This window comes from Tauraco erythrolophus, chromosome 10, assembly GCF_009769465.1.
Source record: "Tauraco erythrolophus isolate bTauEry1 chromosome 10, bTauEry1.pri, whole genome shotgun sequence".
Lineage (NCBI taxonomy): Eukaryota > Metazoa > Chordata > Aves > Musophagiformes > Musophagidae > Tauraco > Tauraco erythrolophus.
In genome coordinates, this window is record NC_141474.1 from 24,664,643 (window position 1) to 24,909,542 (window position 244,900).

At 47.9% G+C, this 244,900-nt stretch overlaps 6 protein-coding genes across 7 annotated transcripts; 1 reads left to right on the top strand and 5 right to left on the bottom strand.

Moving 5' to 3' along the window:
• Nucleotides 1–7,696: 7,696 nt before the first annotated feature.
• Nucleotides 7,697–100,995, bottom strand: EIF2B3 (eukaryotic translation initiation factor 2B subunit gamma). The gene is given in 12 exon segments (XM_086617396.1): nt 7,697–7,808; nt 23,435–23,583; nt 24,287–24,364; nt 28,442–28,635; nt 29,285–29,412; nt 47,954–48,043; nt 73,964–74,057; nt 74,060–74,074; nt 79,713–79,872; nt 97,777–97,916; nt 100,576–100,724; nt 100,947–100,995. Coding segments are annotated over 11 exon segments (1,308 nt in total). The 5' UTR covers nt 100,724; nt 100,947–100,995.
• Nucleotides 100,996–101,659: 664 nt separating this feature from the next.
• Nucleotides 101,660–106,461, bottom strand: LOC104377923 (E3 ubiquitin-protein ligase HECTD3). The gene is made up of 15 exons (XM_086617434.1): nt 106,398–106,461; nt 106,003–106,168; nt 105,344–105,425; nt 104,888–105,070; nt 104,743–104,792; nt 104,559–104,623; nt 104,180–104,283; nt 103,796–103,915; nt 103,629–103,718; nt 103,330–103,536; nt 102,930–103,059; nt 102,391–102,465; nt 102,046–102,127; nt 101,903–101,974; nt 101,660–101,744 (listed from the first exon to the last, which is right to left on the bottom strand). The coding sequence occupies exons 1-15, from the start codon at nt 106,444–106,446 to the stop codon at nt 101,660–101,662; spliced, it is 1,560 nt and encodes a 519-aa protein (XP_086473560.1). The 5' UTR covers nt 106,447–106,461.
• Nucleotides 106,462–107,536: 1,075 nt separating this feature from the next.
• Nucleotides 107,537–110,187, bottom strand: LOC147528191 (E3 ubiquitin-protein ligase HECTD3-like). The gene is given in 7 exon segments (XM_086617749.1): nt 107,537–107,654; nt 107,919–108,034; nt 108,407–108,542; nt 108,962–109,054; nt 109,602–109,762; nt 109,857–110,037; nt 110,039–110,187. Coding segments are annotated over 7 exon segments (954 nt in total).
• An 8,025-nt stretch (nt 110,188–118,212) lies between these two features.
• Nucleotides 118,213–128,471, bottom strand: LOC104372561 (E3 ubiquitin-protein ligase HECTD3). Of its 2 annotated transcripts, XM_086617164.1 has the most exons (21): nt 128,142–128,471; nt 127,897–128,057; nt 127,357–127,449; nt 126,950–127,085; nt 126,394–126,509; nt 126,008–126,121; nt 125,507–125,589; nt 124,968–125,133; nt 124,403–124,484; nt 123,273–123,455; nt 122,538–122,590; nt 122,147–122,211; nt 121,642–121,745; nt 121,189–121,308; nt 120,750–120,839; nt 120,207–120,413; nt 119,706–119,835; nt 119,184–119,258; nt 118,871–118,952; nt 118,681–118,752; nt 118,213–118,413 (listed from the first exon to the last, which is right to left on the bottom strand). In XM_086617164.1, the coding sequence occupies exons 1-21, from the start codon at nt 128,469–128,471 to the stop codon at nt 118,329–118,331; spliced, it is 2,547 nt and encodes an 848-aa protein (XP_086473290.1). In that variant the 3' UTR covers nt 118,213–118,328. The 2 variants fall into 2 exon arrangements, with proteins under 2 accessions (XP_086473290.1, XP_086473288.1); XM_086617162.1 differs by having other exon boundaries at nt 127,897–128,471.
• Nucleotides 128,472–128,712: 241 nt separating this feature from the next.
• On the top strand, nt 128,713–132,035 carry UROD (uroporphyrinogen decarboxylase). Its single transcript, XM_086617161.1, has 10 exons — nt 128,713–128,777; nt 129,508–129,620; nt 129,702–129,781; nt 129,981–130,043; nt 130,141–130,338; nt 130,559–130,720; nt 130,852–130,989; nt 131,134–131,234; nt 131,501–131,567; nt 131,755–132,035. Exons 1-10 carry the CDS (start codon nt 128,755–128,757, stop codon nt 131,917–131,919), a joined length of 1,110 nt encoding a protein of 369 aa, XP_086473287.1. The 5' UTR covers nt 128,713–128,754; the 3' UTR covers nt 131,920–132,035.
• A 2,607-nt stretch (nt 132,036–134,642) lies between these two features.
• On the bottom strand, nt 134,643–234,970 carry ZSWIM5 (zinc finger SWIM-type containing 5). Its single transcript, XM_086617307.1, has 14 exons — nt 234,274–234,970; nt 162,769–163,125; nt 153,659–153,807; nt 152,888–153,038; nt 147,380–147,559; nt 144,912–145,088; nt 142,424–142,570; nt 141,329–141,466; nt 140,542–140,802; nt 139,986–140,121; nt 138,491–138,648; nt 136,326–136,489; nt 135,939–136,020; nt 134,643–135,505 (listed from the first exon to the last, which is right to left on the bottom strand). The coding sequence occupies exons 1-14, from the start codon at nt 234,968–234,970 to the stop codon at nt 134,643–134,645; spliced, it is 3,660 nt and encodes a 1,219-aa protein (XP_086473433.1).
• Nucleotides 234,971–244,900: the final 9,930 nt, after the last annotated feature.

Consider the following 244,900-nt stretch of genomic DNA (forward strand, 5'->3'; position numbering starts at 1 on the left):
CACTCAATTACATACACTGTTTTATAAACCCTTTAAAATAAAATAGAAAACAGTCCCTGGCACAGAATTACTGCTCTATTATACAGCAGTGATGAAAGCCACTGCTGTGTATTTGCTCTCTTTAAAGCAAGAGATAGTTTAACTTAAAAAACTAGGCGGGGGGGAGGGGTGGCTGCAGAAACGCATGCACGAAAACACGCTGTGGGTGGTTCCTACCACATTCACCCAGGACAGAAAGGATCAGAGAGCGGGAGAGAAGAGCAACTTGTCTCTGCAGTGATGGTTGGCCCTGGAAAAGCAGCTTGGTTGGTGGGGGGAGAGGAACTAAACGGGCTTAAGGGGATGGGAAGCAGCTGAAGCTTGACTTTGGGAGGCTGGAGGGTGTTTTAAATTACATGTAGAGATAAAGAAGGGAAGCAGGTGATGGGGGCCGATTTGTTTGTGTTTACAGAGCAGTGGGGCTTTCCAGGCCTGCTCTCTCCCCAGCCAGGCTTACTTACGCAACCGCTGGAGATCAGGGGTGACCACGCTGTGGCCCCAAAGGCCAGGAGTCTCCCACAGAGTTCTCCCAAGCGCTGCTGCGTCAGCCCTGCTGTGCAGCCTTCAGCCGAGTCTGAGGCTGTCCGGGAACGATGCTCCCCATGAGCAGGGTGCCCCAGCCCAGAGGTGGGATGTGCAGCTCACCCCTGGGGTGAACGGGGCTGGCGGTAGCTTCAGACAGATCAGCTCTGGTCCACAGCTGGGGCCTCCGGCCCACGGAACAGGTGGGCAGTAGAGATCTCACTGCTGCCTTACACCCATCCCCAGCAATGGCCAGTGCACAGTGCTGGTACTCACCTGGTCCAGCTGAGGCTTTTCTCAGAGTTCAGCCAGTATTAACCCATTTGCCCTTAAAGCCATCTAGGGAGTAGATTTGTCTTGGGAGCGTAAAGGTAAAGGCAACACTGAATTCAGTGCCCAAAGAGAGATGAATTTACTGTGGCTTGGAGCAGATGGACTGGGGTAGTGAAGGAACTGGAAAGAGAGGTGTATGGGAAAGTCATCAGTCAGGGTCTTAGGAGGAAGGTTAGTCAAGGGAAAAGGAGACCAAGAGCTGAGGATGTGACTAAGATAGCAATCTCCTTGGGGGACATACTTGGAGTCCTACTATTGGGATAGAGTCCTAGCAAAGTGTTTTAAGAAAGGAACTGGATTGTACCGATTGATGTGCTCCCACGAGGTATCACCACCTCACAGAAACACGAGCAGGGTTCTCAGAAACGTCAGCCTAAAAGACTCTATCCACACTTCCTCCTAAGGTGGCAGAGATGCCGTATTTGTCTGGACGCTGGTGCCCACTGCACCGGATGCGAGTAGAGGTCCCTTTCCTTTCTCAGCATCCATTGCGGTGTTCTTCCTGGCTCTTTCATGTGTCTGAGCTCTAGCAGAGCACAAGTGGTTATTTTCTCTGCATGGAGCATGTAAAAATATTTCCACAAGGTTACGAACTGCTGCCTATGGGCAGACTTCACAATCAACATGCTGCGTATGTGGCAGCTCGTTTAACCCGCTCACGCAGGAAGCCTGAACTTCCTTGATTGGGAATGACAGTGTGCACAAGTGTGACAGTCCCCAGCGGCAGAGGGAAGGACAAAGTGTCACTGGATGGATATTCTAGGGAAGTTTTATGCCACTGCTAAGGTCAGAACTCATAAACCATTTTTATACAACTTGGAAAAGAGGCTTATTAGGATCAGCTAGAAATGTAGTCACTGCATAGTCCCTGAAAGAAAAATGAAAACTATTTAAGAGATGCCTGTTTTAACTGCCAACTAGTATCTTCATCAAGGACGCTCAGTAGTTAAACTACTTCAGGGAACAAATCATATGGACTGCTCAGTTTTGCTATGAATTTACACCATTCCTACATCATCGCCAGCTCATCTTGCACCCCAGTGCACAATATACATGTGTGCACTGTTTAGTCTGTGTCTGTTCTTCGCAAGCTTTTGTAACTCCCATCTGCACTGCAGCATGCTTTCTGATCCCGACCTTGTGTCATGCTAAGTGTTTTCAGTTCCTGAAGACTTCACCAGGAGGTACTCAGCATCTTGGAAGAGCAGATGCTTGTCCCTAATTGAATGCAGCGAAAGCATCAGAAAGTCCCTCAGTTCCTCCTGTCCCTATCCTGCTAAGTCTTGGCTGGGGCAAAGTACCCTCACGAGCAGTCATCCATTCATATGTGGAAGTTTCATAAACTGTACCTGCCTTCCGAGGATGATATTAGAGAAAAATGTGCTCTTTGGCTCTCATTAAAATAAAAAATCTTACTCTGTTTCATTGAGAAGTCCTAGGACTCCAAGCTTGGAACAGGACTTGGAAAATGATTGGAAACGGGAGCCAGTCCTTACTGGATATGTGCCTTTTTCTGTTCTTGTGAAAAACCACACAGTTTTGGCTATGTGATAAGCCTCTGGAAAAAAAAATCTCAGTTTGCACATGTTCTCAGGAGGGCAGCTAAAAGCTCCAGAGACTCTGTCTGCAGTGAGCACTCTCAAACCATGGAAGAGCAGGAGGAAGGCAGGGCTTCCCCCTTGCTCGTATCCCTGCTCTATGGACCAGTGCAGCACTCCACACAGAACTGCTTCCCTCCTGTACCAAGAATGATTCTGCCCGGGCACGACGGCGGTACGGAAGGGGATGCAGTCTCACTCAAAGCAGTTGGGGCGAGTGCCAGAGGGGAAATGCATCATGAGACTTAGGCAAGGGAACTGGAAATAGTAGGTACGGTCAGACCAGAGGAGTTGTCAGGTGGGTGTCTGTGAATAAGCAAGTAAGAGAGAAAATAAGAATCTCCATGGGAGAAAGACTAGAGGAAAAAACAGAGAAGTCTAGGAAGGGGATGAGTCTGATCCTGGGACAAAGCCATAGCACGGAGCTGTGAAGCAGGAGTCAGGATCAGATGGGACATAGGTGATGTAGTTGGGGCCCAATGGCTGATACTGGGGGCAGGAGCAGTAAAGCCTGCAGTGACTACAGCCTTCTCCTCCCAGCACCAGGAGTGGATCTCAGGGCTGCCGACGCATCCATGAAACCTCCTGGCAAAAAGTTTCTCTTGTCTCATTGCAGATCCAGCTGCCCTTAAGGAAGATGACCCACTACTATCAGTTCCCATCAGCTGAAGCAGCAGAAAGCTGTACAATGGAGTTCAAGTTTCTGACACTGCTAATGATCCATGCAAGGGTCAACATCGTCTCATATAATAAAACTGTTTTTTTTCCAGTGGACTGAACCTTCCCTCCCAACATTTACAAGAAGATGCTAAGGCTAAAATGTCAAGTCTGTAATAGCTAGGAAATGCCACATGTAAATGCAACTTCAGCACTTAAGCTGGCCAGTCCAAATGAATGGGCACATGATCGGAATCCCCCTGTCTCTCAGGTCTCTGTAAAATAGGACGCAATACTAACAATGTTCATACTGAGGAGGCAAAAATGAGGTTATTAACAGTTGTGAAGCATTCAGATGAAGAACGTTGCAGAAAAGCCGTAGGAAGGAAGGACCTGTCTCTTGCATAGTGTACAGTATTTAAGGTTCCAGACACAAACTGAAAAAAGACAGGAAAATGAGAAATACGGAAAACCCTTGCGTTCAGCAAGCACTACTCATTCTGGGTGTTGACTGCATCAGGGCACCAAGGAAAATAAAAATATATAGTAGCATAAAAACTGCACAGGAACAAGCACAGGGAAGTTTTAGTCTACAGCCTGATCACAGAAGTAATGCTACTACTAAGTATGTACCAGGATACCGAGCTAAGATTACATCGGCATCCTGAATGCTGGTATTTTTTCCCTTTCTGAACATACGCTTTGTGGCAACAACACCGCTGTAATGCACTTTTTGGGTGTGCAGTGATTCAAGGTGATCCCAAACAACACTGGCTCCGTAACACCAAATATCCCTGCCCCAACGACAACAGAGGTGAAGGCAAGGGAGAAGGTGGTGAGTTTTACATCCAGTTTGCTAGTTCTGTCCTATGTGTGTGTCTTTACCGCATCTGTTCTTGGTGTTACAGGCTGCTTTACTGTACATGCCTCTTCCTGGCTAACCTATACCAGATGTAGAACGTACTCCCTCCTGAATCTGGCCTAGAGACTCCTTTGGGAATTGTACTCACTGACTCTAGGGCTCATCAGACTCCTCGTCTGGCCCATCACCAGCACTCCCTCTCTCTAGTGCCCTCCTTCAATGAGCACATGCCGCTTTTGAGCTCCTCTTTAAAAATTGGTTCATCAAAAAGGCTGGAGTATGATCCTAATAACTGTCTTCGAAACAGTGACTGAATGCTCTGTGCAATTAAGTTCTTTCAGAACTGCTGCCTGACATTTCTTATCCCCTTAATAACTACCTTCTTTTTCCTAGGTACCAACATGTTTTTCAAACTGCTACCTGCTTGAGGTAGCTTTCACAAAGCCCATCTGTTAATTCTCTGTAGCAAATTCCTTAAATTAAAGTATCAGAGGAAGGAAAGTGGGTGCTTCCTAAGCTTCGTAATAAAAGCAGTAGGAAGAGAATAGTATGGCTCTCAGGAGGCATGCCTTGCAAATCCAAGAGTTTGATAAAACTCCATACCTTGACTTTAACAGAGGCGCTTAAAAGAACCATCTCTGGCCTGCGCTGTGATAGTGCTGAAGTCAACGCAGGACTGAGATGTCATTGCTAACAGCTACCTGGCCCTCCTGTGTCTCTAACTTTCTTTTCAGTTTGAAAATAGTAGGCTGCATCTGATCTACCCCAGTAACCAGTGTTGGAGTGTTCCCTCTGTTTAGGTGTCCAGAGCTTTGCCAAGCCCATTATTAAGTGATGAGGTCTCCCACCATGTCCCCAGGGAGAATATCCCACAGCCTACCAGACCACATCGTTAAGAAAACATTCCAGATAGCCAACTTAAATTGTGTTTAATTCAATCCCATTACTCCCAGCTGGACCATTTGGACCACCCTAAATATGCCCATATTCTTCTGCAGAAGGAAAAGGATGAGAGCTGGTTTGAGTTACGTTTGCCTGTCATTTGTGGTAGCTGTTCTCCTGCCATCCTCCTTGCAGGCAACTGGAGTTCATTTTATGAAAGGAGGTCAGTGCACCACTGGCTCAAAGAGCCCTTGTACCACGAGCCACCTGGGCAGTGTGGCCAGGACTCATACGGCAGAGCAGGGAGCACACAGCCAGTTCTGCAGCAAAGTCAACTGTAAGATTTGTGTGAGGCTGTGCAGGATGATGCAGGGATATTTCTACCTTTGATGAATCCTGGCTGATACTTTGGAATAAGAGACTGCTGTATTTTTTTTTTTTTTAATGTTTCTGGGAAGGTGTATGCAGGTTTGCTGAGGAGGTTTCTAGCATGTAACTCCCAGACTAGAGTCAACAGCCAGCTGCTACCGCTTACGTCTGCTGAAGTGTGATCAGCTTGCAACAAAAGGTGGCTCCAACCCAAGAGAACTAGTTTTTTTCTAACCTGGCCGTGGAGGCTCGAGTTTGAAGAAGGAAAAATTACCAAACAGAACAGCACAGCCAAAGTCTTGATGAAAGGGGGAATATGGAAACAGACCTACAGGGCCACACCAAAAGCTTGGCACAAGACACAGGAAGTCTTGGGCAGGGGAAAGGAAGTCATGGCATGCTTTCACAGCAAAAAAGAGAGGGCCCAGTTTACTATGGGACCAGCCAAGGTCAGAAGAGACATGCTAGGCTGGAAAGACTCCACAGTTCAGGAAATAAGTCATGAACTTTGCAGACAGATCCCAGACCACCGAGGAGAACCTGACCCCTAGCCCAAAGAAATTCCAGAACAGTTAGGAAACTGAGGCAGGGAAATGAACTGAGGTTTTATTATTTTTTCTTGCTCAGCATGATGGCATATTCATAATCTACCTGAACGTGTCTTTGCTAACGTCAATCATACATTTCTGAACAGTTTAACTAGAGGGCCCACAGACTCATTAAGAAGTGAGTTTAAGCTTTGGAGAGGTGAGCAGTAGACTCTACAAGAATAGGCAAATGAACCACAGGTTACAGCTCTGTTACGCTCCCTGCAAATACATCTACAGACCCTGAAAAACATGATGACAAGGACTATCAAGAAGAAAGAACGGTTTCCATACTAAGATCAACTAGACTAGGATCTGCAACCTGGAAGAGACTGCTGAAGCAGATGTGAGTGAGGTCAAAGAGTGATATTTCTGTTTGATATAATCTACTAAAGAAATCAAACATATTCCTATGTCCTAAAATATTAGCTAAATTTACACCTCGTCTCCTTATAGTTCACACTGCAGGTTAACAACCAAACACAACCTGGTTCAGGTCTCCTAGTGATTCATGCAGATGTGTAGAAGTGGCACTTAGGGACATGGTTTAGTGGTGGACTTGGCAGTGTTAGTTTATGGTTGGACTCAATGATCTTAAAGGTCTTTTCCAACTCAAATGATTCTATGATTCTGTGCTCAGGGGAGGACACAGATGGAGCATGATGAACAGTGCAAATCTTCAGTGACAGGGGAGCAATGAAGCCCGCAAGGGCCACTGATTCAGACCGATGCGATGGGTAAAGCCATGAGTAGGCACAGATTCTGGTATACAGGGACCGAGACCACAGTGCATGGAATATTCACTGTGTGTCTCCTGCACTATGCAAGACTTGCAACTGCAAGATCAATAATTTGTTTTCGTAAGTCTTTTTTACTTTTAGTTTCAATTTAAAGGAAAATTTGTCGTATGCATAGCTGACAATAGGTTAAGCTATACTATGTTAAGTGCAAACCCTGCTCTGTGTTAGGACACTTACAACTGGGAATCCACCCATAAAGACAAAGCGAGCAAACAATCCTGATCTGACTAAATAACTTCACATGGAGCCTGCAAAAGAACTCACTTTTGTCCTCAGTCCACACCCTAGAGCAAGGATTTGCCAAACCCCAACTATAAATATTCATTAAAAAGCCCTCTGCTTGGGATGCAGTCACTGAGACAGCCATTTCCTGCCCATTATCTCTTAGGGCAGGAAATCAACAGTTCCACTCAGGCGGTTACCACCGAGCCCTCTCCACCAACACTTCCACTGGATGGCTTAACTTTGCCCAAATGAGGGCCATGGAGTTGTAACCTCTCTGAAGCCCCAAAATAGCATTTCATAGCAGTAAAGCAGCTCTGAACATAGCTGCCCTGGTATTTAGTACTGAGCACAGCAGCTCCTAGTATGATGTTCCACCTTGAGCTTTTGCTTGGAGCAAGATGAATGGGAGCACACTGGCACCATGGGTTGGTACCATCTACAAAGAGAAGGATGTCTGTGTGATCAATAATTTGACTGCATTGGCCCTGACACTGACAAAGATTACTAGTCAAAATAATGGCTCCTTCTGCTGAGGACAACTTCAGGATGATCTAATTGTGGTCTCCGGGAAAAGACTGTCTCAGCACCCAATCTTGTTTTTTATAACAACAGCAGAGCTTTTCTGCCAACTTCAGAGGAGGAAGTCCCTGAACTATTCTTATGCCAAGAAGCTGTACTTTCCATGAAAAACAAATCCTAATATTATAGGATACCACACTGTAGAGCTGCCACTGTTAACTGGCACTTCTTGAAGAAGCAGGAGTAAAATCTCGAGGAAGAAATTCTCAAAATGATTACAAATGCACTGTAAATACAGCTCCTCTACTTACCTTTGGCTTCCAGCCTCTGATCGCTTCCAATCAAACAGTCTTTGATGTCTGCACCCTTTTCTATCACAGCGTTATGACAAACAACACTGCCCTGAAGACAGCACCTACAACATAAACACAAAGTAAAGCAAGAAAATAATTTAAAATGACAGGTACAAAACACAGGTATCCACTGGAATATCTAATGATCTTGTAAGTAGGTTCAGTTCTGCTCTTTTCTCAAGAACACCACTATTCTTCTCCTGATCCTCACACCCAGTTGCTGGAAAAACTGAAATGCTAGCTGTCAGAATGAATTTGCAAAAAAGAGTTTACAGTTTTACCTCCTGTTAGAACAGCTTTCTTCTATGTTTCCTTAACAGAATAAATCCGTCCAGAGGATTTCATAGGCAGGACACTGGCCTAGGACCTGGGACCTGGATCAAGTCTCATATTTTCCACAGACAGTCTGGGTAACTGCAGGGGTGGCTTCTCTGCTCAGCTCCCCGGTTAAAAAGAGGAGCAGCAACCCAGTCCTTCCCTGTGAATTTTGCTGAGAAGTTTCATATGTTCCAGCTTGCGAGGCACTAGAAAAGGGTGGCAAGAAGGGGCAGATCAATACCTCAGCTCGTTGGCTTTGTTCATGTTACATTCAAGCGCCCAGTCATGATTACTCTGCAGTACTAAACCAATGAAACCCATACTGGATTTGCTCTGCCTGCCTTGGATATCTTCACGCTCGCATAGCCTTTGACACCACAAAGTCTGAAATGCTACACAGGATGGAACTTTAGCAAAAGTCACTTTCTTCCAAAATGCATTTGAATCTGTGATAACGAGCTTTCAAATCTGCTGATCTGATTGTCCAGATAGGAAAGAAGTTCAGAGTCCAAGTGCTGGCTTTGTAACTCCTCTGCTGAGAGACGTACTGCATCGGTCTGAGCCCCTCCATGCAGTAAAACGGAAGTTGTGAATCTCTACTAGTATCCATGATGTGTCCTGAAATGCTGTTCACTCAGCATCATGAGTAGTAATAAATGGTATTAAATGTAATTTCTTTCAAAGCTACAGAGAAAAAAATAACTACGATGCAAATGATTTGTTTCCTTATTTTCACATATGCAAAGATCAGTAGAAGTCATTGAAGGACAGAAAATTTGAAGGCACCCAGTTGAGAAATGTCTAAAAATACTAAGTCTAATGTCCATCAAAACCAGCTGATCGGGAGGAAGGTATAAGTGAGATATATAACGCCAGAGAGATACAGGTAATCTGCTCCCCCATATTAATCCTACTGTGAACCATGGCATTTTGTATCTTCTCCCCAGTATTTCTGCTAATATTAATTACAACAGTTGTGGATATTCTTGCTATCCTCAGTCGAACAGCTGATCCTGTCTGAAGTTTTTGGCTTCAGTGGCATTCTGCGTGGCAAGTTCCGCAGTTTAATGACCTGCAGCCATTCCCCACCTTGGTCACAGGCGCCACCGCTACTCACTGCACTAGTGAAACACAGCTGCACTGCACCACCAGGCTGGCTTGCGGACAGGATTGTTACCCTGGAGCCTGAACTGACAGCACAGAGGGGTTTTGGTATCAGGTCAAAACCCTGAGCCTCAATTCTGTATTAAATGGATGGCTAGCTGGCTGTGGTTCTCAGGAGAAGAGAGGAACATCAAAGCTCATTCCAGACCATTGATCCTAAAATTAATTCCTAGTATTTTTCTCCTCATGCATCACTATTATCTAGAATACAGAATTTGCCATTAAACATATTACAATTCTGTTGCTTGCATGAGTCAGAGCAGAAACCATCTGCCCCACAAACCTAGCATTAATTCTGCAGGAGTAAAAGCAGTAAAAGTGGACCTCTGCTGCAGTGGTTAGCAGTTACGACCCCCCTTGAACACACTGTCCCCTCTGAACAATTATTCTTTTAACTCACTTAAACTCCCCCTTGCCTGACCTATAAGAAGGCAATATGAGCAATTATGCTACAAGTAACCAGCTCAGGTTGCCTTGGCAAGGTTTTTACTAACATGTTAATAAGATAAAAAGCGGCAAAGATACACAGCAGACCCCTGCCTGCCTTTGCTCTCACACTGTCATGATCTGCTTCCTTTCCAATAGCGTTGTGTGCTCGCGCAGCAGATCAGGCCATCCTCTTGTGCAACAGCGGTCGCTGAGAGTGAGAGCGCTCGTTATTTGCAGCTGGGCTAGGCAATGAATTAGTGGAGGGAGGACTGCCCACCGCTGCCATCCCGACTTTGTTTTCAACAGGACTAGTGAAGGCGATGGGAGAGGTTGCTCGTTTCCCACTGAAATGGCTCCCATCCAGAATGCACACTCCAAAATACGTCCTCCTCCATCACTTCCAGCCAGTCAGATGAGAGCTTTTCCTTGCAAACTTTTAGGTTCCCACCATCTATCACTTCTTCTGGGGAGGAGAGCAGCCGTGAGTACACTACACCTCTCGGCATTATCCTCACGCAGGAGGACATTCCCCAACAGAGAGGAGATTTAAGCTGTCGGTCTGGAGTTCAGGCTGGAGAATACTGGATGTGTGTTCAGAGCCTACTTGGAGATATTTTTCAACTGCCGGAGAAAGAACAGCATTGTAACCAAGAAACTGCTGATGACATTAACATCAAAGATAAGGGGGGTTCTTGCCAAGCCATTTGTTGGGAGAGACAGGCCAGGGAACCAAGACGAACTTGCCGGTGCCAGGTGCTTGCAAACCAACCCTTCCCTGGTGCCAGGGTAAAACAAAACCCAAGAACTCCGCCACCCCAGGAGTTTCTTAAAACTTACAAACCCAAGCAACTGCAGAAGTTTTAAAACCATACTCAGCGCTCAGATTACTCCAATCACACAAACCAGCAGCGAATCCGGCTTTTATTGCTCAAGTGGAACAAAACTTCAAGAGATAAAAACACAATTTGTGGGTGTTCCCTTCACCCGCTGACAGATGTAACACAGCCATTTTGAAACCACTTGTAAATGCCTTTTTTTTTTTAAAAAAAAAGTATGTTATAAAGTCTGCCAAGAGAAATATTTTGTGTGTTTATTTAATTTTTACTATTTTTTTAAGTTGAAGAGTAAGGAATAAACTTTTATTCTCTTACAGGGTAAATATCACATCTCAGGGCGCACTGCTGTATTCTCCTTGGCTAAACAGCCACCACGGTCCCTGCCTTGCTTAACAATTAGCTGCTATTAGTCCTCAAAGGTGCTCCAACAGCATCCAGCTTCACCGACACTGTTGTGTGTGCACATACACGCACGTTTGATGTACTGCTTTATAATGCAAACCATATTTTTTTTCCCGAAAATGTAGTATATTTTTAAACTTTTCAGCACAGTGAAAACGGATATCTTCTGACCTTAAAATCCAAAGAGCATGTTCAAACCCACAAGAGGAACTAATTTGGGGCATTTGATTTATGGCTGAAATTTCAATTTGAATTTGTTTTAAGTGTAATCACAAACTGAAAGTCTGGCAGCTGGGTGTTTGTCAGAAAATAAATAAAAATATTCAGTGTGCGTCTGCATTCTAGAAAGAACATTTTACAAGCCCAGTCCTGTAGTGGGAACAGATGTAGCTAAGACATTAATTTGTTATACAGGTACAACGTGCGAATGGAAGCATATGAGAGAGAGTGTGCATGTACATCTTGTGTCTGTGCATGCGTGCATGGGTGTATGTTACGCGCCTGTCTGAAAGACAGAGGGGCTGACTTTGGGGTGTTTTTTTTTTTTGAAAGTGAGAGAACAAGAGCAAAAGGAGTAGTGGCCAAGGAGGCATGGGGGGGATTACAAGGATTTAGGTCTTTAAACTGCAGACCACCTAACAAGATCACTCTGAAATGCCACTAATTTCAGTTAAGGCCACAGACCTCCCTTCCTCTGCCCTCCCTCTCTCCCCCATTGTAAACAACTAATCCCAGCAGAAAACAACAGAGAGCAAAATGTACACACATTCTGCAACATTCCAGGTCCTTCTTTATCTTTTATTTATTTTTCTAAAAGGTCAGCCTATGTATTGAGGGAGGGGGGAGGGGAAGAAAGCCAAAAAACCTCAAGTCCATCTCTTGTGTGGGCTTGAAGGAAGCTGGGAGAAAGCAAAGTCCAAGAGCATACAATATGGAGCTTTTATAACACAGCAATTCCTGGACTCGGCTTACTTTCCCCTCCCTCTATTTGTGGCAAAGTTGCATAGCTTTAAACCGAAGGACAGGGTGGTCGATTACATCTGAAAGAAATGTAAAGAATCGAGAAAGAATTCCATCTCCTGTCGAAATTATAAATAAGGAAGTATTAGTCCCAGAGACAGGCTGATTTACGCAGCCCTGGAACTGCTGACTTTCAGCCTGAGTATCAGTCTATAAATCAAACTCTTAAATCAAGTGTGTCAATCGCCGCAGCACTGAGATACTTAGGAAAAGCAAGGCTTCTACCACTGAAAGCAGGAAGATTGCCAGGGGACCGAGGAGCCGTACCCTTCTTAATTTTCTAAAGTGTAAATCTGAGATCAAACATCCTTTGGGGGAACGGGAAATCAAAATACGCAGCGCTCAGCACACAGGGAGCAGGCTGCAGGAGTCCAAGACACAACCCCCTAATTACAGGCTACCCACTGATTATTTAGGACTCTGTGATTAAAGTGATGAACGTTCCTGGGAGAAAGGGGCTTAAGTAACTGAGGTCAAGACCTCAACTGCAGCTCTCGCCCTAGTTGTGCAAGCTTAGGAAGGTATGAATGTCACAGGTTTGCCTTACAGCAAATCTCCTGAAATGCCAATGGAAGTTATCCAGGTCTGCAAGTTTAATCCAATTGTGCCAAAACCCCGACATAATCTCTGTTGGGCAGCAAAGCAAATGAGGTGTCTAAAATGCAATGCTTAAAACTATACACTCACAGGAAGAAAGAGCCTGGAGCACAAAGCTTAGGAGAGCCTGTCGGTCATGCACTGCCATGCCAAGAAGTCGGGTCTCCTGCTCCTCCGGATGAGCTACGAAACGGAGAGACTGATTCAGGAGTTAAAACCAAAGGGTGACATGCCTTGGCAGCTACTTTGCTGACTGAGGGGTAACAGCTGTGGATTCCCCTGGGAGCAACATCCCATTCTGCCCTGACCAAGAAGATAACAGCTACAACAGGCACCTTAATAACACTGAGAGGTGGCAAGGAGGCAGGTAGAGCTCTAAAACCTACCAGTAACCCCTCAAGGAGTCAGTCCCCCTTTAGCTCGTGAGTTGGTGGCTGGCACACATAATCACAGGGGTTAGGTGCAAAGACCATGGGAAAACAGGGAAGAGGCAAAAACACTACTAGGAAACTTGAGAACCCGAAATGTTGCCTTCACCAACACGCTTTACACACCAATACATTTTTACACCAACACGCTTTTACACACTAACAAGTGAACTCAGGGCACTCGGAATCTCACGTTATACACTCAAGTAAATACCAAAGACTACAATAGATGCCAGCAGTATGTGCTATAATTTATAGATACGTTTCAAAGCAAGCATTCTTAAGTGAATTTGGGCTTTGATCTCCTGTTTTTCCCCTTGGGGGTAACAAAAACATTCTACCAACCCCCCTAAATTCTTCACCCGTCTCTGAGGGTGTTTTCACTAAGGAACTTGTTTCATGTCTCTTTTCTAGCCAAGCTCATCACTGTGGTATGGCTCCTTTACACGTCTTCCCCACCCCCTAAACATTTTGCATTACATATTGCATATACTTGCCAGCACTCGTATTTTCCAGTGAAAGTTCAACTGACCTTAAAAGATTGCCTCAAACCTACCTTAATGTGTTTTATTAAGTGAAACTTAGGCTGCTGGGGGAGGTCGCCTGGAAGGTTGTGCCTCACCTCTGAAACTTCAGTTAAATCCAGCTGATCTTGGAACAAACAAATTGGTGGCCTTTTATGTAGCTGCAAGGTCGGTTTTGCACGCTTCAGCGAAAGTACGCTGCAAGGAGTTTTACACCCCACATGCAGGAAAATTGACCTCCCTCTGGATTCTCCTTTGCAGAGTGGGAGGGCCACATCCTGCACGATTTTACAGACACTCAGCTGATGCCTGGGAAAAGCTCTCGATATCTATGTGAAGGTAACAGAGCAGAATGTTCACTCCCATCTCCAGGTTTGCTTTAGTTTCTCGCTAGCTGGCATAGTCAGACTGAGCAGGGAAGCTGGCACACACAGTAGAAAGACAGAAAGACACTTTCTCTGGAGTTTTTCAAGGGCAATTCTGGGTTGAGAGCTGTAGCCCTCCATAGAACATTATTGGCTAAATCAGCTTCTGTATCGTATGGGCTAGGTTGACAAGGAAAAGGATTTTCTAAATGTCACCCTTACAAAGTGAGCCTTCTTAGAGCCAAGCTGAACTTGTTCAACCCCACGGTCCCCTTACAGGCATGATTCTGGCACAATGTGATAACTTCTTCCTTTTCCATTGCCAGGTTGGTGAAGATTTTCAAGAACACCAGAGACACTCACACCCAGATTCCCACCAAAACCCAACAGCGATCAGTTGCTTGTGAAAAATCTCCATACTCTTCGATTAGACCCATGTGGCTAGCAGGAGGCAGAAGCTTATTTATAGCTCTGAAGTCAGATATAACCCTGGCCACCTGAAGAAGCAGATGAGCAGAACGAGACGTGTTTTAAAATACCACTTTTCAGAGCTGATCTGTGCTTTAAGTTCAACATTTGATGTACAAGATGTTTGGAAAACTGGGAAGAGCTCCCTGCACTATCAGGGAAACATCTGCATCTGAGATTAGCGAAAGGTGATTTATTGAAGACAGACTGATGTATCAGGAAGCTAGCCAGAAAAAAAGTGTTTTTTTGAGGAGCTGCTAGTAATACTGGTTCAGATATTCACAAGATAACAGATACTATATGAGAAATATCCTAAATATATTAGAGACAGTCAAATTTGACTTCAGTTGAAAGTAACTGAAAACTAGCCCTGCAAGTAGCTCAACCACTTCCTGCTCACTGGTTTCCTAGTTTGCCCTCTCTTCTTCAATTTATCTTCCTGAAAGCAAACTCTGGCAGCCAGAGGTTGTCTCTATTCAGTATCTTATACAGTCTCTATTCAGTATCTTATACAGCATGTGCATTGAATTAAATACTAGAATGAAAATTATAGTTCCTGAGCAAAAATGTTTACAGTTTAAAATCAAGAGGTGTGACAGAAAAGACAGAACATAATTGCTATGTAATGAAGAAAAATAAGAGCCCTTTTTACAGGCAAAGACTATACCTAGCTTTCTTCATACATTCATGTTTATCCATATCTGTGATATAGTTTATCCATATACAAACTTTATCCATATTTAAGCTGAGCATGTGCTTTTTCTGAATCAAGTTCTCACTTTTCATGTGCTTTCTGCAGAATCTATTCTAAACTCATTCTTCTTTCTAGGGCTAGCATAGGGCAGGGGGCAACTGGTACTGTGAGATAAAGTGTCCAGAAGACAACAGCCATCTTAAAAAACGGTTCACAATACAAACTGTTTGGGAATCCCAGCATAAGCCAATCTTTATTTCCAGCTTTGCAAGCTATGGTGCTGGGAACACCATCTCCTCATTCCTTCTCATGAGGGAACGTACTGTAAAATATATTTTACAATTTCAACAAATGTTGCCTTGGCAATAGGATCATTCTTTTGTACTGCCATTATCCAAGGGGAAAAAGACTACTTATGTGCTGAACCCCTATAAATGCTCAATTCCATCCTGGTTTTAATTAGAACTTTCTTCAAACCGCTGACTGTTTCTACATCAGGTGCTGATTTGGCACTATTGAGGAAACAACCAATAAACTTCACAATCAATCTGCAGTTAGTAGTCAATCCAGCTCGGCTTGCTTGTTGTTTTCTTCCTTTGTACATTTTCTCATAGAAAGTAGCAATAAATTGGAGACATGTGGTAAACTAGAGTAGCCTTTAACCAGTCACATGTGGTCTCTCTCCCGTCCCCGCGCTGAGTAACACTACAGCATCTGTGCCATCTACTTTTCACACAGGTAGCCAGAACACCTTCAACAAAATCCAGCACATAACTTTCTGTCTTCATATATATGATTGAACAAGGAAGATGCTAGTTTTGGCTGACGTAACATTTTTGATGTCAGTCCTTCCTCCACAAATCTGCGTACTTTAGTCTTTCATAGAAATTTTTAATTCTTTCTGCCCAGTCAGAACTCCCCAGGGTTTACCACATCTCCCCGTGGGACTTGTCTTAACTTTCCCTCTGTCCTCAATATCCACATCACCTTCCTGCAGTTTTTGTAACCCGCAGTGCTCTTCGTCACCTCCCTTGCATTCCATGTTCCCTGATGCTGCAACGCTCTGCAGTTTGCTGCCATCACCTGCAGCCTAACACAAAACATATCTGCTTGTCTTTTTAACCTCTTCCCTTTCCAAAAGGTAACCTTAGCAGCATGTCATATGGGGAACTTCAGCAGTTCTTTTTGGGTAGTACGTTTTTATGTAGTTCCAAAAACACACTGTAAGCTTTCCAAACGCAGCAAGGAGACGAGGTTATTGTTCAATAGTTCCTGCCCCTGCGCGCACACACACCCGACAACCTCTGTCACATCTGCAAGCCTAGTTTTACAATTCCTGAACTAAGACTGCCCACTGCATCTGGCTATCTGGCAACTGTCTGCCACAAACTCCCTTCTGGAAGGAACCCTCTCCTTCTCCCACTGCTATTCCCAGTTTGGGATATAGCTTGAGGAGTTCAATGGTGAGGAATCTTTTGAGACATCACGTCGAAGTATATCCACATGACGGACACCAGGATAAAGACACCATTGTACAATTGCAGGGGAAACCTTGCAGAGTTCTAGTCAGAGAACTGTTAACTGTCAGCAACGTAAATATCAGTACCTGCCTGATTCTACATCCCATAAATTGCACCTGTGCTGGCAAGCCCCTGTGCCACACAAAACATCTTTGACTGCAGACTGTAAAACACTCAGGAATGGAGATGTGTCTCTATACATTACAAATGGAAATAGGGAGATGAAAATGAACATTGGAACAGCTTCCCAAGGTGGTCAATAGACTTCAAATTGTTCCTGACTTCCAAATGAAGATCGCCATCTTCTAAAGTCAACAGCTGCTGAGTTCAACTTGGCAGGTACTGCCTAAAATTCTCTGGCCTGTGCCAGGCAGATGTCCAGACATTTCAATTATCTTTTCCATTGTCCAAAACCAATCATCCCCAAAGAGTAGTTTTTCTAATAAAATTATAGGTGAGACAGGTCGAGCTTCCTTGGTTACTCTGCTACGATCTGGTACTTCGTAGCTGTGAAGGTGAAATCTTGATGCAAATCTTGGGCCATTTGTGTCCTGCTGTCACCCCCTCTGATAATGACAGCAGTGGATTTATGATTTCCATAAAACATCATTTGAAGCAGAATGCTTTGTATTTCCTTGAAAAAAGAAAAGCAGCAAAATACTTCATTTCAGAGACTACATCTGCCCCAGAGCCCCTATGGTACTGACTACCAGCATGTCAACAAGACTGTTTCAAAGCATGGCTCACTGTGGACTCAATGTTTATCCGAGTTTTCATGCTTGCCTCCTCAACTAACCTCTAAGTAGTCCAAAGATCAGGGTTTTTTTTCTCTACTACAGTCCCATCTCTTGAATCTTTCCCAGGGAAACATTCATTTTCCACGACCAAGGAAGAAGGATATACTGTGCACATGACAAAATGGCCCAGCTCCTTTCAGTAAGTGTATACATTGAGACAGTTTTATTAACAAACGAGATTTCAAAATCTTTATCTGCAGGGATGGAATAAAGGATTCAACATGCTTTTCCTGTTAATATTACTTGTAATGCTCAGAACACTCCGGCACAAGGTTCTGTATGACCAGAGCAACTTGACGTTCCAGCTGCCAGAACAAACTAAGTAAAACTACAAGACTGGTAAAAATAAAGCCAATCTTTGAAAAAAAAACACCACCACCAAAACAGTAAACCAATGACCAACTGCCAAAACAAAAGCCAAAACAGGAACCTGAAACTAAATTAATCCATCCATATCTAGGTCTCATTTCAAGGAAGCTAAGTGTACCTAAGTATACCAAATGAAACACAGTTATCACACTCAAGTAAGCATAATTTATTGCGAGATTGTCTGCAAGCTCCAACAGCAGTAATTTCTGTTCTATGAAGAGATCAGGGTGGAGTTAGAATCATAGGATAGTTTGGGTTGGAAAGGCACTTTAAAGGTCATCTAGTCCAACCTCCCTGCAATAAGGAGGGACATCTTCAACTAGATCAGGTGCTCAGAGCCCTGTCCAACCTGACCTTGAACACTTCTAGGGATGAGGCATCTATCATCTCTCTGGGCAACCTGTTCCAGTGTTTCACCACCATCATTGTAAAGAATTTCTTCCTTATATTTAGTCTAAATCTACCCTCTTTTAGTTTAAAATCATTACTCCTTGTCCTAACACAGCAGGCCCTATAAAGTTTGTCCCCATTCTTATAAGCCACCTTTAAGTATTGAAAGGCCGCAATAACGTCTCCTCAGAGCCTCTTCTCCAGGCTGAACAACCCCAACGCTCCCAGCCTTTCTTCATAGGAGAGGTGTTCCATCCCTCTGATCAATTTTTGGCCCTCCTCTGGACCTACTCCAACAGGTCCATGTCTTTCCTGTGCTGAGGGCTCCAGAGTTGAACACAGTACTACAGGTGAGGTCTCACTAGAGCAGAGTAGAGGGTCAGAATCACCTCCCTTGACCTACCGGCCACACTTCTTTTGATGCAGCCAAGGATATGGTTGGCTTTCTGGCCTGTGAGTGCACATTGCCAGCTCATGTCCAGCCTTCCATCCACCAGTACCCCCAAGTCCTTCTCCGCTCTCAAACTCTTCATCCCCTAGCCTGTCTTGATACCAGCAGTTGCCCTAACCCAGGTGCAGGACCTTGCACTTGGCCTTGTTGAACCTCATGAGGTTCACATGCGCCCACTTTTTGAGCCTGTCCAGATCCCTCTGGATGGCATCCCATCCCTCAGGCATGTCAACCACACCACTCAGCTTGGTGTCACCTGCAAACTTACCAAGGGTGCACTCAATCCCCCTGTCTATGTCATTGATGAAGATATTAAACAGTACTGGTCCCAATACAGACCCCTGAGGGACACCACTTGTCACCAATCTCCATCTGGAACATTGAGCCATTGACCACTATCCTCTGGATGCAACCATCCAACCAATTCCTCATCCACCAAACAGTCCACCCATCAAATCCATATGTCTCCAATTTAGAGAGAAGGATGTTGTGGGAAACTATGTCAAAAGCCTTACAGAAGTCCAGATAGATGACACCCACAGCCCTTCCCTTGTCCACTGAAACCAGGGTATGTAATCACTTCATTATAGAAGGCCATCAGGTTGATCAGGCAGGACACGCCCTTGGTGAAGCCATGTTGGCTGTCTCGAATCACCTCCCTGTCCTCCATGTGCCTTAGCATAACTTCTAGGAGGATCTGTTCCATGATCTTCCCAGGCACAGAGGTGAGGCTGACAGGTTGGTAGTTCCCAGGGTCCTCCTTTCCACCCTTTTTAAAAATGGGTGCAATGTTTCCCTTTTTCCAGTCACCAGGGACTTCACCTGACTGCCGTGACTTTTCAAACATCACAGAGAGTGGCTTGGCAACTACATCGGCCAATTCCCTCAGGACTCTGGGATGCATCTCATCTCATTATGAACGTTCGAGTTCTCCCGTTGGTCAGAAATCTGTTCTTCTCTTACAGTGGGAGGGACTCTGCTCCCCCTGTCCCTGCCTTGTGGTCATCCACTCAAAAGGTGTGGGAAGAGAGATTGCCAGTGAAGACTGAAGCAAAAAAGCTGTTGAGTACCTCAGCTTTCTCCTCATTTGTTGTTACCAGTTTGCCAGTCTTGCTCATTGCGGCAGGGGGTGGTAAATCTATCAGAGTCATCACTTTTCATTTGCAAATGGCACAATCTCCCTACATAACCAGCTTCAGTCTATCTGCCAGTGTTAGAGATTGCTCCTTTGCAAGACAGCTATAATGAGGGGACACCTGCACCAAAGACACAGCAAGCCAGGGACCTTGTTGTACTGCACCACCTCTAACGCAAACAGAACAAACAGAAGGGGTGGCCCCAAGCTACTACAGAGCCTGAGGACACATACAGCTACTGCAGGAGCACTGAGATATACAAAGTTTTCAAGTGACCTATAATTTCAGCTCGATGAGTAGATTTTCTCCAACTATTTAACTCAGTGCAGTCATTTGTCACTGAGCTCTGGGGAGCCGTCCAGAGGGAAACAAGAACCGTTTCCCCACTGCAGGCTGTCACCTGGACAGTCAGCATCTCTCAGCACTTGTGCTGTTGTGTAAATTACGTCCCTCCCAGCTTGGTCAAGTATGTCCATCATTCAGCACATATGTAATCTTCGCTATTTTATTGTCTCATTGATGGAAGAATTAGTTGCACAGTGGGAAACACATTAAGGAAGGACTACCAATTATTTTGCCTGTGTTACTTTAATCCCCTGTAATCTCTTCTAAGGGGGGATTCATATCTACTCAAATCACTTCACAGGAGACATATAATGTAACAGAAGCCTTGCACACCAGAGAAAACAAAAAACTCTGCTACCGGTCCTCCAGAGTATCAAACACACCAGCCATCACTGGAGAATGGATCATAATTTGCAAATAGTATATAATGGCACTGTCCAAGCTAACCCCAGTTCCTTGATCCATTCAGTTGTAAAGGTCATCATCATCTAGGTCACAACCTATGTTTCTCCAATAATGAGCCAACCACAGCCTAACAATAGGAACCTAGTTTTGTTCCAAGCACCTTGTGGTGTTCCCATTTGCCCAGAAAGGATCTAGTTATCCATTTCAGAAGCTGGTATCAAATGCGGTGAGGCTATTCAAAACCTTTTTCTGGTTTGGAGGTATAATGTGAATCTGGAAGCCGCAGGAACTACGGCACAGGATCCTCAAATCCTGTGGAAAACCATCAAGAGATAAATATTTTTATCTGTTTTTTTTTGTTGTTTTGTGATTTTTTTTTCGATATTGAAATAGTGAACTGAAGCTGCTGATCACTTTTGCAGCTGAGATGGGGAAAAAAAAAAGAAAAAAAAAAAAAAAAAAAAAGATTCAACCCAGAGAAGCTAGAGGTGATTTAAGTGGTAAGGGAATTACCAAGGCAGTGCCATGTATAATCATAGCTCTTGATAAATTAATTTAGAATGCAGAGCAATTTTTGTATTTGGTTCTTCCCAGTCTCCTGACTTGTAGAAATTATTTACCCCATCCTTCTTTCTTCTCTGGGTTATCTAAACAGCTTCATCTTTTCCATAATATGTGCCATACTGCAGTCTTCTCAGCCTACTGCTTCAAGTTGGTATTATTGCATGAACACTGCTGGGACAAGCCTTCCGTTACCACTCACTTTTGACTAGGGAATTAATACAGTAATCCATTAGTTTGGTGGAGCTGCTTATGTCAGCATTAAAATGTATATTCTTTAAATGACACAGTTTTAATCCACTTCTCAGTGCAATACCGGAAGTTTCTAATACACAATACCTTAGATGGTGTTAAAATTGACTTGTCAGCCATTTGCTATGCAACAAAGAATAAATTAGATCTGTTAAGGCACTTTATTAGGCTCATGTTGACCCATATCAGCCAACGTATACTGACTTTACAATTGAAGTCTAAGATGTTTTCTGACGTCGGTGATTAGATAAAGCCTGAGTTATTTTAGAGACACTTGGGAGATGTTTGTAAAGAGAAGTTGTCCATTGTGGGTGGTTTAAAGCAAAACCACATATAATTTATCCACTTGTTGCAAATGCATCCATCAATATATGTAAGAATCATTAGCATTTTAACAAAAATCTATCGGATTTAATCAAAGTTATGAAAGACGGTCAAAATACATAGAAATTCTTCACTAAAGTTACAAGCAAGACTTCTTTCAACAAAACTCAGCAGCTAGAGAATTTCTGTATCTCGCTGCCTGTGTAGGCATGACTTTGTGCCCCTCTAATCTTAAGACTTACCATGATGCAACAAGAAATACTTTGTCAGCTCAGTATCTGTGCAGATCTACACAATACGAATTACAGTATGCTTTGAAAAAAAAAGCTCCACGGTCCATAGCCTTAATTCTGGCTGGAGAGGAATAAGTACAAACTTGACTCCAGTGCATCAGTGTGCAGTAACCACACAGTGTGCAGCTAAAGGGGGTAAACCCCTGGGACTATGAGGGTTTTCTCTCAATGGTGGCTACATTGTTTTCATTGAGGGTCACTAGGGATGACATTGTTTCCCAGAAATTCACAAAAGCGTTACCCCAAAAGTTAGCTTATCCCTATTAAAAAAGTAATTTATCACCATCTTTATGATGCTTGTGGAATTTCGTGAAATGCTTAAGATAACCACTCTGAGCTTGATTTAGGATTTAGAAGAGAATAATACTATATACCAGTGCAGACAAAGACGAGCTGATTTGGGACTCTTTATAAAAATAGCACTATTCATACACTTAGCTGCCTCTGTGATTCAATAGTAGAGCCGCTCACCTCATATGCAAAACCATACCATTATGACTGTGATCAATTCATTAATCAAAATGACAGAGGGTCTCACGAACAAACGAGAGAGGTTCTGGTACTTCTTATGACAGCAGTGCTTGTGATACAGCCACACTGGACCCATCTGTGATTGAACTGGAAACCAGCTATTTTCTATAGTCAACGGAATTCTGATTTATGATGTGTTTGAAATTACTGTGGATTTCTATTAAAGACAAACACTTGGCAGTAAGGTACCATACTTACCTGTAATTTAGTTATGTAACAGTAGTATCCTCCATAGACCCCACATCCTTTGGGATTTTTTTGTTTTTCACATATGCAACTTTCAGAGCCAACTTGGCATTTTTTAACAGTTTGGCCTTTTTCCTGAGGCCCTAAGCAAACCTCAAGCCATGAAGGTGCCGGGAATTTATACAGGCCTGCACAGACTCAATCAGCAGTTTCCTTTCCACTGACATCCACAGGAAGCCAGCATGTATGGAAAGATGGGGGCATGCAGACATCAACAATTACAGATAGGCCACTTTTCCCACATTTGGAAATGTACAGCTCAAGGCTACCTATTTAGTTAGCGTCTTTAATGCATGGGAAACCTCTACTAACTGGCAGATTTTCTCTTTAAAAAGTTTATTCATTTATTCTATTACTCAGCATATACAATGGTAAAGCTGCAAAATGACAAAAAGGGCCAAAGAAAATTATATTTTAGGTGAAGCTGTAATGTTCAAAAGTGATAAGAACATTTCTAGTTGGTAAGTGTACCATTTTAAAACATGCTTTGTGCCTCAAATATATTAGATATACTCACAGACTCAGCCACTAAAATAAAGCTTAGAGGAATGACACACAAACTCATACAGACTCATACATCCACTTAACTTATTTACACATCTGAAGACGATATGATCTCCTCTAAAAAGAGGAAATTTATGTTCCAAGACTGCAGCCCTCTTGTTAATTCATTTCACTTGTACATTTGTAGCCTGTTTATAGAGACTTATTTCTGACTTGGGCTGACTGAGAATTGCTTGCAGGACAAAAATTACTGACTTAGAATCTGTCTCGAAAAAGAAACTGCAAACTTAGGGGACTGAGATACAAAGAGATGACATACCCTTCCTCAATTGTAACAGAATTCATGATGATGCAGTTCGTTATCTTAACTTTGTCTTTTATGGTACACATGCTGCCGATGATGGAGTGTTTAATAGATGTCTTCTCTCCCACTTGTGTGGATGACCCAATGATGCTGTCCGATCCAACCTAGGGAAGAAAAGAATGGAAATTGACAAAAGTACCCGGAGCTCTCCGATATGTGTTCTTCATACACCTCTTCCAAACAGCACTCATCAACAAACTGTACCCTGCTCCACCCTTAGGGATCCTTGGCAGAGGAAAGACCTAGAAATCTGGGGCTCATCCCACAGGCAGACAGTTGGACAGTGTTCCCAAGGTCCATTAGCTTGGTAAAACTCCATTAGCAGGTCTGGCTCTGTAGGCCTCACGTAGTGAGGTGAGCACGGTCAGAATAGTCCTGCTGGTACTCACTGGTTTCACTAAGGTTTGACCAGGGAGACCTGTGAAAAGGAGGCTTGAAGCTGGTATTCAGCCAAAATCCTTTAGCAAGAAGCAGAGCTAAAATAGTGACCCCTTCTGAGTTTGGTGTCCTTTGGGAGGCAAAATGCTCAACTAACATTAATGACCATTAGGGAACAAGAGACTGCAGTGTCTGACTTGGGAGTTAAGATAGAATTTTTACCAAACATTTTTAAAGACAGACTGAAAGGCAGGAACCCATGGGCGAGCCCACAAGGAGACTCTGGGCTATATCGCCTACTTTGTAATGCCACACTTCAGAACTCAGCTTCACTTCCAACAGTGGGACTGAATTTTAGGGAGCAGTTCTTGAAGCAAAGGGCATGCAGACTGTATTGAAAGAGCAGAGACGGGGAAAGGGAACACTTACCATGCCTCTGTCAGTGATCTGTGCAGATCCATGAACCAGTGGCTCTTCCAGACCCAAGTTAAGCAATAGTTTGGGAACCTGGATGGAAAAACCCATATCACAAGTTAACATGACAGTGCTCTACCCGCATGTTACAGAAACAGCTCAAAGATGGCTTTAGTTTCCATTGCACTAGTGCATCTACCGTAAACATTTTAACTTAAAGGAAAATGCAGGTTCCTGCATTTTAAATCTGCAGCCAGATGTGTGATTTATCATCTTCCTCTTTTGTAAAGCAGATAGGTACACTTCTACTGCAGTGCACTGCATGTCTCCTCTCAGCTTCCCACCTGTGGATAAGCAGCAGAAATCATCAGCAGCAAGCAAGCTGGTTCCAGCTGAACACAGTGTCATCCTGTACAGTACTATAATGTCCAGCATCTGCCATTCCAAATGCAGCTCAACGTGGTTTACACCATGCAGTAATGCAAGAAATGGAAGCAAGTAATATCAAACATAAACCAGTAAACTGGCATAAAAAGATGACTATGCTCAGCCCACTCAATAAGGTAGCATGCTGAGATACAGGCAAAAAAAAGTATTTCAGAAGTTTAAGGAGAAAGAAACTAAAGTTGATCAAGTGGCTATTCCAGATGGTAGAAAGCTGCAGGAGAAAAGGCTCTTGACAGAGAGAAGGCAGGCAGAGATAAGCAGACAAAGCAGCGATGGTAATAGAGAGACACAGCCCATGAGGTAGCCAAGAACAAATCCATGGAGAGCAATTCTGAACCGGCTCCTGAGAAGAAAGGGGAGCCAGCATTGTAGGAGGATGGGATATCACTCCATCATTCCTCCTTTTCTGGGTGAAAGGGCAGCCTGAGGCGTTCTGCATCTCCTGGCGTCAGGCTGGGGCCAAGGTCACACACCACAGAAGAGGCGATGACAGCACGGATGGAGATTTCAGGGGAGGTGGGAGTCTCACAGCAATGCACAGGCACAGTGCTGCACAGAGTTACTTGCAGCGGTGGTGCAATGTATGATGTATCTCGGTAGGACAGAGGTGGCAGTCACAGAAACATGGGAGATACACGAGAAGATGGCAAAGTGATGCAGGAGAGCTAAGAGGTCTGCGTCATGGCAAAGCGTACGCCTGAACGAGAGGCAGCGTGTGCCGGGGCTGGTGTGGAGCTCCACACATGCTGCTTGGCCAGGCAGGACGCGTGCACTGACTGTCCATCTGGGAGGTCAACCAGAGTCTCAGCGCAGTGACGGTGGAACTGAGTTTGCCTGAGGGGAGGAAGCGGCACTGATTAAGTCTCTCTTTTCTCTACCCAGGCATCTATTTTTACAAAACTCTTAGGAAAGTTTATCTTTGAGATCTCTATTGCTCTGTTAAATTTGGCTGAGAGTTGCCGGCAATTTCCAAAGCTGCTATGAAGGAGCTGCCGTACAGCACGATTGTGTAAAACGACTTCCTTAGAAAGCTGGGATAACAAGAGCTGATGGCTAGGGAGTGAACCTCAAGAAGCAGATCCCACAGATCTGAAGAAGTTGGGATCAGATCAGAAAAAAATATCTCAGGATCTCAAATGAGATGATACTTGCAGGAAGTTGTTTGGATGTTCATAATTTGACCAGCCTGTTTCCCTTCCAGCATGCAAGGATGGATAAATAGTGCTGTTTTTCATATGATAAGAATTTTCACAGTTGATGAGTGAGATGAGCTCACACCTCTGAGCTATCATTTCAGGCTGCCTGTTGTCCCCAGCAGACGTTTCCACATCTGTAGCTCTTTACATCTTGAAGATGGTCCTTCCTACTAGACTTGGGTTTTCTTTGTTTTTTTAAAAAAGCACGAGTAGGTTAGATCCTTCAGTCCAAGGTGCAGGCACTACAGAAAACCACCAGCTTACCAAAACACCACAAACTAGGCCAGTCTGCTTGGATGATTCTGGCTTGGTGAAGGGATGTTGTCCTCACCTGACACATAGCTGGGCAGCCACGACAGATAGATCCAAGAGAGGAACACACACCAAAGCATACCTACAGCATAGGTTGGAAAGATTCCTACTATCCAGTGTTGCTCTGTGGGAAGGGAAAGAAACAAGGAAAGGCTCGTGCCCTCCTCCGTGGAAAGACGGTGTGGTGAATTAAATAAAGGATTTCACTGGCCAGAGCAAAGCCCTTATTAGAATCAGTTGATGGCAGTGCAGCCTGAGGGGTGACCCAAGAAAGCTACCAGCTCAAGCATTTCACTCTGAAAGGGAAGGTTAGATAGGGGGCAGGAGTCAGAGGGAGTGCCTGGGTCAAGGGAAGGTTTAAGATGTGTTTGGATTTAATTCATCTTACAAAGAAACTATTTCCTGCTATTGAAGATAACTCCCTCCTGAACCCACCTGCCCACACACAGGCTCCAGGCATCCAGAAACCCAGCTGGAAGTGAAATGATGTGAGTAAAGTGTTTCCTCACCAGAAGGGCAACGGGTTAGGATGCCATTCCTTCTCATGGCTACTGGACTGGACTGCTCCTGCTCCATAAGTCTGTCCTCTTGGACAGCAAAGTTATAGGTCTCAGCTTTGCAGCCAGGGAATCTCAGAATCTGGTCTGTGAAGACCAAGATAAGACCAAACAAGACACCAAAAGTCTTCCTCAGAGACCAACAAAACAGGTAAAAAAACCCCGATAAAATTAATTATGTGTCTTTTATGAGGATTAGCAAAAGAAACAAAATGCAGTGGTATTGAAAAAAGGAACTTATTTCTCACAACTCCTCATTAAGCTCCGTTTTATGTTTTACCTCCACATAGTTTCCTTAGAAATTTTGCCATTCTGGAAAAGTTAAAAATTCAAAGAAAATCCTTTCCAACATTGAAGGCCCCAATGTGATTTCAAAACACTAATTCTATGTACCACCCAGGAGCAAACACATTTCCTGAACTGACCAAAATGTAGAATATTTAGGTTAAAAAAATAATAAAAAAAAACAACACAAAAAACCCACATGGAGTCTGACTGGCTCAACTCAATAACTTTTTACTGAAGTGGCTGCTGCCAAATGTACACGAACACTTCCCCTAGCAATTGGTGTTCTCCCTTAACCCTTTGGGCACAGTTGTTCCTGATATTCTTGTTTTCCCATTCTGACAGCAGTGCTGCCTCCCTCCTCATGTCCCTAACCACAAAACAAATCACTATTTCTGTGCTACTCTACAGGCACTAAGGAGAAAGAGCTCCAGTGTGTGAACTCACTCTGCCATGCTGCAACTCTAATTTGCATAAAATTCATCCATTCATTTTATTAAAAAGAAATCAACTTAATCTCAGAGCAAAGGCAAGGCAGTGACCACTTCCAGGATTCCCAATACAACTTTATCACTCTCCCAGCCCCACTTCCAGAAATCTTGGGACTTTCCCTACTACACTCCCTATCGGTCTTTCAAAACCGGAGGAAACTGTCCACTCCTGATAAAAACAAAGTTCAGCACTAGCAGAATAAAGTGAGAACTTGTACATTGCATCAGCCAGTGTAGTAAAAAAAAAAAAAAAAAAAAAAAAAAAATCATATTAAAAGCTTTTAATCATCAGCTCATTAGCTAGTACAGGATTTCTCTAATCCTCCTGTGATCTTTTATTTCATGAATGCTCAGTAGTCTGAAAGTGGAAGCTGCAACAGATCAACATTTCACCTCTGTGTTTACCTGGAGTGCAACTGTAATGAAACCTGTTCATAAAATAATGATTTCATAATGGAAAGGATTACGCAATTTGAATTTAAGGGTAGTTTAAGTCTTCCTGAAAATCATTAATAACCTTTGTCATTATCACTTAGATAAACACCTGTTAGGATGAGTCCAGTCAGAACTGATCTTGCCTTTAGGACATGGAGGACATTAATTAAATGACCTATCAAAGCTGCTTCTAGGCTTATTTTCCGTACTACTTGGCTCTTTGGCTGCAAGTCTTGCCACCCCCTAAAACAGAAGAGTGTGTGGAGTGGGAGTTTTCTGGGCTCATGTCCCTGTCCATCAACCAGTAGGGTGATGTGCCTAGACAATATGGCACTGGTTCAATTCCCACATACTCCTCTGCTGTATCGCAGGGAGCCACTCCGGGAGGCTAAAATGTTCCATAAGCTACTGCTGTATTCCCACGTGGCAGTCCTGTACTTTTCTCACCTGTCGGTTAGCTTCAATATACAACCCAAGAGTATTCACTCGGTAGCACAGTCCCTCTTTCATTACATGGACGTAGCAGCGCACTTTTCCTTCATGGAGAGTTTCATTCATATCTCCTCTACGATCATTCCAACAAGAGTTATCTGGAGCAGGTTTCAGCAAGCTATTATCTTCCTTTATGAAACTATAAATGTCTGGAGAACACACACATGCATGAAGTTAGACAAGATTTAATGAAATACTTTCTGAAGAGGAATACTGTTAAAATACTGTTGGTGAAGGGAAATCTTTGCCTCACATCATCTGAATGGTTAGATACTTAGCAATCATTAACAGATTTTATCACATGTAGTGAGTAAGTGCTTATTTTTATTCTGCAGGTGGGAATCAAGGGATCAGGACAGATGCAACGTTTTGCCCAAGGTCACATAAGGAGACAGCGGAAATGCTAAAAATAAATTCCAAGATCTGCGATCCTGTCCAGTTCCCAGTGCAGGGTAGTTAAGGCTTAGTCTGTTGCCCTACACGATTTTAGGAGCTCCTTCCTAAAACTACGTTTTCAAAAGTGCATCTACCTATACTGTATTCCAGAAGAAAAAATACAGAGCACCTAGCTCATTTGCTTTTGATTTCCACCAAAACAAGGGAGGACAAAAATATTTATATAATGCACAATACTCTTTGAAAAAGACATCTACTAGAATCTTTGCTATCACAAAGTATAAGAGAAAAAAAACAAACCCCCAAATTAGTGTTTCAGGCTAATTCTATCCTCTGCCCAATAATTCAGTTGTAGCATATGGGCTTTAAAACCTTCATCAAATCTTTGACACTTGTACTGACCTAGGGATGCTTGTTCTTTTTTCTTTTGGTCCTCTTTGTTGTCTAGTCCTTGCTGCAATGATGGAGGAGAAGAGAACTGTTTCCTAACCAGATGTGGGATCAGTTCACTTCGGAGAGATGTGATTGTCCTGGAGAAGGAGACACACACATGAAGTCCATTAATGCTAAAACTTACATATCTTCATTTTATTTGCATAACATTATCAGACATTTTGCACATTTTTCATGAAGACGAATCAAAATTCCAGGTACTCCAAGACATCTGGCACTAAGACAATGTCCAGTAGTCATGTGCTTCCTTAATGCACTAAAATATAAAGGAAGATTCAAAATAAGGAAAAAGCTTCATCTTCAGAACCAATTCCCCTATGTTTTAACAGAGACGTCTATAATTTAATATGGCATCACCCTGCGATTCATGCTTGTGTGCAGATGGAATGCAGGAAGTACCAACATCGTAATTACAACAACTGAAAACCACTTTATGTGGCTTAAAAAATGGCATAAATTGACAGAGAGAAACTAAAGTGCCTACAGAGAAAAAACCAAAGCAGCTCCTTTTCTTTGTGGTAAAAATATGAACATGCTCAAAGATATATGAAATATCAGATCCTTCAATGAACATATTTACAACACAGACATTATAGATGTCCTCCTGCTCATATGAAACATCAAGAACATTTTAAAGACTCAGTCCTTTAACCAAGAAAAATCAGCACATTTTAACAAGTTTAGGTCCCAAGAGTTTCACACCCTTTAGGTGCCTCAAACCAAAATACATCAGCGAACAGAAAGCTTCCAAAGACTTCAGCTGGCAATACACCCATCTTCCCTGCATACAAATTTCAACTTTTAGTATATTCGTTTTGACACCCCAAGACTAGAAGGCAGAGAAATCATGAGGGCTTTGTGATAAAGCAAGGACTTGAACTCAAGCCACCTATGCCTTAAACAAGGACCCCGATCACTAGATTATCCTTCCTCTTGCATTGATTTATACATTACAATGAATCAAGAAAAACCTCTCCCCAGTAGAGAAATATCAATGTAGAAAGTCTACTGTACAATGAGATTATAACCCTGGTAATTTAATTTTGACTATTAGAAGATAATTTTCTTTTTCAATAAAGTGTTTGGAAAAAAACCCCAAATCAATAGTTTTTACAGTGGGAGTGCAAGAGATGCAGTCTTAAAACAGCTTTATTGTTGTTGTTTCATTATTTTAACAATCTGCATTTAGTTACTGCATTGTGGATTATTTAAAGTAGTGCTTGGGAAAATCATGCGGAAAATGAACTCAAACTTGGCATGTATAAGAGGAAGTGCTAAACTTCAGAGGAAGGTTTGGGAGAACTAACACAGAGAGCTTGGCGAGAGGAACTCTACAAATGATAATCCACAAAGAAAGAGGACTTATTTAGAACAGAAGACAGCAAAACTAGGAACTAACTATAGGTTAAATTAAAAAAGCAAGGTACTAGAATAAGTATCCTGAAAGTAATTTTGGTTGGCAAAATCTCTAGCAAAGTGGGATCTTAAACAGTTCAAACTTTAAGAAACATGCAGCTCATGACCCAGCCAGGCCCCCATTCAGGTCAATGATAGTAAAGCAGATCTAAGGACCAAAACAGTCTTTCCTGTCTCTAACTCTGAAGGGAAGATTCAGATGTGATTGCCTGTTCAGCCCTATGACCAAACACAGTGTTTTCCTTTTTCTTGACAAACTTCTCCTTCAGTCCTAAGCTGTAGGTTGTGTCACATCCTCCGTCCTGCAGAGGGATGATCTAACCCATTCCAGATCTGAAATTCTGCTTTATTTTTTTTATTATAAACAAGGAAAAGCGCTAGTCTTCAGTCTCTCCTCCTTCTTGAAAATAAGATTACAATCACCTTCAGATAGCTGTATTTCAGGAACTAATGAAGCAAAACACTTCATTCTTTAATCACCAAATTTCTCCCTGCTAACCACTTACAGGCGTGCTCTGCCACGGCCGCCCTGGCCCCGCGCTCCGACACACGTGTGGCTGTGCAGATGGGCAGTTTACTAGCTTACAATGTTTGCCTGCAGCTGTGCCATTCAGCAATGATTTCCTGCTTGGGTTTTATACTCCATCCAAAACCGACAATCCTGTGTTTCCCTCAGAGGCTGGCCATGGCATTTATAAGATATATTACCTATAAAATATCCAAGTATTTGGCAGTCTTAAATAGTCTGATGCAGAGGACAACACAACACAGTAGGAAATGAAAGCAGTGGAAAGGGGGAAAGACAAAGTTTTGCCTGGTTTCTGATGGTTTACTCTTTCTTGGCCAAACTCCTGAAGCTTTCCTGCAATTCTCTGAAGTGCTAGCCACATTCCTTCAGCAAAGGTGGAGTAAATCTCCAGGTCATCCATAAGATGTGGCTCAGAAACACACCCTTCTTACTGGAAAAGGAAAACCAAGAAGGTTTGCTTTTGCTTGCTGTTTAAGCAATTTATATGTGACATCAAAGGAATTTGCCTTTGGAAAGTATTAAAATAATATGCAGAAAGGCACTCAGTGACAAAATTTGGGAATTTTTTGTGACAGATCTTGCAAACGTGGATATACGAAGTGATAGCATGAGAACGTTATCTGACTGTCAACAGTGGGGAAAACCAAACATCTGTCTGGGACTAGGAAAGGAATTTCAATCAAAGGAAGGATTGAAGACCCTTCATCAAGAGAGAAAAAAAATCAGCAGGAGTTTGGAAGAACCAACTACCCTGTAACCTAGATTCAAGAGAAAACAAACCAAAAAGGTTAGTGTGTTAAAAATTCTTACAATCAAATCCTGAACTACACATGCTTATATTAGTGCCTATACAAGTAAGTGTAAGACTGTATATGCTGAAGAAAGCAGACTTTTTTTATTCTCTTCAGCTTTTAAAACTTGGCATCCTCCTGGTTTCTAAGCTAGTTATTTTCTTTAGCACCAAGAGTAAGAATGAAATATCCATCGAGATCAACACAAGGAAAAACTCTACTATAACCAGGAGAAAGAAAGTGAAGAGGTGAGTGGAAAGAGAGGAGGGCACACAAAATTTTGGCTGAAATCCAATTCTAAGCCAACTCGGAATAACCATGCTCTGACACCTCACAGCAAAATCCAGACAGTAGAGAGGATAAAAATGAATCTGCTTTTGAGAAACATTTGTCAAAATAAACATGCTTTCACAAATTCCAGCCCAAGTGACGAGCCTTTTTCGTGATCTTTCGTTCCCTAAAATTTGATTTTTTGAAGTTCTATCTGTCTGTTTTCACCTCAACAGAAAGTTGTAGGTTTTCAATTAAACAGTCAAAGATCGAGAGTGCTGTTAAATTGCTGCTTGTAAAGGAATTGGGAGGACTAATCCCTGAAGCACCTTATGTGGCTTCAGTCCCATGAGAGCAACAGGAGATGGCAGCAATTTTGAAAGGGGTTGAAACTGATCTCATTTTAAGCATGTAAAAAGAAGAAATATCTCTGAGATGGAATCTGCCATTCACGCAGCAGATGACAGCAAAGGGAGATGTTGGCAAGAGACAGTGCATGCATGGGGGAAATGAAGACAACAGGGCAGTTGAAATTCATGGTGCGTATGCAAGAAACAGCTGGGAATTCAAGAGAAGATGAAATTTTTAAAAGCAAAAGAACCCCCTGGAAAAGTCTATATTAAATGTACCTAAGAGCTCAAAGCACACATCACTTGTTTGCAGCCAACTATGCAGACTGCAGCCTCAGACTTAGGCATTATAAATCTAGGATATTCAAGGTTAATTTTATTTAAAACTTAAAACGTTAAGGTACAAAAATAGATACTTGGTCAGACAACTGCAATTTTTACCAAGTACTGTCAATACCAGAGAGACATAAGCATGATGCCTTTAGAATCCCTTTATCTCTGGTCCCTGTGCACTATGATATCTTTCCAGTGATCCTGGGATTTTTGCATGACAGCAAAGGCAGAGATGAGGTTCACGCTAAATTAAAAATTTTTACTTGCGAAGAACATTAGGTGAAAATACCCTAGATCTTTAAGTTTCCTATTTAAACACAGCTATGCAGAAGTTTTCAGTGCGTTACAACCACAAATAAAATTAGAACAATCTGTGATATGGGAGAATTAAGTTTGTATCTATATATATTATATTATACTATATTACATTACATATATTATGGCCCACAGAGGGCCAACTTTTACTTGTTGCTGAAATGCAACTGCCTCTGGGATGAAGGGAAGCTTATTGAAACTTTAGCAAGAAATGAAAAACAATGGAGCCAACTGAAACACGAGGAGTTTTGGGGAAAAACCAAATGTTTACCACTTAAACTTAAAAAAAATAATAATTTCATAATTATGCTTAAATGGGCTGTGATTTCTGCTCTTAGACCTACACATTGCTGGAGACTGTCTTTCATATGACACAGAAAATAATGGTTCTGATCAATGCTGATAAAATCTCATCAAATATTTTGTAATAATAGAAGAGTCTATTTAAGTCCAAGTTTAGTGACCTTGCAACAGTCTAGGTACCAGGAGGTGCTGTTTGGCTTGACCCACAGCTGCAGTGGGAGCACCCACAGCTTTTATTTCCTGCAGCTAGTTCTCTCCAGCTTCAGACACCCTGAACACAACTGTCAGTTCCATTTACCGGCTGTCATTCATTTTTATTTTCCATGTTTAATGTTAAACACCATAAAACAGTATTAATGAGTATTAGCATTTTAATATCCTCCCTGTTTTATTCATCTGTGATGAAACATAAAACCCACCATTGCTGTCACCAACCACCTGTGTGATCTGCTGTTACTCTCCATGGGCTAGTTGCAGGGGGTCTCCCTTGCTATCATTATTAGCACAATCAGCTACATCTACAGGTGCAGATAGTATCTGTGATTCCCCACTACAAACAAGCAGATTATTAGCCCTTCTATACCTACTTTTGCCTTTTTTTTTTTAAACAGGCTAATGTTAGCTCTTGTACAAATATGCAAGCATACAGTAGGTTGGGTTCTGATCTTAGCTCCGTGGCCTTCAAGAGAGATTCTTCAGATCACATCAAAAGGAGAACATGAGGCTGTATTTCAGACTGGTGCTCATAATTAATGTTAGAAATGTACACATAAATACAACTAAATAAATCCTAAGGCACTTACAGTTTTGGCCAAAAAGAAGTTGCATGTTTATGCAGAACAATAAAGATGTAAGAAAAAGGGAGGGAGGAAGAAAAAAAAAAGAGGGTGTGTTGGAAGAAAGAGAAAAGTTAATTCTGAACCCTGTAGGTACATAGTTCATGGTTCTCATTGCTTAAAGGATAAAGCCAAATAACATTTAAAAATTCCATGTAAGCTGGGAGCTCTCTTGTTGAATCTCAACGTTATTTTCTCCTGATCCTTTGATGGAGATTAAAAATTTCCATGTGAATACAAAGAAAGAAACAACAGTTACTCTGAGAATTTTTTTCCCCCGGAGCATTTAATGCTCCAAACTAGAGCAGCCAGCACCATTCCCATCTCCTCCCCCCTCCTTAAAGAAAAAAAAAGTCAACTCACTTTGAAGAAAAGACAAAACAGGGTCAGGGCAAGGGGGATTAGGGAAATGATATTTATATCATGGACCAAATTAAAATGTCAATGCAAGAGGCAGGCAAACAGCCCTTGCCACATATATACACCAGGCATGTTTCCTCAAGGAAACAGGAAAGAGATTTGAAAAGAGTTAATGCAGTCCTGAGTTAATACCACCTGCCTCAGACTCAACACCACTTAAAAGACAGTGTTTGGGTCCATTTCCCACAATGCGGTTTTAACAAGCACAATGGAAAAAGCAATTACAGGCCTTTTCCCCTTCTTCTCACTGATTCACTGCTAAAAATGCTGGAATTTCTGAGACATGCTAAGAATGTGGAGAAAGCAGAGAAGGACTATGTACAAAAGGAAAAAATCTCAAATGATAAATTTATAGGGTGTGCCACCTCCCTGCAGAAGGCTAGTTCTGCCTTTATATCTTGCAGTAAGCTTTTTGCCTTTGTTTGGTGTACCCCAGATCAATTATAACAAAGGGAAAACTCCAAAGTAACCAGACGAGCCAATAAACTACCAGGCAATTACTTGTGCCTAATACAATAACCTGCAACACCAATCATAGCATCAAACAGATGCTATTTCTAGCTATATTCCATTTGTCCTGTTCTACTCCCAAAATTTCTATCACAAAAAGAGTGAATATATTTCTCATCCCTCCCAAATTCACATTAATTACTTATTTGTCAGAGTTTCTTATTATTTTTGGATCTAAAAGCCTATGGAGAAGGCAAGGAAACTTTGAGAAATGCTCTACTAAAAGATAATTCCACATGGCTGCATTTGTGCTTCATTTGTCTTTCCATACTGTTTTCTGACCAAAACCTTCAAGTCTGACACCAAACTACTCCCAACGTTCATAAGAGCGTGCATGACAATATTTCAAAAGCCACTGCAGAGAAAGCTGGTGTAACTGCACAGCTTTGCTTTGCAGGCTCAAGTTTATGAATGACTTCTCAAAACTGCAGAATCATGACCGAAATCCTTGGATTCTGGATGATGGAGAGAAGACAACACGCAAGTGACAGTCATAGACACCATAACGCATAGGGGATTCAGATCAAAGTATGGAAGACATGGTATGGATGCCAACCACATAAAAAGCTGTTCTCAAGTTCCACCAAGTCTGGATGCACTTAAAGGAGCAGGGATCTAACTTCTACTTCTGCCAAAAAACCCTTTGGGAAACAAAGCATCTTTCTGAAAAACTGACCACAGAAATTAAACTCCTCAATTACATGCTCAAATCCTTTGAAAGCGTGCGTGCACTCAGCTCAGGTCATCTAAGTAACCTTAACTCTGCCCACTCAACAAACAGCCAGGAATGCCCCACAGCTCCCGACTAATACGGCTTTTGCATGGGAATGCCAGCAAGTTTAGACGTTTTTAGAACTTCTCTCTGACCAAAAGGTTCAGAGGCCGTCGGAGGCCACCCAGGGTGTTTGGCAGGTTGCACATGCTGCTGAGGAATGGATCTCATTCATTCCCAGACAGCATCCCATTCTTCTAAAACAAGCGCACCTGCACCGAACGTGATTCCTTGCCAGAACTCATCTTTCCCTTTTCTCTCCCACCTCCGCCTTTGCAGCCATCTGTGTCTGAGTTACCAACTCTTTTCTAAATGCCTTTTGAAATTAGGATTCTTTCCTGAAAAGTGCATCGAACACAGGTATTCTGATAATATGCCTAAACAAATACATGCATATGCTGCATTTGATAAAGTTGACATATATCCACAAGACTGATGAACTATGTAAACTTTAGGTACATAAGTATACGCTTAGATAGATAGATTTAAATGCTTCAGACTTCTCTGTATAAAACATGTTTCAAGAAACGTAGTCAGCGCTGTAGCTTCACGTGGGTAAGCTCTTTTACCCTGCTCCACTGAGGCTGCATTAAAGACACTTTAGATGTCCACATCACTTTGCTTCTCTATACAGATACTGCGCTTGGTGGTCTGCAATCAAATGGACCCACTCCCAATTTGACTCAACGACATGTCCATACTTTCAGCAGCCTGGCAGATAAACTGGAAGCTCTGGTGTGTAATTCAGTCCTGCTTCTACCTCTACAAGTCCCATTTCTACATCCTTCTCCCCAACAATCATTCCACCTTAATTCCTATCCTCACTATTGATTAATCCTTGCTGCACCCTTCCCTTTAGGACAACTCTTCTGTTGTCTTTACTGTGGCATTTTCAACATGTTCTACTGTCCTGTGATAAAACCACACTTCTTTTTTTGTGACTTTACCCTTGAAGAACTTTAAGATGAAGCTTTTTGGCCGATGAATCCCATTTCTCTAAAAGCCTCCTTTTATTCATAATGTTCTTTCCAGGTGGTATTCATCCAGAAAGGTTTGGTGTAAAACGCTGTGTATGCTATAGTTCATCTCTGCATCTTTGCTTTAGAGAAATGTCTTGGCTCCTCCACATTCAGGTCTTTGACTTCTTCAAAACCAGGAACTTAACTAGACAGCACTCAGTGTTTCTCATAGACAGCCTTATGGCTGTTTAATACGCCCTCTTTTTATTTTTTCCACTTTATCTTAACTGAAGCACTGTGTAGTTGCCCCGCTTTGATTCAAGACTGTGTTCTAAGATCAGCCCTTACCTCATATTCCTGCTACTTAAAATGGAACTTAAAATGTTATTATTTATTGGTTCACTGACTTAATAAAGATAGTTCTTAGCTACTCTATTCAGGCAAGTGCGCCCTATCATCATTAGTAGCATTTATTCTCTCTTCTATATGCAGGAAGTTAAAAGTTTCCCATCACGGTAATTCAATGCAATAATAAAGTCGGCAACAGTGCTATAGACGTCTTTTTTATTGTTCATGTTAGACTTTATTATTGTTCGTGTTATTATTGTTCATGTTCATGTATTTATTGTTGTTCCTGTTTAATTTGATTGGTTAAGGCACCATGAAATTTCACATTGAACTAACACCTAGAGTACAAAAACTACGAAAAGTAGAATAGTAGGGAAACAATCACTATTTTCTGTTTCCCGAAAATTCAACTCATGAGTAAAAAGGGACTCTCAGCATTTCAGAAGGTTCAAGGACCAAAGTGGTGCAGAAGAGAAGATATTTAGAAGCAAACCAGAGAGGGGAAGAAAGGAAAAAATTATCTTGAAAATTCTTGAAAGTTTCACGATCTTGAGGAGAAATTCAGTTCATCTGAACAGAACAGAAAAACCTAGGATAATTATGTTCTCCACTGCAAGAGAAATATGCCATGATATCACATATAAGGATTATATCCTCACAGGGAAATGTCCAGCAAGGTAAGATAATCGTTTCACCTCAAGTATTATCTTTCATGAAAGTAGTGCTGTGTAGAAGAAAATGTACTGCACTGATGAAAGAATGCTTAGGATGACACTGTCCAAGTGGCAATGATTTAAGGGAGGGAGGGAGGGGAAAAAAAAGAAAAAAGCAGATATAGATGGATAAAAGAATCATCATTCCTCCTTGGTGTAAAATCCACATCTCATATGAAGACAAAAGTCAGTCTGACTGAAGGCTACCCAAGGAAACTGCAACTCCATGAAACAGTGGAAAAAATAGTTAACAATTTTTAATGTTTATTATCAGATCAGAGCAAGTCCAGCTGAGGCCATCAAGAGGGCCAGAAGCACATGACGCAGGAGGAGAAGCTGAGGGAGGTAGGTTTGTCCAGCCTGGAGAAGAGAAGGCCACAGGGGGATCTGATTACAATTTTCCACTACGAAAAGTGAAGCGACATAGAAGACAGCCAGAATTTTCCAAGAGATGCACAGTAAAAGGCCAAGAGGCAACAGATGCAAGCTGCAACAAGGGAAATTCCAGTTGGGACATAAAGAAAACAACTTTTCAGTGACTGGTACAATCCTGGGACAAGGCCCAGTCTCCATCCTTGGAGATTTTCAAAACTCAACTGGAAAAAAAAAAAAAAAGCCCTGAGCAACACTGAAGTTAGCCCTACTTGGAGCAGGAGGTTGGACTAGAGACTGCTAGAGGTCCTTCCCCAACCTAAATTTTTCAATTATTCTATAATATTTGCAATGACACTTGAAAGACCTTTTCAATGTCCTCCCTACATTCGCTTTTCACAGAGAATCCAAAGGGTCATTATCGGATGCTGTAAATCACAGTTAGAGGACAAAACTAACAAATTTTAACATTTACTTTACAAAAGTTTGCATTAGGAGCAGCTTGCACGCACAGAATACTGTGCTGTGATCAAGCATGCTTCAAGTATCTCAGGCACATGGCCACTATGGCATATCATGGTCTCATAAGGAAAGATTCATAGTTGTTCATGAAGTTAATCAGCTTCAGTTCAGCACATCCAGAGGTATGTCTGCTCCCAGGTTGTCTGCTAACAGAAAAAGAATTGCATTTATTACAGAATTGATCTGCTGAAAATCACTATTTTTTTAAAATCTAGTTTGGATCATTAGGTTTTTTTCTCCTGAGGTTTTCAGGAGTGAGCTTGGATGGTACCAAGAAAAGACGATAACGGTAACAACACTCTGGAGGAGGAGGACACTAACAAATTTCAAGTCTTGGCATTTCTAGTAAGGAGCAGAGAAAGCTCCAACAGCTGGACATGTTTGACAAGGAAAGGAAATGGGAAAGATAAATTACCATTTCACATTCTAATAGATTAAATACACTGAGGAGGAGCTTGGGTTTGGTTGGTTGGTTCTGCCCCCCCATCCCCTTTTCTTCTCCTTGTTTGGAAAGCTACAATCTATTTGCCCTGTCTTCACACAGTATACTTCCTGTAGGAGCTATTTGTTTATTTACCCGTATTAATCACAAGGAAAGTATTCATTATAAAATCTCTCTTTACAGCAAAGGAGAAACCTTCCAGCCACACGGCTGACACATGTTAACTCGCAGGTATTCACAGAGCAGGTTCTGTTTTAAGCCATCTTTCAGGCAGCCACACAAAGACCACCAAGCTGGGTGTTCAGCTCTGCCAGACCTCCCCCAGCCAGCAGCCCTTGCCAGGAAACACAGGTGACAGCCTGAATGATAAAAAGGCATTTAGAGGGGAAAAAGAAAAAATGCACTGGTTTAGTCTGGGCAGCACCTTAATATAAACCTGCAGGGGCCTTTGTGTACAGCATAGCACACAGCCATCCAAGCAGAAGCTTCAGAGCCACTCACTCGCACCTCCACTTTCAAAGATCTCAGCCTGCCGCTGCCCTTTATCGGGCAGGAGAAGGGTGGATCTGCTGCAGCTCTTCTCGCAGCCACAGATACCAGAACACAGCACTGAGGCAGCAAACCTTCCTCTCCCCCCCTCTCCTCAGGCTGGCCCAGTGGAGGCTTTCTGGACACAGCAGAGGGGAGTCGAGCAGAGGAGCTTGCTCTGGGATCGCAGCTGAAGCAGTTTGGAAAGGCAGAGCACTATGACCTCACAGGATTTGCACTTATTTATTTCAGCAGTTCAAAAAAAAAGTCCCAGTGTTCAACTTTGCAAACAAATCATACTGACTTTGGCTATGAAGCTTACTGCAAATTTGCTCAGTTCAGAGAAGAGTTTCTCCACTGGCGAATTCTGGCAGGCAGCTCTCCAGCCCGCACTGGAAGAACTGCAGAAGAGCTGATTTGTTTCCTTAGCTCCAGTTCAGCCTCTTGCGGGGTGCACCCCGGGAGGAGGGCTCCCCAGGGAAAGTGGATTTCCTGGGTGGCAAGCAAGATGTTAGTACTCAGCATTCCCAGGACAAGGCACTGTGAATGCTTTCTCAGACCTTTCGGAGCAAGCACAGTGCTGCTGTGTCTCCTTCTTGCTTTCCCAGTACCACACATGGCTCCTTCTGGCCACAAACAGAGCCGCCCACTTCCCAGGTGACTGTACAAGGGAAACGGTGGCTTTTTCTACATCCAACAATTCAGAAGTGCTAAATTCGGAACAAAATGGTGATTTGCAAACACATTACTAAACAAAATAAAATGTTACCTTGCTTTTAGGAGGAAGAGGGGAGAAAAAAGGGAGAAGGACACAAGTGTCTGTAAAATGTTCTAACATGTAAGAGGAAGACGTGTGCTATCAATTTTGTTTTAGATATACAGACATAGTCTTTTGAAATGAAGTTCAAAGATCTCCTTAAGTTAGAAAATGCAATTGCCACTCTGGTGCATAGCAGAGAAGCCATAACATCTGAGCAAACACATAGTGGCATTTGCCTTCAGAAAAACTGAGATGACTGGATTTCAGAGATGGTGCAATTGGGGTGCATATAGATAAATTGTCCAGCATTTCCTGTTGTAAGTTTCTGTCTTCATCTGTTTGTAAACTTTGCCAAAGTTTAACTCTTTTGGCTGAATTTACCCATGCCAGGTGTTTGCCTCAAGCTGATTTTTTTTGACAGCTTCATCAAAAACGTCTCAGCTATTTCGAAGAACAAAATTATGGAAAAAAACTGTGTTTTGTCCATGTTAAAAATATTTCAGTTGCTCTGCTGAAAAGCTCTTGTGCTTCCATGCTTGCAATTTGGCAGAAGGTTGTCTTTTCATCAGGGCATTACATTTGTAAACATAAAAAGTGCCCATACTACATCAAGCTAAGTCTGAAAAAACACTGTTTGTACATGCTTGGAAGAGACCTGTTTTGCAGCTAAATTTTTTGAGTCCTTCTACATTGGGAATGCTCCATTCTCTCTTTCTTTTTGCAAGGTAACTGGAGTGCTCATGCACTACTCCACAGAGTAACAGAGTATGCTCTAGGCCAAGGTTATGAAGGCTGAGCTGGATATTCTTTGAAGTTTAGAGCATCTCATCTCTTTCTGGTGGCTGACCTGAAAGGTGATAAATCTATGTTGATAACAGCTACTCCATTAGCAAGAGCCACAGCAGCCTCACTGATTAATTCTACAAGTGTCACATATAAAAATACATATACACACACTTAAAAGAACATCAGGGCAACAGTTTGGGCACTCAAATTAAGAAAAGCTAAAACTACGTTGCTTATACAACTTTAATTAAGACCTCATGTGTACACATTATGACACAATCCTTAAAAACACACTCACCTACTTTTCCTCTCTCCCCAATCTCGATCTCTTCTTCACCCAATGTAAAGATGGACTATGCCCTGGGGATGAATCAAGGTTGTGTAATGAGGCAGAAGAATGTCTGCCTCATTTGTTAGAACATGCGTGTTAAATGTACAAGGCTGAGGGCTGCGAGAGGAGAAAAGAACTGCTAATATTTAAGGCAAATGGATGATGCCTGAAGATCTGATTTTTTTTTTAATTCCCTTCTGTCAGAGGAGTTTACAGGTGCTGCTTAATGCAGAACGTAAATCTAATTTCTGCAGGTTGCCACTAATTCTGTGCTTTTGATTTGATCAGTGTCACCCTGTGACAGCTGTCATCAAAGAAAAAAGATTCTTTCAATATTAAGAGCTCTGTATAACATCAAGGACTGAAAAATGGCATACTTAAGGCAAAGATGCTTCAAACTTCAGCTCTTGTGTGCCTTAGTTTCCCTCTTTCAGAATAGGGAAAGACCACTACTTCACTAATTGGGGTGCTGAAAAGACAGTTAATGAAGTGTGTGCAGAGCATTATAGTATCAGTGATGAGCACCAAGAATCCAAAAGGAAAGCATTTACCTTAACTTCAGAGCAGGGTTTAAACAGCGAACAGCAAGTAAGGCTGCTGGCCTTCACCTGAACTGCAGAAATTACACACAATACTGAACAGTATCTCCTTCAGTGAGCATCTCAGGTGACAAATGAAGCACTGGTCACTGATCGAAAAAAAATCGTAGGGAGTCATGTAATTGGAGACTGTACCGTAGTATGTGGCACATACAGAAGCAAAAAGTTGCACAGGGAGCCAGAGCCTCAGCCTCACTTCCTAACTGCCAGGTGCTTAAATTTGCTCTAGTATTTTTAAATGTAGCTTTTTGTGTTCCCAAGCTGTAACTAAGGTTTGATTAGCATATTCATGACAAGCTCTGCACTGATGAAATTTGACAAAAGTGATTTTTTGGAGTGAACTTAATAAGTAGGACCACATACTGCTTTGTTTTAGGCAGCCTGATCTGGCTTCGGATTTGCTGGTCCACCTCAATGACGGGTGAAAACGGCAGCCTTCACGTGTCTACAGGTTTCAGCTCCAAGCAGGGTGAAATCCTTACACATATAACAAATGTTGTCATCTGTACCTGCACAACTGACTGGGCACGATGTCATTCATATTATAATGCATACCTACATTATAAATGCATACTACATATGCTTTTAAGCCTATACACAGGATATATAGAGACACACACATCTTCAACACTTATATTCCCAAAGCAAGTTTGAATTTTCCGTGTTAAAACTTTACAGGGGAAGGGGTTGTTTTATGTATGTCTCCCTCCCTCGCCCTTCCCCAAATCAGGTTATCTTATTTCACCAGGCTAGAGCTTTAGAAATAGTCGGGAAAAACAGAACACAAACTACCATGCAATTTCCCTTTGATCACATTTCTTCTGCCAGCAGCTTTGCAGGGATTGTTAGCAAGCGAACTGTCAGCACACAGTAAAGAAGTATCAGTGCATGCCTGTGCAGCACGCCAGGCTCACAAAGCACAGGCCTAGACCCTGCCCTCCGCTACAGATGAAGTTCACAGGGGAAAGGGAATAAGGACTCTCTTCTTCCATCTGCCCTGAATGCAGCAGCGAGGCAGGATTCCAACCTAGCACTCAGGAGAGTGCCAAAAAAGGGACTGGCTACTGTGCTGGCTGCCACCCCAGGGCCCCAGGGGTGCGAGGCTCGCCAGCTGCGGGGTGGAGCCGTGCCCCCAGCCAGCTACAGCCTCTGCTTCTGTCTCGCCTGCTGGCTCAGCCTGCGTAACGATCGTTGTAAGAAAAGCAATATTGTGCAGTTCGTCACGCGGTGCAGGTGTTCACCTTCAGCTACCCCCGCACTGCGCTGGCAGAGCAGCTCCTGCAACACGCACGGCCGGCGCTCGCCTCTTCCCCACGCCACAACGCGCAGCACCTGTAGGGTCCTCAGGGTAGCTTTATTCTGAAAAAGGAAACGTTTAGGAAAGGAAAGCTCTGGCCGGAATACAGGGAGATCACATTTGTAACTGACCTCCCTGTCGTGCAAAGATGTGATACAATGCGGCAGACTCGTACATCCGCCAAACTAAGGCCAACTTCAGCAATCCTTAACTTCATCGACGCACAAATAAACCTGGAGAAGAACGAAAGGTCTCTGCAGAAAAAAAAACCCAGGGACAGTTACACTCCGCAGAAAATTCAGCCCAAACAAGCTGCTGCTTGTTCACATTGAGGTCAGAGTGCCCGTTCTGATGGGATAAATCCAGTTGGTAGCAGGGTACAGTCTGTGACCTCTTGTGAATCTAGTGGGAACAGACCCAGGAGTCGTCAGCGCTGGGTGCCCACTGTGGATGCAGGGATGAAGATGTCCAACCTGGGGCAGAACTCTGAGTGCTCCCACTGGCACTCCCGGGCAGAGACTGCCAGCGCGCTGGAGTTGATTAAGGAGCACTCAGATAATCAACCTGCCCCAGTGATGCAGGAGTGTGGAGAGAAGGGAAGGAATAAATTCCAGCTGCAGGGAATAACAAACTGCTAGGGCCCGGAATTTCTTCAGCTCTTCCCCAAGCCACTGTGGAACCACGAGTGTTTGACCTTGGTAGATTTGGACAGGGTATGACTGTCATACCCTTGATGGCTACACTAAGAGCTAGTGTTGAACTATTGGATGAGAAATAGATGGAGATGAGGATTTTAAGTGCCAAAACACATTTTTTTTTCCTCCTAGGAGAGGAAAGAGAAAGCAGTTTAATTCCCTGAAAAATAAATTCCCCAGGTTTAAACAACATTAGGGGCGTGATATTTTTATTTTTGCCTGGGCATACATATTTGAGGGAGTTCTAATAAACAGACCATTTCCTCTGACTTCTATTCAAAGGCACTAGTGATCTCTGCTTTCTAAAACTCAAGAACTTATTTGGTTTGCTATAGTGCAATAAAGCATCAGGCAGGAGAATCTACTATTCAAATCCTTTTAAAACAGTTCATAAAAATGCATTAAAGGACTAAGAACTAAGTTTCAGACTACAAAACAGTATTTTGACCTCTCCTAACATCCCCTGTAGTAGACTCTCACTGCTGCCAAACAAATACCGATTATTCTCCAAACAATCCCACCCAGAAGAGGAAACAAGTGCACAGAAGAATTAAGGGATCTGTCCAGTACCACAAAGCAAGACAGTCGCCAAGCTAATAACAAAACCTCAGTATTGCAACTTCATTTTGGAGCTGAAAAATAAATTCAACTTTTTTCCAGAGATGTCATGTAACAAAGTTGTCCCAAATCCTAAAGCAAGATTCATATACTTGGACAAAATAAAGATTTAGTAATTTCACGTTCTTTTTTTCCCCTGTTTCTGTATTAGTTGCTAGTGATTACATACGACACATATATTAATCCGACTAAACTGAAGGAATGCAATTTACCCTTACAGGTGCAGCTATATACAAACTACATTCACTTGTGGAGAGCTTGTTCTTGCCACATCTTTGCAGCTAAGCTGGGACTGCACTGGGCTTTTATCCCATTTGGAGCAACAGATCCTACATACATAACCACATTTGTTTTTATGTAATTATTTGACCTGGAAGCAATCATAATTTTCCCCTGCAAAAGGGTGAGCCAGTTGTAGGATCTGAAATTTTTACTGCTGGGCAACATCTTTTCTGCTCTTGTATGTCAAAATAAAATTTGAAAAAAATGTAACTGCTTCACTGAGCTACAAACAATGAAAAAAGGTGTTCTGCCTGCCATCAAACCCCACTGCTAAAATATTAACACAATGTAAATATTGTAATATTGAGGAAGTACACTGTGTCAGTACTTCCTGGCACCGTACAAGAGCTTCACTGTTCACTTCAGTCCCTGCTGTTAGTTTTAAACACGCACAACTTAAGGCATCTGAGCTTCTCCAGTCCTGGTGCGGAATTGCAGAGAGGCAAAAATCTTACCGTAGGTTCTCTCTAGACTAAAAACCAAAGTATTAAAAAGAATCTTTAAACCCAAACAATTATGTAGATGTCAGTACTTTTGAGGCAAAAATATTCCACAGAGTCTTTAAAAAGTCCTGGCATACTGCTGCCAAACATGGAAAGATCTTTGGGTATGCACTGTCCTCCCCTTCCTCAGAGAAGAAAAACAAGCTGCAAACGCCCACCAATGCCAGAAGCCTGAAAGCCCAAGTTATTCCTCATGGCAAAAGTCCCATTCCCCAGACTTACCAGTTAAGCACATTACTTGCAATTGACTCTCTCTTTGAATTGACTGAATAAGCAGCATGTGTGTAATACAGAGAACGAAGCAGCTATCTGCTGTAAGACAGAGGCTGCTATCAGGTCTTAGGAATACTGTCTAGCTGCTGTAATTATGTATTTGTCATGAAACTGTCACAGAAAAGAAGACAGCTTCATAAAACAGTGAAGACAGAGAATGACCTCTCTACAGGAAACAAAAAAACAACTAGTCATACTTGCAAAAAGCCAGTAGACTTGTTCTAGGGGGACCTGGGGACAACTGGAGGAGTTCAGAGCAGGATTTTGCCCTGCTGGCTTTAGTTAACACAAGGTAAAATCCCATCACTGACAAAGCCAAAGATCTTACCAGTTTCAATGGAAATAGCATAAAGCCTTGAAATCTGAAGTTACCACTGTTTGCACTTAAAGGCCTCATTGTGTCACGTGCTGTGGCATGTCTGACAAAGACTGTCCTTGTCCCACAGACCTAATGATCTAAATTCAAACCAGCATGAAAATATCAGGGAAAAAGAATCAAATGTGTGAAATGTCTAATATTCCAGAAACGTCTAATCCCAGCAAAACTGGATGGCTAGGATTTCAAGAAATGAGTTCTACATGTTGTATTTGCTACCACAGGAAATACTAGAAGTCCAAACTGTCACTGACTTTCTAAAATACACTGAATAAACAGTTTGTTCCAGATTTAAATCATCTGCTGCTCCTGAAGCTTTCTCACCTTTCAGACATGTTCCCACACACAAACGGGAACAAAAATGACTTGTACAATGCCCCCACGTGCCAGTCACAGCATTGGATAAGCTTTATTCGTATGCATGGCAAGAAATTGCTCTAGGGGTTAACACAGATTTTCCACTTAACTCACTCACAGAACCTTATTCTGGAAGAGCTTCTTCAATCATGTATCCAACTGCATCACCAGATTTGCATATGGTCAAGACTACCACAAATCCCCCTGCTCCCCAACGTTTTTTCACATGTCAGTTTGTCTGCTAAGGAAAGCACTATGAACACAACACTTAGTCAGCCCCTTTATCTTTCATCTTGCCTAAAACGGGAGAAAAACTTGAGAACTCAGTCAGCATTCAATATATTTAATGGTCATGAGAGCGCTACAAAAAGTCTAGGAACAGGACATCGTTCCAAAACTGAACTACTTACTGTGAGGAAGGTTGTTCATTTGTTTGTTTTTTAAAGATAAACAGAGTTTTTTCATGAAATATTATAGCTAAGATCCTTCTCCACTGCCATAAATGGATGTTTTTCTTACTCTCAGTGGGTGGTCTCAGAGTTTTGACAGAGCAATATCACAAGCTAAAAACATAGGATGCTACAGAGATAGCCCACCTGCAGTGGTGGTGGATGTGAAGGGGGAGAGAAAAGGTGATTGCAAAGGCCAAAACACACTGTGGTGGGGGAAATCAAAGGTCAGAAATGTATTCACAGCCCTAACAATGGGAGAATCCTGGTGAAATGAGCAGTCAAAAAGCACAGATACATTAGGAAAACAAGGGATGCAGAAAAAAGGCAAAGATTTTAGCTTTCATCTATGTTGTTATTGGATTTATTTTTTTTTTAATAAAAAGAGCTAATAAGAAATTTGGACGTAGTACTTGGCATTCTTTTTAGTGTAGTTAAAGCATTTTGAAAACTCATTTCTTTTACATTTTTATTTTATGCTAGCCCATTTAATGAAACAAATCTTCCTTTAAAAGGTCTGGTACAAACACCTGCTACTACCTGTGTCTTGCTTGGTTTCTTACCTGTTTTCTACAAGGAAGTCTACCACGTATTTCTTCAGACAGTACAGATGGGCGTCCATCAACCCTGTTCTGATGTGCATTCTGGGGTGTCTGGAAAAGAAAAAAATCACAGAGCTTTGCATGGCCATTTACAAGAGCTTAATTTTGCTATTAAGTCAGTGGACAGAGAAAAGTGTGCAAAGGCAGATCTGTTGCTCCTGGATTAACAGAGAACAACAGCGCAGGCTGCCATTACTGGACTGTGTCTATAAACTTACACCTGCTGGCCCTGGGCTGATTTGCTGTGAAAGAAAACACCTCCTCCAAGGAGTCATTACTCCTGCTACATCTTCTTATGTAAGTGGAAATTGCACATTACTGGGCAGGAAGCCAAAGTAATGGGCCCAGAGTGCTAAAAGTTACAGTGGGTAATGTCAGGGTACAATAATTCAAAGCTTCTGGCCAAGTGCCTGCCTTAATATGCAAGGCTGTGCATGTTCTGCTAGCAAACACAACACCACTACTGTATTTTTTCCCAACACTTCCTGCAGGGGAAAAGGGGAAGGAGATGGGGTCTGCTCACCTTTCCTACACTACACATTACAAATGACTGCCACAGCTCAATTACAAAGCATTGCCTACCCGGCCCAGTAAGATGGAAAAGATCGTTAAAACTCCCTCTCATCATTAGCCAAACACTGGCAGACAGGGATGTCTTCGCTTTCAGACCAGTGGCAGGTTAACATTTCAGAAACTCAGAAATCACCAATAGCTTCAATGTTTTAAGAACAAAGTTTCAAATCAGAAAGACTTATCGATTACTTCTATTACTTCTCTTTATACACTCTTCGCTCTTAGATAGTAGAAATCCTTTTTGGAACCTGAGTCAAAGCAGCTAGATGTTTTATGTCACTATTGCTTTCCCTTCCACACACCTATAGTCTCATCTCAGAGTGTTCTGCCTGTCTGAACGCTCACCACTAGTTCTCAGGACAGAAAAGCCACAAGAATATTTAGTTTGCAAACTAAAAATAACAAACACAGCAACAGTCAAGGACTACAGTGGGTTGTTCAAGAGATCTGTAACTGTACTCAGTCCAGAGGCTATTAAGGAGAGAAATTTCAATCCACAGCTGAAATTGTCTCTCTCTTCCCCTTCCTCCTTTGATGCCTGTATTTCATAATGAAGTTTGAATGAACATACTTTACCAGTGTATTCCATCCAATCTTTTTTTGCTTATTCCAAAACACACTAAAGTCAGATATTTGTGATCATGATCACTTTATTATTTAGTTAGCTCTGCAGAGAGATCACACACAACTCGGACATGCATATGTACATGTACATATATGTAGTAAACCAATACTAGCACACCAAGTATTTAGTAACAACAAAGCTACTGAGAATATCAGGTGTTCTAGTAAGCCATTTTTCAATGTATTTCTCAATTAACGCATTGAACTACCAAAGTACTTAAGTCTTAAAATTTTATAATTTAGGTGACATTTCTCGAGCATGCCATTCAATTCAAGCTAAGTACATTATTAGCTATAATGAAATTCTTTAAGTCCCACTTGCAAAGGAAAGCTCCTATAATAGTAGTATGACACTTTGCAGTAAAGTATGTGGTACTAAAAAGTGATATATGCACTTTCGGTAGATTACTTCACTAACAAAACATGAGCTCACCTAGCAATGCTCCAGTACTGATGTTATCAGTGGCCCAGATGTTGCTGTGGAAGTCAGCCCAAATAGCAATGTACCTTATGCAAAGAGGATAGAAAATCCACTAATTTTAATGAGGTCTTGCAGTTGGAAGTGAGCAGACTCCCTCCTGCTCTACATCCTGAGGATGGTTTCCACACTTTGTGTATTTATGAGAGGGAGAATTTTCATATCTTCCCTGAGAAAAAGGGCTCTCTTGTATTTATATAATGAATACAATAGTTTATTGAAATGAGTGAAAGAGACAAATGGAAAGAAATGGAGCAGGGAGGAAAGACGGGAAAATGAACAAAACAATGGATCGAAGCAAGAAACATGTAAAAAGATAAAAATGGATGCAACATGGGAAGGAAAGGGAAAAATAAGGGGAAAAAAACTCAATTCTTAACTTCAAGATGACAATAGGACATGGTTTCTTTAGTGCCAGAATGCCAGGTTCTTCTCTCCCTATTCAAGATCTATCACAACCCCCTGTAAACACATGGCAGGGGAAGGCTGCAAGGGCTAGACATCAAGCAGAAAAGTGTAAAACTGGAACTCCTCAATACACGCTGGTTCTGTTGCCAGTGTCTGTTACACCACAGGGTACTGAGGATTTGTGGGCTGAAGTTTGTATCTGTCTGCAAGTATTGTACCAAGTTTTTCCGTAGCTAAGCAACTTTATAACGAAGTTACACAAAATCAGTGCAAGTGGACAGACAGTAGCACAGTGCTCTCCGAGCTGCAGCTCTATCACACACAAAAAAACCCTCACAAAAACCAGACAGACAACAAGATGTACTGAAACGCCGCCGCCCTGAGTTAGCTTCGATGTAGAATACACTAACAATAATGGAACGTCATGCTGGACAAGAGGGAAGTCCCACAATGAAAATCCTCTGAAATACAGACCACCTAAGTGATTTGCAACAGAATAGTCCCATAGATTAATATTATAATCACAGCTTCAAAGGTCAAACAGGCAAGTTTGGGCACATGCATAAACAAAGCTGCGATTTCTGTAAACCAGGCTCAAGGAGAGAATAGCCACACCAAACCAGACTGATAAGAGCACTCTATCATGACAAGCCACTAAAGATGATGCTAATTTTCATTGACTAGTGGTTAAACCAGTTTATCTTCAGGTAGAAGCAACGGAGCCAAATAATCTAACAGATAACAGCAACCTCCATCACCATTTCAAATGAGCATCTGGTTACTAATATTGAAAGCCACACTCCCTTCTCATGCCTCTGATCTCCCACTCCATCAGCTAATCTTTAGAACATATGAAAAATGAGCCCGTCATGAGGAACAGCTGATACAGGGAGAATCGAATAACAAACAATTGCATGTGCCGAGAGCTGACGCACCTAGACTTATTGCTCTGAGGGAGATAATACAGAAGGCTTTTAATTATATCATCAAAGCAAGGGAGAAGGTACTAGGAGGGGCTGGCTGCAGATGGTTAAGTGTTAATGAATGCCAGGTTGGGTGGTTTACCAAGAGAAAAAGACTGGATATATATCTGAGAGGGTCACGGTTGAGATGAAAGTTGTAACAGCCATTGTTGGAGCTCTTTAATGAGCAAGGAATGTCAAACGTGAACCCTCTAAGAATCATACCAATTACTAAATGAACTTCAGTTCAATCTAGCAAATGTAATCAAGCACAAGTCATTAAAATACACGGTAAACTCCCATTGGCGCTGCCACTATAGTGTCTATTATTGTCTGTGCTCCCATGCAAGGGAGGGGGCTGCTCCCAGTTGTAAGCTCTGTGTGTTATGTTAAGTGACGGCAGATTTTAGCCCTAATGATGAGGCATGGAGGGCTCCCTGGCAGAAAGTTGACAATGAGGAGGCTCGGAGAGATCTGTGGAGAAGTCAGGGAAAGACCAGAAATTAAAAGAACAATTTCAAGAATGCAATTTAATGTGTAAAATTAGCTTTTATCAGCACATAATTCCACAAAATCCTGACTCGGGATGAGAGTGCATAAGGTCTGCAAGAGTCCTTAGAAAGGTCTGTGCCCGTAATTCCTGACACGCCATTGTGAAATAATAAGCAGTACTAACAGGATTGATGCATGCTTCGTACGTGGCATTGCTTTGAAAGTGGAGCCCAGGGCTTTTCTCTCCCTGATAACCTCTCTCAGGATTTCCTCCCTCAACCACAGACAGAGCAAACTTCCCTTGTTTAAAGGCAAAAAGATGGACAATTGTTTCAACTGTAAACTAATTAAGAGAGATTACCACCAAGAGCTGGAGGTTCAAATCAGCCCTGCACTCCCACTGACAGTGTGATAATGCCAGGCTGGGGTCAAAATCATAAATCTGAAGAGAGCACACACAATGCTTAAAGCCAAAAAGCCTCTCTACTAAGCAGGGGATATTGCCACATTAACCTCACCACCTCACAAATAAACTAGCTGAGAAAGAGAAATCCCATGGCCTCTTTCCCTTAACTTCATACAGCTGTTGATGGAAAATATGAAGGTCTTTAAATAAGCTCAAGGACCTGAGGCTGTCCATACTCTAACACTAATCCAAGCAACGACACAATAAAAATCCAATCATAGCTGCTATTAACCTGGCTCCTGAACTGATATCTGAATTACATCCACTATGGGTTTACGGGTTCATCTTCCTCCCCACGCCACGAAAATAAGTAAATAAGTAAATAAGTAACCGCATGCTAAGTGCAACCTGTGCATTTCATATTAATTTCTTTTCTAATTAATTGCACATAGCTCACATAGCCAAACAGCCTACCACGTTCTTCCTATGCCCCGCACCACATACTGTACTCTTGGGTGAAGAAGCGTGCCATCCAGCTCAGACACAGTCCTGACCCCGACTGTCTGCACGGAGGCGGTGCTCTCGTGTTGACGCAAAGCCAGTGTACAGATCAACACGAAGAGAAGCCTCGCAGTGAAAGCTGCCAGACCACCTTTAATGTCTCAAGCATTCCTACATTTAAAGGAAAAAAAAAATTTAAATAAAATCCCTAAATCGCATTGCTCATTTACGGGACAGCTCTTGGCTGTAAACTCACTAATAATAAAAGACCACTGTTACGCTGGCTCTTCAAAACCCAGACACCTTACGACTTTAATTTTTTTTTTTCCCCCCACAGTGCCTTTCGGCCAAAAAGATCCAGCGACTGTCCCCGCTGTGTCCCGGCCCTCCTTTGCCCACCAGTGAAATGCTGCCACCTCCGGGCTGAACGGCAGCAGCTGCCGCGGCGCAGGCGGACCCCCCGCCCGGGGGGGCTCCTGCCCCGCTCTGCCCCTCGGCCGCCCGGCTCCAGAGGAGCGGGAGCAAGCTTGGTTAGAGGATGCTGCTTCTCGGGTGGAAACAACCGGTTCGGTTTTGGCTACGCGGAATACCTCGGTGATGCAAGAGCTGGCGTGGAGGGGGAAAGGGGCGCAGGAAAGGGTGACCCCGGCCCCCGCTTCCCAGCTCAGAGGGACCCCCTCGCTGTCTCCCTTCCTCCAGTTTTGTGACAACCTTATTCACAAAGACAGGAGGGCAACACGCACCTTGGTCCCTCATGGACCTGGCAAGGGTTTGTGACCTGGCCACGTTTGCAGCTTCTCTGGTCACTACCCACAGATCCATCCTCACGGCGGCTGCTTCTAAAGAGACACCATCAGGAATGGGAAGTACTTTCCAAATAAAATGTTTTATGATCTAGTGACCTAAGTTTGCTGAAAGCCTTTGAATATAAATATTTTTCATTTAAAACCTTCACCATGTGCCCTTTTTCTTTGTTGTGTTATATTAATATACTCATGAGATTACGTACAAACTATGAACTTACTTCTGACAAAAACATGATGAAAACTTTTGGTAAAGGAACCACTTCCAATGAAAGCCAAAGATTTAAATCATTTTTTCTCTAGTATAAAGAGTATAGGTTACCAGTCGAACTCAGGATTAATATTTGTTGAAGGTCAGCAATGGTTTAGAATAAGCCTGTGTGACCTCCCATAGAAAGAGTCGTTATTTCGGCACTGACACCATGCTTTAACCGTTAACATCTCTCTTGACTTTGACACTGCAACAGCCAATAGCTGCGTGGCCAACGTCATCCCATGGCTTATATAAAATGTTGTTCTTCACCCTGCTTCTGCTTCCCCATAGGAAAATGAGAACAAGGGTAACTCCTCACTCACCCCAAGTCCGAGGAGCTCTCTCGGGGGTGGGTGGCCACGTTGCTGGACACACGTGCATCCCCCGGGAGCACGCCAGACACAGCTGCTGGGGAAAGCATTTCCCTAAACTTGGTTCTAAGGGTCTTCTCTGCCATACTGAGTGCTAACAGCTGCAGGAAATAACACAGGGGCCAGGCTCCCCACAACCCCCCTGCCCCTTTCCCTCTTTTCCTGCCTTCCACTGAAAATACAGAAAAATGCAAATACTTATACTAGACACTTTTATACTAGACTCAAGGCTGCTAAAATACTTCAATTGCTATGTAGAAACTGGGAAACCAAGAGAGAGAAACCAAAATGATAATGAGTCTGGAGTTTGGTGTGAACAGAAGAGAATACGCTGGGAAGGAGGGCGGGGACTGCCAGCGACATTATTAATAGGTTTTACCCTTGAGCTCTGGCAGCTACTGTTCTACACACAGAGAAAAGGATTAATCAAGCCTTGCACGTAAAGGTTCTTTCTATGGTGTGCCAAATATTTAAAGCAGTATATACAAAGTGTAAGCCTTATTATTACACACATTCAATGTAATCATCTTATGCTACAGTTAAGGCTGGGATGACAATAAAGTAGATTATTGTGCACTATAACCAATTCAATTCCAACACAACGGGACATGGCTTAGTCACTTGGTTCAGATCTGGTATTTGAGCTTATTTTTCTTATGCTGAACTAAACTGTGATTTAAGAGATTTAATCAAGCTTTGGGAAATGCTTCTTGCTAAGAGGGAGAAGAACTGAAAGTCTGCACCTGGCAACCCTAATCATTTCCAATTTTCAGCTTATTTTGCTTCCTGCTTCATGGAAATTCACCTTAGTAAATAATTGTTCCCTAAAATCACCAGAGCTGAAAGGATGACAACACCAGAGGAACAAGTTTTAAGCAAACAACTGAAGCTGGAGGTTGTACAGAGGCTACTGAAGAACAGCAGCTCCTGCTGATCCCTCCTACGCCAGCTCCCATAGGGCTAAGCAGCAGACATATGATATATTTTCTTAAATCAAATAATTACAGTAAATGCATGGGAAACAGTGAAACCGAATACTAGGTCAAAGCTGCAGGTCACTAGCAATATATAGCTTAAACACAGCAAGGCTGCCGCAGTTTCTTTACATCACTAGCCTCGACTCAAAGGCGAACAAAACGGTACTCGGCAGCGTGACTGGCTGATGGCAGCCCTGCCGATAAGGCTCCAAAGACCTTCTGCACCTCCAGGTGAGGTGGGTTTTACTTAGAATCCGTGATCTCCAAAACTCGGGAATTTAGGTAATGGCATGCTTTTGGACTACTAAAACATACAGGCAAAAAGAAATCTTTCCTCCTCAACCTTAAATTGCAAGTAAAAGCAGAAATGGAAAAAACAAAGTTGAAATAACCATTATAAGCTTTTCTCTTTGATTTTGTAGGGCCCAGAAGCAGGACAAACTGAAGCTGTCACACATCCCTTTGGTTTCCCGGTTACGAGTAGCCTTCCAGGTACCTCAAGAAAACCACTTCCTCCTGCACCACCAGTTACTAAAATTAAAAATCCCTCTTCAAACCTGTTACTGTGCACAGACCATACCTGATCACTCACTTTCCTTTGCCAGGATCTTCACCTGACAAGCAAACAGGCTGTTATGACAGAAGGTGCGTGTTTGTCTTTCTTTAGAAGATATTTGCATTCAAAACAGTTAATTTCATGGGACTGGAAACAACCTGACAAGAGCCTGAAAGCAGGTCATGAGGGTTAAAGGAAGAACAGAGGGAGAAAATAGAAGAAAGAAAGCGCAATAAGTGTGGTGAGTTTAGACAAAGCAGCATCTGGCTCCCCCAAACACTTACATTCTAGAAAGCAAGAAGACGAGCTTTGAATCCAAGACAGTAAAAATTTCAAGCGTTACAGTTTAAATTACGAAAACCTACCCAAATCAAGGCCATGCAGGATGTCCTCTGCAGTAAATCTGGCAATGCTAATTTCCTTCATATACAGTAAGTGAATTATACTTCGGTCCTGCTCCTCGAGGGTCTGTAGCTTCCTCAGCTGGTGCTTTGACCTGTGTTTCCTTTGATTTCCCCCTGGAACCTACTGCTTCTGTCTCACTTTTGACTCACGATAAGGTTTTACAGTCGTACCTATTCACATCTCAACTCCACTGAAACTGGGCTCTTGGCATTTGACAACACAGTAACCACACTCATCCTCACAAGACCCAAACAACTTGAAGCATCAAATATTAATCAATAAATGAAAACAGCTTTATCCGAGGCAGAAATTAAAGCCGGCACGGAACTTGGCTCTGCTGCCACTGCAGAGGGAGCTTGGCTGGGACAGCCAGGACACAGGCTGCTCCACATCTCAGCAATGCTGAAGGCATACACAGAAGAAAAATACATTTTAGGGGAAACTATGCTAAGGTATCAGCAGTCAGACTTGATGAATCCTGCTTCACCACAGAAAAACAGTAGTTTCCAGACTTGGCTACACTAAAGTAATGACTCAGCCCATGTATTCAGATACATCCTCAGACATATGTTAGCCTGGATTTAGGGCAACATCAACCTTGACCCACGAGATTTCAGGACACAGAGCTGTCAGGCCAGGGCACCATCAGCATTAGAGCACAGCTCAATTCTGCAGTGAAGAAATACCCCAAGCGATAGGAACATCACACCAGAAATACAGAGATACTTGTGTTCTTTCATAGTCTAAAAGAATCTATACTACTTAATTTATGAGCTAATATTTTTGACAGTATCAAGTAAGAACTTCATTAAAAGAGAGTCTAAAATTAGAAAATGTAGCATTCTTTTGCAGAGTGACAGCAGAATTTAAAATCAAAAGAGAACTGAAGTCAGACTGAAGCCACTTGCAGACATCTCTCTTCTTTTAAACCCAAAAGAATTTATGATTATTTTTTTAATAGCTAACTGGCATTTTACAAAACACCATTAGAAATACTATGGGATGATGAATGTAAGTATCAGGGGGGGAAAAAAAAAGGGAAAAAAGACAAGACACAGAAAAATCTATCATCACCATAAGAAGAGCCTAACATCCACCCAAAGTCCAAATCTGCACTTTTTAAAACAAGTAAATACAGTGGTCACAACCACACTGGAATAGTTTCTGGTTAGACCAGATTACTCATGATTTAAAGTTGCAAGATTTGTTAACAGCTACAACAGATGTTGCTGCTTCATATTACTATAAGAAACTGAGCTTACACCTAAATGCTTTCAGGAGGATGCTTAAAGTTGGAGCACTACAGCATTAAGCCCAACTGAACAAAAACATACACTGCACTGAGGACAGAGCTGGATTTAAAAAATAAAAAATAAGTAAAAAAATACCTTTCTCATCTTTACCCATTACTAGGACCTGAATAACAGCTTAAGGTTTCACTCCTTTTGAACGGTGATAATATGGCAATTAGAATATTGCAGAGGACAGAAGAAAATCCAGGCGAATTCAATACCATGAGACAGTACTTGAGCAGTAGGTTTAACTTCCTTCTCTAGGATGGTTACTGCTGGCTGAGAAACTTCACGCAAACAAGAGTGCTGTTCTGCACAGCCCAGCACTTGCTAATTCACTTCGTACAGTAGGTGGGAGGTGCCTTTACAAAAAGTAAGGGGACAGTCGCTTTCATTTAAAAAAAGCAAAACTAAATTCTTGAAGGCAAAGCTTTCTAGTTAGCTAATAAGACACTGCTCATCGTGTATTTTCACAATTTAAATATTAATTTTTTATTTATTTTTTTTTTAGCTGCAGTTACAGAGTCCAGGTTTTGGCCAAAATTAGCAAGTATTTTATTGCTGTGATAAGGAGACATCGGCACACTACTTGTCTGGAGACAGCATGGCTTCAGCAATGAAGCAGATAGGAGAAATGCCATTAATCTAGACTTCAGTGGTCCTAATAGCAGAAGCAGTAGTAGAGAACCATTTTCACCACTGGTCACAAGCTGGCATTGAAAGCAAGAGAGAACACAGCAACTGCAGCCTCTGTTACCTAATGCCACCTGGGGTAGCGAGGTTAACCTCACAGCCTAGAAGCAATAAACTGGCTATGGCAAGTAACGGAGTTCAGATGCCTCCATAATTTGCTCTTAGAATAGCTCTCTGCACAACGACCAGAATGGCAACAAATCCAATCCTTTTCCTTTCCAAGGCTAAACTCATGGTAGGACAACTTCTTCATCTTGAAACCTTAGCCTAACAAAAAGAAAAAGAAAATGGGTATGGATGACCTGAAGATATCATTTACAGTTTTATGGCAACCTCAAACACTATTAAAACAAAACAAATTCTATTCCGTTCTCGCTTGGAAGAGACTTGGACTATTTCATCTGTGGTTGTGGACTGTTTCAGTGTTATCCGAATGCATAAACAAAACTAGCGTCAAAATTAAGTTTTAAAATGGCTTGAGGTTTATAGGAATTAAAGAAGGAAAAATTAAATTTGAAACTCTGCTTGTTTACTAGCACTAATTAAATATGCCAGATTTCGGGCAAGCTTCCTAGCCTGTGGCTACCGACGTTACTGGCTTGTAAAACAGTCAACAAGTATATGAGCACGAAGCCAAATACAATAACAGAGATTTCGTGTACAGTCCTGTCCTTAGTTATAAAGAAAAAATGTATCAGAAACAATCTGTAATTATAAAGACTTGCGTTATATTAGTAATACAAACAAGACCCAAGTCTACATTGGTTGCTTTTGTGGAGAACAGTTAAAAAAAAAGGTATCAGAGAGAGGTAAGAAACAATAAGCACAACCAAAATGAACAGGAAGCCTTAAAAGACTAGTTTACTTCTAAAAATCCCATGCTTCTGGGCTCTGCTCTCAAAATAATTTGCTATTAAAAAAAAAGGGAGTTTTTACATTTCAACAGAAGTGGGTCTGATTATTCACACCAAGGACGCTGCACTCTTCGCAAATAGTAGATTTTATGATTATATGGGAATTCACTATAAAATAGGTTTTATTCTGAAGAGCGGGATTTTCACATTTAATGGGAGCAATGGCCATATCCATAATCGTACAGATCATTTAGACTCTAAACTTTTAAGACAGGTAGTATCTTTGCGTTCTACATTTTAAAGAAACCAACACAATGAGTTCATAGTCTTTGAGGAAGCTACAAACCAACCAAGAGAGAACAAACTAAAGCCAACCTCAGATAAAAGCAGCCTCTGGAGACTGCTCATCTTGGCACACAGGTGAAACGAAACAGAATAAAACGCAATGGCACCTGCATCATTCCCCAGGTAGGCAGGGGCAGGAGAAGGATGGACAGTAAGAATCCATGGCCTAAATGCTGTTCTTTGCACGTGCTTCTTTCAGGAAAAGCTCCCAACTTACTTTCTGTGGCTGAAGCAGCCGTTTCTACAAAAGTGGCAAACAACTCTTAATGAAGAACACTTGAGGACAATTTGCTACCTGACAGCTTTAAAATGAACAGCCCTTCACAGCAACTCAAATTAACATATGTTCCCACTGTACAGTAGCCCTGCTCAGCTTTAAGGAAACCAGAATTATGCTTCAATAAAAATTCAGCCACGCAAATATTCTGCTATAAAAAGAGGCATAAACCTATAACTCTCCAACTTCCAGAATCACGTACATGAGGCAAAGGGAAACAATATAAAAATAACTAGGTTTTTGTTTACATCTCAGATTTACCAGAGCAATTCCAGAAACTAAGTTCTTCCACAGAGGCATTGATTTAATTAGTGTGCTGCATAGCACACTTTATTTGTATTAGGTCCTCTGACGGACACTGATAAAAAAAAAAACCAACAAATACCCAATGCATACACACAAAATCGTTTCCTAAACTTTTTCTATGCCCAGGTGCAGGTAGCATTCTCAAACACGCTTCCATGGGCTTTTCCTTACATGCAAATGATCCTTTTTAATATATACGAACTATGTATGCTTCGATTAAAAATGTGACTGGATCAATTGGATCATATATTCTTGCAAACCAGCCAAAAATCAAATACAAACTGAAGCCCTGAAGGAATTCTGGAAGTACAACCCATATAGCACAACGGCTCTACTTCTGGCAAGGAAATCTCCTCTCCTTTCGAAATGGAGCTAGAAAGCGACAGCAGTACGTAAAAACATGCTGTCATTCAGCAATGAACTAACTACGCTAATGAACAATACTCAGAAATCATAAAAAAAAACGTAACCGGTGAAAAACTCAGCTAAGCAAGTAAGCACAAAGTGATCAAATAACAGCAGAGCACTTGCTTCTTATTTTTGTTGACTGTTAACCTCAATTTTGGGTCTCAGTATTCAACTGGATGACAAAGTTAGTTCCTTGGAGATATGAACACGGGATTCTCTTCAGGACACAAACAGTGGCAGTGAGGGGGACATTGTGCTTAAGGTAACAAACAGAACTGCTAAGAATGGGTTCTCATAACACTTTTCACCCACTATATTTGATCCATATTAGTACAGACTTTGTCACTTTTCCTTCCTCGTTAGACTTAAAAGCCAAAACATCCTAGAATTTTGGGAATAAAATATTTAACTGTGAGCGTAAATAAGAAGCTATTATCCACTTTTAGAAACAATGTACAAGTTCAAGTCAATGCCTACCTGCAAGGAATGTTTGAGGTTCATCAATTTTTCTCCTCCTTCTAAAGAACTTCATGTGAATTCTCCACACTTACGCTCTACCCAGCAGCAAGCAGGGATCAACAATTCTGACCAGTAAACTTACCCTTCGAACTGGATCAGCCTTTGCAAAGAACCAACAATCTTTCACTTGCGTACACTGCAGCTGTCCTTGACTCTCTCATGTACACAGCACACAACTGATGTGGCCTCACATCACTACAGTGCAGCACACCTTCCCATAGTTTCCCCTTCAATCCAAGCATTTTGGTGCTGAACAGAGAATGCAGTTCAGCTTTCACCCCTTCACCATACAATAACTTTTCAGGCACTGACCCAATGATGACAAACACTCACCAGCTACATGTCAGCATATCTAGAAACCTTAGGAAACAGCAGTATCCTAAGATACCTAGACTCTGGATACTTCCATTGAGACTCGGAATTAATACTTATGGACAGGTTTCTTATTGTTATTGTAGGAAGAGGTCGAAACCAGCAGTAGATAGGCAGGTAAAATCTGAAGCCTTCCGGGAGTCCGAAACGGAACCTGTGAGTCACCTCCATTGCGGACTCACATGTTTTCATTTAGGAATATTAAGAAGTCAAAGGACAAGAGTGGCAAAGCAAAATTTGCCTTTAAATCATTGTGCTGCAGTCTGCTATGAGCTTTCTGTCACTCAAAGACTTGTGCTCAGTACTAGATACTTTCTCAGAGACGCACAAATTTGTATCCTTGCATCCAGTGCCTTCAAGATAGTGAATCATCAATTACAACTTGAAAATGAAGAAATGAAGGAACAGGTAAAGTGCCAGACTTCTTTGCAGCAGGTTAGTCAACTGTGCTGTCAGCTCTGGTGTTTGACATTTCTGCTGTTCCCGGCATTCTTGACTTATGGGTTCATTACATCTTCATTATGCCCATGACCTTTATGAGGCCACTATTTAGCAGGGCAGTACCACCTTGTTTATTACCATACCTGCCATTCAGAAGATGTTACCTTTTTCGCTATGGATAAAATTGTCATTAAAAAAGTAAAGAAGCAGATCACACATGGCAGTCCAAATCAACTCTGAAGATGTTTACAGCAGACCACTTCTAAGAAAATAGTTGTCATGCTTTTAAAATGTTAGGAGAAATGAAAGCAAGCCAGTCTTTGGAGTAATCCCTTTCTAAAGGCAATTACTGTTCTACTATGAAAAGTAAACTATTTGAAGAACTATAAAAGATTATTCTCTTGTTGAGATTTGCATTTTGCTGGAACTTGAAAGTGCTGACCAAAGCTGTACGTATGGGTAACAAAACCACCAACTCTTAGGTCAGAATTTAAAAGCTGCCATCAGGTGGCCAAACTGGAAGTGGAGAGCAGAAAACAAATGCAAGGATTAAAGAAACATCAACATCACCTTTTCTCCCTTATCCAGAGCAATAGTACCTTTTCCACACCAGAACTGGCTCCTACCAAATCCCTACGGTGTACCCTGCGCCCCTGCAGCACTCGCTAGCTCAGGAGCTGCTCTGCCTGCCCAGCTACTCCACTGCCAGCCCAGCCTGGCTGGCAGCAGTACAGCCACTCGCATGTTAGCTCAGGTGCACTGCTACAAGCTGTGCCAGGCTCAAGCCAGCATTTGCAAAACCAGTTCATGTACACGCAAGGAACCGCCTACCTTACAAATTGATCGCGCACTCTCAGGAGTAGTGGCCTGTTAATGCGAAAGAAAACATACTCGATTTTCACTGTAGGCTCAGTGGCTTTTGTATGAAAAACCGGAGAATTAGTACATTGAAAGGAAATTAGAGATAGCGGAGTAGTAAGAATAGCAGCATGTAACAACGTAACACACTAAGCTATACAAATACATTTAAATACTACTGGCATCTGACATACATAAATGCAAGCGGCTGAAACTGACAATCTAGGTTTAAACAACGATCATGTTGTACATGTTGTACACAGCATCGCATCAGTTGCTTCCTGCAGGTCGTTTTAACAAGTACTATTGTGATTCTAAAAGTAGGAAAGCCAACAGTTAATACCCTGTACTCAGAGCTGCATTTTACATTTACAGTACTGACATAAACATTCATGATTTATGCCCCTATGAGACAGGAAAGTAATCCTGTGTTCATTTTAAAAAGTGAAAGAAAGTATGAGAGACAAACATTAAGGTGGACTTCTCAAGGCCACAAAGCCAAGTGGAGAAGTGAGATCTCTTGTATATTAATTACAAGGAATTCTTATGCAAGCAGGTGATAGCACATCAATTCACCTGTTAACTTTTACCCTTTCCAGACACCAGATCACCTGTAGAAGGAGAACTCTTCCTTTGTAAACACAAAGGTTGCTTAGTTTAACGGTTGTCTGCAACAATCAAACAGATTAACTTCCATTTTTTCCAAGACAAGAATAGATTACTGAGAAGTAAAGTCAACCCCTTTATGTCAACAGTTGCCCAGGACATCAGAAGTCATTTTATAACCCTGCCACCATACAAAAGCCTGGAATCTACAACATTTCTAGTAACAAGTTCGCTGGACTGGAGGCTGGCGGATGTTACCCCCATTTACAAAAAAGGGCGGAAGGAGGATCCGGGGAACTACAGGCCTGTCAGTCTGACCTCGGTGACTGGGCAAAGTCATGGAACAGGTTATCTTGAGTGCTATTAATGAGCACATACAGGTTAACCGGGTGATCAGGCCCAGTCAACATGGGTTTATGAAAGGCAGGTCTTGCCAATCAAACCTGATCACCTTCTATGACAGGGTGACCCGCCTGGTTGACGAGGGAAGGGCTGTGGATGTAGTTTTCCTGGACCTCAGTAAAGCCTTTGATACAGTTTCTCATAGTGTTCTGGTGGAGAAACTGGTAACTGCTGGCCTGGATAGGCACACCCTCCTTTGGGTTAAAAACTGGCTGGATGGCCGGGCCCAAAGAGTGGTGGTAAATGGGGCTAAATCCGGCTGGAGGCCGGTCACCAGTGGGGTTCCCCAGGGCTCAGTGCTGGGTCCAGTTCTGTTTAACATCTTTATCAATGACCTGGATGAGGGGATTGAATGTACCCTCAGTAAATTTGCGGACGACACCAAGCTGGGAGGCTGTGTCGATCTGCTTGAGGGTAGGGAGGCCCTTCAGAGGGATTTGAACAGACTGGATCGTTGGGCTGAGGCCAATGGCATGAGCTTTAATAAGGCCAAGTGCAGAGTCCTTCACTTGGGGTATAAAAACCCCAAGCATCGCTATAGGCTCGGGAGGAGTGGCTGGAGAGCTGCCTGGCGGAGAAGGACCTGGGGGTGTTGGTTGACTACCGGCTTGATATGAGCCAGCAGTGTGCCCAGGTGGCCAAAAAGGCCAATGGGATACTGGCATGTATCAAGAATAGTGTGACCAGCAGGAGCAGGGAAGTGATCCTGCCCCTGTACTCGGCACTGGTGAGGCCGCACCTGGAATATTGTGTCCAGTTTTGGGCCCTCGCTTTAAGAGAGATATTGAGCTCCTGAGCGAGTCCAAAGAAGGGCAACTAAACTGGTCAAGGGGCTGGAAAATAAAACTTATGAGGAGCGGCTGAGGGAGTTGGGGCTGTTTAGCCTGGAGAAGAGGAGGCTGAGGGGAGACCTGATTACGGCCTATAAATACTTGAGAAAAGATGGTGGGGAGTTAGGGGAAGGGCTCTTTACATTAGTGATGGTGATATAGAACAAGAGGAAATGGGCATAAGCTTAGTCAGGGGAGATTCAGGTTGGATGTTAGGAAGTATTTCTTCTCTGAAAGGGTTGTCAGCCACTGGAATAGGCTGCCCAGGAGGTGGTTGAGTCCCCATCCCTGGATTGTTTAAGAATAGGGTGGATGAGCTACTTGAGGATATGGTTAATGGGGATTAGGGATGGTTGGACTCGATGATCTCTAAGGTCTTTTCCAACCTAGAAATCTATGAATCTATGAACATAACCCTTCTTTTCAGTTGACAAACATCAAGGGCATAGCAAAAAAAAATGCCAAAGTCTACTTTTTTCCAGGTTGCTTCCTTCACATAACAATACAAATCAGAAAACACCTAGAATCCTGCATTCTAGAGCTACAACCATGATGGGGTACATCTAAAACACATGCAAGAGACATATTCCTTAAATCCAAAACATATACGATTTTCTCAAAGGGTAAGATACAGAAAAACATACCAGGCAAGCACTAATTTGTCTCACTGATCTATCCTCTCAATAGCCAGAGGCTACTTTTAACTACACTGACTTAACAAAGGAATCCAAATTGTATAAATCAACGTCTCAATTAACATTTTGTTTAGGAAGAGTTACGGAAGGGAAAGAGAATGTAATCATTTGCTAGCACAGTGGCTCCAGAGGTCTGGGAGCGAGTGCAAGAAGAATGGAGTTGAATGTGGGAAGGGTCCATTATTCTTTCAATAGCTCTGGTGCTGCAAATATGTGCTTGCATACTTTCCTACTTGAAAAGCTTAAGTCTTCAGTAGCTCCTTGGTCTGGGAAAATGGCAGGCACCCAAATGCTAACCCAGGGATCTAGGAAGGAGATCTACCTGAAGAACAATATTTTTCAAGTGGCCTTAGAAGTGAAAAATGGCCATAAAGAGAAGTCTCTTTCCCAAGGGATTTTATTCCTTCTGTCTGGCTGCTGTTCGTCAGGTGCTGTTCCCCGCACACATCCCCAGCACATTCTAATGCAAGAATGGAGAAAGGGCCTCTCTGAAAATAATCACACTTGCTGAAAGACCTGCCCTGCATAAATATCTCCAACAACAGTACAAACAGAAATCAGCCTTCTTGCTCGATACTTTAGTTGAAATTTATGGCACTGCTGGCCATGATTCTGTTATTACTATTCTACCTGGCTAAGGCTCAAAGTCACAGAAGTGGGAATTTCAGAGGTAGTTTCAGAAATGCTGTAGCTCATTTAGGGGGGGAAAAAAAAAAGATGAAAAAATAAACACCTAGTTCTAGAAATGCTGTACCCACACATTAGTGAACAAAGCTATATATTACACATATATGCATACATGTATGAACACATGTACCATAGAGATTGGAACAGAGAAGTTAGGGGACACACATGGCCTATGAAATGACATTTAATGCTACACCCTGGGAATAATAAAGCAAAGGGAAGAAAAATAAAATCAAAGGGAATACTGAAAGACAGTCCCTTGTGCTTCCTGCAAATATCACCAGCTGCTGGAGGATTTATATGCAAACAACTAGAAGTTGAGCTTTAACGTGGAATTTCCCCTTGCTATCTTACTGGTTTGCTTCCAATGCTCGGAGTTTAATTAAAGTCCATCAGCCAATTTTTTTTCCGTCTGAAGGACCTAAATTATTCCCTTTCAAGTTTCTCTGCATTGACTGACCCAGATTTTTCCAAATCTTGAGCTTCCACTAACCCAAATTATCAACGCCACCCCCAGCATGTTTTTTAAAAAGTTAAAAGATTTCAACATGACTGACCCAAGTAATACCAACAGCTATTGCTGGCCAATATGCAGGTATGCAGGTATGTGTGAGTTACACTTAGAATGAGTGATTGTGCAAGATACAGCATTCTGCATTGCCAGTTCATGTATCAAGGTCTAATAGTCACCTCCTCTTAACTCCTAACAGAGTATTTCATATTGGTGACTGGGCAATGAAAGAGTCCTATAAGAAGTCCTCTAAGACAAGTGGACAAGAAGTTTTACTGTGTGTAAACGGAATCTTTATCTAATCTTCTCTAGCTGGGGAAATGGTGCAATAAATTTGATGAAGAAAGGAAGGATTTAAAGCCAGCGGAAACCAGGAGTTCTCAAAGCAGAAACATAGAGGACATGCTGCCCTTAGGAATAGATCTCTGCTATTTACTCCGATCTACTGGAAGAACTCCCGGGGAGCATGTCTTAGCAAGAGAAAGGAAAGTTTGCTATGCTCTTCATTTCCTGTGTAATTCCAGAAACTGCCAGCACAATGCTGTTTGGGGAGAACCACACAACGGCTATTCAAGAGGGAATTCGGCATTGTATTCTGAATGAATGGAAACATTTTGAAAGATATGTATTGCTCTGAGTAAAGTAGAATGCGAACCCAATAAGGATTGTGGGCACAAATATACCTTCAACCAGATAATTGTATATTCTGACCCTTTCCATTATGACTTTCACAATATTCTTAGCAGTGCTAAACATCCCAGTAAATCATTCAGGCTAGAGTTCACAGTAGCCATGAAATAAATTGTAATAAATCAGGACTAAAAATATTATGCAACTACAGTTCAATTGATACCAAGTGTAGCTAATTTTAATGGAGATGCTATCACTTTTACGTGATATCCTTGCAAGTTAGTGATTTGGGATCTCAATGACCGGATGAAGCAAAGGCTCTTCAAAGTCCAGGTTTCTTAGAAATAAACTAGATGAATGGTTCCTTGAAAAAATCCCAAGGGTATTTCCCTCCAGCCCACTGGAAAAATCTTCTGCTAAGCATGACAATGCAAAGGATTTTTAAAAAAATTAAAAAATAAAAAAAAATCAGTAACGCAGAACAGTAAGGGAACCACAAGCTTCGGCTGGGCTCGGGCGCCAGGACCTCAGCCCCAAGCAGAATCAGACCTTTTAACTGAAGAGGAACAGTCCACATGCCTCATTTTCACCCTTACTTTGCTTTAAAACCAGGCTGTTCCTCCCCCCCCATAGTCCACATTGGCTGATAAATTCCCCAACGGCGGGTGTTAACTAACTCTGCATTCCAGTCTGCTCTGCGTCATGGAGTTCCACATCCCGCTGATGAGGAACACATGGTGGACATGTGGTAGGAAGAGCCTGACAGCACTAGCACAAGCAGGGATAACTCCCTCTGACCTTCGGCTTTTTTTTTTCCTCGGTGCCATCCCCAACTGCACAATAAGGAGTCTGTGCCCCTCTGTTGCCTACTTGTCATTCTGGGATTGCTGGACACAAGCTGAAACTCTAAGATTTCAACAGGCAGCTCTACTGAATACAAACTGTGGCTGTAAACATATGCTAAAAGCAAAAAATTGATTATTCTATGTCCTCACCTCTACGAGACCTTTCAGAGGAACTTTTTGATCATATAAGTTATATCTGGATTAATTGGGCTAAATAGGTCCAAAAACACTAGTGATGGCTACATATTCCATCAACTCAGTGAAATAAACTAACTCACAGCACTGCTAAAAACTACACAGTGGCAACTGTATTAGAATATTAGACATCTTTCTAAAATGAACAGACCATTTGTCATCTTTTCAAGATTCAAGCCTGGCTTAGAGGAACAATGAGATTCAACTTCAGTGCTGTCCAGCCTGATGACTCACCCAGAGCACTGTATTTACCAAGTCACATGGACTCGAGGGTGTCCAAGGAATACAGTCAGCTCTTCCTCCTTTGAAACCTCCAAAAAGTAAAACCAATCACGGGCTAAGTGCTGGTCTGAAGCCTCAGCAGACCAGACAGACAAATGACTGATGACGATCCGCACACATATATTTACTGACGATTAGAAACCAAATGCTGAGCCTCATGCTCTCTGCTTTTAGTCTTATGCATACTGCAACGCTGGCAAGAATCTTGCAGTAAAATTAAATCCGTTGCCAGTAAGTCAGTCTAGCTTCATTCAACAGAAGTCCTTGTTAATATTCCAAATTCTAAGATTCATGACCTCTTACCTGTACAAGGCTGTCAAGACACTTGGCATGACCTTTCTTTTATAATAGACCTGGATATGCTGTACATTCCTTTCAACGCCCCCACTGAACGAATAAAATAACATGGGAGCAGCAAAATACAATAAAATCCTGTGAAAGCAACAGTATTAAAATCAGTAACAGCAGTATGTTCTTTAAAATATAAAGTCAAGGTCTCACAAACTGCTTTGATAGTACGTTCATATTTATTGTATAAGCATAACATACAAAAGCATCAAATTGTTTTCCTTATATTTGGCTACATTCAGTTTAGAAACAATAAATAGTTTTAAAAATACTCCATTTCTGAAGTTGAAGGCTACACTCACCCCCAACATATTTACAGAAAAAGCAGAGCAAATTGAGTAAAGTTTAAACGCATAATAAAAAGGGCAAACTTTGTGAGAAAAATTATGCCTTTTAGTTACAACAGCTACTCTTAGTGAACTGAGAGACTTCTAAACTAGCACGCAAGATCTCCAAGGCATCTTGAGAACATCTACTCCCAATTCATGGCTCAAACAACAACTCAAAGGCCAATATCTTTCTCTGAAATGTTCAGTAAAATCCTCTTTTGTGAAGAAATATGATTAAAGCTACACCAACATTTTTAAAGTGTGGTTATAGCCTGAGAAGTTAGTGTGTAAAAATCACACCCTCTTATCCAATAGACGTAGTTCCCCTGTTTTGATTCAAAGTCAGATCCACTTGCTTTACTGGCTAAAATAACTTTTTACAACTTTCTAAATTCCTACTAGTACTGTGAAACCAATTCAGTTCTGCAAAGGAGAACCAGATTCTTTTCTGGCTTGTGCATCTGCAAAAGGATTATTACCTAAATCAACACATACAATTTCTACTTTTGTGATGGAGGAGCCAAAGAGAATCTGACTTATTCTCTGGATGGTAGTCAGAAAATTCTGTTTTTATTTATGAAAAGAGCAGATCTGGACTAACAGGAAAGACACGAAGATCCACACATCATTCTCTAATAGTCACATTTTAGAGAAAAAAAATATCCAACATCTTTCCATGGCATTCCTCAAAACATCACTTGAACGCAAGGGAACTTTGTAACAAAAGTTTGCTAATAGTGAAGACTACTGATTTCAACATAGGAATACCACCAAGCCAAACCACGTATATTCATTCTATAGATAACTAAGCCCAAGCAAAGAGTTTTCACTCCCTGGTGTACCCTGAGTTGCTCCTCAAGATTTTCCTACTGAGTTGGGTTATTGCATCTCTCCCTTCCCTACCAGTGGCGCTGCTTGTGGGGACCCACTCCTACTAATGCACAAAGTAAAAAGAACTGAGTTATCAAAGTCCTGCTGTTTAATCTATTAAATTCATGCAACTCATTTTGACACATGTGCCTTATGAAGCACTCAATCATACATCCAGCTGGGGGCAAGCTGGAGGGGGTAGCCCCTTTCACCAGCACAGACGGATCTGAAAGAGAAAATCTGCCCATGATCTAGTTTAGGATGCCTCACCAGTGGAACATCTGCCTATACCTGTGTTATTCCCAGCCTTTCTCATGGAAGCAGATTTTAAAAGAAAAGAAAACAACCAAAACAAAAAAGAACCACCATAAGAGCAGCAGAGTATTTCAGAGATGCCAATTTCCTAAGGAGGGCAGCTTCAGAGAACAGGGACACTAAGGAAGTTGCAGTGTGCTCATATATGATCCCTTATTTAAAACAAATTATCAGCAGAAAAAAAAGGCAATATCCCAAGGCAATAGAAAGGAAATCAAGTGTATCAAGCTATTCCCGAACTCCCATTACCTACCCACTTGCAACGTTGACTGAAAATTATACTACACCATTCATTTTACTCTCATGATGCAAGGGTAAAGGAAGAAAAAACTCCCCCATCTTACCCCCTCTTTTTATTTTAAAAGATCTTAAAAACAGATCTGTATTGTTACTTCAAGGTTGCTAATGTTAGTACTGTATATATTTATAGATGAGGTATTCCTTTCTGTCTGAAGAACATGAGGTAATAAGTAGCTGGAATTGTCATGGTGATTTATTAACATATTCTCAGGAGAAGCCCTGCACCTGCGTCTGTGCAGACAGAACACCCACGACGCTGAACTCACCCTTACACAGCCCACAAGATCTTGAAAGGAAATGCTCCCAATTTAGACCTGCTCCAACAGGTGTCTTTTACGTCTCACTTTGCATGACCATAAATATCAGAGGGTGGAGCAAAAAGCTCCTCGTCCATTGTAATCGTGCTTTGAAAACAAATACCTTTGCCCCCTCTGAAAGCAAAGGCGGCAGCTATGGAATTCTCATCATTTCCTCACTCCTTCATCCTGCCAGACTCAAGTCAGAGAGATGTCACCGGCAAAACCACACTCCAGGGATGAGCACATAACCTTTTTTTTTTTTTTTTCTCTTCAAAGGCCCTAAGCTGGCTCTGAAACTTCCCCAAACCGTATTTTTTTTCATTCTAGTATCTCATCTTGCAGCTATCTGCCAAAGTGAATGACATACGCAGGCTGTTCATGGTTTTTTATAAGCTCTCATTACCCAAACAGGGAACCATTTCCTTGAAAATGCTTTCCCCAGCAGCATCAGTCTCTCTAGGCACCACCAATAAATTTGTCTCCTGGCCCATCCTGATGTACAGCAAAACATGCCTGGATTAATGTATTTGATACTGTTTTGCACTTGTTTACCAGAGGGAGGATGCTACCTGTGGGACTTGTCATCAGGGTGATTAATATCATAGGGAAAAAAAAAAAGACAGTCAATTTTAACAGCTGACTGGAAAGCTTTGCCAGATTTGCTCTGGCAAGCAAAGGAGCAACATCCAGACTCCTTTCTGCGGTGTAACAAGGAGAGGCATTCTCAAAACCAAAATGGCTATCCACAACTCAAAAAAACGCAGAACAAATCAAAACAGCGAATCTGGAAAAGAAATCCTAACAAAACTGAGAAAGAGAATAACAGGTTACATCACGAACTTAGAAATCCTACCACAATGTTTCATTCTGTAACACTTTCCTTATTACAAAATGCCCGAGTCAGAGCAAATAAATACTGAATACTGAACAGGTACTCAGGAGAATGTGTGTTTTCCCCTGTCCCTCTCTACCAGCTGCTCTTTTATGGCAGGAAAGTGAAGAGCGTGAAATCCAATGATAGGAAGAAGGCAAAGGTCAGGAAAAAGGTTTTTCTTCAAGGATTTAAATTAGCGTTCTACAGCTTTGGATGTTTTGTCAACACACACTTCCCTCCTGTGAGGAAGGGAAGCCAAAGGTCCTTTGAACCATTTCTGTATGGGATCTAGATTTTTACCAGCTACAAGACTCCTAGCTTTAAAGAAAAGTTCATCCTCCCTACTCCCATTCCTTGCACCACTCCCTCCCTGTTCCTTCTTCCACCTCCCTCCTTAAAAAAGGAGAGAAAAAAGAAAATAGAAGAATAAAAGGATCTGAAGAGGAAAACAAGCACTGAAGGAGTTCTAGAGTTCATGTAACAAGACCACCATAGCCTTTCAAAGGAACCATTAAAAGAAAAACAAACAAAAGCAACATCCTCAAGATGTCTATTGTATTTTACAGAGCAATGAATGAGTGTACTGGAAATTGTCCCATCTTGCCACAAAGTGTGTTATTTCATCAAAACAAAGTCCAGAGATCAAGAAACAGCCAACATGGTAGCTGAAAGTCAGTCACGTCAAGTGATCCATGAAGAAAAACGAGATGGGGCTTGCACGACTATTTTTTTTTTCACTTCTTGCTTTGCTATAATTTATTAAAAAAAAAGACTTCAAAGATCGTTTTAAGCGTCACTTTTGTTTCTCACATGAGAAAGTCAGGCTCGAGCAGGTCTAGACAACACAGTGGTTAAAACATCATTAGCTGCCAACACTTTGTCTTCTGAGAGCTCCGACAGTTGTTGCTACCCTGGAACTGCCTCATTTGAAAATATTTGATTATTTCCATATACTATGCTTCCCTCAGAGCTTCTCCAAGATGGTAGCTATAAAACAGAGAGAGTGCACGAGTATCCACAGGAGGCAGCTTCAGACGTCAAAGACTCACTCAGTTAGATACCGGCTCAATACTTCTGGCTGATGCTCAAAGCATCTTTTTTTTTCCCCCTTTCTTTCTTCCTTCTTCTTTTTAACACTTAGCAGATCTTCTCTTTTTGTGCTTCTAGACTATTCTATCCTCTGTGGGCTCTGCTTGGAGGGCAGTTAACACTTTTAGCTTTGATTGCTGTGCATATAGAAATATAAGACAGACAGGGAGATATACAGATTTTTATCCCATCTGTATATCACCACATTTTACCAAATCCCAAACATCATGCTCAAGAAAAGATCTGCTGAAGACAATGTAACTGAACAGGTGTTCCTGAAGGCAGAGTTTGGCCTGCAGGATAAAGCCTGATTAATTTAGCTATAGGGTAACAGGAATGAGAATCCTCTGGTTAGATGAAGTGTAAAATCAGAGGTCAACTAAGATCACATATTTTACAGCAATTTCTAACTCATTAATCATAGCCACCCGCTACTGCTAGGAGAAAGACGTGAAGACAAGCCTGTCATACTACAGGAGATAAAATATTCCTCCCTAGCCCAAAATAGATCTATTAGTTTTTGTTTGCTCAAACCATAGAATGCAACAGTGCTGAATTTCCTACACTATGCAGATTCAGCTGCTGGTACGTACAGAAGCCTGCCTGCAGCTTGGTCCCTGCCGTGTCCAAGAAAAAAACAGGAGAGAGCCAGTGGGAACACACTGGGACACGTTCCCTCCATCACAGCAGTTAACATATCATTCACTTTTGACCACCTTCCTTCTAGGGTAATCCTTAAATTCAGGCAGAAGGGAGGTCATCTTTCCACGGACACGCAGCACCTCCCTCACATCTGGTAGTGGGACGTTCAAGGAAAGATTACCCGTAGCTTTGGCCACAGCACAGACCAGAGGCATTTTCACAGAAGAGATTATCTGAGAGCAGACCCCAGATGGCCGCATCCTTGACTTAAAAGGTCCACATGGATGAATTTCTCAGCTCTCAGATGGCTGCCCCACAGGTGTCTAATCTCACAGAGGTGAAAGTCTGACTGTCAGCCTGGGACAGACTACAAAGGTTGGCCTCTCAAGGAGCCAGCAGAGCTTTCCACATGTGTCAGACAATGTGTGTCTGAGAAAACTAAAATCATTGTACAGAGAGCATAAAGAGCAACATGCCATCTTTCCTTCTTCTAAGAACGGATATGAACTATGTTGTGCAAGAGCTCAGCTAGTTTGGCATGTTTGATAAATTCATTCAAGTTCCTGGTGCAGTGTAATGGTGGATATAACATGGATTCTCTAATGAATCTTTTTGCGCCTGGAAAGACAGCAGAGGTTTTGTGCCTTATATGCAGAAGAGTGTCGTGAAATCCTGAGAGCCTCTCTCAGATACTCTGTAAATGCATTTGGGACTCAGTCAATGAGGCTTTCATTTACAGACACAGGTCTACCACTTCCAAATCTCTGAATCTAAATTGTACCTGAACTATAGTGATACTGGCTTCATTTCAAGGAGAGTTACCTTTTCACCCATTCCTTTTCTTTCCCAGGAATTTTTCACAACAGAGGTATCAGACAAGCCTATCAACAGGTAATGATGTAATGAATAATAAAATACTGCTCCCTGAATATTGCAAAAGCTGCTTTTCCTCTTCTCATCCTACTTTGTATTTAACCATCACTCTTAGTCCATAGTTATTTCCCCCCATTACAAGTTCAGTTTCTGTTAAAAGGACTCATAAGCTTACTTCTGAAGGATGGATCTTTTAATGACGAGTTCTTCATCCAAGTCAGCTTCATTAGCCATGAAGAGCAATCTTTTTCCTGTATCGTCCACTCCATGAAGTCACGCTGCTCCACTGTAGTAGAAAATCAAACACAATCACTACATAATCCTGTCTTAATGCAGACTGGAAAGACAAACGGGACCACCGAGCACCCTCAAATACTAGGTTTCAGACCAACCCAGCAAATCAGTGAATTTGCAAAATTTATCCACAATATTTATTATCTTATTTCAGTCAGGGTAGCTGATATATACCTTGGCATTTAAAAGAGATGCCAACTACAGGTTCCTGACATGCAACACTCCATCTGGAGCTGTCCTTTCCCCTCTCTCTCTTTTTTTATTAAAAAAACACAAACAAAACTAAAACCTGCTACCCGAATTTACAAAACAAACCCAAGGCAAGCAGAGAGTTCTTGAAAATCCAACTGCTTCTTCCTCATCATAAATCACTCCACATTACGATTTGGTGGTCTGGAGAGGATTATGAATTCAGTTAAGACATAACTACTTTGCAACTGATGTCCTATTTCAGATAAATACGGATAGCAATAGAAAACCTAAATCATATACACAAACATACATAAAAGTATAGTTCTAAGACTCCTACCATTGATGTTTCTGGGTGGGTTAACTCGGTTTAAATATCTCTTTATAAAACTGCCAACCACGAGAATATCTAATAGTCACATATATTATTGCAGCAACTCTCATCTCCTGCAACAGTGACTGTATCAACAGTGACCTTGGTCTACTGAAATGTAAAACATTTATTTTTGAACAGTCTTCACAACATCTGAATACAGTGGTGGCCCCTTATTCTAACTTGCACTTTGCAGTATGTGCCATCACTCTGGTGGCAACAATACACTGGTCTTTACAGGAACACAGGCTGTACAAGAATGCCGTGGTACAGTTCTAACAAAAACCTCTTTTCTCCCACTAAATACTGTTACTTGGGGCCAAATTGGCAAATACTCAATCTCCTAAGTTCTAAGCTTTTAACAACATTGGAATAATAGCATACTCTGGTAAGTAAGTAATTCTGTAAGATCTTTTCTCAGCCAAACTGTTTTTAACCTTATCTTCCCCAGTTCAGCCCCATCCCTTATTTTCCTTTTACCTGTTCCTTCAGAGTTCCCTTAACAATAACCATAATCAAAATACAGTCAAATCTAAGCAGCTGTTGAAAGTTCTCCTACCAGCAGCCCTTGATCCAAGTGACCAAGCATACCCTCTTCAGAAATCCTCCCCATCCCTTCTCAGAAATTAATCATACAGCAAAGAAGCACAAAAATAGGCCTGAACATGTAACACTATGACAAATTCAGTAAAATTAGGATAAAGCTCATTTGCTATAAAAACTCAGAAATTAGTCCTGAAAGCAGTGCTGGTTCTCATGCTGAGGAGAGTGATGAAGTCTGAGAGTAGAGCCTAACCAACCATCACCACTGCCACCTAAATGGGGTGTCCTGACAGGCGAGAAACATGACAGCGACAGATTCTCCTCCATCAAGGTACCTCTCAAAGTTCAAGTCATGGCTGGCCATCTCCTGACCGTTCCTACAGTAACATAATATATTATACTGCTATAGCAAAGCTCTATGCAGTAAGAAAAGGGAAAAAGAAAACTGATGAAAACAGGACCAGGTGTATGACTGCCACCAAACCGGTTTCTCTTGCTTGTGTGGATAGGTGAGAAACAGCGAAACATGTGAGAGCACTATTTTTTTTTTGTAGCGGATGCCAGGTCAGGTTTTCCCCTGTACACTGGCAATAAACAGCATTACTTTTGTAATTTAGAAAAGACAAAACTTATTACTAAAATCGATTACCCAGAGATATAAGAGTGCTGTTTCCAATCACACTGGCATTACTTAGTGAGGAAAAATAAATAGAAGAATGAATACATAACTAGTTTACAAAATCCCTGCAAGGAAAGCATGAGAAAAATGTTAAATCTCCAGTGATGGTAACTAAAATATTGTTTAAAAACATAAAAATAGAATGCAGAATGTGTTTTGCCACCTCAAAATAGATAAATAAGGATTTAACATAGCTATTTATTAATTTAACATTGCAATTTATTAATTATCTTAGAAATTAAAGCCCCATCAATTTTGAGAGCTTTAATGACCTAAAGAAATCATGACATCACAAGAGAATGGAAATTGAGTGATTCAGTGATGAGAAGAAATAATTTTCAGTCAGATTTTCTCAAATGCTTTTTAATCAAACATAATTAATTGACATTTGGGAAAAAGACACCTTTGTTAAAGATTTGGTATCCCCACCCTTTCAATTAAAAGGGAGAGAATTCACACGATGCAGACTGCAAGACCACCAAGAGGTCTTCTGGCAAACACAGGGCATACCAGTGATGACATGCCTGCTGCTCTTCAAGACAAGAAAAACAAGCAGGAAAGAGTCACCATCCCCATCTTTTCTGCCTTTCTTTATACACAGAAAGATTCAGACACCCTTTTCCAGCCAGTCCCTTGCAGGTCATCTTTAAGCACACGGCTCCATCTGGGTGTCTGAATTCCTGATGCACTGTTTATTTGGGTTACTATCATTCACTAGCACTCTGCTTTTTTTTTTTTTTTAATTGCCATGCTCTCATCAATCAATTAAAAAAGACAATAAGATGATTATTGTCAATATATGATCCCCTAAATATAAAAGCCAATGAACTTCACCCTGTAACTTGCAGCTGAGTTATGTCAAGCATTTCAGGAAACCATCAGTATGAATTTATAGCTGCTTAACGCTGCTAATTTAAAAACTGTTCCTTATATCACAGTTCTTGAATGTTCAGTAATATCTCAAAAGCAAGGACTTTGTATTGGATTCCATGACATATGCAAAATAAAGTTTTGTTGCTCCTTGTCAAAAAATTAATGAATTTGTAGGAACAGTCAAACGATAAAGCAAACTGCAAATATATCTAGTGGCTCGTCAGGAATAAGGATCCATTTCCTAATCATACTAACACTTGAACAGTACACTGCAAGTACACAGAAACATACATGTGTCATGATTTGGAGAAGGAGTTAGTAGTGCCACATACTATGAAAAGCTGCCTGACGCATTCCATGTTAATACCTTGCCTTCAGTTGCTTAAAAGCTTCATCAAATTTTAACTGTTTGGGATTATATTCCCAATGTCAGGTTCCTGCCTTAAGAGGAACATTTGGAATGGGAAAACAGTTCAGCTGCTTCTAAGGCTAAAGAAAAAAAAGATGTTTAGCCTAAGCTTAAGCAGTTAAGTGGCCTTTCTCTTGGAAAGCTCTGGTATTTCAGTTCTTCAGAGAAGCAGCATGACACTCAGTAAGTGCTGCTGACCTGAGTATCAGGAGTATACTTTTTGCCACCTGACTCCATTATAAATCTTTGAAAAACTGCAGTTTCACATGCTCTTTCAAGAGTCCCATTTTTGTTGCAAAAATGGCTGCATACTTTACTCTTAAGGAAAGGTTGTTTCAATTCCTCAGTTTCTAGAACCGATCCAGTAGCAGGTGCCATCTAAGGTCTTCCCTACCATCAGGTGGTACAAGCAAAGTACACGAGCCATGAGGCTCCACAGCCTTGCTGTGATGACTGCTTGGGTGAAAGAGCTTGATCTATTGTGTTTTTGCAACCCATTTTTTTACAATGAAATAAAACTTTTAAGCTCACAAGGGTGAGGGGAAAGAAGAGCATATAAACAAGGACTCTGCAAGATGGGCTGGAAGGGAGAGAAAGTAGTCCCTGAAAACTGGTGGAAATTGGGACTGTCCGTGAAAGGACAGTGAACCACAGACACATGAATCAGAAGAGAAGAAAAAAGGTGACTATAAGCAGATAAATGAAGCAGGTCGAGATGAAGTCAGAAGTGCAACAGGGGATGGTACTGGTAGTGAAAGAGAAGAGTAACATACGAGAAAGAGAAGCTGGACTCTTGACAATGATCCACATAGGAGGAGACTAAGCAAAGAGAACAAGAATGGAGGCTGGTGGTGGCAAGAAGTCAGCATGGGAAAAGAGACAGGGATCATCTAGGATGACATTGACAGCATTAGGGTGCATTCAGTCAAGTAGGAACAAAAGGTAGGAGGGTCCAGTGCTCCCTAAAATGTACTGTCCCTCTCCAGAACCTGGAGAATAACCCAAAATTCCTCAGTCTCAGCACTCCCCTGCTTTTAGCAAATGACTGAAAAAAGCCTGGTAGGGTACCTGTCTCATCCGAGGCAGTTCACAGAAGACAACTTACCAGAGTTATTTATGACAGCTCAAGTAGAGTAGCTTAGAGTGGGAGACCTTAGCATTCAGCCCCACAGAAAAACACTGTGGGTGTCAAAACACTTCCATATAATGGAATTTTAATTTTTTCAAGTTTGGTCCTTTTACAGAGCTGAGAAATCATGCATAAATTTTAACAAGTTATGCAGGAAGAGTAATGCTACAAAGCCAAGCACACAGGCATTTACAAACAAGCCAATTAAGAATGCATGTGCAACCTGATGTGCTCACATTTGGGAAGAGTCTTCAGATGATCTTGTTTATCTTCATAGACCTCCTCGCCTGTGCCCTGTGTGCTCAAAGCTCACACACTGGGCAGCAATATGATGTTTATCCGTAGACCCATTAGTTTATAACTCCTGAATGCTCAACTCTGTGACAGTAGTAGTGCTCTTGACAATGTTTATGTGCCATTATCACTTAGATTGTCTTTTCAAAAACAGGGAGGTTTAGAGCTGTTTGAGAGTCCGAGTCCTAAACGGTTTCAGCCCTACTATCCTTACACTTTGCTCCAGAAAGTCTTTTCATGCAGAGTCTAAGCAGCTTTCTTTTAAAAACACATTTCCTCCATTTTCAGACACACACGTAGTCCAACTGTTGGCTCGTATATCACTCCTCTCTCAAACAGTTTGAAGCTACACTTTCTTATTCGTATTACTGTAGCACCTCTGAGCTTTAATCATGGACTAGGACCCACTAAGCTGGCAATAATCAAGCCCCAGCAGTTAACAGATATCATTAAAGAAAATGAGAGGTATGGTATGGGAACAACAGTACAGTATTTGGTACTTTTAGCATGTAAGTAAAATGGGAATAATAGTCCTGCCCTGCCTTACAGCAGTGTTGTGAGAATAGATACATTAAAGATTACAAGGCACTAACTAAGATATTATGGTAAGAGGGACAAGATAAGCATCTAACCAAGTCCTTGAAATCAGTGGGAGTTTTGCCTAGCAAAAGGCTCCTGGATGTGATCTCAGAGGAGTAATCCAGTACATACCATGAGAGGGGAGAATTTCTAGAAGTATTTGTTACCCGTCTAACACTGGCCTCTACAGTCAACGGTAAAATTCCCAGCTATAACCTGGCTGATGCTTAGTGCTCTTCAAAAACCTAACGGTTTAATGTTCATATGTAACAAAAATTTAGAGTTTGATCCAAACTCACTGAAGTCACCTGGAGCTTTTCCCTTAACTCTTGTGAGCTTTGGATCACAGCCTGCAAGATTACACGAGACTAATACTTAATTCTGAGCTGGAAAAAACAAGTCACACACCAACTTACCCCTCGCCGGGAATCTGAGGAAAAATAGGGTATTTATACCTTTTTTATTTCTTTTGCTCTGGGATTGATAACTAAACATATCATACATACCAGTGGTTTCTCTATCATTTATTCATAAATAAATATATGTATTCCTATCTACATACCTGGCTTTTTTTTCCCTTTCTGTCCTGGTACCACTTCTGTGGGTTCATGAGTTTTCTTCATCAACATGGAAAGAGTAGCATCATGTGTTCGAAAGAGATCCACAACTTTATATAAATCAACATCTGTGATCAGATCGCAGCTCAACACCAAAACATCAGTCTGTCAAAGAAGAAAAAAAAAAAACACCAAACCCGTCAGAGATACAAATGACCACATATAGATTAGCATTTGAAGACTCAACAACAAATACCCCCATAACTTTTTTTTTTTTTTAAATTTAAAAAACACAGGGTCTGCCATACTCTGCCAAAAATAGTTACTGTTTTTTACCAGTTCATTTTTCTTGAGTCCTGCTGTTACTAAATTAGTTATTTAGTTAACGCTTACCCAGCTCTGGACCATAAAGAATATATGACCATCTAAACTGCCATCATCTGCTCCTAAGGGAAGGAACTGGGACACAGAATCCATGGTTTTCAAGACTGCCATGAAATTCTGCAGTATTTAAAACAGCTACTTTTAGTTACATAATGATGTAGAAAAGAAATCTTTCTGAAGAGATCTTTTTTAGCTGACTTTGCATCTGGCTACAAACCACTGGAAAAGATATTTAAACTATGTTATTTTATTGGGGGGAGAAAAAGCAAAGACTATCTAGGATGTGATTTACTCAGTAATTGCACTGTGATGGTGGGCTCAGTTTAGAAATACATTTCCTAAAATCAGCAATACCCCATATAAAAAAAAAAATGAGGAAGTTAGGTCCTATTTAATAACAGGCTTGTATTTAATTTTGATCTCAAAGGATTCCAAAGTGCCTTACAAAGCGTTTAAGAGAACTGCTGCATATATCACAGAAACATTGTCACATACTGAGTGAGATGCAGCAGCTTCATTAACCATGCACACCATCAATATACTCTGGCTAAAAACTCTTACTTAGAAACAATTTTCTGTATTTCACATGAGTTGTGGAATATACTGCCAGAAATCTACTAGTTCAGCAATTATTTTCATTTAAACTAATCCTAACGTAATATTTGTGTAGCATGGTCTACAGAAGAGCAGCAAATTCCACTTTATTTTTTGTTAATGATCAACCTTCTAAGCGTGTCTCAAGAAGATAGTGTTTCTTTCTTGACATTTACCATTTTCACTTTCTGTGCTACCATTTACTATGGTAAGCCTCCCTGCAGACTGTGACATGGCTTCCTAGTTTTGTCCTTTTAAAAGATGTTATTTAATAAGAAGGGCACCAGAAAATACTTAGTAAAACCTGAAGTGATTAGCTTACGGAGGATCAGTAATTCTACTTTTGCTTTCGAAAACTATCTCGGTTCAAAGCAAACTAGTTCAGCATTGACCTTTTATTACAGAAAGGTTTATTATAGAAAGGTTTGCTTTACAGACTTTATCTAATACTAGGAGATCCCACATTGTAGGTGAGACTAACTGACGTCTGGTATATACATTATTTGACAGGTTCTCCTACATATGCTAGGCAGTTTCATGTGTTTACCAATAAGTCATCGGAATTCATTATGTCACAAACTGTTAGAACTGCTGATTTGGCATGCTGTGCAAAAGGTCAAGCTCTTCAATTTTCATTTGATTTCTCCTCACCTTACTGAGAAACACCTGGCTGCTTTACAGGAAGAAACAATGCACAGGTTGAGAATTTTACACGTTCAAAACCTGACTTGCATCGCCCCTCTGAATGTATTTTCAAAACGTGTGGTTTATATTACAGTTTTGCCCAGGAGAAGTGCTTTAATTATCACTTCTCTAAAACAAACAACATGCATGCATTGGAAAAAAACATCCGACCCAAACCACTACAGCAAGCTGCCTAACGCTCTGGAGCAGCCACGCTCCAACATTCCAGCACGTACAAAGAAAGTAAGAAAAAAATTAAAATTGGTATGGAAGTAAATCTGCTGCTTCATTACTGTAAATAGTGAAGAAACACATATTAAACATCCTGGAAAATTCTGCAAAATTTTCAGATATTCTGTTTTTAGAAGAGCACAAATGAGTTACGATATTTGCAGAACAAGCCAAAAGGTATCCAAGACCCATATAAACAGGCCTGTACTTTTCAAACTCAGTTTGTAGAAGGAAGAGATCGCCAGCTTCCAATCTAAATGCATTCATGCCAGTGGCGAAAATAAGAAATAGTAATAAAAGAGAGAGACAGACACACCGATGGACTTATTCTAAGGAACAAGTATCTGGACTTGTAAAACAAACCTTGTAATTATTTCACATTTTACTAAATGCTTTAATCTGTCACTACAGCAAAAACCCAAGAAGCATTTCACAGTTGTGAACAGGCTCCTGGGTTTTCTCTCCTCTCTTTAGGACAAGCTTTTTGCAAAAACTGAATGCACGACCCCTGAGGAGCATACGGGAACAGAACCACCAAATGTCTGGTTGCCATCTGTTCTACCCATTTACTCTCCCAATATGTAAATAAACGTCAGCGAGCGCAGGGACCAGTGAAACACATACTTGCTCTGTAAAGCCCACATTTCTGCCTCTCCTCCTGATGAGCAGAGCAGCGGCCTCAGAAGCACGCTGAGAATACACCATGAAAGGCTCTTTTGGGACTTGACAGCCTCCCCTTTGAAACACCACCCCCCTCATAAATAAAGCCCTCACTGTCTAATGGATGCACTTTTTTTCCAGTGTACAACCCCTGAACGAATAAACTAATGGCTGAATGAAAAAATAAACTATCCTAGAACCCTAGCAGAAGTGTGTGTTTTTCTTTACGTTTTTAGGGTGGGTGTAGAAGAAAGAAAATAAATGGTAGAGCTTGTGGGGTTTTTACATATATACATGCCAAATAAATACAGTGCACCTTTCCCAATGAGCCACTGATACAAAGAAGAGAAGTAAGTACGTACTACATGCACTCCTGTGCTAACAAGGGGTATGTGAACATACTTGACTTCATGAATTATGCAAACACCTAAGTACACGCACACATACATCTCTTAATGAAATACATGTAACAATGATTACATCAACCCCAAACTATTATACAAACAGATGATAAGAATCAACATGAACTGATTAAAAAAAAATCAGCAAGCACACACCCCAAGCAGAACCACTGCAACGGAAGAAAAACGCATGCACAAATGCACTCTCAACAGCCATTACAACCACGGGAAGGACAAGGCAAGGGTCTTAACTCAAGGAGGATCATCTAACGGATGGGGCATGAAACAATGCTTGGAATTTCTGGCATTTTCCTGCTCTGCCAAATTTGATATGTGCCGTTTTGCTTACTACTTTTATGACATGGAGGAGCCTTCATCACAGACCAGGGCTCTGCCACAGAAGCTGCTGTACAGACCAGGTTAAAACACCGTCACACATAATAAAAGGAGAACAGCAAATGACTTTGGGTTGGGGAACACAAGGAAACACTGCAGTGCTACTCAGGTATAGGGACAGCAGCCCTAGCCTGCTGGTAGCACAGCTCACATGTTTTGTGAGCACCACAAGAGCCACAGAAAGATAAGGAGAATATGACACTCCCTGGAAGAGTCATCTGGGCCTCAGTAATCCCATTTAATCTCAGATTTGCAATTTATGCACTCTTGTTCAGCATTTAGACTCGGCTGCTGATCAGTGGAGAAAAAACGAGGTCCTGCGGAGATCAGCCCACCTATGATCTACTTTAAAGGCGATGTTTCTCTGTCCCTACTGACCATGGACGGAGCCCCGGGCTTCCATTCTAGTCATCACTGAACACAGAGTATTCTGTCAAGTACAGAAACATGGCACTTAAGGCCTCCAAATCTCTGCTCTCCCTTTCTAACACTGGCTAACAGCACTTCACCATCAAACGTTTCTGAACTGTGAAATGCTCAGATATCATCAGATAACTTACATACTCAATCTGGATAAATACAACACTGTAATATAAAACATCAAGAGATTTATACAAAATAGAGAAAAAAACAGTAAAGAAAGAAAGCTCAAAACCAACATGTCAACAATTATATTAAACCCAGCACAATATGGAAAATCTACACAAAAAACAAGACGAAAAAGCAGAATGTTTCAAGAACGCAGTTCAAGACAACCGACTTAAAAATAGAAACATGTTTTCAATGGAACTAATTCATACCACAGATCAAAAGATGGATGCAATTATATGGTGTAATATACCAGCATAAATAAAAAGCCTTGGACTTTCTCACACCCTGTATACAAAGGCAATGCTAAAAACTCTTTATATTCAGCAATAATTGCTGGATCTCTTCTGTTCAAACAGGAGATATCAAGGTTACCACAGATAGCTGGCAACAAATGATGAATTTTTAGCGGTATTCACTATAATTTTTCTACCAAGTATAGACAAGGGCAGGACCTCGTAGCCTAAACTGCTGAGGGCCTCACAAACTGCAGACTAGAAAATGAGAAAACATGTGTTGCAAGGAAATCTCTAATTTGAACAAAATCAGCCTCAAGAGAAAGAGGAAAACAAATGTCAGATTGCATTATAAAGAGAAAAGAAGCAGTAGAACCACCTCCTAAAGGAACTGAAGACAGACAAAACATTGAAGTTAAATGCTAAAACTTTACAATTGCACAGCATTACAGCTGAGACTTTGACAGGAAAAGAAAAAAAAAAAAAATCAAGAGATTAGATAGACTCTGCTCCTGCACTCAGCCTAATTTAACAGAGGCACAAACAGAGAACTTTGCATCACTTCCTGTGGTGTCACCATACAACAGGGGAGAGAGGAACAAGTTATAATTACTGCTGGAATTAAGACTTGAGTTTTATACACAATAGCCTGGAACTTCACCCACATGTTGCATTAACAGTGGGGTTTGTGTAAAATGCTTTTATTACTCTAAAGAGTGGAAAGGGAAAGAATAGTTCGGCTGTGGGCAAGAGTTTTCATCGCTTGTTAGCGTGCTCCAGGCAAAGCCAAAGATACCTCTGAGCAATTGCATTACTCACCGCTTCAGATCAGAAACTTACGTCCAAGGCTTTAGAGAATCCCTTTTTATCTCAGTTTCCATGAAGAGTCCTCCAATTTCCACACCTGTGACCTCTTTGAAGCTCTAGGGCTCTTGCCGTAACTGGAGCAGAGAACCTCATTTATTTTTTGATGTCTGTAGGATCTCGTTAGCTACCAACTGAAATGGCTGCCTTTGGCTGGGAATTCCCACTCTGCTTTTGTAATGTTCTTGATAGCAAGATTCAGAAGAAAATAATGATTTAGTACTGTTAGCAGACATGAAGCATTTACCTACTGTGCACTCATCCTGCAGCAGCAAGTTTGCTGTAGACCAGCACTTTCATAACTCTTCTAAGGACAGAGGGCAGTGGAGGCACAGGACGTCTCTCAATTTGAAATCCAGTAGCAACCTCTCCTCATTAACAGACGGAAAAAAACTTTTTTTTTTTTAAAGACAGTGTGTAACATGAAAGAGGCTTCTTTTTTTTACTTTGTTTTAAAATTAAAAAAAAAAACAAAACCAGAAAAGTCTAATGCAGGAGCCAAGGGAGTCTCTTCTAATTTCTTGGATGGCCCTGCATTCATCAGGTGAGGATATCTTAAGGCAATGTGAATGCCTTCACATACATAACCTGTCAGCATCACTGTTTATCTTCTCAAAGAAACCTGGAAGAAAGATGCCAGAAGCTGGGGAGGAGACTTAACCTCGGTCCCATCATATGGCTCATCCTATGCATTGTATCAGATGGGACCATACAACGAAAACACCATTTTAGGTTATCTTTGTATCTCAAGAGCTACCATCCAAAATCAATATTTTTTAATTTACATACATATAAGCTAGGAACAGGAAAGATATTCAAGCCCAGAAGGCATCCTGTCTCCTCCCAGGAGGAAGTCTCGTTACCTATTGCTCAAACTGACACATGGGGTGGAAAAGGGTAATTTACAGTTATCAGCAACCAAAAGCACAAGTTGAGATGAACACAAGTTCATAAGCTTATTAAGAATGTTTTCAAAGCAGGACTTTGATATTATGACAATGAACAGTAAGCCTTCTGGTCTGGAACATAAGCTTTGCGATCCATATTCTCCTCTGGTTCCAACTACTGCAATGTTGCCCTGCTCACACAGTACTCCAAAAATAATTCTCCCAGCTTTCTTCTCCAATCTCATCACCCTTCTTCACTGGTTCCATTATCTGTCACATCAAGCGGAAGTTGTTTAGCCTCCTTTTAATAGCCTATCCCTTACATTCACCATTCACTTACCAAGTCTACTTCTGCCTTACATCAACAAAGGATGCCAGCTCTATTATCTACTTGTATCTTCTAAAGGACATGGTTTTAGGCTCCCAGAAAGTGCACACCATCACTCATGAGAACCACACATGATAAAGCTCAGAGGAGCACCCCAGAACCCAGGTGCCGAATTCACCAGTTCAAGAGGGGGAGCCTGGCAAGCTGAACGCTCCCCTGGCTCAACACACTGCATGAACAGATCCCTTCTTCATGGGCAGGAGAACTCCAGAAACAAATGGTGCTCTCCTCGTCACTCCTACTCCTGGAAGGCAGGTTTCCAGAACTACCTGGACGGCAGCACTACCAGACCTGCTGTGCAGCTGATCTTGGACTCCGCCTCATGTGAACAGAAAGGAGAACGCTGCAGTCAGGCTTCAATCTCAACAGCAGCGACGCAGCAGGCTTGCTGCCAAAGCCCAGAGCTCAAGCCCAGGCTTAACACTTAATGTAAGCAGAGCCTTAGGCAGTCAGGTGCTGTAGTCATACAAACAATAATAATAAAAGGAGCCCTAATGGAGCTCAACCGGCTCAGCTTATTGAAGGGAATGAAGGCTTTTGCCCACAGCCCACAACGACCTAAACAGCAGAAGATCTCTCAGCGATGCAACAGAAAGCAGGGGTGACTGGATTTAGTGGCTAGAAATCGGTGTTCAACAGAGAAATAAAAGGCAAAGTGTTTCAAGAGGAAGAATAAATATCATCTGGAATAAAATACCAAAGGATATAACAGACTCTTCATCTACTAGAATGTACAAATAAAGACTTGCTATCTTTCCGAAGCACATTCACTAAGTCATCCCTAAGTTTTGGGGCTAACAGCCCTAACGACTGTGTGCAAATTCCCTTACAGCCTAGAGGATCATAATAGTTCCTTGCAGTCTCAAACCAGACTATAAATGAAAACCAAGACATACACAGCATGTGTTCTCAGGAATTATTATGCCATCCCATAGCTAGTATCAGCATGATCTTAAAGTTAAAAAAAAAAAAAACAGAGAAAGTGTGAAACTCCTTCCAAGGTCAAACCAAGTCATTCCACAAAACCCAGTTTCAACTCTTCTCCAACAGAAGACCCGAATGTTGATCTGCTCCACAAAGCACAGGCTCAACAGAACCAGCCACTGTGAAACACAGCTCCATGGCATTGCTACTTCGTACTAGCCTGCACCGAACTGAGCATCCGCACGCATGAAACATGATTAGCTTTGCTCATGCATTTTTCTTCCTGCAAAACCAAATCATGCTATGTTACATAGAAGTACTGTTTTGAACTGTAGATTTCTATACCATCCCCCATGCAATACTATTTTCTCCCCTAGCACGTCTCCAATTTTTCCAGTGACATTTGGCCTGCAGCAACTGGTATTGCAAGCAAAGCGTTATGAAAACTTCAAGACCTCCACTGCTTTTTCCAGCGCTATTAGTCTACGTTCAGAATTTTCACTATCCTCCCAAAGGAACGAATAGAATTTGTACTACAGAAGAATGCCTAAATTTGCTTCAAGAAACCTGAATACACAATTGTTTTTCCCTTTTCAGCTCAGAAGCAAGGAAAAAGAAAAACTACATAACCTACATGGGTTTCCCAGTTAACATAACATGACAAAAATGCAAAATTAAATTCCAGACATCCTACAAGTCCACTGATTTTCACCAATGCTTTCATCAAATTAAACAGTGACAGAAAACCAACGCTGAGCACAGTGACAGGATGGCCTGTGCTGTTCACAGAACCACCCTCCTATTATCAATGTTACACTACTGTACCAGGCTGCAAAAACAGACACAGGGACAAACCTTCTCTAGCACAGTAACTCCATGGGTTGACGTCTGGCATCTGCTCCCTCCCATATTCCCCAATAACTTGAAGTAGGTACTTAGGTTAACACACAAAAAAATGTGTTTAACCTGAGCAATTCCATTTTCTATTTCAAAGGACAAATACTAGGGACTGTCACCTGCGACAGGGTAACCATGACAGCTGTACAGCCCACAATTGCCACGAAATGCCCCAACCTCCAATGAGGGAAGGGCTGTTAAGATCCAAACATGGGGAAAATACACAAGTTGAAATCATGCAGGCTAGAAAAAGCAAAAAGGCTTCAGACAGCAGGGAAGGAATGTTACTCCAGAAAAACGTTCAAATATTCAGTGAACGCCTTCTTGTAAGTATCACTCTACCTGAAGCCAGGGTGGCCTTGAGTCTCATGGGGAAAGGCCAAGGACATTGCAAGTTACAAGCCAAAAATGATTAAAACATCAGACTAGATGCTGACAACATTCAAAACAAGGACATTGTCAAAGAACACCAAAGAGAGCCCTGCACAACTCCTGCTCCATGGAGTCCAGGGTGACACATCAGTGACGCCTTCACGCCGCCCTTCATGCCCTCTTCCAGGCATGGGGACAGTTACGTTCTCATGGCTCATACCCAGCACAGGGCTTTGGCCTCTCCACTGACAGCACCAAGGAAAGACAGCAGCCAATGGACATGGACTTTCTTCCCCCACGCTGTTAATATTTTACTCTCTCTGGAAATAAAATAAGATGCACAAATTCATTTCACACAGGCTTTTCACTTCTTTGAACGTTCACCGTTGAACAACTTTTGAAAACTGGAAACTTGAGTTTGAGCTAATGTAAAAGGCTTCCTATGCCTGATAAAATGAGATTATAATAAAGGACATTTAACTCTTCTTTGCCTTCATGTGTTGTTAAAGACAAAAAGTGCAAAATGTTTTTTGAGATTACCTTTACTAAAGCTGTAATGTTCCCTCAACATATAGCACAGCAAGTCATTTACACAAAACGACTGTATATACTTTAAGAAGATAGAATGATGGATGATGTACAAAAATGAATGCTAATTTCTGTTTACCCCCAGAAAGTGAAAACTATTAGCTCAAAAAGCAGGAAAAGATTTTTACCAGGATGCTTTTATACATGTGTAAAAGCTTACCGTGTCTGCAACTAGAATAGGCTGAGTTTGTGTAATTCATCAGAAACCACATAGGGTCTAAAAGAAAACATAAACTGTAATACAGGAGAAATGCTGACAATTACCTTCTACATGGAAACAAGAGGTATTGGTTAACATGATGAGCACAGGCCTCGAGTTGCCAGAAGCATGAAAAGGATAAGGACACGCAGCAGTAGATGCAAGTATTAAAACTGACAGTCATCTCAGGTCTGTCAATGACTCGTCTTGCAAAACACCTAAGGTCTTCACATATTTTTTGCCTGTGTGTATAATGGAGGCTATCCCTTTCAGCTGACAATAGGTGGAATCGCAAATACCTTAATAACCACTCTTGATCCTAACCTTCAGACCTAATTGCCTCATTCGAACTTCTGGTGTTTTAACACTCATCCATAGTAAACCCTGGCAGCAAAATAATTAATTTAATTAGCTACGTTCTTCTAAAGCTGAGTAACTTTAAAAAAAAAACCAACAAACTGAAACAACCAACAACTGTTGAATTCTCTAACTCTTACCCTGCCAGGAAAAATAAAGATCAGAGCAAAGTCCTGAACACATTCATCAAGCACACAGTCAGGCAGCACTACATCATTCCCCCCAGCAACATCACCAGCCTGAGCACCTGCCAGTATAGCTGCTTTTCACTAAAACAATCAGCTGTGCTTTGGGAATGGGACGCAGGCATGCAACCCATAATTAATTCTGCCTAGTGCCTCAACAGTGGCAGCTTTCAGTCAGAGGCAGGGAAGGAAACAAGATGCTACATAACCTGTGAGCTTCCATCTGACACATCTGCTTTTCCCAAGCCAGCTAACATTTTGAAAGGCAGAATGAAAAAAAAAAAAAAAAACAACAGCAAGTCGGCAGCTTGAATTTGCATTTTAGACACTCAAGTAAACAATATTTTCTGTCAGGTCTGCTGGAAAAAAATTATGACATTCTTTTTACTATTTCAAAATAGATGAACAGAATATTTAGCTAAGTATTGCTCAGAGAGAGACAGAGACACAGACCTTGTCTCTTACAAACGAATTTCATTGGCTTTTTATTTCCACTGACAGTACAAAAAATATATAACTATATATTATGAGGCCTGAAGTTTTCTTTCCATGCTCACCAAACTCTGCTCAGCTGTACCAAAAGGATTCAGATTCCATCTTCCAGCCGTTACAGCAAGCTTACTTACATCATGTGTTTGGAAAGGAGATTTTTCAACAGAGGAAGTGAAGCGCTTAGCCATGCCGTCCAAGACTCCACGGATCAGTGACCCTCAGCAGCAGACAGACCACCACCGTGACATCACACTTTCCACAACATGGCTCCCAAAGATGCACATACCAAGAGAATCTGAAGTTTCAATCTTTGTTTATTTGTTCAAAGAAAGTTGTTTTTTCTTCTTCTTTTTGGTAGCTTTTCAGGGTTTGTTTTGTTTTGCTTTTTAAGAGCTGTATTACTTTCAAATCTTACTTTTTGAAATTGAGAAAGCCAGGTGGACCACCTGAGATGAAACATTTCGCATGCAAGCACTCACCAGTGATAGCAGCAGAAGACATGCTGATTAATTCACACCGTATTAGTCAGGGCTTCCATTAACACAACTAAGGGCTCATCGAGGAAGGAAAATGTGAAATTGTTCCATTGCTGTTACTCTGCTGGAACGCCACATTTTAATCACTGACTGGAGTATAGTTGAGTGACACAAGGGAGAGAAATGCTTAACGGAAGATGAAAATAATATAGACTCAGTGAAGACAAATGCTTGATCCAGGCACACCCAATCCACCTCCTGCTTCAGCCTGAAGCACAGATTCATGACTTAACCAGGTTCTCAACCTGCTGCCTGGAGAGGCCCCAGCCTGGGAGCTGGCACCAGACAGCAGTCGCGTGGGTCCAGTAAAATTTGGCACAAGAAACAAAATGGTCAAATATTAAAGATGTCTAAAATTTAGAGAAACTCATTTGTAAACTACAGTGACACCCCTCATTTTTTTTTTTTTGTCAACATTAATCTACAACCCGCAAAAAGGTCTGCAGCAGTTTGATGAACGGTACAAGGAGAAGGTCACAGAAACACAGGTCTCAAAGACGTTTCCTGAGTCGGTTCAGTCTCCTGCCATTCCAGGTATATCATTACTTAGTTATTCAAAAACCCTCGAACCAACCAACAAACAAATAAAAAAAACCCCACACAACAAAAAAAAAACAGCTTGTCACTCCAGTATAAAGTTAGGGGATTTTTGTCTTGACTACTCCTTCTGGAAGACTGTGTCACAATCCCATTCTGCTCTCATTAAAACCTTTCTGTAATTTTCAGCCTGTGTTTTCCCACAGCAAATTTTAACCCAACTATATTCCACTCTGAATATCTTATCTCCTTTTCTAATGTTTGTTCCACATTTGATGTGCTTGAGTTCCCCATATGTGCAGTATCCCAGGCAAAAAATTTTCCCATTGCCTTAAGCAATAGTATTAATTTCTCATCTCTATCAAAAAAAATACTTTACCTAATACATTCTAGTCTTGTGTTTACCCTTCCTTCCTCCAGCAAGAGTGGCTGCTCACCATCACCCTATTTCAAACTAGTACATTCTGAGATGTTCAATTTACTCATGGGCTCCTAGCTCCTATTACAATTTATTGTTACAAATCCCCAAAATCACAAGTTCTGCATCACCAATCAAAGTCTTGACACTATTACTATGCCATAATGTGGCTGGCCATTGCACACATATTTTGCATATTGGTCCTGTGAATCATCCAAAGGAGGTCTACTAACTGCTAGAGAAGGCCTTTACGAAGAGTAGTAGAAGTCAAATAAATGAAGACATAAATCTGGACTGAAGAAGTCACAGAGCAAAATACTAGAGGGAATAACCCCACTAAAAAGCCCCAATGGACATACTAGAAGACTTTACATCTTGACTTTAAAAAAGTGTGCCCACTAACACCAGCTACAGAGGAAAAGCCTCCCTAAGTGAGCCAGGGGATTTTATTACATAAAATTTCAAGAGACATCAAAAGAAGTTAACTTTTTAAAAGGCAGTCCACTGCCCACAATTATGAAAAAAAAAAAAATCACCACTGGAAGACGAGCTGCCTACAAAACAAAACCGCATCATCTCCTACCACATGCAGCAGACAGCACTCCTACTATCTCTTGCTAGAAAGTGTGTCAGGTATCACCACGGAAATTGTACGGATTCTTACTCATCTCCCTGTTATTCAGATTGAACTCATCTGAATGCTTCAGTCAGTGCTGCGTACCAGGGAAAACCAGAAACAAGGACTGGTGATAGTTATTGAGGAGAACGCAATTATACATGATTCTAAACAAAGAAAAGCTACATCTCTTACAAAGACTCCCTTCCACACTGCTACTGGCACTTAGCAAGCTTTGGATGCTAAATAAAAACGGAAACATGGAAAATATCAAATTATACCTTAGCACCTGTAACATTCTCCTTAGTTTACAGTAGCATGCTGAACATGCTGTTTTACTAAAAACACCAAACACTGATTTCACTTAGAAATGCCTTAATCCTGAAACACCATTGTGTGAGGAAAATGAAAGACAAATCCAGTGTAAGTTTAGTGTTTTCTTATCATCTATGGAACAGGTATTCAGTTGTTCATGCTCAGGGCTAGATTCAGCCATTCTTACACCCATATTGTTTGCTCGTTTGTCCCTAATGAAAGTTTACCCTTTAGAGAATCTGACTCTTAAGAAAGCAAATTATTTCTTCCCCCTTACAAATTCTACAGGCTCCTTAGCAAAGCACGCAAAGGCTACATGCCTCCCATGCCTGTAACACATGAAACAGTGACAACCAGCAACAGCCTAAGTGACTGATGAAGCAGGAAAGATATCTTAAGACAGCAAAATTAGAAAGGGACAGGGGAAAAAATAAACAAAACAAAAACAGGATGTAGAAAATGAGATTTCATGAAGGAGAGAGTTTGATTTATGTTTCATACAAAAATAATTTTTTTTACACCTATACTATTATTTTTTTTTATTTCAAGCACTCCCTGACAGGTCAACAACATTCTTTAATGCAAATAATAGATTAAGACAATAGTAACATAGCTCCAACCAAAGGAGGAGGCTAAAGCATATGTCCTTCAGAGACAAAGGAGCGCACAGATTCTGCCCTAAAGAGCTCACAGTCTGCTTTCACTAACATACATTGGATGAGGTGGTATTTACACATTACAGACTTAGAGAGAGCTGACTTTGTTATTTAATCTATAAAAATAATTTTCTGACGTTTCAAAGTAATTATTGACAATGATTCTTGAAAAGACCCAGGAACACCCAGCAAAGTTTTAAAAGTTCAACATAAAGATACAGGATTGGAGTAAATCATGCAAAAGCACTGCTTCAACAGATTTGGAACCTAAGGATACAGCTGCTTGATTCATTGCTTGTTACAATCCACCAAAGATGCTTGGTTTATCACAGTTCTTCTTTGTCTTCAAGAGATTTAGTGAAAGGTTTTTTTCACTATTTTGCACAGCTTTTCAAAAGCAGACAGGCACGCAGTTGAAGAAATCCACGGTAGTGCCTCCTTTTTGTATCCTGCAAGTCTTGCTGGACCTGTCCCACTTTCAGGCTGCGGGTGAGGCATTAACTCAAAAGTAGTGAAGTTTTCACCAAGTAAATCACTTCAGAATTACTCTAGCATAATTGCATATGTGAACAATTGAAAGCAAATTGAAGTCAGAAGGCATTTTAAATAAATAAACAGATAAAATCCATGTTCCTGTAATGAATTTACTCAGCTACAGAAGCAGACCGCCATCTTCCAAAATACATTAAACCCCTCCATATACCATCCTCTTGCCAAGGCCCCATCCAGAATAAGGCAGCTCTCTTCACTCTTCATGACCAGGGAAGGTGATCAATCCAAACCCAGAAGCACGGGAGGCTGGCTCATTTCTCTGTTTAGGCTAGATCATGAGGTGACAGAGATCTGTTTCACCAGCACAGATCATGAGGTGACAGAGACCTCTAAACACCCTGATGGTGGTAAAGCTGAAGTTTCAACAAAAGCATTATTGTACCACCAACTGTGGGTCTACATTGCCTATGTCCTACCATTTCCAATCCTATACATAAATGAGACAAGAATTAAGCCTTTGCAGCTTCGCTTTCCTTTTCATATTTTGAAAAGCCACTCATTATCAGTCCTGCAAAAGATAAGCAGAAAACTAGGAACTTAAAGGGCCAAAAGAATAAAACTGACAGTCACATTAAAAGTACATCAAAAAACAAAGACTGGACATTAAAATGACAGCTATGGAATCTGCCGTAAGGCACCCAGACTATAACAGGATCCTGAAACCAACAGCATTCTAGGGAAATGCTGGGATTGCCCACAGGAAAGCAATTAAAGGATCTGAGCGATAGCTGTCACAAAGTCCTTAAATTGTTTTCATATCCCTGTAAATAACAAAACATTTAAGAAATAAATAGTAACTCCTATACTCACTTTTTGGTTTTTGACAACATCATTCTAAGTGCTAGACTTGGTGCAAAACATTGATGTGTTATATTACCCAATCAAAAAGTAATATGAACACAGGGAAAAAAAAATAATCAAAACCGTATCACTTTCGGCTTCATGTGCTGCAAAAGGATTTTTCAGATACTTAAATTTAGACTGACGCACTCCCAAATTGAGGACCTTTCTAAAGGCATAACCTAGCACACACTGAAAAAAAACACAATACTTGCAATTCAGAAATTGGACTGCAGCTCTACTGAAGTTTCTATTTCAGTAGTTTCCTTTTAAAAGAGCTTCAACTTCTGTTTAATTTCTTGTCCTGGTAGCTTCTCCAAGGTGAGGAAACAAGAGCATGCAATAGAAATATGATCTTATGCATGAAACCATTAGATTTTGAGACAGATGTCCAGTTTCTAGTACTGTTATGAATCTCTTTAATGATCCCAGGTAAATTACTTCACCTCATTAATCCTCAGTCGTAGACTTGTGAAGACAAATTGTTCAAAAGTGTTAGCTATTCAGAACTGAATGTTTAAATACAAACAAACAAAAAAACTCCACGACACAAGTCAGTTAAAGAAGTACTGGTAGAGAATGGGCCAGACTGACACCCAGGCCTAGGAAGCCAGAAAGTGGAACTTATGGGACCAAATTCTTTGTTCATTACTTCTCAAGCAGGTGCCTTTAGGAATCAAGTTTAGCACAATATCTTTATTGTGTGAAGGATCCAAGAAAAGGATACATTCAGACTTGTAATGAATATAAAAAAAACTAATCAAGTGGCTACCTTGGCAACCAGGTGTTGGCTGAGAAGCCAAAAATAACAGGAAGAGTTCCAGCAGAGCAAAGAGCACGCATCTACTCTATCAACTCTTGGAGGTAAAGATGTCAAAAAAATCCTGTGTGTGTAGAGTAGGCAAACAGCAAACAAAACTTTTACAGGCTTCCTTTGCTCTCATGAACTTCCCAAGGAAGAAGAGTAAGACTGGCGGAGTCAGCTGCTGGTTACTGTGAACCAAGACAGTCTTACCTCCCCCAAAAATGCTGGCATCCAAGTGATAAAACAATAGTGCAAACTACCTTCCCTCAGCCCTTACAGACTTTTGCAGTATCTCATGCTAGTACTGAGTGTAGTTCCGTAAATCTAATCTTGACACCTAATTCTTAAAGTATCAAGCTTCATTAACCAAGGTGCAACACAACAAAAAGGCCTGCAACTGCAGGCACAGCAAACAGCAATGCTGTTGCGCTGGTGGAACTCCCTCAGTCAAACACTAGACAAGGCAGCAAGTCATGACGTTTTATGCTTTAGAGTGGTCCATTTTGGAATTTGTGATGAGCAATTCAGCTAACCTTAGACATATTTCCTACCATGCATTCATAATCTTGGCTTTACTCCATGTCACTTGCATTGCACACAGGCAAGTTGTACTGTGCCATGTCACCACGTTTTACTGAGCATACTTGCTCTTCTGTCCGTGGGCAATTAACTCAATTTGCAACGAGTAAGTTTCAGCAACCAGTTTAAGCTCCTCATCAGACTTCTGACGCGGGTTGCAAAGAGCCTGCCAGCGAACTGCAGCCACAAGCAGCAGTTGTTTTCACCAGGGAAACTCGTTCTTCAGTGAGATGCCTCTCCCGCTACACCGCAGACACAGCCAACATACAGCAGCTTTTCAGCTACCTCTGCTGTGCAGTTCTCTCACCTGTACCATGCAGAAGAGGGCATACCCTGTGAGAGGCGTCCCGGTGGTATGCATTTACTAGAGGAATGACTCCAAAATACACAGTGCAGCGACCTGCTCAAGAACTTAGTACAGGATTATTTCAAACAAGAGACTGCTTTGTCCTCTCTGGCCAGACAAGCAAGACATGGAATAAAAAGGGCAGAAGCAATTGCTGCCGTTCATACACAGCAGTTGACTGAAGAAAAGTTGTGTTTTTCAATATTACCTCACATTTCTCTAAGCCTTTTTTCTGAAAATAAACGGATCAACACTGCCCGCCTCTGAAGATACAGTCTATTTTCTTACCCCCACACGCTTTACTGTTGTTTCCCAGGCCTCTCCCTAAGCAAACTCACCTGCATTACCAAAAAGAAGGACACCCAGAAGCTGGACTGATTGCTCTCATCAGGCAATAAAACCGTGAAGCCAGGGTCACAATTTGCAGTGCAGAGATATTTCCTTACTGCACGCACGTATTTAAAAATACTGCTAAATTGAGTCATGACAGAGCACGATTCTCCACACGACAGAAACATTCAGTGAAGTTAAACTGATTTTGTTGATTTGCTTTTCCTCTTTGTATCTTCTCTTTGACCTCTAAAATATTCTAGTTTGTGCATTAATCCCTTGCAGAATCTCTCTCATTGTGCCACCTAGATACTCATATTTGCCTGGAAAGTTTCATCTTGTCTCAACTGGAGTCTTTCTCTTGGGAGCACACAGCCTGTTCTATTGTAGTTTATCACCTTCAAAAGAGCCTGAAGACAAAAAGACACCTCGGGACTTAAACGGTCCTTTGATGTTCTATGGTAACCTTTATTTAAACGTCAATTAGGCTAAGATGGCCTACACAGACAGGGAACAAATCAGAAGGTTAAGTATATGACAATGGCAAAAACAAAATTCCATCCCAGATTGTGGTAAGAGCTCTGAACAGCATTTCAGCCTTACATGGGAGTGTTTTAATTGTGCAGCTGGAAATTAAAATCCTATAAACTGGCGTTTTTATTAGAACAGCAGCCCTTTATCACATTTGGGCACTGTTTATCAAAGAGCTTACCATATGACCAAGCCAGCAAAAGCACAGGAAAAGCAGAAAACTGAAGCACAGAGCAAGTCACTTGCCTAACGGTGCAGGCAAGCCTGTGGTAGGGCCAAGAACTGAACATAAGCTTCCTTACATACTGGCGTATTGCCTAAGCTAAGACAACAAAGAACATTTGTGCAGAACTACTTCCCCAAACATTAACTGGACAACAGCTATCACACATCACATAAAAATAATTGTATGAACAAAGAGAACCTTTTAATTAACCTGCCAGAAAGCTAACATGGACTAAGAAGCAGCCAGTGTGCAGCCTGCAGCTGTCAATTCTAGTCATTTAGAGTCTTTGTTGAGTTCCCTCATGAGGTGATCTTTACAAAATTCAACTCTTTTGAAGATCAGGAAATTCAGTCACCCACAATATCATTACATGGGACAGCTCTTAAAGCACAACGAAAAAAAATATTATTATAAACAAATGTCTTCCAGTCAAGTTCAATAGAAGACAGTAATACCTTAATTTTCTGGTGAATATGCCTCAGGGAATCTGCTGTACCCATGTCCATGTTGTCACTGATGCACACGAAATCCAGCTTCATTTTTGTGTCCAAGTTTAACATCTTTTGGATCTCCTTCCTTGTAATCACAATCACCTCTAGGACAGAGGAAAGTGGGATGAGATCAAGGGAAAAAAAATCATCACAAAGAATACACTCGCTTTTCATTTTCAAAGCTTGATGGAACTGTCAAAAGGCTTGAGTAACATACTTGTTTTCTCCAATGGATCAAGCTCTTTTGGCAACAGTAACTTTCGAAGAAGAGAATTAAACTCCTAATGAATATGAAAACAATCTCTCCTGCTTTCTGTGGGTGGAATTTTGTTACTGTAAGGGACACATGCATGTGAGTGGCATGAATTAGCAAGACAGAACAGAAACTCTTCTATCATTAGAAAGCGACCTCAAACCACATGTCCTCAAACAGACCAATGAGACCCTGCATTGATGTCACCAACACTCGACAGCTTTGTCTTTTTCCCCCACTGATCCTATACAATCCTCTGCGGACAACACCACCAACCACACTGTTACAATACAATCATTAAACTATTTCCCAGCATCAGCTTGGCAAAAGAATGGAGTAATATGTGAGCAATAACCTCTTTCCATCTATAAAACAAAAAAGGTAAATGCATATTTGAAGGATATCAACAGTGGCATGAAAGCATCTTTTCCAAGACGAAGAATCTGAGAACAGAAGTTCTGCAAAGAAAAGACTGAGAAAACAAGTCAGCAAGAAACCTCTTCCCCCAGCCCCAAGAACTGGAAGGAAAAGCAAGAGTAAAACACTCAAATTAAGATATCCCACCCCCCCAAAAAAAACCCAACACCATAATATCATATTCTATATGGAAGTTTAATAGAGAAGTATGGGAAATAATACAGCCCTCAGCCTAGGAAGCTCCCGTGGCAAGATGAAGACGCATTAAGAGTAAATCTGTATCGTTCAAAACTGAACTCATCCTGAATCTGTTAACAGAAAAGAGGAAGGAACTGTAAACGTGGGCATCATGTGGTAGTTTGGTTTCAGAGACATGGAAGGGCTCCCCTCCCTCTCCTGTACAGGATGTCAACTGGGATTCAAATCAGGCCGAAGAATCCAGAAAAAGAGACTGAAAGCACACACACCTTGAACTGGGGAAAGAACTAGCTGATGGAGAAAGAATTGGTGTCAGGTGGAAGTTAAAAGGCCACAGTCCAGCATAAATCTGGTGAGCTAGACAAAGGTCTCCTAATACTTACTAGGAGACATAAAGCACTTGCAGTTGGGACAGAAGGGACACAGTGAATCAGACTGTGGAACATGTACTTACTAATATAAGCAAGTATGAGGAACTAAAGCCTCCTGTAATACTAAGAATTATGATCCAGGGAGAGAATTCGTGCCACTGGACTATTAACACAGAAATGTACAGCTTGGCCAAGGGGCAGAAGAAAGAGAGAAGCAGGAAGGTGGTAGCTTGCTTACTGAAGCTGCATATACAACCCTGTACGTCCAAGTTTTTGTAGGGGATAGACGAGCTGAGGAGCCTGAGAAAGGAGAAAGATCTGATGTAACACCACCTACTAGCAGTCAAGGGCAACAAGGGGAAAAGATTATTTCTGAACAATTATAAAGAGCCATACAAAGCACAAGACTGATTACAGAGAAGCTTTTAGCTACCCATATATCCATACCACAGGATAAAAGTATGATCCTAGCCAAAAAAAAAAAAAGACAGGAGAACAGTCAAAGAAAGCAGACCTTCAGAAAGCAAGCTTCAAACAAACAACAGGCAAAAAGCAATTCCAAGGGAAAAAAGTTCCTAAGGATTTCTTAATGGAACAAAATAAAGGCAAAGCCCTAAGTTAGCTCTTTCTTTTGCTCTTTCACACTGAAACTGTAAGGCTGACATGGGTAACCATGAGCTGATCTTTACATTTTCACAGATAAAAAAAGTCGTCAAGAAAAAAGCCACATTCTCGAGTTGGGGTACAGAATAATCATACAGACACGCAGGAGAAGCAAAAATAGAGAAGTAGAAAGGCAAAGGACAAATAACAACATGAAAAAAAAAGAGCTACGAAAGGTGTCAGGAAGGAGTCTTCTAAGTTGCAGGGGTAACACCACAGAAAGATTTGGTCCACCACTCCAAAGGTAAATAAAAACCTAAACCCAAAAAACTCTGAAGAACCTCATAATGTACTAAATACTGTTTTAGCCATCCCATAAAACAAGGTCCACAGGTGAGCACTACAAACCTGCCACCTCCCCCTGCCCTGTTCTGTTCAAAACCCAGCACTTGGCTCCACACTACAACAACAACTAAAGGTCTCAGTCAGAGCAAGTAATCCTGAACTTCAGGCCAGACAGAAACAACAAACCAAGAGATATCTTAAGAGAGCTGACACACTTCTTACGCTACTCTCATTAATGATTCAAAGAAAGAAATGAGTGAGAGACTCCTGGTTAACAACACTGTGAAAGACACCAATGTTGGGAAAAACATATAGATGGGAAAAGCCTTGGCAAGGGTGCATACACAGGAGGTATAGTCTACAGTTAAGGAAAGGATGCGACATGGGCCAACAGCATAGCTCCAGTGCAGAGACGAGACCTCCTGTTAAGGCAACCGCCCTGACCCACAGGCCGCCTACGACAAGACACTAGAACAAGGAGGGGCGACAAAAGGGAGTGGCGAAGGTCGCCACGGGAAGCCTCAGAGGAAGGACCAGAGTCGTCCGCCCGCGCCCCACGCCACTGTCGCGCCTCACCTTCGAAGCCGGCGCGCTCCAGCAGGTTCAGCGGGTACCAGAGCAGGGGCCGGTTGCCCACCGGCAGCAGCGGCTTCGGGATGCTGGAGGTCAGGTCCGTCATACGGGAGCCGCCTCCTGCCGCCATCACCACAGCCTGGAACTCCATTCTGCAGAGAGAGCGCCGAGGCGCGGCCGCGCTCAGCCACGGCGGCACCGGTCAGGCCCGCGCCGGGACAGGCCGAGCCCGGCCCGGGCTAAGACCGGCTCGGCTCAGCCTGGCCCAGCTTTAGCCGCCAGCGCTTCGCAGAGGCGCGCATCGCCTCCCCGCCTCCCCTACGCCCCTCACAGCCCGTGCGGAGCCGCCGCGCCTCCCCCCGCCCCGCCGTTACTTCCGCTCTGCTGACCACCGGCTCCCGGCCCTTCACTGACAGCACAGGGATGACGGCGCCGGCGCGCAATACGCATGCGTGCAGAGAACCGAGCGGGTCGATCGCGGACATCGCCCGTAGAGCGCCGATAGACTCGATCACCTTCCTCGCCTTGCGACGATCGGCCTCCTCCCGACCAGTGCAGCGAGAGGAACACCGAGAGAAGGATCTCGGGCTGCGGAGCGCCGAGCCATGGATCCTTGCCCGGCCGCTGGAAGGGGCTCGGCGGCACAGCGCCCCCATGCGGCCGGAGGTGGGGCTGCAAGCGGGGGGGGCGCAGGAGCCGCAGGTCGGGACGCGGGGCGGGGGGCAGTTTGCGGCCACGCTCCGCACCACGCGTGCCCGGGGAGGGGACGGGACCCCCAGCGCCTGCACGCACCCCACGCTGCCCACCCCGCAGCTCCTGCACACACCCCACGCTCCCCACCCTACAGCTCCTGCATGCACGCCACGCTCCCCACCCTGCAGCACCCCTTGCCAGCACGGCACTCGGAAACAGCACCATGCTGGCTCCCCAGTTGCAGCATCGGCCACGTATACTCCAGTCCCAGCCCTGGACGAGCATGGACACAGACAGGGCCTGGGGCAGGACAGCAGGATCCAACCCTGCACTTTTATTGAATCCAGTGTCCCCGGGGTGGGCAGCTCCCATGGCACAGGCCACCTGGGGTGCCTCATTCATCCCAGGTGTCCTTGTCGGTGTCAATGGACGCACAGTTGTACACGGCGTATCGCAGCAGCTCCTCACAGACCTTGGCCCTGGCAGGGGACGCTGGGTCACTGAGAGCCCCATGCTTCCCTCCCCACACCCGCCCTGATGTCCCCCAGGGCAGGACCTGAGGACGCTGGGACGGGACCCCAACACCAGCCTCAGGCATTGGGGAGCGTCCCCATCCCCTGTCCCCAGCTAGACTCACGAGGAATAGTTGGGTAAGTAGAAGGTGCAGGAGCACGTGGAGGCCTCTGGCATCAGGTCTAGTGTGTTCACACTTGGGAGAAAGGAGAGACAGTCAGACCCTGCCATGGCACAGGGACCCCAGCCTGGGCAGGATGGACTCACTTTGACCTCTCCGGGTAGACAATGATCTCAACTGGGAGGCGGCTCCGGCCAGTGACGAACTTGAGGAAGCGTCTGAGATCCTCTGAGGGGAAGGACAGGTCTCAGGGCTCAGGGTTAGGGACAGGACCACCCCAGTTGCTGCTGTCATGCCAGGGTCTGCCCTCGCAGAAGCAGCCCAGAGCACAGTGCAACGCTAAGGGATGCTCTCAGCATCCCAGAAAGGGCCAGGCGGGACAACCCCAGCCGACTCCCAGGGAAGCACTCGGTGAGCATCTCCAGGGTGCAGGGCAGTGGTACCCCATCCCCTGGCTCACCCTGCTGCACATGAAGAGCAGGGTCACTCACCGCTGGTGAAGTTGTTGAGTGCCTCCAAGAAGATCTGGATACGGGTGTCGCCGGAGGAAAAGCCATCAAATGTCACTGCAACAAAGAATACACAACAGCTTCGTTAGACAGTCCCAGTAAAGCAAATTAACATGGGACACATCCATCCCACCCTCTGTGAGCACCAAGAAGGGAGGCAGGAGAGAAGGAGATCCTCTGCTCTCGGTGAGCCCTTGCAAGCCCCTGGCACCCCCAAGAGGGGCTGGCACCCTGCACAAGGTGGGTGGAGAAATGGAGGGCCCAGTTTACAGGGTGGCTGTTCACCTCTCCCCACAGCGGCGGAAGACCAGAGGGACCAGAGTGGGGACTGGTGGGTTGCAGCTAAACCTGAAGCATCCTTGACCAGGGTCCCTCAAGCTCGTCCTCCCCTAGGCTCCCAGGCACACCACAGCCAGAGATTCAGCATGGGGCAGGATATGTGCACAGGATGAGCACTGTCGAGGGGGGCCCCTGCCCACACCGGGTGCTGGGAGCAGCTTTGGGCTGGCTCTTGCACTTACTGAACCTCTGCAGTTCAGCCACCGTGATCTCGGGGTCTCCACAGACCTTCTTCTCCAGCTGCTGCCAGGTGAGCAGGTCCAGCACAAGCTGGGGCACCACACAGAGCAGCCCAGCACGCATGGCTGCAATCTGGGGGGAGCACAAGAAGGGTCCCACGTTACTGCGACAGGTCTGAGCCCAAGGCAGTCAGCCAGGGCACCAGGGGCAGGGACCGCAGGACCCCAAAGAGGGTCCCTGGGGCTCACAGACACCCAGGGCATGGGATGCATGGAGGCACCACCAAGCTGGAACTGCTTTTGGGGAAACGTTTTTGCAGCCACCAACCCCACAGGTCGAGCTGTGGGGGTACCAGGAGGGCCTGCAATGGGGGCAGGGTCCCCTTGGAGCCACTCCAGTTACCTGCTCCTTGCTCTCCTCCAGTCGAGCCTTCTGCACCAGGCGGATGAACTCTTTGCGGTCCTCGTAGCGCACCACGGTGCTGCTGCCATTGGGGATCAGCTCCACCATGCGCTGGTCACTCAGCACCGTCGTGTAGGTCAGCTCTCTGCCGAACATGAACTCAAAGGCTTCCCTGTCCACCCCCTCTAGCACCTCCAGCAGCTTCACCTGCAACCCCCATGGGCAAAAGCCATCATGGAGGAGCCAGAGGAGCCACAGGAGTGCATGGCACAGCCCTGCCAGCCCCCAGCCCCACTCACCAGCTCTGAGTCCACCGTGACAAAGTCATTGCTCCAGCTGACCTCCTCCCCCGCCAACTGCTTCCACACCAGCCCCGGCAGAGCCAGGATCTGCCAGAGGGAGCAAAGACACGTGTCCTCCCTGCATCCCGCCTTCACCCGAGGGCAGCCCCTCTGCCCCAGCTCACCAGAAACTCCTTGCTCCTCAGGGCTGCTCCTATCAGCTGCCCAATCCACTCATACTTGGGGAAGTCCTTGCAGGAGGGGTTGGGGACATACTTGTCCCTGGCGTCACTGCTGCTGTTACCCTGTGGGAGAGAGGCTTAGGACCAGCGGACACAGATGTGACCAGCCCAGCACGGTCCCTCCCTGCAGCTTCCCTCTCCATCGTCTCTCTGCCTGCCTCTCCTGCCCGTTACACCCCTCCAGGAGATCTCACCACCCAGGTACAAGCACAGCCCCCGCAGCCAATAGCCCTGCAAGCGTTAAGATAGGACTAACACCCCAAAAGCCCCCAGGCTCTGCTGGATGCCCCCCTAGGGCTGGGACAGGCAGACAGCGGGGTGCCAAACCTTGTTGGAGGTGCGCACGAAGAAGGGCAGGGGCACAGGGACGTCGCCTGAGCTGGGACACAGCTCCTCCGATATGTCTGACAGGCTGTCCCGAAAACCGCCACCTGCAATGAGGGCAGAGGCTGGTTCATGCCTGACATGCCTGGGGCCAGATGCTGAGCTGCAGGATCTGGCTAAGCCACCCAGCCCCTCTCTGTGGGGCAGTGCCAGGGGCCTAGGGGAGATGCAGGGACCACCCCATGTGTGCAGAGTGGGGCCGCCTCCCACAGAGCAGCCGGGACAGCATGGGCACTCCACCGCAGTAGGCAACACACCAAGCTGCCCCCCAACATGAGAAAGCCCAGGGGAGAGCCGTGGGGAGGGAGGGGAGAGCTCTCACCGTTGTCCATGATGCCCTCGGTGATGAACTCACACTTCCACCACTGGCTGTAGCTCAAGGGCCACCTGCAGGGAAGCGACAGCCCCACACGCATTCCTCCTCCAAGACAGCCAGCAGCACCCAACATCCCCCCACAGCCCGCTCCGGGGAAGTGACACCCCACAAATGTGACGTGAAGACCTACCTGTAGTCCAGGGGCTGATTGTTCTTGGAAGATCTGAGGCTTTTGTACAGCTGGAGGGGAGCAGAGTGGAAGAGGGATGAGACACAGCGGAGACAAGCAATGCTGAACTGGCAGGTATCTGGCACGGGACATGGTGCAGCCATACCTGGGTGAAGACGGTGTTCTTGCAGCTGGGGTCCAGCGCAGGGTTGGAGCGGTGCTCCCAGGCCAGCCGCCGGTTGATGTGCAGCTGTGGCATGTTGGAAGGGGGGTTGCTCTCTGAGGACTGGAGACAGTGGGCGATGAGGCCTGCGCTTTGCTTGGACAGCACCAGGAAGGGCTTCATGCTCTACCAAGGGACGAGCAGGGATGTTCAGAGGCCTGATCCTGCCACTGTGTGCCCTCTTACCCTTCCCCAAGCACAGCCCCCAGAGTGGCAGGGGATGCTCAGCTTCTCCATCCCTTTGGCAACGCCCAGCACGGCAGCTCTCAGCATAAGCCCTGGACTGGTCTGTCCCCATTGGATCAAAAGGGATATGCCACAGCCCCCAGAGAAGCCAGACAAGCCCGTGACATGATGCTCCTACTGGCACCATCCCAAAGGAGCCCAGCAAACACTCACTCTGATTGCATTGAAGGTGCCGATACTGTCCTCAGAGACGGGGATCAGGTAACACAGGACACTGTCCAGGAGCTGGACGAACCTGGAAACCGGCGAGGACTGGTGTGAGGATGCAAGGGGGTTGGCAGACGCACAGAGCCCAACACACCCCTGGTGTCTCACCGCAGACAGCTCCAGGCACATGCTGAGCCTGGGCTCCACATCACCTGTACGTGGGTCTCCTGCAGCCACGGAGGGACACCGGCATGCCAAGGGGAGCACCCAACCAGCACCCTCTGGCCAAGCATGTTATTTTATTCCCCCCAAGAGAAAGCTGCAAAAGAGGGTGGCCCAACCCACACCACAACACTGTGGCTGACCCACTGCAGAGGGTCTCTCCGTCGGGCCAGGCTGGCAGACCCCAGCCTCAGGCTGCTCTGCAGGCAGCCGGGTGGGAGACTCTACATTGCAGATCCCCATCACCCTGTGCTGGCGCCATACTCCCCAGGCACTGCGAGCAGCCGTGTTCGGATGGAAAGCAGCAAGCAGAAGTCCTTGCTGAATATGGGAAAGAAGCTGGCAGTCTTTAAGCAAGATACATGCAATCCCCTGCTAGAGGCCAGAGCATGGTCCTCAGAGCCTGGGCTCACTGTGGGGACGGTGCCATCCCTGCACCATACCTCTGAATGAGCACGGCCCGCCGGTACAGCACGTCGGCGTCCACCCCTTCCAGGAGAGGGTAGCGCACCAGTCGGGCTGGCTGGAACATGTCAGCATTGAGGGTCAGGTCCCATTCCCAGAAGGACTCGATCTTAATCCCTTGCAGGCGGACATTGATCCCTTGGTCTGCCAAGAAAGGACAGTGATGCTGCGTGTGTGACTGCAGCTGTGTGGCTGGCATGGTTCGGATGCTGCAGTCAGGGGCAAGGAGCCCCCAGCGCCTGCAGCATCCCAAATGAAGCTCATTCCCCAGCTTCTCTCCAACAGACCCCAAAAAACAGCTGGTGCGGCAGGAAGAGCTGCAGGTTTAGGGCCGGGATGGGCTGGCAACCCCAGTCCCACAGCACAGGCTCACCCTGACACTCCAAGATGCGGATCTCCAGCACTGGGAGGTGAGTCTTCATGTCACGGAAGATGCAGGCGTGCCGGGATCTGTTCCTGCACAGAGCACAGAGGGAGATAGCAGAGCCATGAGGCACAGACACCAGTAAGGCATCCAGCGAGGCGCGAGCCACTGGCTCCCCAGCTGAGAATGTGCCGCTACCCATGGTGAGAGCTTCCCCTGCCTCACCAGGGCTGTGGCAGGAGGAGGCTGAGCAGAGAGGAGAGGCTGTCACAGGCCCAGAGATGTCCAGAAGAAGGTGGAAGCCGCATCCAAAAAGCCAGAAAAGAGCATGAATTCAAAGCAGGACAGACAGGTAGGATGGCCAAGAGCGTGTCATTGTTCCTGGAGGGTCCTGGCACATCTCAAATCAGCACAACCATCCTTCGAGCCGAGCCGAGCTGATCATATAAGGGTGATGTGTTTTGAAGGAAATGGGGAATTGTGGAGATGAGCAATTTGGTGATTCATTTGTATTTCCAAAGGCTTTGGCAAGGTCCCGTCAAAGACCTATTGGCACATGGGGAAAAACCACTGTGACTGCCCAGATGCAGCAAGGAGTTGGCTCCTGCTACCGGGAAAGACACCTCAGCAGTCTTGCGCATGCTTCTTCAGACAAGTCTCACTGCTCAGCCAAAAACAGGCAAACAGGGAAGTTTTAGGGAAGGAGGAGGAGATCTTTGCACCTCTGTGTAAACCCCTGCCTGCCTTGAGAAGGGTGCTGCAGAGCCAGAGCAAAGAGGCAGAGGTGAAGCACCCCAGGACTTCTTGGCTACAGCATGGCAGAGATGCTCAGAAAGGACACGGTAGCAGCACGTGCTTCTAGAGGCGAGGAGAAGGAGGAGGAGAGACCCTCAAAGTCACCAGGCAGGAGGAAGCACACGGATGAGGTGCAGGAGTGGAGATGAAGGCACTTGGCTGGCATGTGGAGGTGGCAGGCCACCATGATTGCAGAGACCAACGTAACCTGCACCCAGGAACCCACGGAGAGGCACCGTCACCACTGGGTCGCTTAGGACTGACCCCAGCCCTTTCCTTAGCATCTGCTCAGGATGCAGAGACAGCTTGGGTGTTTGGCCTAAACTGGACCCAGGCTGCTCCTTGCTCGTTACTCACTCATTAACAAGGGCGGTTTTCAAGTGCTGAAGCCTGTCTGGTGCCCCGCCATACACGGCCACCCGCCTGGGTATGTAGGAGTTGGTCTGCCTGTCCAGCATCAGCCACAGCTTCCTGGGAATTAGAAGAGCAATGGGCCGTGTTGTCCTCCCCTCTCAAGCTGCCTGGGCACAGAGATGCCCCTGGAGTTGTCCCAGGGCTAGGGGCAAGGCTATGTCCTCCTGGGGTGCATCTGGCAGCAGCTGCCTCCCACCTCAACCCCAAGCCCCCAGCTGCAGCTCGGGGAAAGCTGATTTCAAGAGGAAGATGGTGCTTTGCTCCGCGCCCTGCCCGTCCCTGACACAGCTGCCAGCAGGAGGGGACACCCTGAGGTCTCACTTGACAACGGCACCTCTCTTCATGTTGAGCCGCACCCAGTGCTGCCCCGAGGGCCCGTTGCTCTCCCAGAAGGTGTCTGTCTGATCGTCGGTCAGATGGGCTGCGCCGCAGTTCTCCTGCAAGAGTAAGTGGAGGGAGAGAGCTGAGCATCCTTGGGCATGCCTTGGCCACCCCCAGGATGGGTCCCATGCGACCAGAGGAGGTCAGGACCGGGCCAGCCCCTCAGTTCACTGGGCTCTGGGTGGATGGTGGCTCCCCACAGAGCAAGCCAGGCACGGCCATGAACCCCTGGCAGTGCCCCAGAGACACAATGGGGTTTTACTCCAGATGCCCAACTCCTCGCAGCTTCGCTAGAGCAGCAAAACCCACCACCATCCCCTGCCCCTTGCGGAGGGGGCAGCCGCTGCCGGCCACTCTTCCCCACAGCTGTGGCAATGCTCGTGTATCTCACACTGATTTTAAGCAGTGGAGGAGCCCCCGCTACGCACCGCATGCGAGGAGACCTCGATGCTGCTGACATGCTCCTTGACGCAGTCCCTGTGCTGCAGCTTCCTCTCGCTGTGATCGTACAGGAAGCGTCCCAGCTCCATGTCGCGCTCGTAGCTCCAGCCCGGGGGCACAGACCTGCAGGTGGGCTCCATGTCAATGGGACTGGGAGATGAGGTTGCACCGCAAACCTTCCCACCAGCACTGTGCAGGTGCCCCAGCACAGATTGGCTCCAGCATCTCATGGTCACCAACACTGGGATGACACTGGGCAGTTGTCCCCGTCGCAGGCAGATGGGACAGCTGTATCTCACTGCCACCACGTTGAGCGTTTATGGCCACCCCAGCCCAGTGGGAATAGCACCACGTGGTTGCTCCGATGCTCTGCAGAGCAAAGGCCATCTTTGCTTGAGCAGCATCAATGTAAAAGGCATCTCATGACACCCATCCTCCCCAGTCCTGATCCTGAAGCCAGTCCTGGCCCTGCAGGCATGTCCAGGCCCCAGCCAGCTGCCCCTTGGGGCGCTGCAGTACTGCTCTAGGAGATGCACTCATACCGAAACTTCTGCACCGCAGCCTCATCCTGCTCTATGAATCTGTGCTTCTTTCCCAAGTGCATGGAGTACGTCAGGTCCACCACGTGTTCCCAGCTGGAGCAGAACCAATGGATGAATCACACAAGGGAAAAGATGGGTCAGTGCTCAGCGTGCCCAAGCATTCCTGCCTTAGCCTGGAGTGGAGACAGCAGCAGTGGTGGACCAGTGATGACACCCAGGGACTGCCGGAACAGCTGTGGGAGGGACGAGAGCATCCCTGCACCCCAGTGCAGGCTGGGGCTGAGTGGGGGAATCCGGCCCTGCACATGGCCTTCTGTTATGAAAACCAAATATGAGCTCTCTCATCACTGCATTACCTCTGCGACATTGCTCAGCCCAAACCCGAGTGCCTCAGAAACCCTCCGGTATCATCTTTATCCCGTGCAGGTGCTGCCACAAGCAAGCAGGATCAACCTACGAGGGGGCACCGTCCTGCACACAGGCGGCTGGGCAGGGACGTGTTCCTGCTGCACCAGAGGGAGCGAGGGGTCTGTGCTGGACATGCTCAAGGGATCTGGGACAGTTGGGTCGCATGTCTTCTGTGGGTACTGGTCACATGCGTATCCATCACCCACAGCCTGGCCCCTACACGGGTCCATACCTGACTGCGGGTTTATGATCAACCCCGAGCGTCTGGTGCTGCCACTGGATCTTCTCCATGGACTCAACCGGCACCAACTTATCTCCTCCCTCTCCAAACCTCTGCGCCAGGACCCAGCCCTCAGCCAGGTCATGGCTGCTCGTGTACTCCTCCAGCTGCTCCTGAAAGCACATCCCACCTTGTCACCGCCGTCGGGACCCGACGTCCCCCGAGGAGGGGTTCCCGGCTGCAGAGCGGGGCGCGTCCCGCCGTTACCTTGCTGAGCTTGACCCAGAGCCCGGCGCCGTTGCAGTACTCCTCGCCGGTGGCGCGGAGGCAGCCGCCCTTCCGCACCTCGATGGTGGCCCGCGCCGCCCGCTTGCCGCCCCGCGCCGGCCCCGGGCTGTCCCAGACGCTGAGCAGGCTGCGGGCGGCGGCGGCAGCGGCGGCGGCGGCGGGGGTCCTTGCAGATCTTGTACTGCACCTCCCGCGGCACGTAGCAGAGAGCGGCGGGCAGCGGCCGGGCGCGGCGGAAGCACTCGCTGCACTGCAGCAGGAACCGCAACCGGCCCAGCACCTGGTGCGGCGCCTCCCCGCCCGCCTGCATCGCGCACCGAGCCCCGGCACCGGCTCCCTGCACCGCGCCGCCCCGACGGTGCCGCTCCCGCTGGTCCCCGAGCTGGCCCGGCGCTGCGCACCCTGACGGTGCCGCTCTTGCTATGCCCCGGGCTGTCCCGGTGCTGTGCCCCGGCGGTGCCCGCGGTGCCGGTTCGCCTCCAGCGATGTCGCCGCGCCCGGCTCCGCCTCCGGCCGCTCCCGGCCCGGCTCTCCGAGGCCGCCCCGCCGCGGACAGCCCTGACCCGGGCTGCCGCCTCGTCCCCGCGCAGGCGCCGCTCCGCCCGTGCCTCCTGGCACGCCCTGGCCCTTCTTTGCCCCTCCCGGGCCACGGTCCCCCCCGCTCCGCAGTAGAGTACTGGATGCGGGGCTGCTGTCACCCCTTTTTGCCAAAATGTGGCTGTTGCGTCCACCTCGGTCCCTCTGCCGCCAGCAGGAGCTGACCCGGTGCACCTACATCCCCTCTGCCCGCGCCTTACACCTCTGCTCTCTCCTGGCCCCCAAAGCACCTCTCCCTGCCTCCATCCCTAAACGGAGAGAGAGGTCCCTGCGGGGTCAGGGCACAGGGCTCCATCTCTGGCATGGGTAGGGAAAAGAGGGAAGGAAGCATCCTGCTATGGGGAGAGCTGGCTCCTGGCTGGCTGGGGGCCATATTCCTCCTCTGCGCAGGCTTGCAGGGGAGGATGTCGGGCTTTTTCGCCCAGGAGCAGCTTTATCCCAGCCAGCCGCGGCATCCTGGCAGCAGGAACGAGACCATGACACCCAGCAGCACCCAACCAGCCCAGAACACTGCCAGTGCATCACCCCATGTCACATCTACCTGTTGCATACCACAGTGAGGTGGTGGCAGAGAGCAACTCAGTCCCACCCCATGCTACCTGAATTTCTCCAGGTTGGGCACAAAGAGCAGCGTTTAGGGATCAGGAAACAGCCAGGCTGGCAGAGCTCAAAGGTCTCCACACCCTTCTGGTGCCTGCCTGCTCTCCTGGCCGGTCAGAGTCCAGCTCCATCCCTGCCTGCAAAGACACAGTGCAAAGAGAGGTCCGACAGCTGTCACCCCTGCAGCATTATCTCTGGACAGGTGTGACTGCCTTGCTGCAGGGCTGGGAACCGGCCTTGAACCACACTGAAGAAATGCAAGCTTCTGCCTTGCTCCTACCTGCAGCCAGGAGGGTCCCATGCCCTCCTTTTGCAGCCACATCACGTCACCTCATAAAGCTGGTGGCAGAGCTGCCGCAAAGGGTTGGGCCAGTTTATACTCTGAGCCACCTCCATGACACCGCTTTGTGCGAAAAGGGTATCACGGGGCCAATCTGCTTTACCTCTAGTCACCTCTCATGACATCAGTCTCCACCACTATTAAACCCAACAGAAGGACACAGGAGCCCCAGCCAGACCAGACGAATCATCAGGAGGGCCGGGAGTAGTTTGTTCCTTCACTTTATTTTAGATCCTACATGAGGTAGGGACAGACAGAGCCTGTCGAATTATTTATAGCTTGTCGTACTCCAGGGCATTAGTGGAATAACAAGAAAAGCTAGACTAATGTGCGTTATTAATCACTTGAAGCTGTTCTATGACAATTCAGCAAGCTGAAGTCAGGAGAGAGCGAGTGATTACACGGAGCCATGATGGCATCTGTCCCTCCCCCAGCTCGTCCCTACCCACCCTGTAAAGCTGCAGCTCTGGCACACACAGCTGCCTCCTCTCCTCAGCAGCACAGAGGCACCAGGACGTTTCTCAAAATGGCATTAGCTTGAAAATTGATCTTGACTGACTTGAGCCTGGGTGACAGGGTGGGGACACACAGCCTCTGGTTCCCAGTGCCCAAGAGGGCTCCCTCGCTGTGGGCCACACACAGCAGGAGTCCCAGGCAGGGGCACTGGGCTTATGTCTTGTCAAATACACTGGGAGACAGCTCCTACCTGCAGCTTTAGAGATCAGAGGAGAAGGAATGTGTCTCAGCACTGAAATACAACCTTCTCTGTGCCCTGAGATTGGCCAGAGCTGAGCCACGCTGACCTTTTCCACAATTCACTGTGCTGTCACAGTGGAAATTCAGTTTGTGATTGGCTTTAAAATGCCACAGATGAGACAGGACTGTGCAGACAGATCCAGGTGAGTAACCATTTCCCCCTTCCCAGCTCACCTTTGCACAGCAAACTCAACAGCATCATCTTGGGTTATCTCGGCATCCTTGCTCAAGCAGCCACATTTGTCCAGACCCTCTGAGACCTTGCTGCAGTGATGGGCTCTTCCTGCAACTGGAAGGGCTTTCACAGGTCTCTGAGCCCTGGCAGAGCACTGCAGCAGCCGCTGCCATTCTCCAACGTGTATATGGCCGTAACACAAAATGGACAGTAAAACAATGGTATATATGGTAAAAAAATGTTTTTCTCAATATGGTTGTAGAGGTTAAACCCAGACCATCCTGGATGAGCTCCCAACTGCAGCCTTCCTGCTAGGGCCAGGCTCCTGTTACTACAAGCATTTTTTAAACAGAAATCCCCATCACCAGCTAAATCCTTTCCCCAGAGCTCCAGCATTCGCTCTAGTGCTGCAGCAAGCCCTTGGGCAGCACTCTTTTCACAGTGGCAAGAAATAAACCCAAGGGTGCGAGAGGTCAGAGGCTAAAAGACCTTGCTGGGAGGAAGAGTAATGTGGGAAAAGTTGATAACTCCACAGTCATCAAGTACTTCAGGTTAGGGAAGACCTAGACCTGAAGGCAGGAGGGCAAGACTGGAAGTTAGATCAGATTGCCCAGGGATTTAAGACAAGTCTTGAACATCTTCAAGGACAGAGATGCCATGATGCTTCTAGGGAAGGATCCCATCACTTCAGCCAGGCTCTGCTCCCAGCATTGCTCTGCACGGCAGCTCTCCTGTCCTTACAGAGGGCTGGGACTGTGTACACGGAAGACGAGAGGGAATACAGCTGTCCAAGCATCTCACCCCTCAGTGAGAAACCTGAGCGGCTCTGGGTACCTCCATTATAACCTTGGTTACCCTCAGTCAGCTGCAGTGGCTTCCACCAAGGCCAGGGGAGTCAGCCGTCACTTGTTGGAGACGTCTCAGCCAGAGGTGCTCATTCCTCCACAGCTGATCACCCCAAGCAACCCCAGCTGGCTCTTAGCCTGCCCATTCCCACAGGTGACATCAGCTCACCCTCCACCGAAGACCAGGGCCATTTTATCCATCCATCCCTGAGCCGCTCATCAACCAACCATCCCCTGCCTGGCAAAAAAGCACCAGAGAGGAGTCAATTTTTCTTGCTAAATAATGTGACCTCCTGCTGATCTCCCTTAGAGTCAAGTGGGCAAGGCTGGAAAAAGCAGAATCAATTCCACCCAAATGTCAGTGGCCAAAAAGGATCTAGGATGGTTTATTTCAAATCTCAGCTCAATGCTGAAGACTCCTTCAGCAACACTTCCAACCAAGGCCAAGCCAGCAGATCAAAGCGCTTTCACTAGCTCACTCATTCCCATTTAAAACAGACACCCTAGGAAGTGTCTCGGTCACCAGTGTGGAAAGGTATCACACTGGCTCTGCTCCTGTCCATAGTGGTTGTTGAAATCAGCCATAAAGTCAGAGTTCAATTCTGAAATAACTCCAGGATTTACAAAAATAACTTCTCCAGCATATGGGCCTTCACACCACCAAGCCAAGGGTGGAAGGCTCTGCTGCAGGCAAGGGCTCCCAGAAGCAGCCTCCTCGTTCACCCTATACTCCTGCCGCTCACTGTGATGCAGGACGTGGCAGCACATACTCTCTCCTGGTTCTACATGTCTTTTAGTACAAGTCCCCTCAGCAGGTCTGGGAATACGGCAGATCCAAAGGAAACTGGTGAAGGGAAGGACTTCGTTTACAACTGGAAGTGATTTCTGAATGACAGACTCCTTCGACAGAGAAGAAAAAGGCAAGAAGTGTTACTACAGGATAAATGTTAATTCACAGCATTAGCCCCACTCCAGTGAAGACACACATAGTGACTCAGTGGCTCTTAGAAGCGGTGGTCCCAGAGACCACACAGGCGGAAGATGCAGTGGGTACATAAAAGCAGACCGACATCTGGTAGCTCACAGTGCTAGGCAACGACGAGCCCAGCCCAGGGCTGGGAAGGTCAAAGAACATTTCAAACCGTTTTGAAGTTGTAAAGCTTCCATCGCCCACTCCTCGCTCACACACTGTGTGTCATCTGCTCAAGGAGCTCCAAACCTCAGTACCCAGTCTCTTCACTCCCCTGAGGCAAAGGCTTTCCCTGTTCACCTGAAACCACCTACCTCCCCACAGCAGACAGGAGCAGAGCCCAATGCTGCTGTGCCTGCTACTGCTCTAACCTCTGCTGCCTGGGAGAAGAGCTTGGCCCTGCACATCTCCGTGAGAAGCATAATGGATTAGTTGCAATAATGGCTTTTAGAGGAAAACCAAGGCTCAGAAAGCCTGGGAGAGCAGCTGCTAGGCCACCCGCATGCTGGATGCAGAATTGGAAGGTTACAGAGCAGGCAGGAAGCAGTTCCCACCTCCTGTGGGGAGCAGCTCCCCAGCAGTCGCTGCTGTGCAAGGAGTGTAGGAACCACGGGTGGTCACAAACTGGGATTTTGTGCGATGTAAAGGCATGGGAGCCCTTTCCTGACACCACCCGCGGTCCTGCTGTGCAGGTCTGTCGTGACACCTGGTGGTCAGAGGCACCCCTGCAGCACCAGCCACCAGCCTGCCCAGTATCTTCTTAAACCTAGATGAATGATCTCATTTCCATGACCTCAGGTGAGAGCAGGAACAAGGCAAGGGAAAGTGGTCAAGACGCTCAGGCTAGGACACACTGAGCATCCCCGTGGTCTCGGCAGCAGCTCACAGTTCTCTGTCCTGTAACGTGCTGTGCAGCTTTGTGGCCGTACCCTACTTCTGTCTGGAGCAGAGCACAGCCTGCAAGGAGTCAGAGCGAGTTGAGGAGCTGCAACAGGGACACGTGGAGAAGAAACTCATTACAAAAGCCTACCAGACCTTTCCGATGTACAAGGGCTGGGCCAGGGTTTCATTAGTGCAATCACATTTACACTCCAAGCTAGCTCCCACCCTGCTGAAGATCCAAACGTTCAGCCAGCGAGTCGGCTTTGTCGGAGGCCCAGCTGAAGTGTATGTACACCAACGCACGCAGCATGGGAAATAAACAGGATGAGCTGGAGATGCGTGCACATGAGCAGGGCTACGACCTTATTGGCATCACGGAGACGTGGTGGGACGACTCCTATGACTGGAGTGTCAACATGGAGGGGTATAAGCTTTTTAGAAAGGACAGGAAGGGGAGACGAGGAGGGGGTGTCGCTCTCTACGTCAGCAACTGGCTGGAGTGCGTGGAGCTTCGCCTGGGGTTGGAGGAGGAGCTGACAGAGAGCTTATGGGTCAAGATTAGAGGACGGGGACGGATAGGCGATGTTACAGTAAGGGTCTGTTACAGGCCACCTGGCCAGGAGGACAGAGCAGATGAGGCGCTTTATAGCCAGATAGAAGCAGCCTCGCGGTCACAAGCCCTGGTCCTCATGGGGGACTTCAACCACCCTGACATCTGTTGGAGAGACAATACGGCAGGGCACAGGCAGTCCAGGAGGTTCCTGGAATGCGTGGATGACAACTTCCTCCTGCAGGTGATAGAGGAGCCGACAAGGAGGGGTGCCATGCTCGACCTTGTGCTCACCAACAGAGAGGGACTAGTGGGCGATGTGACACTTAAGGATAGCCTTGGCTGCAGTGACCACGACACGGTGGAGTTCAAGATCCATGGGGCAGCAAGGAAACTATACAGCAAGCTCTGTGCCCTAGACTTCAGGAAGGCGGACTTCGGCCTCTTCAAGGACCTGATGGGCAAAGTGCCGTGGGAGGCGGCCCTGGAGGGACGAGGGGCCCAGGAAAGTTGGTCCACATTCAAGGAGCACCTCCTCCAAGCTCAGCAGAGGTGCATCCCGATGAAGAACAAGTTGGGCAAAAAGACCAGGAAGCCCCCGTGGATGAGCAAGGAGCTCCTGGACCAACTGAAAATGAAGAGGTTAGCCTATAGAGGGTGGAAGCGGAGACAGATAGCCTGGGAGGAATACAGAGAAGCTGTACGAGTGACCAGGGATCAAGTGAGGATGGCTAAAGCCCTGAAGGAATTAAATTTAGCAAGGGATATAAAAAGCAATAAGAAAAGCTTCTACAGGTATGTAGGGGACAAAAGGAAGTCCAAGGAGAACGTAGGCCCCCTCCGGAAGAATACTGGTGCTCTGATTACCCGGGACATAGAGAAGGCTGAGGTACTCAATGACTTTTTCGCCTCAGTTTTCACTGATAAAGCCTCTTGTCTTACTGCCCAAGCTGTGGAAGGAACTAGCAGGGACTGTGAGGATGAACCACCGCCCACTGTACTTGAAGAGCAGGTTCGGGAATATCTGAGGAACTTGAAGGTGCACAAGTCCATGGGACCTGATGAGATCCATCCGCGGGTCCTGAAGGAACTGGCGGATGAAGTTGCCAAGCCACTGGCTATTATATTTGAGAAGTCGTGGCGGTCTGGCGAGGTCCCCGATGACTGGAAGAGAGGGAACATAACCCCCATTTTTAAAAAGGGGAACAAGGAGGACCCGGGCAACTACAGGCCGGTCAGCCTCACCTCTGTGCCTGGCAAGGTCATGGAGCAGATTCTCCTGGGAACCATGCTAAGGCACATGGAGAGCAAGGAGGTGGTGGGTGACAGCCAACATGGCTTCACCAAAGGCAGATCGTGCCTGACCAACTTGGTGGCCTTTTATGATGGGGTGACAGCATCGGTGGACAAGGGTCGACCAATGGATATCATCTACCTGGACTTGTGCAAAGCTTTTGACACTGTCCCGCACGACATTCTTCTCTCTAAATTAGAGAGTCATGGGTTTGATGGATGGACCACTCGGTGGATAAGGAATTGGCTCAATGGCCGCACTCAGAGAGTAGTGGTCAACGGCTCAATGTCCAAGTGGAGACCGGTCACGAGTGGCGTCCCTCAGGGGTCCGTGTTGGGCCCGGCCCTCTTCAACATCTTTGTCAGTGACGTGGACAGTGGCATGGAGTGCACCCTCAGCAAGTTCGCCGATGACACCAAGCTGTGTGGTGCCGTCGACACGCTGGAAGGGAGGGATGCCATCCAGAGGGACCTCAACAGGCTGGAGAGGTGGGCCCGTACCAACCTCATGAAGTTCAACCAGGCCAAATGCAAGGTCCTACATCTGGGTCGTGGCAATCCCAGGCACAAGTACAGACTGGGCGGAGAATGGATCGAGAGCAGCCCTGAGGAGAAGGACTTGGGAGTACTGGTGGATGAGAAGCTCAATATGAGCCGGCAATGTGCTCTTGCGGCCCAGAAGGCCAACCGCGTCCTGGGCTGCATCAAGAGGAGTGTGGCCAGCAGGTCGAGAGAGGTGATTCTTCCCCTCTACTCTGCCCTCGTGAGACCTCACCTGGAGTACTGCGTCCAGTTCTGGAGCCCCCAACATAAGAAGGACATGGACCAGTTGGAGAGGGTCCAGAGGAGGGCCACGAAGATGATAAGAGGGCTGGAGCACCTTTCCTATGAGGACAGGCTGAAAGAGTTGGGGCTGTTCAGCCTGGAGAAGAGGAGGCTCCGGGGTGACCTTATAGCGGTCTTCCAGTACCTCAAGGGGGCCTACAGGAAAGATGGGGAGAGGCTGTTCAGGAGGACCAGTTGTGATAGGACAAGGGGTAATGGTTTTAAAATAGAGGGAGGTAGATTCAGATTGGATATTAGAAAAAAATTTTTTACCATGAGAGTGGTAGAACACTGGAACAGGTTGCCCAGAGAGGTGGTGGATGCTCCATCCCTGGAGACGTTCAAGGCCAGGTTGGATGAGGCCCTGAGCAACCTGATCTAGTTGGAGATATCCCTGTTCCTTGCAGGGGGGTTGGACTAGATGACCTTCGAAGGTCCCTTCCAGCCCTAACCATTCTATGATTCTATGTCCAAAGAGATGTTGGTTACCAATGCTGGGAGCCAGGCTTCACACCTATACGTTTATTATATATACACATCCTGGGGGGCACAAGGAAGCTCTTCCCACTGCCCGGTTTTGTCGAACGATTGTCCATGCTGCTCAGTCAGGCTGCAACATCACTCCTCCCATGGACTCATGTCTGTGTCAATGGCCACGCAGTTATAGGCGGCATAGCGCAACTTCTCTTCACACACCTTGGCTCTAGGGATGGCAGGAGCGGGGAAAAGAAAGAAAAAAATAAGACAAGGAGGAGTTTCCATTGCTGCATTTGCCAGCTGAGAGGACAAGATGCTTTCTGAGGTGGGGGTTATGCTTCAAGAGCTGCTCACAGAGAGAATCACAGCAGCCACATGGTACAGCTGGGGGCACATAAGCGTGGCAAAGCAATGGGGCCCTACAGGTCAACATCAAGGTTAAGAAGAGAGCCCAGACACAGTCCCCCAGATGTAGGGAAGCACCAAAACTTACGTGGCATAGTTGGGCAAGAAGAGGGTGCTGGAGCAGGTGGACGACTCCGGCAAAGCATCTGTCGTCTCAGAGCTTGAGGAGAAGATGACAAACTGGTCAGAACCAGCAGGTCAATGAGACAGGGGAGACCAGACCGCACATCCCTTTGATGTGGGATCTGTCAGCCTTGCAGTCTACAGAATAGACTCACCCCATCTTGTCTGGATAGATGTAGATCCGTGCTGGAAGGCGGCTTCTGCCAGTGACAAATCTGAGGAAGCGGCTGCGATCCTCTGTGAAGGAAAAGCAAAGACATCAGCAGACCCTAGAGGGATGCGAGATGGAGTACAGCCACTTCTAGGTAACCCCAGCGCTAGTGAGCAGTTCCTTTGGCCCACCTGCTTGCTTCCTTGGCTCCCATCTGTTCCCCAGGCAGCAATGAGGGTGGTTTCACCCTCCCAGTTCCCAACCAGCATGCAGGGGCTGTCATGGCACAAGACGTAGAGGCAGAGCAAATCACTCACCATTGGTGAAGTTGTTCAGTGCTTCCCAGAAGTACTGAACACGGGTGTCCAAGGGCTCAAAGTCCTCAAACCGGGCTGGCAGAAAGGACACAGAAAAGGAGTTTAATAAAGACCTAAGCTCCTCCTGAATAAATTAGAGCAGGGCCTCCCCTGCTCACCTAGAACTCCTCTGCTAGAGCAGGAAGAAACCTGCAGCGTGTGAGCACATAGACCCAAGGTGTGAGGGACACATGCAGTCAGGGCTCTCCCAGAAAGCACATCCAGATCCACATCTCAGCTCCACAGAGGCTCAGATACTGGCAGCCCAGGGATGTCCCAACTTCTCCTCTGAAGCCCAGCATGGAGACAAGGGGCACCCCTGCCCCTATCAGCACCCAGCTAAGGGCAAGTAGCATACAGGCCCACATTCTCGCTGTAATAAAGGCTAATATCTGCCTCCCACACCTCTCCTTGTCCCAGTACAGAGAGAAGACAGTCATCTTGTTTTCAGGAAAAGAATTTTCAACAGAGCCCGTCACTTACTGAGCTTCTTCAGGGCATCAACGGTGACTTCAGGGTCTCCACAGACTTTCTTTTCCAGCTCCTGCCAGGTGAGGAGGTCAAGAACAGCTTGTGGCACCACCTTCAGCAGCCCAGCCTGCATGGCCATGATCTGAAAATGAGACAGGACAAGTAAACTGCATGTCTTACCTGTTTTCCTGGCTTGTGGTTGAGCCTAGGAACTGGACTGTACGCGAGCTGTGTGACACACAGGCTCCAAGGAATCTGAAGAGGGGAACAGGATCTCACAGAGATGTACCCCTTTTCAATCAGGACGCATGTGTCAGAACTGGGAATAAACCCCTGTGTCTCCCATGCTGCTACAAGCCACTTTGCTTCTCAGCAACTCCAGGGGCCCCTGGACCTTACCAAAACAGGCTGCCTACTATTGCACTGATCAGCACAGGGACACTAACCACGATGCATTTTACCAGAAACAGACTTGGGGACTCAATGACCACTAATGCTATGAGACAGTGTTACCTGCTCCTTGCTCTCCTCCAGTCGAGCCTTCTGCACCAGGCGGATGAACTCTCTGCGGTCCTCGTAGCGCACCACGGTGCTGCTGCCATTGGGGATCAGCTCCACCATGCGCTGGTCACTCAGCACCGTTGTGTAGGTCAGCTCATTCCCAAATTTGAACTCAAAGGTGTCTTTGTCCATGACTTCCATCACCTCCAAGAGCTTCACCTGCCCAGGCCCCAGATGAGTGCTTGTTAGAGATGCCCAGTGGGCAGTGGTGTGCCTGAGCCCTCATTTTCTCCCTTCCCAGACATGGGATGGAGTGACTGTGACAGCAGCACAGCATAGGATATGCTGCCCTAGAGCTGTTTAGCAGACCCTGGGGCATTGCATGCTTGAAGCAGCAGTCAGCATGGCTACATCTCCATATTAGCTATAGGATGTGCATGTTTCTTTGACACATCACAGGAGGAAGTAAGTACACCACAGGGACAGGGAGACAAATCACCACCTTGCTGAGTGCCACAAGAAATAAGATAAGCACAGCTTCCCAGTCCCTCTCACCAGCACGGAGTCCACAGCTGGGAAGTCTTTGCTCCAGCTGACCTCCTCCCCTGTTAATTGTTTCCATACAAAGCCAGGAAGAGCCAGGACCTGGAAAGAGAAGAGGGATTTTGCTGAGGCTGTGTGAAAAGAGACATCTCCAAAGATGGAGACAGGGCTCAACAGTGCAGACAGATATAAAGGAGCTTTCCTGCTCCCCCTGTCCACATGCAGAGCTCATCATAGTCAAGTAGAGACCAGACACCCTCTCCCAAACTGCCAGCAGCATCTCCCAAAACTCAGCCTGTGAGCTCTCCTAACTCTTCGGCCCCAAATCCTGCCAAACACCTTTTGTCCCAGCATGTAATCACAGACGCCTTCCTGTCAGACAGGCTGTAGAAGGAGGCTAATGACTCCGCTTGCAGCAAACCTCCATGCAGTTATAGGGCTGAAAGCTTACCAGAAACTCCTTGCCCCTCAGAGCTGCTCCCATGATCTGCCCAATCCACTCGTACTTTGGGAAGTCTTTACAGGAGGGGTTGGGGACATACATGTCCCTGGCTTCTCCAGTGCTGTTACCCTACAGGAGTGAGAGGCAAAACTCCAAGTCATGATCTCATGACACAAAGCACCACAAACTCAGTTCCTGCAGTGCCTCTGGGCACTCCTCACAATAGAAGTAGACTAAATCCACCCCATCCTCCTTGACAATATTCTTAGTGAGACACAAGTATCCAGGCACTTTGTCAGCATATCCTGAAACGAGATGCCACAAAGCAACCAACCCAACCCTTTACGAGGAAAAGCTCTGGACCAGGGAAAGTAGGTATGTGCCTGGCATGCAGGGGGACAGGGACAGCACCGCATTGCCAGGCACAGAAAGATCTGCCTCAAATATCCCAACCCACAGCACCTGGTTGGATGTGCGCACAAAGAAGGGCAGAGGCACGGGGGTATCTGCTGAGCTGGGACAAAGCTCCTCCGACATGTCTGCCAGGCTGTCCCGAAAACCACCACCTGCAACCCCAAAAGAAGGGCATTTTTAGTGATGTGAACTCTCCATGTGCCGACGTTCAGAGTTAGGGCGCAAAGATGAGGAATTCTGGTCCAACCTGGACCAGGGCTGAGCAGAGGCTCCTGTCAGAACCTTATGGGACCGGAGGAAATAAGACAGGAGAAATAACACCCCTGCCTGGCCTGTGGAGCACAGCCAGAGGGAGCACTGGCACTGTCAGAGCTGCTGTTAGTGACTAATGAAGGTCTGGACCCCATCCCAGCAAGCAGCACTTCTTATCTGGAACACAGCCAGGAGTGGCAGGACAAGGCAACCAGCCTTCCCTCTCTCCTCCATGGGCAGTAACGCATCCACCAACCCCCAACTCTGCTCCAGAGGAGCCCTTGCCTCACACAGCCCCTACCTTGGTCAATGATGCCCTCTGCGATGAATTTGCACTCCCACCACTGGTCATAACGCAACGGCCACCTGTGGAGAGCCAGGCATCGCCTGAGGTGCTGCTCAAAGCCAAGGAGATGCTAGGGAGGCAGCAAGCACAGCAGGGACACCAGGGGACTAGTGTGGACCAGCCTGGGCTTAGGACAGGAAAGTTCTCAATCTCGGGACAGCAGCATCCTCAGCAGGGAGATGATACCTTGGGGAACAGGCCCCGACCCCATGGCTGAGCTGGCTCCTGCCCTAGCAAACCTCCTCCAGAGCACAGGACACACACAGGCTTCCCAAACACCTTGCTGTGACAGAGGTCACAGCTCTCAGCACTGCATGATCCCCTCCCTCTCCCAGACACTGCTTACCTATAATCTAGAGGCTTTTCAAACTTGTCTGATGGTTTCAGACCTTCATACACCTGCAACAAGCAGAGAAGATCACGGCTGGTATCTCCTCTCCAGGGGAATTGGTGCCAGGTGGAGGCAGGAAACCTGAAGAAATCCGGTTTGCCCCAAACCTTTAAATACTGGCCAAAGCCAATCTCTAAACAGTTTAGGAGCCTTTTGTTTTTGGAAAGGGAACATAAATTACAATGCTAACCACTGTATGGAGCTTTCTGGCCTCGGACATACATTGAACACACATTAAACCTCACAGTCTGGGCTGCCTGCGCACACATAGAGCAACAGATCTTTTGGAGGTGGGGGAGAATGACAGTAAGAAGACCAGCATTGCTGTAAAAGCGCGGTACAGGACCGTATGCAGCTGTGTTATTGTTGTCACACAAGAATTCTTTGTTGCCCTTTTAGTGTAAGGAGATTGTTATGCCCTGCATTAGCAACATGCCACAGAGAGCATCCAGGATAGAGTCTTCAACTCAGAGATCCCAAATCCCTCCTAGATGTTATTCCTGGATATGGGATCATCAGCACGTGCAATTGTAGAGCCTATGAGTCATATGAAGAGGCCTTGAGGACTCTAGGTATCTCCAGATCCAAGTTGTCCCTTCCACCCACCTCTATGTGGTTCATTTTGGTTTTGCGGTGTCTCGCACCTCACACTCCCCACAGCAGCAGAGACCCTTCCAGGAGGGACAGTACCTGGGTGAAGACAGCATTCTTGCAGCTGGGGTCCAGGGCAGGGTTGTCTCGGTGCTCCATAGCCAGGCGTCGGTTAATATAGAGCCGTGGCATGAAATTGGGCTTGTTGGTCTCCGAGTCCTTCAGACACTGGGTAATGAGAGCTGTGCGCCTCTTGGACAGCAGCAAGAACTGCTTGATATGCTGCCAAAAGGTATGTCCAAAACATCAGAAGTGCCCAGTGTCCAAAACATGTCACCTACTTCCTGCTGAAGCCACTGCACCGCCAGGTCTCTCACCTTCCCAGGGCCACTGCCTTCCACACACTGACATGTTCTCTTTGACAATATTTGCTCCACTTCTGCCTCTGAAAGATTTTGCTTTCTGGCTTAAGGCTTAAGGCAAATACCAAGCCTGGTCCTCTCTCCATCAGCTGATGCTCACACTCCAGTGTTGCTGGGACTCTCCTTCACCCTCACTCTCACCAGAACATCGGGCTAACTGTTCCTCCTATTTGTAATCAAAGCAAGCTCCTCTAAACAAACAAGAATTCTCAAACGCTTTGGGTCCTATGTTGAGCCAGCACAGGAATTACAGTGCTTTCTGACACCAGGTCTGGAAACACACAGAACAGGGCTACCTCAGCAACGTCCGGCACATATATTCTGTGAGAGGATGTAAGGAAAATAGACAACTGGAAGGACAAACTCAGTCTTATGAGAAAGATGGAAATCAAAAGCTTATTGAAGCCAGACAGAAGTTACTGGAAAAGCCTTGCTGTTTGGACACAGCCAGCTCAAAGCTGCTGGCAGCAAGTGCAGGAACGGAGTGTCCTGGGCTGAGATCTCAGAGGGGATGTGTGTCCAGCTCACTGGTCCAGTGCCGCTATGGTCCAAGTCCTTTTGAGGATGAAGTGCTCTGGTTTGATTCTAGTTGTTACCCCATAGCTACATGTTTCCACATCAGCGTTTTAGCAGGAAACTGGCCTCTAAACAGTATCACCTTTCACAGCTTTAATGAACTGAGCTTAGCCAGGTATTTCCCCCGAGCTGCTTTAAAGGCAACAAGCACTGCCTGCCTCCCTTGCCACAGCCCGAGCACAATCACCCTGCCAGACTGAGGCCCCGCAAGACACAGAAGGAATCGCTCACCTTCAGCTTGCTGAACGTGCCAACAGTGTGGTCCCAGGCTGGCACCAAGTGATGCAGGACACTGTCCAGGAGCTTGATGAACCTAAATCCCGAAGAAGAAGGAATTGCGACACAGGAGAGACAGGATCTGCACAAGCCTATTCCAGACCAGACACCCTCAGACACAAGCAGAAAAGCAATGACTGATCCAAACCCAGTCCAGCATGGTCTTTCACATCACAGAATCTTTGGTACCAAACTCCTGCTCCCTGGGCACTGCAAGGACCTTGCACCCCTCGCGAGGGACTCTGCATGCACCTGCCCCGCACACCATACTGATATGCTGTGCTTAGGACACACGAGACACTGTGAACTTGAGATGCAAAACTCCCCTGGAAATGTAGGGGAGTTACCCCAGAGAGCGCACTTTGTTCCCTAATGACTCTGCTATTTTCTCCAGGGTCCAGGACGCCTGTCCCAAGGGGAGTCACGCAGCCTTACAGCTTCCAGCCATACTGGTGCTGGAGCTGGCACCAATCCCTGCAGGCAACGCCACCCTGCATGTCTGCCTCCCTCCATGCAGTACCTTTGAATGAGCACAGCCCGTCGGTACAGCAGGTCAGGGTCTGTCCCTTCTAGGCGAGGGTAGCGCACTAAATTGGGCAGCTGGAACATGTCAGCACTGAGCCCCAAGTCCCTCTGTCGGGAGGATTTGATTTTGATGCCTCGGAGACGAACGTCAATCCCATCATCTGCCAAGGAAAACCACGGATGATAAGCTAAGACCAGGAGAAAGCGAGTCTTTCAGCGTGGGAGGTCTATGAGTAAAAGCACTAGGAATGTGATCAGCTTCACCAGCTCTGGGGCTGGGCACTGAGAGCCTGAACTACCTCTGTGAAGAAGTGGAGCATTTACAGAAGAAAAAAAAAAAATTGAAAGCAGAGAAAGATATGATGAAAGTTGAGAGCTTGCAAACCTCCAGGTCCTTGTGGAGTTTCCTATGGTTCTTCTGCACCTCATCTGAAACAGCCCAGAGGTCCAAGAAGTACAAGCCACAGGAATAAACTCTTAATGTACAGTATCTTACAGGTGCATAATGGATGTGGCCATAACATCCAGTCATACCTCTGCACTCCACAATCCGGATCTCGATGACAGGCAGGTGTGTTGTCATGTCCTCAAGGACGCACACATCTCCAATGTAGCTCCTGCAAACACGGCACAGAGGAGGGCTGCAGAACCGTTCCCTTGCCCATCCTGTCAAAATCCACCCCGTCGCTTGTAAGGGAAGAGGGTTTGCATCTTTGGAAATGGGAGCCTGCAGCAGGAACCCAGACCCAGTTGCCTACAACATGGCCTATGCTGAACGCCTGAACCTTCTGGTACCTGAGGTCCAGGCGACATGATCCCGATGGGTCCCACAATCGGATCAGGAGAGCCCTGATGATTGTGGTGTCTGCTATTGTAGGCAGAGTGAACCCACAGCTCAAAGATGGAAAATGCCTGTGCCAAAGCCCTGGCCCTCTTAAGCCAGGCTGGTGCTGGTATGACTGCTTAGGGTCAGGGTGTCCAGCACCTCTGGCCCCTGCAAGGGCCTCGCTACCCTCTCCACCTCCATCTGCTCACTCATCAATGCCGACATCATTCAGTTTCTTCAGATTGTCTCCCTCGCCTCCATACACAGCGACCCGCTTAGGCATGAAGTTCTCATCGGTGGTATCCACTGTCAGCAGGAGCTTCCTGCAAAGGGAAGCATGAAATGAGGAGACAGTAACTGCATCTGAACACCCATTGCTGTCCCCGCTCACACTTGTTATCAAGCACACAGAGCTGGTGCTGGGATCCCCAGGTACCTGTGACAACACTAAGACCCCTTCAAGCCCAGAGCCAGAGGAAGGACTGAGGGGCAGGGAGCACAGGGCAAATTTGGGCCATGACGGACTCATGCTGAGAGTGGGGGCTGCAGGGCTCGCCCCAGCCCTGAGCCAGCGCGCAGGGGAGAGGTGCCTCACTTGACAATGGTGCCTTTCTTCATGTTGAGCCGCACCCAGTGCTGGCCCTGAGACCCGTCACTCTCCCAGTATGTGTCGGCGTGGCTGTCGGTCAAGCATGACACATTGAAGTCCTCCTGGAAGAGGGCAGTGAATGAAAGGAAGATCAGATGGGGGTAGAATTAACTTCCCATTAGCAATTACTCTCATCAGGAATCTCAGAGTAAGAGGGCGTCAAACCGGCCTGTTCCCTTTACTGGGCTGCAGGTAGACACAGGGAGTACGGAGCACACAAGACGCTGGAGCTGACCCTCCAAGGTGCTCTGGGGTCACAAACACACAGCACAGAACATCTAACCCTGCCTAAAATCAGCTTAGCAGCTAATATTAGCATTTACTTCTCAAACCACAGCCCCTCCAGGGTCCACATTGCACAATATGCTGCATAATGCAACCCAAGCTTCTCTCCCACATCCTCAAACACAGTCCAGCACACCAAGCACCATCCATGCTCTCCAGCCTCATGACACAGCTCATGACACTGCAGGGCTGATGGAGCCTTGTCCCTTTAACCCACCGTGTAAGACGAGACATCGATGCTGTCCACATACTGCTTGACGCTGCCCAAGTTTTCATCCTCCTTCCCAATGTGATCATACAGGAAATGCACCAGGTCTTCATCACATTCGTAAGTCCATGTTGGGGGCACAAACCTACCAAGGAAGAAGATTAATGGGTCTGGAGAGCCAGGGGCAGACGGCTCACGGGTCAGGGAAGGCAGGTCCATGTCCTGCTTGCCTTGGTCTTGCTCTGTTTTCTGCTTTGTGCAGGCTTATCTAGGACAAGACTGTGCTGAGCAGAGCTGTTCCCCGCTGCCTGTCTTTCCCCCTCTCTCCCTGGTCTGCAGGAGACGGCTGTCTGAGCAGCCAGGGAGAGACAGTGGCTTGCACTCAACTGCAGCAGAAGCTGGGAAACGGCTCGTACCGAAGCTTCTCCACTGCGGCCTCATCCTGCTCCATGGGCTTGGGCTTCGCTCCGAGGCGTAGGGAGTACGTCAGATCCACCACCTGCTCCCATCTGAAACAACCAGAGAAAGAGGGAGTAAGAAAATCCCAGGGGAGAGAAGGGGCTGGTGGTCAAAGAGTAGCTGGAAGGGGAAGAATTTGGTTTAAAGCCGCACTGCACTCCATCCATCATCTCTAGCCTCATCTGCCGCCCTTTCCTTTCCAACTATCTCTACTTCTTCCAGCCCACACCCCACTAGGGAGAAGACAAGCACAGTGACCGAGCCAAACCCAGTTAACTCCACATCTGGCAACCCTCTTGCCTCACTTCCATGGAAGATGTGGCCAAGCGGGCCAGGGCTGCTCAGCCAAGGGCAGGAACGGCTGAGGGGCAGCGCATCGAAACCCCACGCAGCTGCGCCCGGGCGAACGGGAGGAGAGAACCCCCCTGCTCTCTGCCGTGCAAGGGGGAGCCGGGGAAGCCCGAAGCGGCGACACAGAGCGAGCGGCGGCCCCGCACCTGATTACGGGTTTGTAATCCACCCCGAAGAGCTGCTGCTGCCGCTGGATCCGCTCCGTGGACTCCACCGGCACCAGCCGGTCCCCGCCGTCGGCGTGCTTGCACACCAGCACCCAGCCCTCCTCCAGCTCGCAGCCGCTCTTGTACTCCTCCAGCTGTTCCTGCCAGGGACACGCGGCTCCCGTCAGGGGACCGACCGGCCCCTCCGCGGGCCGCGGCGGCCTCCCAGCCCCCGCCGCCGTTACCTTGCTGAGCTTGACCCAGAGCCCGGCGCCGTTGCAGTACTCCTCGCCGGTGGCGCGGAGGCAGCCGCCCTTCCGCACCTCGATGGTGGCCCGCGCCGCCCGCTTGCCGCCCCGCGCCGGCCCCGGGCTGTCCCAGACGCTGAGCAGGCTGCGGGCGGCGGCGGCAGCGGCGGCGGCGGCGGGGTCCTTGCAGATCTTGTACTGCACCTCCCGCGGCACGTAGCAGAGAGCGGCGGGCAGCGGCCGGGCGCGGCGGAAGCACTCGCTGCACTGCAGCAGGAACCGCAACCGGCCTAGCACCTGGTGCGGCGCCTCCCCGCCCGCCCGCATCGCGCACCGAGCACGGCGGACAGCGGCCGAACCCCGCACCGGCGAGGTCGCTACTCGCAGGTTTACGGCAAACCCCGCCCGTCGACGAGGCAAGATGGCGGCGCCCGATGGGGCGGACGGCGAGCAAGATGGCGGCGCCCCTGCCGAAGATGGAGGAGCAGGGCAAGATGGCGGCGTACGGAGAGGCGGGGCTACGGCAAGATGGCGGAGCCCGCGGGGCGGGGCGAGGGTGGGGCGGGCCGCGTCGGGAGGCAACGGAGAGGTCGGTCAGCGGTAAAGGAGTATGGAGGGCAGCGAGCGGCTCCTGTAAGTAACCGGGGCCGGGGAGGGCGGCGGGGCGGAGCGGGCGCAGATGCGCCCCCGCCGCCCTCCCCGGACTCCTAGTGCGGTGAGGGAGGGGCGCGCGCACCGGGGTCTGCACGGGGGACACCGGTGTTTCCCTGGGATCCCGTACTGGTGCGGCCCTGGGGATACGATGCTGACACCGGAGTCACCGGCGAGGGCGCTGCGGGGGCCGATCCCGCGCTGGGACGGGTCGGCGGGGCCACCGGCCGTCCCCTGCGGTTGCCCAGGGTCCCTGGAGGGGCCGGGTCTCGGTCTCGGCGGCAGCCCCTCGGCGGTGACACCGCGCAGGGGAAGGTTGGGGACACATGGTTGCCACCTCGGAGGGCGCCTGAGCCTCTGGGGGCTGCGCGGCACAGATAGGAGCCGGGGACGCCGGCGGCAGCGCTGCCTTCCTGCTCTGGCCCCACATCTCTCCAGATGGGAGCAACTGATAACACAATCTCGCAGGGCCCCGCGCCGGGCATCGCCTCTCCCTGCGGAGTGCCGCGATCCCCAGCGGGAACAGTCCCCGGACCGCGACAGGGAGCGCTTGTCACATTTGTAGCTGGGCACAAGCCCTTTCCTGCGGCCACAAGCCGGGAAGTAGGGACGAGCTGCTGGCCTTGGCACCCCCTGACCCCAGTGGTGGGAATCCGGCAGGACATTTGTCCGCCTCATGGGTGACAACTCGTCTCTGCTCTTTCATCCGCAGCCCCAAGGGCTTCCCCAAGCTGAAGAACGACACGTTCCTGCGAGCAGCGCGTGGGGAGGAGACAGAGCACACTCCGGTGTGGTGCATGCGGCAGGCAGGGCGCTATCTGCCCGGTGAGCAGGTGGAGGCGTGCGGTGGGATAGTGAGGGAGGGCACGGCACGCACCCCGTCACGCTCATGACGGTCCCTTGCAGAGTTTCGGGAGACCCGGGCAGCGCAGGATTTCTTTGCCACTTGCCGGAGCCCCAAGTTGTGCTGTGAACTGACACTGCAGGTGAGTGTCTTCCGGGAGACTGTGTGATCCCTCTCTCCGCCCAAATAAGGATGGGGAGAAACCTTGGGTCTGGCCACCCTGGTGACCCTAGCACTAGTTGTACAGCCCTCGGGGACCCCACTGCCCCATGTGTTTGTCCAGATCCTCCATGGAGAAGGGGTCCCAGCCCCTCACTGACACTAGTTCTTCCCCTGCACAGCCGCTCAGACGATTCCCCCTGGATGCTGCCATCATCTTCTCCGACATCTTGGTCGTGCCTCAGGTGAGAGCCATGGCCAGTGGTGGGGAGCAGTGACTGGGAATGGGGCTGGGTCCAGGGCTGACCCATTTCTGCTTCTTCTGTTCTCTCCCATCACCAGGCGCTGGGCATGGAGGTTGTTATGGTCCCTGGCAAAGGACCCATGTTCACAGAGCCCCTGAAGGAGGTGGAAGATCTGCTGAAACTGCGACAGAAGGTGGATGTGACCGCGGAGCTGGGTTACGTCTTCCAGGCCATCACGCTGACACGACACAGCCTGGAGGGCAGGGTGCCCCTCATCGGCTTCTCCGGCGCGCCTGTAAGTGATGTGGTTCCTCCGTGTGGGCTTCCCAGCTGGGTTTCTCTGCTCTTTCCTTTGGGGTGATGCCAGCCATGACACTACAAGACATTTAATGCAGGAGCAGCTGTGCCCCAGGCTCTGGGGTGCTCACAGGCGCTACCTTCAGCACTGTGACCGGCCCCTTGTGTCTTTTTCCATCTCCTTCACCCTCCTCACTCCACTCCTGTCCTTCTTCCAGTGGACGCTCATGTCCTACATGATTGAAGGCAGTGGCTCCACTACAATGGCCAAGGCCAAGAGCTGGCTCTACCGTCACCCTGAGGCAAGCCACCGACTGCTGCGGCTGCTGGCTGATGTTGTCACTGACTACCTGGTGGGGCAGGTGGCTGCTGGAGCACAGGTGTGTCCTGGGACATGAGACGGGTCCAGGCAGGAGGGCAGGGACTGGGGACAGCGCACAGGGGGGGTCTGGCCTCTGGGAGGAGGAGGAGGGATCAAGGCACAGATCTCCCAGCCCCATGTTCCCGGCAGGCACTCCAGCTGTTTGAGTCCCATGCGGGGCACCTGGGGCCAGAGCAGTTTCAGGACTTCGCCCTGCCTTACATCCGAGACATCGCCCAGGCCGTCAAGAGCAAGCTGAAGGAGGAGGCGCTGCCTCTGGTACCCATGGTGAGTCAGGGCTGCCTGGGTTGACCCTGCTACCTGGGGGCTGCTGGAGAGGGGTGTATCCCCTGGTACATGCCTCCCCCTGTCTAGCCTGCAGAGAGGGACCCGACCCATAGCAGAGTTACTGCCCATCTTCTCTCTCTCCAGATCATCTTTGCGAAGGACGCACACTACGCGCTACGTGACCTGGCCCACGCTGGCTATGAGGTGGTTGGTCTCGATTGGACCATCCAGCCCCAGGAAGCTCGGTAAGAGTCTGGCACAGTGCTCAGATGCTTGGGCAGCACCCCACGCTGGGTACCCTGACCCTTTCCTCTATCATAAGCCATCCCCAGGCGTGGAGATTTCTGCTCCAGAGGTGGGGATAGTTGGGCCCCCATGCTATGTGGAGCTCACAGCAGCCAGGGGCTGCACTGAGGGGTCCCACGTGCCCTGTGGTGGGGGCTGGAAGCACCCAGCTGCCCCTGGACTCTGCATCATACAAAACAACTCACCTGCTTCCTCTGTGCTGCAGCACACAGACCGGGAAAGACGTCACCCTGCAAGGGAACCTGGATCCCTGCGCTCTCTATGCACCCAAGGTGAGCTGTGGCCATCACCAGCAACAGGGGCTAGTTCCAGCCTGTGTTAAGGGCCTCCTGCCTCAGTTTCCCCATAGCAAAATGCCAGCTTATGTCCCAGCAGTCCCCCAGGCTGGCTGGGAATGGATGAGGGTGGAGTACCCTGGGCTGGCTGGGAATGACGCATGGTTTCCTACTGTGCCTACAGGAGAAGATTGGCGAGCTGGTGAAGAAGATGCTGGAGGGTTTCGGGACCCAGCGCTACATCGCGAACCTGGGCCACGGCCTCTACCCTGACATGAGCCCGGAGCACGTGGGGGCCTTCGTGGAGGCTGTGCACGCTCACTCCCGACACATCAACAAGCACAGCTGAGCCTGAAGGCTTGGGAACAGGACTCCGGTTTGGGCACAGTCACTGCAAGTAGCGTGTTGTCACAGGGCTCGCTCCAGGCTGGGCTGCAGCATTAAACCAGCACCTTCTCCACTGCAGCCGCGTGGCTCTGGCTGGGGCGACGGGGAACTGGCCAGCTCTGGAGTAGAGAGGCAGTGCTTGCAGCCTGGCAGTTGGGCATGTGAGGTCAGGGGGAGCCGGTGAGCTCTGTCCTGCAGGACAGGATGGGGCAATGGGGATGCCTCTCTCTGCCAGGCTGCAGTGTGTTGTGCCAAGGGCTTGTGAGCTGAGAGCACAAGGGGCGTCTCCTGGCACTACAGATGTGCTCGGCCCTGCTGGGGAGATGGGCTGCCTGAAGCTGGCAGGGTCACAGCCTGGGTGCTGGGGGCTCACATCCTACCCATGCTCAGTGTGAGCAGTGCCACAGCCCTGCTCAGGTGGAAAGGTGCAGCATGACATGGACCCAGGACATCCTCGAGTGGGTGGGAGACCCAACAGAACTCCATCTGGGGGACAGCTGGCCACAGGGCAGTAGCCCTCCAGGCACAAGCTGCAGCAGCACTCTTGCCACACTAGCTGGGATGGTGGCAGAGACAGCATGGTCCCAGCACCGCCATCACCCTCCTCCAGCTCCCAGAGCCTCTTTGGGACCATCCCACTGGTCCTAGAGATCTCTCCCTCATGCACACCTCCTCATCTCCTCAGACCCTCAGGGGTCAAGGCTGCCTGGGGCTCAGCAAACCCTGCAGAAAGCAGTCCAAGGTGCCAACAGCACCCAGGAATCCTGGGCTGCATTACTACCTGATCCTGCACCACAGCATACTCACTGCAGTCCAGGCTGGCTGTAGGATGGATCAAGACACGGGTGCTGCTTGCTCTAACACTGCTCCAGCCAGCACAGACAGGGCAGTGCCACTAGGCTGATGACCTTTGGTGTGGCAAGGAGTCACACCCTGAATGAGCCAGGGTGCCTTGTGGCTGCTCCATCCCTGTCTCTGGGATGTAGGAGCTGGGTACAATAGGGGTCTGCAATGCCACCTCCTCCCAGGCTGCCCAGCAACTGCAGTGACCCCTCTGGCTTCAGAGAAAGGCAGCAGAGATACAGGCAGTAACGTTCATCCCTTTTATTATTAAACATCAGATGAAGAGGTCGCACACACACATACACGCACGCACGCAAAAAAGAAAACAAACAAAAAAAAAAAGGAAGGAAAAAAGAAACAGACTGGTTGAAGACTGCTATTTCGGTGGCGACAGAGACCGAGTACAATTGGTTTCCTGGCCGGAGTGCGGACACAAGTCACTTTCCAAAAAATTAAAAAGTCAAACCAGACAGCAGATAACTAGCCCACATTCTCTAACTACAAGTCACCGACCAGACCGGCCCCGGCCCCCCCCCAACCCACTGCCAAAGAAACAAACCAAAACCAAACAGCCACTGGCCCAGGGCCAGAGAGTCTGCTGCTGGTGTGGGGCAAAGCCGGGAAAGGCTGAGCGTCGGCTGCACCACGGAGCCGGGAAGCAGAACGGCACAAGGAGGCGGTGTGGGTGCGCCTGCCCCTGCTGCCTCCCCAGGAGCTGGGCAGCCCTGGTGCCCCCACGCCTGCTCAGGCACCTCGCACCCTGCGCCCGCTGGGTGACGGCTGTGCATGAGATGACAGGCTCGTGTCCTCCATCGCCAGCATCCACGTGCGTCTGAGCGAGAGTCGCCTCGAGTCCCCTTCCTTCGCCGTCCTCAAGCACTGGGCTGCTGCTCCTCTGTCCATCTGTCCGTCCATCCGTCCCAGGGCTGCGAGTTGAGCGGATGTTCGCCTCTCCCCACACCCTTCTTGCTGCCGACGATGCTGTGGGAACCTGAGAAATGTTCGCGTGCCTCCTCCTCCTCTTTTTTTGTCTGTGGTTTTGTTTTGTGGTTTTTTTAAATAATAGTTATAATAATAATAATAATAATAGCAATAATAAAAATAATCGCCCCAGCCCACAACAATTTCAAGTATCCCCCAAATAAAAGACAGAATTATAAATAATTATAACTTTACAATTTAATAATTGACACATATACTATAGTATTTACAGTATCATAAATGCTTTTTTTTTTTTTTTTTGTGTTACTTTTAGTAAGCAATCCCTGAGAACAGTTACTTTAACTTGTTTTTATTGAAGCATCTTCACAAATAGAGGAGTTTGCATGTCTCGGGCGGGCGGGAGCAGCGCTCTGCAAAGCCATCGCTTTTGGTGACGCATGAGGTTCTAGTGTTGTGGGTTTCTTTGCTTGCCTTTTTTTTTTTTTTAAATTCCCCATGTATTTTTAAAGATTTTTGCACTTTGCAACCTTCAGATCCCTCCAGCGACCGCTTCCTTCAGGAAAGAGGTATTAGATTTCCAGGTTAGCTTTTGGTATTGGCAAGGGAGGGCAGGGGGCTGAGCGAACCATCCTTTTCCCCGTGGTTGCCTTTTGGTTTGTGCCCAAGGAATCTCTGGATCTTCTCAGTGAGTGAAATGGTTAAATCCAAGAAAGAGAAACATAAAAAATTTTAAAAAAAGAAAAAGAAAACAAAGAAAACAAACGGAAAAAAGAAACAGAAGACCAGAAAAGAGCAGCCTCTGCCAATGGGGGAAGGCGATCTCCGCTTTCCTTCCTTCTTCTCTCCCGAGTCCCCATGCTGCGGCTGGACCCTGCCAGTGAGCGTGGCAGGGGCCGGGGCTCACCCAAACCGTTCCCGCACCAGCAGCATCAGTTTTTTCTTGCCTTTGTAGATTTGTTTGAGATTGTCAATGAACTGGGCGAACTGTATGTGCCCGTCCTGTGCCAGGAGGAAGGTCTCCCTGGCCTTGCTGAGGAACTCGATGAACTCCCCGTAGTGCCGTGGGCTGATGTGGGTGAGCCGGGAGTGGGTGGTGTTGATGTAGGCGCTTATTGTCGCGTCCAGCAGCTGCCGCAGGGGGGCTTTGTCAGTGGACATCAGCTTCCCCGAGTTCCTGCGGCCAGGAATGCCGGCCAGCCCTGGGGCCGTCATGGTGCAGCGGCGAAGGATGTCCGAGAGCACCGTGGCACAGTGCACGCTCTTCACCACCAGTGGGATGATGGCCGCCAGCTCGTTCTTGCCCAAAGAGTGGCTCAAGGCGCAGGCCCAGAGCACGTCGTTGATGGCCGGGTGCGTGTCCTGGTTGTAGGCCAGGTTGAGGTGCGTCATGGCCAACGAGGCCAGTTTGAAGGCCCGGAGCGGGTAGCCTCGGTGCTCCATGTAGCGGGCGATGGTGAAGAGCTGGGTGTAGGTCATGCCGGTGGAGGCGGCGTCGATGACGATCTGGTAGGCAGTCTCGAAAGCGATGTGGTCCTTCTCGCAGAGGGTCAGGGCAGACAGGGCGCAGTTCTGCGGGTCCTTCATGGCACACTGCAGGGCCAAGGTGCGGGCGCAGCTGGCCAGCTCTTCCCGCTGTGGGTAGTCCAGACTCAGGCGCAGGATGGTGTTGTGGGACATCACTGTGGCTGCCACGATGCTGGTGGCTTCCGTGGGAGTGAACAGCGAGTACCAGCTCTGCAGGATGCTCACCAGGGCCCTCACCCCTGCAAGAAAACACCAGGTCATGGCACAGGCCTGGAGCCCGGCTCAGATCACAGGGCTCCTGAGTCCCCCGGTGCCTGGAGCCAGGGCAAAGCCAGCCTGCAGTGGCGCTGACCTGCTGCCTCTACCCCAGCAGGGCGAGAGGGTGGAGGGGGAAAGGCAGAGGTACCCTGTGCTGCCATGCTGCTGGGCACAGCCAATACACACCACTGGCATGGCCCGGGTCCAGGATACCTGTCCCAGTCTCAAACCCGGCCACCGCTGCGGCCCCAGCCCTTCCAGCTGGTGCTCTGAGGTGCATCCAGTTACCCAGGAAGAAATGTGAGACCCAGGAGAGCTCAGATGCCCAGGGCTATGAGCGACCCTATGATCTCTGTGCCCACCCTGCTCCCGCCACGCGTGGACTGGATCCCCTTGGCACAGCGAGGCACTCACCCACTTCAGTAGCGCACGTCACCAGCCACCTCACCATCTCCCGCCGACGCCAGTTGAGGGTGGACAGGGTCATGCGCATCACCTGCAAGATAAATGCAGAGTGACCAGTCACCCCACAGGGCTCCACCGAGGCCACCCAACACAGTGGTACTCCCCAAAAATCCCTCTGGCCCAGCTGGCTACTGGCTCCCCAGCACTGCCGTGCCTCCACCCAAAGTGCAGCGGGGACAGGGCCTCTCAGGGCTGAGCTCCCCTGCTCAGGGCCATGAAGTGATGAATTTACTCCTCTCACAGAGGACCAACTTGCTTGTGGAAGACCACCACCAGTGCCACTGCCGCAGTGCATGGGGCAAAAGGGCCACCAGCATCCCCAGCGCCATCCCATACCTGGAGCCCCAGCTCCAGCGCCACGTTGAGCAGCGTCGTATCCGAGTTGCTGTCAGCCGGCGTGGCGATCTTGAACGCATCTTGGGCCAGCTTGAAGATCAAGGAGGAGGAGTGGATATTCTTCTGGATGGCCTCCAGCACTGTGCGTAGGCGCAGCATATCTCCTGGATACAGGCAAGAACAGTCAGAAGGCTGTCACCTTGCCCCTGAGCCCCATCTCCTGCCTGTACTGGGTGGTGAACAGCCCCTTCAGCACAGTCAGTCCCTCTGGACACGCATGTGGAGGGATGCATGGGGATGCTGGATCAGGCCCTGCAGTCCAACAGCAAAATGGGGGGTCCTCCCCAGGAGGTGACACATCCTACAGCACCCACCCTCACTCAAGACCATCCTCTCACAGAGAGGACAAACAACCTGAGTGATCCCAGACACCTCCTGGAGCATTAGCAGACATCTCCAGGCACCTGGACATTCTACCCTGGACTCAAGTTTGACAGCTATAAAGCAGGCTCTTTCCAACAAAGGAGGGGTTTGGGGAGATGCCCAGTGCTGAATGGCTGCAGAAAAGTCAGTCTTCATTTAGGAACATTAAAAAGAAGTGGAAAAACTGTTTGCTGCACACATACTTTCTTGTCCGCAAGCCCCTTCTCTCTGCAAGGCTAGCAAAGGCTGGGACAGGGTCACCCAGACTCACTGCAGAGGTTTGGTTCTGGATGTCCCAGGTCAAGCATGCAGCTCTCACGACCAAGACAAGCTGAGATACCCCCAAAGAAGTGGGTTCCTGGCACGACACCCAGTGACGCTGTGGGTCTCCTGCCACAGCAGGAGATGTGTCCTAGAAGGACATGTGGTGGCACTGGCAGATGGGGCAGGATCTTGGAAGAGGGACCCATCAAGGCACATTAATATGATCCTGCATCTGGCTTGGGAAATCCTCCTGTCAGCCTGTGTGGGACACAGGGTGGGGAGAGGGACCTTTGGCATGGGTGCAGACCAGAAAAGCCACCGTGCCACATCAGGTTGCTCTGCTTTGTTCCAGGTTCATGTTTCTAGTCCCATAGTCATAAACTGAGCAAATGAACCTCACACAAAAGAAACCAAGTAACACACAGCAGCATGAAAAACCTAGTGCTGCACTTGGGCACGCAGAGACATCTTGGGTGACTAATAACTGCTAAAGATATCACCTGCCGCCCACAGCACCCACTTGTACCACCACCAAAATCTAAGCCTCCCTAAAACAGCTCGCGGGGGTGCGGGCGAGAGAGATGGTGAGGACACAGGATCGCATGGGGACATGCTGTGGTGGGGGAACACCCAGGGAAGGGCACGGTGGGAAAAATAGACATAATCCAACGTAATCCAAGAGCCCTACAACCCTGGCATAAAAACCTCATCCCCATTAAGTGCTGGAAGGGAGAAGACACTGAGGATAAGCCACTTGCGTCCAGGTGCCAGCTTTATATCAGGGCACTGCAAGGCAGGAGCAGGTCGCCATCAGCCCTGGAAAAGCTGGGGGAGGGCTGAAAGGAGAGAAGTGGCTGCCAAGGCAGCAAGGCTGGAGCTTTCGGATGGCTCATTTACCTTCCACCTCGTCAGGGAAGTGGCACCTTCCCCATCAGGCTGGCAGCACAGTTTGCTGGAGGCTGACACGGACTGTGCGGGACAGCAGCGGGCAGCGGTGACCGCTCAGCTTGCTTCCCCAGTGGGACTGGTTTCCAGCCAGAGAGATACTTCATGAAAAGCCTGCAGCATGAACCCATGGTATGCTGGGCAGGGCTCGCTGACCTGGCAGCTGACCATGCTGCAGGGCACGCATGGTACAGCATCACCCAGGGCACTACCTGGGATCTCTGGCGTTGCGGCTGGCATCCCTACAGGGCTGCCCACACCTCTTGGGAACCTCCTGTCCTGTCCTGCTGGAACACGAGCCTTGGGAACCTTTGAGACCAAAGCCCCAGAGATCCCAGATTCTGGTAGGCTGCTCCGAGGCCAGCGCACCATGCCCTGCCCGCAGCAGACTGCCAGGGGATGCCCAGCCTGGTCTTTGCCAGCGCTCAAGGGAGTAGAAAGAGGAGATCTCTCTTTTCTCCAGTGAAGTCCCTTTGATGCTCTCGTGCAGCCCTGTCCCATCACCCCTGTTACAGAGCCAGCCCTTCACCAACCTTTGGCTGCCGTGAGCATGGTGGAGGCCAGCTCACACTGCTGAGACTCCAGGTGCCCCAGGGTGAACCAGCGTGGGTATCTGCTGGGGACCACCGAGACAAGATGGTGGGGGTGAGTCACGTCACCAGACGGTGCTGTGGTCTCCAGGACGGGCAACCTGAAGGGTAAGTAGGAGAATGCAATATCAGATCTTGCCCTGGCAGCCCCAGCCCAGCCGCGGCTTTGCTCCCCCTCCCCGAGGCACTGGTGAGGCAAGGCAGGGGCTGCCTGCAGGCAGCTGCCTGTAGCAACGCCTCTGAAAGCATCCTGCTGCCGTGCATGTGTTGGGGCTCCCAAGGCTGCGTGCTCAACACATGGGCACAGGGATCAATCTGAGACTGACTTGAAAGGAGGAGAATGATCCGTGAAGTGATTTATAAACTTGTAAGGAAAAGCACAAGCCTCAGAACAAAAAAAAAAAAAAGCAGCAAAATCCCTCCTCCCTCCCCACTCCTTTCATGTCAGAGCACCCAGCAGAATTTCTGGCTTTATCATCTGGTTCTTCTTAAAACGCCCGGTTATGATCAGAAGCAGCAGCACATTTCCCCAGGGCCTCTGCAGCCGGGTTGGGTTACCTGTTTGCGCAGGGATATCCAAAAGCCTGGAAAACCCAGGGGAGAAGGAAGCCTAAGGAAGGGGAGCAGAAGTCTCACATCGCCAGCCATGGTGACAAAACCATCTTGGCTCTTAAAACCCTGAGTTGGTGCTGGTGTCACTAACTCAGTGGCCAGCCACAGTGTGCAGGAGAGAAACTGTTCCCCTGGACACAGAGAGCATCCAACCATTTCCGCTCTACTCACTTGCAGGCTTAGGGTACCTATGGGACAGCAGAAGCCCAGCCTTCCCAGCCCAGATCAGAGACACCCCAACACAGGGAGTCCCAGCTGCGAGCAAGGGACGGGCACTAACAGACGGTGAGGGAGCAACATCCCCAGGGCTCTCGGTCCCATTCCTGCTCAGTGGCTGGAGGTCTTAGGTCTGGTGGGGCATGGTGTCCCCACACACTGCAGAGGCCCTCGGCTGTTCTTTAGGTCTTGCTGTCCTCCTAAGCAGCTCATGACAGGGGGATTTCAAAATTCTCCCCCACATTGGGGAGAGATGGCTCATTTCACCAAGGAAATACTGCAAGAAAGATGATACTCTGGGCTGAGACTTTTCATGGTGTCAGAGGGGGAGGGCACTGGGATGCTCTGGGGTTGAGGGTCCTTCAAGCATTGACTCCAAGGATGGGGCATGAAGAAACAGGAATTGCCCAAACAGAGAGCAGGAGACTCTTTGCCCTGCTGCTTGGTGCCCGGGCAGCCCTACACACTGCACAGGATGATCGCAGGGATGGTGAGCTCTGAGCCTGCCTCTGCACCCATCCCTGCTCTCGGGTTGCAAGGCACTCCGGCTTCCCAGTGGAGCAGAGGAGGGAGGCAAAACAGGGGGCAACAGAATAAAACATGCACCAACCTCATGGCCCGCAGAGCCAGCTTGTATGCCAGGTCTGCGTCGTGGGGCAGCAGGGCAGAGAACAGGTATTTGGCAAAGGTGTGCATGGGGACGCTCTCACGGTGGATGACTTCTCCCAAGCCGCTGAAGGGACCACCTAGGCAAAAGCAGAGCCCGTCAGCCGTAATTAGCACAGCAGGATCCGTGGCTGGGGTTTGCGCCACCCCAAAGCTTTGAGGATCTGCTCAGCAGCTCCCTGGAGCATTACTTGAGTTGGGTCCAGGGCAATGGGCTGCTCTTTTCTTTTCTAAAAATGCTTTCAGCTCAAAATCCCTCAGAAACTGAGGCCACATGCTTAGTTAGCATCCTCCTCTGTAATGCCTCTGAGGTGGTCTCACTTCAGGCATGTCAGCAAACCCTTGCTTTGGCCAGAGTAGCCATCCTACAGACTCAGCACCACACCCAAAGAAGGAGCCAGGATGGAGTCAGCCAGGCATAAACCTTGGAAAGGGCACCCGGAGATGGTACCAACACTCAGCTGAGGCACAGGAGCCAGCTAGATGGACCAAGCCCCCACCTTCCAGCAGCAAGATGCACTGCTTCCGTAGGGTCTGCACCAGCACTGGGTCCAGCTCCAGGTCCTGCAGCCGGGCAATGATCTGCTCCTCGTTGCGGCACACCTTGTCCTGGGCATAGAGGCCTTCGGGCATCACCCTCTGCTGACCCATCCCCATCAGGGCCACCTCTAAGGCCAGGGATAGGTAGGACTCTCCGCTGTCTTGGCTGCCAGTAGCGACGGGCACGTGTTGATACACTGGGGGTTTGGAGTCCCCGGTGTCTGGAAGAAGGGGAAGAGATGCAGCAGGGTTAGAAGAGCCTTCCTAGGTGGCAGAACCACGGCAGAGAGAAAAACCTCTTGACTTCAGAAGCCAGACCCACACTTCCCTTTCTGCCCGCCTTCAGTTACACCAAGAGGATGTATAAAAGCTCCCTGCGGGAGATGTGGGCTTTACCCTCCTTCCTGCTCTCACTAGGAGACCTGAGACCCATGCAACAGGGTGCACAGCTGACTCCAGACCCTTCCCGTGGGCTGGCACGCCTCAACCCAGCTCTGCTAAGCCACTCTCCTGCTCTGCTCTGGCTGCAAACCAGAAAAACTGGGTTGGGAAATGTCACTGGGAAAACTCAGGGCACTAACTCCCCCTCTCTGCACTGCAGCGCTGTCTTGGCTGCTCCTGCAAAGGCGGAGAGGGGAGATTTGGAGCCCAGGAGTCCTGAGCCCCAGACCTGCACCCAGGGCCTGCCAACCGGTCTTCGGTTCAGCCGCTGCCACCGGGAAGGGATCCTGGAGGAGTGCTCAGTACCTGAAATTTCAAGGCAATTTTCCTCTTCTAATCTACAAGCTTCAGTCAGGGTGAGAAAGAGGCAGCCGATGGGGTTCAGAGGGTGGCCCACCCAGCCCTCCAAGTTGGTGATGGTTGTTGCTCCTCGCTGCAGCAGCTCTGCAAAAATACAGAACAGAAAAACATTAAAAGTGAGGAATTTAAAGACAGGTTCTGCACCCAGAGAGGTCTCTGAGACCAAAGGCCTTTTCTTACCCCACTGGCCTGGGACATGGGGACCTCCAGGGCTGACTCGGTCACAGGAGCTTGCAAGGGCAAGGAGTAGCTCAAAGCAGCCACCCTGCAGGCTACCACAGGCATCAGAGGGAGCAGCACCCAACAAAAAAAGGTGCCCCTAAGGCCACATATGATGCAGCGGTTCATCCTCTGTTCCAGGACGACATGAGGGGCTGCAGAGTCCCAAGATGGGGTCTATAAGGTCAGACCTGCAGCTTATGGACTCATTGGCAATAGTAGCCTGAACGTTTTGGAAACACAATCAGAAATCTCTCTGGAGACGACAAAGACTCACAGTGAGTCTTAAAAGCTCCATCTTTCAATGATCTCAAGCTGGCTGAGCTAGCAAGGCCCAGAAGAGTTACCACTGCGGCAACGAAGCCCAGCTCTCTGCCAACTGCAATTGCAACAGGAGAAACACTGATCTTTGCTCAGCAGCTGCAAGGTGGAGGCAGCATCGACAGCCAGTTACTGCAGCTCTGCAGACAGGCAGCTCCTCTTTAATGCAGGGATCACCCACCATCACCCATGCAATCCTTATGGGCAACCAGACACGGCGACAGTGGGAATAAGAACATCCCTACTCCAGCAGCCCCAAAACAGCATGTAGGCACCTCTCTGTCCTTAGCATGCGGGTACCAACGCGGTTTGGCTCAAGCAATCAGACGCATCAGTTCGTCTTTCTAGCGTGTGAGTAATCCCACATGGCGCTGCCCACCGTCCACCTCTGTTGCTCTGGATGGGGCAGCACCACTCTCTGGTATGGAGAAGACTTTCTCAAACAGCTGGGACACCCCAGCTAGACCTCATGGGACACTCTTCCTATAGCTCTACTCATACCTTTCTTCTGATGCTTATATATTTCCAGCTGCCTTTGCTGTTGCAGTCTCAGGGTGTTGATTATGGCAACAGTTAGTCGGAGAGCTTCTCTGGGATAGCCGTGGGAGCGCAGGGCATCCACTCGAGCGCAGGCTGTCGGGACATGTTCTGCAAGGCAAGGACAAACGCAGGGGCATGGCTGAGCCAGAAGAGCAAAGATACTCACAGGATTGTACCAACAGTGAAGAGAACCTGACAGCATCAGCCTTCAAGGCATTTTCTTCCACTGGTCTTCTCCACACCCCAGTTAAACCTCCTGCTCCCTGCCTTAAGTCATCCCTTTCTCCCTGCTCCTGGCAGGGATGCCCACCAGGAATACTAATGGGACTCCTACCTTGTTCAACCCACAGCAGCCACGTCAGCACCTAAATCCCCACCTCCACAAACCTTATCTAGCGGAAGCAGTTCCAACATGCTATCACTGCAATATGATGGCTCCAAACACAGGCTGTTCCAACCCTGTCGCTCATTCTTCCTAAAACCTGCATGACTTAAGAGTGATTTCTCTCACTGCTGTGCATCCGAACACTTCTTGGCATCTCATTGAACACTTCTCCCTGCTCTCACAGCACAGGTGACGATACACAGAGTGAGGCTGAGCATCCATCACTGAGCTGGGGGCACTGGCAGATTTAGGCTGATGTTTTGAACGGCTTCCTTAACACCTCCACGGAGTGAGCTCTGCAGGCACCTCATCTCTTCTGCAGCTTCTACCTGGTGTTTTATTATTAGGAACAGTTGCACGAACCACCCCCCCCTCCAAGAGTCACAGTTGCTTAGGAATTCATCTGCTCCTGCTGCTCATTGCTCACCTGAAATCACAAGCAACTGTGGAGAGGATTATGACTGAGTGAGAAATTAGCAGGAGTAGATGACATGACATTCCACATAACAAGCAGCGAAAATCTCATTTTCTTGCAAAATGTCCTACCAGGGGTGGGAGTGGGGGGAAGGGAAACACAGATCTAAAATTATGGTAGAGGTATAATTTCTATTCCTGGAAGAGCTCAGAAAGCTTTGGAAAGGCAGACAACCACCTCCATAAATGGAGTTTCCATGTCCCAAAGGTCATCCACTAGGAATACATGAGGAAGAGGTTTCAGAACAAATATATCAGTAAAACAGCTTCTTGTTGCTCCCTCTATTCATTTGCTAAATGGATGAAATATTCAGCTTCTCGCTGAATTCATCACTGGAGGTTGCTGACAAATCACACTCCTCTCCCAGCACCAAGTCCCTGATGGGGTGCCAAGACAGTGAAAGCATAAAATTGAAAAATCACAGCAAACACATCAGAAAAATAACATGCACGAACCAGCTGGGCCAAAGGGCTCAGATTATGCTAGGGACAGGGCAGCTGTGGTTGCCGTGTCACTGCTAGATGGAGTCCATGGTAGCACCAACCCACCACTGCACAGGGAGGAGACCTGCTGCCTGCAGCTACATAGAACTCTTCCTAGAGTAGAAACGTCCTCTCCTGCTCCAGCTAAGCTAGCAGAGGTGTACCAGCAGCCTTCACATGGGCCCTTTTTAACTCATCTCCTGGCCTTAGTAACCCAGTGTCTGCTGCTTCACAAACCACACCTCTGGATGACTTTAAATACTCTCTTCCCACTTGGCTGCGTGACAGCAGACCCCAGCTCTCGGAGAGGACGACAGTGCAGTGGTGGGTTTTGACCTGTTCTACGTCCACACATTCACCTCTTGGGTTGCAGGGATGAGGCACTCACGTTCCTGGAGGTGTGGGGGGCTTGCGTCTCTCATTTTGGGGTCAGTCTGAGGACTGACAGCCACACCAGGCACCTCCCTCCCAAGCCCTTTGTCTCACTTGTTCTCATCCCAGATTCGTAGTTGTCGAGGGTCTGCAGATCTGCCCAGTGTCATTACTTTGCAGCAGAGAAGTTGTGTGGCCTGAGGTAAGTGGACTAAAGGTCTACAACACAGAAGAGTACTGAGCTTGACTGGTCCAGTGTGCCTTAAGGTCATACGAGGTTTAATTGTACTGTCTGCTGATTGCCTCTAAGGGAAGACTAAAGAGAGGGTGAGAGCAGGGAAGAAAAAATCCACAGGATACAGCTGTGCTCCCCAGACAACTTTAAGTGTCCAGTCCCCCTGTACTGGGAAGAGTGACAGCTTGCACTGGGGACAGCTGAACACTGGCAGGATGCAGGAGGACATGAAGAGCCTAGTCCAAGCAGACCAAGAGGAAATCAGACTGTAAAGACGTGGGGCTTGCTATAAGGACTGTGGCTGGGGTGTAGGAGGAAATCAAGTTCTTCTGCTCGCCCTAGTCCTCAGGCTAAGGGCCAGGGAGGCACTTTCAACCTAGGGTGCAGAAGCTGGCAAGGACCCAGGGTAGCAAAGCTTCTTTGATGCCTTGGGTGGCTCTTCTCCACTAGCAAGCCTACCCTCCCAGGCCATGCAAGGGGCCACTGGTTTGGATGCTTACCCAGCCACAGCGGCTGCCCCTGGGAGTTGAAGAGGAGGCTCTCACCCTCCCGCTGGTAGGAGGGAGACACGTAGAAGTCACTGCTGATGATGCGCTGCAGGTGGCTGTCCTGCCAGTGGAGGTCACAGCCTTCGATCGCTCGGGTGAACACGGTTCGTCTGGGCCTGGCCAGCGAGTCTGCAAAGAGAGAAACCATCACTGCCTTGGCGGGGCAGGGGCAGCCTGTTCCCACCCCTAGACATGACCTCCCTCGGCAGAACACCTTTATGAGAGCAAAGCCCCACCTGGTCCCACCACAGCCGTTTCTGAGCTGAGTACAGTGGCTCTGGCTCCTGTGCTGCAGCTGATTGCCTTTAGATACCTCTCCTGCCCATCTCGTCCCCGATGGAGACTGCTGTCTCCTTAGGATGCATCGCTCAGTAACTTGCTGGAATGGCTGCCTTGGCCAGAGAAGTGAGAAAAGAGGCAGGGAATGCCCAGCCATTCACTTTCTGACAATAATCCACTGTCACACATGAGGCTGACGCTTTGAAGCATGGCAGTACATCCCACCCCATGATGCTCAGCATGCAGGCAGCCGCCAGGGCTCAAGACTGAGCTTCCTTGGTGTCACTGCCCCGCCAGCACCGCAAGCTCTCCTCTTCTGCTCCAGTGCCAAGTCCCAGCTTCACTGAACCACAGCTGCTCAGATCAGCAGCACCTGAAGCCACGAAGGGAACTGCACAAGCGTGTCTCATCTGCCTGCGGGTGATGGGGGAAACCATCACCTTCCAGCTACCTCCTCTGGCTGCACGAGAGGGCTGGATAGGAGGAGAAGGCATTGTCTGAAACCCCACCACCGCTCCACAGCAGATGTCTGCTCTGCAACTACGCTGACACTTCTGAAGCTATCGAATGCTGGATGAGCATTTCACTCCATCCAGACCAATCAGACAAGTGGTTTGTCAGGAGGAAAAGGCCTGTCCGGAGCAATCCCGCAATTGCTCCAGCCGTGCCAGATCACAAGGGCCAAACAGCCAGTGGGCTGCCAAACGGGAAGCCCCAAAGGGGATGCAACGCTGAATGTCAGGTCCTGCAACCCGCAGGATGGGCTAAGTTAAACACGCTCAAGGGGGAAAACAAAAGGCACTGCTCAGAGCTGATGCAGGGAGGCTGGAATAACATGCTCCGGAAACGATGGCAACAAGCAATTAGCCTGAATGCTGCAGGCACCCCGAGGTGAAGAGAAATTAAACAGGTGTTCGTATGTAGAGAACCAAGCTTGCTCACTTCACCAGGAAGGATTTCAGGAATCAGCTGTTCCCCTTCAGCAATAAAAGCGGCTGGCAACAATCTGCAGCAGGATTTGCATACGCACAAACATTAACCCTGGGACACCTCCGGGATCCACGCTGCTTTCAGTCCCCTGCTCAGAGAGACAGGAGCGCAGGGACAAGGGGATGTCCCAGAACTGCGCTTCGGAAACTCCCTGCTCATCTAAAAAAAAGTGACCTGCTCAGCCCTGGCAACCTGCCCCAAATGCCAGAGTGAATCCTCAGTGGAGCTGGGAACACCAAGGGGGTGTCCCGGGGCTGGCGCAGGACATGGAACCAGGCCAGGTTTAAATTAAGCCGCATCCCAACGATGCACACGGTCGGGGCATGCCATTTGGGCCATGGCTGGGGTGGGCTGGCAGGACAGCCACACTCCTGAACCACTGCTGAGGGACTAATCCCACCCAGAAGAGTGACATTTCCTCCATGGCACGGCTGCTGTCCCCCTCTCCTCTTCCCACTATGGCCGCACATAACACACCAAAGAGCAATTCCAGTGCAGCAGACAGAAGCATGGCAAGAGCAGTAACTTTCAATTAATGTCTACTTCAGGCAAAAGAAGGGGGAAAATCACTCAAATTTAAAGGGATGAAATGCTTTGTCAGGGGTTGAGAAAATATTTTAGCATGAAGGAACAACCCTGTAACCACATTGCTCTGCTTGTGCTCTGCATTTGAACCGCGCTTAATGTTCCTGGCTAAGGACTTGCCTGCCACCCAAATCAAAGCCCAGAAGCAAGGCTCAAGGGCTGGGAAAAGGGCTCTACATCATCTCCAACTCCTCACTCTCATGTTACAGCCAGGGCTTTCCAGCTCAGCTCTGCTCCATTTCAAGCAGCACCAGTTGCCTGTAAAACTCCATACCCAAACCTGCACAGACCGTGGGGGGTCTAAACTCCCCCAAGGTCAAATTGCTTTAAAACAGCCTCTAATTCGATGCTCAAAATAGAGGTGACTTCACCCAAGATGTGGCAAAGAGCTAAACGTTTCCAAGTGCATCTAAAACCAGAGGCTGTAAAGGGAAATGTTTTGTATTCCTGTGACTCCCAGAGACCACCAGCACGTGAAGTGAAATCTCTCAACTCTGGGGTAAGTTTTGACCCGGACCCAACCCCTGCGGCCAATGGCTGGATTTTCACTCCCTGCCTGGACTCACCTTGGCTGTGACCGGAGCTCTGCGTAAGCGCGTTGGTGATATTGGGAAGCTCGTTACCATAATTGCCATCTTCCAGGGGACAGACGTCCATCTCGCCCCACTTGCGCAGCTGCCGGAGCCAGCAGGATTTCTCTTCCAGCTTGCAGTGTGGGTTTAACACCACGCACACCCACAGCGCCCCTAAACAAAGCCAAGAAATCAAGGAGGTGCCAGCACCATACCCACGGGCAAAGCTCTTCCGCTGCCACGCTCATCATGAGAGCCTGCAAGGTTTCATCGGCGTCCAGAAACTCATTTCGGCATAATGCATGGATCCAGGAGGGGGATTTAGACAGCTTTTAAAATAAAAGTAAAACTCCTCTGTAACGAAGCTAAATTATAATCTCATGAGATGGGGGACAGTGGGGAGGAGGGAAGGAGAGAGCGGCTGTGTATGAATTTGTGAGTGATTCTGTCTGCCAGGACAAATCTAATGTTTGAACTACACATCAAAGCGTGCTTAAAAACACCTTGGCAAGCTGCAGAGTCTGTATCTCCAAAGACTAACCTGATTTTGATCCTACCCACGTTCCAAGCACTTTAAAGCCCACTCCGAATGCTATTTCATCTGTCATTGTTCTTCAGGCCATTTGCATTCAACTGTTTAAAAAGGAGATTTGGTGTATTTTCTTCCCTTTTTTTTTTTTTCCTTTCCTTTTTCTTTTTAATCTCCAGTAGCCCCCACCCTGCAGAGGAACCAGCAGAGGAACCTGGAGCTTGGCTCCGTGTCTTGCAGACAAGAGCCTTCTGAGGTGTAAGCCCTCTGGACCTTGCAAGCGGAGGTGTCCTTCAGTAGGACGTGCGTGCGGACACCCTCCAGATCAACCGCAGGATCTCCCAGGCCTGACATTGCCATCTACTGCATGAGAGACAGAACCAGGCCCAAGGACATCTGTCAGTATGAAGATCCAGCTCATTAAGACAAGGCTGACACTGGTGCTGCTGACCGAGCCTCACCACCTCTCCTGGGTCACCCACTGCTCCGAAAAGGGCTGCAGCAACCCGAACAAGTGCAAAACCATGATTTCTCCTTTAGCTAATCGCATTTCTGCTCAGATTTCCCTGCGAGGCTGCCAGGATGCAGCACGTCCCCTCCCTCGTGCCTGCTGGGCGGGGTGGCATGGCTGCGTGCTGGCACAGCTGCGGTGTGCAGTGATGCCCGGGCTGAGCAGCCTGTGCTGCTCCTCTCTGCCTGTGTTGGATCCTGTCGCACACCTGGGACAGCTCGGCTTCCTGCAGGAACGCCCTCCCTGGCCTCTTCTCCATGGGCCCAGCGGAGACCTGGAGCGTCTTCCTTCTCCCCACCCAGCCAGCTGCTCTCCCCCACCCCTCCACCACTTCCAGAGCCAAAGTTCCCATCCCAAGGTGAGAGCCAGCGGCAGGACATCATCACCTGACATGGCTCCCTCCGCAGCTGCACAGCTGGGCCGCAGAGCCAGAGAGCCCTGAGCAAGGCTGTGACTCCAACACAGGCAACCAGAGCAGCCGGTCCCTTTTCCAGGCAGCATGAGGCAAAACCAGGCTGAGCAGCAATGTCCAGACTCTGGTGTCTCCCCACTCCTCTGGGTTATAGCTGAGCTTTAGTGGTGCTTTTGGGCTGCGTCTCCCAGGACCCCATCCTCTACCAGTTGGGACTTGTGGACACGTCTGGTTCAAATCATTAACAAGATGCGGAGGCTGCGCACGTCCGGCTCCTTGGAGTGGCTTGGCTCAGCGGGAGACACGTCATGGCGTCACAACACAGATGGTGGCAGCAGCATCTCATCCAGGAATAGGCACAGGAAGAGCAACCACAGGCACTCGAGATCAGCAAATATTCAAAGCAGCCCTCACCAGGTCCAGCTCCATCCACATCTCCGCTCCGCTGCTCCCAGAAAACGCCACCGAACCCTCACTCCTTTCTGATGAACAGGAGGGGAGTAAGACTTTTGAGCTGCAACGTCAGCGCTTAATGCACATGCAAGAGAAGAGATGACTCCTTCGGGGGTCCCAGGGCTCGTCCCTCCCAGAGAAGGTCTGTCACTCATTCCCAGGCCCCTGCAAGCTCCACAGGGGTTGCACAGCCATGGCATCTTTGAAAAAGTCTGGACTCGGCTCCAAAAAAATGAGTTCTTAAGGCTCTGGTTAGTACCCCTCAGCTGAGCGGTGGGCACCTGCCACCCCGAGGGCATAAAACTCTCCACCTTGGGTGGGCACGAGCTAAAAATCCTGTGCTCAGCTCCTGGCATTGGGCAACCTGGGGCTCCGACTGATTTTGGGCATCCCTCTCCCACCAGGGCTCCTGCCTTTTGTCAACACTCCTCTTCACCCATTCCAGGGCTACTTGTGCAAAAAGCAGCCTCCAGCAGTTTCGGCTCACACCTCTGACGGCACAGAGTGGCTCGGCTGGCAGGCGGTAACGAGGCTCCGTGCTCAGTTCCACTGCCCCCAGGAACGGGATGCACCCGCTGGATTTTTGGCTCCTACAGCTTGGCTAAGGAGCGATCCTTGGCAGCCTCATGACTTCACAGCCTATTTTTGGGAGCCCTCCGAGGCATCTTTTGCCTGCCAAAACACTGTGCCCCTGGGCTCTCCAGCAGAAGGGAAGATGTGGCAGGGAGGTGGAGACAAGGAGGGACGAGGGATTTGCATCTGTTTCGGCTGTGACAGTTATCTGGGAGATGGAAAAGAGGGGGTTTTCTGAGCCCTATGGTCAAGTGCCATCAGCTAACAGCGCAAGCGACTCCTGTCCCGAGCCAGAACACTACGCCGGGTCAGACTCCACGTCTGTTCACACACTGCAGAAACCTTCATCTGAACTTTCTGCTAGCAGGAGGTTAAGTGGGGAACAAAGCAGCAGATCACGATTAAGCTAAGCCTCTAAACAAAAATGCTTTTTGATGACAGGGCTGGGTGCAGGGACGGGGGGGGTTGGAGCCTTCCCACCCCAGCGGTCCCGCCTGCTGGCCCTGGAGAGGACAGGCACTCCGATCCCGCGCCCAAGTTTCCAAACCATCAAAGAAATTCTCCTGTTTCCCACAGGGTCGCTCCTCAGCTTAATCTGCTGAAATTCCCCACTGTAAACAAGTGGCCGAGATAAATAAACCCGTCTCCAGGCAGATTAAGGTCAGGCTGCACTTCAGCTGGTTTTTCGTCTATTTTTTGTAATTAGGCTTTAATCGTAAGTACTAAAGCACCAGGGCAAATACTCCCACGCCGCAGAGCTCTCCCATCCAGCAGGTCTTTCCTTTGGCTCCCCAGCAGACGGGGCAATAGATGTTCAGTTGGCAGCACGCGCGCAAGAAAACGATGCCCTTTTTATTTATTTATATATGTATTTTTAAAACTCTGAAATCCTGCAAAATCCTCTACATTTTCCCCCAGCATAAACCCACAATCTTCTTTAAGGCTGATCTTCTTCCAATCCCACGCAAGTCTGTGATGCAGTCTTTGCTAAAATCAATGATTAATTATTAAACGCGTGCCCAAAATAATTTCCGCGAGGCTCGTTTTTCTCTTCCACGTGGCAGGGGGATGCAGTCCGTGCCGGGGCTTCCCACGGCAGCTGGCACCGGCCCCCCGGTCCCTCCCTTTGGCAGCAGCAGTAACACCGGGCAGCTTTGGCATCCACAGCCCACGGGCAGCTGGACAATATGCCTTCACTGTCCCACACACCCTGGCTACTGTTACCCGCCCAGCGATGGTTTGGGGCATCTCTCTGCATTGCTGATGCTCGTTACCGGTGAACACCACCAACTCACCACGGCCCTGGTCCCTCCCTTCAGAGGGATGCTCTGTTCTCACAGCAAACACTGCCCAGGTCCAAACCCAAAAGGCTTCTGTAAGACAGGACAAACAATCCCTGCTCTGAGCATAGTCCATGCCCATCCTGCCCTGGAGCTGCTTCTTGGACCATCACCATGTCCTCCACAGGGCTTCTCTTCAGCGTGGAGATGCCCAAATCCCTCTGGCATGACGTGCCAACACGCGAGCCGGTCGCTCTGACGTCTGTTGGCTGGCACCACGCTTCACCTGCTGTCCCACTGATGCAGCCCTGGTAAGGCCCCGACGTTCCCCAGCCACCTTGCCATCCATCTGCTGATGGGGACATGCTGTCCCCTCCTCCCGCTCTGTTGACCAAAACTACACGCACCAACCTGGTCCTTGTGTGGTTAAGCCAGGATTGAAAACCACTCACGACCCCCTCATGTGTGCGGGAAGAGAGGGAGGGCTCTCGGCTTGGACAGCAGGTTTGAAGTCTGGCCAAATAATCTGTAATTCTGGGCAAACTGCTTCCTGCGTCCAGGCCTGCCCAGACAACCACACACCCATGTTTCACCAATGTGTCTGCATTCTTCCATGTGGAAATTCTGGCTTGGTGGATTTGGCCATCTCTCCAGGATCCTTGTGAATCCAACTATCTAGCTGCACTATCCCAAAATCCTGGAAATATCTTCTTGGCAAGCAAGCACAGATGAGCTCTCCAGAGCTGGCTTGGTTATTTCCATCCAGGGAACTTCACACAGGACTAAGACGTCCCACCCCTGCCCAGCCCTTGTCTGTGCTGTTCAGCCAGGCTCTCCAGACTCATGGCTACATTTGCATTTGATGGGCACTTGGTATGAGCATCTGTGACCCCAGCTGCAGTTTCAGGTGCTCCGGATCCTGGACCACCCTCATCCTTCTTCCAGCTCTACAAGATCCCTTTGGTCCCAGCCCATGAGCCCTTGTCCTTGCCCAGCACGTCCCACTGGCAGGCTGCAGAGGAGCTCAAACTTGCTCATCATGAAACTACAGCAGTCAAACCATTCACCCGAGATCCCAGATGTCCAGGAGTGCCCAGAACTGCTGGGATAACTCCGTCACACAACAAACCTCCCTGGGCCCACGTCATCTAAATGTTTTATTTTAATGATATTACAGCGTCAGCCAGCTGAGCCGGTGTCTAAGGTGCTTAGCTAGAATTACCCAGAACTGTGTTTCCCTTAAAGCTAGGCTCTGTGCTGGCCATCCTGGCCCCCCTCACCCTGGAAACGCGCACCAGAGCAGGCAGAAATCTGCTAGGTGGGACAAGACTTGAGAACCTGCCTTTTCCCCTCTAGATCACAGATCCACCAGAAACAGCACTTCCATGTCTCCAGGCTACATCCAGCCCCTGGGGCTCACCAGCCCGCAGCCTCCTTCGCAAAGGCTTCAGAGCAGCACACCGAACACCAGGCTGGCATGAGCATGGCACCAGCCTCGCTCTGTGCACCCATCGTCCTTGACTCCTTTGCAGGACAGCGGCTGGTTTAAGGTGTTGAACTGTGCAGCTGGGGCCTGATCCAGCTGTCCCACCAGGATTTCCCCAGCAGGGGATAGAGCAAACTCCCGGCATCTCTCAGGGCCTCAGCTCCCAAAAAAGAGCCCCAAAAGCCTCTGGGATGATGTCTGCTGGCCCGGCAGCCCAGGCAACCCTGCTTCTGCTCTCTGCAAGGTGGTGACCCTTACCCAGCTCATCCCAGAGCTGCCGGCACTTCTCTGTTATGCCTGTCCCCTGCTGCCTCCAGAGGGAAAGCCGAGGATCGGCCATGAACTGCTCCGTTATCAATGTCAGCATCCTGGCCCCATTGGAGTCCCTCATGCGCAGCATCTCCCGAACCTGGAAAGGATAGAGAGAAGGTCCTTTGTGAGACAAACCATGGTCCCCTGGAGGTGTTTAATACACAGTTACCTGGCTGGCAAGCCACAGCTCCCTCAGTCTGGAGGTCTAGACTGCAAATATAGACATGCATATAATGTATAGTCATACATTACAACACTCATGCAACGGCTGTGACCTGGCTGGTTGGAGTGCAGCTGAGTAACAGCCACAGCCTAGGCTGTGAAGAGGACCAAGCAATCAAGAACATGAAAACAAGGCCCTTCTGCAAAGAAAGAGCAAAGCCAGTAGGCTGGTGCCACCTCTCCATGGTCTCAGCAGGCTCTGCAGGGTTGGCTTTCCCCCCACCGTGCTGATGGGGAGATGGGGAAAAGCCCTCCCTCACGCAGGGACCACAGCAAGCCCGTGGCGTGGGAGGAAGGGACCTGCCAGGAGAGCGAGTGAGACAATGCAGGCCTGACCCAGAGCCTGGATTACAACCGCCTGCTCTGCGACCGGGCGAAAAGGCACTGGAGCAGAGATTCCCAGCTGTGATGGGCACCTTGCCAGGGCAGCCGGCGAGCTGCCGGCTACGTGACGCGTTGAGCGGAGAGGGGAGAGAGCAACTGGCTCCTCCTCACCTTGGCAAACATGGAGTTGAGCTGCTTCCCCGAGCCGTAGTACCCTCCCTGAGATAGGAACAGCTTCACCTGCTCTCGGACCTGCTCCTCATCCAAGTGCCAGCAGTTCTCGTCATCGATGCTGGCCCCAGCAGTGGGGTCGGGAGCGCCTGGAGTGATGTGGAGGGAGGAGAAAAGAGACAATCGTGTTTATAGCAGCAGGGTCAGCAGTCTCACCAGCAACAAGAAGTGGATCTACCTTTATTTCATATGGACCCACCTCTATTTTTATCAGCTCAGGTGAGGGAAAACCAAGCAGGTTCCCAGGCAGCGAGCCCCAGCTGACAGCGTCATGCTCTCCTTCCACAGCGGTGGCAGCAGCCGTCAGGAGGGATCCCAACCACAGGGCTAACGCCTGGCCCCTCTCCCTCTGCACCCCAGGCGACAGGAGGCTGAGGAAGAGCAGCAACCTGCCTTCCTCCAAGCCCCTGCAGTGCAGGCAGGGCAGCTGCAGAGCCCCAGTGTTCCTCGGCTCCAGGGATCGCCTGAGGTTGCTCCTCCTTGTGCTCCACATCACCGGTTTGTTCAAATATCACTAAAGCTCCAACTCCTGCAAACCCTTGCCCACCTTAGGAACAGTCTAACAAAGGTACTGCTGCACGGGGGCTCCCCAGCCCTGGGTCAAACACCTGCTCCCGCACCTTGTTTGCTTTAGGACAGGGGACAAGTCCCTGCACATCACCGTACCTGCCTGGGAGAGACCCTCCACTGGAAAGTGCAAAGGAACAATAATCCTACAAAGGCCAAACTGTGACCAAATGTTGTGGTTTAACCCCAGCCAGCAGCCAACTAAGAAGAAAACTAACTCTATCTCAGCCAAAACCAGGACACCAGAGCAGGGCCTTTGGCAGGCACACACGTGTGTTCACAGGCTGTATTTCACCTTCCAGAGAATCAAAAAAACAAGGAAAAAAATAAAAAAAACAAACCACAAGTGCTTTTAAAAACAACCGCTTGCATCCACCTCTCCTTGCTTTGCCCCTTCCAATTCCCATTTCCCCACCCCCAAGCACTGCCCAGTGAGCAGCCAGGAGTGCAAAAGGGAACAGAAACTCAGCTTTTTGGCTCCCCACTTTTGAGTCCTGCTCTGCAGAAGCTCCTCAGGGAAAACCAGTGCCAAGGAGGGACCAGCGTGGCTGGAGGATGCTCCGCTCCAATTTGCTCTGCTTCTCCCATCTCGTCTCCCTCTCGAGCGAGGCAGGGGGTCAGTGCGGCAAGAGCGGGGTACTGCACTGCCAGCCATGGGGTTGCTGTGGCTGACACGTTCCCACTTAAATCTTAATGATGTCTGCCCCACTGAACTGGGATCTGGTTGAGGAGCAGACAGCGCTTTCACATGGAGACAGCTCAGGATGCTGTGCATGCCCCAGCATCATGCGATGCTGAACTGGGAACTCCAGTGCAATCCATGAAAATCAAGCTCCAGGATGCCTGCTCTGCAGGGCAACTGTCTCTTTTTGGCTTGTAAGCGAGAGGACATCAACTCGAGGGGGTTTGCTCTTCCAGCAAAGTCTGAGAAAGCTCCTGACCTGATAAGATACAGCCATTTGTATTTAACGTCCTTTACAAAATTCCTTTAATTTCCGCTAACGGTTGCTGACCAAGAGCGGTTCCAGCAACCTCTAGGCGCAGCCTTCGCCATGCTGAAGGGACAGGATGCTGCTGCTCCCTCCGCAGAATAATTTACAGTCGACACAACCACATAATTGGGACAGGACCTGAAGCAGCAGCTGAAGCTCATCCACAGCCCTCAGATGAGCACGAGGGCTTTCGCCTACAGTCCCACGCGTGCCCTGATCCTGCTTCCCTGACACTGGTGGCCAAGTCCTGCCATAAGTCATGAGGGACCACCACGTCAGAGACAGTCCATCCTGGCTGTCTCAGCTTTTCCATGCCTTTTTGTTCCCTCCCCCAACCTGTCCTTATCTCACAGATAAAGAGCAGACAAGCCAGCGATTATCCCCTATCAGGAACCGATGACTAATCTGTCTACCACAAGCGCTCATCCAGCCCCACCGTGAGGTATCCAAGATGCTCACGCTCTTAGTAACCTCCTCCCCACCATCCCACCTGCTGCTCCCAGCTGCAACTATCCAGACCGGCCCAGTCATCTCAGCTGCCTCTACAGGGTCACCTGGCAGCATCTTTAGGGACCAGGATGGCGTGCCTGACCAGGGTAACCCATCCCACTGAAGCTCAGCTCATAGAACGGTTTGGGTTGGAAGGGATCTTAAAGATTATCTAGTAGCACAGCCTCCTGCCATGGGCAGAGACACCACCTGCTAGAACAGGTTGCTCAAAGCCTCATCCAGTCTGGCCTTGAACACTTCCAGAGATGGGGCATCCACAACTTCTCTGGGCAACCTGTTCCAGTGTTTCACCATCCTCATTGTAAAAAATTTCTTCCTTAGAACTAATTGAAATCTCCCCTCTTTCAGTTTAAAGCCACTGCCTCTTGTCTTACCAATACATACCCTTGTAAAAAGCTCCTCTCCAGCTTTCTTATAGGCCCCCTACGTCCCTGGTCCCTCACTGAGACCGCTGTGACAGATACAGGTGGAGGAGTTAGTGAGATACAAAAAGTGGCTGCATTTTTCTGGGGTTCCCAGGGCTACCCTCGGCACTCGCTGCTCACATGTAGCGTGAGCGACGGAAAGCCCAAGCAGCGAGGAAAGAAGCAAGCAGCTAAATAAAACCTCCTCCTCCCACGCAACACATTGAGCACTTCACACGTTGGGGTTCGGGCCGCAGCCAAATTAGTAACGCGCCTCCGGCACCTCCAAATAAAGCCCAAATTTGCTTGTAAATGTATTTTGCTCTCCTATAAAAGATTCAGAGAGAGGGTTGTAATAGCAGATTCCCACACACAACCCGACAGATAACGGGCTGCCCAATTACACTGGGGAGCTCGATAAACATTTAAGAGCAAACAACGGGATTTATGCCGGGCTTAAATATTAATGGCAGGATTTGTCCACTTCCCCTTGCCAACGTTCACACCGTGGGGGCTTTGACAGCGGCATGCCGTGACGCAGCCAATGACTGATTCCATGTCTTGGCTCCAAAGGAGCAGGGAACGGCATGTAAAACAGCCCAGCGCCTGCGTAACACGTTTCTCATATAGCAGCATTCCTGCTCCAAAGAGCCCCGTTTCAGATGTGCTGGATCTTGGTCCTGACGGATTCAGATTTAAGGAAACACCCCCCACATCTTGAGTGGAAAGAGGGTTTCACCAGCCCGTTTACACTGGCTGTAGAAACAGATAAAAACGCTATCCATCAGAGGAGAAGCAGGACCCCCACCTCGCTGCCGGCTCAGGGTTTAACTGTTTAACAGCCAAGTGAGACTCCTCCAGTGGAATACAAAGGCTGAGAAATAAGGACTGGAAAAATCTACAAATTAGAAAACAGAGCGAGGCCAGGCATGGAAAATTCAACGCCTTGCTCAGAAGAAGAAAACATAAGGTGCCCCTGGACTGGAAAGCAGCAGGTTTCCAGGGCTGAGACGTGGTGGGACCTCATGGCTCACGCTGAGGCATCAGCGCATCCCAGACCTGAGCTCAAAAACCCAAGAAGGGGAGACACATCAGCCAGGCGGCATTGGAAGCACTCCCAGAGAGTCTCACCTGGAGCAGGAGTGGTGACACAAAGAATAAGGGATAAACTATTATTTTAACCAGTGCCTGGAGCTGATAAACTGATGGTAAAGGCAACCCAGGGATGCAGGTGGCCATTCCAGCATCTCCCTTGCAGTCATCTCGGCCAACCGTGCCTGGTACGTGGTGGCAGCTCAGAGTCTGGCCGTGCTGGCCTTGGGGTCGGCGGTGCCAGGGAAGGCTCTGCCAGCCGTTCGAGCTGCAGCCGCCTGCAGCAGGGCTGGCTGTTGTGGTGGCGGTTCACAAGGGCCATCTCATGACTGCACGTGGTGGTGGCGTTGCTGCATACCTCCGGGCTGCCTCTCCAGCATTCGGGGTGGGGAGGACACAGACAAATAAACAAACAGCAGAAAACCTTAAGAGAAAATAACTAGGCATCAGAAAGGAAATGAACTCTAACAAGGGATTAAAAATAGCAGCAAAGCGAGGAGTCAAGCTCCACCAAGGCTCCCCGTCCGTTTTCAAGAGGATGCAGGTTGGATGGAGCCTCCAGGGTGGCCTGAAGATTCGCAGTCATCTGACAGCAATGAGGCAAGTGAAGCCAGACTGGCTCCCAGCATGGTGGCTGGGAGCTCACTGGTCCAGCTGATACCAGCATCAGGTTCAGTCATCTTTGGAAGCTGCTTGTCACGCACCGCATATGTGCTCTGGGGTCATTCGGCAACCCCAGTGGCTCTGCAAACAAGGGGGAAGACACACCAGCAGAGAATTTCTCTCCAGCACTCAGGTGTGTTATTTTCCCTTAAATTCACATCAGCTCAGCAACCAGGAACACGAGTCCCCTGGAGACCTGGCCTTCTCCTCTGCCCCAGCGGGAAGGCAGAATTTCAAATAGACTTACCGGTGCTGCCCTCCAGATGCTGTCATGAGATGACCTCAAAGTTAAAGACTGCCTGAGGACTCCTCAAACATTAGCCCTTGCCCAGTACGACAGGACCTGGCAGCCAACTTGCTGTGCACAAGGAGTAAGACAGGTCAATGGGTGAAGGACAGGATTAGCCCAGGAGTTGAAGAAAGGGCTCAAGGTGGTCAAGAACACATCTGGGATAAAAGTGAGAAGATGAGTCAAAGGGCTCCTTATGGCTTTTGCATGAGCAGATGTGGTTTTCCCATGACAAAGCCTGAAGTATCATTGCCACTAAGAGCTTTCTGAAGGTCCTCTCCTTCAAGGAAGCTCCTGAGATCCTTCAGGACCACAGAGGCCCCTTAGTGATTCACACTGACTCTCTGCTGGCTCGTCCTTGGAGGGAGTTGCCTCTGCACTGCGAGACAGAGGAGGTTTTGTGGCTTTTCTGCCTTCTGGCTTAGAAGACCATCCCAAGCCTTTTGATGGCATCAGCTGAGCACCACAGACACTGTGTCACCCACTGGCATTTCCCTGGGGCAGACAGACTGCCCTGACCACATCTCCCAGGCTGAAGGCAGGGGCTCTCCCCGCCATGCTCCAGCGTTTCTCAAACGGGGCAAGTTACCAAGCTGTAAACACCAGGTCTGCCAAAACATCCCGCTCCTCACCCAAGGAACAAGATTTCACTGATGATGCATGAAGGATACCTCTAAGCCCCAAATCTTTTGGGCCCACAGGCACTCTCAGTCCTCAGAGCTGCCTCTCCTGTCTTTAAGCTTCTAATTAAAAAATTTTAATGACCCCTGTCTCCGACCCTGCAGTGGTCTCCATCAGCCTCCTCTCCTTCCTTGGCTACAGACTGCTTTTGCCCTCAGGAAGAATCCAACATTTGCCTCCAAAGCCCAGATATCCCAGTTGGGCTCAGACGATGTATCTGAGATAGTAGCCTTCCTCCTGTGGACCTCACACTGATCCTGTCTTCCTCTTAAAATAAATTCAAATCATTCACTACAAGCATGAATCAAAGCACAAGAGGAGATGAGTGCCACCTCCCCAGTCTGCTGGTTGACTTGGACCCTGTGCACTTGCTGCTGCTGGATGTCGGATCCACACTGTGAGAGCAGGAAACTCAGAGCTGCCCCCGAAATCTCCCTCTTTGCCTGTTACTTCCATTTCAGCTCTTCTTCTCAGCCTTACCCTCTCCAATACCTCCTAGCCCTCTTCTGCAACACCTTACCGCACCAAATCGATCACTCTCTGTTCCTCATTTGCACCCCAAAAGGACATATTCTTCCCATGGTTCAAGGTGGTAAAGCAGGGATGCCCCCTCCAACAGCAAAGCTGCACCTATCCCCACCACATCCCACCATGGCTGGTGGCCCTGAGCCACTCTCTCAGCCTGCATTTATCCCGAGCCAGGCTGGCCCTGCAGCAAACCAACACAAGCCCTGGGCTAATGCTCTGGGTAGAGCTAAGGGAACAGGGTGACAAGGTGGCCACCATCAGATGCTCCTCACTCTGTCAGAGACCCAGCTGGTGAGTCCAAGCTCTCCAGCTGCAGGTCCTGGCTGTCCCCAGCAGCCATCCCACCAGGAAAGACCAAGCAGCCTCCAGTCACGTTTGCTGGTGCGATGACAACCTTGTAGCTTTGCCCCGTGCTGGACAGTCACGCTTCTGACATTGTCCCCAAGAAGGAACACACTCGGAGAGGGGACACGGCAGCACTGAAACCCACCCTGGTCTCCTCACTCCAGCTGCCGCTTCAGACGGTGAGCATGGAGGTGCCAGACACGTGAGACGCTCCGGCTGTGAGCACGCTGCCCCTTGCCGCCAGCTACGAGAGCAGAAACGTGATCCACTGGAGCAGGCGGAGGTCAAGCGGGGAGCAGAGCGGCCGGCACGCCGAGGCTCCCTGCGCGGGTCGAACCCTTCAAGAACGCGCCAGAGCCTTGGCTGCGCTCCGAGACTCCGCCGTTACTGGATAGTTTGCATTTCCTTCTAGGAAGGCAGTCAGGAAGACAGGCCTGCGGTGCACAGCCCGCAGCTACAGACTCCTGCAAGGAACAAAGTGCTGACGCCCCGAGACAAGCGTGCCAGATGATGGCCTGTAATTTTCTTCGCTGCTCAGGCTCTGCAGGAGGAGAAGGAGCGGCCCTGAAAGCCGTATTTTACAAAACCAGACAATCCCTTTGCACTAGGGGCATTCCCCAGAGAGCCTGGGGTGCTCCTGGGGTGCGGAATCAGCTTCTCCATCCCACGTGCTCATCATCAGTGTGGAAGGAGCAGCCCTTTGGGTGACCAGAGGAAGGTGGGGAAAACCTGATGCTGATCTGAAGCTCTCCTTGGAAGAAATGGGAGAAAAGAAAAGATTTCTGGAGAAGCTGTTCTTGCTCCGAAGTGTAACGACCTTGGGCGTTCAGGCGCACACACGGGGTTACTTTTTGGGCTGCGGAGGCTGGCCTGTCAAAAGCGAGCAGGCCTCAACCCAGAGGTGAACGAAGGTGTGACCCCACGGGTCTGAGCTAGACATGGCCAAGCAATGCACATGTAAGCCCATAAAGCTCTATGTAAAGCACACCTTGAAGAACTTCAAATCCCAGGATCCGGGACCTGCTAAGAATGCATGAACCACAGCCAGGAAGGGCAAGATGGGGGGAAAATTTGAATCCTCATCAACCAGAGATCCTGGGGAGCGTCCAGATTGCAGCTCTTCCTCATCCCAGGCTCCTTGCTCAAGCAGCTCTGCGATGGTTGCACTGTGGCTTCACTGGCAGGACGTGGAGGGCAAAGCTTGCAACACTGTCCAGGATCAAGAGCTGAAGCCCTGGACAACATCACTCTGAACTTGAATGTGACAGGTTTTGAGCCTTCCTTTTCACAGGGTGCGACACCTATGAGTTTCAGATCATCTCATCATCCTAAGGCTGATCTACACCCTCCTCCTGGATGAGACCAGGCTGTACTCCTGCTTGCAGAGGCGTTTACTGGCTTGTGACTCTGGCTAGGGCAGCCACACGTGTGCCAGATATGGGCTACCTTCTGCTAGGTAAGTCAACGGGGCTCTATTAGCTCAAAATCGCACACTGGAGTGTGTGAATTTGCACAAGTCTGAAGGGACAGAGAATTTTTGCTTTGTTTTTTTAAAACCACTTGTAAAAACAAGAGGCAGATACTGAACTGGAGCCAACATCTGTATCTTTGTAAGACTCTCAATCACCAGCCTTTTGCTGACTCTAGAGCAATAAATATTCAGAGCCTTAAAGGCTTTTCTTCAATCTGCTTAGGAGAAAGCAGCCTTCAAACAATGGCCAAGAAGGGATCTTTCCCAACCTCAGCTTCAGTGGATCAGCTCAGTGAGAGAGCGGACCTCACCAGATTCTTGCAGCGCCACAGGCTCCTCATTCTTTTTAATGCCAAAAAAATGAGGAAACCCACTCAATCAGTAATTTAGAGCACAACCACACATGCAGCAGATATGGCCCAGTGGAGGAGACAAAAGCCTCCCCCAAGGTAAGAGCAGGAACGACCAGCTAGACGGAGGGGAGGGGAAGATATCTGAGATCAGAGCTGCCATCACCCCTATGGTGGAGGTAGACCCCTGGCCTCACCTCTACATGTGGATTCAACCAGTTCAGATCCTATTTTAGGCTTCATATGGGGTTTTTCATCTTCAGAGCACTTAACAGGCATGTGTTAATCCCCACAACGCCCTTCCGTGGCAGATAAGTGTTTATTATCTCCGCTCTACAGCTGGTGGGACAGGCACGGTGGGGAGCGGCTCATTGTTGCAGACCCTAGGCAACCTCAGCTTCTAGGCTCCTCAGAAAGACACAGCAGGAGCACTCAGCTTGGACTGATGAAGGAAGCCTCAGGGCAACTCCCTGGGGGAATCTGGGCCACTTCCTGGGCCAGTGGGCTGCTGCAGCCAGGCTGGGATGGGCACCATTCCCCAGTCAGTGCTTTCCTAGAGAGGAAGTTGAAAGCATCTTCCAAACACAAAGTCCCAGGACACATCTCCGCTGCCTTTGTGCTGTAGGTCAGGAAAGCGGCACTCAAATTTATTATGGGCAAATTAACACCCATGGAGATTAAAGCTTTATCTCCTGCCGGCTCGGCCACATCTGACTTAGTAATGTGCAGTACTGGGCTGACACTATGTCCCTGCGTGCTGGAGAAGCTGCGTCCTCACTGCACCTCCCACTTCCCAGGGTCCCAGTACCACGTCCTTCTGTGTTGGGGACTAAACGTGCTCACTTCCTCCACCCTTAGCTTCTCCATCCTACTCTGAGCTGCGCCTTGGGCACCGCCAGCCTGTCTGCTCTGCCTTTTTTTGCCTGTTGAAGTCAGTATTTGACAGATAAACACATAAAGAAGAACAGAGGGCAGAGCAGGGACACGTGGCCACCATCGATGTGGTCCCAACACCCAAGCATTAACGTCAGTTTGACACTACCATCTCTCTCTGTGCAGCAACATGGCAAAACGAAGGTCACCACTGTCAGCGTGAAACCATCAGCCCACCCCCAAATGGAGAGTGAATCAGTGCCGAGGCACCCAGGGAGGAATTACCATGCACTTGGTTGATCTCCGAGTTGGATGACAGGATCTCATCAGCCAACTTCTGGGCAGTGGGCAGCACCTCGGTGTGGTGCGCTGTGATCAAATACTGAACAAACTTCTGGAGCTGGTCCCTGTTCATCTGGAAAAGGGTCTCTGAGATGGGAAGACGGAGTTTGACCTGGTCGGGCTTACGGATCCTGTACAGCGAAAGTGCCACGACATGGGCACAGTAAAAAATGTCCTTGTTCCCACAGCCACATGTCACTGAGGTGATTTTGCAGCGGTCGAAGCTGATGGCCACCTTGTAGGTCATCTCTGGTTCCGTTGCAGTCGCAGGCTCCGTTACCGTCCCGCTGAGGTGGAACCCTGGAGAGGAAAGGAGAAGAGGAAAAGGCCACGTTAGCTTCCCTCTGACCAGGACCATCCGCGCAAACTCTGGAAGGAGGACAAGGCTGCTCATGCATCGCTGTGCCAAGGAGTGGACGACCCAATGCACGCCATCCTGGTGGCTTACGCTCAGCAACACCAGCCCACGTACAAACACACTCTTACATCAACGCACGCGTGCAGCCAGATTCTTTGGCGGGTTTATTTAACAGCCAAACCCTCAGGGGACGAGCAAAGCCTCTCAGTTCCCATTTGTTTAAGAGTCTCTCAGACTGCTTCTCTCCTGGGAGTCATCTTCCTCCACACCTTCCCTCTCACTGAATTTGCAACTCACGTGAGCGAGGGCTGGCAGAAAAAGGACAGGTTTTCTTTTCTTTGACGAGGCAGACAAAAACCCAATCAACCACAAATTAAAAGCAATGCAACTCCAGCTCGAGTCCTTCAACCAGGCAGAGCGCTCCAGGGCACTTCTGAGCTCCAACACACAGCAGGAACAAGGAGCAGAGACGGGAGCTTCAACTGCAGGCTTGGGGAGTGGGGGAAACTGTTTCTTCCTTGAGCTCCATAATATCTGCTGCTCCCCTGCGAGCTCTTGAGCTCTCTTTGAAATACTGTGGCCAGGAAGCCAGCCACTCGTCAGTGCAATCCATGTGCTGGGCAGTAACAGAGGCAAATGTTATGGTATTCCTGAGAGCTCCTGCTGAGTCACGAGGGGCTGCAGCGTCTTCGTGCACAAACCGTGAAAAAAAACCCCCAACAAGTCCCATAAGCAGGTGAAGAGAGAGAAACGGGTTCGGAAGGTCTGCTGGGTCCAAGGAAGATGGACACACCAAGCAAGTGAGGGATAAAGTCAGTGAGAAAAGCCTGGATGCCCATTAACCTCAGCCTGAAAGCCCAGGGAGCACTTCCCAGTAACCAGCTGCCGAGGAGGTCCAACACCAATGCTTTGCACTTGCCCAGCCTCCTGGAAAAGGGACATCTTTGTTTCCCCCATCCGTCCGCCTGGTTGCTCCAAGGAAAACAAGGCCACACCAGGAGGTTAATTAACACGCCAGGCTCACCCACTGCCCCCATGTCAGAGCCTAGCACAGTACCTGGGACCCAGTGCTCCAGCCCTCTTCCCCAAAGAGGATGCTCACTTTTGTCTGTGCCACTGCAACCATACTAAGCCATGTTTGTACAGAGGTCCCTGCGGAGCCTGCCTGCCGTCCCCCTGGAGAAGGCAGCAGACAGCTGAGAGCCCTACAATTAGCGACAGAAAAGGAGAAGGGGTGTGGAGGGGTGAAGATTAAAATACATTAACTGCATCAAACCCTTGTGTGTTTGCCAGCTCTCACAAAGGCTTTCCGAGACAAATTCTACCAGCAGTTTTTAATAAATGGCATCAAAACCAGCTATTCACTGCCAGTCTCTTTAAAGCCACGCCAAAACCCACATTCAGATCTGATTAAGCATCAAGGAGATCTGCTTTTACTTTAGCACAGGGGAGGGGGAGAGCAAACCTGTTCTGCTGCCATTGCCCAAAACCCACCCCACGTGGCCAGAGGAGCGGCGGGGAGAGACAGACAACCCCGCATTACCCTCTCGCTCATGCGCTGCTGGGAATGGAAGCGTGGCTGCAGAGGTGCCGGGTTCAGCCTTGGAGGTACTGGGCTCAGTGCCGCGGGGGCACAGCCAGGGGCTGACAAGCCACCCCCTCACCCCCCGGCACGAGTCCATCCTCCAGCAGCCAAACTATATAAATCCCAAGGATAAACTCCCAAGTGTTTATGTTTTACCACTTCTCTGGTCTGCAATGCTTGGCAGGCAGCTCCGACTGACTGCCAGTTTCTCCCGAGTTTACTTTTTGAACAAGTTAAAAGGACTGGAAACCACGTTCCTGAACAAGAATGTATGTATATATGCATATGTATACCCACAGACATATACACATATATATATAAAACCCTCTAAGACAAATTACTAGTCATAAACACCGCCTTGAAACGCTTACTTTAGCAGGACCATGGGCCAGACTCGACTCGTGGCTAAGTGGTGTAATGCTGGAGGAACTCATTTAACCAAACAACCTGTTTCAGACAGGTGTTAAGTCTGCAAATACATCAACCGTGATCTGAATCCAGCGCCCCAAGACAGAAAATTTGTCCACATACTTCCCAGGCTGCTCTCAGGCATCCCAAAAGCCATGCTCACCCATCTGCTGCGAGAGCTGGTCCTTGCAACTTGTAGCCAGGGTCTGCACATGGAACAGGACGGTTCAGCACATTGGCAACTGCCAAGTTCATCTGGCACTGGAGTCCTAAGTCAAGTGTCAGTTTAGATTTTAGCTGTGGTGGCAGCAGGTCTATTTCAGATAAACGAGGAACTTTATACAAAACATTTATCAAAAGCTTAGTCAGCAATTAAGCACGGTGAGAAGGGGAGAGACAGGAACTGGCAGGAACAGATGCATTATTTGGGAATGTTTACATTAACGGGAGGTCAGGCTGCAGCTACCACACTGTGCCCTGCTCGGCAGCCAGGCCTGCACCCCAGCCCCATGGGTGCTGAGCATGCCAGCTCAGCAGCAACAGGTATCGCTGTCCCAGAGAAGAGCGGTAGTTAAAAGGCAGGTTATGGTGTGGTTACTCCATCATCCATCGATGCAATCACTCCTGGTCCACATAAAACCCTGATGCCACAGTCACCAAGAGGCTACAGGTCACCCTAGAGAAGGACAGCTGTCACCGTACCCTCCTCTCCATTAATCTCGCATCCTGAAAGTACATGGGGCAGGCAATACCAGCACTCCAGCAGAGAGAAACACAACCCTGGCCTTGGATACAGGGTCTGGATGGTGCTGAGAGCAAAAATACACTCTCCTCCACGTCCCCCCTGCACGTTTCAATTTGAAACGTTCCTACAGCCGAGTGCTTATCTAGGACTTCATCTTCTGTTTCTTAACATAAGCTAACTTGGTGTTTGATTTGCTGCCAGGAAAGTGACAGTGCCAGGACTTGAAAACCATGGAAAAGAAATAATTAAATAACATCCTTGTAGCTACGAACTCATTATGCCCCATCGCAGCCCAGCTTTGTCCCAAGAACAACGTCACCTCCTCCCTGCCCCAGAACAGCCTCCCCTACTTTTACCACGGATGCTTCCCAGTGGATGTCTCCTTGATCCAGGTTGCAAAAGCAGCCGAGTGTTCACACCTGCCCCAGAAAGGGCACAGGAAGGTGCCACAAATGTTCACAGGCACTATGAGCACATCTCCTTCTTAATCCCACTTACCCATCAAACGGGGACAAAACACTGGAGCAAGGACCTTGTATTAGTGCTGCAGGACATTGTGCCTCTGATTTAAATTAAAATAGACCCTAGAAATGTCTTCTGGGAGTCTGTGAGCTCCACACCAGTAGCACTTCCAAACTCACCAGCTGGGAAGCAATCTCCCCATTGGAGCTGGTAAACCCCACCGGCTGGGAGGAGCATGGATGCACAAAACATCCCGGGGCTCCGCAATAGCTATGAAGGATCAAGCCTTTAGCAGGAGCTCCACTGCAGGCAACTTTGCTATTAAGATAAGACCATTAAGGCCTCGACAGAAGAATCTTTAAACAAGTTGGAGAATTCTTTGATCTCTAAACTTACTCGACCAAAAGGAGCTTTGCAAACTCTTCTAGTTCTGTAAGAGCAGCCAGAGTCTTTCAGCTGGGCATTTTCTAACTCAGATGTCCACAAGCCACCTGTCAGGAGAAACAACTAGCCTGTCCTGCAGCTCCAACCCACCCCCAGGCTGGCTCCGGAGTCCCCCAGCAAACTACTAAAGGAGAAGCCAGCGTTCAAGCTGGTTACATCAAAATTCCTGAAGTCTGGAGACGATCAGACCGCAGGTGGATATTTAAACCCCAGAAATAAGCAAGGTGTTACCCAGGCGTAACCCTTTCCTTTCTCATAACTGTGTCACCAAGAGCCCTCCCAACACCTGCGAGGAGGAGGAGGAGAGAGATGAGGACGCCACAGCTACAACACTACCCAGGAACTTCAGAGCTCAGCTCTTCTCCCTCCGGCAGTTGCTGCTCACAGCCATCCCTCAGGTTTCACACCACAGCCCAGGCAGAAGTCACAGTTGTCATTCGCAAAGTTGTGCCATTTGGAAAAATTAGCTCACTCTTCCCAGGCATGGCACTCGCTTGCCTTTCACGGAGTGTTAGTGCAATCCTGCTATGGAGGAAGCCTTCACGCAAGAGCAGCCACCTCCAGGACCTAACCCTGGGCCAGCACAGACCATTTGAGGTTGCTGTGCTGCCATTGCTGTGCAAGAGGACGGGGACCAGCAACGCCTAGGTAACACAGGGAGCATTTCTTTACGTCACTGTAGCTCCTCCTCCTCATCAGGCTTTTCTCAGTGGGGCAAGGAACGGCTCTGCAGAGGGAAACGCGTAACCACATCCATCCTCCCGCGCAAGGACCACAGGTGGGATGCAACCAGACGCTGTACATGAAGAACTCACACCCACATCTGGCTGTCAAAACCTCAAGTGACCTCTTAGTAACTGAGGCCGATGTTTCGGCAGCCTCCGTTAGGAGCAACGTGATGGAAAGTCCATCCACGCAGCTTCCCAATGGCACCAGCCACATCCCCTTGCATCCTGGGCAGGGAGTGGCGGCTGCGTTAGACAGTGGCTTGGCTCCTTGCTGCTCAGCTCCCAGGACCCCACTTCTAGTCAGACTCACCCCATTTCAAATCTGGGTTTGGGCAGCTCTGCCTTCTAGGCAGGCAGGAGCTCTGCAAAACCGAACAGGAACGAACACACGGATATTTATGGAGCTCAGCAGATGTAGACGAGGTAAACTGAAAATCTCAGCACAAGTCGTATACACTAGGTTAACATGACCCAAATATTTTTTTTTTTTAAATTTCCAAACCACAGCGGAAAAGTATTTTAAACTGAAGCGATTCCAAGCTCTTCAGTGATTGAACGGACTGCAGCTCCAGCTCCTAGTGGAAAAACCATTTGTTTTTCCACTGTGTGAAAGCCATAACTAGCAATGAATAATAATTGCTGCACCGAGTGTTATTTATAAGCCATTCTCGGTCACATTTCCATACTTCAAAACAGCAGCTTTCCAAACGTGAATTTAAAATCGGTCAATATTTGTAATGTAGACAACACCCGTGGGAGGAAGGTGTCGGTGTGCTCACGTGGTGGGAAACGGAGGTTAGTAAAATCTCCCAAAGCTTTCCAGCTTCTAGATCAATTCCTCCAGCCGGCTGATTCTGACAATTGCTCAGTCCCTGACCTTGCAGTTGGAAAAGGAGATGGGCTCATGAACTCATTTGCACATGACAATGCTCCAGCAAAGTGAATCATCTGCCTCCGATAGTAACGGAGAGCACGGTGTGCCCCAGCTCTCCCAGGCTCCATTTAGCCAGTGCCGGGCTGGCCTTTTGTGTTGCCAGTGCAAGAAAGGCTCCGCTGAAGATGTGTGCAATTAAACCCACTTTTCTTGTTGCTCTTTTGATTCAGCGCGGCTCAATGAGAGGCACCCTAGGCAGGTGTTGTCACACACAGATAAAATGTGCCTTTTCAGAGCGCTGGCAGACAAAAAGCGAGAGGGTAAGGCGGAATCAATTGCCATTTCTCCCTTGCAAAATAGGGGATCGGGGCTTCCAGGGAGTCAATGAGCAGAGATGGTATGAGTTTACATCCTCCCTCCTCCCCAAAGCAATTTCTTTTTGTGACTGCAGGCAAAGGTGTTGCCGTTGAGCAAGACCTCGGCAGGGATGAAGGAGGCAGGCGATGGCCAGTCAGGAGGACACTGCCCCAGCAGAACGCAGCGTCCTTCTCAGCCCTCCTCCCCAGTCCCTGCCATGCTCCTGTCCTTTCCCAGTCATTAACCACCCTGGAAAAGCACCTCCGGCCTTTGCAGAGCTAAGGAAGACCATCAAAAGCCCCCTGGCAAGGAGCTGTGCCTGTGGCTGAGCTGGAGGAGCCGTAACAAAGGGATGCAGCTGAGCCTGAGAGGATGAGCTACGCCTGCAAGTGTCCCCGCATGCACCTACAGCCTCGGACACCAACTACCACAGGTTTAGGAGAAATACTGTCTCTGTGGGAAGGCCAGGGAAGAAGCACAAGCTGTAAAGAGAGGAGATGTGAGTGGGGCTGTTTGTGCTGGAGGGAGCCATAAGCTCCTCTGAGCAGCTGAGTAAGCTGGAGGGACGCTCTCTCTGCCATCTGCTCTGATCCCACAACACCTCCTGCAAATGAAGAGTCAATCCCCTGGTTTTCTATCCCTGTTAACCTCTAATCAGCCACGAGGACCGGCCTCTGCCTCGCTCTTTATCCGAGCCAGCTAATGCGTGAAGCACGCTGCGCTTCCCATCTGCTCCAGCATTAGTAGAGTTAAAGGACAAAGCCGTTTCCCTGTCCCGAGCCTTCACTTACACAGATGCCCTTGTATTAACTCAATTTCCCAGTGATTTCCATTATTACCCTTACGAGATTTCTGGTGTTTGTTTATCTAGGAGCCTGAAATGGAGGGTTTTTTCCTCCCCCTACCCAGCTCAGGGGGTGGCTGGACCAAGCCAGCTCTCCAGACAACTGGTCCTGATCTGTGATATTCCCCAAAAATATTCAAAACTGTTCCTCATTTTCTCCCCAGCCTGGAGCGCTCTTTGTTGCCCATTCAAACCCAAAAATCCAGGTTTTTAGGGTTTTTGTTGCCAGCCCCATAGCCAAGACCACCTCTCCCCACATCACCTTCCACATCCTTCCGCGCCCCCACCAACAAATGAGTTTTCAATCTACCCAGATGTGCAACCCTTGCTCCAAAGACATATGGTTTGGGGGAAGAAGGGAAAAATACAACCCGTTTTAAAGCTCAGACTGATTTCCTCTGCGAAGGTGCAGCCCTGCAAGCTGAATTCCTCTGCTAGTAGTTCAGATTTAATGCAAACCAACCCAAATGCCATTTTTGCAACAGCATAAGAAATAGAAAGGGCTTGAAGAGAGGATGAGTTCACCACATCTTTGCTAACATGTGCTGCCCACGTAATAACTGGTGGCAAAATGCTGTCAAGTCTCTCTGCTCTTTACTGCTACAGTATATTTCATGGTGAGCTTGACTATAAAGAGCTCTCTTAAAACCAAGAGAAATCAGAAAAATGAGGACGTGACGTACATTTTTTGGCAGAATTGGTGAATGCACCATCTCTATGTTAAGGGAGAAAAAGCAACACATCTCTGCGACCATCTCAGAAGTAGCCTCCCTCTCCCGGCATTCACGAGCAGCCGTGTCTGAACAGGGAGCAACGCCGTTCCTTGTTACACCTCAGGTGTTTTCTCAACAGATGCAGGGGTGTTTTCAAGCATGAAACAAAATATCCCTGGGGAGGAAATTCACTTTTGCTGGAGTTTCCGGGCTCATGCATCCCATCAGTTGAGGCTGCCACCAAGCAGACCCAGCCCCATGCTGTCACTACCCCGGCAACCTCAAGGAAACTGATGGGAGATGCCAAAACTCACACGCGAGGCTGAGCTGGGGTCATCTCCTGACTTCAATGGAGCCACCCAGATTTCCAACAGCTGAGAAGCTTGCTTCTAGCACATAAAAGGGTTTTAATTAGGAAATGCCTCTTATCCACCCATGCAAGTGTCACTACAATGGGATCACTGATGTTAACCACTGTCAGAAGCACGTGGAGTGGTGCTCTTCCCTCTATCATCTTTTTTTTTACGTGGCGATTCATGGCAACCCTTAGCCCCACAAAAACATAATCCCAACCACTAAAAGCGAAGCACCTCTCATGCCAGAGCCCTTAACACGTTGTTCCCTGGCTTAAGGGCTCGTCCCTGGGTACCGTCTCGTTGGGGAAGAAGTTGCTCCAGAGCCATGGACATCCTATTCTCTCTACATATCTGCTCCCCTTGCTGACCTGCTTTTCTGAAACGTGGCCTCCCTCCCGTGTCAGCAGCTTCTCCAGGTCCATCTTGGCCTCAGGCTAGGAAGCAGCTTTAGATTTTGTCTCCAAATACACAAAGACAAACTGCATTCAGTGCATATTTTGCAATTTAAAGCCAGCTCCGGAACAAGCCACCTCCATACCAAAACCTGAACTCAACCCACCACTACGGAAAATCAAAAGCAAAACCAAGCCCGAAAGTCTCCCGACTTGTTTTCTTCCCACGTTTTGGTTTTGCACAGGGCAGGACTGGCAGCCAGCCTAACACCGACCCGAATCAAACCAGGGCATTGCGCCGCAATGGAGGGAAGCAGGACATCACCCTGCTCCTCCCTGAGACATCAGACCTTAAAATAGTAGCTCTACAATTTATAGGGAAGTTATTAGTTATAATTTTCCTGGCCCTCTGAAGCCTTCTGAGGGAATGAAAATGAGGGTATGAAAATCTGCTCCAAATCCTTCCGAAAAAAGACATATTTTCCACCAAAAATAGCTTTTTTTTTTAAATGGAGGATAAAGTCAGACTTTCTAAGTTATTGGCAATGTTGTTAAACGAACATTATATTTACGAAGCGTTTCAATAGCATTTGTGGTAACGGCCTCAGCGAAAGATTTGCTGAAAAGGTCAATTAACTTCCTTTCAAAAATCTCACTTTTAAGCACAGAAAAGGGCTCTGCATTGAAACTGCTCCCCCAAACTGGAAAAATCTTTGAGATGACACCGTTTTGCCATTTCTGCTCTCCATCCCCCATTCAGGAATTGGGCACAGACCCCAGGAGCAGACACTGGGACGAGCCCTCTTTCCTCCCAACTTTTACAGCCCCCGTTTATAATATACTTTTTTTTTTTGCTATTGAATTTCACCGAGAAAACCACAGCCAAACATTTTTTAATATTGTAGAAATATTATTGTACTTAAACGGCTTAGCTCACTTCAGTAGCTTCACAAAAACTTAGTGGTTTCCTTTCTCTCCTGCCCCAAACCAATAAAGCTTAAATTTTGGAGCTTATTAGGGCTGATCCATATAGGGAAATTAACTAGTCACTGCAGAATAAATTATTCAGCAACTGCTATTCCAGATCAGCCTCCTCCTCTGTGGACATTTTATTCCAGAATCATTTTGGAAAACTTTGTGAGTGTATTAATTATTCCTGAAGGAAGGGACTTTAATTCCAGGACAGGAAATCATTCAAATAACTGCTGGACCAGTGGCAGGGCTGGTCTCCAGCCCTTAGTGACAACCCTGACCAGAGCAATCCCAGAAGACGAGTTAAGGGGGGTGTCAAGCTTGGGAAGGCTGATGCTGAATTTCAACGTCCAGCAAAAGTTGAGGTGAAGGAAAGGCACACACCTTGATTTCATGTGGTAAAAATGTTTTTTCCAGTTTTCTTTCAACCCATAAGCTGCAAAATGAGACGAACCATCTAGAGAGAGCTTGGAGGGCTTTTCATCATGAGGTGTCATATCTGCCCCACAGCGCTGGGGAAAGCAGCGACCGATTCCTGCCCCTGGGATCCCTGCACAGAGCCAAAGAAGGGTAAGCTACATGGGGACCACCAGCAGGACCACTCTTCAGAGTGGGAGGAGCACTTGCTATCATATCATGCTTCCCACATCTCCATCTTGGCTCTGCGCTCTTCCCGCAAGGGTCCTGTGTGCCCACTGGGGTCCCGCATTCCCTGTTGGCCCTTCACAGGAGGGACGGCAGCGCTTATGCACATCCCTAGGTGGCCGTAAGGTTTTTGTTTTCATCCATCGCATGCATGAAATGTGTTAAGGGTATCTGAGAAGCCCCAAATCTGACAGTGGAGAGATCTGCAGAGCATGCAGGCGTGCTGTGGCAGCTCCTAAGCCCAGTTCAGCCTGCTGGTGGATGAGTCTTCTGCTTCTTCTCAAGGACCGGGTTTTTATTGGGTGTCCTCCTGTCCTACCAAACTATACATCATGCCCAAAATTACGCCGACAACTACAGAGTCAGCTCCACAGAGCCCACAAGCTTGGGCTCCTTGCCATCTCCTGGGCATGGCCATTTCCCAAAGCCCCACAAGTCATATTCACATTCCCGAGAAACTGTCCACTGCTGCCCACAAAGCTCAACACACTTCAGAGGGCAACAGCAAGGCAGGGTGTTCAGGAGCTATAAGAAAAAGTGAAGAGGGGCCAGACCAACCCAAGCGAGGCAATCGCACACTAGTTCTCAGTTGCCAGTATCACCTCTCTGGTGAGATCCCGCAGCAAAGTTCAGGGTGACAGCTGACAAGCAGTCAAATCACCCAATTCTGACCAACAAAAACCCTCTGCAAAACAGTCATCACACTTTAAATAACACTTAAAACCCCCTTTTGATCACATTAGTTTTCGCATGACCCTTCTGAGAAGTCAGGAAGGCAGGAGGAGGTCTGCAGAGACGAGACTTCCCCAGCAGCCCTCCTTGCTTGAAAGGAAGGCAGTTGGGAAACAGATGCCTGACAAAGATGCTCCGCTCTCCTGCATCAGCAGTTTTCACCATCTTTAGCACACAGACATTTCATGAGACGCAGATTCCCGTGCCGTGATTTTAAGCCCCTCAATGCTATCCTTGCTCCTTCTGGACACGCGTTGTCCCCAACATCTCCCAGTCACACATCACATTGCTACTCTAGCGAGGAGCCTGCAACTGGGAAGCTGTCCCAGAGGATCCACCACGCATGGGAAAACATGAGTCCTCTTGCTTTTCACTTTCAAGATGACTCCACAGTTTCGCAGCCTTCAGAAACAAAGGGCGACAAAAGCTGATACCCAGAGAGACGCAAGCCATCACTTCCTTGGGTAGGAAGCAGCATGCGGGCTGCCTCTGCGAAACTCGTGTTTCTGATTTAAAACTTCACTTTTTTTTTCCTGGAAAAACATTGTTATTCAACACACAGCCCAGACTGTAGGCTCCTCTGTTTGCTTTTGGTGCAGCACAAACATCTAAAACAACACCGCGTAATGACAAGATCTGTCATCGGGACGGCTGGAGCTACAGTAGAAAGAAAAATGAGGGAGCGATCCATTCCTCCTCTCCGGAATTCATCACAATTAAAACAAAAGGAAACCTACATTGTGCAGTTGATGCTAAATACAAGAGACCGAAGGGAAATGGGAGAAGTGAGACCATTTAGTGCTGGTTTTCTCCCATTATGTGGCATGAGGTCCTTCCGGTGCTGAATGGAGTGTCTCCAGCTCCTCTAACCACAGACCTATTTCAGTAATTAAGTCCCTTTATAAAAAGGGGAAAAGGGAAAAAAAAAGGGGGGAAAGGGAAAAAAAAAAGGGGGGAAAGGGAAAAAAAAAAGGGGGGGAAAGGGAAAAAAAAAAAGGGGGGAAAGGGAAAAAAAAAAAAAGGGGGGAAAGGGAAAAAAAAAGGGGGGGAAAGGAAAAAAAAAAGGGGGGAAAGGAAAAAAAAAAAAAGGGGGGAAAGGAAGAAAAAAAAGGGGGGAAAGGAAACAAAAAAGGGGGGAAAGGAAAAAAAAAAAGGGGGGGAAAGGGAAAAAAAAAGGGGGGGGAGGGAAGGGAACAAAAAAGGGGGGGGGAGAAAGGGAAAAAAAAAAGGGGGGGAAAGGGAAAAAAAAAGGGGGGGAAAGGGAAAAAAAAGGGGGGAAGGGAAAAAAAAAGGGGGGGAAGGGAAAAAAAAAAGGGGGAAAGGGAAAAAAAAGGGGGGGGGAAAGGGAAAAAAAAAGGGGGGAAAGGGAAAAAAAGGGGGGGAAAGGGAAAAAAAAGGGGGGAAAGGGAAAAAAAAGGGGGGAAAGGGAAAAAAAAGGGGGGAAAGGGAAAAAATAGGGGGGAAAGGGAAAAAAAAGGGGGGGAAAGGGAAAAAAAAGGGGGGGAAAGGGAAAAAAAAGGGGGGGAAAGGGAAAAAAAAGGGGGGGAAGGGAAAGAAGAGGGGGGGAAAGGGAAAAAGGAGGGGGGGAAAGGGAAAAAAAAGGGGGAAGGGAAAAAGGGGGAAAGGGAAAAAAGGGGGGGAAGGGAAAAAAAAAGGGGGGAAAGGGAAAAAAATGGGGGAAAGGGAAAAAAGGGGGGAAGAGAAAAAGGGGGAAAGGGAAAAAAGGGGGAAAGGGAAAAAAGGGGGAAAGGGAAAAAAGGGGGAAAGGGAAAAAAGGGGGAAAGGGAAAAAAGGGGGAAAGGGAAAAAAGGGGGAAAGGGAAAAAAGGGGGAAGGGAAAAAAGGGGAAAGGGAAAAAAGGGGGAAAGGGAAAAAAAAAGGGGGAAAGGGAAAAAAAAGGGGGAAAGGGAAAAAAGGGGGAAAGGGAAAAAGGGGGAAAGGGAAAAAGGGGGAAGGAAAGGGGAAAAAAGGGGGAAAGGGAAAAAAGGGGGAAAGGGAAAAAAGGGGGAAAGGGAAAAAAGGGGGAAAGGGAAAAAAGGGGGGAAAGGGAAAAGAAAAAAAAAGGGGGAAAGGGAAAAAAGGGGGAAGGGAAAAAAAGGGGGAAAGGGAAAAAAGGGGGAAAGGGAAAAAAGGGGGGGAAAGGGAAAAAAGGGGGAAGAAAGGGAAAAAAAGGGGGAAAGGGAAAAAAAGGGGGGGGGAAAGGGAAAAAAGGGGGAAAGGGAAAAAAGGGGGAAAGGGAAAAAAGGGGGGAAAGGGAAAAAAGGGGGGAAGAGAAAAAAGGGGGGAAGAGAAAAAAGGGGGGAAGAAAAAAAGGGGGGAAGAGAAAAAAGGGGGGGAAGAGAAAAAAGGGGGGAAGAGAACAAAGGGGGGAAGAGAAAAAAGGGGGAAGAGAAAAAAGGGGGGAAGAGAAAAAAGGGGGGAAGAGAAAAAAGGGGGGAAGAGAAAAAAGGGGGGAAGAGAAAAAAGGGGGGAAGAGAAAAAAGGGGGGAAGAGAAAAAAGGGGGGAAGAGAAAAAAGGGGGAAAGGGAAAAAAGGGGGGAAGAGAAAAAAGGGGGAAAGGAAAAAAGGGGGGAAGAGAAAAAAAGGGGGGAAGAGAAAAAAAGGGGGGAAGAGAAAAAAGGGGGGAAGAGAAAAAAGGGGGGAAGAGAAAAAAAGGGGGGAAGAGAAAAAAAAGGGGGGAAGAGAAAAAAGTGGGGACGAGAAAAAAAGGGGGGAAGAGAAAAAATGGGGGGAGGAGAAATAATGGGGGGAAGAGGAAAAAAGGGGGAAAGGGAAAAAAGGGGGAAGGGAAAAAAGGGGGAAAGGGAAAAAAGGGGGTAAGAGAAAAAATGCGGGGAAGAGAAAAAAAGGGGGGAAGAGAAAAAAAGGGGGGAAGAGAAAAAAAGGGGGGGAAAAGGGGGGAAAAGGGTCCTGTAATATCCCAGCCAACTATCTGCTGGCTGGCTGAAATACAACCTGGAAGCCCCACTGGAGTGAAGCCTCAGCACGGCAGCCTCCTGCAGCTCCTGGTTTGCCCCGATCCCCCATGGGACAAGCCAGGCAGAGCTCCCTGGCAGCGGACACCGCGCACGCCAGAGGGTTATCAGCAGATTTATCTCAATTTGGAATTGGAAGCAACCAAAAATGCAGTGAGCTCAGCATAACGGGACAGAAACAAAGTAAAAAGCAAAACCAGATGAGCAACTGGGGAGTTGATTCCTCTCTTCCCTTTGAAAAGGGAAGCCGGTAATTTGAGAGAAGGCGTGTGTTTTACCCACAGTCTCAGCACAGGGTTTTAGGAATCGCCCTAATCGGCACATAACCCAAGCATTACACGGTGCTCCCGCTCAGAGTCTGGAAAGCAGGGAGGGAAATCTTTCCCTGACCATTGAAAGAGGATCCACAGATACCCCCAGAAAAGGGGGAGCAGCCACACACCACAGGTGACACATCCTGGCTCAAGGGTCTCCCACCTGCCCAGTTGGCAGAGCGCATCTGCAGAGCTGCACCCTGCTGGGCATCTCCACCGAGAGCAGCACCCACCATCTTCCCCACCCCGTGCTGAGCCAGGAGTGGGGCCCCTCTTTGTGCAGGCAGGAAACCGAGGCAGCAGGCACCAGCAAAAGAGCCGAGTGCTGCAGGACAGTCGGCTGGCGAGTGCGGAGCAAGGGATGCAAGGAGCCCACAATCTGTCACTGACTCCCCGGGAAGGGAACCTCCAGCCCTGCCCTCCCCCCAGGCGATGTTCTGGGGCTTAAACTGCAATATCTGCAAGGTTTGGGGTGAACTCCCGCAGTCAGGCTTTCCAGGAGCCGTGGCTGCCGGGCCAAACATGGCACATGATTGCAAATTAAATTGCTGTAATGAGAGGCGTGAGGGCTGACGCTGGGAAAGTCATCTTCATTGAGATGACATCTGAAAACGGATCCGTGCAGGTGGGTTCCGTCCTGCCCTGATGTTGGATGCTCTAACCCCGCTTCCCGCGGCTGCTTAGCAACTCCCACAGCTTGCTGCACCGACTGCACGTCAGGCGTGACATACCTTCACACTCCGGTTTTGCAGATGAGGAACAGCCAGGAAACAAAACAAAGAGGCCATTTTCTTCTCCAAGAGGTGTCATCTCAGCCTGGACCAGGATGCTGGCCCACAGTCCATGCCAATGAGCAACTGTGATCGCACCAGTTAAGGTTGAAAAATCCCAACATATGAGGTCACGGGAAAAGCCTGGCTATCACAGCACCTCAACTCAATGCAAGCATGAGCTCAAAACCACACAGAAAGGTGTAGAAATGACACTTCTTCGCAAAGCTCCTAACCTTTTAAGCAGAGCCAGTTGTTCTTGTTGTGGCTCAGGGCTTCTGAGCACTCAGGTTTAGTTGCTGAGTGATATTAAGATCACTATGATGCACACGCAGTCAAGCTCCACATCATCTCTGTGTTCCCACAGAAGGGATATGTACAGTGTCCAGGGCCAGGCCACCTCCAAACCAAACACAGCATCACCTCAGGCAAGTGTCTGAAGGAAGCAGCTGTGGGTTTCTGGCATATGAAAAGGGCTGAGACCTGACCGGCACCACACATCCGATAATGACGCTCACCTGGATGAGCAATGCTGGCGATTGCCCGGCAACTCACTGAGATGTGTCCAACCAGTCGTGCCAGATTTCAAACTTGCTTACTCAGAGCTAAAGGAGACAGGAGCCCCAAAGCTCCCAGCAAGACCAGCTTAATTCCCTCGTTGTGCAAACAGCCACGGGCACCCTTGCTTAGAGACCTACTTGCACGACTTTACACCCAACATTTGGGCGTGCAGGGAACTGTCACATTTTACTGCCTCTGACACTGATGCTCCTGCCTCGACAGCCAACAGTCCCTGAGACCACACACATGCCAAATTAAAACAACTGTAACCTTCAGCAGCCTCTCTCTCTAAAGAGCAATTGCCATTACTTATTAATTTGCTTCCTCAAAATAAACAAGAAATTTATTAGAATCTGAAATAGATGGGGAGCGCACGGGGCAGCAGAGGGACAGGAGGTTGCCACTTGTCTTTAAAGAAAATAAATATTTCTATACTGGATTACACTTTCCACTTGCTGTTTCCCCTAGGAGCCAATTTCCACACTGTGCATTTCTTCCACAGGAGATGGAAACCCCACAGGCTTCTATGGCAGGTCAAGGGCTCAGCCATCTTCAAGTGGAGGAAGCACCAAATTTGGAACCTAGCAGGTGAAATGTAAATAAAAATAGAAATTTAGAAATAAAAGTTATGTGCATCTTAGTGATGAACATATCTAAAAACATGGTCTACAGGCTGCTCTCATGGATCATGACCTTGACATCTCGCAGAGGAGGTGTATTCTTTCAAAATCAATTCAGTTCCTTGTTTAGAGAAGCCACTCTGTTAAACCTAGAGACAAACTCATCATGGACAAAGACCAATACTTCTCAGGAGAGCTGAAAGCAGAGCCTCACTCCAGCCAGCCTACAAGCAGGTAATGCTCACAGGTGGAACCAGAGGCACAAAACACTTCAGCACAGTTTCTTGCATCATCTACAGTGAGCAGAAACAGTCGAAAGGATGACAAGAAGCAGAGTTCCCATCACGCTCACAATAAACATTTGCAAAGGCAAAACATCATCTGTGCATCTTCCATCCATGCAACAGCCTTGCTCTCATACATCCTTCCTTGTTTCTCCAGTCAGAAGGAAGGGATAAAAAATGGCTGTCGCCACAACGTGAGTTATCAATCACGTCAGTACACTGGACCAAAGGAGAAGTAAATTATGTTCCCAGTCTACTCAGCATCTGCGCAGGCAGGAGCGCATGGGAGAATGAGGGAAAGAAAACACACAGCAGATAATCAGGACACCTGAAATACAAGCAGCGAGTTCGCAGTCATGGCTGCCTTCAGTCCTGGTGATTTACTAAAAATCAAACTGTTTTTTAAGCGAACAACGCTGAGCAACAGCAGAGCAGAAACCTCTGGGGCAGATGTGATCACTCTATCCTGTAGGACATCTAGGATGCCACAAAGGCTTTATCCCTCAGCCTTCCCCTTAACGAAGGTATGAAAACCTACATTAGCATCCTCATCACCTCCAGTCACGTAACTGGTAAGAAGTGCAGCCTTGATTGCTCTGTGCCACCAGATGTTGCTGGATTTGGACAATGGGTATGAACTGTGTCAAGGGAAGACACCACCAGACCTATAAGCCTGAGTAAACTAAACTAAAAAGAAATTAAACCCAAACCCATTGCTACATCGATCCCATCACAGGCTCTGTTAAGCTCTGCCAGCCTTAATCATTGTCCTCATCTCCTACTGTCCTCTAGACCGCACCAGCCTCAAACGCTTGGGAAACGCTATCTCAGCTTGACACCTCCAGAAGATGTGATGACCAAAAGGTCAACAGTTGATTTCCAGACTGTTCTGCAGTGAGTCAACAGCCAAAACAGCACAGTGGAAGCTCATGCGAGCAGTAAAGCCAACGCTGGTCAGCCCAGCCTCTGGTCACTCTCCACCTTCCAGCCCATCATTTGCCCAGCCTGCATTCTGCTCCTTTGCAGAAGGACATCACACAGTCTCCAAGGCAGATGCTGCTGAACTCACCTACTTCCACTGAAGACACCAATTAAACTCACCTTGAAATTTTCAGCCGCCTGTATCTGCGCCAACTGGATATTTAAGCTGACACTTTTGCACGTTCACTTTGTCTGAAGCCAACAGATCAATCTGCCTCAAATACAGGAGATCTCTTTTTAACACTCCAAAACTAATGAAAAAAATCCCCTCTGATGAAAGGACAACACCGGATCAGAGGAGTTTCATTATCCCTTAACCATGCAAAGTTGGAAGCTTGTCCCCTGTTCAATTCTAATACTCCAACTCTGCTAAACATTAACTGTATAAATAATCAAACACTTCACAGGACAGAGTCATACTTCCAATCTGGGGCCAATAACGCAGAGGGTGATGAAGGTTGTAGTCTTCTGGGGCTGAAGGATTTCCAGCGCTCTCCGAAGAGCAGAACAAAGGCGGTCCCTTCCCCCTCCGCCGCCTTCAAAGCAAAAGCTTTGATTCACTCCTCGAGACCACATCAAGCCAGAGCACAGGCATGCGAATGGCTTGTATCTCATCACCCCCCTCCACTCCAGAGACACATGCAAAACCACCAGCCATTGTGTGGTCTCAGCTCCATCAAACAAACAGTCCCACTCCTAAACACCCACCTCTCCCCAGCCCCGCTGGCTGGCAGCCTCCAAGCATCCCACCTCCAAGCATCCCTCTCACCAGGAAGGTGAAGTGGCAGCAACCTGAGCCCATGTCAGTCCCAGACACGGTCCCTTCCACCAAACCCCCTCAGTGCTTCTTCAAGACAAGTATCATCCTGGCAAACAGCACTTGGGTGAGACAGGAGCTCCAGCTCTCCAAACACCTGTGGTCTTCCACCTGGCTCACAGGGGCCAGAGACTCAATGCTACTGGAAACAACTCTGGTTTCCGCTGCTTGTAATGAGGATCGCAACTGCCTGGCACCTCCAAAATGAAGCTCTCATCCTCTTTGAGCTTTGGTTCCCCCAACTGCAAAGCTGGGATAATGTCCCTTCTGGGTCTCAAAACAGTGTTTTAAGGAGCAGGCTGAAGTTGTCTCGCTCGTTAGGAAAGGATTGGTGCATTTGCAAAACGCTGCAGAAAGAAAGATCTATAAAGGAAAGAAGCCCATTTGAAAGAAGTTAAAAATGAAAAGCTGCATTAAAAATATATGAATTTGATGCTGACCATCCCCCTCTTCCAAGGTCAAGCTAAGGTACTTTCTTGGAATATGTAATCATCTGATATCCAGGACTTCCCCGCTTTAGACCAATGCTCTCACTTTAACGATGACTGAAAAGCTTCAAGTGATGTTTGACAATCAAAGAAGCAGAAGCCAAATGGAGAAATGTTCGACCTGCAGCCCTGCCTAAAAAAACGGCGCTTTCAGTACTTCTGAGCCGACTTCAGAAAATTAGTATTGGCTTTGTCAGAACCCAGGAGAGCAATTCTGCATTAATTATCGCTTCGCTCCACAGACAGACATACAAAAGATAAAGACAATCACAAAGCTTGTTCAGAACAGGCGATTCAGCACCAGAGGTCAGCACAAATATTTTCTCCTTCATGTGTTATTCAACCACCCAGGTCCTGAAGAAAGCCCTTGACTCTACCTACACTCCATGGTAAAGCATGGACTCACCACAGCCCATGTGATTTCTGTCCACATTGATGAGTTGAGTTTCAGCATCTGAGCTGTACAAAAAACAACCTGAGGTCAAGGAGGGGATGTATCGCCCAGTCTCTTGCTGCAGTGAGCATGAAGCCCCTCTGGAAAGAGTCTGAAGTCTTTGGGGATATTTGCTGGCTCACCAGCCCCAGCCCATGCTCTGCACCATCTCTGCTTCCGCAGACAGTCCATACAGATGTGAGCGCAAGTGGACCAGACCGAAGGGTGGGCTCACCTCCCAAGCAGGGCAGTCACATGAAAACTTCCATCTTCAAAGGAGTCAGCAGAGTTCCTCTCTATGAGCTGCATGGGCAAGAAAAGACCTGTTTCCACCACTGCACACTGCAGACCTCGTGGCAGGGTTGAGCAGCACTGCACATGGTCCATCATGCTACCTGTATATTATTAATTAGACCAACGCAGTGCAGTCTGGAGTTGTCCTGTGCAGGTACAGGGACCTGTTTCAGCAGCAAGTTCCCCTGCTTCCCCTAGCAGGACCCTGATTTATCTCCTTCTCCTGCTGAATGAGGAGAGTGCAGTTGGGATGTACAAGCACAGAGAAGGACTCTTGGTTTCTAGCACATCAGCTGTGGGGTGGGGGAACCCGAGTGTTGCATTCTGGGGAAATGCTTTTTCTGGTCAGCCCATCGTTCTCAGTTTCTCCCTCTCAGCATCCCCATGAAACATGTATGAGAGCACAAGACACCTCTTCAGGGGTCCCCAGCACTGACTGGAGTAGCTCAGGCTTAAGCCCAGCTCTTTGCAGACACAGCCTGTCCCATGTGCACAGACACAGCTTGAGAATGTACAGAGCAAACATCAACAGGAGAAGGGTCTCTGATCTTTGGGACTTGGTTCCTTCAGAAAGCCACATTGGAAAGGACTTAGCACTGCTTTACAGCATCCACAAGCAGCTTACAGCAAGTAATTCAGATGTCATTCAAATTACTGGTGCAGCACCAAGGAAACAACCCTTTGTGAGCACTGGACACAAGCTTCTCAGTCCCTCCTGGCTCCCTCACCGACACTGACGGGCAAACTGCCCACGCCAAGAACAAGCGGCCTGCTCTTGGGCCGATTCCCACTGCATCTCCTATCTTTATTTAAAACGGGAGATAGTTGGTTTCCCTGTTGAATGCAGTGCAGCGCCAGATGCACCAAACAGGCTTCATCTAAAACACAACCCACTGCCGTTCCAAGTCAAGGGAGAGATGTTGTCCCAGTCTGCAAAGAGTACATTCAGAAACCCTTAAAGCCAAGCTCTTGGTCTTGCATTCCATGATGTAGCAAAGACAGAAAGCACCACAGCTCCCCAACAGCTGCTTTTTCTGCCAGCTCCTTGAGCAAGATGGAGCTGCAAGATGGCCCTCTTCCATCTCTGCAGCAAAGACTTCTAACCAAGTCACACCAGACATGGATACGGAGCTGCCAGGGACATTCCCAAAGGACAGCAGCCATTGATGAAAGTCACTGTTGAACAGATTTCCTATTGGAAAGGTTAAATCTGTTTTATTTGAGGATAATTCCCCTACACACTCATCCACGAAGGGAAAGATCAGTTTCAAGGTCAAATGAAAGAAGTAAATTCACCCAAACAACCATGTCCCAGCCTTTGGTATCATGACTTTGTCACCGCAACAGTGCAGTCCTCCAGCCTGTCACATCGCTCTCCCTCCCCATGGTAAATGCACAGAGAACTCAGGAAAAGGAGAGGACAGACAAGGGTCCTTCCAAAGAGGAACAATCCCACATCTTGTGGTGCTGAAGGAAAAGCCCTGCCAGAAGTAAATCCAACAACACAAGAGCTCGCTCTGAGGAAGCATCTACGCAAGCTTTCCTCGCATGTATGCTCTCCCCTAGACACCCATCACCGCTCTCACCTTGCAGAGAGCCACATGCCCAGCAGGTCAGAGCCCAGATGAAAGGTGCAAGAAGCCCCAAAGCAGGGCAGAGTCAGCAGCATCACACTGCACACCTCTGAGACACAGGAACCCAGGCTGGAGGCACACAAGACAGCCAGGATGCTGTGGTGTAGCTGTCACCACCAACGTCCTCCTACTCCAGCCACCGCTCCAGCACCACTGGCAACAGGCAGTCCAGACCTGGGAGGTAAAGCCAAGAACTGCGGCAGGAGAAAGGCGGATGAAGAGACAGGAGAGCCAAGGGCTCTTCACCTCCCACGCAGCCATGGAATTGTGGTCAGAGCTCCTTTTTGACTTGCAGTTCCTCATGCTGACAGAAAACTCAAAGCTGATTTTTACTCTTGACTTGCAGATCCGGAGGAGGAGGAAAAAAAGGAAAAAAAAGAGCCAGGCCATCTGCTCAAGGTCCCTGCAGCAGAGGAGATGGCTGCTCATGGTGATTCTCCAGGCAGAGCCCTAGTATGACTTTCAGGTTGACTTGGCTGTTTGGTTTTTTTTTTTTTAGTGCAATTTTGAACCCAGATGTTTCATAACACACACTATCGAGCGCGTACACACGAGGAAACTAACTCTGATTTGAATCTCCCTGAGAGCACATTGCTCTTATTAAACACACTCTGCAGAGCTATTGCTCTATGTGGCATCAGATAGTACAAGACATTCTGGTAGACTACAAAAATTGGCCCATAAAAAATAAACACTTCTGCCTCACTAAGGGCATCTGGAAACGACCCAGAGGGCTTGTCTATTTTCATCGGTAGCATTTTTGTATAACAGAAGAAAGAATTTGATTGTGAATTTAGAGCAAATGTTCCTCAGACGCTTACAAGGAATCCTTGAAAAAGATCGGCAAGCACGCCAGCCACTCAGCTCCCCACAGGCAGAGCTGGAAGACCACAATGCAGTCCCATTTCACACAGGCTTTCCCCCAAAAACTGTCCTTCCTGCTGCCTCTCAGTAAATCACATCCTTGAGGAAAGAAACTTGTCTCAAACACAGGACCCACCCATTCCCACAAGCGTCCAGTCCCACCAGGGCACACATGTGGCAGGGGAAGATGGGCCAAAGCAGTGCACAGGCAGCCCTTGACTGTGACGCTCCTTTGACAGCAAACCATGGTTCTGAAAGGAAAACCCACTAACACTGTTTAAAGTTGATACACTGCTGCCTTTTCACTCTCCACGGCTATAAATTTCTACCCTGGCAGCTGGACACAGCATCGGTTCAAATTCAAAAAGCAGGTTCCTCCTTGGCATTTAGGGGTGCACACGTGAAACCTCCCTTCACGTGCTGGAGTGAATGTGGTCATTTCTGGAGCTTCAGCACATCCGCAACACCATCTCATCCCACACCGCCGCAGGCAGCAGCACGTCCTGCCACACTGCCATGGTAGGACACCAGCAAGTCAGGAAGCAGGAGGTCCCAGAGAACTCAAACTCATCTGTTCACTCTGCTGCAGGATCGAACTAGGAGCACTATCATTCACCAGTGACGGGGTCCCAGATGAGCAGACAGGAATAAACAAAGAGACAGCATCTTCTTCAACAGCCTCTTGTCTGGAGACACGTTGCTGGTGGCTGGTTTCTCAGGGTTCTCCAAATTCCTGCTCCAAGCCTGCTGGTGCAGAAACAGGAATGGTGGAGTCCCCCATCCCAGATCCCACCCAGAGACTGTTCTGCTGGCTGCCTGGCTCCTTCCTTCTCAGCAAAACACTCCAAAAATGAACAAAACCAAACTTCAGTGTCATGACACTTGTTCACGAGGCAGACTCCAGGCTCTCCAGCCAGGCCCAACTGCAGACACTACAGAAGTGTATTTATTTTAAAGTGACTATTTGAGCTGGAGTTTGCAAGAGGAATGATTCTTTTTTTTTTTTTTTTTAAGTGCCTGCGGTTACGGTAAAAACTGATTTTAGCAACAAGTTACATTTCAGGCTCTCTTTAGAGAAACCATCTGCTGATCTCTCAAACATGGTGCAAGCATCTCTGCAGACCTCTGCAAGGACCGCACGCTAGAGACACAGCACCCAGTGAAGGGCCATTACTCAAGCTGCACAATTAGGAAATAACAGCGGGAGACACACTGACCTGGTGTGTCCCCGTTGCACAATGCCATCACATGCTTTTCTCAAGCCCTGGAAGAGTCTTCCTCCTCCGGTCACTATCCCAACCTCTTCGAATTTTCTGTCCTTGTCTAGAGCAGCTCTGTTTTCCCATGTTCCTTGCCAGCCCCAGTTCCATCTGCCCTCCCAGCTGTGATTAGGGACAAGCTCCCCACTCCATGTCTGCTCCCCAAAGCAGATGTTAGAGGAAAAGGCTGCTCCAGTGCAGCAAGTCCCAGGGAGTCACTGGCTGGGAATGGCGGGTGTCCAGCCCTGTCTCCCCGGGGAGCTGTGTGGGAAGGAGCCTTGTCCATTGTGAAGGGACTCGGGTAATTACCAGCCGCTGGAATCAAAGACGTCTCTGCTGAGTGCATGCAAATTCCAACTTTTCACTGGTTTGGCCACGTTTGCAGAAGGACGGCAAAGACGCCTCGCAAAATGGGCACCTCCTCCCCCTTCCTCTTGCACTGAGCTTCACAACAAGCTCCAAGAAAAGCTCCTTGGACTTCTTCAGCAAGGCAAAGCCAACGTTTTTCTCCAAGCTTGCTCTCCAGAATGGCAGGACCATTTTACATTCATTTCTTGTCGTTAAAATCAAACAGTTGGAGGCCGACATCCAGCATGGAAATTGAAAGCGTGAGCAGTTCAAACCCTGACAAAATTACACGCAAAACTGAAAACAGGGTCTTATCTCGTGAACTGTTGGGCAAATCTTAATAATAGCTGGTGCCACCAACCCCGCCTCCAGTAATCCCCATCCTCAGGCAAACTGCTTCCAGACACCGGCTCGGCAGCATGACAGCACCCATCTCAACATGCTCCTTGCCTCTGCTGACACTGAAATTGAAGCAGACTGACAGCGGGACAATTTAGGGGAAAATTACATTTTTCTATATAACTTTCATACGTGACTATATTTAGCAGATGGAGAAATAAAGTACATGTATTCAGTAAATACATATTTTTATAGCCATAAAATTATAAACACATATGTATGTTCCAAGAAGATTTTAAGTCTATTTTAAGATGCTCTTCACACGCGGATCATTAAAGCCTACAGTACAGTTCCTTTGCCATAATATAATAAATACAGAAAGCGAATACACACTTCTCAATTCTTGTCGGTCACAAGGGACCTAAAAATGGTCTCGTTTCTCTTCTGGTCACCCTCCTTTAGCACTGTTTCAAAGGGAAATTGGTTTCATATGTGGTCTGACTGCACCTCGCAGCACTGTTTTGCCTGTAAACCTAATTTAGCGAGCTGCCGAAACACTGTAACATAGGCAAGCAGCAATTCCAGACCTCTGAAATCCGTAGGGTCAATGTCTGAAGCGAATTCCTCGCCTGACAGACTGCTAGCCTTGCAAGAGCAGCAAACCCAGCGTCTTTCCACCTCCAGTGTTTGGGAGGCATTAATCATACTCGCATCTCTCCAGCTATTGGAATTTCTGATCCAAGCTGATTAATTTCCTCCCCATACCCATTTCAAGCTGCTCACGAGGTCTGGGATGTGCCTTTGGGGATGGATGCTGAGCAACTCTTCCTGCTCCCTGCACGGCCAAAGACAGGAAATGGGACAACTTTCTCCACCTTATTTCCTCGAGACTTCTGTCCCTGGGGATCCGGCGAGGTTTTAATCAGCACCTGGCACTGTATCTATCAGATATGCTAATAAGGTACCTTCCCTTAACAAACACCCTCAAGAGCAGACTCATCTATCTTAATTGGTAAACGCTTCATTAATAATGCAGCTGAGGAGTCTCAGAGCTAGAAATATAAATAGCAAGTTCTGATGCAAGAGCTTTTTTTGTTGTTGTTCTAGCAGTACAGATGCAGAAGGAAGGTTCTTCGCCGTGCCTGGCTGCAGACAGAAGAGCCCTTTGCAGGCTGCACAAAAAGCCCCTCTTCTGACTTTGCAGGGTCCAAGTTCAGAGCATCCCTTCTGAAAGGAGAAAGGCGGGCACACTGGAAGGCATTCCTGGGCTGGGAGGCACCCAGGAGGACAGGAACCCATCAAGCACCATCACAGAGGTCAACGTGACAATGCTATCGAGACAGTGGCTTCCAGCCCGCTGATCGATGACAGGAAAAGCATTAAAACGCCTCTTCGGTTAAGTCACAAATTCCAGTCCTATGATTAACGCTGCTCTTAGCCAGGGAGCAAAGCAAAGGCTCAAACATCACAACCAGAAGGGACGTCTGAAGACAAAGCTCTAGTGTGTCGGAGACTATATATTCTGCAATGAGATGACCCCAGGCCTACCATGTTAATCTCCAGCTTTCCATTTTAAGGACTTAGCCAAAACAAGGCAGCGGAGTCTCTGAAACCCAGCTCTACTCATGAATTCCAGGGATGTTGAAATAGTAGGCTTGGGTTCTCCTTTTTCTTATAAATTCATCCTGCAGACAAAGAGCCAGACAACTATGGATTTTAAGCATAGTCAGTCCAGCCAGAGACTTGATCTTGCTGATCTTACTCAAGTTTCTTGGAGCGATGGCTGTTATTTGTACACAAGACCATTTTTATTGCCCTTTTTTTAAAGCTCTGCTCACCAGTCCCTACGAAGTCTGAATGGGTCAGACTAGGGGTTTAAGTCTAAACGTAGAAGAAGAAATCACTGGAGTTTGGATGTGACAATTGTTGGTAAACATCTTCCTCCTAATGGCACTTGGACAATTTAAAAAGGAAGCATTAGACCAAATCCCAGATAAACGATTTTTGGCAAAAATTTAAGTACTGCAAATAAGGAGGTTTCGGCTACTTTTCTTGGGGAAAAACTGTCAAATCGATTTTGCTCCAGAGTCAACTACCATGTCCACATCTTAATTTTATCTAAGCAACCCTTCTCTGACAACTCAAAAATCTCCTTCTGCATTATTTAAGGCATCTTTCTGCAGCAAATGGCTCTTGCAGACGGTCAGACGCTTCTTTCAGAGGTTTTTAAAGCAGTTCTAGCACCAGGCTTGGAGAAGAAGGCTGCTGTACAAGTCCAACTCACAAACTTTCAGTGTGACTTCAGGTCCTGTGCTTAAAGCTCCTTTGGAAACAGCTCCTGGGCACATGCAAAAACTCCTGATTGGAACAAAAAGGCAGGCCAGAGATTGTATTTCCAAGGCATCACAAACAGTCACACCCGGAAACACTGTTTTTTTTCCCCAAATCCTCTTCCAAAACCTATTTAGTGCCTGTGGGATTGCGGGGCACTTGCCAAAGGTAAGTGACTTAGGTTTTGTACTCGTTAAGAAGAGCAGCTCAGCAACACCTCCCAGGACAGCAGCAGCAAGATGGGATTTCGCAAAGGGGCCTGCATGGACACAACGTCCTTGCATCCCTCCTCTGATCACAGGCAGAGGGGCTCAGCGTTCCCCATCCTGCCCAGTGCCTCTGGCTGGAAGTGTCTCGTCCTAGACAAACCCATCATTGTGCAGGATGCTCCACAGTGCCAGCCCAGCAGGACATCAAGGACACTGGAAACTGATTTCTCCAGCCAGCCTGAGCTCCTGCCTCCCACCCCACTGATTAATGGTTCTCCGCTGCAGTGGCTAATAGGATCCTCTTTGAAATCCAAATAACCAGCATTAGTGACCTCAGAGCCCTGCCTGCTAACTGGACACACTCCCTGCCTTTCGTTCTCTCTGTCTTCTGTAGCATCTTCTCTACCAAAGCTTCCTTTCCCATAATTTTCTTTTTGAGACCCTACACCCCTGTTCTGCTGTCCCCTCCCCACCCGCTGCCTCAGCTAGACCCCTATGCACAGACGTACGGCAGCATTGCCCCAACCCAGCACATCCTCCTCCCAGATGCCTGAGCCTGGGGAAGTGTTCGGGTCAGCTGCTGCAACCCCACAGCAACGTCAATACCTACAGTATGTCCAGGCCAAGGAGTTACAGCAAACACTGCCCTGGCACGGGGAATTGCAGTCGAGTGTATCCCAGGGCTAATTCTCAGCAGCCAACAATTTAAAGCTAAAATTCACCAGGCTCCCTTGCCACTCCCACACGTAGCTCAGCAGAAGCCTGTCTGTAAGGGACTAACATTTAGGCAACCAGCTCTGTCTACAGTAAATCTCCTTCTTCCCTCTTTTTTTTTTTTTAATCCATAACCACCAGCTTTAAAGCTTTAAATCAATATCCCCTCTTGCGATCTGCATTCAGTGAGGAATTATTCACATTGAGAGCTTTAAAAATTAAGCTAAACCCTGCAGGGCCCAGGCCAAACTTAAATCACAGCAAAGCTTTAAACACTGGATCAGGGACACAGCATGAGCCGTGTCCTGGTCTTAGATGCAAACTAAATGCAGAAAACAAAGCCGCCGTCACTGTGTTAAAAGGAAAAACCATAAACGGTCCCTGCTGCGGTTTCTCCCAGGGACACAAGGGACAAGGGCTCTCCTTCCATGAAGAGAGGTCAGTGCATTTCAACCGAACTTCTCACAAAGGAAAGAAACTAATTGTTCCCTCGAAGGAAAGAGACTTATTGTCACTGTTTGAAGGAGAAAATGGCATCTGATCCATTCACCTGTTTGAGATGCTGACCAGGGGTGGCTTTTTCAGAGAGAGGATGCATGGGCCAAGAGGGCAGTGCCACATGCTGTCTCTGAGGTGGTACCTACATCCACAGGAACAGCAGGTCCTCAGCATCGCTCAGACACAGCCAGCCCCAGGCTGGGCAGAAAGTGCCAGATGCCGAGCTGAGGGTCCACAACATCCCTGGAGATGGCAATTTTAAGGAGCCATTGAAGAGGAGGTAGGGGAAAAAAAAATCCACAACCCAAACCAGCTCCTGTTTGTGCCCAGAGGAGCAAGAGGCAGGAAAGGATAGATGAAAGAGCAGGCATTCTCAATCTCACTAGCAAGAGGAGTTCCCATGTTTAGCTTGAAATGGGGTCTAACCCACTCAGTGATATGTTCAGATATTAGACGGAAGACCTCCTGTTCCCCCATCCTGTTCCTCCCACTGCTGCGACACAGTGCTGCAAGCACTTGCCTTCATACAAAGGCATCTCAATCCCACCCTGTCACCCACTCGATGATGTGACGGTCACAGAGGCAGAGGGTTGAGTATAACCAGCCCAGGAAACTTCAGCTGGATTTCTACAACTCCCGTAGTGGTGTCTAAGCCAACAGTGAAAGCTTTCTCCCTCTCCTGCTTGAGGGACAGCATGAAGGAGTTCATCCAGACTGTGCAGAGAGCATCCTTAATCCCACAGCCACCAGCCCAACGTAAGACTCAATAAGGACTGGCAAGGGCCAAGGAGATGGAATAAAGCTAAGAAATGGGTACAAAGCAATGCAAATCAGGAGGTCTTCCTGGTCCCAAATGTTCCCGTTCTCCTGCCACATCTTGGCCTCTTACAGGTATGACGTGCACAGAGGACCTCAAGGCTTGAAATCACCCCAGCACAGAGGTGACATCCACTGTTCAACCCTTCAGGTGCCCACACACAGCCATTTCTCCAGCTCTCAGTCACAGGGGTGACTGCCCAGGCCTGAATATTTGTAAAGTCCTTAGGAAATCCTTGGAAGGGAAGAGCAGAGTATTATTACGAAATAATAGCTTCTTATTCTGCTCCATCTGAAAGCAGCGGTTCTTTGTTCGGCCCCACGCCGTCTAAGCCAAGGGTTAAAACTGAACTGGCTGGCATGCATGAAGGCCATCCCCTGCAGTGGGGGAGAGGCGGACTTCTGAGGATCTGAAGAACAAGATGTCTTTCTAACCTGTTCGGACTCCAATAAGCAGCTTTAGATCTAACAATGGGGGACTGAAAACCCAAATGCCCCAAAGCCTGGAGGCAATCAGGACTGTTTAAGCATCCACAACTGACATTTCTAACACCACCTGAAATGCGTATTTTCCTTTCTGTTTCAAAGCCTTATTTTCCAATCAGATTATGTGCAGGATAAATACCCTTATACAGTGACAGCAGGCACTGCACAAGAAAATTGGGGATAATGGTAAATGCAAAGATTTACAGATACTTATCTCAGCATCTGCAAGAAGTATTAGCTTTGAATGTGGTGTTCAAACACAACGTCAATCACCAGAACCCAGAGAAACTGTGAACTTGCTTAGCTGAACTCAGCCCTAAAATAAATTAAATAAAATTAAATAAATAAAACAGAACTAGGTTTTTTTAGAGGCCATATCTTGAATGGGAAGTAGCAGCCGCAAACACGAAATGCCTGGCTGGTCCAGGCTGACGAGGCACCAGAAGAGACGAGCAACCAAGAGGAATGACCCGAGTATAGGGGCAGAACTCCTGTCTGGAGCCAGGGTCACTCAACTGTGAGGGACCCCACAATGAGACAAGTGACTCGACCACCACCTGCAGATACAGCAGGCACAGACACACCATGGCTGCCATGAAGTACGTTGGCGTTGGTCAGACAGGCTAAGGGAATGGCCACACAAGCAGCCCAAGCTCACTGGAATCATGAAGCAGCACTCATGTGCCCAAAACATCAGGCTGCAATCTCCTCCCTTGGGGACCGTGAAGTCTCGACGGTTTCTGCTGTCACCATGCCCCCCATACCTCTAACCCAGGAAGAGACTCCAAGATCAGGCTGTTTCAAACAATCTCTGACCAACACTGTCCAGGACAACGCATCTACACACAGATTGGCCAACCAGCAGCTGCTGAGTGCATATGCAAGTCCTGCACATTCCCACATAAATAATTCACGTAGCAAGGAGGCCTCTGCAATACATTCGCCCTGACAATGACCTAGGAAGAAATCAGGTCCTTAAACCGTAATGAATTGCCTTGAAAAAGAATACAGCAGTTATCAGCTTAAAAATACGGTACCATTAGAGATTTCAACGGAGACAAGAGATAAAGGAGGAGGATGTCTCTTCAACAGTCCAGACCTTCTTAGCTCTCAGTCCAACACATGCTGGCATCTTTGAAGACGTGGCTGGACCTCCTTTGGCTGGCCAGCCGTGCCATGAAAGCACATGGTCCACTATCCATTCAGCAGTTCCTTCCCCTGGACTTACTTTCAGTACTGAACATCTTTCACACCCTCGAAGTCAGCTGGGCAGGCACAGCCTGACAGATATCTAACAGTGAGACTCAGGCCATAGATCATCAACAGAAAAAGCAAAGCTGTGATCTGAAATCTTATCTGGTCGCTGCAGAAACACAGCAGAGAAGGTCAACTTTCCATCATTCAGCAAAGAGACTCAGCGCCAGCACATAAAGAAACACTAAAAAATATCACTGTTGAGTTAAGACAACTTTGGGGTTTCTGCTTTGCAGCCAAGTATCACTCAGCGGCCATTGAACAGATTTTTTAGCCATCAGTGGAACATTAGAAATTCCATGAATTTGAAGTTTATTATTTCCACGATACAGTTTATACTTTTTTCAGGATTTATACTCCTTGGCTTCACTCTTTCAGCTATAAATAAAACCATTTGCTAAGTTGGCTTATACACCGCAGCCCATGACTGGCACATTTATGCAAGTTGGCTGAAAAACAAGACAGTTCAAGGAATCGCCAGAAACACTAAATCCAGTTATTTCAAATCCATTTTGAAACATCTAATAAATCTGCAGGGATCACTTGATATACAGAACTGGCTAAACTCAAGTAGCCGTGCCTCTGCGCAGCACCCCTGACGTTTATGGAGCGGCTGATGCGCATTTTACAGCTTTCAATCTCAAGTCCTTCACAGTCCATCACAAAATATTCATGTCTTCAGAAAGGAAACTCAGAGAAAGAGACCGCAAAAGAGATCCAGCAGAACAATCTTGTAGGATACCCTGTGTCTTCCCACAAGAAGCCGGAAACGGAAAGGAGATCCATATCCATGGCTTCCCATCTTGGGGGGACGCACCTGGCAGGAACAGGATGGGGCATGCAGGGGTCTTTGCACCTTAGGCATCCCAAGCAAGAGGATATCCCATATATTGCTGAAGAGACTAGTCTCCACTCCCCTAGATCTCCTGGAAGACACTTTCCTTGACAGAGAAGATATAATCGCTTAAGAGAGCGCATAACATTCTCTTTCATCAGCTTTACACCTACAATGAATCCATTTCACAGGGCTGCGTCACCCCCAGGACTCATTCACACTGCCTCTTTTGTACCCTCGCGACATGTTCTCATCACGTGTCAGGGCAGCAACGAGCGGCGAGACGTGCTGCGGGGGAAAGGCGTCAAGTGGACCCAAGCACTGCAACTTTGATCTTGCTTGAAGTCAACGTAAAAACAGGCTCATCTCAAGCAAAAAGCAGATCTAGAAGCTGCTCTGGTCCACCAACAAGCTCCAGCAAGATGGTGAGCCTGCACGGCTACTCCCTAAGTCAAAGGGAGCTGGAGAGCTTTAAGCTCCGTGAAGCTGGGCCAATGACAAACACTGCATCGGACTAAATTTACACAGCTTTCTGGGGTAGATAGAAATGCTGAAATTCACCCAACTCTCAGAACTCCCTGGTTGGCGAGAGGCAAGCGATGAAAGACCTGATCACAGGAGAGAGAAAAAAATAAAGACATCTGACTCAATGTTTTTATCATAGCAGTTGTAATCTGTGCCCTGGGAACTGCTCGGAAATAGAAAGTAACTCTAGCCTCAGGATGCATCAACAGATCTTACCCCAGCGCACAAGGGACTGGCGGCAGCTCTGCCTCTCCAGTAAGACAAGCAAGCAAAAGGAGAAGGCATGAAAGTCAGCTCACTGGGAAGGGGCTGCGCAGGAAACACTGAGCTAGAAGCAGGGGCTGAATATTCAACAGCAGCTTACTTTCTGAGCAAAACAAAAAGCTTGCAAAGCTGCTCAGACAGGTGACAACCAGCATGGCAAAAACAACCCAGGCCCCTCCAGGAACAAACTGAACGTATGTGGTGCCCTCAGCCAGGAGAGAGCAACTTGAGCCCTGGGGAAACTGCAAAACTGAGCCTTGATTAGGTCAAGAGAGACAGGAGGGCTAACAGGTCAGAGCCACTGGCCAGGGCTTCTCTTCCTGCCTCCCCTGCTCCAGGAGATCCTGTGTCCAGGCAGGAGATGATTTCTCTTAGCCACTGGACAAAACCATACTTCTGAGATGTGGTTTGGGGCTCTCTGACCTCCAAGACCAACAGCTTGGTTACACTCTCTGCTAGCCGCACGTTGGATTTGCCTCACCCAAAAGCATCTTTATTGCTTGAAGTCCCTCCTCTCCCTTTGTATCTCCTGAAGAGCAACAACAGATAGCTGCCAGCAGCCATGCTTCTTCCACGGAAATGCCAACCATTTTGGAACGTACAACACTGATAAAACCAGTGGGATGTTTTTATCACTCTGTCTGGTTAACAGCTGATGAGACTACAGCCTCCAACAGCTCACTGCTATGTAATTCACCTCCCGGCTCAACCCAAGCCTTACAGGATAATGCTGCTGACCCCCACAGCAATGTGCAGCACCCAAGGTGCAAGCCAACACTAGATACTTCTCTGTCTCCACTCCTGCCACTGGCAGCCAAAAAGCAATTGTTCCCTGCTCCTCCCTGGTGCAACTGCTCAGAAATTGCTGAGTTTGACCTTACTTATCGCTGGATGTAGTGCAGTTCTGTTTTCTAATCCCCTACATCTGCATTTCGTACAGCCCTTTTCTAAGGCTGTTCAGATTTGCTTCACAGTTTATTGCCCTGCTCAAGCGGGATGACGCATCTTTAAACTTTCCACTCAAAAGATGCGCTGAGGGATGAAACCGTTCAAAACCCAAGAAGCTGCCTCAGAAAATGACCCCCACAGAAAATGGCCAGTGGAGTTTTTTGAAGTCATAAACATAATGAGACAAGGGATTACATTTTTCTGTTGGAAAGACTCCTTGTTCCTGGTATCATAACAAAATATTGAACCATTTGAGAACTTTTCTTCTTAGCTTTACTCAAAAACTAGGATGATGGCAATCAAGTGCTGAGCTCAGGAAAAAAAAAAAAACCACACGACACCAACAAAACCAATATTTCTGTTTTCCTATGTGTAGGACAGAAAAAGGCTTCCCAGCACAGACCTAGCAAACAGCCCCTTCTCCTCTACCCCAACTCAAGAGGTCCTTGTACATCTGCAGTTTAGACAACTCTAGAGTAACTGAGATCCTCCAGGCCCAGGCTGAAGTTTCCTCATCAATATATTCTGAAAAGGATCCAGAAAGTGTTTATCATAGAAGCTCAAATACCCTTCAGAAGTTTCAATGTTTCTGGATCCAAATGAGAAGAAAACCAGCACAGTCTGGCTGGCAAAGTTATTTTTGGTGGAAAAGCCCAAGAGGAGCCAGGCAACACACACACCAAAGAGAACAAGATCTAAGAGCAGAGACGCTGCTGCTGTCCGGCTGCCTATGGGATTGACCTTTACATCCTTCCCCCTTACAAGAACCTCAAGTTCACAGCCACCTGTGGGTCCCCGGGGAGAGAACATTGGCTCCAGCTCACCTGGGCTTTGAGGTCTGTAGAGTCTGGCCAGCATAAGTGCACCAATCCAAGCAACAAGGACAAAAACAACAACAGAGAACCATTTCGCCCCACATCTTAGGGCCATCAGCCCACTCCTCCTCCTTTCCCCTGACACTGCAGGGAGCCTCTGATCCTAACCAGCTCCCTAAGCACAACCCCCAGCACCTCACAGCTCAATGGGAGGGCTCTCCGTAGGGGTTTGGGATGCGTTTCAAAGACAAAACGTTGCCAGAACAGGAAAACCCTGGATAAAAAACAAACGAGCAACTTGATGCTCTACATCAGGCCCACAGGAAGCCAAGGATGCTTCCAAGCACCCAGGGAACAGGGCCCCCCAGCAAGGGTGCTAAGCCAGGAACCGCAAGGCCCGGCAATCCTGAAGAGCACACACTGCCTCCCACATCAGAGCCTTGAAGGATTATTTGCATATGAAGCTGTGTTGAATTAGGGCAGCCAGACACAGTGTCATGGCTCTGATGAGGAGTGTAGACGTGGCCTTCTCATGGTGGAGATGACTGACTGACCAGCCCTGACATTAACAGCACCAGGCTGAGGAACAGTCACTGCACTGGTGAGGCAGTACTTTCAATGGGAAAGTTTGGGCAGGATGGACAGAAGCAGGTAAGCCAAGTTTCACTCGGCCCAGCAGCAGGCAGAGGGATCTGAGATGACGTCCCAGACCAACACATAAACCACTGCTGGGAACAGAACCCAATGCCTCGCTCTACCAGGGCTGGTCTTGTAGAGTTGATGCTACTGGACCAAATCCCTTGCAGCCTCAGCTGAGCCCTCGGAAAACGCTGACTGAATCAAGGGAGTATCTGTCAGCCCTTTGCACTTGGTTCATCATCTAGAGAAGCCAGGACCCTCCACGGTGCCGGCAGATGATACAGTCGCTCTGATTCCAGAAGGAAATTTCTGCCACTACATGTGCAACCACTTTTCTGCACTCTACCCCAGTGATGTTCCCACATTCAGCAAAAAGCCCCCTAAACATTCCCTTTGGTTAGGTTAATTTGGCTGGTTTTACCGTAAGGTTCAAGCTAGGTTCTGTAACTACCTGTGTAACCATAAAACTGCACACTGGCATGACTGGCTTCCTTGGATCTTAATTCATCTATTTTAGATCTAAAGAGAAAAAAAAAAAGATAAGCTCTAAAAATAAAAAAATACTTTTAGTCTCCACTGGGTGATTTCTTGCTCTCCCCTGGATTTGGCACACAGACATACAACACAGCCAGCACCAGCGCTGATGGAGAATCTGCTTACACCAGCAGCAGAAAAAACGGTCCCAACCCCCTCCCCAGCCATCACATCTCCTTCCCTGTGTGACCCCAGCAATTCATTACAGATGGCTTCATCAACGATAACCAAACACGACACCCAGTCACCTCGATTTTGCCTGCAATCCAGCTGTCCTGGAGAACGGACAAGCCATCCCACCGCCAGGCTAAGAGGCAATCAAATATTTAAATGAATGTTCCTTCTCTAGGTCAGCTTCGCCTTCCTCCTGCCGGCGGCAACCAAGTGGCAGAGCGATCCCCTTGCATTACCGTGACAACCCGAGGATGAGTTACAGCCATTGCCAGGCTGCTGAATGACAGAGTTTGGGTACTTGACATGCTACAATAGGATACGTTCGTCTTTTTTCGGAAAACGAGAGGCCGACATTGTGAAGCAGTTAAAGCCAGACATCCAAGCGAGGCCATCACCACACACAGGCTCAAAAGGCTTTGTCTGCCTTTCTAAGAGAAATTTCATAATATGTGAGGGTGAGCAGTCAGCAAAAGGCTTGGATCTCTCGACTTATAATCATCCCCGGTTCCCTCACAACGGCCCTGAATACATCTTTGATTGGTTATGTATGAGAGGAACCGTCCCCAGCGTGGTGCCAGACATGTGTGATCCAGACTCGGGTCAGACTCTTGAGCAGGAAGAAGAATTCAATTCAGCAGCCACGCTCAAAGGGAAAATAATAATAATAATAATAATAACAACGTAAAAATGTGCCAATTATTTCATCCTGAATGGTTTTGAGCTATTACTGGTTCAGCGAGGGCTTGCCTGGAAATTAAAGGCTAGAGCACTTGCAGTCCTCCCCCGCAGAAGAGGCGAAGAGCCGATTCCCAGGCTACAGCTCTTGTCTCCCAGAAGGACATTTCCACCCGGTCCTCCGCTTCTCGCACCGAAGGCAAGGGCTACCCTGCCCTGAGTGGGGGGAACCCACCTCTGTATTCCAGCTGGGACCCCAGCCCCAGCGGGGGCAAGGAGGGGAGCGGGATGCAGATCCGGCACTCATCCGCCCACCGCGCAAGTGGCTTTGCCGTTGTTCCAGGCGAACAAAAGGCGAGTGGCGCGGCAGGCCCCGAGAAAGGTGCCTTCCCTTTAATGAACGTGATTTCAATGCCAGTGAATATTCATAAAATTACCCCCGCTCTAATTTGTATAAAATGACAGCCTGCAAACCAGGGATGATTGAAGAGGACCAAAATCATTTTGTTTGATTACAATCTCCCCTCCCTCCGCCCCCCGCTCCCCACCTTCATTATCTTTTATGTCTATTTAAACTCTGGACACTGCATATTCATCTCAATTCTCCCTCCATCTCTCCTTCTGTTTGTGGGCTGCTGCTGCCTCCCCCCCCCATCTCTCCTCCTTTCATTGTAATTTTCTCCTTGCTTCTGTTGTGCATTCAGGGATTTGAGGAGGTTTTCTGAGGGGTGGGGGTGGACTTCATTTTATAAGGGGAAAAAAAAAAGTGTGTTGTCTGGATAGAAAATTACATTTGCATGCTCGAGGGGCCTGAGGGCTTCTCTGTGGGCTTGGCAGAGATCCTACCTCGGGGGGGACGAGGGAGGTGGAAGATGCTGATTTGATTTCCTCCTCTTCCCACCCCTTCCCCCTTTCCTTTCCATATTATAGATGTCTGCCTGATTTTTCTTTTCTTTTTCTGCATGTGCAAACCACTTGAAGAACAATGGCACAGATTAGAGGCCTTCCTTAGGGCTGTTTATGAATGCAGTTGTGGAGTTCAGCAAAGCAGAAACATTACATACAGTAATTGGACATTTAATTACTAATGAAGCTAGCAACTGAGGTTTTTTTTTTTTCCAAGGATCTGTAGCAATGTGACAGACTCTCCAACTGCAGGTTTAATTATGGTTGGAGATGAGCTTAACACTCCATCTTATACTTTATTACCCTCTCGAAAGCCCTTCTGCCTTTTATTTGTAATTTTTATGCCCCTACCTCCTCTTCCAAGGAGGGAAACATCCTGATGCTCAGGCCACCGGACAGGATGATGCTTCTGTTGCTGCTCTCGATTGCGGCAAAGACGAAGCCAGACGCGGACAAGTTTCCTAGAGAGTCAGCTCTTCTAGGAACACAGAGGGAAGGGACTTGTTTTGGTGGCTGAGAACATCCAGAACCAAACCATGACCAATGTCCAAGTTTTGGTCCCACCTAGCTTCTGACATCTCGGCAGGTTGCAGTACCTCTTTTTAAGAAGCCAAATACGCAGATCATTTATCCCCAATTGGAGAGATTTCTTTTCCTCCTAGTATTTAGCTTGAGTTTTCTTTTCCTTCCTTTCTTGCCTTCACCAAGTCAACGCCTTCTCCAAAGCCCAGGGGACAACTGGAAATGGAGGCCTTTGGGGAAGTCCCCACAATGCAGAGGAGCCACAGCATACTTCAGGCAGCATGAAAGCAGTTTCGTCCCCCAAAAGTTTTACTCCTCTATGTTTGTAACAAGACATCTGTGCAACACTGGGCTGGTTTCAGGAGGGAGAGATGAGCAGCTCATGGGTCGGGGGGGGGGGGAGGGTGCGGAAATTTGCCTAGATCCATTGAGGTACCCAAGGTCCTGATCCTGCCACCAGCAGCACATCTCAGAGGACCCCAAAACAATGAGCCAGCCTGCACCAGACCACAGCTTTCACCTCTATCTTGTCTCTGGCACACGCTGACAACCGCTAGGAAGACACAGAATTTCTCCCCTGCTTCTGGCAAAAGCAGCTTCAGGACTTCCTGAACTGGAAGCCGCATTTGGACCATCTGGTTTAACACCACTATCTAACACTGAAATGGGGTTGGGATAGGGCTAACAAAGCAAGTTTGGAGCTTTTAGATCTCATTCTGCCTCACTGAGTTTCATTCATCATCGCTCCAATTTCCTTCTTCAGGTGAAAGGAGACTGCGTGCCAGGCAATCCCACCTCCTCGCGCAGAGTGCTAAGCTCCAGGGAGCAGAACCTCCAGCTTCTGTTGATCAGAAAGCCTTCTAATTGATTACAGATGAATGCCGCGCAGCAAAACTGTTGGATTTTAAGAGCACAAAGAGCACTTTTGTAAAATGTCATATGCATATTGGGATTTTTCTTGCCTGGTTTTAATGACAAAGTGCAAATTTGGGGAGAAAAGGTAGGAGAAGGCAGAATAACAGATGCGAGGAGACCAAAAATGTTCGTGAAAAACAAGTCACCCATTTCTTCCTCTCAGAACACCACCTTGCCTCTGTAAGATCAAATGCTTTCAATGTCTGTTCATGCTAATGTTCACGCGTGTTACAGAGCATATAACCAACAGAGAGGAGCCACTGATTCAACTGGCCTGCATGGTCCTTACACAGCAGGGCCATCTCCTTCAGTCTCAGGGTGCCAAACCAGTAGGAAGGACTGATGTATAGGTGAATGTTGTGCCGATTTAGCTAAATTCACTGCAAAATGTAGCAGCCAGTTTCCCACTTGCATGGCTGAAGGTGAGCTTCATCTCTTACCCACTGAGGGTCTATGCCAGCGGACAAGGCTCCTCTACCACCAGCTGCAATAAAATCACCTACATACCGCAAAAGCCTGGCTTAGCATCATCTCCAGGCAGCACCGGTCTCTCCAGTGACTAATAGAGATCTTGGAAGACTACACTGAAAAAGACACATAACTTTAAGACAGCAGGCAAGAGGAATCCCTCTCAAACAGCATTTGCTTGGGTCAGAGATGTAATTTCCCCCCAGGATTTACCTTCCAAATGTGGGATTCAGCCAGGAAGCATACCAAAAGTTCACTGGCACCCGCAAGAGGCCCCAGTGTTCTGCCTCTGACTTGGATCCTGGACATTTCGCCCCTGGCTGTTTTCAGAAGCAGATACCAAGCTCCTTGGACCAGGAACAAGAGTCTGCACTGAGCCCCTTTCTAAACTTTGCCCAGTTCCTCAGCTTTGACTGAATTCAAGACTTTTTTGTTTGCATGGACACCGGAGGGCAGATGGTGTCTGTGGATGCAGCAACCCAGCTTCCGTTCACCTTCCTCACACATGGAAGCGGTCAAACAGGAATTATTTCCATGTCCCTTGAGATGATTCTCAGCCCATCCTTCACAAAGAGATGTAGTGATGGACTCAGTCACTGCTTTAGTAAGTCTTTTAAGATCTCTTTTGAAATCAGGCTAAACAATGGGAGACCACCACAAAGTAGGGCAGCACAGGATATGGGAGGGCTCCTTTCAGAAAGGGCAAATGGCCCATACAAGCCTGCATGGACAGATAGCATCTCTGGCCAGATCTTGCTATCAAAAATTGGATCAGAGAGATCTTCTGGCCTGTGCTCTGCCCTCACCTCTGGCCAGCTACCTTGGCAAGTGGTGGCCACCAAATTTCATCCAGGACCATCTCCAGGAACACCTCAAGCACCAGCTCACCAGCAGCTGCCCCTGCCCTCTGGGAGCCGACCACTGCCAGTTCAGTGCTGCAGAGATGCTGGTGGCCGGACTCATCTGCTTTCCTGCATGCTGGGAAAACACAACCCACTGACTCACCTCAGCATTTCTCAGAAACCTTGTGGCACCGAGAACATCTCATAGTCACCAGGACCCAAATCTCTGATCACACTCATCAACTTCTATCAACATCAGCTGTATTTCAAGTTATTTTAAAGCAATAGCAATGAATGCAAAACACAACTTAAATACAGATTGTAAGACAGAACGCAGCCCTGATGCGAGCTGCCTTTGACCAGCACAGCTCCATGCAGCCCCTGCCATAAGAAATCACACTTTTTCCCAAGTGATTTGCAACTGCTGCTGTCCATCTGACAGCTCTTAAATGAGGCCTGCTTTATAGGAAAGGTTGAACTCCCTCCTGCTTAAATCTGGGCCTCTTCAAGATGTCTCAAGTCAGACATTCAACATTTAATTGCTTCTGAAGACCAAAGAGCCTCTCTCCATTCTCCTCCCATATGTTTATCTTCTGCAGAAGTCAGTTGCTGAGTTTGCAGGAGGAAGATCAAACAACAAAAAAAAAGTTTTAAGTTGCAGACCCACTGCCATTAATCATATTTGCAACATCTTCCTTCCCTTACTGCCTTAAATACGCTTATTTCCAGATCCTGGCCAGCCTGCTCCTTACAAACACATTTGGTGTCCATGAGAGAAGCTGCTTCTATAGAGAAAACGTGCCAAAAGGTACAAGAAACTAGCTCCCTGCTCAACACATCCACTGATGCTGGTCAAAGGTGTCAGCAGAAAAGCAGGACAACGTGGAGGTTCAGTCCTGTCCAAAGTAGCTCTGAGGCTGGAAGGGAAAGGAAGCAAGAGCCCTTGGGCCACGCGAAGCTCTGGCAGTGGGAGCCCATCTTGGGTTCAGGTGCTGGAGCCCGAGCTCACTCTGCAAAAACTCACTGAGGTTTTGGGACTGTTCGCATCCAGAGAGAGAAGGCGGCCTCTTCGAGGGCCAACAGACCCTTCGACCACTTCAGAGAGAACATATCTGCCCAACAGTTGTCTTTTTTTTCCTAGCTGTCCCATGGCCCAAGAAATCCATCACCTTTCTCTGCATTACCAGATGCCATGCCCAGACAGGGATGTCCCAAACACCCTCCAGACCCTGCTGGTAAACCAGATCAGCACATCAAAACCTGTTCAGACCAGCGCTGGGACCAGGAAGGTGCTTGATGTCCCCCACCTCACCCACACTGGCTTCCAAGTCCTTACTCACTCCAGGGATTTTCAAGCTGAAACTCATCTTTGCTTCTAGTTCAAGGGGTTCATGATGCGGGACAAGGCTGGGGTGGAAGCGGGACCACCCCGAGGCTCACACACAACGGAGAAGAGGGGAAAAGCAGAGCTCAGAAAGCCACACCAAGGAGATTCAGTCTCCAGCAAGGCTAGAAACGTCACGCCAGCGCCACAGCATTGCTCAACGCGAGCCGGACGGAGGCGGCTGATTTTGCAAAGAGCCCGTTTATGTAAACTGCGCCGTCCCTCCAACATAAATAGTACAATCCTGGCTTATAATTTCAGTAACTTGATGTTTTCTTGGCCAAGAGGAAGCCCAAGGAACTGGAGATGGAAACAGCTTTAGAAAGCCAGGCCAACCGCACAACACCATCTGAAAAGGTCCCAAAGGGGACGGCGCTCACAACCACCTGGCCAAACTGGCACCCCTTCACTGCAGCTCACATCCAAGCAGCCCACGGAGGGCGGGCAGGCGAGCGCTTCGCACCGGGACACACGCTGCACCCTCCAACGTGCTCCTATGCACCCAGGGTTATCAAGGGAGATGTACTGCAAAGCTGGCAGGGAGACAAACCAAGAGCAAAAAACAACGAAGAGTCACGAATATCCCAAATCTGACCCTGCTCTCCTGGTAAAATCAGGTCCTAGAGTCTGAATTCTTAGGGAAAAAAAAAAAAAAAACATTTTCCTTCTGGTTATAACACCTGCGAAAGGCAGATGAGGAGAACATATTGGTGTGGAGGGTCTACAGCCTCCACTGCCACCATTCTAGTGCCTCTTAATTTTGCCTCAGTCCCAAGCGGCTGGAACAGCTTGATGACTGCCGGTGGTGGTCCTGACCTCACCTAAATGAAGCACAAGGAGCTGCACACTCCATCTACACAGAACCCATATCACACGCGGCACCTCCTGAAGGTCGCAAAGACCTGCACGCCCTCGAAACCAGCAGCAAGGCTCCGCTACGCTGCTCGCACACTGTATGTAAAGTAGCCTTTAAATCCATGTAGTGTCCTACTAAAGAGATGCTGCTTCTTTGTTCCCCAGTGTAGAAAGCATCCTTTGAGCCAGCTAGATTTCAAAGCTCTCCACTCCTCGCTGCAGCCAGAGATAAATACATCAGGAAGCAAGGAATTAATAACTTAAGAAAACAACTCTGAGTTTAATAGAAAAATATTCCTCCTACCCCTCGCTCTGAAGAGGAGGATGGCTGTTAAACCTGTGCAAAACTTGCATTAATTCACCAACTGTTTCCATGGCAGAAATGGGTGATGCAGTGAAGTCAGTGACTTCATTTCCTGAGGACATCAGATTTTGCTCTGTACTAAAAATACGGGTTTGTATTTTAGGTCCGCAAAAACATGCTGGGTTTTAAGCTTCCATGGAAATCTCTGGGAATGCACATAACTGAGCAGTAATCAAGAGAGCAAACCTTTTGATGGACCTGCAGGTTAGTCTTTCACTGTGGCATCAGTACCTAGCATGATTTGCTGCTAGGAGACAGCAAGACAGAAGTAGTTTGTCAGGAAAGTCACCTCCTTGCTTCTTTCATTGCCCTTCAGAAAAATATGGTGCCCACATTGGCTGCTCATGCTTTGATACCAAAAGTGAGGAGATGTTAGCTCAGAGAGGAGATGGGTTGAACTCTCAGAAGATAAATCTGCCACATGTGCAAAATGACCACCAGCAAGAGGTCTAGAAGACAACACAGATGTTAAACACAAGTGAGGAATCCACAGCTTTATTTCCAGTGCAATCAGTGGTGAGACAGAGTAGCCATTTTACTCACCTGAGCTCTCTTCAGCAGCCTGCTGACACTCACTTCTCTCCTCTCCCAACTGTGCAATTTGTTTTCATAGTTAATTACAAAAACAGATCAACATCAACCTGCGGAAATCAGGCAGCACCTTAGCTACTTTTGGAATAAAAAGCAGAGGGCAGAAAGTGATCTCCTTTGATGGGTAGAGAAGATACCCAAAATAAATGATCTTTTATGCTTCTCCATAATTTCTTTCCCTTTTGTTTTCATTTAACATCTTTGATCATTTTAAAACAAGACCCACTCATGAATTCTCTCCTAATTAAATGTTCTAATTAAAACACAACACACTCCATAAATTCACTCTGGCTTTGAAAGCTGAGTTTTAATCTGGAGGGCAAATAACTCTGATCTCAAAGTTGGACGAAAAAAGAAAACCAAAACACCTCACATTCAACTGATTCAACAATGTTTAAAAAAATAAATCTACCCCAAGACCTAGAGGGTAAATAGGAACACTTACCTCCACCTAACGTTACCAAGATGACACTGGCAGGTGACATCACCTCTTCCCAAGTCCATACATCATCTGGCATAATGGCAGCATCTATCCTAAAACAAATATTTACTCCGATTTCTACTTATGTAAATACCTGGAAGGCAAGGTGATGTTTACAGATCACTACGATCAATTTAACCAGTGTCCTACCTGCCCTGCCTGGCACTTCTCTAGCCCTGTACTGTAAATCCTCATACACTAAATAATTTGGGTATCTACTTGAAGATCAACCAGAGGGCACAATAAAGCAAAATTCTTCTTCAGTAAATCCATAGTTTCACAAACTTCTGCCCTGAGGTTAAAAGCACAGGCTCTGACAAGAAAGCCCTTCCAGGCACTGAACACGAGCGTATCTATTATTGGGATAAAAAATCCCACCTCCTTCTCAAGAGAGTGGAAGGATGAGTTTAGCACTGTGTATGTTCCCCACTGGTTAGTAACCAGGACACTTTACACAACCGTGGTGTATGCTAGCCAGATGCTAAGTGTCAAACATGCAAACTTAAACCCAAGTCTATTGTACATATGAAACACTCAATAAGGAGAACTCAGAAAGATCCCACATCAAACTTTGGCCTTGGCTGTACCTCCCAGTAAGGCCTCTGAAGCAGCTTTTGATGCAGAACAGACTGGTGTCACCTCCTTCCTGCAAAAGCAAAAGGCCTCCAAAGTATAAAGGCGATTTCAAAGCAACAATTTAATTTGAGGGAAGATTCCTCTACTGCTGATGCTATGAGGATATGGTGCTGGACGCCTTCGTGCTGCACAGCCCTGCTGGCACTGCCACCCACGGGTCAGACCTTGATGCTCCCACCCTGAAACAAGCCCCTGTATGCTTTCAGCTATGTCAGGAGCTGTGGAGTGGCCAGAGATCAGCACCTTGTCAAAAGGCATCTTAGGGCCACGCTCAGACCAGTGGAACAAGAAGTCTGTGAAAACATTTTCCCTCGCTCGCAGTTAGAATATGTGCTTTCGTTTACTTTCCTGGAAAGAAAAAAGATCAAACAGGCCAATTTATGATATACAAGCAGACTTGTGCATGTGTGATGACACCTCGACAACACAAAACGGTGTGGACTCATTCCTCTGTCCTTAAGTGGGATCCTTCCCTGCTTGCCAGCATACCTCTATGTATTTTACAAAAGTTTAGCATCACACGCAAGCAAAGCTTCTCCCTCCACTGTTTTTTCATTTCAGCATCTAATTGATTTGAGGACTTGTCCTCAAAGAGACCAAATCACTGGGAAAGATGACATTAGCTGAGTATTATAACACATGATCTACATCTTTGCAGAAGAGCACACTCATAACCCAAAATAGCTCAAAAATTTATTTTGTTTCAGTGGGCTTCAGAAAAAAAAAAAAGTTTATCTGCAAACAAGCCTTTCTCATCCTGAAAAGTGGTTTTTTTTTTCCCCACCTCTAGAACATTATGGTCACATAACCTAAACATTACCAAGCGCACTGATGGTGAGGTAGGAACTTGGTATAATAAGTCCTAGTAATTTCTGCTTCCTAACATGAAAGCTGCTATGGATCTTGCACCAATTCAATGCTTCACCACAGCTTCACCAGCAGATGAAAACGGGTTTTGAAGGGAAAATGCCTTACTTTAATCACAGATCTTCAAGATGACAGCTACACTGCAAAAATGAAACACATTCATGAAGTCCCACAGGAAAGATCAATGGTTTTAGGTTTCAGGGAGATTAGACTGTATATTTTTAAAGTTCTGCAATATGAATTTGGTTTAGACAAAAAGAAGAAAGTGAGGGAGAAGTGTAATCTATAACATTTGTTCTTTCTGAGTTTGAAAGCCATTTATTATTTTGGAGACACTTCTGCAGCACAATTCCCAAGCAACGAAGAATGTGATTTTTACAGCAGAATTAACCATTACAAGTAGAAAGTCAAGCTCTTGGCATCCTGAGGAGAACTGGAACAACTTGATACCAGCATGCTCGGAAAGGAGAAGCTGATATCCTCCACTTCATTCCCACTGTGGGCTTTGCCACCAGCCTTGCCAAAATAAGTGGCCGCCATGAGTGCCATCCTGACTCACAGAGGCTCTCCACAAACTGCCCTGGAGAACTCGGCTCCTTTCAACATGTAGCCCTCGGTCTCTGCTACAGACCTGGGGAGGCAACAACCCACTGGCACTGATCACTCTTTCTAGTCATCGTGAAGTGAAATCAGGTGCATAGACCATTCAGCTAAAACAGGGCTGAGATTCTGCTGTAGCCCTGAGATCTTACATCCACATATCCCCTAAAAACTGGAGACTTTGTCGTCTTCCAAGCTTCTCCATCTTGAAGAATGTATTGGCTCAGGCAGTCACCATTTAGTTAAAGCACAATGATTTCAGAAAAAAAAAAAAGCCATGCTTTTCACATGTCCTGAATACCTTCATCCTCTGTGTTCCTCCAGGCTACACTGCCCACGTCCTTCCAATTTTGCAACAGAGCTATTCTCTGCACTACCCGGCTTGATCGGACACCATGGGAAGCTAAAGAGATGAGAGCACAACACCTCCAACCCTTTTCTGTTTGCAGATCTCTACGCATTTTACCAGTGAAGATGTGACCTCACAGCACGAACACCAGCTTCCTGAACACAGGCTGGGTTTTCTTAGCTTGACTATTTTTGCAGATCCTTTAGGGTAATTCTGTAATCTCCAGGCCCTCAGATCACAGCCACTGGGAGAGGAGAAGAGACACAAAGATGGCAAAGATGGAAAAGGAAGGTGAGGGGGGAAGAAATACGAGTTTGGAAAAGAGGACAAACTACAAAAATACAAACGAAGGAAGGATACTAAATCACTGCCACAAGAGCATCAGCAAAACATGTTTTGATTCCTTTGATACCTCCTGCCACTCAACAGCTGTCAAGCCAAGCTAAAAGGTACTGCAGAAGGTTGATGTTGGAGGCATTTGCCACTTCCTGCCTCATAATATTCCCGCCAGGTGCAGGTTTTGTTTACATTAACGTGCCCCAGCAGGGATGCACAATTACAGGCAAGTTCTCAAAAATAGCAGGAGACAAGTTTGTCACTTAGCAGTTCTACAGGCTCCGTTCTTGGTCCAACGGCACAGAACGTAACTCCAGAGCAAAAGCCATCAGTTAAGGATTGTGGGGAATGGGCTCTCCCATCTGATTTACTCACCTGATGGGCAAGAAAGCAGCTCAGACACAGAAGGGAGGCAACACTCCAGAAACGAGTCTCAACAGCACAAACATCCCAACCCCAATTCTGTGGTGGCTGCAATTAATAATACACATCTGAACATCAAGTGAGCATTAAACCAGAAAGAACCCTGGTTTCTACAGCACCCCAAGCCCTGCTAACCCCCATGGATTTCAACAGGGCACAGAGCTCCACCAATCCCACCTTCATCATGCTGCTTCCAGGAGGTTCACAGGAACAAGTGCTAAGGAAAGCAAACAAACAGGTTCTCCCAACTCCCTGAGTCTCCTGAGATACCAGTCAAGCAGGGACACCAAAACCAGATCCTCTTGCAACACAGGGTCATGATTGCAAGAGGGAGGCTCAGCAGGGAACCTGAAAACCAATGCCAAAAGACAGAAGCACAAACATTCAGAGACCATTCTCAAACAGAATGAGTTATTCAAAGATATCCTGGAGGAGATTTTTTTTTTTTTAAAAAAGAAAGAAAGAGAAGCCTTAGGAAAGGTGGTCAGTAAAGGCAGTGAAGGACAGTTCTCTGAAGACCAAGTGTTCCTCTCCCCTCTCAAGCCTTCAGCAGAGCTGAGCACCTTCCCTCTGCCCATGTGCTGCAGCAGCAAGGAAAGGAGCAGGGATCTGCATCAGCCACTAACAGGCAGTCCACAGCCCAGGGAAGCAAGCTCCAGGATACCTTCTCCGGCACAGCAAGGACCTCTCCTGATGGACAAAATGGAGAAGGGCTTATTTATTTTAGCTGCTGTGAAATGTCTGGATGCCAACATTGTTTAGAGAAGGGATGTGTCTCAGCTAGCTAGCCTGCTACTCCGTTAACAAGGGTGAAACATCAGCTCTGCTTGGCTTATTAGGTTTGCTGCCCAGGCATCATCTAACTGTCACTCCAGTTTACGAGATGAAAGTTTGTGTTAACAGAAGACTGGATGAATTTTTGGCAGCATGTCCAGAGCAGACACGAGGCCCAGACCTAACAAAAACTAATTCAATCACCTTCCTTGTCTGAAGTGTCCTCCTGCCCGCTGGCAGCAGCGGGTCTAGAGAAATGGGACAGAGCGCCAAGGATGGTTATAGGTCCAAGCGGGTGATTTGACTCCAAAGATCAAAACAGCTGCTCACTTTGAAATAAATGTACTTGTTTAAAGTGACAGATGGACCTCACACACTGAATTCCTTCCAAAGCAATAAAGGCTACTTGAGCATACTGTTCACCTGACCCTGGGGCCAACATCACAGTGAATGGTGTTCTCTTCCTACAGAAAGTAGACTTCTTATCCTACCTAGAAACATCCCTACCACACTCCAAATCACTAACTCCTACTGAAGATCACAGGAAGGGATCACAAAACAGAGCCGAGATGGGCTCCTGAAGCCTTATGGGTCATTCAGACAGAAAAAGTCTTCTAAGATCAACCACCTTGAGCCACCTTGGTTGGGATTCACCTTGTTTACTCTGGACTCAAGCAACAAACTCCTCTGTCCTAGCTCCTCCTCCACCCTCCCTCTCCAGTCAGAGCAACCCCAAAGTGCCAATCTCCTTCCTCAGCAAAGGAAACTAAGGCAGAGAGAGTCTCTAGCCAGGTCTCACCTGGGATGCACCATGAATCCACCATGAGCGGATATCCCAGCACACCTCCCACCCATTCCAATCATGCTGCCAACCTGCTCCAAACTGGCACGTTTTTGGACTCCCCCAGCTCATTGCCGCCCCACAGAGCAGCAAGAGGGCATGACCTATAGCTCCTTCCCCTAAGAAAACAAGCTGAGCTGTTGCACTGGGTGAGGTCACAACCAAGAGAAACATCTACTGCCACTGCATTTGGAAACAGCAAAGCCATCAGAGTTCAAATTTAGAAATGAAGCAAATCAGACTACTGCGTATCTGTTTTCGCTCAAATTAGACTTTTTTTAAAAAAAAACAAACCTGTGACTGTACAGTGCCCTAGCACCCCCACTCCATCCCAAACTTAGCAGGCATTTTTCTACATTATAAATTCCAAAGGCGGCTAATTAGCCAAGACTCAGCAAACTCAGGTTAAAAAAAGAAGTTGCTCCAGCTCCGTCAGGGAGGCAGATGGCAACGGCGCGTTTCAGACACTGCAGGCTGCATCAGCAGTTTCTCCAGCCGATGGTGTCTGAACAGCAGAGGACCGCAGATCAGAGGCAGCGTGCCGGTCTGTCTGCCAACGGGCCACAAACAGGTGACTCATCGCCAAGAAGAATTCCTCCCCAGCTCACACCATGCAGCCTAGAAAGGGATCCGGTTGATTTATTAACTTGCCAGAAGTTCTCACCCACCATGGGTTGGCCCTCACGCAGCGGTCCCAGCCTCACAAAGAGATACAAGCGCATTACAGCCATAGCCCGGATAATCGTTGGAGTGTCCAGAGCCCAGCATTTCATCCTGCCTTTCCTCAGATCTGCTTCACACCTCACTCACTGTGATGCAGGAAAAAGAGGGGGCTACTGCCAATGATGGAGGACGAAAACATATCATGGGAAGACCTGTGCTGGATACACAAAGCAGTGAGATCAGTGCCTATGCAGCCCAGCTGACTCTTCAGAATAATCCCTTACACCAGCAAGAACCCAGCCAGGTAGACACAATTTAATTAAAATGACATCAGCTCACAACACAGGAGTCACAGGTCCCTCTGGACACAGCACCCAGTGGCTCAGATGTTGAGCAGAGCCTATCAGAGGTCAAACTTGCTTGGACTCCATCCATGCTTCTCTTCACTTCAGATACCCTCCCATGTGCTCTTCCCAATGCCCTAAGCTTTCACCAACACCATAAGCCATCAGGCTACATCGGGAGCAGCATGTCCTGTTTGCAGTGTCTCCTGTCCCTCTCAATCCTGTCCCAGTCCTTCAGGACCTTGAGGCACATCCCAGGTGAGAAGTAACAGCAAGGGCACAGGAGCTGCAACCACAGTGCATTGCTCTCCGTGCTGCCGGAGATGTTTTAGACATACTGAGAATCCCAACAAAATCCCTCTTGGATAGCTGTAGAAGTAAAAGCCACATCACAGAGATGAGACTCCGCATTTACAAAACAGCATTTGGGCTTTGTGCCTGAGTAGACCAGCATTAACAAGATATGCTTTGGGTTTTCAGATGGTCAGTTAAGCCTTTGCAGGTTCTCGCACTGCCCACAGATACTGCTCAAACCACCCGCAGACTCATCGCTTGATTCCAGCTCAGTTATAGATTGGGGGTTGCAGAGAAACACCCGTCAGGAGAATCCACGTCACAGTCCCAAAGCATATACCTGGAGCAATGAGGAGCAGGTGACCAATTTCAGCTACAGCACAACCACAAAAGACCAAGTACTCCAGATGCTACCACAGCTCAGATCCACCACAGCAAAGGTTCTCCCTGCGCTTCTCCAGTTTGCTTTGCATTAGGACTACAGACAAAGAAGAGTAACTCGGGGAATTTGGGTGGCCGAGGATGGTCTCATCCCCTTGACTAGGATGCAGGACATGTCCGCTGACGTGTCCACATCCCTGCGCGAGGTGAGGAGACCCTGAGCAGTGGGCTAAGCTACCTGTTGTGCTTCCCAGTGCAGGAACAGAGGACAACTTCCAGCTGAGAGGGCAAGGGCACCCGTGCCCAGTATGTCTGACCAGGTCCTGACTTCCCAGGGAGACAAGGCCTGGCCTCCTTATCTATTAGCTTCAAAAAGGTCCAAAAAGATAACGGGAGACTGCCTGCCCTGTAAGCAATATTAAAGCCTCTTCAAAACATCCGGCTGGTGCTCAGGGACGGATCGATAGCAATCAATTTCAGTGCATCAGCAGGATTTTGCAAATGCCTGGTGTTCTCCCGAATGAGGCCATTAGCACCTACAATCTCAAACTAATAGCTTGTAATGAAGAGATTTTACCTATGCTAATAGCAGGGTGGATGATCAACCGAAATTTCACTACCAATGTTCATCAGGGTGAGTGAACAGCAGAGGAGAGAAGACACAGGTAGAGATGATGCTGGTACCGTGGGATGTCAGCTATTTAGAGGGCCAAGGAAGGAGCAGGCACTGGGGAAGCACAGTTCCCCATGAACCGCTCCCTCATACGGCCCTTTGATGTCCACAAAATTTGAGCAACAACAGTAGTTTCCCCCCATTGCAATATCTCCCTCCCAAGTAGATATTCAGGTGCCCGGTAGAAGAGTTGGCTTCACACTGATTCTGCCTTCCCCTGGAGACCTACCAGGGATGGGCTTCTCTCCCCTCCCAAGGCCACGCACCCGGCAAGAGTTAACTTCATGGCTGGTTTCAGCTCCAGCTCGTGGGTTTAATACTCCTAGAGCTGTAGCAAGGGTGTTAAACTCCCACTCTTCCAGTTCAAAGGCAGCTTTGCAGAGCTGAGCAGTCTTAAAATGCACAGCCTTTCAGAAGTGTGACCTTTCCACAAGGTTTCCAATTCAGTAAAGATCTGTTTCCTCCCTCTTCACACGTAACTAATGGCAGTCATGAAACACCTCCTCCAACAGCAGCAGGCAGGCGGGCCAGGCTCCCCGCTGGCCTGGAAATGTCATGGCCAGTTCCCTTTGGTTATCGCGACAGTGTTTCTCCAAAGGTTCAAGGGCACAGAAAGTCATCATGGCATCGCCAGGCATCCAAGCCCTTGCACACTCAGTCTTGCACGCAGCAGCACACCACCTCCACCGCGCTGCCCTCTCCCCAGCACCCAGTGCAGGCAGGGAGGGCAGCGGGCTGAGCGTCCTGAACCCACCACCTCCTCCTGCACAACATGGGACTGGTGCTGCCCCACACACACAATTCCCATCCACCCCACGGCAGGAGTGGGAGAGGTCTCCCACTTTCAGAAAGCTGTTCATACCCCTAGTTGCCCTCCCCAATAAAGCCCACACCTGGCTCCCTCCTGCAGATATCAACCTGGGAGATCTTCCCAGCTCTCCTCAGTGCCACGTTTAGGTCACATCCACAAGTTTCACTGGTCATCTTTCCTTGCTTTTGCTTGCCCTGGGGTTTCTCTAGGGGAAAGAAGAGGAAGAGAAGCATTTTAAGGCATTTGCACCAATCAATCCTACAGCATACTACAGGGGAGACTTTTCAATGTACACCAGGCAGATACTTGTCCCCAGCCCTCACCATACATCCACTGCCCAGGCCAGCCTCGTCCATGGGTTCCTGCTTTCACCCCTCTCCACCAAGACACTTGCAGCTCCAGTGTTTTCCACATTGCAATCCAAGAATAAAAGTTACTGGGTAAACAAAGCAAAGGCTTAGGCTGACAGGATGGACAGCTGCATTGCCACCCACAGGGACTTTTCCATCTCAAGTGCCTACAAACCCACAAGTCCTCGATGCGCCTTGGCACGAGGGGCTGCTCCTGGCTCCATCTGCAATACGCCATCCCTCTCCTTCCACCCTAAAGCAAGTGAAACCCCAGAACATACCATGCCTGTCCTCTTCCTCCTCCTCTGCTCGCACTGCCTGGAAGCCTCTTCCCTTTCCCATGCAGACTGGGAGGTCTTGAGGGCAGAGGATAGCTTTCACACATCTGGGAAGTGCTTCCACATGCCACCTAGCTATGCATGAAGCACTGAACCCCTCCATCACACAACTTCCTTTCACACATCATTTATACTCCTGCAAATGAGCTCAACTTCCCATATTTTGTCCTTTTCCTCCTCTGTTTCCACTACAGGAATGGGGGGATGCACTGCTGTTCCCTCCAAGGGTAGCAAGCCAGCTCTCAAATGCTGCCAAACACAATGAAGACCACACTCTGCATACCCCTGCCAAAACCAAAGCTGTCCCAAAAGCTCCACTGCTGCTCCATTACAACCAAGGACCTCATTTGAAGTTGCACCCTTCTTCCAGGGTGCCCAAGGTGTCACCGCAACAACGAACCACATGACAGGTGGGATGTGGTCTGTAGAGATAGCCACGCAGTCCGTACAGCACAGGAGAGTTATGTCATCTTAAAATATGAGACATTAGTAATATAAGCAGGCAGGTCACCCGCTCTTTAGGGCGGTAGTAAAGTGCCGCAGAAACTGGTCTCAAATCCAGGTCCAGAGTAGAAGTTCAGTATGATTACATTGCTGAGGGTCACCAGCACTGATATGCCAGGTATTTTTGAGCGAACCAATGGGACACACCACCGATCCCAAAGTTTACAAACTCCTAATCCAAGGCGCCCTCAACAACACAGCTGACCTTTGCAAGGAACACATTATTTTCATGCTGACAAAGCTTCTCCAAATACAGGGCACAACGTCACACTCACCAAGTTTAGAGTTTGGGTTACAAGCTTCCCAGAAAACCTTTGGGCCAGCCAAGGGGGAACTCCAGCCTTACACCAGACCCCATAAACCTGCCACGCAGCTCCTAAAGCAAGCCTTGGCTAACCTGCATTTAGGCATTTTCCCTACCCATTACATATTTACCACACGGGTTTGTCTGGATGTGTTTTGCTCACAATTTGCTCTTTGGAGCAACTCCAAATCTGCCTCCCTCTTAAGCTGTGCTACAATATAGTCATTTAAACTGGTTGCAAACATCAGAAGCGAGGGTTGATTTCTTTATGCGCACTAATTCTAGACTAGGTCACCAAACTATTTTCATAGTTATGTCAGCACTGTCTAGACAAACCGTTAAAACCAGGATGCAACGATCATCAGAAATGCAATGTCAAGTTCATGCCCAGAGATAGTGTGAGAGCCATGGGGAGAGGAAAAAAAAGCCAAATCTGTCCCATTCACATAGGTTGGCCAGAACTGGCTCAGTTTTCACTTTATGGGGAGCTTTACCAAGGCTCACCAGAAAAATGTATGTTTAACTGCAATTTGAAAATAAATAAACTGACATCAACAAGCTTGGAGAACACCAGGATCTTTTGAAGAACCCTGAATGCCGTTGCAAGCCCACTCAAAGCTGGCTCTTCCGTGCTACTGGATGCTCACATCTCACTACCACTGCCAGGCCCTCGCCAGGAGGCTAACACCCATGTCAGCATCTTCGTGCCACCACGCACAGCGCCCTGCAGCAAGAGTCCCAGCACACACGCTAGGATTCGGCCAACCCTCACCAGCCTCTGGTCAGCTCCCATTCTCACCCCCAAAACCACAGCCTCTGCACCCATGTAGAGTTTCTTCCTAGCATTGTGCATCAGAAAGGTGGCTTCCCATTCCTTGCCACTTCTCGGCAGGGAACTCTTCCAAACTCCAACAACATGAGCTGTAATCTTGGCAGAAAGGGACGTGTGTATAAAAATCACCACTGTCAAAACAGAAAAATAATGCAGGAGCTGATCTGTGCACATTAATCCGCTGCAGTCAATGAGGAGACAATTTCCCTGGAGAAAGTCATACATTAAAAGGAAAAAGAAAAAAGAAAAAGGAAGAAAAAAGATTAATGTGACTTTGAAATATCACAAGCACCGTTTATCTTCCTCCTGCCACCACAGGTTTTCTTTTTTTTCTTTTTTCTCTTTAATACAAAGAGTCTTAAAATTCACTGTGAATACAGCCCTTCCGCCTCAGATGTGCAAACACAGATGCATCATCATATAGCAAAAATACAAATATAGTACCACCTGCTCTCTCAGTATACAACCTTAACATTTTTAATTAATTCAATTAAAAAAAAACACAATTGCTTTTCACTGGCATACCCTTCTAACTACACTCAGAGTAGAAGGATGCTTCTCCAAGCTTCTACTTATGCTAGCAATTCGGTCAAACAAAAGTTCAGTCCTTGGTATTTCTGTGCCGGCATCGAAGCTGAATGCAGAACATTGCTCGTCGACACACATTTAGGAACAGATATAGAGCTCAGGCTGTGTCATGGGCATGACCAGAAATTCAAGAACGCATTCCCCTTCCCGGGCAGAACTAACAGATTTTTGCCAACTAAAAAAAAGATCAGAATAAATAAGGTTCAATCTACGTAACATGAAGACGACAGACATGCTTAAAACTAAAGTGAATCGCGTGAACTCAGCCTTTGGCAATCTCAAAACAAATGAGAATATAAACGGGATGGAGAGCTCATTTCCCTTTTACACATATCCCATAGATCATAAATATACATTAATAACTTTAACAGTCAAAGTTTACATTTGGCTGTAACATTTAGGATCAATACTCTTCAAATGACCTTTAATAGTAATGAGGTGTCATAACACTGTCTCGAGGACATTAAATTTTTATTAGAAATACTTTATTACAAATGTTCAAACCTATCTCCATGCACTTGTGCACCCATATAAATATTCTCATGCTATTATATTTTTCCTTGAGAAAAGAAAAGCATGTCTTCCAAGGTTTTTGAACAAATGTGCAGCATGCAGGCTTTAGATATTTCACATTTTCAGACGTGGGGCTTTTTCTTTTTTTTTTTTTTAATCAGAACACATGAACCAGGGGTTGGAAAATGATCCACTTTTCAAAGTGATAAATAGGAATTGTTCCCACATGGCTTGAACAGGATGGGACTGAGCTCCTGATTACCATAAGCTCTCAATTCGAGGGGGCGGTGGAGGTGGGAGAAGCTGATGTCCTGCGGGAGGGCTGGCCCAGGGCAGCACCACCTCCTGGCCCTGTACATCAGCCCGGGCTCCCCAAGGAAGCCAGCCAGAGGCTCAGCTCTCCTCCTGCCCCAGGTCCACAGGGGCCCCGATGCGGACCCCCATCAGAATAGGTCCATCTCACACAGCTCCAGCTGACTGAAAAGCTAAAAGCAGAAAGATGGGGGGAAACAACAACAAAAAAGGAAAACATCTAGTCAAGATCCAGCCTCTCCTTAATTTTTTTTTTTGTAAAGGCTAGTCAAGTTCAGAGTCAGATCATGTCCAGGTCTCACTGCCTATTTTAAGAATTAAAAATTCACAGGGTGGGGAGCTTGTAGCAATTTATTTCTTCAGTTGCAGGTCCTGGCCTCAAACTACAGAGAAATCTGATTTTAGCAGAACAATGAAACCAAGGGGACGGAGGTGAAGTCAAACAAAGGAAACACAAGGGGGAAAAAAAAGAAAAATATTTCTCTGCATTCTTATTAGACTCCACCTCTAAGAGATGCAAATTAAACACATTCAAGGCAGCACCGTATATCACAGTTAATGTCCTTTGAAGGACCTGCCTTGGCTCAGCACAGACACCGGGTTGCTACAAGGAGCCCAGACTGACTGGGAGGGCGGCACAAGCACGTTCCCACATTTCGTTCTGAATTCCTTGGGAGTCTTGACTCAAGAACCGTTTCAATTTTGCCTCTCTTCCTCATGCTGACCTAGAGCTCAGTCTCTAAAAAAGCGTTTTGTGATTCCCAAACTTTACTTTCTAAAAGACAGCGATCAAATCGGAGGGAGGGACCCCCATAAAAGCACCAGAAAAACAGCAGAGAAGCTGATCAATCAATATTTGCACTCCGTAATCCCCAATTTTTAGGGAGACGCTCCGAAACCACAGCAAATATCTTTCCAAAATCCTTTGGAGATCCTCCTTTCCATTGGCAGCATCAGGAGAGTCAGCAGCGGGCACTCAGCCGGCATCGCTTTCCTCCCCTCTCAGCAGAAGGCAAACAGCATCCCCCCACCTTCCCAAACCCCTTATCTGGGTCAGGGCAGTGGCAGCCCCTCGCCGCAATCCCCATTTCTCCATCGGCTGTTGCAGCGGCTCATTAGGGTGGAGAAAGGCTCCAGTGGATCATCTCTGCGGGCTTGTCGAAGGCTGATCCGCAACGGGTAATTCCCACTGCTTAATGACCTGAAACCAGCCGAGGCGGAGGCAAATGGGAAAGGGAATCTTCTCATTTGTTACCCATCCCCACATCCCGATAAAAAGAATGATTACACTTTTAAGTTCGAACAATTCCCTGCAGTTGTAGCCATGTCATATCTAGATTGTCTAATTTACATGCATATTCATAATCCCTGTGTATTTAATTAAATTCTCCAATCCCTGGAGTGTCTTTCCTAAACAATAGTAATTTATCTTGCACAGATAAGGGTGCCCTCGATTTATTCCACTCTGTAGCTAACAGCATTTCCTTCTGATCAAGGCTAGGAAGCAAACTCGAACAGAGGGAATCTTTAAATATATTTAAAATTGAAAGATTAGGCTGATTCTCTTTCTTTCTCTTTCACCCCAAGTTACCCTGTAAATGATAAACACCTTCTCCTGAGTTCCGAGGAAAACCTTTCACCCAACCTCCTGATAACAGCTGCATGTTCCAAACATAAAAATGCTGCCCAAAGAGCACGTTGCGAAGGAGATCTCACAGACTTGGCATCGTCAGCTACCAAGCAGCATGGGTTTCATCCAGCGTGGTCCACAGGACATCCTCTGCACACACCTTCCACCGCAGGCTACCAACTCCTCCATCGCAGCCCCCAGGAAACAAGTCGCACGGTAAAAAGCTGCAGCCGGCAGGATGAAGAGCCCTTCACCTTTCCGGTAAATATCCCTACACAAGGGGCTGCTCCTCCACCAATAACCTTGGGAACCTAGGAGAGGGCCAGGCAATGCACCAGACCCCCAGAAACCAGATAGCCCTTCAGAGAGACGTCGCCTCCAGACCACTAACCCTGTTCAAATATTAGCACAGGGAATTCAACTCTGCCTGCAATTAGAAAAGCGTTAAAATATTTAGCAAAGTCAAACTGATGAGAAGACCACGACGGGGAAAGGAAAAGAGAAGAGACTGGTGCTACGGCACGTTTTTTGATTGCACAGTTCTCCCACCTCATTAAATCCACAGCTCTTAATAGCTTTGCTCCCTTTCCCAAACCTCAGTCAACAGCTCCAGGACGCTGTCAAAGAGGGGTAGAGAAGTGTCCATCTCTCCAAAAGCCTCTTTGGCCCCACCGGCTCTGTGCCACTGCTGCCTCCAAGAGCAGTGCCAGTGGTCCTGCCAGGGCAGTGGCCGTCTTAACACCTGCACGGAAGGGACATTACATTCAACGAGACTCAGGGATAATCCCAGTGATGCAGGAGATACAGGGCCAGGGCTGCCATCACAAGCCATCTCCTTCTGTGTCCACATGGAAGTCAAGGGCCAGGGTGTCCCTTTGGCTGGAAAGGCCACTCACAACCAGGGACGCATCTCTCTGCTCCAGCCCTGTTTCTTCCTCTCCTCCCCATGCATCTGCTGCTGACCACTGCCAGACACAGCGGAACCCAGCCGCTCTGTTCCCAAACAAGCCTTTGAAGCCTTTAGAGATGCTGTTACTATTTATGAAAATAGGGTCAGGATCCTGCTGTCAGCTCCTGCCTGCGCTGCAGCGCCACCCATGCCACAGAGGCAGCTAGACGAAACCCTCAGGCACAGGACTGCTGGGACATGGTGATGGAAAGGCTCCGAGTTACAGCCACTAACCCCACACTGAAGTAAAACCAACCTCCTCCCACCTGCGTGTCCCCCACCTCCCAGTTTCACACACACAGCCACATCCATCGGGTCGTCCTCCAGACCATCCCCATGGTCACCAGACCCCTGCTTTGTAACACCACCAATCACACCCATGGCTTAACAACCACAGTCCTCCACAGCTGCATCCAACTGACACTGTGAAGAGTCCCTGCCATTCACAGTTAGTTGCTTCTCCCCTCGTTCAATAACAGGGGAAGCAATGGACAAGGAGGGTGGTGGTCTTCTTCAGCACCAGAGCAGGACGTGGCGCTCCCCTGAAAGGGAAGGGGCTCCTGTAGCCACATTGCCCCATTAACACCGGGCTCAGCACCCGGCAGAGCATGTGGGACAGCGAGGTGCTGTCCTCCACCGGCGACGTGCAGCCTGCCCGCCGATACAGCCTGCCATTGCCAAACCCTCTTCCCCAGGAATTCGTAGCTGGATTCAGACATTCCCAGCCTGTTACTTATTTCAATGCTTTCAGCCCTCCAGAATACAGGGACATCCTGTCTTAAACCTGCCAAGCCTCATGCCAAGAGGACATCTGCTTGGAAGACAGCCCCTCCGGCCAACCCAGCCCTGCAGGGCTGCCTTCCCGTCTCTGCGAGATCCCAAACATACCCTTGCACCCACACAGCGAAGCCAGTTCACAGCAGAGCCGGGAGCAAGAGAAGCCGCTCAGGCAAACCACAGCTCCTGTTCCCACTTCAGAAGCTTTGGAACATTTTTTTAGACCTTGGAAACATTTCTTCCTACTCAAGGCATTTTTAGGTTAACGGTTCATCAAACCTCACAGTCCAGGAAACCTTAGTGTGGCTGACCAGGGTGTGGGTGTGGGGAGGGGTGGGGGGGAAAAAAAAAAAAAAAACACACTCTCAGGCATCAGTCCTTCCCACAGCCCTAGAACCACAGGCTGTGGGCTGAGCTGGGAGCCACTAGAAAGAAGCCAAAAACCAGGCAGGCAGGCAAGGGAAAACCTCACCACTGCCTTGTGTCTTTCAAATATGGGGAACGCAGAGAGGAAGCGATCACTCATGGAAAGCATCAACCTCCCATTTGGGATGCTCTCCAAAACACGGCATCCCCACTTGAAGAGCTGCCACCTCTGCTAAGCCCCTCTGCAAATCCCCAGAGGTGCTGGGTGGCACCAGCAGCGCTGGGTGATAACACCGTCGGCAGAGGGAACACGCAATGTTCAAACTCCTCGTCCGTCCAGGAGCAGGTTTTCAGCATAACACGGCTCCAATTCCCTGTGCTGACTTCATTTGGTTTGGTCCTTCTGCTTAAGCCTTATTTCACATGCGTAAAATATTAACAAAGCACCAGTCATTTCAGGAAGAGCCTTTGGTATCTACCAGCTCGTCCTTCTTGAAAAACTAGTGCTTTCAAGCAAAAGCCCCAAATTTGGCCAATTCCAATGAACTCATTCCTCCATTACCCACCCCACCTCTTTCCTACAGTGGAAGTTGAGGAGCTCAGTCATGGCTGAGAATATCTTTATCGTTCTCAGTTTTTCTAAGTTTTTTGATTTCATTGAACCTAGGTAACAACAGATTTTGATCACAACACAGGAAGAAAGGCAACAGAGCAAAATTTCCCTCAGCCCCAGCCCTAACATGCTTCCAGTTCCCCTTCTGCCCCTCAGGTACCCCATGGAGAAGGCAGCCCACCGTGAGCCACCCCCAAATAAGCTCCAGCTTAAGCAAGGCCCAAGGCAGGGGAATCTTTCACACCAAATCACCATGCTGAATTTTAGAGATAACAGATGTTTGTGCTGTATGAAGGCTGTGACTCAAAGTGGACGGAGCGATGCACCTGAAGATACCCACTCCTTCCACATCCTCCCAGCGACGTGGTCGGGAGGCGACCAGAAACCGTCTTTTCCCAAATAACCAGTAATTTCCGAACTGCGAAGCAAATATTTGCTCCCACTTCATCTCACCTCCATGGGAACAGCCTGTCCTTGCCAATCACCTCCTCTTCCACCTTGACCCTAAAGCAGCAGGAAGCATGCATGTGTGCTGCTCTTCACCGTTCATTTGGTAAGATGGTTTCGGAAGCCGTTGTCCTTGCACCGCAGAGGGCCGTGGGCAGGTTTTAACAGCAAGGTGCTGTGTCCTGGCTCTGAAACCAGCAACCTCATAGACCACTGTCTGAACATGCTCCTTGATCTCCAAAAACCTTACTGCAGTTAAGCACACCTGAGGGGGGGTTTAGCCCAAGAACCTGAATTTTACATAGTGGGATAGGGTCCACGAACTAAAGCAGACTGAGTCAAACTCAAGAGAAGAGATGGAGAGAGCTCTAGGAAGGGGAGGCAACGCACACTTCCATGCCATCTAAAAGGTTCTGGAAAAGAGCAACAGAGCTAAGCTCCACTCTGCACCATTTCAGAGGTCATAGTTTAAAAGCACCCCAAACCCCACTGCTCCTTCTTGGTCATCCTCCCAAGCATCTGCTTTGTACCTGTGGTTGGTGAGTAATACTTTCCACAGTGGGAAGCAAGTGAACAGAAACAGCACACCAGAAGCCACCGAGTTCACCACCATGCCTGATCACACATTGGTCACAGCTCCTCTCCATCAAAACCTGCACGAGCTTTTAAGGTCCAAACTCATCATGAGCCAAAGGGGCAGAAAAGCACACTTCACCGTGACACTCACCACCTTTCAAAGAAGGTATCTCCTTAAAACAGATGCTCTTTACTCATCCATCCTCCAGTCTCCAAAAATTACGTCCTAACACAACAGTTCCAGTAACACAACAGAAGCCACCATGAGAGGAAGTGGCTAGGGACCACACCAGGCACTGGAGCCCTCTGAGTGCACTAAAAGCATCTGTCAATGATGACAGCCGATTTCAGTGACAGCCAACCTGCTGAGACCCCCGATCTCTCAGTCCAAGCCTTCAGAGAGTTCAGCCAACCTCAACAACTTCCCAACACACCACAACAATATTTCCAAAGTGGAGTTCACAGCCTGAGTTTTCAACCTTCTGGCCAGATGCCTCTTGTTTTAGAAAGTAAATGAAATACAGCCAGTCCACACCTTATGGATCAAATAAGGCAGGCTTAAAAGAGGGGGGACTCAAGAGGGAGAAGATACTTCTGAAAAGGAAATAAAGAAATAGAACACAAGATTTACCTCAAAACCTAACAGACTCAGGGGACAGATTAAAAAGGGAAACCATAAAATGCTCGGCCCAACTCCTTTTTTAAATTCTTACATCAGCTGCTTTACAGTAAAGTTTCATCTACTGTGTCTAATTAGATACATATTCCATGATTCTATTCTATAAGATTTCTTTGAGACTTATCTGTACAGTTTTTAACTCCAAAGAAGTTTTAACCGGAAAAAAAAGCTGCAGTAAGAGCATCACCTCACGCATAAAGGTCTCAGAGATGTCGCAATGTCAACAGGTGAAGGCTTCAGCCCGTGGTCTGCAGACTCACGCAAGAAAGGCAGCAAGAACACACCAGCTGATTGCTGCTCACCTTCAGCTCCCCACGCGGGGCCCTGCAGCTCCGGGAATGTTTTTAAAGATCTGCAATTTGGAAAGCAGTTGCGAATCCCTGACCCAAAGCAGTTCACCAGGAACCAGAGGCAGCAGTATGAATACTGTGCCTGCCCTGGCTGCCTGGCTCAGCCCCAGCCCAGACCACTTGATGCTTCCAGAGGGCAGGAACGCTGCAGAGGGGTTCCAGCAGACAACGTGGCAGCCTTACCTAGAGAGGACTTGGGGACAGGCCATTCCTACGCACAGCACGTTCAGACACCGAACTGCAACCAAAGGCTACTTGCTGACTCTCTCCCAACCTACCACTTCTGCTCCTCCTACAGCAACCCCAGACCTCAGAACCCAAAGGCACCTCTCCCGTCCAAGATGCTCTGCAGCTCTACTGAGCTCCTTCACGTCCCACAGATGCTCTCGTATTGAGCAGCCAAGGCTACACAGCATCCTCTGAACGGCTCCGTGGATCACACGCTCAGGACCACGTTACATCACCAGCAAGCTTAGGGCGAAGCCCAGCAGGTATCCCAGAACAAGCCCCTGCTCATCCTGGCCCAATTCTTCCTGCAAAAGACAAAACAGCCTTTTTGTCATTTGCTAGGAAAAGATGAAGCTTGCTTGGGTTTTCTTGATGAAAGGGTTGACCATGAAAGGGTTACTTCTCCAGAGATGGGAAACAAAACCAAGAGATAGAAGGGCACTGATCCCAGCGCTAAAAATCCAGCGGTCCAAACAGACTTTAAGAAGCCCCAAGAGCAGCCGGTCCAGGACTTGAACACGACCCAGATACCCAAGAGCCAGCAGACAACTTGAGTGGGAGAAGGGGAAGGGGAGAACAGTGTATGGGCAAAGGGCATACCTTCAATTTGCAATCCCAGCCCCACACTAATCATTTTGGCATAAAGGAGAGCTCAAACTCATTTAGGTCACGGTGCATCTCCTGAAACCCTAGAATCCACCCATCAGATGCCATCACACTTTGTAATTAAACAAAACACGCACAAGGAGGGAAGGAAACTGTCTCCACTTATACAGGAAGGAACAGATACCTTGCACTTTCCTAGGGCAGAGGAAAGAGCACCACAACTGCACAGCACCCAAACACCCCATTCCCCTCAGGACCCATGCAGCTGGCATTCCCGGGAGAGAACGATCTGCCAGTGTCTCCACCAACCATGATGAAAATCAAGGCGATAAGCAACACTAGACATCCACCAGCCGAGCTAAGAGGATGAAGCATTTCTCTGGAAAACAATCGGGTTCTCTAATAACAGGGCTGCAGCCACAGCGTGAAAGGGAGGGAGGAGGAGCAGGCGGGGAGAAAGGGACTAGCTGGATATTTATCCCATCCTCATCTTTGTGTTATCAGTACCCCGGTATCAGCATTGTTCAAAATGGCTGCTTAGATGGTTGCCAGCAGCAACAACAGAATCGGTCCATCTGCTGGCATTCTCCCTAATCCATCTCAAACACTCGTCTTCTTTTTAAATGCACGCAGGGGAAAGAAGGGGGAAAAAAAAGTCCGCCTTGTACAAAGAAACAGAATCCTGCTATAACAGAGCCTTTTAACTAGATTTTATGCCACCCCTGTTTCCAGGACACACAGACAAAAGTTAATTTTACGATAAAAGAACTAGTGTAAGGTGCTTTTTTGTTATGAGATCAGAAAGCAAATGGAATTTGAATTGTCTGCAGTGGCATGTATCTGACAAAGATTAATTTAAACAGATATTGTCTCTGAAACCAAAGTCCATTGAACGGCTTCACAGCCTATCAACCATGCGAAAGCAGCTCCTTCAGCAGCACTGCTGACTCCACCACTTTCTTTAAAAATGGCTTAACCTATTTCTTGTAAGATAAAAGGTCATATATGGTTCTATTTTACAAACCCATAATAGCCAAAGCCACACCAAGCAAGGACAATCGGGAGAAAATAATAACGGGGGGGGATTTCCTCCCCCTTCACAGACAGATGCTCGACACTTGCTGGGTATTTTTCAAAGTGCGCCGGCAGCGAGCGGCTGCAGCGCTGCCGAAATGTTTCAACATCTCAGAATAGAAAAAAAAAAACGGGGCCTCCACAGGTCGCTGGTGCGGGATGGAGGAGCCAGCCAGGCTGGAGATGCTGCAGCAGGACAGCTCTCCACAAACAGCACGGGATGCTTCTTTCGGAGGGATACAGAGCCCTGAGGATGCAGGAAGGAGGTCCCTCGGTCCCTGGTCCAAGTGGGCAGGAGCAGGCAGGAGGGGAGAAGCACTGCTCCCCTAGGCACTTGCTCCCCAGCCCCTCTCCAAACACTGGGGTTATTATTCCTCCCTTTAATCACAAGAAACAGATCTGTGCATGCCATCGGCGGGCTGTGAGGATGGAGACAGCTGCTTAGACTTCAATGGGACACACACACACAGAGAAAGAAAAAAAAAAGCTGCAGAAATCCAAATCCTGCAATTTCTTCCCTTTTTATTTCCAGTTTATACGGAGCACCGCAGGGAAAACGCTACCAGACAGTTTCAGAGCATTTGATACGGCAACGGCCCAGCTTTGGGAAAAAGCACGAAGGAGTAGCAAAATAAAAGATGACAGCCAAAAGCACTTTTAATATATTTTCAGTGCATTCAAGAGAAAGCTTCTGTACACAGAGCAGCCAATGAACTGTTAACCAAAATAAACACAACTGGCTTTAAAAAAAATTAAAAATTTCTTTCTGATGATAAAGAAAATCAAAATCCAAAGAGATGAAAACCAGCGAGTTGAGACAGAAAATACATTTATTTTTCATCCTCCAGACAGACTTCTTTTAATTTGGCATCCAAAGCCATTGTAGTTCATTAATGCAAATTTTATTTATCTCAGGAACCCATTTGTTGCTCTGTCACCTCTTTGACAGAGCACTCATCTTCATCAAGGCAGCCGCACCACCTCCTGCAATCCCCACCTTTAAAAAAAACCCCACGTAACACCAATAACGAGTCATGGTTATTACAGGAGCAGCCACCCACACACCAGCATCAGCTGAAGGATGGAGGCCAGGACTACCAAACGGCATCCAGAATGGAGGCACAGCCTGTCCTGACCTTGCCAAGGTCCCAGACACCAAGTCCCCGGCATTCCCACAGGGAATCCCTCCCTGCCAGCAGCTGCAGGACAAGGGCTCCATCTCCAGATGCAAAGACAGCAGCCAGGTAGATACCACTCTGCAACCCACTGAGCAAACCTCGACAACAATTAGTGGCCCCTGGGTTTGATTCAGGTGGCATAGGCAGCTCGTTACAGGCACCCAGCAACAGGTGGGGCATCACAAGGGGGATGCAAACTCCCTCCTCTCCCATTTTAACCCAGGGGCGACAGCAGCGGGATGTTTGCAGGCGACAACCTGGACAGACATATCCGCATGCAACCTTTCCGACCTGGCATCCCGGCAGATGTGCCTCCTAAGCACATTTGCAGCTTTGTTTTTAATGATGCGAGAAATGCCAAAAAAAAAGAAAGAAAGAAAAATCCCTGGCAACATGCACCTAGAATGCGACAAGTAAAAGCCCAGGATTTTATTAATTTGTGCATTACTTCAAATGCACCATTTTACAAGGACTAATCCCAATCCCGCACAAAATCCTAAGCCGTAAGCTTGAGACAAAAAAGCAAATGCTCTTAAAACACGGCACTGGAAAATCCATTTGGAGAGAAATGTGGTGGTGTCCTGCTCAGGTGAATCCTCAGCATTTAATAAAACACACCTGCTGCACCAACTAAGTGGAATCTATTCATGTTTAAACATCAGGATTCAAAAAAAGCCTTTGAAAAATTGACTTTTTACTCCTGGGACATTTAATTGTAAAACCATGAAGATGCCTTCCCCTCCACATTCCCCAAGAAGTGGTTTTGCAGGACCTGTGTCTCTCCGAGATGTTATCAGGCCCCTTCCCAACTCCCGTTACAAAGGCACAAGAAGTCAGGGGTCTTGACCTACCCTTGTGAAAGCCAGGTCAAAAATCAAGGGGGTCTCAGTCTTGCTCTTCCAAGTGTGCAGGAGAGCATCTTCAGGTCCTCAGCAGCTCTGCCAAGGGGCAAGGAGAGCTCCCCACCACCATCGCACATCCTGCCTCCAAAAGTGGCTCCATCTAAAAGGTAGACTTGTCTCACAGCACTTATTAACGTAGCCAAGACTTGATGCCTTTGAGTTTTTGTTTTCATTGGAGAATGGATCAATGCATGCAAAGAAATCCAAGATTCAGCAGAGGCAGGAACTAGTTATTCAGAGGAGCCACTTTGCTCATCTCCTCTCATCCCTTTCCAGGAGCAGGAATATGACAACTCCATGACATAACCTCTTCAAGACAGCATCAAGTGTAGGGTAGGACATACCAGAAGTTCATTTTAATACCCTCAAGACAGCTATTCCACACCTCCAGCTCATTGCAAAATAAAGTCATCCATGCCAGGCACAGATGGGAAGATCAACAGGAAAACACATGTTCAACCATCACCTGCCTCTTGCTGAGCAACATCAGGAGAGGACCCCAGCACCCATCTTCCCAGGTCCCCAGCAAGTCTCACCCACGGCCTCACTGGAGGAAACAAGAAGTGTGAAGAGGCAGGGAGTGAGTGAAGGCGCCTTCCCCACCACCTCGCCTGGGACCTTATGCAAGGTTTGCTCCTCAGATCATGGCCAGAGGAACAGAAACCAACATGCCACATCCCCAGGAGAAACAGCAACATTCCTACACCTCCAGAAGAAAATTCACCCACTTTAAGCGCGAAGCATTGTCATGCAGCAACAAGCCTTGGCCTCTCACTGAAAATCTCAGGGCTCAGCTGCCTTGAGAGGGTGAGGAGATGCTGCTGCTCCTCCTGAAATCCCCACTCGGTTCCTCACCCGCAGGAGCTACTCAAGGTCAAGGAGTGGGCTGATGCAAAACTTGCACCACCACTAAACACAGAGCTCTCCGTGAAACCTAAATGCAAAAACCCTAAAAATCAAACACAAGCACAAGTATGGCCACACTGTTCATCTGAGCTAACCCAAGAAAGAAGCAGGCCTCCCACTGGGAAAGGGGAGCAGGATGTAACCCCAAAACCATTGAAGACTCGCTGCCTCCCCCATGGACCAGGTCCTCTTCCAGGCCTAGGTTCATGCATACATCAAGGAACTCTAATGCTACCAAGATTTTTTTTTTTTTTTAATACACATATTCCCAAAGAAAATTAAAAGCTGACACACCACAAGAGATGATTCACGGCTGAATGTGACTTTACAGAGCAATCGGACAGACGAGCTCGTTTAAGTTTTCCAAAAGTCCTATCTGAGGTTAGAGGGACTAATCATAAAACATCTAACATCAAAGCGAGCGTCAAATAACAGCAAAGCACATTCCCTCGCACAAAGCTCCAGAAACAAAGCACGCAGGCACATGTGGTTTATGTTACTGCAGTTTTAGCACAGTTAAATATTTCCTAAAAGATTCTCTCTAGATGTGTGCGAAATTAAAATCTGCTGTAAATGACTCGTGTGTTGGAAGCAGAAAAGCCAGGGTCTCACCTGGGCTGAGCTTTATACAGCACAGGAAAGCTGAGAACAAACTCCTACTGCCTGCTCAAGCCAGAAACTAGGACTTGTCACACTTCAAATCTGTTTATTCTTAAAGCCAAAACTAAGTATTCAATTTCTTTTGCTTTATTTTTTCAGGTCTCTAGCCTCTTTAAGCCAGCGTTGTTTTGCCTCAAGTAATTAAAATCCCAGATAAAAAGATGTCCCAGCTTCAGAGGGTCTGTTTATACTCTTAAACCCAATAAATGAACCTGCAATTCAAAAAAAAAAAGTTAAAATTCCAGCTGTCAAAGTTTTCCTAGCTCTCCCTACATGACCAGCAAGAAACTCTGGTGGTTTACATCATCTCCAATTGCAGTTTCTGTAATACAGTCCAGAACACGCTCAAGAAATATCTCACCTATGTGGGAGCAGCAATAAATAGAGCCTAAGTTTTAATGCCTAATAATCCTTCCTTTTAATTATATATGGTAAGAAAAAAAATAACTAGAAACGTAAAGGGCTTAATGTATATTAATGTATATGTTCAACAGTTTCCATCATGACAGGGCTAATGAACCTCTGCCACCGTCTTTTATGTGGTTTAATGTATTTTAATATTCATGGCAGGATAAAGTAATCTATCCGTAAAGAAAAATTAAGTGAAAATTAATTAGCAAATTGGAAACATGTTGTACAACAACCGCCCCACCCAAAAACTAAGAGGATACAGAAAAATTCAACACCCTTAGGAGCACCCTGACACAGGACACCAGGTTTCAACATGGAAAAAAAAAAAAATATTTCATGACCCATGGCTTTCCTTCCAAACCTGCTCCCACTGGATATAGCCTTAAACCTAGACCCAAGAGGAGACTGATCTTTACACAAAACAAAAGCAACCACAACTGGCCCTAGAGAGCCCCATCAAAGTGTTTTCCCCAAAATAGCCACCTCTATAAAACAGCACACCATCTAGAGTTTTAAAAACAACTGGATACAAATTTAGACTCTGTCCCATACCACGTCACAGAGGAAGGAAATCAAATGCTTTCATAAAAGCAAGCATTTTGGGGGGGGGGGGGGAAACAACCCAAACAAATACACAAACTAAAAAACATAAAAGTAGTTGGGGGAAAAAAAAAAAAAAAAACACCACAAACCTAAAAAGTAGTTTCAACCATGTTAAGAGCACAGAAAATAGTATTTTTACCTCTGAACCTGCATTCCAACAGGCACCATCACATATACACCAACAGGAGAGGAAAACTACAGCTTAAGAAAACGCTTCCAAACCAAAACTCCTCCAATTAAAATCTCAAAGGCATTTACAGGTTTTATGTAAAGGTATCAGTTCTAACTTAACCTCTGCCCAGGCAGAAGGCTGTTGAAGCAGGGTCAGAAAATCCCCCGTGCCTGGACATCCAGCTTAATCACAGGACTGGGAACCAGGGAAGGGCACCCAGGATTGACCTGCAAAAGCATCAAAAAAAATATTCAGAATTAATTGCAGGTTTGAAAAAAACAGGCTCCCTCCAAGTGTTTACAAAGCCACTGCGTTTGAAAGCCCTGCTTCATTGTTACTCTAACAGCAAAAGTAAATTCTGCCTATGTACTTATGGCTGGACCGCATACCTCCCCATTGGGGCACAAAGGCTTATCTGCGGGTACGGAGCCATAGGCAGCGCGCACCATATGGGTTCAGAAGCGGTTGCTTACAACGCAAAGAACACCACAAAGCTCGATATTTCAGAAAAAGGAGAATTCCCACCTAAAACTGACACAGACACTCACCCACCCATCAGCAGCCGCAACGATTCGAGGGCTAACTGTATTAGACCGTACTGGGGTGCACAGGCAAGAAACATGGATTTGTTCTGCTGGATCACAGCCTGCTGTCAAAATCCACCAAAGGTCTTTTCTCTCTCCAAGAACCCAAGAGATAATGGTGTAAAAACTTTTGTTCATAAATATTTATGCGAGTGAACTTGTTAAAAATTAACTGCTGTCGTTAAAGGTTTTGTATCCTTTAGGATTCCCGGCATGCAGTGCAGTTGCATGCTTTATATTAAGCCTGGCATTTCTGCATTCCTTTCCTGCATGCTTTTGTCATTTGTCTAAAAATTAAAAGAAAAAAAACCCACACACCACACACACACAAAGACGGGATCTGTACACATAATAATAAAGCAGTTTTTAAGAAGACAAAGATGCCTGTGTTCAACATCCAAGATCTTTCTTTGAGCAGAAAAAAAAAAAAAATCAATTTAATGACTCCAGTGAGATCAGGGTTTAAGCCTCGTTTAAGTTTTACTAAGCATGAAGGAATTATTGGTTGATAATGCGGCATATATGGTTTTTTCAGACATGCCAGCTTTGTAAGCACGAGGGAGCTGGAGCCCGAAGCAGTTTGTCCCCACAAGTACAACTCTCACCCCTCCAACACCATCTTCCATCTCCAGAAGGTCATTCCTCTCAGATCTTGGCTTTCAATTTTTCAAAGAGGTTTTTCCAACCACAGAGAGAAGGAATTTCGCGTCCGTACTATCCTTATTTTTTCACAGGTCTGAGTCAGAAACACAACTGTACGAACATCTGATCTTTATTAACAGCAAATCTCAACCGTGCAAACCTCAGGTCGTGATGCCGGGAGCTGGCGGTGTCCATTAAAGGGGTCCTTGGAGGGGAACGGTAGTTTTGATTTAGCGCTGGTGAGCATCAAGTAAGCCAGGGTTAGGGTTTTATTTTTTCCCAGACATAATGGTTCCCATATAAGCCGACAACCAAGTTTCTATCTTAATTGCAAACACACAGACGCAGCCACAAAGTGTTTGTGTCTCCAGTGGCTGGAGCTCTTCCACCTCACCTTCCAGCAGCATCCGCAGGATGGATGTGGAAAGTTGGCAGAGGACATCTCAGCTATGCCTCTCGTCCGCCCGGATAAACACGCAGCCCTTCACAGCCTTTTGTTTGATGTAAATTCTCCTCCTCCTGCTCATGGCTACAAGGGACTGCTGTGACAGAGCTGCTCCAGGGACAAAACCAGAGGTGCCTGACCCCACATCACCCATCTGAAGAGGAGCCACGCTACAGCCAAGACCCAAACCCCCCTGCTCTGAAGGCAAACTCCCACGGCCAGCATCCTGCACACCCCTTTTGGGCTGTAAAAACAAGAGATAAATCACCCGCCGACTTTGCGGCGACCGCTTCCAGAACATGCTGCTTCATCTAAAAAGCTGACAGTTTGGAGGACAATGGGCGCGAGCTCCGATTTCAAAGCTGAGGAGATGGTTTAGACTTGTCAGGGGATATGAAACACCAGAGCCAGGACCATCCTCCCCATCCTCTGGCTTGCTCAAAAGAGCAATGGGGAGCGCAGGGAGACGGGGGCACGCGTGACGCTGGATGCCAACGCCGGACGTCACTTTGGGATGGGACCACTCTGTGTGTCCCACATGCGCCTGACCCTAGCGCTCACGCAGATCCTTCACAGCACTGGTAAAAACCTCATCAGAGCCACGTTTCAAAGACAAATAAATTTAAAAAAAACTAATTAATAAAGAAAATTCCTTTGTACAGAACCAGCTGTGGTTTTAGGCAGTCGTTGCCTCCATCTCCCACTCCCACACCAGCTGCTCACTGCATCCACACCTTGGTGGGCAGGTCAGTAAAGCATCGCCCACAACACGCTATTATTTCCCTCCCCAGTCTTAAAGTTCCTGCAGAGCTACTCCTCTCGTTCTAAAAAAAAAATTATTTGGTTTTGAGTTTCAAAGTATTTTAAACAGACTGGGAATAATTAATCATCTTAACACAGCCCTTAGAAAATATTAATTCACAAAAAAAAAAGGGGTATAATCATATCCTCAGAGAAAAACCTTTTGTGCTACAGGAATTTTCACTGCGTATTCTCAGAGGTGAAAGGAGAATTCTTCTGCTGGCTCCTATGTTCTCGTCTCAAATGGAAAATGTTTTGATAATGCTCTTCTGAACGTAAACTGTACCGAATAGGGTTTTTTTTTTTAAGCAGTTTTTTTTTCTCCCCCCAAAAAGGAAGGAGGGCTCTTTAAATAAAGACGGCCAAACTACCCATTCCTTACAACAAAACCCACCCTCCCTCCCCTCCCTCATTCACGCCATACCCTGGCACAAGATGAATTTACATTTCGCATTTGCAAAACAAATTTTCGCCCAATGTCATTTTAATGGGAACGCGCATTTCAATCACTTCCAATAACAACCAGGAGCGGATTATTTTCATGTAAAACACCACGATTTGTTTCTCTTGAAATATACACAGGCACGAGGCGGATTTCGGGTAGGGACAGGGACTGGAAGGATGGGGAAGAGGAAAAACATTTCCTCTCCGACAATGCCCCTCCGCCGGCGCACACAAAAGCCACCTGCCCATGGAGGAAAACACGACGCCGTTATTCTCACCATCCTTCCCACGGCCCCTTCGTCACCGAACGAGAGCGACGAGGCCGCGCGCATCCGTCCCCGCCACGCGCGTCGCGCCGCCGGCGGCGGCGGCACCCCCCGCCCCCCCCCCGCCACCCAACCTGTCACCCCCACCGCACCCTTCGTTTTCCGCCCCCCGACCCCGCTGAAGGTGCCCGTGCGGGGAGCTGGGAAGGGAAACGCGGGGGGGGGCAGATGCCACTCTAGAGATTTTGCAAGGGGGGAAAAGCCCCTGACGGAGAAGACAAAGACAAACGCTCAGAGCTGCTGGAGAGATGTTGTCGGTTGTTTACAAACCCAGCTCCCGGCGGAAGCGCCAGGACCCCCGTGGGAGCGTGGGGGTGGGTGCTTAGGGGTGAGAAGGACTCACGCTGCGGGGCGCGGGAGGAGCGGCAGGGCTGCGTGCCCGCCATACAAATCCCCGACGGGCGCTTTCGGGGGGGGTGGCTTTATGTCCCCACTCGGGCTGGATGGACGGCGTCCACGCTGCGGGCAGCTGCCGGTGACACCCGGGCACACGCACCTCATCGCCTGGGGGTCACCCCCAGCCCTCCCAGCCCCCCAAACCCAAATCCAGCATCTTCCCAGAGGAGCACAAGGCGGTCCCTGCCCCCGGGGCAGGATTTTCCTGTCAAACCACAACTGCGTCAGACAAAAGGCTGAAGTGTTCGGAAGGGACAGGGCGGGGGGGGGAACGGACACAAGCCCCCAGGGGCCCCGTCCCGGCACTCACCGACTTGCAGCACGTTGTCCACCGCGCCGGTCTCCAGCAGGCGGATGCCGCGGCGGAAGGGCAGCCCCTCGCCCTGCGGCGCGACGGCGGGGGCGGTGGCGGGGGCGGCGGGCGGCGGCGGGCCGGCAGCGGGGCTCTCCTCGCCGGCTGGAGCGGGGGCAGCGGCGGCGACGGCGGCAGAGGGTCCCCCCGCGGCGGCGCTGGCGGGGGATGCGGCGGCGGCGCGGCCGGGCTGGAAGCTGGAGTACATGCAGATCTGCCGCTCGCTGCGGGGGAAGCTCCAGTAGACGATGCGGCGCTGGACGGGCTCGGGGATGCGCTGGAAGCGGCCCTCCACCCGCTCGAACGCCCAGCTCCCCGCCACCCGCTTGGCGGCCGCGTCTAGCAGCGACTCGGGCTGCAGCAGGCTGCCCGCCCCGCCGCCGCCGCCGCCCCCCGGCCCCGCCGCCGCCGCCGTCCCCGCCGCCCCCACCGCCGCCGTCCCCGCCGCCGCCGCGGGGCAGCAGCCGGCCAGTGCCGGAGGGGCCCCGCTGGCCCCAGCGCCCGGCCCCGCGCCGGCCTCCGCAGCCCCGGGACGGGGGTGAGCGGCCCCGGTGCCCCCAGCCGGGCAGGCCCGGGAGCACAAGCGCTTGGGGCCCGGGGCGCCGGCGGGCAGCGGCGGGCGGAGCAGCTCCTCTCCCTCTCCTCCCTCCGCCATGGCTGCGACCGACTGAGCCGGGCGAGGGGAGGAGAGACGGGGAGGAGAGACGGGCGGGAGGGGGGGGGGGGGGGGGGGGAAACCGGGGGTGGAGACTGGAGGGGGTGGTCCCGCCGGCCGGGAGCCGGCCCCCACCGGGGCGGGACGCTCCGCAGCCCCCTGCCCGACCATGCCGGCAGCCGGACCCTCGCTCCGACCTGCACCTGCCGGTATGCCCGGAGTGGCCCCGGGGGACCGCGCCGCTGCCCTACTGTCTGTGTCCCCAGGCGGGGGAGCGGGGGGCGGCGCATACGGGGAACGCTGCGTCCCCCGTGCCCGGAGGGCGGGGAGTGGGAAAGCCCCGCGGCCGGCGGTCCCTACGGTGCTGGGGGGCGAGGGGGCGTCGAGGGCAGCCGGCGCAAGGAGCTTGTGCTGAGTCAGAGGCAGCGGAGGGGCACGGCGGGGCTGGACGCGGCACCGCTCCCCCGGAGGTGTCCGGCGGGATCCGGGGACCTGCTGTAAGTCTGGGCCCTGCGGCACCCAATTTCCAGCCTAACCCACAAACCTAACACCCAGCTTAACCCACAAATCCCCTTCGGGTTTACACCAGGTAGCAGAGCAGACAGCAGCGCCCTACCCTTCAGTGGGCATCAGGGTTGGCTTTTCTTTTAAAGCCCTGTAGTACGGATGCTCATCGCACACATCACTGCAGCATCCTTGGGTGCAAGAAAATACCAGGTCCTGTGACACACTCGACCTTTGGCAGAGGAGATGAAAAAACACAGACAGTGCTGACTCTCAGGGAGCTCTGCTCCAATTTTAGGTGGGATTGCATTAAAGCGAGGTCCTTGGGTGCATGTTTTGCCTGAGTCAGCACCCGAAAATCCAGGGAACTGACTCCTCATCGGCCTCTGCTTCAATGGAGGGTGATGGCAGCACCCCAGGACCAGCACAGCCCAGGGCCGATGGAGAGAGAGCACTGCTGCCCTGCGGGGGCTGGTAGCTTTACTGCCACGTCCAGCGGGACACTGTCCCAGGGTTTCCCCCAGAAATACATTCCTGTTCTTTTGTCCTGTCTAATTTTAAGTGACAAACCTCTGAGGAAGAACAGAGCTCACAGATCTCAGAGTCTGGGTTTCTTACTCTGCTATTCTCAGTGCTTTGAGAATCTAAACCCAATTCCTTTCTATCCGCAGTTCAGTCACATCTAGACCATTACAGGTTACTCCCTTGTTGCAGAGATCTCCTATTTACTCTCACTGACAGAGCAGGAGTACATTTCCTGGAATAACAGGGTGATGCAATTAGGGAACAGGAAATAATTATGCACCTTTGCTAAGCCACGAGGTATCTCCGAGCCCAAGGTCTCCTTCGCAGGACTCGGAAGGAAGGAATCAGATCTCAGGCAGGTAATGAGAGCAGGCAGAGCTACTGCAATGAGAGATCTCCATCTTAGAGAATAAGCCACATGCTAATCGATGAAGGTCAGGAAGAGGTTTTCCTTGAAGGCTGAGGTGTTCCTTGCTACCACCGGTCTGGTTCAGGATAATCAGTGCTAATCAGAGGCAGGGCCTGGCCTGGGGCAGCAGCTACACAAGGATTTGTTTACATTCTCCCCAGAAATCACGTCCCCATTTCTTTAACCCCAAGGGTGTTTCTCTCTCCGTAAGGGATTTCTTTAGACAGGGAGCACTTGTGAGCAGAGCACGTTGCGCAGCTGTCGGCATGTTGGGCATCACCTCTGCTCGCTGTGGCCACGGCAGAACCTGGCGGGAGGAGAAGGGCTTCGTCCACCTCTGCCCCTCTCTGGCTGCACAGAGGGACCTCATGGGGCCATCCCAAAGCACCTTCCTGTCCCAAGGCAGAGCAAGCCTTCCCGGCAGAGACCAGTTTGGCAGGATCTTAAGCACTTCCGACGGAGGCCATGGGATCTGGTGTTACAGCAGCCCAACTGCCTGAGAGTTTCTGCTGGCACCTGTGTCTCCCTGTAGCTACCGGTCTGCTCAGGTGGGGTGAGCCTGCACAAGAGCTGGCACCCCAGCTTGCCCGATCCCTCTGTCACCAGTCTCTGCAGAGCTCACCTAGTGACAACCTTGAGTGTCCTTACTTGCGTCGTCCCCACACGGTATCAATAAAGAGGATTTTAGACTTCAGCTCAATCAGGGATGTTATTCATTCCCAACGAGCTGACTTTTCACTGCATAAAACATATAATCCAGACTCAAATCAAAGCAAGGTCGGTGCAGTGGCTGGCCAGCCTGTCTCTGGGGGCTTAGCATGTTATTTCAAAGACAAATCAATCTATTTTTCCTTTCCCTCTTCATCTGAACATTTGTTGCTCCCCGTTCCTCTCCATCTCTCCCCGTCCCTTTCATTACTACCTTGAATTTCACAAGGGGGGAGCTCTCCTCCCCCTGAAGAACATGGACAGACCTCTTCTCCCCGGGGAAGGATGCGAAATGTCAGCCTCCCGCCCAGCCCCTGATGCTGCTCATTCAGAGCCTGGAATCAGGTACATCAATAATTCACCGCACGCTTTCCTGAGCCCGGCCATTTGCTGAGCCCCTGCCACCAGCAGACCCAGTTCCCCTCCCAGCTTCGAGTCTGTTTGGTCGCTCGTGCTGCGACCCACCGACTCCAGTCCTTCTGGCCTCACCGCTGGTGTTACTCACAAAGGGCTGATTTTTCATGCTGGTCCCAGGAAGCATTTTATTTTGAGTCCATGGCTAGAAAATTTCCCAACCAAAGGGGCTGGAGCCCCCCTGGCTCTACGCTGCAGTGAGGCAGCACTGCAGTGCAATGTTGTGGGAAACTCTTTGGGTGCCAGCTCAGTTAGAAGTCCAGCTTTGTCGCGGGTGCTGTGGATCAAGAAATCTGCTTTCCTCTTGCTAGAAACTAAATTCAAGATCTCCAACAAAGAGAGAGGAAAGGATGCTGCTGAGAGATTCTCTGTGGGTTTCCTGGCACCTGTGCGTTGTTTTGCAGCAGACAGGGTGAGTGCTGGTAGGTGCCACATCTCAGCCCAAGGGGATGCCACCTCCTTGGCTACTCCCACTTGCACACCTTCATGTAGCTGCTCTCTTCTCTCCCCACCATGCCCAAACTCGATCCCTAGCAGAAAGACTGCCTTTCCCTGGGCATCTCCTCCTCCCGTGGATGTTCCTGTGCCACTGACATTGCTTCGACTCTGAACAGTCAATATTGTGCCCTCATGAATGTGGGTAATGGTGGCTGAGCCTTCCAGAGATGACAGCAGAGCTTTGCAAGACCTGGTGAGAGCTAAGGAAGTCCTCTGATGACAGATGAAGATATACAAGAGCAGCAGAAGCTTTATTGCCAATTAACAATGGGAAAGGAGCTAGATAGCAGAGTGCAGGTGGCCACCAAGCTCCTGCTCTGGCCATGCAGAGGATCTGCTCCCCTGAAGCAGCCAAAGCTGAGCTTACCAGTAGCCAAGCTCCTTGCTACAGCCGCCAGCCCCAGGCATTCGTTTGAAGCGTGGTGGGTTCTGCCCTTCTCGTGTTGCTGGTGCTGTTCAGAGCAGAGGCAGGAGGGAAAGGACATGGGGAGTAACACAGCCTGCACCTCCCCTGCCTTAATGCACCCAGGAGCAGAGGGATCTCTTGCCCAGGATAGTTCTTCCTTAGCATTCCTGTGGATCTGATGTCCAGGAAGGGGCAGAGAGCGTTGCCTTATGAAATATTTGGCTCTGCAAGCAAGGGAAGCCAGACATTGGTTTGGTTGCCCGTGGAGTTGAGCCCCATTTTTAGATTTTCCAGTGCCTAGTAAGGTCTCTGACAAAGTGTAAGCTTGAGCTGGAGCTTTTTGCCATCAAACTGTTTGAATCCCCTGCGGATTCTCCACTGACTCATTAGTGCTGAGTTATTGCTGTGCTTCTCTTTCAGCAGGGACTCTAATAAAGTTGCTTCTCACAAGCCAGCCAGTTATTTTATGAAACTTTCCAGAACTGACAATCTTAGGGACCTCCTTCAGGTGTGACTGCAACTGTCCCTGTACTCAAAAGAGAAACACAAGGAGGGAAAGTACCATCTCTGCTCTCCAAGTGTGGGCTGAATTCAAAGATTGGGTGCAGGATGGCTGCTCTCACCCTCACTTTGACACAGGAACAGCTCTGCCCGCCTCTATGTCCCTGCATCTGCTCAGGGATGCGTAAGGTTAAAGACCCTCAGCGTCCAGGAGAAACAGTCGTTTCTCACCTCCCCGGTGCTGACTCTAAAAGCACAGGGCACTCCAGAAAGTTACTCAACCCCACGCTGGAGAGCTGTGTCCATCCCGGCCAGCCTGGCTGCCACAGTGCTGACCTCAGCAGAAAGCAGCCCCCCCGGCCGATCGCCCCCCTTTCAGCCGCTGCAGCTCTCTCCCCTTAATTAGAGATGCTAAAATAACCGAGGAATCATTTTGCAGGATACAAGAGCATGAATAAATGATGGCAAAGCGAGGCGTAAACAATGCTCCCGTTAGCCTTTTGCATCGGGTCTGCCCTGGCTTCGGAGACACGAGCGGGTTGCAGGGTTCGGCTGGATGGGAAGCCAGAGTCAGGCCAGGGTGGGGGCTGGTCCCTCCACCCTCTATCACACCGGATCCCGCTCCTCCTCCCTGGGCAGGGAACCCACGGTAGGTTACACGATAACCCCTTTGCGTCATTCCAGCCTTTTACCCTCCGCATTTAATACACTTTACAAATGGTAATTACAGCATAGATCACTCCAGGTGGGGAATGGTCTTCTAGAGGAGGAGAGAGAAATTAAACCAGTGGGAAACACCGCAGCACTGAACTGACTTCACTTTTTCAGGAAAAAAGGAGAAGTTCTGTAACGGAGGGAAGATACCATGCAATAATGCAGAAGAGGCTGAAAGTCGGACAAATCAACTCAAGGAGAAGCTACAAAATCTTAGCGATGGAGCGTAATTAACGGTGGAACAAGGGATTGGCGGAGCCCGTCTTGGATGAAGGCAGGAAACCCGGGCACTGGTTGCCAGCCTGGCTGGGAGAGGCTCCCGCCGGCTGGGCAGATCTCCCCGCGCAGCCCTGCAGTGGGCGCACAAGGCACAGCTGATTGGCTGGGAGACGACAATACTGCACGGCTGATTGGCTGGGAGACGACAATACTGCACGGCTGATTGGCTGGGAGATGACAATACTGCATGGCTGATTGGCTGGGAGATGACAATGCCGCATGGATGATTGGCTGGGAGGTTACAATGCCGCATGGCTGATTGGCTGGAAGGTTTCAATACCGCATGGCTGATTGGCTGGAAGGTTACCATACTCTATGGCTACTTGGCTGGGAAGCTGCAGTGCCACAGGGCTGATTGGCTGGTTGGCCACATCCTTGGATGCTCATTGGCCGCGTGGCCTATTTCTGCGTGCTGATTGGCTGGGCGGGGAAAAAAACAACAACTAATAAAAAAAAACAGCTTTGACAAAAGTCAAACCATTCCAGTTTACAATATTTCTCCTCATGTCTGGTACTGCTGGTCCTTACAGTCCTCTGCACCAGTTTTCCAGCCTTATCGAGCTGCGGTTCCTCAGGCGCCACGAGGACCATCACTGTCACAGCTGCCACGGTCCCAGGACACTCTCAGCAGCTGTTTTCAGGAGCTGGAGCTCAGACACCTGGAGCATCTGGTCTGGATCAATCCTTACCTTCCATTTCAACACTTTATTCCAAAGTCATTTCCATGGGCACATCCATGTGGAAAAAAAAAAAAAACGTCCCAGCGTGAGACCTCTTCCATAGTAAAAACCAACAAACATCATCAACTCAGCTTTTCTTTTGTGGCTTTATCAGGGCCCTCGCAGCAGCTGGGGAGCCGCCCACCCCAGCTCAGGATTTGGGTCTTTTGCGTGGGTGTTACAGTGCTCTCGCTCAGAGGCTGCTCCATGGGTTTGTCCTCTTCCTTCGGCTCCTTTAGGAGGATGTCAGGTTTACTCCCCATGATGGATGCTCACGTACCTCAGCTCTCAGCAGTGTGGGAAGCTCACGTGGGGATCCACTCGTGAGGCTGGACCCTAGTGCTGCCCCCAGTGTGGGTCGGTCAGGGCGCAGTGGGATGAGGGGATGGTCGCACCACACTGACCTCCCCTGTTACAGCCCACCCTTCCCAGCAGCCCTCCGCAACGGCATGTCCTCACACATCGCTCCGTGCGCGGGAGCCAGCAGCAGACAGTGGCAAAGCTTTGGCAGAGGCGCCGGCAGTCCCAGCGCGAGGCTGCACTGCTTGAAGCCACCTGATGATGCAAGAGCAGGTCGCAGCGGCTCGGCACTGCATGGTGGGTCGGCTGGAAACCAAGTGTCGCACCCAGCTCGTCTTGAGGAGAGACAGAGGGAGACGTGGCAAACCTCCCCTCGCATGGCAGCAAAAAAGGAGTAGCTTGCTAGCTGCCCTCCTGGTGGGAAGGCGAAGTGAGGACAAGCCCAAATTTTAGCAAAGCTCCTATGCACGCAGGGACCAGCACAGGATCCAGTCTCAGCCTTGGGCATTTGCTCCACGCTGCAAATCCATGCATGTGGGGCTGGCAAGATGTGTTTCTCCTTTGTCTGCTCACACGGGGCTCCTTTCAACCCCCAGATCAAAACCATAAATAACAGAAGCAAACCATTCCCTCCATGCCGTCGTCCATCGACAGCAAGCAAAGGTAGGGGCCAGGAACAAGCAGCACAGAGACATGGCTGTTTTGTTCTTGCACGGCGATGGCTGGACCATGCCGGGTGGACAAAGAGAGGAGGTGAAGCCACACAAAGCTGTGCCATGGTGGCACTGAGAGCACCTATGTGGAGGTGAGAGCCTTGGTGTCCCATGGGGCCGGAGCTCCAGCTCTGCCTTCCCCAAACCACTCTGGACCCACTAGGAAGAGGGAAGGAGCTGAGATGAGTCTGTTGCAGGACAGCAGATGGCTGGGGAAGAGACTTGAAGGCCTTTAGAGGGAGAAGAGGGATTATGGGGGAAGCAATAGGAGAGGCAAACCTGTTGGATGCACCTTTGCCCAAAAGCCAGAGAGATGCTTCCACTCTCTGTCCCTGGGGAGTGCTTCGGGGTGACTCTGCTCTCCCTTTGCCAGCTGACGAGACAGGGCATGCCAAGCAACGGGGCTTTGAAAACTCAGGGACTGGGCTCTGTCCTGCTGGTGGCCTCATGCCTGGCCAGGACCCACAATGTGATGCTGGAGAAGGAGACAGGGATGAATGAGGCCAATATCTGACACACTTCCTCAGCCCCATCTTCGCCGGTCTCCAGCACTGGTGGCCACGCAGGGGATACGAGTCACTGGGGCTGGCTCATTTCTGCGGCTGTTTCTCTGCTCTGCCCCATCTCCTTGGGCGATGCTGCATCGAGATGAGTCTGGACCTACTCACCAGGGACGTCAGCAAATTGGCCAAAGCTGGGGACAAGCTTTACAGCTCTTGTTCCCCAGCTCCTAACCCACGGTGGAGATACATGGCTGCCGTTCCCAGGCAGCAGCATTCACCCTCACCCCATAGAAGCAAGAGAGGCCTGGCTGGGCTGGACTTGGGGGTCAGAAATGCAGCCGCCTGCATTTATTTTGCCTAACAACAGTGATCTCTCTGTGTATTTTCATTCTGTTTTCCTAGGCTCAGCTGCCTCCTCAATGAAATGTTTCCAAAGCAGCCTGGCTTGGCGGCACGCCAGCCCCGGCTGCCAGATGAATGGGCGGAGGAGGAGGGACCCATTCCTCTTCTTGACACAGCATCGCTGCACAAGAGGCCTCTGTTGACATTAGGACTGGCTGTTCCCCCTTTCCTGGGAGGCTCTGCCTGGCCCTTGGCCGGTGCAGCACACAGGGCCAAGGCAGCAGGCTGCATGTGATGTGAGGCTGGGGTCTGTCCTCTTCTGGGGTGGTGGCGCAGCCACGGAAATCAGGGTACCGCGGTGAAGCCTTCTCCATGCCCGTGGCACAGCCACAGACCCCAGGGCACCACGGCGCAGCACTGCCAGGACCTGATGTCAGTCCTGGTTTCTTGCCCTGGACCCGTCCCCTGCTGAGCCAGCCCCATCCCGAGCTGAGCATTCCTTGGGGCTCTCTGACTCCTACTAGCAGTATCACTCCCCAAGGCATCAGCAGTGTGAAGAGGCTGCTAACTCCCCCAAAACATCTCTCCTCTGCCCCGCTCGGAGCAAAGCTCTCCCCCAGCACCACTGGAGTGCCAACACCAACACGGGTTTTGAAGAGCTCCAGGTCTCTAGCACCTCTGAGGGGGAAACAATGCCACAGGGACTCAAAGCACAGCACCCCCAAACCCTTCAGGCCTTTGGACAATAACACATGGAGCAGCACTGGCTTCACCCTAAACTCTGGCCATTACTCAGACACGCAGGACTTCACCCAAATAGAGTTGCAGCTCTTTCCCCTTTCTTTAACCAAAGCAAAATATCAACCGGAGACTTCAGGGCTCGTAATTCATCTCCTGGGAGGTAGCAGTGCCACAGAGTGCCACTGTGCTACCACCCGGCACCAGCCATGATCCCTCTATCTGCCACTGCTAATTGCAGATCTGGTCGTCAGCAAGGGAATGCAAATCTGTGTGTGTCCCCCTCATCACAATGTCACCTACTTGCCAGGGACACCCTGTGCAAGGAAAGGGTGTGGAATTTAATGAAAGGGCTGAGGAAGCATCAGAAGGCAAAAGAAAGAGATAAAAGTCATCAGCATCCTTCCAGTCTGCGCCTCTCACCCTGGGCCAGCTCCCCTGACATCTCCTGCTGGTGACCAGCAGCTGCAAACCAAGGACCAGTGGCTGGGTCAGAGCAGCACCCAGCAGCACGCTGCTGGGACACATGCTGCTCCCACCAGCCGTGGTGGGGAGAGGGCTCTGCCTGGATCTAGTGGAAAAAGAGGCCAACCACACATCGATAAGATGAATTAGTTGTCTCAGCAGCTGCGGCGAAATGAGCAAGAGGAGCGGAGCCCGTGAGGCCCGGCCTGCTTTGTTTCAATTACAGCAGCTGCCAGAAGAAAAAGATAACCTCAATATTGATGGCAGGAGCAGCAGACAGAGGTGCCCTTGTGGGCTGCTGAGAGCAGGTAGAGGAGGAAGGGGGAGGAGGAGGAGGAGGGAGGGAGCAAAAGAGACAGGAGGGGGAGCAGGGTCTCAGCCAGCAGCCCATGGGAGAGCCTGGCTGGCTTCCCCAGGCTGGTGAGAAAGACCTACCTGATCCCGTTGCCCTCATCCCCACGAAGAACAGCTCCTCTTCACCCTGTCACTGGGCAGAACATCCCTCCATGGGGACAAGACAGAGGGGTGCAGCCTCCGAGGACATTGGGCAGAAATTTGGCTCAGAGCATCATCAGCAGGACATGCACCACAGCATGGCACTGCATGACCCTGAGCAGAAAAAACATGTCTTTGCTCCCCATTTACGCTGTGGGATACAGAGAGGAGATGGAGAGTTCAGGGTAGGCGTTGAGTGGGGCTGTGGGGGATGATGGATGGAGCTGGAGTGAAGGGCTACGGGGCTGAGACGGGCATGGGGGTGACCCAGAGTGCATGAACTGCCTGCGAGGGGTGCAGCACTCAGCTGCTTGAGGGCTGGGCAGCCCCCAGCACGGTGTGTGCAATGGGGACCAGGCTGGACCCTGGGGACAAGATGCCCAAGATGACCTTGGACTGCGTGTGGGAACTTCAGCCCCACGGCAGCAGCTCAGGGCAGGCACCCCAACATCAAACCTACAAACCAGAGATCGAGGTGCTGAGCCAAACTTCCTCCTGGCAGTGCAGGGTTAACATCCTGCCTTGGGAAGGGGACTAAGCCCCGGGTTTGCATCTGGCTGGAGGTAATCAGAAGGTATGAAGAGATGAGGTCTTCTTTGATCTTCGACCTCTTTACCTCCAGGTCTCCACGCAGGGGAATGCAAATCGCCACTGGCTGCTGCTCCGTGGGGTCCTCATCCAGCTCCGAGTCCCTCTG

Coding starts and splice junctions, on each gene's coding strand:
- ZSWIM5 (XM_086617307.1), bottom strand. CDS start 234,970: ATGGCGGAGGGAGGAGAGGGAGAGGAGCTGCTCCGCCCGCCGCTGCCC. Junction 163,126..234,273: donor GGACAACGTGCTGCAAGTCG/GTGAGTGCCGGG, acceptor TTTCCTCTCCAG/GGTTCCACCTCAGCGGGACG. Junction 142,571..144,911: donor GGGGCAGCCGCTGTGGCTGG/GTAAGCATCCAA, acceptor CTTGCCTTGCAG/AACATGTCCCGACAGCCTGC.
- LOC104372561 (XM_086617162.1), bottom strand. CDS start 128,471: ATGCGGGCGGGCGGGGAGGCGCCGCACCAGGTGCTAGGCCGGTTGCGG. Junction 126,122..126,393: donor AAGAAAGGCACCATTGTCAA/GTGAGGCACCTC, acceptor TTCCCTTTGCAG/GAAGCTCCTGCTGACAGTGG. Junction 118,414..118,680: donor TTCTTGCCCAACTATGCCAC/GTAAGTTTTGGT, acceptor TGCCATCCCTAG/AGCCAAGGTGTGTGAAGAGA.
- LOC104377923 (XM_086617434.1), bottom strand. CDS start 106,446: ATGAAGACTCACCTCCCAGTGCTGGAGATCCGCATCTTGGAGTGTCAG. Junction 103,719..103,795: donor TGAGGAGCAAGGAGTTTCTG/GTGAGCTGGGGC, acceptor TCCCTCTGGCAG/ATCCTGGCTCTGCCGGGGCT. Junction 101,745..101,902: donor TACTTACCCAACTATTCCTC/GTGAGTCTAGCT, acceptor GTCCCCTGCCAG/GGCCAAGGTCTGTGAGGAGC.
- UROD (XM_086617161.1), top strand. CDS start 128,755: ATGGAGGGCAGCGAGCGGCTCCT. Junction 130,044..130,140: donor ACATCTTGGTCGTGCCTCAG/GTGAGAGCCATG, acceptor TCCCATCACCAG/GCGCTGGGCATGGAGGTTGT. Junction 130,721..130,851: donor AGGTGGCTGCTGGAGCACAG/GTGTGTCCTGGG, acceptor TGTTCCCGGCAG/GCACTCCAGCTGTTTGAGTC.